General features: G+C 42.4%; 6 protein-coding genes across 21 annotated transcripts; 2 read left to right on the plus strand and 4 right to left on the minus strand.

Moving 5' to 3' along the window:
- Positions 1-387: 387 nt before the first annotated feature.
- On the minus strand, positions 388-9,548 carry npas4l (neuronal PAS domain protein 4 like). The gene is made up of 10 exons (XM_071481088.1): positions 5,957-9,548; positions 5,638-5,794; positions 4,477-4,640; positions 4,154-4,299; positions 3,952-4,051; positions 3,421-3,685; positions 3,221-3,330; positions 2,751-2,886; positions 1,431-2,662; positions 388-1,318 (listed from the first exon to the last, which is right to left on the minus strand). Exons 2-10 carry the CDS (start codon positions 5,772-5,774, stop codon positions 1,290-1,292), a joined length of 2,319 nt encoding a protein of 772 aa, XP_071337189.1. The 5' UTR covers positions 5,775-5,794; positions 5,957-9,548; the 3' UTR covers positions 388-1,289.
- Positions 9,549-9,696: 148 nt separating this feature from the next.
- klhdc3 (kelch domain containing 3) lies at positions 9,697-37,001 on the minus strand. 3 transcript variants are annotated; one of them, XM_071481091.1, is made up of 11 exons: positions 36,847-37,001; positions 34,742-34,983; positions 33,229-33,405; positions 32,857-32,972; positions 32,701-32,772; positions 31,000-31,213; positions 30,204-30,290; positions 29,014-29,122; positions 16,631-16,704; positions 15,807-15,885; positions 9,697-13,562 (listed from the first exon to the last, which is right to left on the minus strand). In XM_071481091.1, exons 2-11 carry the CDS (start codon positions 34,893-34,895, stop codon positions 13,496-13,498), a joined length of 1,149 nt encoding a protein of 382 aa, XP_071337192.1. In that variant the 5' UTR covers positions 34,896-34,983; positions 36,847-37,001; the 3' UTR covers positions 9,697-13,495. The 3 variants fall into 3 exon arrangements, with proteins under 3 accessions (XP_071337192.1, XP_071337191.1, XP_071337190.1); XM_071481090.1 differs by having other exon boundaries at positions 36,771-36,921; XM_071481089.1 differs by lacking the exon at positions 36,847-37,001 and adding an exon at positions 36,469-36,674.
- A 12,300-nt stretch (positions 37,002-49,301) lies between these two features.
- On the plus strand, positions 49,302-79,443 carry LOC139623127 (spectrin beta chain, non-erythrocytic 5). Of its 7 annotated transcripts, none has more exons than XM_071481095.1 (34): positions 49,302-50,772; positions 51,414-51,512; positions 52,826-52,972; positions 55,992-56,138; positions 56,665-56,856; positions 57,687-57,773; positions 58,011-58,129; positions 58,237-58,351; positions 58,445-58,522; positions 58,615-58,730; positions 60,133-60,295; positions 64,098-64,243; positions 64,347-64,443; positions 64,889-65,038; positions 65,298-65,447; positions 65,968-66,224; positions 67,299-67,428; positions 68,059-68,253; positions 68,708-68,860; positions 69,767-69,984; positions 70,316-70,499; positions 70,598-70,753; positions 71,058-71,435; positions 71,681-71,800; positions 73,646-75,622; positions 76,398-76,532; positions 76,611-76,685; positions 76,781-76,867; positions 76,974-77,065; positions 77,172-77,257; positions 77,350-77,413; positions 77,548-77,744; positions 78,285-78,440; positions 78,538-79,443. In XM_071481095.1, exons 1-34 carry the CDS (start codon positions 50,275-50,277, stop codon positions 78,795-78,797), a joined length of 7,224 nt encoding a protein of 2,407 aa, XP_071337196.1. In that variant the 5' UTR covers positions 49,302-50,274; the 3' UTR covers positions 78,798-79,443. The 7 variants fall into 7 exon arrangements, with proteins under 7 accessions (XP_071337196.1, XP_071337193.1, XP_071337195.1 ...); XM_071481092.1 differs by having other exon boundaries at positions 49,304-50,772; positions 77,527-77,744; XM_071481094.1 differs by having other exon boundaries at positions 49,304-50,772; positions 64,350-64,443; positions 77,527-77,744.
- Positions 79,444-84,283: 4,840 nt separating this feature from the next.
- Positions 84,284-87,824, minus strand: ntpcr (nucleoside-triphosphatase, cancer-related). The gene is made up of 5 exons (XM_071481101.1): positions 87,667-87,824; positions 86,573-86,735; positions 86,380-86,482; positions 85,635-85,844; positions 84,284-85,032 (listed from the first exon to the last, which is right to left on the minus strand). Exons 1-5 carry the CDS (start codon positions 87,770-87,772, stop codon positions 84,955-84,957), a joined length of 660 nt encoding a protein of 219 aa, XP_071337202.1. The 5' UTR covers positions 87,773-87,824; the 3' UTR covers positions 84,284-84,954.
- An 809-nt stretch (positions 87,825-88,633) lies between these two features.
- map10 (microtubule associated protein 10) lies at positions 88,634-91,424 on the minus strand. The gene has a single exon (XM_071481100.1). It carries the CDS (start codon positions 91,301-91,303, stop codon positions 88,817-88,819), a length of 2,487 nt encoding a protein of 828 aa, XP_071337201.1. The 5' UTR covers positions 91,304-91,424; the 3' UTR covers positions 88,634-88,816.
- Positions 91,425-91,893: 469 nt separating this feature from the next.
- On the plus strand, positions 91,894-171,699 carry sipa1l2 (signal induced proliferation associated 1 like 2). Of its 8 annotated transcripts, none has more exons than XM_071481104.1 (21): positions 91,897-92,223; positions 121,019-122,810; positions 126,389-126,522; positions 127,846-128,034; positions 132,434-132,608; positions 132,854-132,957; positions 134,047-134,204; positions 134,866-135,442; positions 141,776-142,050; positions 147,927-148,181; positions 151,146-151,292; positions 152,751-152,854; positions 153,036-153,124; positions 154,659-155,032; positions 157,107-157,364; positions 160,265-160,403; positions 164,237-164,456; positions 166,000-166,131; positions 168,478-168,595; positions 169,309-169,384; positions 169,821-171,699. In XM_071481104.1, exons 2-21 carry the CDS (start codon positions 121,289-121,291, stop codon positions 169,965-169,967), a joined length of 5,193 nt encoding a protein of 1,730 aa, XP_071337205.1. In that variant the 5' UTR covers positions 91,897-92,223; positions 121,019-121,288; the 3' UTR covers positions 169,968-171,699. The 8 variants fall into 8 exon arrangements, with proteins under 8 accessions (XP_071337211.1, XP_071337207.1, XP_071337210.1 ...); XM_071481102.1 differs by having other exon boundaries at positions 91,898-92,223; positions 169,306-169,384; XM_071481103.1 differs by lacking the exon at positions 91,897-92,223 and adding an exon at positions 92,870-93,400 and having other exon boundaries at positions 169,306-169,384.
- Positions 171,700-210,310: the final 38,611 nt, after the last annotated feature.

Consider the following 210,310-nt stretch of genomic DNA (forward strand, 5'->3'; position numbering starts at 1 on the left):
TGAACAGTGACTCAAGTTATTGAGTGTAGAAGGTGACATTTGTAGTGATGAACGCATGAAGAATTATCAGTTTCAGTGTCTTTGAGTCCAGTGTTTTGGTCCACTCTTATCAGCTTGAGGTACTGCCCCACAGTGGCCAAAAACTTGAGTTAATTCAAGCTTTATTTAAGTTTTTTAAAGAAAATGTTGCTTGGGGCACTGATCCAAATTACCCCCATTACTTAATTTCACTCAGGCAGACTTACCTACCAGCCTGGCACTGAAGTTAGGTGTATTGTATTGTAAAATTTACTGTAAAATTTAAAGATATATATTGTACTGCACATCTGCATTTTGTGGAAGAAAATACCCTAATTAATATATCACAAGACCCCAATGTGTTTTTCATTAGATTTATTTAAATTTGAAACATTTGAAGCAAATTGCAGGAATAACACAATAACACTGAACATTCAGTCATTTACAGTTCCAGTACCGTGGAAAAAGATTTATCTGGAGGGAATGAACAAAAGTTTCACACTGTTAAGTGAGTAAAGTTAAGTCAGTGTGTTCAATACCAAATAAATACAATTAATTCATAGACTTCAGACTTGGAATGTATTCACATGTACCACTGAGGTAGTTGTTGAATTCACAATCGTCATTATCTCTGCTCGCTGACATAACAGCTGGAAAGCATTAATAGCACACTGAGATAAAATGAGACACTTCAAGAATAAGGGATGGAAACATTATTTTTTTTTAGCAAATTGATAAGTGTCTTGTCTAAATATTTTAAGGCACCTAGAAAAAAGGTATTTAAAAATGGCTCTTTGCCATAAGGACTCATTTATGTGTTATAGCCCATCCAGGTAGCTCTGACATCTGGGTAATATTCCTTTCAACAGCACAGCTTCTCATTTATAAAATTCTTGTGGCAATGACATGATAAAGTGCTCAATAGTAAACTGTGGTCACTCAGTATTAGAAGAAAAATATACCTCCTTTTCAGTGTGTAAGTGTTGACAGTTTTAAAAGTACCATTTTCATAAAATATAAGATGTCAGCAAAACATTCGACACAGCTGACAGCAGTCGAGAGGAATGAAGACAGAGCTGTAGTCTTGAAGAGTACAGAATCTATTTAACATTCTTTTCTACATTCAGAAATACGTCATCTGGGGGGAAACAGTGTCTTTGCAAAGATGTCCTTTAAATGTCTCTGCTCACATTCTTCTTTGAATCCAGTGAAGGAAGACTGCCCTGACAATATGTCATACAAGTGGTGGTACAGTAAGTCACAGACTTATTTCAGTACAGCTTTTCTTTAGCAAGTTCATCTGAAAAGAGACAGAAAATAGTATTAAGTGAAATATAAGATCAATATCTGTAACCTCATAATCAAAGCAGGATATTAAGAATGCAGTAGTTACACTGTTTGGTAGAAATTACCTTGCTGAAGGCTACTCTGCATATAGTGGTTGAGTTGATGCAACCCAGTGTTTTGGTCATGGTGTCCCAACTGCAAACTGAGGGGATCCATGGCAGCGAACTGCTCTGCAGGCAGTGGGTTCTCCGGTGTGGAGAGACCGAGGGGCTCCTGCTCCAAATGATGGGGGCCACTCCTGCTGCACACTAAACCCTGCTGGTAGCTGTATGACACAGCAGCGGGGCCGGACGTGCTGCTTTTTCTGGCGACCATGTCCAGGTCTTTGAGGATGCTGTCGAACACACCATCATCAAGGGGGGTAGGAGGGTGATGGGGCCAGCCACAGGATGAAGGCAGGGCGTCAGTAGCTGCAGGTTGAAGCGGGTTCAGGGTGTGAAACATGTCAAAGCTGCTGGCCAGAGAGGAGATCTGCTGTGCCAGAATACTGATCTCTGCCTGCTCCCTCTCGTTGTACTGGTTAGGCTCCGCTGGCGTTGGAGACTGGTTGGGGGTAAGGAGACTGGAATGTATAGGCAACACATGGTGGGGCACATGATGCACTTGTACGAGGCTGCCCTCTTCTGGCTCCTCTGGATGACTGAAGTCGTCTTGATGCAGGGCACAGTCCACTGGGCTCTCACACATGTCGGACGCAGACATGCAGTCCGGGACTAATCGAGCATCAGATGTACAAGCTTGGAAATCATAGGTTGGAGATGAGGAGGAGAGTGGAGAGTGGACTGTGAGCACCCCAAAGGCTCCCTGGTCAAAGGTTTGTTCAGCAGCTGTGTGGAGGGAGTCAGAGGGTGACTGGTGACAGGTGAGCCCTGCCTCATGGTAGGAATAATAAGAGGGAGAGCCCTCAGGGGAGGACAAGAGCTGATCTGTGTATCCATGCACATCTCTCAGGAGGTCATGGCTGAGCTCCTCCTGCTGCAGAGGAGAGCTGGAGGAGGCTGGGCTGTAGGGAGGGGTGAAGAGAGCAGTGCTGTCACCCAGAGGAACAGGTGAGCTATCGCCTCGGGAGGAGGTGCACGCCACATAGTACACATCTTGCTCCGACTCCCTCCTCACCCTGGCACCAGGCTCGTCACTTTGGCTGTCAGATGTCCTCTGCCTTTTAAAGCATTTAGGGTTGTTGTAAGTCTGACAGCGGGGTGCCTGTTGAGCTGCTAAATGGCAGGAATTTGCCAGAGATGATGTCCTGAGGGCATCGCTGCTGGTTTTCTTCTGCAGAAATCTGGCCTCTGTTTCACTGCAAGAGCAGAACAACGTGTTAGAAGTCAGTGTTTTTAAGCTGAAAACCACCCAATCGTCAGCGGGAGAAGCGATGTTTGTCATACCTGATCATGTAGTTAGTGCAGCTGATGCTCTGACACTCTGAGTCCTTGTTAGCTCGAATGTAGATCCAGGTCCATGTCAGATCCTTGCACTGGAGTCTCAGCACCATCTCTACCTGGAAGCCCTCATCTGTCTGCACTGGAAAACACATTCATGGTTTTCATTATGTGTGCTCACAAACAATGACATCCAGACAAAAAAACTAAACAAAAACAGAGCTCCATCCCTAAACGAGGTGGAAAATGAACTCTAAAGACTCGCAGGCTGCTTGATTCATTAGAGAAAAATCACTGTACCACAACTGTAGCTCCAGTATATATGATTAAATGTAATTTCTGTAGCCATCAATCACTTCAAGTTGTTTTTAAAGCAAACAGAAAGAGTTTTGTTTTTGAAAATTGAACTTATTTATCATGGCCAAGTATTGAGTGTAAGACAGTCCAAGTTCTCCTGCAGTGGATTGAACACTTACTTAAACTTCTGTGAGAATCTGCAACTGATGAAAGGTCCTCAGGGTGGACGAGACTGTACCATGATCGCCCGGTCATTTCATCTGCTGAATACCCCAAAAAGTACACAACACTGAAAAAGAAAGACACACAAACGTTTGTCAGTAACCCGTATGAGCACACTTTGATTATATCTGTCTAGAAGTGGGAACTATAGATGTACCTGTCTGACAGTTGACTGAAGCTCATGTCGAGTCTGTGGACGCTGCTGAAGCTGTGACACACGTGTGAGTCAGCGCTCCTCAGGCGGTTCACTGTCGGGGTGCAGAGGGCCACGAACAGAGGCTCGGTGGCCGGCGAGGCTGCAGAGGAGGACGGACAGGGCTGAGGGAAGGACTGGAAGCTCCCTGTGACCAGCATGGAGCAGCCGCTGCCGTGCTGCAGCTTGAAGGCCTTGGAGGTTTGCATACAACATATAAAGCTCCTCTCTGAAGAAACAGAAGACGGTATTTAAAAAGAGCTAAATATCAAAAGTGCTTTTTTTGTAGCCACAGTTCTCCTGCTTCATTACATTTTACATTGTGTGTCACTAAGTCAGAATTTGGAGAAATTGAACTGATTTATGGCACAAAACAGAAAAATTGCACAAAAGCCTACCAGCAACATGAGGCTACTAATCTCCATGGTTACATTTGTGGTAACTATACACAGTTCAAATCAGAGTTTAAAATGCTAATAATGTCTTTAATGTTACCTGATGATGAGTCGTTTTCGATGTCCAGGTTTGATTTAACAGTATCAGCGTCGGAGCGTTCCACCATGTCATAGAGACTGTCTCCCTGAAGCACATCTATCTGTTAAAGTCACAGGTTTTACCGTCAGAGACAACAGATTAAAGCCCAACTCAAAGATGTCCCAGTGAACAGCATCTCCTTGTATTAAATCAACGGACTCACCATGGACAGACCAAGATATTCAGCTACATTTTCCGACACGTAGACCAGCCTCCCATGGGTGGTAGTGACCAGGATGAATCCGTGCAGGGCTTGAAGAAAGGCCTCGTACGGCAGAGAGCAATGTGATCTTTCCCCAGCTGGGAGTCCTTAAAATGGACAGAGTGAGTTCAGCCTTGGTTACACTGTCAGCACCTCTGCAGGTCGTTATCTTTGATATATTCCCTACACTACTGCAGCACTTAGTCCCATTTTGTGTGACAGTGATGCATGCTGAATGTAGATTGTAAAGGTTGAAAGGTATTAAAAGAAGTTTGCAGACTCACCCTGGAAGAGAACAGACTTCCTGATGTAGGTGCAGATGGCTGCCATGGAGTGCAGGTAGGAGAGGCGCTCCTGATCCTCCTGGGTGATAGGCAACAGGGCCCGCATATTCCTGATCTCATAGTTGATGTGGTCCCGTCGGGCTTTGGATGCTCCTTTGGTGGATCTGTGAGAGACCATGGTTGCTTAGGTCAGAGGGTGGAAGAAAACCGAGGGAACTAAATCTGGGGAGCCAGAGTTGTCAGCACTGCCTCGATTTCATTTCAAAAAATCTGCACTAAGTCATTTCTCCTCCAAAAGGGAAAAACAAAAAAAAGTCAAAAGGAGAAATTGGTCTGAACTGATCCAGCCTCTTTTTCACTATTCAGCCTCTTCCTCAAGAGGTGAAGGAGGCTTTAAATATCAAGGGTTCCTATGGAAACTGCTGATATGAGAAGCTGCTGCTGTGTCTGCAGCAGAAATAAAGGGCTCTCAGTAGACTTTGTCTGTGTGATCAGTATCTGTCTGGGCCCATCCACAGAGAGCCTGGGGTTTTTATAGCTGCCAGGGCTTCAGCGTGGGCGTCACACACAAAGGGGGGAGGCTGGGCTTCTGCTGCTCCCTTCATTGCCTTATAAAGTGGGTGTCCTCAGAGCGGGGTGCCCCACGTCACAAGGACAGAGAAAGTGCCACAAAAGGAGAATCACATTGAATCCCAGCGTTTTATGTTAACAATAAAGATCCAGAAAAATGAGATAATGTGTGGGATGCTCTACAATTATTAGACCAAGATTTAAAGTCTATCTATAGATATAGGCTACTATTAATATTATTCCACTTCATTCATAATTTACGAACGCACTATAAATTCTCAGTAGTATCATCCTATATCAGTCAAAGTGATTTTTTTTTTTTTATCACTGGTGATGTCTTTGCAGGCTGTTTCTGCAGCAGGTCAGCCTGACTGAGGCCAGTCTGGAGCAGCTGGATATTTCCTTCAGCAGCACCGCTGTGGTTGGATTAGCATGTATCACAGACTGGGCTGCAGGCGGGAGAAAACTGGATCAAGTGCTCCCTGTGGTGCCTGCACTGCACGCAGCAGAGTCGGGGTCTTCATTTTCTCAACCCGTGATGCTTCAGCCACTAGAGGTCGCGGGGTAGAGAGGGAGAGGAGTTTCACTGACCTGATCCTTCTGCAGAGTGAGCGACGGTCATCCTCAGGCAGATGATGATGATGATGATGATGGTGGTGGTGGTGATGATGATGAGGGGCGCACGGGGCCCTTACATGGCATTTGCAGGAGTTGCACCAAACAGTCATTTTGACGCTGAAGAAGCCACCTGAGGTAAAAACACGCTGATTTAAAGTAAACAGTAAAAGAGCAACACAATATTCCCCTCAAGAAAAGCACTGAGTGAAAAGTGATGAAGTCATTTTGAGCTGGGTCACTGAAACTAACTGTCCTGTGTGGGGAAAGTCTCCTGGCTACAGATATCTCCTACCTCTGCAGGCTCCAGTCTGGATGATGAGTGTCAAGCCCTTTGTGCGCCTCCCTCCTTTTATAGCCTAAAATCCGACACCTCGCATCCAACTCAGCCGGTGGGCAAGGGGAAAAAAATGGGATAATGTTACTTGTTGTGCCGGGATGACAAATGATGGAGGCGGGTTATATTTAGTGAAGTGCGCCCTAAAAATAACCCGTCAGACAGGAGGCAGGATCCCACTCTGCGACGCAGAACTGGTGAAATTATGAGGAGAAATTAGAGAAGAAATGTTGTGGTGCTGATGATTAGAAAACATCTGCAAATAAACCATCAAATAAGCATTTATATAAAGAGGAGGCTTGAAGTCTTACGTGACTATTATTATTTCTCTCAGTTACAGTCATGATTTAAGTCACTGGCCAACAAACACAATCAGACACAGAGGAACTATTTCCCCCATGTTTTAAGATGGATTTTTCAATACACCAACATTTAAAAACAGCCATAACTCTTTTTTTTTTTTTTTTTTTAAACACCAAACTAGTGTAAACATTGGCTTTGTGGTCTCTTAGTCCCCACTGCTGTACTGTGGTGGAAGTACTCAGATCCTTTACCTGAGTAAATGTTGTGCTCCATGCTCCATTGTAAAATGTTCCATTGCATATAAAAGTTGTACATTTAGCAAAAGTACTACAAAGTACTAGTAAATGTACTTCAAGTATCAAAAGTGAAATTTCTGGATTTTGTATAAAAATGGCCGCCGTGACTGACAGATTTGAATACATCACATAAACTGAATGCATCATCAATGTGTGGTCACCTGCTTGAGGTTAGGTTGGCAACTTCACTGGTTCCCAACCTAAGGGTCAGGCCCCTTTAGGTCACAAGTTAAATCTGAGGGGTCGGGAGATGATTAACAGAAGATTAACAAAGTTCTGATGCACAGATCTGCTTAATTTTTTTCTCCAATCTATGATTTCTCGGTGAAACACTGGATAATTTGAACTATTATTTAAAAGAAACTGTGTGAGAGGTTTGGAGGGGAAACAACCACACACTGATGTCTTTATGATTAATTGAGACATGAAGGCTGCTTTAATCTGTAACAGTGAGTTGTATTTTATAAAGTTTTCATTTTTCATTAAAAATCTTGATCCACGGAGTAACTAGTAATTAAAGTTGTGCAGTGAATGTAGTGGAGAAATATTGTCCTGACTTGTTGTGGAGTAGAAGTAAAATAGAAATAGTCAAGTGCGGGTACATGATCAGGTACCTGCCCTTGACTGTTGACTATGACTGCTGCTGCTGCTGTTTGTGTAATAGTAATAATTTTAAGATCTTCCTTCAAATATTTGTTTCTGGTCATCTGCCAAGAGAAAACCATCCCCTCACACATTTGATAACGGTGACAAAACATAGACATGACCACAAAGAAATAAAGAAACATTTCATGTTTTATTGGCTTTGCAAACAAACATTACTTTTGTCAGATCTGTTGTGAACTAGCTGTTATAAAACTACAAAAACAGGAATCAAAATAAACTCACTTGGATTGTGGGAGAGGAGCGCTGCACAAAATGTGCTGTTAACAGCCAATCACAGATGGAGCAGAGAGAAGTTATTTAGTTCTTATTCTGAAACATGTCATCCATTCAAAATCATGTTTCTAAACAATTATCCTAACATTAGGGAAAGTGATGAAGAGTGAAGGTGATAACACAGTGTTAAGGATGTTTATAGCACCCCTAACAGAAAACGTGGTTAAAACACTGGAACTAACCATCTGCATGAAGCTCATCGACTCATTCTTGATTCTACGTTTGACAGTTTAACATGAATTTTCATCATTTTAATGATGGTAAACGGAAACTGATTAGTTTCATTATTGTTCTACTGCAGCTCAGCTGAAAAAGATTAAATATTCATATGTGACAAAACAAATCAATATTTTATTCTGAAATATTTATTGAAAGGATCAGCACTTTTCTGTTCTTTGCCACTGCATGACTATGAATTTTCTCTCCGATAAAGAAGCTGCTTCCACAGTGAAACAACCTGTCACGTGATGCAACCAGCGCAACACAAACAGTTCAGTTAATTCCTCAACAATCCTAACTAACATATGGTTTGTGCGGCCTTGCAAACCAAAGCTAAGCTTGGGTCGGAGCTCTCTCTGTTCGACAGAAAAAAGTATTTATGGATCTATCTTTTAATTTATCTTCCAAGTCTCAGTAGAGAAGCAGCATGATGCATCATTGTTTAATTTCTGAACGGGCTTGTGAGACAGTCAGACATGGCAGTTTGTCTTCAAAGGGCTTTAACTGCGTGAGTATTAGTCACTCAATTAAACCCCTGCTGGAAGGGAATTAAGCTACAGGTTTGCAACCATGACGCACTGAGGCTGAGAGGCTCGGTCACTCACTCAAATTAGTCCCTGTAGCAGACGAATAGATTACAGGCATCACAAACCATGACTAAGACGTAGTAGAAACCTTGCATTTTACAAAAGGCTGCCACTCATCTTCGGAGGGGTTACTTTAGTGAGAACGCCTGCATAGAAAGACAATGAAATGGTGACTTGTTGCTTTCTTTTCCATCATGTTTGCGTGACTTTAAGTTCAGCTTCAATCCTCTAAGGGCTCGTGCTCCTCGAACGCCTCTTTTCTCAAATCCCCAATTTAGTGGCCTCAACGACGCTGGGAGCAGAGAACTAGAACTTGAGTGAGAGGACTCAACAGGGATGGTGGAGGGACAAGACAAAACAAATCACTCCGAACAAATCCCCGGTCTGATTCTCAAGGGCCAGTGGGATCGTCTGAGTCCTGAAGGGAAATCAGAGAGTAATTTGGCCGAGTGTCTCCTTGCATTAGCGCCTGCTTTGCGGGCCGACGCAGGCCTCCGGAGCCAGACAAGAGGGACCCAGCGCAGCCCTGCTTCCTGTGTGCGGCGGGGCCAGGCGGGACAGGGTGTCTCTGCTGCCTCACTTTAAGCTGACCCTCCGTCTGTGGCCTGCACTTAACACTGCAGATAACACTGACTTTATAGCACGGGGCTGGTGACAGACAGGAACAAACTGCCAGGCCGCTGCTGCTAGAAGAGGCAAAGATTGGAGCTGGGGTTCAGGGTGAGACACTTTCTAATGATACCCCCCCTCCCCAGAAAAGCAGCCGCACACATCCCATTAGATAGTCTGAGAGCCAACTGGGGGGGTTGGGTGGCACCAGGGCTTCAGTGTACCCAGTGAAGTAGACGGTGGGGTCTATCAGACAGGCCCCGTAGGGTAGATGGGGCTGGTTTTCGGCAGGAAGCAGGGCTGGGGTAACTGCAAGGTTCAAAGACCTGGTAACTATTAAGTGCCACATACAGTAGCTCCTTCATTCCATAGATAAAGAGGTGGAAACTGGACACATCTGGCTTTCTTAAGAATCTATTTGGTTGAGGTTGCATATCAGAATGCAAATGACAGCAACATTGATTGGTATGTCCAGTTCAGTCTTGACCAAATCCATTCAGCTCTAGAAATCATCATTAGCCAGGATCAATACCTCTTTAAAACAGTCTCAGCTACTAGCAAGAAATCCAGACCACAGAAATGGTGGCAGCCAAACAGCTGGACTGGAACTGTCAATAAAAATTAAACTGCATGGAGAAACTGATCTTTGAAGATTCTTCTGGTACAAGTATAATGTTGCCCATGTCATCCTCTTCCATTTGCCTAAAACTTGATTTTAAAAAAAAACTGACACATTTAAAATGGATCCAGCTGTGTAACAACTCAAATTGTCTTTTTATTATTGATACATTTATAAAGCATATTGCACAGGAAGTCCTGACCAACCTTGACAGATAGAATCCCCTCTAAAAATGTGTCAAATATAAAACAAAAACAATAAGCATAAGGAGCCTGCACAGTTGTAAATGAATCAAAATACACTCCATACTTTGTTCTGGTTTTTTCTAAGCATTCTTTGTTGATTATGAATTATTCAACAACATATGGTAAGCCCTATACACTTCTTGGCATGGTGACTCATACTTCTGCTTGGCAAATAATTACATTTCACACTGAATAACTTCATCATGAATGTACGCTAGAATCTAATGATGCACCTATTTTGGTAAAGCAAAAGTCACCCTGCGACGTGATCAACTACTTGCTAAAGCCTTCTCACAAAGTTAAATGAGAAGTAGCAGAGGAGCCTCAGAAAATGTGTTAGTGGGGTTTTTACATCACTGCCATTAAAAATGTAATGCCAATATATTTAGGCAAAATCACTGACACTTGTCATAAGCATTGCCTTACTGGAGGTAAGTGAGTGACCATCACTGAGGAAATTTGTTTGTGCAGGTATTTTATTTTTTACCATAGTGTCTACATTGTCATTTCCTTAATATTTACTTCATATCATATTCCTGAAAAGGTCTTGACTTGATATACCATCACCCATAATCTTCAAGCAACAAGAAAAGACCAAAATCCTGAAATAAAAATGACTCCCACACCACACATTAGAAAAAAAGAAATAAACATATCAGTTTTGCCGACGGCCATTTGGTGTCACATAAACAGTTTAATTTGTTCACCAGAAGTTGTATTTTTCTGTGTGTGGACACACGGTTAGCTTCCCTGTGGTTTCACTGCATTACCTGCTGTATAGTCCAAGTAACTAGGGTACTGAGGAATTTCAAGTGTGTGATATGTCCATGTGCATGTGCAGTGCAGAGGGCATAAGACTCGCTGAGTCACATTGGCACCACCGGTCTGTAAAGAAAACTCAGACTTGGTTTGGGCAGGCAAATGTCTCAAACTCTGGAGTACTTAGGCAAAAAGCAGCATCAACATGTCTCCTGTCTGTAAGGCCTGACATGCCACATTTGGCTTTAGTGCAGTTATCTGGCGACTTCAACCTGCATTTAAGATTGTTTTTACACTGCTTTACATGAAATACATAGATTTGTAAACATTTTTGATGTAGGTCAGTGTTATTCAGTCCTGATGTTTGAGACTCAGAACCCTGCCTGGTTTCATTCTAACAAGCCAATCAGGGACTGACTGATACAGACTAAATGTAATCATCTGTCAGGACCAAAGACCACAGCAAACTCTGTCCCAAAGACCAGGACTGAAGAGCACTGATGCAGCTCACAAGTGTGTGGTAACACAGTTCCTATTCACATCTTAGTTTTGCAAAGTTTAGTAAAGTTTAGGACTTTCTACTGTTCAGGACCAGATACAACTAACATCCATGATGAAATGTTAAAATAACTAGGCAGTGTTAGTAACATCTCTTTTGCCTGTCTATCCATCCTTAATTTCAACACCATGCCATGTTACTTATTCATCTTATTTATAAGATTCAAAGGATAAGTCTGGTGATATTCTATATTTTCTTATTGTCAGCAAAGACGACTGACTGATATAACAAGGTTGGTCTGTGAATCCACAGCCTGATAGAACTCACCCCGTAAAGACTTCAAATGTTATACAAAAACTATTAAAAATAAATAAATGAGTCTCAGAGTTGCACTGGGTGACATGTTTCTTCGTAGCAATTAAGAAATTAGTTAATCCTAGATAGAGTGCACCAAATCAGTGACTGAAAATAGTCCCCAAACAAGTTCTGTTTACTCCCATTTGAGTAACAAGTGTTAAAAAGAATAGAATAGAATATCATCAACCTTATCCTTTAATTAAAGTGGATAGAGATAAAAGCTTAAAAAAAGACCACCACCAAACCCATTTTCAAAGTTTTGTTCTAAATTTGTAATGATTTAATTATAAAATAAAAACACAACTTGAATAAAAATCCCCAATTTGAGCTATTCCAAATAATTTTCAAGCTGTGTGGTGAGTGTGTAATCTAATAAAAGCCCTTATGCATTTACAACATCTGCTCAGGTGTAGCTTTGCTCGCGGTTGTACACAAACACACGTGCACACATTCCTGGTTTTTCACCGTACTCTGAAGACGCAGGTCACGAGGAGAGTCTCTGAACCCTGCCAGATTGTCTATAAGAGGAACGACTACATTATGCATATTAGTGATGAGCTCCCCGACAACAACAGGCAAACTGAAGCAGGTGGGCTGGGATTACTGCATGTGTAGACGGGACCAGGTGCTTATACACATACACAGTATATATCTGCATCATGATCCCCCTCCACATTTGGCACTGAAAAACAAACTCCAGGGGTGAAGGATGGGGGGGGTGGAGGGTAGTGGCAGATGAGTTGCACTCTTCCAGTGACACTGACATTTCTTGGAAGAATTCAACAGACAACCACAACTGCAAACTTCCCAGTGAAAAGGCTTTTTTTTCTGGGGGTAAAGTAGATGTCTCATGTGTGGGAAGTCTCATTAAAGACTCAATGCTACTGAGGGAGGTAGATGGACTTGATTATTTTACAAGGCAGACAGTTCACCTCAGCCGCCCTGCAAGTCACCTTGGAGACACTTTAAGAGCAGTGTGGTGCCAGCCAAGTTACGATGAAGTAGGGGGAAAAGCTAAGCATTAAAAACTGGTTGAACAGAACCTCTCAGAAGTGCTGTACCCCAACATTGTGGTAGCAAATATTCTGTCTCCTTGCATTTAACACCAAAACAGTAAAGTTTGCCTTCTGTGTATACTGTGAATAATAACTTAATTTGCAGCAAATGGACACGGTAGTTTTACATGGTTTAAGGACCAACTTAAAATTGCAACATTTACAAACTCATGACCACCTCAGACTCTCACCCCTTTTACAGAGATCCCGCTACACCGCAGTTAAGAAGACACCTCATTATGTTTGTTTACGCTGAACCAAACAAAGTCGACATAATGCCGCCCTCGTGTGTGATTTCAGATAGCATGCCGGCGCTCCTGAATCAGAGGAGTGACATGTAAGTCAACAGCATTGGCGTCTGTCCCGTCAGGCCGGCTCTCCTCTTTCCACAGATGTTGATGCGGCTCTGTAACTACCTCCATTGCTGGCTCAAAGGCAGAACAACAATCCCCCCTATTCTGTGTTCATACCTTCTATACACAACAGCAAAGTGAAATGAGGGCGCAACATTCCTGCCTTGAACAGGCTGTGTAAAGGGGCTTCTTTGTATATAAAAACTGAAGGTTCACGTTTGTTTCTTCGGGGAGATCTGTTGAGTGTAACATCAGGAGGACATCCTCAACGCAGAGGTTAGCTCTCAAGACATTTGGCTGAAGTTCTTGACTCTTCCTGTGCTTAAGATTTGAAGTCTATGATTATCATAGGCTGATTGAATTTCTAGAGACGCTAGTAAGGAGAGAAAAAGGTGAACAGGTGTCAATGATGTCTGTCTCACATAACCACTGTCTTCAAGGGTTAAAATATCCATAAACATGAGAAAGCTCATGGTGTCCAAGGAAGTCACAGGCAGGATGTTTTGGTCAGTAATGAGTTTTCACTTGAGGAGAGTGGAAAATAAATCCAATACAGATCCAAACTCTACAAAAACAGTCCCTCAGAGCTCACTTGATTAGAAAGATAAAAGCCCAGTGTCCTGAAACAGCTGTGGTTCTGCTTCACATTCAGCAGCATCAGCCATGGGAGGAGAAGATGGGCCTGCTGATGTTGCTGTTGGTGGTCATGGCTGCCAATTCCCACCTGGAGTGAACAAGAGGAAGAATTAGCGACCAAATTCTTTTATCTCCAGGAAGACTGGAGGCTCCAGTATACTCCAATAACACATTGTAGTCACAAATGTTGAATTGCTGTTGAATATATAGTGATGTTTTTAATACCTTTTTTTCTGACTGATCAAAAACACATTTCTATGGTTTGAAATATCCAAGATGCTAAAAATCTAATGTAATGACAATCATGCAATTGTGTGACATTTGCTCTCACTCTGTGCTCCCCCTCATCCACTCATCCGAGTGAAGGGCTACGATGTGCACAAGGACGAGAGGAGGCCCTGCTGTAACACGAGAACCAGGAGCAGGGGCTGACAACAGGGTCTAGTGCTGACCTGATGACAGGTCAGAGGTTGAGCTCCAGATTGTTATCACTGGCTCTGGTTTCACACTCACTCCCTCTCAATTGCTTTGTTCGTTTTCTTTTTTTGTTGCACGCGTGTGTGTTTAAGAGGGGAGATTGGCATTGGAGCTGGAGATGCCAGTGAGGGGGCAAAGGAGCCTTGTGACCCCATGGAAAACCCTCTAAGGGTTAGAAACACAACTGCAAACGCTAAAATGGGGAGCGTGCAAGGTGGCAGTGACGGTGCGAGAGAAATGAGAGGCTAAGAGGAGTAATTAGTATCGAGTTCCAAATGGAAAAAAAAAAAAAAAAACACTTCAGTCCAACCCCTCCATTTAAGACACACTTCTCTAATGAGCAACATCAGCTTGACAAAATCTCTTCATTAGGGATATTTGAGAAACGGTTTTAAACTTGTGTGAATACAGTCCCTCTGAAGAAAAAATTTTTGCTCTACATTAGAGGGAAATATTCATAGATTTCCATGAACATGAACCTGCCAATTTAAAAACACCAGTTTAAACATTTCACCTTAATATGCAGCTGAGTAAAGGAAGTTGACAACACAGTAGTTACTGAAAATTTTTAGACACATATTTTGCCTTTATGTGTTTTAACAACTTTAACGCACTTATTACAACCTCCCAACCCTGTGATTACAACATCGCAACACGTCAAAGAGGTGTTCTTTTACTTTTTCGTCCCTCTCAAAAAAAAGAAAAAAAACTGTGTAAAAATAATTTCCAAACTTATCACTGAGAGAGGGAAATTATGTATTATTAATCTAACACACTAATTTATTTAAGCAACAGTTTTTTTCCCCACCTACTACCTAAGAAGCAGTGCTTTTGATTTATCCAGTATTATTTGACTGTTTTTTTTGGCTGTATCAATTCATATTTCAGTCCTAAGGACCAAGATCTCCAGTTTCATGATCATGCTCTGAGAAAATATAAGAGTGTATGTGCTGTGTAAAGACTGCAGAATTGCCAGCATTTTCTATAAGACAAATAACATGTGGTAGAGGAGGAGGCATTTTAAACAATATCACAGCATTTTAAAGCCCAAAGAAGTAGAGGTGTGTGTAAAGAGGTAAATATTTTTTCCAATGACACACAATTAACTCAACAAGAGCCGAATGTGGATCGTCCTCAGTGATCCTCACTTGGCCAGTGTTTGGCTGGTAGCTACTTTATATCCACATACTGTAAACTAACAAAAGTTGTTGTCAGCTGGAATGTGCTGGCAAAGAAGTTATACCTTTGACATTTGCAGTTTTGGCAGCTTCTAAAACATTCAGAAGAGTTCAAAGACATACCTGTGTTGGTTTGTGTGGCTATGAAATGGATCTGCTGAAGTTTGGAGAGAACTTGAATCTTTATTCTTTTAAGATTGTGACTTCATATGTATCATCTTGCTTCACACCATTTACAGATTGCTATATTTCATCTATATTTGTTGACCTATAGCACTTCCATACTACAAATAAATAGCTGTTCCTTCCTGTTTTTGTCTATTTTCTTATAAATGTCAGTGCAGCACCTTTTGTGCAAATTGTAACTGAAAGCATCATATAGTCTAAGCTAATGTTTCACAGTGATTGTTGTTTTTTTATGCTGTTAGTTGTTAGATTATATAATTACATACACATTTTGCATGTTAAAATAAAGTCAGAAAAAAGCGCAAGTAAAACTTGCACTGGTTCAATGAAGGATAATGAGTCATAATTTGCCTCATTGAAAAACAGCCTCATTATTCACAGAGACATAGTGGTGGCAACAATGACAAGCATAATACAAACTGCATGAACAACAATATGTCAGTTCTATGACAAAACAGCACTAATGTTTGTGAAGGGGAAGCTTGTCTAACCTGATATCATGTGGGAGTCCTGACTGCTCCAGACTGTACTGAATAACAGCTATTTTGCATAACGTCTTCAAATTAGGGTCTGAAAAGAAAAGAAAGTGTAATGAGTCAGACACTGATCACAGACACTAATCATACTCAGGCTAAGAATATCCATTTCAGCTGTGGGAATTCAAAATTGAGTCAGGCAGGTCAGATCTAAGAATCTGTAGATGAAAGGGGTTCGATCTGCTCTCCATGGTGTAAAAATCACCACGTTCTGTTTAAATCATGCTGCAGAAAAACAACAGAATTCACATGAGACATGCAGAACATGATGATGCTAACTCAGTGCACAATCATCTTATTATAAACCTCCTTTCTAATACAAATTAAAAACTTCCTCTCAATTCCAATCACCGTCATGGTTGCTCCACCATATGGTCAGTGATAAACAGTGAGAGGACACATGCGACTGGCACGTGGAGGCGTATGCCACAGGGGACGCCAGTGGGTACTGCCAGTCCCATACGGTCCCTGTGTCCCGGTGTAAGCCCACCTACACAAACCCTAACTGTGACCTGACAGCATTACAGGCTACCCCAGTGCAGGCAGGATATGGCTATATTTGGTAGTCCAAGAGACGGAAGTGCGCCATGTGATAACACAAAGCAGGGCCAAGGCCAGGCTTACTAGACCAGGTGAGAAATGAAGCAGTGCTGTCAGGAGGGTACTGCTACTATAAAATTTACTGAGGAGACTGCCAGATATCTTATTTAACCAGGCAAAGTGGTTGAAAATACTGGGGTGGACTTATGCAACTGGAGGGTAATGACAGGGATACTTACTGAAGTCTAGGATATACAGGTCTGAATGATCCATGAGGTTAAATTCATCCCCCATTCCTTGCTCTGGACAGGGACTGTAAAGAGAACAAAGAATGATTTTATAATATTAGAACTGTCAACAAAAAAACATCAGCTTAAAAATGGTTGAAGCTTCAAACCTATCTATAAGGATAACAGGAAGTTCCTCGCTTCTTAAATCTCCTGTCTGTCCTGCTAAGGCCACATTTGTGGCTCAACTGTTTAATGGGTGTGAACTTCATTGTTTCTTCCCTCACGTCATTCACAGAATTCCCAACAATTAGTTACCAACAGGCTCCCTAATCCCAACCTTCTCATCCCCCCTCTCGCCATCTTTCTTTAATCATAAAGGTTCATAATCAGGGAGTCACAGATTGTTCTCAAAAAGAGCTGCACTGCTCTCACAACGCTCTCCTTATCAGAGGTGGGCATGATTTAAGCCCACAGGAAGTCGAGCACTGCAGTGAGACAGCAGGCTGGTCCGTGCTGATAGTCTCCCAGACCTGTGCAGCCGTTGATATCACTGCACATCTGTTTCCTGCCACAGCTAAGCACACACACCTGTGACACACCTGGTGCACCACATCTTAGAAAGCCATATCACAACTTTCTTCAGTCACTATCTTTCTATCAATTAATGAATAATTAAAATGCAAAACTTGGTCACTTGGATGGATAGTGTATAATAACACAACTGAAAGTAATGAGATACAGGTGGAGGGTTGAACTAATATTATAAGGGAGATTTATTCCCACAAGGCAGTAAATTGCTTTGTATCCATAACAACGGTGCACAAAGAAACCTGATCAGATTAGAAGATAAAAATGCACTGTACAGTTTTACACCAGAGAACAGTTTCAAACACGCAGGTGCCTTCACCGCAGTTTAGTATCTATGAATATCGATGATATAGAATAACTGAGGTATTGGTTCTTAACAGCAGCTTCACAATAGGCTTTCTGCTACGCATGGACAGGCCACTGACTGGCTTGTGTCCAACCAAAGACACCACCAGAGCACTGTTGAAGTGATCTGGCAGAAGCTACTTGTTTAGAATTGCTTCAAATTACACTTTTTATTTCCCAATTTCTTCAGTCTCTTCCATTTTTCATTCTTGCCCCTAACCATCCTCTTGCTGAATACAATATACTCTCTCCTCCTCTCCTCCACCCATCAATCTCTATTCCTCTTTCCCGCTGTCCTCTCCATCGCATCTCCCTTTTGCTGCGTGTTCAGGATGTTGTAAGGGTTTTACGTTGCTAATCTTCCCTAAACAAACACTGTGGTGGCTTAAAGCGGCCAGGAGAGGTGCAGAGCACGAGCGCAGTCGTCCCAGGGGGCCAGCTGGGGAAGTCATTATGCTCCCCCTCCAACCCCCCAGGAGGTGGTCCACCCGGGCTTACAGCATGAGCCTTTATCAGAATACCCGCAATCAACCAAGAGCCCCCCTCCCCACCCCCTGTCATCATCAGACTGTCTACTCCTGGACCTACAGTTCATTCCTGACTGTAACATTGCTGCAGTGATTAAAATTGTAGTTTTTAATTCAAACTAATGGGGTCATAAAATCCATATAAAAAAAAAAAAAATCCTACTCCTGAACTTGACTGATTGCTACAAATGCAACTTATTTGAGAACTAAAGGACGGTAATCAAGGTTATTTATTAAAACAATTACAAACGCATCATATTAAAACTATTTAAACTCTGGTCATTGACTTTCACGGTGGCATCAAACCCTGTCAAGAGGACATAGACTGAAGACTGAAGTGTCCTTATACACCAAGCCAACCGTCGGCTGCTGGATGCAGCCGGGCCGTCATTAAGCATCTGTGGCCCACCACAGCCTCTAGTTTTTGCTTTCACAATGTGTCTGTCACCACTGGCTCTAGTTCTTATTGACTTCCAGCCACAAATTCAGCTGAATGAATATGATATTTTTTATGAAAAGGAATAAATCCACATAGCTACATTATATATTGTATGGGAAGAAAAGACACTAACATCAACAGTCTGTCTACATTACTGAGGTAATGAAAGGTAGCATCTCTATCGAAAGCATACACAGCAGTAGCTGTCAACTACCATGCAAGCTCACATGGAGAAAGGGTATAGGCCTTGGATGCTGACGTGTGAAAGGGTGCAGATAAGAGGATGCTTGCACAGGGACAACAAGAGAGGTGAAGATTGCATCCCATGGAACAAGGCTTTCTCACGCGCTCTCGGATAATGACAGCCTGGGTGTGAAATTCGGCAGGACATTAGGCAATGGTAATGCTTTATTGGTCACCGCAAAAAGGAAGAGGCTGAAGAGGATCATAGAGGCAGGGGAAGAAACGAGGGGGGGGGGGGCATCTGACAAGCCCCTTTTACACAGCCTGTTCAAGCGGGAATGTTGTGCCTTTATTCCACCTTACAGTTCTCAATAAAAGGTATGATCACTGGGCATTGTTGTTCTGCCTTTAAGCCAGAAGCAGAGGTAGTCACAGAGTCAGACTGACGTCTGTGTCAATGGAGGGCCGGCATGGTGGGACAGACGCACACGCTGTTGTGTACGTCATGACTCTGATTCTCGAACGCCAGCATGCAATCTAAAAGCACACACTTTGTTTGGTTCAGTGTAAACAAGCAAGGATCTTCATAACGGCAATATAATGGAATGTCTGTTTAAAAGGGGCTATAGACGAGGTGTGAGTGGTTGGAAGTGGGAAAGTCACAGTGTGCGACTTTATGCCGCGTCCTTGTGTTTGTTGGCTCACTTTGTTACTCGATCAGCAAAGTATCACTCTGTGTGAAAGCGCTCCTCCCCCTACAGCAGCAATGGTTCCCAGTCTGAATGAGGCCTGAGTGGTGCTGCTCCCCCACTAAAACAACACTGGTTGCTATTTCAAACAACACTCAGTGAGGGTGTCTAATCACCCAATTGCCAGTCCTTTCTAGCAATGCACTGCCTGCTCCACCTCATTATCTTCCACACCGATGTCTCAAAACAGAAAGGACAGAGCTGAACTACTGTCCTAAAACTAATGAGGGAGCACCACAGATCCTGAGAACGCTTGAGACTCTCTGAAGAGTCCAGGAATTTAATTGCCCACAAATTTTGCTAATGACTTTCAGAAACAGCAACAACGTAAATAAAGTGACGAGAAAAAAGGCAGAGTTGGAAGAAACTCAGACAGTGACACATCTGCTTTTCAAGTCTGTTTTCTAAGCCTGTTTTCAGCAGCTTCATTGGCCATATCCTCATTCTTGTGAGTGATATGATCTGCATCCTTTTCCTTTCTCCACTTCCTATTGAACTTTGGTCCTTCAGAACCATCCAGCTCACAGGAACTCATCACGTACTACAACTTCCTTCAGAGCGCCTTATCAGGAGGGCCAGACGTGCATCAAATTATTTCAGAGCCACTTTGGTAATAGAGTGAAAACATTGGGAACCTGCTGGGAACAGGTAGCGATAGTACAACAAACCTAAAAACTTCTAGAACTTCTACTTCTCCATTAATGCAGAATGAAACACATGAAGCAAGACTAGATAGATGTAGGCATATGAGACACAGAAAGGGAGAGCATAGTAAAAATAAAAATCTAAAGAACATAAGATTATGGCTGCACTGAGGCAAGACTCTTGGATAGGTGGAAAACATCTCTCCCTTTAAGAGAGCATTGATTTTGCTTCCCAGAGTTTTAGCTGACTGTATGCAGCCAAGCAATTGCAAAAAATGTCAAGCAATTTACTCCAAGTAGCCACTGTTACTTGGTAACAACGTCAATCCTTTTGCCCTCAACGCAAAAAAACATTTTTACTGAATGACAAAGCAAGGTTCTGAGGCAAGGGGTTATTTGGACCACTAAGAGTCCTGAGAGTGTTGGCAGTGGTTTGGAGCTTAACTTTCTTAAGCAAATCCAACAGACTTAGTTATCACAGATCGATAGGTTCTCGTCCATTTCTTTTGGCTTAATCTCTGCTGTCTCACCTCATCTTACCAAGATATCTGTGCCCCCTCCTGGGCAGTGGCTGGACAGTGGATTAAGACCTGTAGCTGCCCAGACCTAAGCCCCATGCAGAGGGTGAGATACAAAGTACAACTGACTCCCTGAAAGAGACGCCTGACTTCAGATTAGTCAGAGGAGATGCCAGCCGCTAACGAAGCATGACTCTCAGATTGCAACCCCTGTGGACAAAACGTATTTGGACTTGGTTATGGTATTGGAGAGGAAAACTGGTCCTATAAATCTTAGCAGGAGAGGATGTTATCAACTTAGCTACTCATAAAACTGAGAAGGAGGACATTAATAGCATTTCAGGGCCTTGAACACAGCTGGTTAATATACCGAGGAAGGTCTCGGGGGGTTGCCAAACACTCCTCTATAGCTGGCAGATTCATTCTGGAAAAATCCTCTATAGCCCAAATCTTCACCTGCAGCTTATAAGACCAGGACTCAAGGTCAGCCCCCAGGAAAGACTCACAGTAGGAAATACTGATGAACATCAGTAGCTACAGACCATAGTTTCAGTACACGGGTATGGTTCATGCCTGCTATCAGACCAGCTCATTAATACACTCGCTCCGTTTGCAGGCCAAGTGATCATCTCTTCATATCCTGCTTTTTTACTGTTGCTGCAAGTGTTTCCTCTCATGTTAGTCAGATTATTCTCTTTCATGAACAAAAGCACTGCATCGTTTCTGAAAAGTCTATTTTACTGCCAGGCAGTGTTGTTTAAACGTGACTTCATGATTATAAACAAATAGCCACATATTCTGTTAAATGTTTTATTTTCAGTTTTTACTTGTCCACATAAGCTGGTGTTGTTCTGCAGAGGGGGGCTAGAACTACCAGGAGGTGTTTTGGTTGTGATGACAGTAGTAAATCAAAAGTTAAACTAATGCTATTTAGACATGTCAATTTAAATGGACAATAGCATCACAAAGCGTCACCTATGAAGGCTGTTTATTTGAGCCGCTGTGTAACACCCAACCCTATGACACTCTAATGTATACAGCCTGTTAGTGGGTTAAGGAGGGTTAAGATGCAGATGAAATACTATCATGAGCTTGTCTTTGAAGAGTAAATCACTGTGTTGCTGTGCTGCTCCAAGGTCTTGTGCCGCCACGTGCGGGATGCCCCATATCCTGCTGGGGTCACCTCCACTGTTTGACAGGTTTTATCTCAGGCACACGAAACACACACACACACGCAGACAATTAATAAAGGAAACTTCTGCAGCCTACCCTTTGACACTGAAGGCCAAACGACAACATGTGTGTGGTATCAGAATCTATGGTGTGTTGATAGGCATGTTTCCACGGAGCCATGTTCCGCTGTGGCAGATGTTAAGATATTATGGGCTGCAGTAAGTGCTTAAGAAAGGGTTGATATTTACATTCAACAATAAACTAAAATCTAAATAGAAGCGTTTTCACGTAATACCTACACAATAATAAAATGTCTTAAAGTTAGTTCTGCCTTTGTCCCATGTTGTGTTTAGTCTAACATTTGAACTGTCAGGTTCAACAGTGATAACAAGTTGCACTTTCACCAGCTGGGCTATCATAGTAGCAGCCCTTTCAGCCATTGATAAGGTGCAAAATGGTCTTGTGGGTGATATCAAGGCACCAGGCTTTTGACCTTCCTGATCTACTAAACAAAAATCCCTGGACTCTGCAGCAGTTCTCCAGCTCAACAACTTGCTGTTTTGAAATGGGCAGTTAAATTCCACACAGATTAAATATCATGGTGAGATTTTGGTGGATTAAACGAGAGGTTCTGCGCTGGGATGTTTTGGCTACCAGTGAGATTACCTGGTATGTGGTCTTCCTCTGGTTCAGAGTGCATAGCAGTCACACACTCTCCCTTCCTGAATATTCAACGATAGCAGGACAACTGTTTAAATTTTACATTCAAACTAAAATAGACTGAATCTTATAAACAAACCATATCTAATCTTATATTCAGCATTCTGTGCTAAATCAGGATAATGAGCATAAATGCTTCTGCTTCTAATGTTAGGAATGGCGTCAGCATGCTTTCCATCTTCACTAAATGTACCAAGTAGCTCTGCATACTGCCAAATGGAGCACACACAGTAAGGCTGGCAGAGCAGAGTAAGCATGTGCGTGTGTATGTGCAACACTGACGTCAGCTCGACAAGAGGAGCTGTGAGTCATTAAGTCATGTCAACACATCCAGACACATACAAACACACACAAATGGCACAGTATACTGGAAAAAAGAAGATGATGGAATGAGACCGAGTGTGGGCCTCTCAGAGATGTTTAGAAAGGTCATTAAACATTTAACATATTTACAAAATCAGGATAATCAATATCTGCAGAAGGTCTGCAACCACCATTTATATTCATTATTGATTGATCTATAGATTATTTTCTTTGTTAAATTATTAATTGTTTGGTATAGAAAACAGCAAAAATCTGTGGAAAACAAGTTCTGAGAGTGCAAGGTGAAACATTTAAATTTCTTGAGAGTGAGAAGTTGGAAATTTTTGCTGTTTTTGCTTCAGAAAAATGACTCCAACATTTAAACGATTATCAAAGTAGCTGTCACTCGTAATGGACTAATTGTTCCAGCTCTTATCCACTGGATGTGAGTGTGACACAATGTGCTCCTTTTGTATTATTTCATGTGAAACCTCAAGAGAGACAATAAGCAAAGAGCCACCATAAAAAGAAAAGGCTGCAGCTCACTGTCTGCAGGTGACACAAGTATTAAAACTACAGCAGCTATTACTTTCTTTGTCCGCGAGCAGTGAATTCAACATGTCTACATCTGCAGGTGATGCACATTAGTAAGTCTGAGTTCATATGATTGCTGATAATAACTCTGTCTCTTATATCACTGGATTACATAAGGTCAGAGACCTTACCTAGGGCTGCATAAGCATAGGGATGATATCAAAGAGACTCCTTCATGGATTGGCTTTGTTAGAGCCGAGCTGACAGCCACTGGTCCCTGCTGCTCACAGGGAGGAGAAATTAAAACCCCTTTGAACAACTCTCATCATCAGCAATCCACATGAAGGTGCTGTAGGATTAAAAGAAGCACAGAATCTATATTCTACAGACAAGGAGGATTCTTTATATCTTAACATTTACCAAAGACCAAAAAGCAAACCTTAATTCACAAGCTGCTTTCACACATGCACTGCAACCCTTAACTTTTCTAGACTTTACTTTGTATGCGTGAATGCAAATGTTCAAATCACTTGAACTGGACATTAACCTGACTGTACTCTGCCAGCTGCTGAGTACAAAGTCTGTGTAATGTCAACCTGGGCCTTTGTGTGAACTGAGCTGGTGGTTGTCCTGAGAGCTCACAGCGAGTGAGTGGGCGTGTTGATGACGTTTCTATGATTTTTGCTGCAAACTCTACCCAGGCGCCACCCATCGCCTAAAATAAAGGGAATATTTCCAGTAGATGAGAATGTGTCTCACATGGAAAATGTGTGGTTGTGTGCTGCAAATGTGAAGTGGCAACTCTGGACAATGTCAAGACCTGATTCTCCAGACATTCAACTGCTATTCATATGTGAAAAAGGCTCCAGACTAACATTTGAAAACAAAGAGTTGATTTAAATCAATAATTACAGTCTTCAGAGTGGTATAAATACCTGCCATGGTAAGAATATATTCACTAAATGCAACGATGGAATACACATTGTCATGTCCAAGTAGTTCAAGGGCCAGTGCCAGATTTCCCTTTGCAGATTCCAAGCTGTCTGCTCCCAGCATGCCAATCTGTCATGTCCTTGTTCACATCCTGCCCCTCATCGGATGCCCTGTTCCCAACCTCAAAATGCTTCCCGATTTAGCATGCCCTGATCTTATTGTACACAATTATACACAGAGTGGTGAATGCCAACTATGACAACATAGGCTCAGCAGGAGATCAGTAATCTCTGTGGCACTGTCTTCACGTGCATCTCAACTTTAGCTGTGTTCAGTTCCTCGGAAGGTGAGAAAAAGACATTAGCAAACGCTGGTCATTGCTTATGTGTGTGTGTGTGTGTGTGTGTGTGTGTGTGTGTGTGTGTGGGAGAAGGTCAGTGCAGGTGGAGTTAGTCATGCACGGGTCGTCCTTCGTGGGGCAGTGAGCAAGTCTCAGTAAATGAGTGTAGCAGAGGCACTGAGGGTATATCACATTGCACTCTGTGAGAAAGAATGCCCTTTTAGGTCATAAATCAGAGATGGGGCAGAATTTCGCGCCTTTCTGCAGCTCAGCAGGCCTGTTTACACTGACGTAAGTGGCACTCTATAGACTGCCACTAATGCCATGCCTGTCATTCACACACTGCTGACTTGCCCTCAAAGAAGTGCGAGTGTGTACCAAAAAACATACTCACAAAACTAAGGATATCCTGCACTTAATCCTGCACCTAAATACAGAAATTCAATGCAAACATCAAGGTTCTGAGTTCAATCATATTCTAACACTGAACACTTTGAGAGTTATACTCTTAATATTCTGTTTTATTAACACCAGTGTCTTTTTATTCATTGGAGCCTTTATTGCGTTGTTGATGTTTGTTTTACAAATGTGTAACACCTCAGTGCTACATCCAGTCTGAAGAGTAACCCCTTTGAAAGCGGAGGCCTCTTGGACTTAATAGTTTTATTGTCCTTTGCTAAAGTGATAAATTATTCCTGAACAAATTCCTGCAGGTAAGATAAATATCATAAACTGGGAATAAATATCAACAGAGGGGTTCTGTTTTGGATCAATTTGAAAGGACAACCAACCAAGGAAAACAAGATGTGGACCATAAATTTCAACACAATTTCCTTGGCAGACTTACCAAAATGAGGAGCCCCACAAAAAAACACAAGCAAGGTGTCCAGCAAATAATTCACGACAGCGTGTGCAGGCATTCGTCAATTACACTGAGACAGACACCAATAACTTTTGTGCCCTGTTAACTGCCCTCATGTTGTTAGGTCGTGCAAAAATAAACAAAGGAGACAAAGTAATGGCTGGTTTGCGATGTAATGTTCACACCCAAAATTAGTAATGTGTAATGAAAAAACACTTGCTCAGTCCAATCTTAAATCATTGCAAATCGTGACAGAAGTTAAAGCACCAACTGAACCGTGATAGGAAAACTTTTGTAATAAAGACCAATAGAAAGCAAACAAATGAGTGTGGTAAGGAGTGAGTTTCTGTGTCTTAGTATGTGTGTGCACATGCTTATGGGAGTTCCTGTGTGTAAGAGGCTTAAGTGTGCTCATGTAAACAACAAACATGGAATGCTGGTCAAGAGAACCTGTGTGGCCGACTTGCTTAGGATCTGCAAGGATCATGCTCTAATTTGTACAGTAACAGGAAACAACATCTTGCCAGACTTAAAACAACAGAGCAACCACTGTACTACAAAACCCTCCACTTCACAAATAACAAACAAAACAACTTTATCCCCCAACAAAAAAAAAAAAAAAAAAAAAATACTTGGGGTACATTCACATTAAAGTATAAAAGTTGAATTGGCCTAAGCGAAGAAAATAAAAAAAGACCTGCCCTGACGCTTTTAAACAGGAAGTTGGAGATATCATGTGGTGTTTGATTTCTTCCTCTGCTCAACCAGCACCCTCCATCATTCCAGTGGCCCCTATGACACTCCCTTCTCCAGCCCCTGCCCTATCTGCTCACAACAGGAAATCATGACTCCTTAAAACCCGTCCTGGACTAATCCTGGCGAGAAACCAAACAATGCCATAACAATCTTCAAAAATAAGCAGCGTCTTAAGCTCTTTGTCAATTCTTAACATTTTTTTTTACCTCTTCCTCAGTTCCGTATCAATAACAACTTTACTGACTTTTGACTGCCACTGTTAATTTTCTCTCCTACAATTGCAGTTACTAATTTGTTTATGAAGTGGCCTTTAAAGATCGATCTGCTGTGAGTGTGTTGTGAGCACTGGGAAAATAGCAAGTTAACGTCCATTCCAAGGATATCCCTCAAAATGCTTATTATATTTTTGCCTAATTATCATTATATAAATTCCAATATATAATATATATTGAAAAATAATCATCATTTAATGACTATAATGCTGTTGCATGATGGATGAATCAAGATTGCACTTGTGTATTAGGGTGTGCTGCTACCCACTATGTGGCAGCCACTGGAGCAATAGAAAACTAACTCGGCAGCAGCCAGGAGCCTTGAGGTCTTGGGGTCCTGTAGACGTAGTGGGGCTGAGGGGACTCTTATCCACAGCCTCCCGATCTTCTCTATCAGGTTATCCCAGTGGGGTTTACCTGATAACACAGCCTTGCTGATAACAGTAGCCCAGATCCCGGACTACTCTGGACCATGCTAAAGCCATTAGCTACCTCATTACTCCACTGGCTGTTGGCCTATCACAAGCCCGTCACCAGCCCAGTGGCACCTCACCAGCTACGAACCCCCAGCAATCCACTACTGTCTTACAGCCAACAAGGGACTCATCACAGACTGCTGTCTACAGGAGCCAGAGCCTCCAGGTGGCATATTAAAAAGAAAGGACAGTTTGTTTGTCCTGAGAGCATGTGCTCCATAAAGATTATGACGGCAAACAATGAAAAGTGTCAAGAGTAGAAGAATTTCAGTGTTTGTAAATAAAGGATTTGGAAACATTTCCAGTCTCTAAGCAACCTCTGAACTTATTTGACAGTTTTTCTTTCTTTATTGCAAACCAATGTTTCATCCAAAGGTTTTAATGTTTGGAGACATTGAAGTGCACTGAAGTAGTTCTCATTAATTCACACTTCACTTATAAGTTAATTAACTTGTGCAATTACATAAAAGCTCCAATACCAGCCAAACTTGCATTTTCTGCAGATTTATGCTTTAAACATTTTTGCAAACCAAAATGCTCAAATATAAGAAACTAAATATTGTGTTATTTTTGCAATAAAACTTTACACTGAAGATGGATTATAAAAAAAAAAGAATCAAACAGGTTACATTAATTCCCACGCAGTAGAGACAGTAGCAGTAGTAAAAGTGGTAGTAATAGTGGCAGTAGTAGTAGTACATGTAGTAATGAAAACAGTGGCTGCAGTAGTAGTGGCAGTAACTAATTTTTGCACAGCATGGAGTGTGTGGGTGTGTCTATATTATTTCTCAGAATCAGATATTTGCAGCGTTGCATTAGGAGCATCTTGCAAAAAATATTCTCATGGCCAGAGGTATTGTGACAAAGTACGAAGTCACACAGATTTATAGGCGTAACACTAGTCAGGAGTCACCAGTCCTGAAGCCTAAAACAGGTTTTAATAATGATAAATGCAAACAGCTGGACGCATTGACAAGCAAGAATTTTCAATACAGTCCCCTTTTTTTTAAACTGTTATACCACAACACAATGACTTTGACAAAAATAAATGAGACATGCTGCTCATTATGATGGATTACCACACTTTGGCAAGTTTCACATTTTTGCAGGTTGGTTTCATATCCTACTGAAATGAATGGAAACCAATGGAGTGTATGACACATTTTTGGTCTAAAAAGTTAAAGCATGCTTCATATAACAAATGTCATCCAAACTTTTGACTTTGAGACATTTTGGATATTTTCTAGACAAGACTTGCACAACTAAGGAGCTGAAAGCTGGTGACACATGGGAGTGGGGCTGACTATAGTCAGCACTTAGCTGTGTGGCACTGCTCTCTGTATAAGAGAACAATGACTCAACTGGCACATGGTGGTTTTATCATCAACTGATGTCAGTTTAACCTTTTATCAAACACTCCTAAGAGAAAAATTGATATTTGAATGTGAAACAATTAGACCGGGGGCTCTATGATTGCTAATCGAAATTATAATTGTTTTCCCCCTTGAAATTGTGAGGCTTGAATGTTCTACATACGCATGTATTTATGCATGTGAGTACATCCTGAGAATTTGTGTGTGTTTGTGCATATGCATATTGAAATATACTGTAATATTTTTATATGTTCATGTGCATGCATGTACATATGCACGGTTATGTATCTGTAAACAGTATTTGTAAAGGGGGTAATTAGGGTGCAACATAAGAGTAGTGGAATGAGTCTGATTTGGAAAAACTGCTCGAGAACAAATGAACTGTTTTGCTGTCATATGTGAAGATATTCATGCTCAGACATAATATATAATTAATGGCATGATTTTAAAATACTAATTAAAAAATGAATGAGGAATAAAAGAGATAATCAAAAAAGAGGAATTTTGCCAGCAGAGTAATCAAAGGGAAACGCAAAAGAGAAAATATTTGGGAACATCTTTACTTACAGGGAAAATACAATCCTAAGACATAAAAATATGCCAGTTTTATAGAGTAGAGAAAATTTAGAGTTCAAGTAATAATATTTTGTGCCTCACCTCGTTCCTCCAAAAAGGATGATTCGATCTCCAACCATACAACAGCACTGCCGTCTCCGTGGGCATGGGCCTTTCCCCTTCGGTTCTACCTTATTCCAGGAAAAGGCTTCTGTTGGGTGTATACACAAGACAAGAATAAAGTTGAGATAGCAATATTTAGACATAATGATGGAAAAAACTGACTCACACACACCTGGCTCATTTCTTTTGAGATGGAAGTCTCTCAGTAAAACTTCAGATTACATATCTGCCTTAAATAGCTCAACAGAGGGATCTTTGGAAGAACAAATTTTGCAGCTATACAAACTCATAATACAAAGCCATTTAAAGTTACAGAAAATCACTAGTGCTTCCCATTGTGCCAAGGGAACAGGGATAAGGGGATGAAAAGATGTGACGAAAGCAAGAAATCAAAATTTAACCTTCAATTGAACACAAAACTTTACATTTCAGAAATAGAAACAAATCCTTTCTTCTGCTCTGCTGAAGTGCAAATCAGTGACGAAGCTGAAGCTGTCTCAGTTGTTCCATATAAGGATGAATTGTGTAGCCTCTCGCTCTCAGAGCCAACAGCATCATAGCATCTCTATAGCAACAGAGCATTCAGACCTCAGTAGATAATTAGGACTATAATTGAGCTGCTGCCATCTAGTGGACTGCAAAGACCAAGCTTAAGTGGTAACCAGCAGATATCAGGTCCATGACATTTTAACATCATGTAACACACTTCACTGACAATGAATACATACTCGGTGTGTTGCACCAGCTATAATAACAATACTTTGTTGTGAACAACAGCACAAGGTTTCTTCAGGAAAACACTTCAGCTGACTTGAGAATCAATCTGGCAGCAAATGTAAGAGCAGATATAGACTCCAGTGACTGAATTATTTTTAATAACTTCTATCAGTTTTGGATGTGAGTGGCAAAAACAGAGAGGGGTTTTTCACGCAAAAAGGGAGCCGCCAGCCACTACCATAAACCTGACAATGGTGTCAAAAGAGAGGAGGGGATTGTCTACAGGACTCTATCTAGGGGAGTGAGGAGGAAAGTGGGTCAATGCCAGCTAACACTGCCAGTGCGGCATTTCCTCTAAGAGGTAAACATCAGCGCAGGTAGATCAAAAAAACAAAATTATTATGCACTAAGCAAAGACACCTCCAGTCTGACATAAATAAGTAGTGAATCACCTGGATTGAATTTCCAGAGGTCGTTGAAGTGCCGGTCCAGACGGGCATTGTATCCTCCAAATATGTACAGCTCTCCATTGTAGGAAACTAAAAACAGGAAGGAAAAACAAAACAAAAAAAAAAACAATTTTAATGGATTATCATGAAGATCAATGGCATCTGCAGCACATTAAATGGAACCACGAGGACCAGTTAAATTAGCTGGATATGTTTCATCAGATAATGTAGGAAAAACTGCATTCCTGTATTAAGTATGTTTAAAGTGAAAAACATTGTTTATTCTCCCAAACAAAAAAAACAAATCATGACTGACAATAAAAGGGAGACGGGCCATGCTGGAAAAAGACTGCAGTGTGTACACAAATGACTCATCACAATAAGAAACATGAAAATGTTTCCATAAGTTCTTCCTCTTAAAAAAAACATTATTTCCCACTATTCAAACTAAGAGAACCATATGTTTGTTTTAAGACAAGCACCAGATCATTAACCTCCCGAGGATAAAAAATAAAAAAGACAAATTTCACAACACCCAGAGTTTATTTAGAAATGTGTACATCTGCTGCCCCCCAACAAACACTATCTCAGTTATTTGTTATTCTCCATATAGTCTTATTGTGACACACATCTCATATTCATCAGGGGAAAGTAATTCAGATCACCATCTCTAAATGCATTATGGGCTAAACTGTTATCATATATGAGAATACTTCAGACTAAAAGTCATTTTCATTTAGAAGAGATAAACCCAAATTTGTTTATCATAGTGTTTTTATGTGTGTGTTTGTTGTCTCACAGGCTGAATGACTCCTGCGGCCCTCTGGCAACGGCTGTGTCGAAGGTGTACTCAGCCAGCAGTTGGTCTCCGTGTCGAACACTTTGATCTTGTTGCAATAGATCTCATTGTTAGAGTGGAAGGGACCAAAGCGGTCGGCCCGCCCTCCAAACACAAACATCTTTGTCCCGATGATGGTGGCTGAGTGGAAGTCTCTCCAGCGTGCCGGAGTGCCCTGTGAAAAGAAGACCAGCAGATGATGCTGTGATGACCGTTATACCTTCACACTCCATAAAGTTTCAGTGGAGAGACAGAACAGGACAGAGAGCAAGGGCGCTGGATGTAACCTACAGACTTTTACTGCATTCTTGAATCATACACCTCATAAACTGGTTTTAGTTTCAACCTGTTCAATGTCTCCAAACTTTCTATTCTCATCACAACCCTAGATATAAAGCCTCATCCTCACAGTGGCAAAGATGAGGCATCTTAGCAACCAAACTTACAGTAAACAGTGCCATCTTGTGGACCAGACTGGGCGTACACAAAATTAAAACCTCTTTTAAGCCTTTCAAGAATAATGTAATGTTATATAGACATTATATTGATTATTTTGTGGAAATCTAGCACAGTATAATAATACAGCTTATACTGTCTGTGGTTACTGGTGAACAATAGATAAAATATACTATATATACACACACAGAATAGTTTAATGTGATCAGTTACCACTGAATGAAACTACAGTCAACAAAAGCATGCTTCTGCTCCCTTTGCATTTAGCTGGCCTACAGCCACGACAAAGCCTTTCACATGACTTCCTTTCCAGAATGTGCTGCCATTGTTTTCCACAAATCTTATGCAGGAGAGCTGGCTCTTCAACAGGCTTTATAAACAGAGCAGTGGGAGAAAAAGAAAATCTATTCAGACAGATGTTGAAATAAAAAGATGCCAGCTTAATAAAATTGATAAAACTAATTGTAAATATTTAAAATCACTGTGCCCAAGGAAAAAAAAACACTACACAAGATAATACCAGTCTTCGTGAAAATTTGTGCAGTAACAAACAAAATGTATTTAAAACAAATTCACCTTTACAGAAAACAGGTTTTGAGTAAAAGCACGGCAGGTATGTTTGTTTTCCAAAAGGAATGCAAGTCTGAGAGCGTGCAGAAAAATGTATTATTCAGTCACACGCTCAACTAAATCTATAAGCACCACACTGTAATCTCCTTGATGACAAAATGTTATCCGTTAGGAACTAAAATGAGTGGAGGAACAACTTCCTCCACTACTGCCTAAGTCACCCTAGGGAATGGAGTCTATGTCTAAAATATACTTTACTGGAATTCATCACATGAGCAGGTTGACTGCATACAAGCGCAAATGGCCTTTCCAAAAAGGGGAGTGTATGTAATCCACTGTGAGGCTTTTTGTACTTGGCCACCTACCAGGGAGCTGCATTACATTGCAGTGTCTTTGTATCCAGCCAATTTGACCACTGGGCGCTTGTGCAGACGTACTGCCAACCCTAGTAATAACCAAAGGTTTGTTGATCTCCAACCGTGCTCTGAATGTAACTGAGCTTGTTGCCAGTCCATTCTATCTTTGTGTTTCTCTAAGTGAGTGCTCTGTTTCCAGTTAGATTTGGACTTGAACATTCAATCTGTACACATAAGAACTAAAATATTCTTTTTTATTTGTGAAGAATTAACAACTCACTCTGGCATTTATCAACGACCAAACCATGGTGGTGGTGTCCAGCTTGTGGATGTCATTGGAGAAGCAGTCAGCCTAAAAAACAGCAGAGGAGATTAATCAAAACATGTTTTAATGTTTAGAGAGCAAGCCCCACAGTGAAGAGTGACAAAGACTCACCAGCTGCTCATATCCTCCAAATATATACATTGCCTTCCCCAGGACGCAGGCTGAGTGGCCATCCCTCGCCCCTGGAACAGTCCCCGAAATCTTGGGTGTGAACCATCTGTGGGTGTCTGTGAAGCAGAAGCGGTTTATATTAACTCTAAGCGCACTTGTGAGGGACCTAACCTCTTATTTCACAGTGCTGTCATAACACTCGCGTCATCTGCAATGGAGAGCCATCACACACATAAGCAGGTGTTAGAACTCCCTGACATAAGTTTTCTCTCCCTTCTGCTGTCATGACCTGATCATCACACAGGTGCATCTCAAAGAAATACAGCCTGAAACCATCACTTAACAGCATGACTTAGATGCAGGTCTACTTACTGACATCAAAGGCATAAAGCACATTGCAGGCCCCCTCTGTGTCGTTACGCCCACCCCAGAGGTAGATAATATCATCCAGCAGCACAGCTGTGTGGCCATAACGCATATACGGCACTTCACAGGCACGCTCATGTCCTCCCGTTCTCACTGGAGGCAGCTTCATCCAGCGCAAAGACACTGAAGTACAAAACAATCAAAAAAGAAATATTTAATCAGTTATGCGGGGAAAGAAATATTGTGACAATAGTTGTGTAAATGCCAAAATAAATGTAACTACAATAAAATAATGCAGTACAACGGTAACTTCAACCTCAAGATACACTCTTAAAAGAATCAAAAAATTTAAAAGCAGTGATGTTAATTAATGAAACAATTGGGAGCTACATGTGCAAGAGATTTAAATATGAAACTCTTTCTCCAAGCTCTTACAACTGTCTGTCATACCTGCAGGTTTTTTAACCAATGTATAGGAAGACACGATGTAATGTCAATCATCTGAATGAATCCAAACTGCTTATTTGTCATTTGGTTTTTTACGTTTTTTGAGAGGCTCAAAACAGAAAGTGTTTAAAAAAAAAAAACAGACAAGTAAAGAAAAAGGAAAAAAAAAAAACAAAGGACTTTAAAAGACAGGAGGGCTAGCTGTAAAATAGACATCAAAGACAAGGAGCACAAAGCAAGTGACAGGATAAAATACTACAACAATAGCTAAGGTGATCCCGTTTCCATTTCAATCAGCCACAGGCATCTTTATCAAGGTTTGTTTCCACAGATCTTTTCATGCTACGGCAATAGCAGGTAGGCACAAGCTACTTTAGGAAGTTGTAAAACCCTTAAGCAGGTGGCAGACAACACAGAGGGAATAGACATTATAAAATGGGTTAGAAGAAAGAAAAGGGAACAGTTTTATAAAAGTAACAGCCGCACATTTAAAGAAAACACCTGTGTTTGTGAGATAGCAATGGAAAAAGAACTAACAGAGACATTTTCACAAACCGCAATGGAAAGTTTGGGGTTATAATTGCCAGCTGCACTGAGTTACTGTTATAGTGGTGAAGGTTCAACAACCTCTGAAACACTCTGTTATCCTTACTTCCTAATTTGAAATACAAATATTTTCCTGCTTCATTACAGATAAAACACTGGGCACATATAATTTGACTACAAGCAAAAAACCTTCAGTAGACAAGTGTTAAATTCACATAAATATCCTGCACGTACTGGCGTTCCAGTGTGGTCCTAATGTAAAATTTAAACACTTTTCAGTGTCAGAGTGCTTGAGACCTGAAAACTGTATTTTTTTTTTTTTTTTTATTTACTAATGTTGTTTTTCAGATAATAAAACTGCAAAGGGATAAAAAACCAAGTGTCCATAACAGTCGCACTCATTGACAAGACGACCAAGCTGAAAACTAGAGACTGATGTAAGAGTTCATATGCCTAAATTCTTACACTTTCCACAAAATCCAGAGCCAATGGCATCCATAGATGTACATATTTACTGACAACCTACCTGTGTTGAACACATGGACGTCAATCTGACGGAGTGTCTCGTAGTCCTCCCCAGAGCAGTAGCCTCCAAAAGAGTACACCTTGTGCCCCACCGCCACAGCAGCATGGTTGACTCTCCGCGGCCCTCCTTCTAGGTGCACCGACCAGCGCAACATTCCACGCGCAAGCACCTCTGTGACTGCCAGTCCTTAGACCATCACTCTGTCGCCCGCTTGGACCCCATCAAGCCAACACCATCCAAACCTGTGATCACGAAAAACAAGAGGAGTAGCAATTTGCTTAGGAAACCACTGGGGCAAACTGGGAGGGAGGGGCAATCGTTGAGAACACAAAGGGGAACTGTTTGTCCTCTTGGGCCAAGAGTTGCTCAGCTCTGCTGTCGCTGACAGGCTCACAAGCCCCTGTATTATCTAAACTGGGAGAGTATTTTAAGAGGTGATTAGACCCACACCTACCACTCTTATTTCCTGCTGTTCACTCTTATCCCTGTGCCCTCCCACTGCACTACAAAAGTTTTAAATATAGAATCATAAACAATAAATATACATCCCTTTTAGGCAACACCATATCAGTAAAAATTCCATAATTCTGTAACCGCTTAATATTCACTTACGACTATGACTTACGAAAGCAGCCGACAACTTATGAAAAACAAGTGAACCTGCCTCTTGCTAGACCCTATATACCCCTGCTTTTTCCATCCCAATGACTCACTTTCTCACTGACCTCCAACCTTTGTTTGCTCTTAAAAATAAACCCCCAGAAGACCATTTAACACAGACCCTTCTATTTCTAGCCCACACATCTCTGAAAAGCAGCACAGGCCAGATCTAGGCAACATGCAAATGTGAGTCTTAACTTTTGACAAAGTTGCTGTTTTGTTTACCACTGTGTTGGGGCATAAACAGAAAGCTGCCATGTAAAGTCGAGAACAGGCTTTGGAGTAAAGAGGGTCAGTTGTATCGTGATGGTAACATTGCCTTATCTTTGCTGCAGTCAGTCGGTTTGCTGTGGTTATCCCTGAACAAAGTAAACAGCAATTTTCCCAGTTGTCATCTTGTGTCATCCTAACGTTGGCTCTCACTGCAGGGACATACATCTTTGTGAAAGCTGAGCTAGGTGCAAAGCAGATTCTTCACCCTCCTGACCCACTGAACAGGATATTGTTGATATCAGATGACTAGCCATGGCAACTTCATAAGACCACACTGAGTTTGTACATAATGGGACCCGGTTAACAGACAAGAAAATCGATGCAGTCTACTCCACAGGTCTCGGTTGGCCATGTGTATTAGGGACATATAGATAATCGATTAATAAAGCTTATCTAGACCCGATGACATTGAACTGCAACACGGTTCTAACAGTCTTGAGTAACGCCTCATACACAAGCTAGCCGACGTTAGCTATCAGACAGGAGCAACACACACCTATAACAGACGGCGACTAAATCCCCGGGATGATCTGTCTCACATCTGCTTTAACAACAACCGTATATTGATCACAGCGCTCCGGCATCCAGCTGTTTGATAGCCAACTGTCCGGGAGAAGAAGCTGTTGCTAGCAAGGCTAAAGCTAATATGCACAGGCTTATTTAGCTGTTAGCTAGCTAAGCTGAACTAAATAAAAACGACCGGCAAGAGTTGAAACAAAGGCGCTTATTTTCTAACCTTACGAAGCAGTTAGCTAACAAACAACAACATCAACAGATGGATATAATTTCGCTACCTTCAGGTCGAGTCAGTTGTGGTTAACTGGTGCTCAGACAGGCAGTGCTTTCGAGTGCGGTCCCGAAATGAACGAACCAATTCTTTCTACCGGTGTTCGAGCTCGCCACGAATCGGGTTTTTCACTGGTGCATGCTGAGTCCAGGAAATAGCCACATCCCCCTCCTCTAAAGTCCCACACCGATAAAACACTCGCCCTGTCCTGTCTATCCGGCTTTAAACATGTTAGCAAACTAACTGCCTGTAAAAGTGCAACCTTAAAAAAAGTATAAAATGAGAACTGTGTGACAGAGTTTAGCTTACAAGTGCAGGTTGTTGATGTTTTCCCTTCAAGTGTTCACTGGGTGAGCTCGCTGCTGGGATGTCCAGAGCTACAAACCTGTGTGTTAGAGTCCGCTGCCGCTGACACCAGGTGACATGTGCACCTGCGGCCTTCAGCACCTCTGCTGTCCAGCTCAGCCTGCGCTCAGCCTGCGCTCCTCCCTCCCCGGCCCCTTCATGTGTCGGACAGCAGGCTCAGCACTCTGGAGACACTGTTCCTGCAGTTTGGTGAAGTTGCACAACCTTTAGTGCTTCTTAGTGTTAAGACCTGTTTTGCATTTTGATTTAAATACTTGTATCATCTCCAGATCATGTCTTATTTCTGCTACTGTCATGATACAACGTGCATAGGGGTCCGTAGTAGAGTATTTACACTAACAACACACAGGTGGCATGAATATCGATTGACGTCCTGGAGCTTCATGTAACCTGCAGCTTAATATCTTGGAAGGATGAATTAGCATATTGTTTAATTTCCATAGGATCCGGCAGATCTTGTTAGTGTGCTATTCGATCCTGCGGCCTTCAGGTTGTGGAGCAACACCTAATGCTCGAAAACTCGAAATACTCGAAATACTCGGTCCATTCAAAACACACCTCAGTAACTACCCACAGCGAGCATGGCCGCGACCCCCCACCGACTCCCCTGTGACGTGTTGGGCGGAGAGGCGTCCACTAGCAGCCCCTGCTGGCTGTTTTCCTGGAGCAGCACACACCTTCCCCCCGACATCAAAGTTCAGGGTTTTCTCCAATACTGCAGTAGTAGTAGTGCTTACTGATATACAGGATACACATTTTTCATCGTGGCATTCTTTAAGTTCCCCGAGGGAAGGTTTAGTGTTGTCAACCAGCTTGGCCGCATTAACCTGTTTGGAGGCCCTGGGCAAAATACTTTTGCTGGCTAATGACCCCCCCCCCCCCCCCCCTCTCCCCCCCGCCCTGTGTATTGTTAGGCCTACCTGTTGCCTCCAAGTTTCCATTAAGAACAATGCAAACATGTCAGCAGCAGCCTGTGATGAAACAGCACCAACTGAATCCACATTTTCCATGTGTCCGTTAGTTTGTTTCTATGATTTGACACAAGAACATGCACCATGTGAGGGAAATATATATATATATATATATATATATATAAGTAAATATGAGTATATGAGAATATATTAGCAAAATAATGAATGCTTTATTATTAGATTCTGACATAGGGTCTCTCTGCAAGACAAGGCCAAATGATTAGTTAAGAAAGCAGGATCCAGTTTAAATATTATGGTACTTTGGTAATGCAAATTCCCTAATGAATTTGTAATAGGTCCTTTTCACAGACAACATTTTTACATATCACAGTAGGAAAAGCTCCAGTTTCAGGGTCTTGGCATTGTGAGTCCTTTTGCTGGCTTTCTGTTATATCTGTGCTTTTCCTACTATGGCCGACTATTTGTTTATGGTGAAAAATGCCTCACTAAAAACCAATTGATTCAAAGTGAACCTAGGACTTTTAGGGGTCCCAGGACAGTAGCCTTGTCAAGGAAATATAAATATGTAATTTAACTTAGTGGTTTCCTTCCTGGTTGGTCAGGATCCCCATGGGGTCCAATGTAAATCTGAGCTGAGAAAGATGTTTAAAGGGACAATAAAGGAAAATATATATATTTCAGTCACACAAAATAGGTTATGCTTTTTTGACTTTTGTCTTCCCTTTCTCATTGTGAAAATATAGTATTTTTTTAAAAAAACCTTCAAATGTCACAATCTGAGAGGGAAAAAAATGCTTTGATCACACTGTTCATAACTCAAATCCATATTAAAGCCCAAATATCCACATTAAGGTGTCACAAGTCATTAAATTTGGAGCCAGTATTTTAACAGAGTAAGTTGGTGAAGGAGGATGATGGAGTGAGCTGATGAAACCCCCATCCTTATTGTCTAAAGTTGTTGCAGCCCAGGTGACTGTTTCTGTCACCCACAATAACACAATAGCAGCAGTAGATGGCGCTGTTACACATTGTTTTGGATTGCCCATGAGGTCAAGCTGTTGCTGCTCCAAATACATAGACTCCTGTCCAAAGTGTGTCTAAGAATATGATCCACCATAGGATTACTGGTCAGATAATGTGACCAGATGATCCAGTTGGTCTGGTTGAGGTACATTTGGGCAATGAACTCAATCATTTGATACTCTGTGTTGGCTGCTTGCATGACAGCAATTCATGAGGACTGGAGGCCATGAGGACATGGTCAGTTATCAAACAGGCTCCCAGGAGATCTCAGTGTTTATGTATGAAGTTCTTTGAAAAATACTTGAAGCTCAGACACAGCCTGGTGTATTTAACCACTAAACAAGCCTAACAGCCTCATCTTATTCCAGTGTAAGATTGTGGTCAAATGTGGGAGTTATTAGGTATGTGTTTGTGTTTAATATAAAGAAAAGTCCTTCATCTTGCAAGCACTTCTTCCAGGGTTGTCAATAAATAAGAATGTGCTCTTGGGCAGCTTGCATGGGTTGGAGAACAAAATAGCCTTCATCCAAGGCTGATGTGGGCATGGCTGACCCAATCCGACAGTAACCGAGGTCCAGGTGATGGGGCCAAGGATCAATGAGAACAACTCTGGTGGAACTGGCTAGTTTGTACTATGTGAATCCTATCCCATGGAGTGAATTTTAGTGGATCCCATTAAACAAGCCTGTTTCACATGTCTAGACTGTAAATATGACACCTCATGCAATTTCATTTTGCTACCTAATTTTTAAAAGCATTGGATTACAAAGGGATGGCTTTAGTGTGATCATCTTGGTTCCAAATGGTCAGGCTGGAGTGAAAGTAGAGCCTTGTAAAAGGATTATGGCACTGAGAAGCTATGTTACAGCTGCCATGGATCTGCCTGTATCACTGCCCAGGTCTGGTCCACTTAGGAGGGGCTTTGATTGATTCATTGTGTGTAGGCATTCCAACCCCATGCCAGCTGCACGTCATGCACAATGGTCAGATTGTGGCTGGTGCTGCCCAAATGACAGCTGCCCATGGCTGTCCCTTGGAGCTCTGATAGGTGATTACAGACCCCAGACGGACAGCCATTGAAAAATAGGTTACAATACATTATAGACGCAGCAGACTCTAAAATTATCAGTTACATCTCTTTAGGTTGTTTCTTTTGTAGAATCAATATAGATGTAATGTCAGTTCAGTAAAAACAGGCCTTTTGTTGTTTATCTCCAGCTGTTCGGTGAGGATGAAAAATCTTCATCTGTAGATCACAAAAGCTGTCTACTCAGCAGCCCTCTCTCATACTCTGTTGATGTTACACAGTTGTTGTTAGATGATGTTATTGTCTGGAAGTGGACCCAGGAATTTCTGGAAAAGGCTTGCATAAGTTTATTTAAATGATCACATGTCTGGGACACAGGATGTTATTTTGGGTAATTGTTTTGTTTTTGAGCTATTACATCCAAACCTTGTATTGCATAATGATATAGGATATAATGCACTGATATTATACTCAGGCACGCATACACCTTCCACTAATAGATGTTGTGCCTGCAGCCTCTTTTATCGGAATTATAGAGAGAGAGAGAAAATGGGTAAAAACTGTCTTGTTTATTCCTGAAAGTTACACTAACAACTGGCTCGATTTGATTATTCTTGTAGTTGATAATCTCATAAACATTTACAGTTTCTCTTTTGTCTGACCTCCCTTTACAACGGTGATATGTGTGATTAGTAGTTGCAAAAAGTGAGTTTTTCCTCTCACAGGAACAGAGAGTGCAGCCTAGCCCAGTGAAAGTCTTTGTAATCTCTTGCAGCTACACCCAGTTTGTTCTGCCTAAAGAGCAGAGCCTGCCACCCCACCTGTCAGCATTTGCACAGATTGCGTCACCCATCTGCCCTGCTGAGCCACTCTTTGACACATTTGCTTAGTGGTGTGTTTTACAAACTTTATAGCCAACACATGTGGTGCCTGTCTGTTGTTATGCCTTGACATAGCGAACAGGAGTTGCCCAACTGCAGCATAGCTCTGCAAGTCAACAACAACTGCTAAAACCAACTGTTGTTCGGTATTCTTGGGCAGACCCAATGATGGAAGAGCTTTGCAATGCTTTGTGGCAGAGAAAAATACAGCCTCTACTTAGAAATGGCTCATTTGGTTAACCTTTTTCTTTACCATGGCACATAAAAGTCCTAAGTGTGCTGTTATTATGAACAGTAAAACCAACTCCATGCAAAATAAACCAATAAATAGAAGGAAAGGGAAAGAACTGTTTGTTGATGTTGACATGAAAAACAAGTACTATAATAGTTTAGTGTAATTTTGGAGGACTGTTTCCGCCTGCTTCTCTATTATATTCAATTACTGTATGGAAATTGCCTGAAAATGTCATCATGTTTTACACTATAATGGATCCACTGAGGTTCCCACAGTTTCCACTATGTATTTCCATTGCTTGGGCACAAAATAAGCAAAATTCCTGCAGGAGAGCACAGTCATGATGTTTTGTCCATTGCCTCAAAAAATGGTTATACCATGCATTTCATAAGTCCTTACTGTCATAATATCAAATCATGCTACACACACATGCGTCCACCAGCTCAGCCCAGGGCTTTACTACAGTGTGCCGAGATATTCCACGGATGTTTAACGTACTGATTTGACTTCCGCTGTTGCTGGATTAGGTCAACAGCAATAAGCAGTCCAGAATGATGTCATAGAGCATGATCTAACTCTGTGGCCAGATGATTAAATCATACATTTTCCTTTAATTTGGGGGTTATTAAATGAACAGAGCTCCTCTCTGTGAGTTACTAAAGAAGATGATTGGTATGCACCTTAGGTCATTTTCTCGCTTATGGTTCATTTGAATTGCTCTGAAATAGGAGTGAAATTAGTACTTTGTTGCAGCTTTTTATTGGTTAGGCTATGGTTCCAATTACCAATTAACCAACAAGCCATAGTTTATAAGCAAAGTCATGTGGCTGTGAAGGGAGGCCAGTTATTGGACAAAGCTTAAAATCCTAACAGATGAGGGATTTAATAGAGTATTATAATTTCAACTCTGGCCATAAAAACATGAAAACATGCTTATGCGGCTGTTAGGATTGGCAAGAGCAGGTTTGACCTTGGTGACTGTTCTGTAGTTGACCTCTGACCTGAAAGTCAAATAAAGACTGAGAAAACAGAATAAAGAATCCACTTTTGAAAATTATTGCATTGCATGTGTGATAAAATGAAATGTTGTGTTTACTGAGGATGACACTAAGGTCTGTTAGGTTTAGTGAACTCTGGGAAATCCAACTTTAAGCGTTTGTTAAGGTTCAATAAAACAGCAGTTCTGTGGTTTGTTCCTCTTCTTCCATCAGACAGGCTACGGTACGGAGCAGCTGTTTAGGGTATGTGGAAAAACCAAATGAAGGGAAGAAAATGCTTCTGGTTTCAATTCAACTGCGCAAAATAGGGCAGGTGTGAAAGTGCACTCAACAATCTCACTTTGAGGCTGAAAAGGTTGCTTCCCTGCATGTTTGCCATCTGCACTGTTACACTCCATTCTACAACAATTAAAATCAATTTGATGTCTGTGATATTGTTTTACTGACACTGTTAAGCTTTTTTTTTGGTTTGCATGATAGTGATACTTATTACTGTCGTGTACACTGGGATAAATAATTACCATTCCACAGGGTCTTCCAGATTGACTGCAACAGAAGTGACGACTGGCAACATATTTTCATGTGCACTTTAATTATGTGGCTCACTTTCTATTTTTGCCCCATGAGAGCCCCACCTCACCCCTCCTCCCCCGCACACATTTGTTTCATAGATTGCACCGCACCTGTTTTAGCCCCAGTTGTTGTGACACTTGCACCTGCTCCTATCATCCCCACATGATGCCCCAATAAAGTAAAGTTTATGTCTTGTGTCTTGTCATCCATGAACATATCTTTAACCTGGGATGTGAGAAGCATTGTTTAGTCCCATGCATCCTCTTTAAAGCAACAGTGTGGCTTATAATATAAATCAAATGCGTTTTACAATCCTGACATGTGTGCGACAATCTATGCAAAAACAGACAGCATTATTCTACTGGTGAATAGGGCTTTGTGGACATAATTACCCAGCTATGTGAACAATTTCTGCTATGTCACTGGTAACAAAGAATCAGTGTAGTGAGGTTAAGGTTATTTGAAAGTAATATGTTCCTCAGTATTTTATGTAACCACAAACTCAGCCTCCAAGTTTTGCCTTTTGATTGTACTGCAGATGTTCACGCTCACAAATAGTGACTGAACCTTCCAAAATTATAATCCGTCTGCTTAAAGTTATGTCTGTGTCTGTGAAAGTTGTCATTCTGCTCAGGACACAAACAATGTTTTGTCACCGAGTACCGAGTGCGCCACTGGTGTTCGTGTTTTTGTCAGCTGAATTTTAGCATCGACAAGCCTTGCATAGCTGAGGCTGGTGTCAGCAATGAGCTCATCCATTCCACTAACAGGAGGTGACATGAGTGAGGCAAACAATAACTCAGAGCTCTCAGGTAGGTCCGGCTTGTTATGTAAAGCCCTCAAGGCCACCGTGTATGTCAAAGCAGGAATAAAAATTACGTTCGTCTGTCCTGTATTAAATCCAGACTCTTTGAGGTGAAGTGTAATGATGTCTCCATGGTGAGATAAAATCAGTGTTAACCCCACTGCTTTTCAAAAACGGTTAAAGAACATCTGTGGAAGTTTTTACAAGTTGTCTGTATATTTATTGGTATTTTCTTATTTACCTCCAATTAGAAAATGACAGAGAAGAATTACCTCAACCAAAACATTAAACTAATCTACAACGCAATGGTGGTGTTCAAAAATGACTCAAGATGTACTTTGGCTTGCCTACATCTTTCCATTTGCCCGAAGCACTCAGATGAAACCGTGTATTTTTCTTCTGCTGTTTCTCTTGTGAAGTTTTGAAGTACATCATGATTACAGAGCAGATCCATCAAATGTCAGGGTGTGTAAATGTTTAAATGTAAATATGTAGGTTCACCCCTTTCTTGATTTCTTTGTTTCTGCATTCAAAATGTTTTAACAAGCCTCTCCACTTGGCAACACTGGCCGATTCAGATGTCAAACACACAGGCAAGCAATAAACCCCAGGCTGGCTACAGCATATGATTAAAGTTCCTGTATGTGATTAATAGATCACACCACCAGGTCAGCAGAGCTTCCAAATTAAGGCTTGAAGGCACTCAACCTGTTGCTGGAATGACATCAGAGGTCAAATGTTAAGCCTCCCTCTCAGGGTGATTGACACTTTTGGAGAGGGCAAAAATAAGGTACAGCTTTTTTCTGTTATTCGACCTTTGATATGGGAAATTGCTTCCTGCTGCTGGAGCACGGTTGCCATGGGAAGCTATGATGTCACATGACGGAGTTACCTCATCTTGCCATTCAGCCTGACGGCCACCTGATGGTGGCTTCAAATTGCACTCGGGGAAAAGCACAATAACGGCCTGTGAAACACGGTGTGTTCCTGCTCGCTGTGCTCCTCAGACGAGAGCAGGATGGAGAGGGTGAGCAGCCTTCTAAGCATTGTTTTATTCAACTCCATCTTAATTATAAATTCGAACAACAGTTACAGATCAAAACGTGTACAGCCACGCTCGCAGTTCTGTGAGGCTGTACTAAGGCACAGCGGTGCTTTGAGCTGAACACTAATGTCAGCATGCCAACATGACAATGCTAATAAGCTGTTGTTTAGCAGGTATGACGTTTAACCATGTTAACCATGTTAGTTCAGTGTGTTAGCATGCTAACATTTTCTAAATTGGGCCAAACACAGTAAGTACAGGTGAGCCTGATGGGAAAATCATCAGTTTTGTAGGTATTCCAAAGCAGACAACCTAAATCTTCAATCTGAGGATGGTGCTAGATGAGATCACTAGACTTACTACAATTTATCCTCAGGGGGACTTGAGCTTCTCCACCAAATCTTCATCCAATAGTTGACTATAAACAAATGTCAAACTTGTGATCTTACAATCGCCAGGATTCATCCTCTGGTGACCGTGAATGTAAATGCTAATACCAAATTTAATGGCAATCCATCCAAAACTATTTCAGACTGAACTGAAAGTGGATCAACTAACAGCCAGACAAACTGAATGTCACTGGAACTGCTATAGGGCACTAGTGTGGGTAAAAATGAAATGGCACCTATTCTTTTAATTCCAAAGCCTTTCTAATACAGCCAAGCAAAATCACTTCATTCACATTGACATTTACACTTGTAAGAACAAACGATCCAGTGGATGCCAATTTGTTACCAACTGGCCTTTGGTCAACAAGTAGAAACACAAACTAACTGTGAAGTGGATTCATTTGATCATTTACAAATGTCCTTGATGATCAGTTCATTGACTTGGTGGACAAACTTGAATGTAGACTTTGAATCAGCTTATTTTAAGAGCCAGTGAAAGCCTCTTTTGATGTTAACCATTTATAACTGCTCCGAAATTACTGTTTCTCAACTGCACTGCCTGGTGTATTTTTCTAACATCAAGGCCAATTGTTATGGTAGGACAAAAAAAAAATCCATTTAGGATGTCTGAGTCAAAACAAAGGCCCGCTTGTCTTAAAGCCAGGTCTGACTCCTGCCTTTTTATTTTAACATACTTACTGACATGGACTTCTGACACTGTTTCTACTCTCAATACCACTTTGCTGCCAAAGTCGGAGGCTGAATAGAACAAATATTATGGCTTGCATGGAGGATTGCCGTTAGAGGATACCAGAGGTCGTGGTATTATTGATGTCAGTTACCTTCAAACAAGACACTCTATAAAATGTGACCTATAAAATTCAAAGATATTTAATAATGGGGAATACATTTTACATAGAGGCTGTTTTTTTTTTTTTTTTGGAACAATGCCACTACAGTTTAATAGGTAAAAAATTATATGCGTCATGGCAGACAGTTGAGTTTCATTGTCTCTGCTTGCCTCCCTCTGCTGTGTGAAAACTTGGCACTGTCTCTCTCCAAACAATGAGTGCTGACTGACTAAGATGGCATTTTATTGCATATGATGTCATCCAACACTGGAGCTTGCTTGGGCTCTTCACAGTTGTGATATGAGTGGGCATGTTCAGGGGAAATGAGCGAAACAAGACTCCCAGGATCAAGTACCACAGGTGTGTGTGAACGTCAGCTGATAAACATGCAGTCTCGACAGGTCAAATTTGGCCTCAGGTAAGCGTCAGACCTGGCTGTCACAATTATCTTATTATTAAAAGTGCTATATCAGTCCCACCCTATATCTGAGTGACTCCTTTGGCTCTTGTTATTTCCTGTTTTACTTTGAAATTCTCCGTCTGCCTTCACTGCATCTACCTGCCCACATGTGTATCTGCATCTCCGTCCAGAAATCACTGAACCTTACAAAATAAATGATCAAAGGATGTGGTAGCTTGAGCTGACAGGCTTAAAGGTTGCAGTTTTTCTATGTTTGTGTCATGAGGATTTGATTGAAGTTATGTCATAAACTATGTTGCAACCCCGTCTTCACACAGGCTGAAGAGGTTTGGGATGGGAAAAAACCCATGTGGACATCATGAAGTGAATGCTGTAAATGTGGCTTTTGTAATGTGTTTATATTTCCATGAACTGCAGCTGTCTTGTTGTTCTGTTCAAGCACAAATCATTTCATTGTTAATGCTGTGTATTATCATCAGTATAAAAGCCCACAGGCGACCCATCTGAGAGAGGCTAGGTCATTGTCAAGATGTGGGTTTAGACATGTGAGCGAACAACAAAGGAATTGAAAGTGTTACAGATTAACAGATATGCATTAGTACAAATGTATGACTTCACAGTTTCATTGGCACTCGGCCCTACGGCCTTTCAGATTGTATGTTTCATAGTCATTCACAGGTTTAACAGAAGAGACAACCTTCTCTTTAGTTTTTCAGTCTTTCCATTTAAATAAAGTAAAAAGAAGTTGTACAGTTTAAATATGCTTGTGTTGCTTGCTTGTGTTGAGATAAGTCTGTTTATGCTTTGTCTGCCCTGCTTGTTAAAACATAAAAATGGTGTTCTGGGCCACAAAGGAAATTATTACATTTTGGTGGTTATGCAGTCCTGGCATCCAGCATTGAAACAATACAATTTTAGCCATTAAATTAATAAACAAAGACTTGATTCCAAAGACCTCAGATGGAAGATTTGTTTAAATTCAGTTGTTTTGTGTGTAGTGCTGAGCTGGAGAAGAGTCCCATGTTGGGGTTAGACCTCATCTGTGACCTAAAAAGTTCGGGCCAAGCATGGCTGACTTAGCACATGTGAAGTCAGTATTTTCATTTTTCTGTTCCTTTCATATCAGCCATTTTTAAAACTTCAAACCATTTCTTTTCTGATCGTGATCCAGAGCACAAACTTAATCTTATCAGTACTGAAACTTGACCAAGAGGCCAATCATGCCTTTGTGATGACATACACCAAGTGGAAAAGTACAGACCCCCTCTAGCTCCCATGCATATTCTCTCCTCCGCCGCAGCTATCACTCTCCTTTCATGCGGGCAGCCTCGGTGACATCACCCCCTGAACAAGTCTTCCAAGTCATATTTACTGACTCTAATAAAATGGAAGATATCTAACAAGGGCGATCACCAACCAGGGCCTGCGGTGAGGAAGCATCAGGTTTTTATTATCGTCTTGGGAGGCAGTGATATCAGCCATCAGGCCAGAACTAGTTTGTCTTCAACATCCATCCTCAAAGATGCAAATAAAGGAAGGTGGCACAAATAAAAGAGCCTTCAGATCAAAGCTGACGATGCGGGTAGCGCACAAGAGGTGGATGAGAGCTGTGAGGAGAGAGAGAGAGGACTTCCAGGGTAAACAACATAAGGAAGGTGTTACAGTAGCCTAATCTGACTTGGTTGGCAGAGGTGGGACACCTGGTTCAAATCTAATCTGACACTGCCTGTGAGCAAACAACTTTCCATCCTTTATAAATGTTTATAGGCTAAAACAGGGCATACACAAACAAATCATCCTGACTAAAAACTATTAGTTTCAGAAATCTTACAAAAATCTTTTTTAGTAGGAGAAAAAGATATTTTTAAAGCCTACAAGTCAACTTTTACCAAATCTTACATGATACTATACAAAGGGCCCTTAGTTACTAAGAAAGATTTTAGAGACATGATTTTTAGGATAATCCTCTCTATGAAAATCCATTTAAATCATAAGATTCTTCATGTATATATGTGAAGCTAATAAATATGTTACACTACAAAATGCTTTAACAATAATTCCTCTGTTATTTTTGGGGTAGATAAACAATACTCACTGTTCAACGTGGCTGCAAACAGCACAGACCTGTAGTCTAATCCATTTTATTTCTCTATAACTTAAGGACATGGTGTAAATGTCATACAGTCAGAGTTTAGAGGTAAATCTGTTGTGGATTTTTGATTACTTGCTTCAAGCTGCATCATAGGCTCTGCTGTGGACTGGTTGCTGGTTTGCCTTTACAAGGCATGACTTTCAAAAAGATGTTTATATGTGGTCCATTACTTTCCCAACAAAAAATGATCCTAAATTAAAAATAATCTCCCACATTTCCACATGTTCCGATTGAACTTGACCAACATTTCAGCATACGGTGGTGTCGTAGTCACACAGTGTACTCACTCACACATAAATCACACGCTTTTAGAGCCACTCGCCCCAGCAATATGAGGAAATGGCATTTTAAAGTTAGCCAAACCCCTTGAACTCCACCCATCTAGCCTTCCGTGAACACCACCCAGCCCTGGGCAGAATTTATCTCTGATTTCAAGCTGCAACACATTAAAACTCTTCCTTAGATGACTTCATCATGAAACCAGAGCTCTTTTAAAAGCATCATTAACTATGTCGACTCCAGGGCTACCTCTGCCATATGGAGCCCCGCTGAGTTGTCCCACTGTTGGCTCAAACGCTGGAGTCACACTGGAGACACATGAATGAATGCGTTACTTTAATGTTTCTATTTCTAAATGTTATGTCATTTTACTGCATGGGTTGATATTTAGTGAACACTAATTTCAAAAGTACTGGGTTGTAAAATGAGGCATGCAATAATAACCCCGGTTTCATTCGATCCACTCGGCTTTGTAGTAAGAGGCTGAACTGCTCCTGAGAGCTGCCGGGCCAGGTGCAGGGGTCACATCAGAGGGTCCACAAAGTGAAGAGTGAGAGATCCTTTTTTGGGAAAAGCTTTCACCAGTGGAAGCAGATTCTTCCCTCTGCTCCTTGCAAATATTTTCTCTGCTGTCCACCCCCCCCTCTCCTCCTCAGTAATCCCCACTCCCCTCATGTAGGCACGCCACCCCTGCCATTCCAATCAGTCAGCCCAGCATGTGCTCTGTTGAACCCTTGCCACCATTAAGGAGTGGTAGGGGTCATCATCTGCTTGACTGTTATTTGCCCCCCCACACTTGTCATAACAGCAGCTCTGAGGTTTAAGGAGCAGGGCGACAGGGATGTTCTGCTCCATTCAGCTGTAACCTGTGTGACAACTGCTCCTCACTGAGGGAAAGAGGAGGCTCAGAGCTGAGGAAAGCATTCTCACTCCTGGACAGAACGCGCTAACATGAGCCTCTGAAGCTCATTCTCCTCAGATCTGACTACACTGGACTTTTTTTTTTTTTTTAAATCTGCTTTTGAAAGACTTTTTTTTATCTTTCAATTTTTGCACCTCAGGGCCGACTCTGTTCCTCTGCACTTCCACGAGGTGGAGGTAAGGTAGAGGCTGTGTGGGTGTGTGTGAGTGTGTTTCAGCTGAGGATATTACCTCATAGAGGATAAGCTGTGACTGAAGAGGTCTAACAGAGGTCTCTCACTCTGACTCCATTACTCTTATCTGAGCAGATTTTCTGTTCGAGTTCAGAGGGGAAGTTTTGACAGCCAGGCTTTACAGCCCCCTCTCCGCTCTGTCGCTCCTGACAGAAAGAAAGAGAAAGAGAGAGAGTGAGTGGAGAGGTGGTGACTTCATCCCCTCTCTTAACCAACCCTCCTATTTCCCCCTCCTTTTTTTGAGCTGTCTTTTTTTCTTTTTCTTTTCTTTTTTTTCTTGCACAGCACAGTCAGGCAGCATGCCAGCAGTTTTCATCTTGCTGCGGTCCCTGGTTATCAGGCTCCTCAGTAGCAGACTGGCAGGCTCAGTGGCACAGTTCCTCAGGAGAAGCCTCTCTTCAGGCGCTGCCCACCTTGGCACGGCGCTGCGCCACGTCTGGGACCGCATTCGATCCCAGGAGTCCAAGGAAGCCATCCTGGGCTGTGTGCTGTGCATTCTCAACATGCACAAGAAGGTGGAGAACTGAGCTCTCCCTCCACTTTCTGTTCAACCCTCTACTCGCCTGCTGAACAGAGACTGGACAACTGTTGAGTGAGGAGAGTGTACAAAGGGATGTGAGAGACTTTTTTAAAAGCTCATTTGGACTTCACTTTATTTTGTTTTCTTATCAGGACACTGGTCATGTCTGAAAGCATTGTGAGGAAGGTGCAGCCCTTCACCATTGGGACAAAACTGTCAGTCCCCGCTGTGCCAAAATGCCAGGATTTTACACAGAGTTATCTACAGAGCCCGAGTCTGGATAACTGCACGTTACAGCACAACCTGAACTCGCTCTACCTCAGTCGATCCCAGGTCTGTGCACATGGCCCCTGTCTCGTCTCACCTATCGTCCAGCAGGTTGCCCCGGTGAAGCACAACCAAGAGCACATGGCAGCAGAGGACCACCTGAACCAGAACCTCGCCTCCCCCTCCGCTGTCTCCAGATCCATCAAGAAGATCACAATCTCTGGGAAAGAAAGATCAGAGAACAAGTTGGCAGCGGGACCGGCCCAGCTTTCCATCACAAGGTCCACATCTGAAAACAACAACAACAACAACAATGTCACAAACACGTCTGATCCACATCTACCCAGGATTGTGGGAGTGAGCTGTGAGAGTAAACCCAACTCTCAATTTAAGGTACAGTACACACTTACTACTAAAAAATGTGCAACTCTTTTAACAAGGGAAATAAGAAATATCACACAGGTGTGATTTGTTTAAATGCTGAAGCATAATTAAAAGGCACTTACTAAAATAAAAATAATAAAAATTTCACTTAATAAAGACAAAATCTATTTTTTCGCAGCTGTGTGTGAAATGTTGTTTTACTTATGTAACCTGGATACATAAATAAATAAATAAATAAATAATTTACTTTCAACTGTTTAAACGACAAATGCTGGTTATGTCTCTACAAGCAAAGTCAGCATGGCAAGTTAAATACACTTTGTACATTTTTTCAACATACGCGACGAACCAAACGGGTTTTCTCTGCATCAGTTGTAGCTTAAATATTCTTGAGCTGCTGGTTATAATATAATATGTTTACAACATATTGTCTGACGCCGTAGAAAGTAAAACCTTGTAGTTGTTCATCAGAATTATTGGAGATATTTGTTTTAAGATGGAAAATGAACAACATTGATTGTAGGTATGGACTTTTTTTTTTTTTTTTTTTGGTGGTACGTGCACAAACCCTGTATAAAATGCTAATTGCAGTTTGTCTCTTGTTTTCATCGTCCTGTTTATTTACTTATTTACTCATCTTTGTGCTGCAGGTTTTACTCAGAAAAGACAGTAGCGGTGCCTCTCAGCCCACACAGCCCACACAGGGACAGGCCAGGGTGAAAGTGGACGGGGAGAAGTCTGCACAACAGGTAAGATGCAAACTGCCAAATTAAAAACGACAACTAGCCAGCTTTGGAAAAACAGTTTGCTTGGTTTTATTTCAGTAAATGGACGTTTAATTAAAAAAAAAAAAAAGACACTGTATAAATACTATAATTTTCTGATATTCGTGGGGGTTTGTCTTTGACAATGATGCTGTTTTTCCCAGCCTTATTCAGACTGTGGAAACACAGTTGTTTTGTTGTGAGGCAGTGGGGTCTTAATAGCCAGCTGTGGAGCTGATGAATCTCTTGGAGTTTAGGAAGTGAAGTCATATGGTGTGTTCGCCAAACTCAGTTTATTATATTATACATTTGGAGCAAAGTTGCACAGAGGTGGAAAACGAGTTGTGGGAGCAATGTGTCTTTGAACACTTCACAAATAGCCTGTTGTTTCCTCTTGTTTGGCTGTAATTTATTGAAGAAACAGTCTACAGTAGAAAACAGTGTGAGCATATTGTAGGATATTGTTTAAAGTCAGTGGGCTGTTGGATTTGGCCTGTTCCTTGTTGAAGTCATCAGTGTGTGTTGTGGATGAAGTGCTGCGTTACAGCAGACCCCGCAGAGGCAGGGCTCACTGGAAAACATGAGGTCAGGGAAGATGTTAACAAAAGAAAAGGCTTGCTGAAGTCAAGTCCTTATGGAGGCTGGTTATAATAACACTCTGACACAGCAATGGCCTCATTTCCCCTTTTTGGACAAAAAACTAAACTAATCATTCACATCACCTCTTTTTCTGTTACCACAACAACACCTTGCTTCTACATTATTCATGTAGGTGGCAAAAAATGCTTATAATTACACGAGAGAAGGCGGTGGTGCCTTTACCCGTCCAGGGATGGAAGAGTGAACATGATCCACCAGAGTCCTTTAAAGGTGATATGTTTACATGTAAGGCTGACAGTAAAAAACGTCAGACATCCAAGGATCTGTCCGCTCCTGCTTCCTTCATGTGCCCAGATGTTTCCTGATTGGAGAGCAGCAGGAATGCTTGTCCATTAGTGAAGCTATGCCAGTCGTGTTCATTTCATCTCACGTAGTGCTGACAGTAAGTTTTTGTTAAGAGGGACCTTGGGGCCAGTCTGACACATGTTGTTAATGTCTCTGGATGGAAAAAAAACTGTATAATTATCATAAACGGACAAAATCCCCTAATTGTGCTCACTGTATTTAGCAGTTTAGTTATAGGTTTTAACAGAGGCATCTGGTGTTCAAGTTGTATCTAGAACCAAAAGGGCGAATGTTGCAGTCAGATTGCCATCATGTTTTCAACACTTTATTGTCTGTCATGTGCGCTCACACAGATTTCAGTTCCTGAACTGCAGAAGAAAGAGCCTCAGAGAAAAGAAAGTCATCCACACACACAGAGTGAAGCATCGGCAGCTGCCGTAACATCCCAGAGTGACTTCTTCACTCAGCGCAACTCGCTCTTCAACAAGGAAGTACTGCAGGTAAAATGTGACGTGCACGCATGTAGCATGAATTAGTATGCAAACCAGAACTAAACCAACATGTTGTCACAAGCTGCATAATTTTGAATCTGTTCATCAAAAGTTACTTCTTGCATTTCTGTCTTCCCTCGTACAATTGGAAACTAATAAAAATTTTTGGGGAGGGTGGGTTTTTTCCACTTCATTTTTCCAGAATATGCTTATTTTGCAGATGGAGATGTTTTAAATCATTTAAAAATTAAATTGATCAGAATCTCATTTCCTCTGACGCTGAATGAAAAAAAGCTGGAGTGGGTTAATCTCAAAAGCAACAAGTTACACTGCTGAGACGAAATCAGAATGAAATCTGCCTGTCTCATGACCGTCGGAGGAGAACAAAATATGTACTGGTTCTTATTTTGTCCCGAGAACTGTATGAGCTGTGTTCAGCAGAGGGAAGAGAGGGAGGGGAAACCGCCACAAGTGAAGCAATTATTTAGGGATGAGATCATTGTTTGGCTCCATCTCTTCACGCCTATGGCCCAGAGAGACTCAGCCAAGCAGCACAACTGGTTGTGTTATCTCATCACTGCTTTCACCCCGGCATACAAGGACATTTTTCAGCGAGTTCGGCAGAGGGACATTTTTAAGCGAGTTTGGCAGAGGGACATTTTGTCCAGCAGTTGGCTTTGTCATCAAATCTCTGTTGAGAAACTGTCCAAGTGATAGGCCGTTTACTTCCAATAATAAGAAATGAATATTGGACATGTCTGCTAATAGAAACATATGATGTATGTATGTGTTGAAAACAGCTCTGTAGCGAGTCGTTAATGTTGACAAGCTTAGCCGCCCCCGTGATCTTACTTGGAACTTGTGTTTCTGTTGCTTTTAGACGAAACAGCCTTTCATATTTTAACTTTATTTGAGAATGTACTTTAAATAGCTGTGACGTTTTGGTTCCTGGGGAACTGCTTGTTTTACAGGGATTTGGTTAGTCAAATCAGATTATATTTATATATCTCCAAATCACAAATCTGCCTCAAGGGCCTCAACAATCTGTACAGTATTACAACACTAAGTGTCCTCAGACTCTGGAATCGCACAAAGACAAAAAACTGCTATTACTAATGAGAATGTGTTATTACAGTATCACATCGCTGTGGAAGTGGAAGTGAGGTTTCCGGAGAGAGACTTAAAAGGCCCCCAGTGCTTCTAGCTAGAAGAGTGCGGCTTCACTGAGGGCCATCTGTCTCGGAGGCTGCTCTGCAAAACATCTCACCTTTCACCATCTCAAATCCATGATGAGAAAGTAGAGAAAACTTCCACTTCCACAGTCTTTTCAGTGCCAAGGTGCTTTATTAGAGAGGCTAAAAAATTTGTCTTATTCGTAAACATTTTAGGGAGTGTAAAGATATGCACACTTCGTTTTTTTTTTTTTTCAGTAAAAATGCTAATATTTGGTGCCTTTGAAGCTCGTAGAAATTAAAAACAGTCAATAAAAGAGTGGTTTTAATCAACAAATATGGAGCATATTTGAAAAATTGTTCTGCAGTCGTGTTTCCCTGTGTCGCAACAGATTTTTCACATAACATTAGAAGCTGTGTTACAGTCTGAACTGCATGCATGCATTAGCTGTCTACTCTCTGTGGCTAGACTAAGGCCCAACTGTACATTTCGATAAACAGACCATTGTTGTGGAGAGTGGACAGGAAGAAACAAGGGAATCATAGACTTCCTGTATGAGGTCATTATAATGCCATGGAACCCAGTGTGAGGAGATAGGGGCAGGCCTGTTTTGTCAAGCTCTTTTCCTTCTGTTCAATCCAGAAATACCTCTGCTGCCCCGGGGGCCTTGTAAAGTTAATGACCTGCCTCTCTGAGGAGAATTGACATCACATTTTAATCTAGAACAAAGAGTTGTTTAGTGTGCGGTCTGGTGAAAAGGGCTGGTATAGACTCTATTATTCAGTATAAATCACACTGGATTTCTTGGGAAATAATGCTTTGATGTAATGTTTTAATGACTTTTTTTGTGTGCTTAATTGTTATTTGATATTCTGCAAACTACATAAAAACAGCACTGTGAAAAAAAAAGTTCTGCTGATTGTATCAACTGAGGTTCTTCTATTTCTGCTTCTGGAGCAACATGAGCTGATTTATTAATCCATTCGATTATTGTGACTTAGGTGGATCGTAGACTTGCCACACTGGGTTCTTCGCAGAAAACAAACATGTATTTTCCAACACGTTCTGACTTTGGCCACTTGGTTTCCACTTCTCACTCCATACAAATATTGCCAGAGAATTTAGCTCTGCAAGACTAAGCCTTATGCAATCGAGTCTAGGCACTTGCCCAGAGAAACCTCTGCTCTGCATAATATGACACTGGAGAACAAAGGGCTGTTTTTGATGTGTCTGAGGCTCCGTATTACTCAAAGTCAGGGAAGAAAATGTGACCTGTTTGCTCTCGTGATCAGCAGAAACAAGACAGCGTTTACCACTGTGACAACCACTTTGTTGAGTCGTAGATGAGTCTTGCGTGTGAAAGCTGTAGATATAAATTTCTGTGAAGAAGAAAATAAATCTGTTAGTAATTTTGTCATATTGCATTCTGTAATATTGATACATACAGCTCATCTGTTCACCACATTTTTCTCACATGTAGGCTACATCAAAGCATCATTTCCCTTTTTAGCAGAGAATAAAATATACAGAATTTACTCAGGGGCAAATTATTGTCACTATGGTTACTGCAAGGTCATGCACTTCTCTTAAGTGCACTTTGCACTGTTGCACATAACACCTCAGATATAACACTTATACAAAAAGACTTAATGCTCATTAATACAACCTCAGCCATGTTATACTACATCTGGTCTCTGAATCTGGTGCATTCTTAGATTTAACTTTCAGAAAAAAACAAAATATCATTAAACAGCTGAATCAGGTCTATTAACAGACCTAAGTGGACAACTATGCTGTGCACAGTATAAAGCAAAGGGTAATATCTTCATTTTTTGTGTGTTTATTTGTGATGCAGGCGGAGGCTTGGATCAAAGGCAAACTGCAGGATCTGAAGGATGGCTGTAATATTCAGCGCTGCCCCCTGCAGGACTGGGAGGAAGCCTCGCACACGCTTCAGAGGGACCTCAGAGACTTTGAGAACACATTAATTCAACTCAACCAGGTAACACAATGATTGAACACGAGGCTGGATTGTCCCTGAAATATTACCATGTTACCAGAACGGGCACAGCAGAGCAGCCCACATCCAATAGGAAATAATAATTTTAACTGTATTAAGTAATTATTTGCCCTATTTTAAGGTAAAGGGGATCTGAATTGAATCATTAATCACTGTCTTTTGTGCTAAAAGAGTCTGTCAACTCACATAACACATAACATAATGGTCTCATAGGCATTTCCAGTTGACCAGAGAGAAAAGCAGCTCCTCAGTGTTCCAGACGGCTCTGTCAAGCCAGTTTATTCTTTCCCCCTCAGAGGAAAATGTTTGGAAATGGTACATTGCTGATAATGAATCTCCTCGGACACTCAGTCAGCCCAGGAAGGGTAGGAGCAGGGCCAGGAGATTTTTCAAGGTTATATCCAAGACAAAAGTGACAGTTTTCCAACAGTTGTGAAGCAAGACTCTGACAAACTTGAGGTGTCAAATTGTATGAACTTTGACTTTATGTTTCTTTTTGTTTCAAAAGATGGGTGAGCAGTTGATCTGCAAGTTGAACCCTACGTCTGATCTGGTGAAGAAGCAGCTCAGCCAGCTCAGGGACCAGTGGCATACCCTAAAACAGATGGCTGCAAATCAGACGAGGGCCCTTGGTGGAGCCAAGAACCTGCAGGAGTTCAACAAAAAAGTGGAAAAGCTGGAGGCATGGATTAAAGAGAAGGTAAAAAAAGATTCCTGTGTGTAAGAAGTGTAAGAACTAAATTTAACTGCAGAGTGAAAGCTATTTTTGCTCCTTTTCTCATCCTTCTTGAAGTCAGTTCCATTGAACTGTTGAGTAAAACATTTTTTAATAATATTGTTTGTTTTTCGTTATTTCATTATCGTATTGCATTATTATAGCATGTTCTATTGGTTCATCTATGTTCTTCTTTTCAAATTTAACACTAATGTGAAACAGGATGAAATGTGAAGTAAGTACTTCAGGTTATTCTTAGTTTTGCACCTTTATTTACATTTCTCAGATAGTTCACCTCTGAGTCGGAGAGGACAGACAGCTCTAATCAACAGTTGCCAAGATAATTGGCATGAAAAACAGCACTTGCTAATACAGGAAATTAACTCAGTATCCCGAAGACATCTCTTGTTTGTGTATAATCACCGGTGTAAAACATCTGCCTGTCATTATCAAAAAGCAATCATGTACTGCGTTTTAGGCCTGTGTTTATCTCTCTGTTCATGTCCATGTCTGGCACAAGGGAACTGATGATTGATAATGGACCTGTGGGGACGTAATGGAGGATCTTACTTATGAAGTCTATAAAACATCCATCCCTGCAGGAGACAGTATTCTCCACTCAGTTCCTCTCACCCTTTCCTCTGTGCATTAGTATCAAGTTCAAAGTTTCCCTCCTAATGCTGACGGCTATTTCTGTTTAGCATCCTCCTTGGTAGCAGGGCTAATGTGGTGTAATCCTGGTGCCTCTGAAAAAAAAATAATGGTTGGTTTCCTGATAAATGGGGGATATAAACACTGACTTTTATGTGCACCAGCAGGAAGAGGAGCAGTCTCTGGTGAATGTCCTGGGGGAAAATGTTGACAAAATGCAGCTTACCAGGAGAATTTTAGATCTGAAACAGGTGAGCACTGCAAAGGACAAACAAAAGAACTATTAATAATTAACAGAAAAACATTATGCATGCTTAACAACGTTCTTGAAGTAAAGTTATACACATTCCCATATGTTAATGGTTTATATTACAATTTTGTAGGGGTTTCTAGGTCATTTATCTATGGCTGACTGTAATTTGTCTCCCAGGGTGTATGGTAAAGACAGCTGAGGTCATAGTTGGATTGTGTTCCCTGTTTCCCTGCAGGATGAGCAGCTATACAGAAACCTTCACGAGGAGATCAACCACTTGGCCCTAAAACTGGAGAAACAAGGGAAGACAGATGGCAAAAACATCTCCAGCAGGAGGAAACACATCAATAAAATGTACACTTTGTCTCTTAAGTTGATCTGGTATGCTGCATGAAGCATCTTCAATCAAAAGAAAAATCGAAGAGTGAACTTATTTGTACTGCCATCTGCTGTCTGTGTAGGTGGCTGAGGATCCAGTCTCATCTGAAAAACTACCATGAAAATCTTCAGCTGGCACTGGAGGTGTCCTCGTTCTACCAGCAGGCTGATAATACAGTGTTTGCTATTAACAACATGGTAAAATTTCCTGGCAGCTTGATTGTTTCTTTTCCTCTCAGAGCTGAGATTCACATTTTACTCACTTGTACCGTTGCATATCTCTTCTTTCAGAGGAAAAGCATATCTGTATCCAAAGAGCTGGACAGTTTTGGAGACAGAGAAATCCGTGACATTGCAAGTCAAATCATGGTAGGAAACATCTTTTCACTTAAAGTTGGTCAGATCCTGAAAGTGTGTTGCAAAAGCCTTCTCTAACTAACCTACAGGCCTGTGTGTGGTAGATGCTAGATGTTAGTGTGTCCCAGCTGTCTAATCTCCATCCTGCCCTGGCTGCTGGCGTCACACAGAAGCAGAGTGAGGTGAAGGACTGCTGGGCACTTCTTCAGAAGGACTTAAGGTAAGACAACAGGCCAAGGATACCACTGAAATCTTTAGTGGCCCTGTGAATACACGCGCCATTTCACCCAGTAACTGGTCCTCCACAGGTTTCCATTGAGCTGGAACTGTATTTTGCTGTTATTACTCATCTAGTACTGGACATTAAAAGTCTGTACTGGCAAAACCTAGAAGAAGTTTTCCAAATGAAAATGAGATTTCTGTCTTTCTCTTGATTAGGCATGTTTAATTTGGGTTTGAATCACTGAAAAATTATAAGCAAAGTGGAGGGCCGGCCCTTCTGGGTGGCTGGAGACCGCCTGCCACTCGTAGCATCACTCACCACACACTTTTTAGTTTATAATTTTCTGTTTTCAGCAGTGGAATTTGACTAAATGTTTGCTTACTGTACTAGTTGAATAATGTCTTGGCTCACTGAGTTAAGTTGGCAACATTGTTTGTTCTCTTCTCACTATTAAACTGCTGCCATCACCTTGGATAGTCTGCTAAATCTAAATTGAAACATGTTTACAAGAATATTTTGGAATTTTTACTGCATTTGTAAAACTGATTTATTGTTACTTTAATAGCCTACAGTAAGAATTCAGACATGTTCATCATTATACTACCAGAAGTAATATCCACTTAATGAGCTCAGCCACATTTAAATGATGTGGTAAGCTGAGAACCTACTACAAGAAATGACATATTGATTGTGCACTGGGGTCCATACTAAATTACTGAAAATGGTTGAAGCCTTACAGCATGGATACTAAATGTGGCATTCTTTGAAATAATGTCCAAAATATAAGGGACCATCTTCTAGGAGGCATCAGTAAATTTCAAAACTATCTGTCCTGGATTTTTGATGTTGCTTGTATAAAAGTGAGAACTTGGATGTGATGGTGAAGAAAAGTTCAGGGGATTGTTAAACCTTGTAACTTTGTCTTGAGAAGTGCAGAATAAATGAAGATTAGTATTATGATTTTCATTGAAATCATTAGGCTCCATCCTCAGGGGACTATGAATATTCATGCCAAATTTTATATCGGCTAGGCCAGTAGCTTTCATGTTCTGCATCGATGCGTTGGAATTCGCCCACGGATGACATTGCAATCATAATACTCTACCTGGGCAAAAGACTGAACATTTTCCATGTGCATAATAATACTCAAGTCATCCATCTCCAACATCTCCTGCTTTCCAAATATTTCTCAGGCTGAGAGCTTCTCATGTCAGTGGGCTATCTTTAGATCCAAACATTACATCATCTCATCTGTCTTATCAGCTGTGTTTCATGGCTATTTAAACCAAATAACACAAACACTGGTAGAAAACTTCAGAGCCATAATTGGAGTTCATCATGGGCCTCTGAAGCCCTGCTGTCAGCACCGCAGTAACCTCCTGCTCTGCTTGCCCTGCAGGAGTGACAGGAACACACTCTCTCCCATTGGCTCCACTTTCACCAGGGAAGACGCTGACCCCCTGACACTGGCCCGAGAACCCCAGTGCAACGTGGGAACGGAGATGCAAAGGATCATGGGAAAGGAGGTGAAGGAGGAGCAGAATCGTCTGAAAGGCTGTGTGGTAAGTAGCTACGGTATTTCATTCTATTGCTGGAGAAACCACACTGTGGCTCTTGAACAACGCCATCAGTGCTGGCAAAGGATGAGCTCAGCCTCTTTCAGTGTTACGACATCTGTGGCTGCAGAAAGTGACGCACTTTGTCCCTTGGTTTGGAAAATGCCTGATTTACAATTTAAGCAGGTTTTTACTAAATAACAGTATTTCTGGAGTCTGTCAGATGTGCTGTAGAGCAGTGGTTTCTATTCTTGGCACAGAACATACTGCTGGTTTTCCATCCTACCAGCTAGTTAGTTGCACTTAATAACATCGCCTGATGTCCCAGTTGGGAGGAGGCCTTGATAAGATGGTTGGGATGAATACCAGTTTGGCTTTAAGACTCAGAGACCAATGCTGTATAGAATAGAGTGATACATAACTTTGCTCACTGTTTTCCTTTGAGACCTCTCTATCTCCTCACAAGACCTTCAGTCTGTAAATGTTATGAATATTGCCCTGTAGGAGTCACAGGAAGAGCTGTTTGAGGTGTTATTTACCCTGGCACAAAAATTACATCAGTTTCCATGAAAAATGTCAAGCTGCCCGTGACTGTACAACATGGTTGAATGGTGGGCCAGAGCAAATAAGCTTTTCCTGTCGACCCAACATTTCACTTTATGGTAGAATAATATCTTGGCTTCCAAACACTCTAACAAAAGTACACAGTCATTGGATTAATACTGTATTAATTGATGGGCTGTAGGTCAATTCAGGGTCTATCTGCATAGCATGTGGATTTCTCAGATACAACATTCCTCATTTTGGAGGCCTACCAGCATTTTATTGAACACATGGGTGCTCTTACAGTTATCCCACTGCCCATAAACCTACAAGGAAACACTATTTGTGTCTTTTAGAAGAGGAGGTATTTAGAAACTAAAGTGTGTGGTATGTTAAAAACCAGTAATTATATGTATATTTAGTCTTTTAAGTTTACGTAAAAAATCTCCTCACAATCCATAAGTGAATGCACAGTGGCTATTTGGGCCAGCCCATAATAGGTATCCCATAATGCAATGCTCCTCCCCTTTTTTTGACCCTGAGTTCTTGTGAAATCCCTGCTGAGCCTCTGGCCTCATTTTGCCCAGTAAGAAAGTGCCCAAATGCTCAAGGAGAGAAAACTTCACTCTTTCCATTCTCCCTGTTTTTCTGGTTCAGGTCATTTCCCTGTTTTTAGGCTGTTACTGGCCCTGTGGCTTTGCCACCTGTGACAGGAGCCCATCAGGCCAGCAAGCCTGGCTCAGTTGTTTCTCTCAACGGGCGCTGAGCTTGTTTCCATGGCTGTACTGAGTCCTTTCAGTGCAGTCACTAGTCTTTATTAAACTGGGAGCTGGAGTTACCAAGGTGCGGTGTCTGTGGGAGCTCCACTCGTTACTCTTTATGGACTCCAAACAAAACCCGGGGGCCCAAAGGCCAAACTCAGAGCTAGGCATAACCACCAGTTGAACAGTAAAAGTAATTTGTCACATACTTTCGCAGCGCTTTAACATCAGCTTCTGGGTGTGCTGAACTGATTACAGTATTTTTAACGGTTTGAGATGCAGCTTCACAGGTGGGCTAGTGTTAACTCTGAGACATTTGCATATGTCCTAGTAGACAGCACTTTCAATGTATCTGCAGAGTGTTTGTACATAAACACTCTCTTTGTCATAGTCTCCACCTCTGGTGAAATTTAGCTCCATCATTTAATGGTAACTGTTAAAGTTTAAGTGTCTGTATGTACATGAGTACATGCATTATAATCTAAATATCCATGTCTGTGTTAGCAGTGGTATGGCCTCTTGTTTCTGGAGGTAAACATGGCTATCGTCTGTTTCTCAGGCTAATTGTAGCCAGATGCTGGGGCTGCAGACCAGATGGGATTTGTGCTAAGTGATAGTTCTTGGCTGACATCACTTCATAGCACATTGCAGAGAGACGCAGAGGGGAAGAGGAGCTCAGAAGAAAACAGATAAGAATCAACAGTACTCAGATAGGGAGAAATATGCTGAAATAGGAGATAATTGGATGGGGCCAAAAACACAGAATAATCAATAAAGGGCTATTTTTTGCTGTAGCTGACATAATTCTTTTTCTTATGGCTGAGTGGGATGTTGAGTGCACCACAGGAGTTGTTTACAGTGGAAGCCACTGTGAAGGATGAAGGACAGAAGCAAATATCTGAGGAGAAGACGTCAGCGATGGTTATCAACCCTGTCAAATGAATCACACTAGAATGTTAGTTTTGCAGCTTGAACACATAAATGGGCCGATAATGTGCCTCTCTGAAACTCAGACTTGACTATAAAATGGCTGGCATGTTAGTAAATGATGTTAGACCCCTTCAATTTACTGCATCTCTCGCATAATTTTGGAGGCGACACTTTTCTGTCTGACTCACGTCTTCTATAAGCCCAGTCAGAAAATAACATGGTTAAATTAAATCTACTCCATAAAAACTATTATTAATGGATGTTTGTGCTTTTTGGCTGTTGTGTAAATTCAGATTCAGATTTTTTTTTAATATGAAAGAACTGACAGATGCATGTTTGCCTTGCTGATTCTTACAGACACCTTACTTGTGCCAGCACTTTTTTACTGGCATATGTAAAAGACATTATGTTATACAGGACTATTTACACATCATGGTTGGCATTATTCATACTGTTAGACATAGAAATGTCAGCATAAGAGAATGCTTTACTAAATTCACAGTTGATTTATCTCTTAAATATCTCTTGACTTAGCGAGTAAAGCAAATACAAACAAGAACAAACAAGAATGTATAGTACCAAAAAAAGAAAACAAAACAAAATATTGTATTTAACAAAATAAAATAAAATATTTATTATTATATTATATTATATTTAGTGATGGTTCTTACTAAACACACATTGCTTCTGTTGCAATACAGTGTTTAAAACAGCCTTTCGCAATGGATTGCAGTTGGTAAAAAGACCAACAACCAGGATATCCCACTGTGTAATAGTCCAGATCTATGTAGGTCTCATTGGAAACCCTGCTGCAGGGTCCTTTGGCCAACCTTTAAAATACTCAGATGGTTGTAAAAGAGGCTTAGTGGCTGTTGATGTCTGTAATATATTTATGCACATTGACAAGGTCTGTAGCTCTGGCACTGACCTTTCTAAAAACTCCACTGCATAGTTGTGAACAGAGGCAGAGTGGACAGCGCTGGAAATCAGAACAAGAAAACAAACTGTTGCTATTTAATGAGAAGTGGGCATAGGGGATTTAAAAAAGGGTTATATTTCCAACTGCAATGGTTCTTTGGTGCTTTTTAGTCATCAAAGTGGTATAGCACATGTTGGCAACCTTGTTAGGCGCAATGTGTTCATTCATAAAGCAATTATCATTTATTTAAACATTTGCTGCCATCTGTAGTATTTTATTACAAACTTTGATGCTGTCAAACAGAAAAGGCTGCTTGTATCTTTCGCCTAGTCTGGGTTATTTCACTGAGAATAGCCAACCTTTGTAAGAAAGTATGCTTTGGATAATTTACAGGAGATACTTGACTCTACTGTGGGCAGCTGTCCATGTTGTCCAGCCTCCAGCCACATTGTAACATTCACATTAGCAGTGAGCTATAGCAGTGCCTCATTGTGTAGTGACTGGTCAGAGCATGAAATCCTCCATCTGAGATGTTTATGCATTTAGTCAACATTTATTCGGTGGATGGTTGACAGAAAAAGCAAAACATTACTCACATGGCATGTTGCTGATCATTTAGATTTTCCTACAGAGGCTTTTGCTCTTTTATCCACAGAGTATTGTTGAATGTGGGAGTGGTAGGAGAACACCGAGCAGCCAAAGCCAGGATCGGCAATCACTGAACCACACCTCTTCGCCCATGGGAGACAGCCCTGCCTGTGCAAATGATGTCATCGTCAGACATCAATTGAAGGGGGAAAGGTGACATTTCAGCCTGGCTTCTCCCTCTCTCTCTGTGACTTACATAATGAGAGGTCTTTATGTAAGTCAAAATTGGAGTCACATGTCTGTGTTTTCTTTGCAGCAGGAAGCCCAGAGCAGAGCCCAAAGTTGCCATTGCCCCGCAAGGCCACCCACAGCTTCACATACAGCTTCAGAAGTTCACCGTGTCTGCTGACAAGGTGACTTGACCCCTGCTTGGCACACCTGCTTTTCCCTTTACACCAGAAATCAACTTGTATTAAATCCTGTGCACTCAACCTCAGAATTCATTACTATGAATTGTCAAGTCAGCACTGCAGTTGTACTCATCGGTTATTACACCCGTTTCTTGTAACCAGCCACAGACATTATGTCACATTTTTAAATGAGTTGTCATGTGTTCAAGTGTGACATGTGTGCTACTGTTTTCTCATTTCCAGTAAGGTTTTTTTTGTTTTTTTTTTGTTTTTCTTTTTTAAATAAATGTTGCGTGTGCTTAAAGGTCAGGATGGGAAACATCACCTGGATCCTGGTAGCGGTGGCTCGTGGCATCTAAATGCCATCTTTGTTGCAATCAGATATTGTTCAGTTTAAACTGTTCCTCTCTCTCTAACTCTTTCCCTGTTTGTCTCTCCTCTTGGTCAGACTCTGTCCTGGCTGAAGGACAACGTATCCATGGCCACACAGGTGTGTTCAATAGCTAGCTTTGAGGGGCTGGAGGCAGCCAGGAGGTATCAACACACTCTGGAACAAGAAATCCTCACTAACAGAGCCAGGATAGAGGTGGTCAAAAGGGTAAGCGGAGGCATACTGTCATTTTCAGTTTCTCTTAAAACATAAGCACTGGATGAAGGTCTCGAATAAAAACACTCCCCATATTTTGCAAAACGGGCACCTTGACAGGTCTGGTTTGTGTATAAATCAAATAACGAGCTGACATTTCATCTGAGACGGTTTTAGGTACCCAAAGCTTCAGATTAGGCCTATATTTCACAACATGATTCCCATTCCTAAGTCATCACATGCTCTCATCAGTTTAACGCCCCTTCCTCAGGAGGGCCGTGGGCTGGTCCGTGCTCAGCACCCAGGCAGCGCCAAGATCGAGGAGTTCCTTGGCCAGCTGGAAGTCCTGTGGGAAGAGCTGCGGAGGAGGCACCAGAGGAACGCAGTGTTTCTGCAGGCCTCAGAGGAGCTTGGTTTTAGGGTAAGTTAAATATTTCACAACGAGCAGTTGAATTTTTGAGTCCCACTGAGGCAATTACTCACCTCTGACGTTAGCTTTATGGATATGACAGATGATTCTGGATTACTTCTCCCATTGTGAGACACTTTATGCTGGCCCACAGCCTGGGCTGTATGTACTCATGGTTAGAAGGTCATTTACTTTAATCTTTGCTACCTGTAATTGGTAGGGTCCGTAAGGTATAGTCCCAAGAATTTATGAAGGCTAATTTAAGGAATATAAATTGTGCTTCCATATAATTCAATTAGGGGATGGAAAGAGGCTGTAAATCCACCTAGACTAATGGCTTAGTTGGAAAGTGTGAATCTTTTAGTACAAAAGATGTAGGTCAGAGCATAGTCTACTTCCATTAGTTATACCTGTTGTTATCTCCTTTGTACAGTGCTTTACTTCTGTTTGTTTTCACTGTGCACTGAATCACTTGCAAATCCCAGCAGGAAAACCTCTACATTATTAGCCTCTCTTCTTCTCTCCTGTATAGGTTGTAAAAGTGCTTCAGGCCCTGGGCAGCCTGGAGGCCTGGCTGGAGTCTGTGGAGCTTTCCATAAAGGAGTCCGCGCTAGCCGGTGACCCAGAAACAATGAGCATGGCGGAGAGGGAGAGCTGCCTTCTGGAGAAAGAGGTGGCAGCACGCAGCCTGGAGCTCAGTGCTCTAAGGCAAGAGGTGGACCGCCTCCACGGCCACAGTCACCCTCACACGCAGTGCCTGCCAGCACGCATGGAGGAGGTGGAAAGAAAGTGAGTTTTTCAGAGAAGGAGAGGGAAAGGTCAGGGGTAGCCCATTGATGTCTCTCATCATGGAAGATGTTATGGATGAGTCCTCAGACTCTGGTAGTTTTTGCTCGTCACTGTGGTCAGGAAATAAAGTAAGAATTTTGTCAGTGTTTCCAAGAGGTCACAGGTTTGTGCTTGGCATGTCTGCAGTCCAACATGGAAGACTTTATTCATAAAAAGCCCATGTTCTTATTTAAGACAAACAATTTCACCCAATAAACCACAGAAATATATATCCATAGATCTCTTAAGCTGCTTTTTTTTCTCTAACCTGGCAAAAAATATTCTCCATGCGCTCATTCATTGCAAGACTCAAGTTTATTCATTTGTGATTCATGCAGCACTTAGTGAGGTCTACCCCACAGTCCTGACATGCGCTTCAACCACAGCTTGTCAGTGTGTGTCAGAGTCACCCATTCCATGTTTGCAAGATGACACCTCTCTTTGGTTGGCCCTCAAAAGACAGGTTGTTGCCATGGGCTCTCAGTAAAACCTTAAGATGTGGGCCTTTTTGACTGGACATACCTATGTTCATAAACACAAGTTCAGACTCTGTAAAGAACACAAAGCTGACCAAAGAAAATAAAGAAACGGAAAGGGCTCGGTTTAAGTGTTTCCAGGGTGGGGGTGTTATATGGAGCAGGGATGGACACTTGTGCAGTCTGAGGGACCATTGATGCAGGTACAGGCTTTCACGAAGCAGCTGTAAGACAGTTGGGGTGATGTCATTATTTAACGCTACATACAAGCAACTTAAGGGTCATTTATTCTGGAACAAATACACTTTCAAATTGCTCCCTTTACCATCTCAAGTATAAACTCTGCACAGACAGAGTACCTTCATGCCCTGAAGTACAGGATATGTTTATGTGACACATGATATATGATTACATAAACAGTGGTCTAGCATGGTGACTTGCTGCTTGTGGTCTCTGTAATGTGGTTCTGTTGAAGGATGTAGGGTTGTATATGCGGATGTGGATTACTGTTAAGGTGTAGCTGGTCATTAAAACATTCCCGCTGGTGTGTGTTTCCCAGGTACCATCGTGTCCAGAGTGCCCTGACCCAGCAGAGCTCAGAGCTGCAGGACACGCGAATGCTGACCGAGTTCCTGGAGCGCGTGGAGCTGGAGGAAAGCCAGGATGGTTGCCATTATAGCCTGGGCCAGGTGAGAATCATCTCACCAGAGGTGGTACTCCAAGGGTCACCTTGGCCAAAGTTAAATAAAATAAATCTCATTTAACTGTAGCTGGTTCTGAAGATACAGATAGCTTTGGTTTTGAGATATTTGTGTCTGAGATTTTTGCCTCCACCAAAATGCAAATGAGGTGAAAGGAATTTCATTCATGATACTCAAGTATTCAAATAAAAAAAAAGGTTTTCAAATAAAATATATTAAGATTCAGCTGCAACGTGTCTTTCCAGAAATGTTCAGAAATGTCCTGGCTCCTCTCAATGACGGAACTACTTTCTACTGAAGATATAGTCCTTATGAAAATTGTTAACAGTGTGTTGTAGATTATTCATAGTAACAAGGATTTGGTTTCTGGATACAGATATTGCGGCTGAATTTTTCAATCTAATTAAAAGATTATTCCATTCACTTCCTTTGGGGGGGCATCATAAACATTAGAAACAGATATGAATATAAACCTGAGCAAATAAAACCAAAATGATCTGCTTGACTAACACTACTTTTCATAATTTATATTAATAGACCCTATTTTATAATCCTGGTCCATTCATTCAAATAGATAAATCAATAGCAACTCTCTCTCTCCCACTCTGTACCTAACAGCCTCTCCACAGTGAGATTTCCTCAGCTCCTACATTGATGGGACTCAGAAGCAGTAGCGGTGGCGAGCCCCTGATAGAAAGCATGGGGGACCCTGTGGAGGAACTACGCGAGGCTGTAGAGATGCTGAATGACACCGTTCGGGAAAGAGGCCGATCGCAGAGCCATGACCAGGCCATCCAGGAGCTGCTGTGCAAGGTAAGGAGATGGGAGTTGGTTTAGACAATGTGTGCGTACGGGAGGTCTACTTCTCGTTCATTAGGACACAATGTGTTTTCAGTTATAATGATCTCAGATGATGCTGAATAGTCTGAATGGATTTAAAACCCTTCCACTTTTGTTACAAACAGTTGCACAAACCAATCGAGCCACATCTGGTTTCCTTTTGTCTGTGGCTATGTACTTTAATAGGCCCCAAACAAGCCACCACTCCCCTTCACGAGTGTTTTTGTGTTAATTCAATTTATTCTTGGTAAAAAAGCAGCACACATGTCAAAATAGAACATACACACATGCCCAGAGGCGACTTCCTGACAGCATTTTAAACGCTAATTTGCAATGTGGCTCTCATTGGAAAACAAATAATACACAGTGAAGTATAATGACTTAATGGCATCCTACGAGTACTCATGATGACTCTGTGCCTCACCAGCATGCCAGCCTGGCAGTACGCGTGGAGGAGTGCTTATGCAGCAGCAAGGAGCTCAGCCTGGACATCCTAGAGAGGGAGACAGACATGGCTGTCCAGTGTGAGCCAGATCGCTGCGGCCTAGGAGCTCTGCAGGAGAAGCAGGACCACCTGGAGGTGAGAGGAAGATGCTGGCACATGTTGTAATTATGGTGTAAACATTGAAAATGATTCACTGCAGCTAATATGATCCAGTATTCCATTCCACCGACTCTTGATTATGGACTTTTTGTTCTGTGTGATGAAAAAATGGGAAGCCCCCCTCTCGTTCTCGCACTCTCCTCCAACACATTGTTCCACAGTGTGTTTCCTGTTGTGCCAGATTTTCTCACTTCTAAAAAAGGGCCAGCCCACCCCGCTTTGTGCTGTGTTTAATTTATTATATAAACTGTGCTATGCAATCACACACATACACACATAGAGCGTGCAAAAGTTTATTATTCACACAGGATATTTATTTATGCTTGTGTGAGTCACTGTTCTGTTAGCTCTCAAAGTGTGTGTGTGTTTGTGAGTAAATGTGGTGGGGTGTGTATGCACGTCCATGGGTCATGGGGTTGGAGATGTGAGGTTGGGGATGGTAAAGTTCTGTGTGAGTCATTTTTGGGCAGTGTTGTGTTTATCACACATACACACACACACAGCTGTCTGGACTTGATACCATTGAAGAGCAGAAATGACCTAATCTCCTAAACTGAAATAACTGTGCCGTCAGCAGACAGGCATTCGCAACTCAGTGTTGTTGAGGCTTACTGTAGCTGAGAAACGTTATGAAGTATTACTCCCAGAGAACTCTCAACGCTATTAATTACTGCCTCGTCAAACGGAGAAAAAAATGGTCAAGCTTGCAAGCTTGCTATAGCGTGGCAGCCCATATGTAGACCATATGGGTCTCTCGCTGAATAATACGCATACAGCTATGGGGATGAGGTCATAGTCATACAGAGATACAATTGGTACAGGCTGTCTGAGTGATACCGGGTTTGATGGGAGATGATAGATTTTTACTTTGATTCTCCACAGATTGACTATGAAATCATCAGGGAGGACGTGAGGGAGATGGAGAACCTGGCTTCTCGGTTGGAGGAGCTGTGCCCAGAGAGAGTGCACGTACTCAGGGCAAAGATCCAGGCTACACTGCAGGCCTGGACTGAGCTGGGAAAGAGTGTGACGGAGAACAAATCTCATCTGCAGGAATTTGTGCAGCTCCAGGACTTCTTCAGGAGCTACCTCGCCATGATGTAAGCAGGGCATGGGGATGCTGTGACCCCTCTCTGAGCCAGACGTTCTTTTGTAATGCTCTTCTGTGAAAACATCTGCCCATTACAGTATCTTTTCAAGGAAAGAACAGGATGTTCTACTTGTCAAGCACAGGTCCCTGGTGGAATGTATAATTTAAGATGTGTTGAGGAGGTCAGCACAAGTTTCCTGGGCCGAGTGTGACAAGGCGATGAATATCTGTCCTATCAGGGAGTCTGGTCATTCTCATGTTTTGTGAATGTATGGCTTTTCTCACAGCCCTGTTCCTTGTCTCCTCACCACCTCTTACCCCACCCCCACTCCTCTGGATAGCTCATGGACAGAAGACACCAGGTCATGCATTTTCTCAGATACCGCCTTGCATCTTGGGAAAGATGGGCAGAAGCCACTGGCTGCAGAGCTGGACATGCAGATTGAGCAAAAGTTTGAGGAGTTTGATGAGCTGGCAGCCACAGGGAGGAAAGTTTTAGACAAAGAACACCACCTCACACAGATGGTGAGCAGGGTTACACACTTACCACTCACTGTGATCCTTGATTATGTTGTTCGATTATTTTTTTTCTGCTTTTACAAACCCTGAATAATGTCTTGCAGGTAAGAGAGCGCATGGAGGAACTGAGGAGTATGCTTGGATGGATCTTGGTGCATTGGAGGGCTCAGAAACAACAGTGGCTTCACAAAAAGAGCAGACAGGAGCCTTCACAAGATAACATTTATTCTGAGGCCACAATGTGCTCCCCATTAACAGAGGTAAATGAGCAGAAAGGCATTTATTGTAGGGATAGACCTGCATCCCTGGCAAAAAAATACTGCCCTTTAAAATTATAAAATGTGCCCCATGTAGACAGTGTCATATTTGACAAATCACTATTGACAATAAATAAAAAAATCCAAAAGAAGTTATTATATAGCCTGAAGTAGTGCTAAAGATGCTAGTGCTACATCTAACATATGTTTCCTGCTACTGGAAAAAAAAACATTGGTGGTATAAATTGAATAATTATTTACCAATATGAATATTTGTTAATTTTTCTTTGTATGACTTCCTAAACAGAGTTCAACTCCTGAGTTAGAGGCCTACCAGTCCCATCAGTCCCCAGTTATCACCTGTGATGAAGACAAATTAAAGGCAGCAGGAGACAGTCAGTCCCTATCCCTCCTGCCCAGACAAGCTGAGCAACAGGAGGAGAAGCAGATAGATGATGGGTACGAGGTCATGAACAGTATCGGACCCCGGGGCAGTGTGGCTTCCTCTTCTGAGTCTCCCAAACCTTCCATTGTGGTCCTCAAAGAGCCCAACAGCCCCACTCTAGGGGGCACGGTCAACCTCATCCTCAGCTTTGGTAACACAGGGGACAGCCAGGTTCAGGTGCTTGACCCACCTGCTAGGACTGATGAGGTAGTGGAGGAAACCGCTGAGCCTGTCCACAGGGTGAGAAACACATTCATCACTTCACACTAGACGCCATGAAACATCAGTATTACTGGCCACATATATTTCTCCCCCCAAAACTGCTGTAACAAATGATATTTATTGCTGTTCTTGAAGGAGAATTCAGTAACATTCATTCTCTGTGATGACATGCATGGGATCTCCCTCCTAGACTGTCTGCTGCTGTTCATTCCCCCCTCTCCTTTGGCCTTCATATCTTCCTTTTTCCCAATTTTTTCCCTCAGCCCACTATGCCTCAATCTTCTGCCTGTAAAAACTTTTGGAGGCGCTGCCAGGGGCTTTTGGAAAATACTTTGGGTAGTTTAAAGCGAAAGAGAAAGATTTATCGGCAGAGTGCAAATGAGGTAAATTGCGCAGAGTGAATTGGAATTGCATGCTGCGTCTCGAAGTGTGCTGGGGATGCATGCTGTGTGTAGTTGTTTTCCGGGGGCAGCATGCTCTACTAACCCCTGTTACAAGGTACAGCCAGTCTACTGCTTCCCCATGTTGTTGCCCTGTCTGTTAGCCATGAGTAAAAGGAAATATGTCATGCCAGAGTGCAATCATATCTGCACTCGCACCATCTCCAAAGACATTGTGGCTAGAAAATTTACAGTTAATGAGAGAAAAGTGAGAAAAGACAACAAACCATTTAACTGTCAGAGTTCCCATCTAACCGCACTCATAAATGCAAATTCAAAACCAAATAAAGTCTGTTTCTAATAAGGTACATACTGTTATGATATTTAGTGGGATGGGAAAAGAGAGGTGCTACTTTTACAATCCATGTGTTAAAATATAAACATAATGAATGAAATGCAGTGATACATCTGTTCTCCAAGAAGTGGACACAAATCTGTCAGAAAGAAACATATTGTCTTCATGTAACTGTTACCAGTTTGTTACAAGTTACTATACTGAATACAATGAATTACTACCAAATATAAAGTATTAGGCCTCTCCAATTTTTTTATTTTAGTTATATAAAAATTGTATTAAAATGTTTCTCAATTGATTAATATTCTGCAAATGAAAGTAGCTTTAAAAAATAGATTGTAAAATATATTCGAGGACATTTTATGTAAAAATAGACTGTAAATATTCTTAGCAGTGTTGAGATTTGAAGGAATCCTGTAACCTGTCACACATTCCACTACCAAGAGGAATTAACTCAGTAAATTTGAGGCTTGAAAACAAATGTGTATAATTTGGATTTCCTAGAATTAATGTGGATCAATTTTTAGAATAATTTGTCAGTTGTCATTTTGCCCTTTCAGCTTGTCTTGTGTAAGCTCAGATGAATGGTTAAAGCCCTACCAGAAAAACAAACAGTGAATCAGTGTGTTTATAATCCAACTTTCCTCCGACATTAAAACTTCTCTTTGGACCTCAACTTGTTCAGTGAGCCAGGATTTAGAGCTGGGAACAGGCAGAGACAGAATGAGGGTGATAAGTAAGAAAGCACACAGAGTCATCTCCCTGCTGCGAATGTTGACAGAAGCTCTCTCTGCTCCTGATGTAAACCTGCTCTTGTTTGGCTCTCTGTGGCTGTGCCACAGTTGTGTATAATAAGTGACTTCACCCTCACTTCCTGTGAAACTTCTGCTCCAAAATGGCTCCCAGTACGAGTGCACCAATACAGGCGCAGCCATTACACAGAGAACTATTGCTGAACTTTAAAGGAAGGCCCCCAGACTGCACACCATGATTTATAGTCTGGGGCTTCCACAGAAACAAGAGATTAGTCACAGAGTTGAAAGGTCAAGCCATTACAGCTGGCTATGACGGCATGTGCAGCCACATGTGATTTTGATTAAGTCCTGCAAGTGTGTGATTGCAATTATGTCCATGTTCTTTTGTCCTTTCATCTAATTTTTTTTGTCTTTCCTGTTTTTATACATTTGTATTTCTGTATCAGGCTAATACATTCCTGAATCCATTGTTTTCTTGGATGAGTGGGGTGTAGAGAAACAGAGGCATATGTTTGTCACTGAAAAGTAGCTTATTGCCTTAGTCAGTTTTGCTCTCATGTCATCATTCATCTGTAACACATAAAACAGCTCTTCGCAGTTCTCGCAGAGAGCTGCAAGGCTCCGGCCTGCAGCACGCATGAGTCTCTCTGGGGATAACCATTTACAATAACACATTTACAGCTTCAATGAAATGACAGCTCATGCATATGCCTAATATTCATTTCTCTCTCTTTATAGGTAAGTACCTACTTGCATGTCAAGGATAACAACTTGGCTGCGGCCCCTGTGTATGAGAGTATCACCCTGCCTCGCCAAAAGAGCCGCTCTGGGGCCTCAGCCTCCCCTACTTTCCTGTCATCCTCATCCTCCTCGCCATCTTCCTCTGCACCTGCACCTCAGACAACCAATGTAACCTTCCACCCTCTGACGGGCAGCGGCAGCAGCTCCATCTTCAGCAGCCTCAAGAGAATGGGCAAGAAGAGAAAGAGAAAGAGAGATGCTCGCAGACACACTATTCAGAAAATCATGGGGGTCGAGGAGCAAACAGAAGGGATGCCTCATTATGCCTGCGAGACAATCACATATGACACGCATACATGGCCGCTGAAGGAAGGTGGGAGGAAGAAGAGTTCACCGAAGAGCACAGCCAGAGGGAATAGAGTAGAAGCTATAGCTTATATGAAGAATCCCTTGTTGAAAGACATTGATACAGAGTGTTCAGGAGAATATTGCATTACTCCATATGCTGTATCAGAGGGACCAGCCACTTTAACTTCCACAAGTCAGGTGAGAGGCCACTGCAGATTCCTCTCTTTGGGCTCTGTGCTGAGCTTTGACCTACCTAAGGACATGACCCTCATCCCCAGCATTCAGGACATCATTACAATCGCCCCCCCTGAGTCCAAAAAAGGAGCAGGGACTGATCCGGACCCCCACTCACAGAGACACTCCGCCCTGAGCTCTTTCAGACAGACTCGACCCACTCCTGCTGTCACACACAGTTCATCAGATTTCAGCTTTTCTGAAACGCAGACTTCGACAGTTGTAGGAAAAGCTCTGTCTGATGTGGAGAAGGCCTCCCAACCACCACCTGCTCTTTCAGTGGGAGAAGATGAGGATCAGACTGTACCATGCAATGACCTTTCTAAAACTCAGTTTGGTCTGCACGAGGATGCAGAGCAAGAGTGGGACAAAATGTCATCAGAGGTTAAAGTGAGTACAGCTGACAGGGAGGGGACCGCCCAGCCTTCTCAGCTCCCTATTTATATGAACCAAGCCCAAAGTACAGTTGCACATAAACACGAGTGCCCTAGTGTCCACACACTCATTAGAGACCTAAATGGACACCAGTACCATAAAGGAGCAAGACCCCACAGTGTGCGTGAAGAGAGCCCTGGTCTGCAGTGTCTGAGCCAAGCTTCTCACATGGTAGTGAATCTAAAGTCAACAGTGAGTGTGAGTGTTCGTCAGGACTCAGTAGATTCTGGGATCTCCACTTCCAGCAGTATCAAGCTTTGCACTGATGCACCATGCCCAGATATCCTGCAGCCTAAGCGAGCAGTGGGGAGGCTCATGTCCCTCGAGGTGGGTGGTATAGACTGCACTAAAACAAGAGAGAACAGTGTAACGTCCTCAGGCCCATCTCCAGACACTGCAGAGCTAGAACCAGAGCCTGTCCACCTCGACCACCAGCAGTTTGAAGAGGAAGAAGAAGAACTGGAGGACATCTGGAATCAGACTACGAACTACAGACAGAGCATCTGCTCAGACATCATGTACCAGCCTGACCAGGAAGACACTGTACCCTCAGACCAATCAAGAGAGCCTCATTCTCAGTCAGCTTCACCTAAGCCACCAGCTGTGCTCTACAGGAACCTGGTCACAGCCTCTGCACCAAATCTACTCGTGGCTGAGTTCAGACTGCCGTCCCACATCCAGAGCTTGCTGGGTTACGACAAGGAGCAGAATCCCAGAAGTCACCTCCCTCCACTGGCTATAGGAGATAGGAGGTCCTGGGCAGCATTTCCGAACAGGGAACCAGCCAGCAAGACTGCAGTGACGGTGAACGAGACAGCATCTGATCCGGTGAAGCTGCCAGATGTAGGTGACAATCAGAGATACATTTATCAATACAGAGAGGATGAGGAGGAGGGAGAGGAGGTGACGGAGGCTAAGGTGGGGGAGGAGGAGGATGAGCGCACACGTTGTTCAAAGGTGAGGTCAGAGTTTGATATACTTTGACACCTACACCTATAAGACTGTCTTGTTACACCTTTTCCCTTTAAAGGGTCAGTTCACTCACTCTTACTGGTCCGTAGCTGTGAAGATTGTTTTAGTTTTAATTGCCCAGGTTTTGAGAAATAGGTCTTTATGATTCTGCTTCCACCAAAGTACAATGGAGAGGAACAGAATTTTGTTGATGGTGCTCAAAGCCTTTTCAGAAATTTAAAGAAACTTACATTAACCTACCTCTCCAGAAACAACACTGGTTATTTTACCGTTCTTAGAGCTGGAAAAATGTCTCTGGCCCATCTGGCAGCTCATTAAAACATTAAAACAGGCACAAATAAATTGTATTACAAAGAAAGTCAAAGAATTAAAGTAGTCACAAGGAAAACTGCAGATTTCTGATGGCAAAGCCAAGAAAAAGAAAACAAAACTATCTCCATGTCTAGATACCAACAGAGGTTAGTGAGGAAATACATTAGATGTAAATTGGGTGAAGTGACCCTTTAACACACTTGACTTATTTCCTGGAAGTTTGATTAATGTAGAGGTTGTTGATCAAAATATTTACTCAATATTAATTAGCATGCCAATAGTTATTTGTATGTAGTGAATATAAATTGCAGAACTTAAACTGTAAATATGTAGTTGGGCTCAGCAGCTTTTATTTTCACTTGTGCTGTGTGAGGATAACACAGCTGTACGAACAACTAATATTTTTGTCATCAGTCATCACTGTGGAATCATCTCTTTTTCTGAACAGGACCAATCAATGAGTCTACTGTCGGTCCATATGGATTTGGATGCGGCCTGCCACCAAAGAAAAGCTTCACAAAGCCTGGAGGACATGGAGAAGCAAGAAGAGCTGATGGCCACAGGAGGGCGATGTTTCACACTGGTGAGACTTCATACAATCTGTGCAGCTCGTTGCATAAATGAAATATAGTTTGATTGACCGCAGTGTTAATTCAAACAGAGTGGAAAGCCTGAGCTGCAGTCAATGGAGGGCACGCTTGAGAGGAAGCACAAGCTGCAGCTGGGTGGAAAAAAAGTAAGCAAAGCTCCATTCAGGGTTTGAGCCAGTGGCACAGTCAGCAGATGTAAAGCCTGCAGTCAGCAACACACGCGCTTATCTTATTTTCACAGGCGGCCTCCAGAGGTTGGAACTCCTACCATGCTGTCCTATATAGACACACCTTGTGCTTCTACCAGGAGAGAAAGGATACACTGAGGGTAAGCAGAAAAAAGTACAGCAAACTGAGCCTAGGAGAACAGAAAGGATAAATAATTGAAGTGGATAGAATGAAGTCAGTGATGATCAATCTGTGCTGTGATGCAGAGTTCTGCATGTGGCCTGCCGCTGAACCTCACGGCAGCCGAGTGTTCGCCTGCACCAGAGTACACCAAAAAACCCAACTGCTTTCGACTACGGTAAGACTGGGTGGTGACGTTTTAGATTACACAGATTTAAAGGCAGTGATAGATGTTTAGACAGCTGTGTGTTTGACCCCTCTGGTATCACCCTGTTGACCTTCAGGCTCCGTGATGGGTCTGAATATCTGCTCAATGCCCCCTCTCGTTTTATGATGAAGAAATGGATGATGAAAATACAAGCAAACACCGGTAATCATTATTATTTCAAGCTCATTTATGCCATTACTGAGTTTCTTTTCCACTGGTGTGATTCATTTCTGTGTTTGTTTTTTCCCTAAAAGGTCCGAGTGAGTCTGCGTCTTCAATATCAAGTGTCCCTGGCGATCAAGGCCTTCCCATTTCCTTGTAAGATATGGTGGTTAAACAACCACAGCTCTTGACTCCCACATTGAAATGCCTTTAATCCTTACAATGACACTTTATAAATAATCTTTTTAAAAATTTCTCGCTCCATTCAGAAATCCCTCCCTCTGCTCCAGTTGTCACAGCCTCGCCAAATGCCACTGTTCCTCCCGACATGATGTCACCTCCACGTTCCCCAGGCGCAAACCGCCGGGCGCCGCCCAAACCAAAGAGATTGTTGTCCTCACCAGAGAGTTCAGTCAAATGCCACAGAGTCACTTAAGGAGTTTGGATGAGCAGTCGACCATCTCATCCTCACATGGAGGCTGCTGTGGTGAGGCCTTCTGCTGTGTAGACAAAAACTATATTTACCTGGGTTTACCGAACATGCATGTGCTCCACATTCACACTTAGTGGAAGGAAGCACCACCAAACACCACTCCCCATTGTTGGCGACTGAATGGCCCCACTGGGACACACATGGTTAGACGATGCACTCCTCTATGCTCCTCATTGATCAATCAGGATTTGTACTCATACAGGATTTGTTATGATTTTATCAGCCAAGTGTCTTTACCCTTGAGGCTACTGTTGATTTCAAAAAGGATTTCAGGACTTCGTTTAGCACTGTGGTGTTTCAGCCTGCTATGATAAGTGCTCAACCTTTCAAAGTAAGTCGTGGCTGTTGCAGGTGTAGTACTGACCACTAGAGGGAGCTAAGGCTTTATCTTACCACATTTTAAACAGCCGAGGTACCACCCCACTGCACAGACACAGCTCATATCTGTTACTACAGTAGATATTTTACTTTTTGTTGCTTAGCTGTTGTTTATTTCTTTATTTCTTTTTGCTTTCAAATATTTTGTTCCTGTAGATGATGATGAGGATGACGAAGGCGGTGTCAAGCAAACCATGACTCACAGGCTGTCTGGAGCATCCAGTGACAGCACCTCTGCCTCCCCTCACTCCCCTGTATTCAGTGGTCAGGATTGGCTCAGCAACAAGCGTCGCTCCCACTCCTTCACATCAGGTCAGTTGTTATTCACCTAAATGATCTATAATCTGTGTGTCAATCACAAACAGCTGTTTTTATTGTGTCTTCTAATGTCCTTTATATGTCTTCTCAGCAACTTACCAGAAGATCAAGCCCATGTTGCATACCCCTGGAGGCCTGGAAAGAGGCTCCAACTACTGTGTGACTCTGGTTGTTGGAGACAAGTCATCAGACAGCACGTCCACGAGCAGAAGCTCCGAGCCGCCACTGCTGGCCACAGCTGGATGGCAGCGGGACACCTATCAGGACTCAGCTCTGAGGAGCTATGCCAGCCTGCCGCGGCCACGCAACAAATCTGTCTTCAAGAAATTCTTTGGGAAAAGGGACCTCTGAGTTTTTTAAATGATGATTTTATAAATAGTTTCCAATGTGCAGTGCACATATTATGCAAAGAAAACACTACTACTGACAATATTTATGATTGGAAGAGCAAGTACGGTTTTATTTTTGATGTGTTTTATATAAATCACTTATGGGCTGAAAAATCCTTTTAGTAGGTCCAGTTTACGGATATTTATATCACTCCTCTTTACTTTTCTTGTTCAGTTGCAAGCAATAACTATACTGTGTGAGTGTGCACTGTGTAGTTGTAGATTAGTTAATTGAAAAACATATTTTCCCTGCCGGTCTTATTTTGTATTTCTTTTGTATTTTTTGGGATTGTGGTTTTATGGGGTCAACGGTCTGTGTGTACAGTAAAGCTTCCTGCTCAACAGAGAATCAGTTTAGATATTTAGAGAACAACCCCAGTGATATCACAATGACTAAGTTATGACCAAGTATTAACGATATACTGAAATCACAACACTTACTGTAGTAGATCATGACAGCTCCCCTCCCTCATGTGTACATGTGTGGCACATTTTCGTCCTTCTTATACAAAAAGCCGCAGTTTGACACTGCTTGAGCTTGTTTGATATTAACACTTTTTAAACACTAATTGTACCAAAGACTCTTCATAATAAAACATTAAAACCCATGATTTGTTGTGAATTGATTAAGACATTCATTTCTCTCACACTCGTGTGTAAGTGTTCAGGCTTTTTTGTCATCTCTAGAGGCTTTGAAGAGAGAAGGGATTAGATGAGTAGAGAGATTAAAGGCCAGGCCAGGCTGAGAACATTTTCACATCCATGCCTTATTTTTACATATTAAAAACCTCCCCACATTCAAAGACATGATTCAAATAAATCCATAATTAACATTGCATATATGCTGAGGAACCAAGCATTGTCTACACACATTATGGCTGCATAATGAGTCATATGCATATAGTTTGCAATATGCCGCTGTTTAGCATTGCAAAGCATTCAGTTTCCCCACAAGCTGTCTGAGGGACAGATTAGTTAATGCAGAGAGGGAAGCAGCAAAGAATCTGATCCCTGTAAAATGTTTGGAGGATTGGAACACATGATCTATTAAGGCTAATACGTGTGCAATGCTGTATGAAAAGATGCAGTTGAAGTAATAGCAGTTCAAATGACACCTGAAGAGAATGAAATGTGTTTTTTAGTGTAAGAGCCAAAAGCATCTGAAATCAGTTGAGGCGTAATCACAGAAATCATTTGAAATTTTAATTTCAAGTCCCAGAGGCAGATGAATTTCCATGTTTGTATGTAAGTGCTGAAAGTAGCCGGTGAGAGATTGAAGCAGTCGATCTCTCAAAGAGTCGTGAAAGCTGCTGAAATGTCAGCTGAACAACAGACATGATACCAGGTTGCTGTGAAAACTTCACTTTTCTCCCATTAACCACCACACTGTAGCACTATAACTGATGTAAAAAAAAAAAAAAAAAAAAAAGAAAGAAAGAAAATGAAGAAGCATTGCATTTTGGCACAACCATTACACCACCTTTCCATTCACATAGCACTGCCAAAAGTCACAGTGTGGTCTTGGCAGGTATATACGCATACACACATGCACACAGCAGCTACAGTAGCGTATGGAATGGAAACAGTTCGAAAAGTTATGCGTTTGTGGTGCAAATTTGTCAAAAGCGCCCAGCAGAGGCATTAATCACGGCAAGTCAGCAATCTGTGAATCATTATCAAGACTATAGAGCTGAATACTGTGTGACTCACAGTCCGGTAAAATACACCCTACATGTTGTTCAGTTTTCATACAAAATCTCCATGTAGGTCATGTTCATCTTCCACTGCAATGATCTACATGTTATTAGTGCAGCCCATGCAGGACAAGTAATGATCCACAGTGACATACAGGATGTGACTGGCTAATTCACCGAGCCGCTGCATGCACATATGGCACCTATTTTCTTGACATGCATGGACTACAAACATTTGGATTTTCCCCTCCACAATAAAGACAGTTTTTGTATGTTTTTCTCCACCATCAAGTTTGGAATGACAGCCACATCCTTTGCGGCCCTGAGGGACGCAGCACCGATCAATCGATTGATCACCCTGCCCTGGATCTTTGTGCCCTCTCTGTGCCCTCTGACCTCCACATCACCCGCTGACAGCTCCCACTGCTTCCTTCACAGCTCTGGGGAGTGTCAGTGCTCTCCCGTGCGGAGATAGCGATGCACTCACCACAATCTTGGGGCTTTTTCTCTTGAGTGTGGGATTACATGACGAGGCAATGGATAGGTGCGCCACAAAACCCAACGCCCACACACTTCTCCACACTTTGGTTGCTGCATTTCCCCTTTCTAACCACTAATAACAGCCCACATGACATATCCTCCCAAAAGGTGAGGTAAAGTCCAGGTTTTCCGTTTACAGCCAAGTGAGAAGGTGAGTCACCGCAGTTACCACAGTCATTCAGAAAGATCCAGAGATCATAAAGAACGATCAAGGTAGTGTAAGAGGAGAAGGATGTCCTCAGGCCTTGACAACTCCCCTGCTGCTGATGGAAAATGGCCTTTGTGCCTCTGGAAGGATGCATCTTTACACATCATAGCTTTCTGCAGGGTATAAGTTAGTGGCTGCTCTTCAAGCCATTAGATAAAAATAAGTACAGATTCATGCCAGTAGTTGATGGAAAATAACAAATGCTGCTCATTTTATCAGTAAGGAAGAAACTTGTTGAGGTTATGCAAAGATTTTCCTTTTATTTTCTTTCACGTGCTTCTTTGAGCTTTGATCCCAAGCTCAAAAGGGGAGGCCTACAGAGCGGTGTGCTAGTGGCCCGGACACAGGCTTTGAAACCCAACACTGTCTGCCTCCAGCAGCCCCGGGGAGCCCATGAAAGTGATGTAATGGGAAGACTGGTTTAGGAATCATCAGTGGAGGGCAGTAGGGTGGAATAGTGGTTAGGAACCCAGATCAAATGGCTTGAACAACCCACCTGTCAAAACCAGCGGACATTAGTTATGATCATCAACACAATGAGCCGAATTAAAGCTCAATTATAGCTTTCTGGGATTATATCTGAAATCCTAATGTCTGCCTGTCGTTCTTTGTGGCCCCTGCAAAGCCCTGTGGCACAAACTGTGAGACCTCATATACCCAGTACATGCTTAGAAATGAAATTGATTTAAGAGAGAATTGCTAAGTACTTACCATGTGCAGGCTTTGGCACTGAGAAATCTGACATCACAGATACTAAGAAGCCTTAACCCTACATCTTACAATAAATCATACAATCATCTTGGGAAATAAACAGTGAATTTGAGGTTGGGCTTTGGGAAAGCTAGAGCAGGCTTTTGTGTGTCTCCCACATGGTCTTTGAACAATATGTCAGATTTTCATCAGATGTGTTTGGCATTTTGGCCAAAAGCTCCTTGGACAATACATCACAATATGCCATACAGCTGTCATTGTGCCTCCTGGGCTGGTACCACAAAGTGCAATAACCGGAGAGAAATTTCCTCATCTAAGGACCAGCTCCCCACCATCTACCCCCCCCGCCTCCACCCGGCAAGCTCCCTTTTGTCCTGGATTGTTGGTAAGCTCCTTGCATTTCTGTGTCCTCCATGTATGGAGGGATAAAGAGTGCAGGGTGCCATGCAGACATCTGTCCCGCAGATATGGTGCGAATGCATCCCTGCGATATGGACATTAATTCACCTCATAATCATTCAAGCTCCTCCGTACGGCCTTTCTTGCAACACTCCTCCTGCTTAGGACACATCAATAGACTCAAGTCCCCCCACAGTGTGTCCAATTGTTAGAGTCACACACAATTGTTGTACAGTAATGAAATATGATGTTTTTGAGTATGGATAGGGTTTCTCTCCTATGAAAAAAATAAATAAATAAAATATTTCATGGCTTTGAATTATTTGCTACTTTATCTAAGTACTGGTGTTATGATGATATGGAACAGTTCATACTTACATCATGTTCCTGTAAAATGATGACCTCAAGTGCCCAGTCTTCAACAACACAATTTATATCAACCATTTATTCATTACTTTTTAAAACAATTTTAATTGTTTATCCTTTTATATTTGGCCATCATTACTTTAGGCTATTTCAGCAGTATATCCATCACCTTTAGCAACTAGTTAAACGAATAATGATATTTATTCAAGTAAAAGAAACCAAATGTTTGACTTCCATTTTTTCCAAATTAGATGAACTGTACTCATAATCCCTGGCAGCTACAAAGGTCCGCCCAGCTGGGAATCGCTGCTGTAAATCATAGCTTCATAAATATCACAATATGGACAATATGGTTTCCTAATTACATCATAACACATCAAATGCATCCACACACACACACATACACACACACACAAACACAAACACACACACCCTTCACTCAGTAAAACTGGCAAGGTCTTTGTCACAGTTACATAACCCATCTGCTACTCTGCTGCAGGGTGCTGAGGATCACCTTCCAATCAGCAGAGCCAGCTCCCTCAGCAGGGCTGTTTGGTTTGCCAACCATGAACCATACCACCAACCCTAATTGCCTGTTAAGTCTGTACCAACAATAACGATGCAACGTCATATTTCCACGTTAGTTCAAAAATATGACCATTGCAACGTTGACTTTGAGGCCAATTTGGTGACCGTTAGTGCCAGTTGATCCTGAGGAAACGTCAGCAGTGGCCACAGAACAGATGCTGGCGCAGCAGCATGTCTGACGCAGATCACAGCTGGCAGCTCTCTCTGCAGCCAGCCTGACAGGTTACATCAGTTATACAAGCAGTGTGCAAAAAAAAAAAAAAAAAAAAAAAACAAGCCAAAAAATCCTTCCATGTATTTTCACTTTCAAATGACCCGAAGAAGCTTTGGTGCAGAAACAAATATCTACCAGAGGGTTTCTCTTGATGCAAGTGCCAGACTGTGGAGCTCATGCAGAGCGAGCAAGTCTGCAGTCTGTGTGATCTGAACTATCAATAATCTCATGGACCTTGAATGTTCTTAAGATACTTGAGTCTCTCAAAACCTACTTCATCTTTTTCTGTTCAACCTATGTTTAAGAAGAATATAGTCACTTTGTCTACAATAAAAACTAGTAAAGTACCAGATTTCATTTGCAGCTGTTTGTTGACAGTCACAGAGTTTGACTACATGTCTCATTTTGTCGGTCTAAAACCAGTCAAAGGCCTATTTTGCGCTGTAGCATCAGAGTAAACTGTTTATAAATGCACTCTGACATCTCTAAAATCCTAGATTCAGCGATACTATTTATCCTGTAGTGTAAGCTGACGATGCATGGGCAGAAATTCCATTATCTCCCAGGACGGAGCAGAAAATCCACACAACAAAGTAAAGCTTATTTATTTGTACTGCTGCATATGAAAACAACAGTACAGCTTATCAACAGTATGAAAACATCTGCATCTGCTAAACAAATGAAACATTTTCCATCTTTGACTAAAATAAATGAAACCATCTCATTGCTGAAAGGCAATAACTGTTTATTTTTTAATTCTTTGTTCGTGCTAGTGAACAAATAAACCATGAAAGGATTGGACACAGTTGTACTGTTAAATATTGATTGATTTTCAATGAGCACATCCTCAGGTTGACAGGACAAACACAAGGGAGGCTCACACAGCACAGAGCTAAATGAATGAACAGGGCACTGCTTTGTTTAAAAGAAAAGAAAATAGCAGCAATTGTCCTTGAGAACAAATGAATTTCGTACACTCAAAATGAGAAATTCATGCCTCTATAAGACCAACAGCTAAATCAAAAATAAAACACAGCTGTTTTGAGGACGAAAGCTTGACTCTGAGAGCACGGGGTATTTACACACTAACCGAACAATTCCCCACGCTGTGTTCCCATCTCACAATCAATTATTCAGCATGCAATCCATTTTAAGGCTGTACGAGGATGAAAAAAAATAAATTGTGTACATAAATACATGCATGTGACACACTAACTCTTTCAGCGGCTCGGATGCCCTTCAGGTTAGGTCACAAGGCTGTTAGGAAGCGTGTGTAGATCCACTGAATAGTTTGGCTGTGTGTGCTGTATATGCACTGACACAAATAAAACTTGTTGTCAGCACAAAAATACGCACGAACTGCTGGGTTTTTCCCCTTTAATGGCTCTGAAGCTCCATATTAGGCCGTTTGTTTTAGACATTCTTGTAGTGTTGCCAAAATGTCTTGCAGAATAGCATTTCTGTTCTCCTTAGAAACCTATAAGTGGGAAAAGAAATAAGCAAAGATCAGTCTGCAGGTGATGCAAAATTGTACAACCTGTGCTGCTGAAAATAAATCACATGAGAAGTGTGGCAATGGTCTTGTGCAGTGGGTTGTAAGCCTCAGACAATACAATGTCCACTCTGAGATTATCGAACCACATGTTGTCAACACCTAATCTCTGACCTACTGTCTGATAAGTGAAATCACTGATCATGTTTGCCAAAAAAAAACAAAACAAAAAAAAAATGTTTACACTGCCTCATTATTTTGTTTGGTATAATAACTACCGCAGCAGGGGGAATATTTTGCATGACAATATCCATAACTGAGTCTTCCGTGATAAATTATTTTGACATTTGAGACCACCCTTTGTTGTTGAATCAGTCACGCATGATTTAGAGTTAATCCTGCTATAGGAGAGGGATAACGCAGGGCATGCCCCTTCTGCGTTACTGAGCAGACTGACTGCCCTCCTAAGATCAAGCGGACTCAATGTGAACAGTGTCCTATAGCTATTGTGGTACTTGTAAGCTCTTAAACTGACCTAAATATCTTTTTCTTTTTTTTCCAGAGAGTGTGCTAGTATTTGTACTCACAGCAAAGACCTTGACATCTCTCCTGCTCCGCACCTCTTCCACAAGACCCAGTGGTTTACCCTTGGGGATGGGGATGGTGCCCAGGATGGTGCAGGAAGAGCTATCTAAAGTCTGTCTCACCGCCCTGATGAAAGACTGGCTGAAGAGCTCCATTTTGCCAATTTCGTCAATGACAAACACCTTCCTGCTACCTCCATCTGCTGACCCAACCTGCAGATGAGAGATGTTACAAATGCACAATTTGGAAATAAAAGGAAACAAACTCAATTTTTATTAATAAAAATGCCGTGTGGCTAATCTACCGTGTGACAGTAGCTCATCATGTTAATATCTCATGTGAATCTCATTGACTGATAGTGTGACTGTAACTGTGGTTGCATGTTACACGCAACGGGTGATCTGCAGTGATTATAGAAATACTTTAAATGAGATGAAAGTGGAATATGTGCCGCCAAGGCCTAGACACCTTCCTTTACAGTGCATGTGTAGGCGTCACTGCAGGTTCACTTACATGCCGGATTAATCACGGTCAGTGACAGCCAGACGGCACCACGAACACTAAAAATGTCACTCTGGAATTTATGTGGTTGCAAGCTTCCAATTATTCCATCAATGCGGAGGAAATCAAAGGTTTGCTGATTTGTTAAGTGGGGAGACATGGGGCTGTTTAGCTTACTGTGATCTATTGATGAGGGCGTGTTAAAAAAAAAAAAAAAAAAAAAACACATGCTGCTGCGTTTCTCACATTTCTGAAGAGTGGGAGAGCCAGATTTTCAAATGAAGGCAAGTCAACCACATACTGGCCAACTGTGTATTCCTGTCTGCCATGAGACGCACCAGCAACATCTCTGTAAGTCGAGATGAAGTGAGGGTTAGTCAAAACAAAGTGATAAAAGAGAGCAGGTAGTTAGGTTTAGATAGGATGACAGCCCTCCTACCTGATTCTGGACAGGTGGCCCCTCTCCCCTGTCACGGTGACAACATCAAAGCCGACTCTCCGGCCTCCCTGCCTGACCTCCTCTGTGTAAAACCCTTCAACTCCCACTCCTGATGACACTAAAGCCTCACAAGCTTTCTGGACCAGAGTGGTTTTCCCCACACCTGTAAGCAAAAATGGACACACTGAAAAAAACTGTAATATCACCATTTAAAACTGAGGTACATTGCCTTACGTTAAAAATTGGGACATGTTAACAAACAAACATAAAAATACAGTCTATAAATCCATGGAAGCATTACCAAATGGGTATACCAAGCACAGCTCCAGGGGCCTGAGACATTAGGTGGCCCCTGGGACAAAGCCTCTGTATGAAGTGACTCTTAATATTTCTTCTTTGAAAGCCCAAACTCAGTTAAAAGACAGCTGAAATGACCAAACAGAGATGCAAAACGACCAAAAAGCGACATGAAATGACCACAAAGAGACACATTATCACCAAAGCCATACAAAATGACCACAAAGAGGCATAAAAGAGCCAAAAACAGACTCACAACCACCGCAAAAAATGCCACCCCAAAATAAAGAGACTGCAAGGTGCCATTTATATCTGTGAGGGCAGGCAAAATAACACACATCTCTTTGTATAATGCACTACAGTTGAACAGCACCACAAACTACACCCTCCAAATCCATCACACAGACGAAACCATACATCTCTAAAGGAGTTCCAACAAAAACTGAACATTATAACTTTCATTAATGGAGGACTCATTGCAGGACTGTTGTATCAATGAAAGGAATTCGAAAGTTATTACTGAGTAAGACTGACTTAAAACCCTGCAAAATAGTGTTTAAACGACACAGCTTGTCCGAGCGTCTCCTCTATGTGTGGAGGGATTCAAAGGAATAGAATAAATACCTAGCTACCATTAAGCCTTAACAGTATAATTCGACATTGTCCTGACAAACACGGCTATAACAAGCTAACTTTCATCAGACGAAGCGTTAACGCTAGCTAGCTGGGACTCAGGTCTTGGTTTTGCTGCGACTTTATCTTCTACAGCAGCGAACACAATGGGTGCTAAGTGTTACCTGGAGGTCCTGTCAAGAAAACGTGTTTGAACATCTCCGTTGACACCATCAAACATGCTGTCGCGTCTCTTCCGTACACAGATTTCGACGCATGCGCGGTAGACATTAGAGTTCAGCTATTTTCAAAGACGTTTCTTATTTTAGCTCATTTTTCGGGGATTGTGGTTATTTAACGTGCAAATTCAATATCCGTAGAAAGTGTCAAACATCGTCCAACAGGATCTGACTCACGATTTTCAATTACTTCGTTTAATATATAAATTAACGATGAAAACTGACATTATTCAGCTTGACGTCTGTTTTAAATAATAAATACTAAAGAAGTATTCGTATACTTTCTTAAGTAAATGGGGATGTAACACTAAAAAGTATTTATAAGTAAAGTATTTCACTACGACTAAAAACGCTGAATTTAACCTTTTTCTCACCAGCAGTAAGTTTGTTGTCAGCATTATGCTGAGTGACAGTGCGTTGTATTTTATAGGTTTAGTATATGGTTTTAAACTCTTAATCTGGAAAGTGGCCAGTAATTATAGCTGTTAGATAAATGTAGCAGGGTAAAAAAAAAACCAGTTGAATATAGTCATAATGTTGCACTATATTTCCACCACTATAAATCAGTTGCAACTCAAAACTGGAAAAGCAACTCTGAGCACCACCGTATTATGCAAAATCCAACAAACTGGCATTAAAATCAATGAAATAGCTGTCTGTTTTGCTTCTCAAACAATATCAACAGAAACATGCAAAGCAGTGAGTGGTATTTAAACGTACTGCCCTGCAATCAGGAACTCCTCTTGGAAAAGAGGGAAACACCTGTACTGAAAATGAGAGCTTATAAATCAAATCATTTGCATTAATGATGTGCATAGAGAGATTTTCAATCCTCTTATATGTTACCAAAAGACTCAGGGTCCAACGCTTTATGCAAATGTCCAGTGGCAGAGTGGTAAAATGATCACATTAGTCCACAAAAAGCTTGTCTTTATTCAAAAAGGTTTTCAGACAGAATAACTGAGAGGAAAACTTACACGTTTACATATTTGCAATATACATTATGTACAGTAAATACTATGCTCATCTGTTTCCCCTGGTTGGCAGAAATAGTGTAGCCTTGATATTACCATAATGTAGAATAATGTATTATTCTTTACATAGTGTAACCAGGGAGTTTGTTGGCAACTAGCTCAGAGATATGCTGATACTCTTTTCTAAAATCCAGAGATCCGAGCTCATCCTCCAGTTCCTCTGCCTCCTGTGGTTCAAGCGAGGATACTGATTCTGCAGAAAATCCTCGAACTGGACCGTTGTTCTTGGTGGACTCACTCCTTTGACTGTTTGACGATATGAAACTCTCAGCTCCAGAGCTCCTCTCCACTATGCTGCTCTCTGTCATCTGCTTTCTGGAGCAAATGGTTTGCAAGGATGGTGACCTGTCTCTGTCACCATCATCGGAGGAAAAGCTGAGGGCAGAGGCATGGGTTCGAGGTCGAATCAAATGTGTACCCCTCAGAGCCAGCTGGGGAGAGCTGGGGGCTTTGACGGGCACAGGGAGGACTGCTCTCCTCTGCACAGATTCAGAGGCAGAGTCAGAGTTGCAGATATCAGGGCGGACAGGAGCCTTCAGAGTCTTGGCTCTGGAGGGCTCAGGGCTACTCATGGGATCAGGAGAGTAGGCATCACTAGGTTCAAGACTGTTAAAGTCATCAGCGTAGTCTGCCTCCTCATTTCCTTCCCTGCTGGGGTCGGAAAATGAAGACTTCGGGCTGCTGTTTCTGCTGCTTCCTGAGGATTCAGTTTCCTGTGATTGATTTGATTCACTGTGATGCTCGTACTTGTCTCTGTTTTGGGCAGTACTGTCACTATCCACACTGGGGATGTGAATAAATTTCATGTCTCTTCTCTCAGAGAGGGAAGGTTTTTCAGAAATTCTCTGACAGTTTTGTTTGTCGTGGTCTTTCCCATGCAGGTTTTTCTGTTTAGGTGTGGTTGTTTCCTGCAGTGCAGAGTCCACTGTGATGCTTTGTATCATTGTCTCGATATTTTCATTGAGACTGGAGCTCTGATTTAATACTGATTTCCTTTTACTGGACTTTGCGATTTTGTTTTCTGACTTTGTCTTTCCTTTGGCCGTACTTGTCTGTGTCTCGTTCTGTATTAATTCCATGCATTCACGACGTTTTCCTTTAAGAGGTGAAATTTGCTTTAGCCTTAGATTAAATGTTTTAGTGGTCCCATAAATAAGCTTCTTCCTAGGTGATTTACCGGAGCTTCTACTCTCAATCAAAACCTCTTCTCGTCTGTCTTTCTTTTGCACAGATGTAGGTCTGACTATTGGAGTAGAACAGTTTCTGGGGGAATGTAAATGTTTAAAATAGTGACTAGTCCCCTGGCCGGTTTTCTGCAACGTTTTTCGTTGTGTGTCTCTATGCCCAGCTGGAGGCTCTGTGGATGCAGGCCTGTAAATCCATGCTAGGTTAGGATGAATAGACAAGGGCTGGTGCGGGTTCTGGCCATTTAACTGCGACAGCTCAACAAGAAGAGCATTTAGTAGAGGCATGTGTTGTAAAGCCTCCCCAAGGACATTCGGACTCACCCCACTTTTTTCTTGGTTTCTTGATGTTTTTGCATCAGATCTTCCTCTCTCTTCCAACATTGGAGAGCTTGGAGCATCAATTCTATTTTCAGCCATCTCATCCTCAGAGCATGAGTCTTCAAATGTAAAAGCTTCTGAGTCTGGAGTCAATAGTTTGTAATCCCCTCCTTCGTTTTTGCTTTTTTCTTCTGCAGAATTACTGTAGTAAAGATGTGGGGGACAGAATACAGTTAAATCCTCCTCAAAATAGTTTTCAATTTCTTTGAGTGTTCTTGGTCTGTGTTCGGTGGTAACACACACAGCAGCACTGTCCTGATGGTCCTCACACATGAAGATTTTTGCATTTGCTGGTCCCTTGCTTTGGGTGTTTCTGCTAACATCAGACTTGTGAAGTTTGGGTGAATTGACATTCCCATGGTCAAAAGGCAGTGATTCTATTGATATGTTTTTCTCCTTGATGCTTTTTTGTACGTGTCCTTTGTGTGCTCTGGTGTTTTGAATATCCCCAATATGTGGCAGTAAACTAGCCCCCAGACTTAGCAGTTTATAACTCAGGGAAATAGATCCAATTTTCTCCCCAGTGAGGCTGCACATGCCAACAAGCCGCCTTTCTCCGTGTGAAGAGGGAGCAGACACACCATGCTCTGTCACATCCTGCCTGATTCTGTCCATCACTTTGGCCAGTGATATCAGGGAGGAGCCAACTAATTTGGGAATCTCCTCCATCACATCCAACACCATAGCATAGAGAGGGGTGCTAGATAGATGGGTGTGCAGGGAGTCCAGGTTCATTTGGAAGAAACAAGACTTGCCTCTGTTAAAGGCGTATTCTCTTCTCTTCTCTTTTTCCTCCCCTGGTTGGTTAATGTCATCATCTCTGAGCTGAGGCTGATAAATGAGCAGCGTTGGGAAATCTAGCAGGCGCACTCCAAGAGCCAGCTCGTCGGAAACCTTGGTATCTTTCTCGAGTCGGACATATTCCACCAAAAGCTCGAATGAAAACAGAGTTTCGAGATTGTCACTGTTTTGCCCCTGTGACATCCTGAGAGCTGAGTGAACACAAAAACCCCACCGGCTAACTAACAAGCTTTTAGCTAATCCGCAAACTCGTCGAGCTTTTAGCTTCCATCGGCTCCATGGAGACAAACAACTGTCGCGACCATTTTACGTCATACAATGCCCAGCGATACCTGGGAAATATAGTTTCATGTTTCTTTTACATACAGCACTAACTTAAAATTGACCCAATTATTAATAATGTTAAAAAGTATTGTCGTATTTGTAAATACAGTTTATTATGGGAGCCTATTTCTAAATTCGAAAGAATGATAAATAATAATAATGATAATAATAATAATAATAATAATAATAATAATAATAATAATAATAATAGAAAATGCAGGGTAACACCTCTCAAGTAACTTCAAGGAAACACAAAGCATTACAAGCATAAGCCAAGGCGATATGAAGATGATAATGTATTCAGGTATAGTTTGTGAGAGCAACTTTTCTGCAGTTCACCAGATGGTGCCACTGTAGGGCTTACTGGGCTTACAGACTAAAATAGTCTTGTGGTGAATAGCAACAAGACCACCGGACTTAGGCTACATAGCAGGCTCAGAATCCGTCTTTAACATGTAGCGGACATTAGTCTGTTCGTCTCCTTCAACATCAGCATACAAACCCAGGTTTGTAACATGTCAGGGGAGGAAGTGAGTGAAAAACAGAGAGTTGGGACCGGCGTCGTGTGGGCGGAGCCTTTTTCCTTGCGCGCTGTCATCACCGGGGATAGGTGCTGGATGGATATCGCTAAAGTCCGTGCTACTTCAGTCTGGAGGCTGAAAGCGAAAGAGTGAGGCGTGAGAGCGACTGCCGCTGACACAACTGGTTTTACCCCTCAAGGATAATTAACAGCGTCAACAATCGCGCAGCCCAGGTCAGGACGCCGCTCGCATTGGAAGGTAAGTGTCTTTTTCCTGCTCTGAACCGAACTACAAAGTGAAAAGTAGGGCTGCAGCTTAAAGTGAGGAGCGGTACGCACAGCGGGAGCAACGAAGGGGCGAAGACGCTCACTGGCACATCGATGACAACTAAACACAAAGGATACAAACGTAAAGTTATTTTCAGCCACCTCAGCTATTGTAATTTGAGCAAGAAATAAATAAAGAGCTGAAGGATATTAATGTTTCAGCTGTAGCATATATTTGTGTCTATTCATAAAGTGTATGGTATGAGCTGTGGCACTGTTATACTTGACCCCTGTTTGTTTGTTTATTTACCAAGGAGCAAGTTAGCCTCACATAAAGGTCATATTCAGTGCAAATTACATTAAATTGTACATTCATATTGTCCGGAAGGTAGGTGGTATTAGGTGTTATATCACTCCTATTTTTAAAATTGATTTTTTTAAGTCAGTGATATTACATGTTGTCATATTTTTGGTGGTGGTGGTGCGTGTGTGCGTGTTGAGAGTCGAGTGGGGGGGGGGGGGACTGGACTGGATTTGCACAGAAATATTTTTGAATGAGTTTGTTTAGTGGAATGCTTCCATGAAAACGGTGGGGGGCGATAAAGGCATCATTGTACAACTGGTCAAGGGTAGTAAAGCCTTCACATGCCCATCGTAGGTGAGGACCACAGCTATAGCCTTACAGGCCACATTTCGTTGTTCTGCAAACCCCAGAGTGTGATTAATCATTATTTATGTAAGCAATGGTCCATGCTAATCACACTCTACTGTGCTTTACTGTTGCATTATGAGCTTATATGGGGGGAGCTTCACTTTTTGGAGCAGTGGGAGCTTTGTCAGTATGTTCAGACAAAGAACAAGTTCCCCCTAACATACATTTTTTTGGCTTTCCCATAAATAATATCCACCAGTCTGTTTGTATGCAGTATGTACAACCTTGCTTTATTACTGGCTGCTCATGTGTTCAATATACATTGCACTATATAGCCAAGTAAAAGAGTAAACAAGTGAAATGTTGTTTGTCTTCCAGTACCATATCCTCTGCTGTTTCCCTGCAGGAAGTTTATCCCCCGCAATAACTGAAACCCCAATAAAGGAAAACAAATAGGCCCATTCCTCTGCTGGTGGCTAGCTGCAGACACAACAATTAACTGTTCTTGGGTGTAAATGTAAGTTTCCATCACTTAATTTTCAGTGCTCTGGATTTATATCCTTTTGCCTTCACACCTCCCATCTGAACAGATCAGGCATAAAGAGTTCCCTGCTCCTGCAGCGTTAAAATCAATAAGACACCATTATTTTTCACTTGGTTTTATGTCTGGGAAAGATTAGTTTTCTGTGGGGCTGTGCTAAACTAAGTAGGCACAGGAGTGTTTTAAGATGGCTCCAGTATGTTCATGGCCTGGTATAACATTTAACATATTTTCCTTTAACACTAAAAATGTTTGGCTTAACTCCAGCTGTCATAGGGCTGCACATCATGGAGGCAATTTTTCAACTGACCACTCTCCTGAACAGGCATAAAGACATCTGTAGTGATGTGTGAAGAATTTTCCATTATTGTGCACAAAAGTGAAAAACCACCCAATTAATCTCCTCATTTTCTCTGTCTTCACGCAAATATTTCTATTTGTTAACCTGTTTTCCAACTGAGTTTGAATTCATGCCTTTCGTCACTATGTAGGTGCACACAATACTTAACCTATATGATCTTAAATTTAGAGTGTTTCCTGGCTTGTTGGAAAGTCTATGTTGTTGTTACAGTAAAAAGGGAAGGCAGGTGTTTTCCAGATGGATGAAACATAAATTAAAGACAAGCTCTTCCCTAATGTAGATGAAAATGAGGCTGCCTAGGTACCCCTTCTCACCCACAGTCAGCAGTGCAATCCTGGAGGGAGACCTATTCAGCAGCCATATTAATGACAATGCCAAGGAAAATCATTCAATCTTAGTTTGAATAGAGATCTCTTCCATTCTGCCATCAATCGAGTGCAGAAAGGGCCCTGAAGAAGAAATATGTTCTCATCTATTTCTAAAAGCACCTTCTGCATGACCAACTAGACAATGGGTAATTGAGCCGGATAGATATGTCTTTCAAAATAAAGTTATGTGCACAATGTGTTCTCAGCTGAACAATAAGGCACCTGTCAGGTTTGGCGGAGAAACGGCTTCCTGTGACATGGCCAGAGGCCATATCCAGTTGTTATCATTGCTGAGCTGTTTAGGATGTCTTCCGAGCTAGTGGGCTTGGAGACGCCCCACTAGAGTTACAGCCGTTATGTTGTGTTCGGGACACAGAAATTGCCTGTAAAGATATTGAACTAACACACAGCTTTTCGGGGGCTTTGTTTAGGTTTGGGAAATTACTTAACAGTAGTGGCTGATTTCAGTCTTGTTGTGCACTGACTGGTCTACTGGTCTTTCCCCTTCTTTGTCTCTGTTCCCACGGTGCTTTGCTACTGGTGTGAGGGCTAGTCATGATTTGGAGAACAGCAGATGGAAAAAAAACTGTTAAAGGAATTAGATTCAGGATACATTCATTAGGGGTGATGCATTTCTCCTTATTGTACTATAGAAAAATGCCAAAGCATGTGGCGCCCCTTTCCAACAGATCCTACACTGCACGCATGTGACGAGGATCAGGAAACCTGGTCTGGTCTGTGCTGGCTGACCAGCTGACTGACTGGCTGGCTGGCTGGCCAGGAGTCACAATAGGCCTCTCCAGCCAAATCCTGTTGCTTCAAAACCAACCAACCAGCAGACAGGGGATCACATGCTGCCTGCTCCTGTTGTGAGAGCCAGACTCTCTCTTCGTCTTTTTTGCCAGCCTTTGTTTTGATTGCAGTCTGGATTTATGGAAGAATTTAAGCCCACTCATCACTGTCGGGGAAAGCACAGATGCCGTCATTAGGTCGATGTTTTTTTTATGAATCGATTCCCTGTTCCGCAGGGGATCTGTTTGTGGTGGATGTGTGTGGTTTACTGAGCAGTGTTCATACTGTGTACAGCACAGACAAAGAGTGGAAATAAGTCTCTCTTTTGATTTGGGGTATTAGTTAGATTTGTATCACTGATGATCACGTAAGAGCTCCTGAACTATCTGCCTCATCAGTACCAGCAACGCCTCTCAGCAGTTTGGAATAAAAAGTAACAATAAACCTTTCATCTGAAAGGTGTTGAAACATGGCTACCACAGGATCTTGCCTCTCTCACTGCTCCAAGGTCAGCGTGTTGGGTTCTTTCAGGGTCATTCATAATTTTTTCTGAAGTGCACATTATACGACTTCTCATTTGTAATCAGTGTAATGGCATCAAGACGGCGTGTTTAACAGCTTTGCTCAGGCGCTGGCGTATGTCATTGTGCATCTCTGGGAACCACAGGAAGATGCCAGCAGCCCTTCCCAACGCCATATTTCCACTCTTTATGTGATGTGCACAAATGAGATGTTATGGCCTGTGGTGTGTTGCTTAAGGACATATGTGGATTGGTGTCCTCATATGCCGGTTTGTTTGTTTATTTGTTTGTGTCTAGTTAATGTATCGTTGGTTAATCTGATCTTGCTCATGTGGTTAAGCTTTACAGTAGATACAGTGGATTATACGCTGTTGGATGATGTGTTTGGTCGGATATGACACCTGCCATTTCAAGGCATTTTGCTAAGAGATTTCTTTACCTTTCTTCACTTTACATTTTTTAAGGGGGAAAGGGGCAGTTAGTAAATGCTGTTATCTAAGATAATAGATAAAATAGCAGCTACACCAGCCCATCTCTTGTCCTTTGTATATCTTGTATCTGTGCAGCTCTTTAACTCGCCATCCTCTTGCCACTCATCCAGTGGTTTGCTGTCGTGCCAGGCAGATTTGAATGAAAAAGCAGTGCCATGGTTGGAGGGGGAAGCTGCTGGATGGAACAGATGGTATAATGACAGAATTCAAATACTGATTGCGCTATTGCTGGTGACGACACTGGCAACCTCTGTCGACACACAACCGAGCTTCTGAGGGACGGGGGAGGAGGTGGGGTGCAGGGGCAGGGGGGAGGTTAAAGGTTTGAGCCCTCTGATGACTGACTTTGCCTGTTCATGCTTTGCTTAGACCATTAATGGAAAAGATTAGGCATCTGATCACTTCAACTGTATCAGTGGATGATATACACTATGCTTCCCTAGATACTTATGGCAGCTGTTTTAAAGACCGTTTGTTGCATTGCAGACGGTGAATAAACAACCTATTGTCATATTTTTGTGTATCAGATGTCACCATTCTGTCACCAGTCATGAAAACATCACCATGTGATCAGTTTAGACCAGCTTGGACCTTACTATCTAAAAATGACCTTTTGAAACCTCTCATGAATTCTGCACTATAAGCTCCATCATACACACATGACTGACAGATGGAGCTACATATGATCTGTATCGTACGGTGGTGGCTTACAGATGTATCCCTGACAGTCAACACAGATGTTACAGTATGATATGTTTCCATCTGAAAGAAAATCATTAATCCTCCAGATAATCTCTTTGATCTTCAGACGCAGGAGTGAGACGTGGGTCATCTCCGTTTATAAAGGAGTACGGGGATCATTGTAATTTCTCAAGATCTGAAAATGAAGATTCTTGTTGCCTTTGCTCACCTCAGCACAGTGGGTTCAAATGATGGGGCATTTATACACACAGCTTAATCATAAAGCAAAATGAAGGCAAACTACAGCCTTCTAGCTTTGCACTAAACCTTTTAGCCTTCCTGATATACAATGCATTTATTTAGGCCTTTCTTACTCCATATACCCAGCAGTGCAAATCCACCTTCTCAGAGCTGTGAGCAGGGGAGCATCACTCTGTTTCACCAAGCCAATCATTTCATGTCATTCCAAGAAACATCATTTTCATGCATTATGGATTTGCACTAGTCAAGCATATAGGAAAATGTGTCTTGCCAAGATGAATTATGTCTGCACCTCCTGTTCCCTTGGGGACTCATTAGTATCAGGAATGTTGGGGGAAAAGGCCATTGAAAGTTGCTGACTCTCCCTACATGTTTTGTCTACATGTCTGTCACTGGGTCACAATGGAGAGAATGAGCGCTGGCCAGTCATTAACCCGATGGCCACTGGGTCCAAGGACCAGTCGTGACCCATGGGGTTAACTCGGTCTGTGTTCCCCTCAGTGGGCCCAGACAATCGGGACCACTGACCTCTGTGGTCACAGCCAGCCTCCAATGGGAGATAAGAAGGGATTTGGTTTAGTGTTGGTGTGCATACCTCTTTCCTACTGTAGCGAAAAAGAAAGGGCCTGTCTGAATTGGCAGACAGGACTGGGTGTGGGTGATACATCCAGAGTTCATACTGCATACCATTATGGCCTCTGTGGACTTTCTCTGTCTGTGTCTTTGTCCGTTCATTCATTGAATTCCACTTCAGTACAGTTGACAGGTATGGAACTCTAAGATAGCATTTATTAGCTACACAAAGAGGTGTCAAATAAATACACGTGCATAAATTCTCTACAAGTTCCCACCTTGTCCCCCCTCAAACAACCACCTTAGCCAATAAGAATGATGAAGTAATTGATAATCAGTGAGTTGAGATTGACTGTGGGACAGGGTGTGTGGAATTATTTTCATTTTTGTATTTTTTGTACATGTTAACATGATTATTTCATAGTATTTGTTTATGTAATATTAGCCATATTTAGGTCCTTAAAGGTGCAGTAAACTGGACCTGTGGCATAGAATCTAGGCCAATGCTGCACGAAAGCCCCCGTGCAAACATCTGCACCCTTGACTGGCAAATCAACCTCGGGTAAGCCAAGGAGCAAATAGCCATCGGATGAGTTGTTTTAAAGCATAAAAGTACGCTGACTTGTTTCTGATAGAGGTTCATTGTAATTAACAAGTCAAATGGAGCAGAGCCGTGACAGATGTGCTATAAAGTGTTCAGCTTTAGTGTGTTTGCGTGTGTGTGAGAGAGTCACTGGGGCATTGCTGCTGGAGTCGGTATCCTTCACTTAACCTCACCAGTGCACTGCAGTGCTCCCAATCCACACTGCTGTTGAGCATGGGGTTCTGTTGAAATACAATTTAACCTACATGAACAGTAGGGTTGCCTCAGTTTGTATTTCGCTGTACACTGTTACACAGCTTCTTTAAGCAGTATTTCCTCGAGGATCTTAGAATAAAAGAAAAGTCTAAGAGATATTTTATTATTCTATTTTTTAGAGGCTACTCGGTATTTTTGTGAGTTGTCCTGTTCTGCTTTGTGTGCGGTTCTGATGGGAATGTACGTGTTTTCTGGGTATCAGCCTTTTTACAGGAAGGAAATTTCTCCTAAACAGTCCTTTATCAATTGTGAGAAACTGTCTGTATTTTTTTTTTTGTTGGTTCCTTCCATGTTGCCAGCTCACTAAAACGAGACAAATTGGAAAGCCTTGTCATGGTCTGTAGTTTGTCATTGTTTTTTTTGAAAGTGCTGATGAAACGTATCGGGAGGAGGATGTTTTTTTTGTTTCTGTTTCCACTGGTCCATAAATCAGATGATGATAATGAGTTTATTTATTGAATAAATGTGGTTTGTCCAAGGAACCCCAGAAGTATAACACAACTTTGGTCATGTGCAGTTTCATTTTCAGTGTGTTTTTCAAACTGGTGTGATGCAATATATTATTCTTTTTGTGTTATTATTTTCATTTGACAGCAGCAGCAAAATGTCAGTGTTGGCTGGAAGAAACCGGAGGCACTGTAACATTCTGCTGAAAAGCTTTTTTTCATTTTCTAGAGCTTCATTTGGTCAAACTAAACTTTATACCCCCGTCAGTGTCCTTGAAATATAAATATTTTGTGTCTTGTCGTTCAGTTCAGATTGTACTTTTGAATTATGCACACCATTAAACCAGGACATTACTATGTAGCCTTTGTATCCACTTACTGAAGCACAAAAATGTCTGTACATCATGTTGCCTTTGGCCTATTCTTGTAGCTTGCTGTTTGCAAAGATGTGGTAGTCTGTGGCTATTTTAGACAAGCTTGAGATACTGGAGTTACTGGTGTGTGTGGGAAACCCTTTTACACAGAGTGGAAGGGAAGGCTAAAGCAGCTGAACTGTGCATGGCTTGCAGTTGGCCTGGCCTTTCCTTGTACCCATGGCTGCTGCAGCAGCGGTATGATGTGTGCAAGGAGCACCGGTCCAGCCAAGCAGAGCTAATTCAAAGCTAGAGTCGTATATTCCATCTCACTTGTTTTTTTTTTTTTTCCTCTTTCTTTGCTACATCAGTTTGACTGGCCTTCCTTTTATGCAATTTGTAAAGGCCGTTGACGGAGGATAATGATCTGGAGTGACAGTGGCCTGATTTTTTTTAATATATATATTTTTTCTTTTCTCTTGCTTCTGTAATCGCTCTCTCTGTAAATGTGGGGGAGATCAAGTGCTCCCCTCCTCCTCCCCCTCTCCGCTGAAGTGTATAGGAAGCTGCTGTGGATGTTTGGAGGTTAGCCATAGGGGTTAGGATGCTGTGGGATCCAGAGCCAGAGGGGAAACACATTTGATACTGAATGCTATACTTTGTATGGGTTTACTGCCTTAAAAGAGGAAGGAACAAAAGAAAAGGAGATTATATAACACATTCAGACAAACATTGGCCCAGACACTATGTTCGGATCCTAACAAGAAATGTATGTATAAGTAATTCTTACAATGCCTAACTGTGTGTTCATTCATTGCTTCCCTTCCCCAGGCTATGTTTACTGGAAGCCCGTGGAACCTCTCTGAAATGTAAACAGGACTGTAGAGCCACATACAGTTCAGCTCTGAGCTAAACACAATGAATACACAGCCAGGTGCTGTGTATCTGACCACAGAAGCAGCTGTATAATTACACTGTTCTCATTCATCTCAAGATAATCTGTGTTTAGGTGGAGAAGACAAACACCAAAGGTCAGAGGTCAAAATAAGCCTCCAGCTTGTTGATGCATTTACTTTGTTATATATATTTACTTTAATAGATTTGCCCTTTCCTCCAGTGATACTCTGCTGACTCAGGTCTTTGTCGTTCACTATGTAAAACTACAATGGTTAAGTTGACACATGCCAAGAATTCAAGTTTCTCCTTGCTAACCAGATTTCTCCCGGTCCCCTCCCTGACCGAGGAAACAGTTTCTCATTAAATGACTCTAAACAAGGTTACTGAAGAAAACCAATAATAATCAGGTTAGTTAAATGCATATAAACACACTTATTCTCATCAGGTCACACATGGAGATCCATTCTCTCAGGTGTTGACATTTGACATTTTCTCGGGGTGGGCAAAGAGAGAAACGAGTGTCAGTTAATTGCTTCCTGTCATTTTGTTTAATTTTCACTGAAAGGTGGTCCAAGTCTGGGATCCCTTAGGAGACTTCTTGCATTTTCCCCAGACTCAAAACAGAGCCAGTTCCCCTGTTTGTTGACTTCATGGATTGCTGCTTCCCCATTGCTTGGTCCCCTCTGTGCTTTTGTTGTTGCACTGCAGAACCAACAGCATGACCATGGCTAGGGTTACAGTGTATAATGTGATGGGTTTATGAGTGTTTTCTTGCCATAGACACTGTAAAAAGACACACCCCTAACCTTGAGTCTCTGCTTGATAGGATTTTGCTCCAGGGAGTCCCATACTGGAAGACTGTGGTTGTTATTGATCCAGTATTGAATGATTTTACTGCTTTCTTGGGGCCGATAGCAATCCTGACAATTCAAATATGTCATATTTCTGAAGTGCTTACTTCAAGGTCAGGTGCATAGTACTAAACAACTCTGTCTCTCCTATTAACCAGGCAGGTTGACTAATGTCTTATTTATAGCAACAGCCTGTGGGAGTTGTCCATCTTATCTGACCCTGCTGGATATACCACTACGCATGCAGTCTATCTAAATGAAAGCAAGACTTTCCTCTTGATTCTGTTGCTTGGTTGACCCTGAGTGTGTGTTGTACAGCTGCCAGCGCCTGGTGTTCTCTCCGAGTGCTGCCATCTTGGTGACATTCTTCAGAGCCTGCTGCAGTTTAGAGATAAGGAAGAGAGGAATAAGGAAATCTGAGCTTATTTGGGATGCCGTTGTAAAGTCTGGCCAGCTCTGTGATTAAGGACAGACACCTTCCTGTGCACATTTTTCATCTTGTGCCTGATCTCTGCTTGAGTGAGGTGGACGTACATTAAAGAATCTAACTCCAGCTCTTTTAATGTCATTCTGAATTGCATAAATATTAATGCCAAAGGACTTCCATTTGTATTTGCCAGTGAGATCTCTCTGGAGGAAATGCTGCAGTATGCAGTACAACTGTACTTCTCATGACTGGTGGGATGGTTGCTCTTCATCCTGCCCCCCTGCTCTTTGTATGCGCCTTTCCCCCCTTCATAAGAGCACCTCATCAGATCGTTGGCCTCGATCAGCTCTGAAGGTCAAAGGTCACTTGATCACTGGGGGCCCTCATGTCAGATCAGATCAGTGCACTCGGCTCCTGGTGGGAGGAATGAATTCATCCGCACTCATCTCCCTGGACACATTTCCCCATTTTACACTCAGGAAGGGGGATGGTAAGATGGTAGTGGGACGAGGTGGGAACAAGAATAAAGCGATATGAAGGACAAAACTAGAATTCGTGTCTCTTCCTCCTCTCTACACTTTTTTTATGGATCACATACAGTATGTGCGGGTGTGTGCACAGATATTTAGCAGGGGATGATGATGATGATGATGATGATGATGATGATGACCAGACTGGAGGAATCGGATGTGTGTATGCACTGTGTGTGAGGTTTTTTGTTTACGGCAGCTGACTCCTCTTTAAATCCGTGAGATCAAGGCTTTGCTGATGAGTGGCAGTACAGAGGGAAGCAAATTTCAGAGTGCAGCATTTCCCCTGATGCTTTGCTATATCATTAGCGTTATTAATCTGTACATGTAGACAAAAGCAAACTGTGTGATTGTGAACACGTGGACGTCTGTGCATGTAACACTGCGTGCATTTGTGTGTGTTTCTACGTAGGTGCGCGTGTGCAGATTGCTCTCAGTGGGTGGTTAGTCTTTGACACCCTTTTAGCCACCACACCTCCCTTAAACACACCCACTGCATGCCATGCCAGCTGCAGCTGTTGTGCCTCAATGCTAGAGATGTAGAAATTCCTCTCACTCTGCAATTAGAGCTGCAGATTGCTGAATAGCGCACATTGCAATGTCCTAAAATTGCACTTGGGCGCCTTTCTACTACCAAGAACACTGAGTAAATAGAAACTGATGAGAGCAAATCATGAATAAACCGGCCCCGTCTGCCTCCGAGTTGACAGATTGTGTTTTGTGCAAACCGCTCCTTGTGATGTGCTGTTGCCCTGGTTAAAGAAACCAAAGGGTGGAAAACGGCCTCATTGATGGGGTGGGTTTCTCACGCCTGACTGAGAATGTTCGCTTTCCATCGAGTCAAGTGGTGCATTGTGATCTCAACCAAAGAAATGCAAATATATAGAACAGATGTACTACCTCTTTTCCCCTCGTTTGTCGGCAGGAGTAATCCCTCACTGTGGTGGAGATTGTGTTGGGTGCGCTCCGGGTGCAAGACTAAAGTGTTAACAAGGGAAAAGCCATGTCACCCTGGCACATGTGATGGCTGCCCGCCTTTCAGGGCCCTTTCTCAATAAGCCTAGATGCTCAGGATAGATAAATGGAGGCTTTTGTGGCCTTTGCCAGAGGGAGAACCAGACAATGAAGGACACACACAGAGCAAGGTCTTTTCCAGAGAAAACAGCTAAAAGCAGCATTTCTGCACTCCCTCCTCCTTTTTCTCTTTCACTCCCTCCTTCACTTTCTCCTGTCTCTCACTCTCACTTGCTTCCTGAATCTTTTCCTCCTCCGTGAGAACTGAACCTTGCTCCCATAATGTTTCCATAAACGGGCTGAGGGAATGGAAATAACTCAGACCATTTCCCATTGCCTCCCTCTATCCACTCTCCCCCCACTAGCAGTCTCTCTACAGGGCTGTGGACAGTACTTAAGCACACTTCCCTTAATGATGCACAGTGTTTTACACTGCTCTGAGCACTAGCAGAGTGCACATTTTAGGCATCTCATACACTCTGGACACAGAAGCCTTAATATAGCTGTGCTACTGCTACTGCACTGCATATCCTTCCGTATGGCCAGGAGACAGTGCCTCAGAATTACTAGTTATTGTATTCCTGTTTCACTATAACCTATCATCTCTTCCTATTCAGGTTCCGTTCTCTATCTTTCCACTCTCTATTCTTCTTTCTTTTCCTCTTCTTCCCCCTTTTGTGACTTTTGGCATGTTGTTGTCTTAACTGTCACGTTGTGGCTGTCTGGAGTTTTACATCTACATTTGCATGTTGGTTGCTGCCTACATCTGCAGGCCATCCTGCCAGGACTGGGCAATCTCTCATGTGGGTGGCTGCCCTGGGACCAGATGTTTTTGATGCCACTTGTAGGGGAAAGGCTTTGAAAGTGACTCCATAAAAGAGATGCCAGCTGCATGACAAACCAGGGTCGCCTAGTTCTCAGGAATTCTTTTGGAGCCGTTTCTCTCTGAGCTCTGCAAACATGGCCTGTGGAGAATAAGAAGAGTTTTCACTTAATCAAACTGTTCCCTTTGGAGAACTTCATTAATTACAGGAGGAAGTTGCTGCACTGGAACATATGCTCCACATAGCCACAGACTTCACTTTCAAAAAAAAACTTCTGTTATGTTTCTTTTTACCAGTCTTTGAGGATGTAGTAGACTTTAATCGCAGACGCTTGCAGCATGTCAACAGGTTGGTACATTTCTGGATGTAACCCTTGTTACGCTGCCTGTTTGTAATGTTGCTTTTCAGTTCTCTAGCCAGCTGTAGTGCAGGCATCTGGCATCCTCCATGGTCATCTAAAAGCACTGGCAACTTTGCCCATGCTGCTGTTAACAATATGGTTTCCAGTGTCAACTTTCCTTTGCTTCCTGACTGCCTGCTGCCACTGCACACATCCGCAGAGCAGCACCCCTGATCTGGCATGCAGCGCACTCTCCCCTGCCAAACTTCCAATGAAAAGCAGCTCTCTGGCCAGTGATTATTATTCACGTGCTAATTTTAGCCCCTGCAATCGTCAAAAACCCTTATTATGTGCCCTATGGATGAAGAACGTCATCTGTGCAACGCACAAATGTGCTGAGCCGGAACTGTTGGTGTCTGCCAACTTTTGCCAAAGTATAGTTTGTAGGTTGGGGTGGTAATGCTGGTACTCAGCCTCAGGAGATTTGTACAGATCCTAATCATATGTTCATAGGTAATGAAAGAGCAAAACTGCAGAATATAAACAAGACTTGGATAAGCACTTAACTGCTGAAGGCATCCTCAACGTGCCGGTGGCAATGTTGTAGTGTTCAACAATTAAACATGTTTTCTGCTTCTGTTATGTATCTCATGTTTATCCTGTGACCCCATGGTGTAGAGATTGGAGATGGCTGCTCTGAAATCATCTGCTTCACCCTTTTTTATAGATTTTGTCCAGTTTTTTCATTGTGTCGCTTTGTTTTGCTCGAAACCCAGCAACAACACGTCTGTCCCTGTCTTCACCCGATCACCACTTATCTCTCTGCTGCTCTCTGCTCCCCTCCCTCAACTTTCTGTCTTTTGTTCTGAAGGAAGGTCCGCTGTCACTCAAGGCTGTCATGTGCAGGAAAAGTTGCCTAGCAACAACCTAGAGGGATGCGAAGCCACTGTTTGCTCTCCACCCCCTCACCTCATGTGCCCACTACCCCCTTCTCTTTCACCCTCCTCCTCTGTTGTGGAGATGGAGTGGCATGGGAGGAGAGTGGAGGCAGCGCAGCCTCGTGCTCTCTGATGGATTCAGACAACAGATACAGAACAAACTGAGAGGAGGAGAGAAGGTGGAGAGAGGGGAGAGGAGGGGGGCGGAGAGGGGAGAGTGACATTCAGAGATGCTGTGTCTGCCTGTTGCCTGCCAGCTGCTATTCCTCCGTTCCTCTCTGCAGGAGGAACAGGCCGTTTCCCTACACAGCCCCTCTCCCACTCTGCACAACTAAGGAGGAACTTGTCTTACCGCAGCATGCCATTATCGGCAGGACTAAAAATACTGGACAGCAAATGTATCACATGCCTGGCTATCGTCACACCCTCATGAGAGAGGGCTCAATCTAAGCGGATACAGGTGCCTTTCATTTTGTCTGGATTATTAAATGTCCCCTGGAGGAAGCAATTAGACAAAAGGCCTTTGTTCTTCACCACATTATGCTGCTTTAACTTGCTAGTTCTGTAATGATATAGCAAGGCTGAGTGGCTTCACACTACCATACTGAGTTTAGTTGTCAGGTCATCTTACCCAATATGGTAAAAAAATAATGGCTTTAAAATCTTACAGGTGTCTCCAGTAGACAATTTTTCTCAGTGCTAATGCATAAAGGAATAGTTTGACATTATAGAAAAGTCACCTCTTCACTTTGTTGCCATGAGATTGGTGAAAGGATCGATACTACTCTCACATGAGTTTGACAGAATTGAAGCCAGGAGACAGTTAGCTTAGTTTAGCTTAGCATAAAGACTAGGGGTAGGATGAAAAGGTTGGCTTGGCTCTGTCCAACAGTTAAAATGTGTAAAAACCACCAGTTGTGTAGTGACTTCCTGGAGTCTCTTTTTAATGTTCCCGCACTCCGCTGAAAAATACTCTTAATAATCTTTTGGTCTGACTCATGTTTCTAAGCATATTTCCCAAAAGATCTGACTATCCTTTAAAGCATGCAGCACACAGCTACTGCACAGCTAATTTGCACTACCCACAGCTTAACCTTTCTCTAAGGCAAAGTAGATATTTTTTTAAAGGTTCTGGGAAAAGTTTAGAAGTTTCAGAAGCTTTGAAACTCTTAATTAGCCTAACAAGAACTTTGTGTCTGGTCACATAGTTCCGTCGTCACTGTGAAAGTAAAACAAACTACTCCTTAAGTGTCTCAAGAAATATGCTAAATTCATTTTGTTAGATTTTCACCTGTTTTTATCATGTTGAGTTAGATAGACTATTGGTCAAGTGACCGAAGGTTCAATTTATTTATTTAAATCAGTCAAACCTCTGCACAGCATTTGAACTGCGAGCTGTGAGAGATGTTTTCTCAGTGTTTGTGAATGTAAGTCGTCCATATGTGTATCCGTTTGTGTAATGACTACCCTTGGTATGTAAATTACCCATCAGACCTGGTCGTCCATGTGCAAATGAGCGGTGTTTGTGGGATTGTGTTTTTCTCCACAGGCCCTGCTGCACATGTGTGTAGGCTGATGAATAGTTTGTCTGTTTGCTGGGATGCAGTGACAAAAACTGCTAAGTGTTACCTCCTGGGGCTTCCCACTCTTCAAATAAAACTCTTTCCTTCCCCTCAACTCAAATCAAAGCTGTGAACCTGTGAGCAGAGGCTGGATCAAAGCAGAATGTGGCACAAAGACCTGTACTTGCTGCCATTCATTCAGCTTGATTAAAGTCTGCCATTTCCTGCTATTAACATGCTCCTACCTCCAACCAGAAACAGACAGAGCAAAGCAGTCATCAGGAAGTGGTTAGAATGACACTGTTTTAGTGTTTTTCCAATTAAGCACCACAAAACTCAATTATGTTGCACTACGCAAGAGGAGAAATGTATCATCAAAACTCAATTACCTTACAGAGGTGTTCTTTATTTAGCTTTTATGTGGCCAAGGATGGTTGACTTCCTCAGAAATAACATACTTACACATATTTATACCTGGTAGTTGCACAGCATAACTGCAGTCTTCTAGTTTTGGCTATTATGAGGGTTAAAAGTACCTCACTCAAAGGTGCTTCAGTGGTTAATGACAAGGTTTTCATCGGTCCCCACACCCATGTTTCATCATAGTTCACAGATTTCAACCATAAACCCTCACAGTCACTGGTCTGCTTCACTAAGTCCATGTTAGAGCTGTGACACAACACACTGACCTCAAACAACTAGTATCAGCAAACAACAACTGATCAAACACGTCATGACGGCTGACCCTGCCTCATGTCTTCTGTTCAAAGTTGAATTTCAACACAGCAAACACTACAGCTTACAGCCAGCTGCCCCTGTACTTACATAAGAGGACATCAGGCCTCTGTATATATAATCCAAAAAACTAGAACACAGCAAAAAAACAAAATCTATGTCTTTCTTCATTTGTCTTTTGTCTTGTCAACACATTCAAATGGGTTCACTGCTTCCTCTTTTCGTCTACAAGCAAAAGACCCTTACTGACCATGTTTGTGCAAACACAGCCGACAGAGCCGTTTGCAACTTTTTTAATAGACCTGACTTATTATTCCCCTCCAGGCAGGTGCAGAACGCACATGAATGTCAGTGGTCACCTCGGTGACAGCTGTAGTCTTTATCAGAAGATGTGAGGCAGGACATCAGTCAGTCTGCGTTGGTGTTCCTTCTTTGGCTTGTGTGTATGGAGGCCCTTAAACCCACAGCTTTTTTGCACTGAAACACTGGAGAGTAGTGGCCAGCAAAGATGAAATCCTTTTCATACATTTTCCAGCCTCTCCTCTCCCTTCCTTCCTCCTACCTGTTGCTCCTGGCCCTGTTCAGACCTGGCATTAACATCCATCTCAGGTGATCCGATCACAAGTGGACAGCTGAACACACCCAGGTTGTGTTCACACATCTGATCACTCGGAGGTGGTCTGGGCCACATGTGGCTACATTCTTTTTGCAGTGTGAATGCAGAGGTGTCCTGGGCCACACTGAAGGACCACCTACTCTACAGACAGTCTAATTAGACTCACCACTGTTTCATAATGAATCTGAAATATTTTACTATTTCAAATAGATAAAACTGATTTTGTTGTAGAGCTGTATGCAGTTCAATGATTCCCTCACCTCCTCTCTCTCTCTCTCTCTCTCTCTCTCTCTCTCTCTCTCTCTCTCTCTCTCTCTCTCTCTCTCTCTCTCTCTCTCTCTCTCTCTCTCTCTCTCTCTCTCTCTCTCTCTCTCTCTCTCTCTCTCTCTCTCAAAACAACAGCACATATTTGTTTATTTGCATATAGAGCAAGTTACTCGAGACACATGCATTCTAATGCCAGGTGTGAACTGACGTACTTAGAGCTGTCCACTGGTGATCAGATCCCCCCAGACACATGTTAATGCCAGGTCTGAACGGGACGCCCTGCCTCTGCTGAAGGTGAAAATATGCAGGCTCAGCATATGGCATGTGGATTGAAGGATTATCAGTTTTGAAAGAAGGGCAATTCCCTTCTTTGGTCCTCTGGTCTTCTCCTCTTATCTCAGTGTGTTTAAGGTGGTCATGGTTGCTGCTTGCTCTGTTTGTCAGACGGACCTTTGTACCAGGCTGCAGTTCATGGGACAGGGAGCAGATAAGTGGATTCCTCTATCTCCCGCCGCTCCAACTGTCAGCCATCGCAAGGAGCTGGGAAGGTCACAGGCTTGACCTGGGCATCTTTTCCCAGGAACAATAGCTTTTCCCCCTCTTTTTTTCTTGTCTTTCCTGTCAGCCAGAGAAGCTCTGAATGTCATGGTCCACCCCCTTCCCCCCAACCACCAACACCACCACCCAGCAGTCTCCCCCGCACTCCCCCCACCCAACACAGCCACCTACTTTTCCTTACATATGCTAATGTTGCAGTCTCATTCAGCTGTTGGTGGCTTTGTCACAGGGGGAGGGAGAGGGTTGTGTGCATTAAGGGGCAGCTGTATGCATTTCACTAAATTGACTCCCCAATGGCTGCCAGACTTGTCCTTATTTTACTCTCTCCTTCTTTTCTTTTCGTCTTTCTCCATTTTCTCCTCAAACTAGTTCTTGGATAAAGGAGCAGAAGGAAGAGTTGTGGCGCCGTTGTTTATTTTAGAGGCTTTCTGCCGTGAAGTGTGGCGGATTTCTCTCACCCTTGTGTGTTTTTGGGTGGCTTGTACTCAACAAGTGGTTGATGGATTTAATGCACTTGGAAAGCAGCTCCAGAGTGGGCTCATTACCACAGTGGCTCACAGTGCTTTGTGTCCTCTGCTCTTTGAATTTATGGCTCTGATGAAAAAGGACTCTCTTAATCAGGTAAGCATGGCAACTGTCGATGTCTAATGTTGGTTTTTCATGTAACGGCCCCGATAGGAAAAAGTGTGAAGGCTAAATAATGCAAATTGACATCAGTTTTACTTGCATTTATTTACAGGATGAGTTTCCTATAAAGTGAGGAATGTATTGCTGTCTAGACAATAAGACTTTAAGACAATATGAGTGGTCTAGTCTGCGGTGTGCATCGCAGGAGGAATTTGTGAGTGTGTGTTTCTGGCAGACGCAGCACAAAAAGTTCTTCCAAGGTGAAAAAGGGGTGATTCATCCGTGTATCTGTGCTTGCTCCTGTCCTCCTTGTAGTTATCTTCCCCTTGCATCCTCTGGGTGACTAAACCTCATACTGTGTCAGCTGTGGAGCTTCCAGCTGCTGCCCAGACGTCCATATCCTCTCTCTTACGCCAGATTTCTGTCAGCAACACCATGCCAAGTGTGAAAACCAAACTTTGAAAAGAAAATGAGTACTGCTGAAGTGAGTAAGAGGAGGGAGAGATGGTCCATGGCACTGACATGTTCTGAAGTGGCTCAGCTGGTCGGCACATATAAATCCTGCTCCCTGAATGATTTGTGTGAATGTGTTTGCATCTGTATGTTGGTTCTCAGACTTAACAGTGTCACACAGCTTACCTACTTCCCTCCTCTGCCGCACTGTTACTCAGTGATAATGCGACAATCTGGACTCTGACTGACCTCGGCAGAGGAGAGGAATGGTGGATGTTCTCAGAGCTTTCGATCTGAACTCCTCACAAGTCTTTTAACAGCTTGCCTTTTGCGAGCGAGAGCGCTCTTCTCACCATTTCTCTCCTCCTCTCCTTGTTTGCTTTCTCTCCTCTCACTGAGAGAGAGTGCACTCTGCTGACAGGCTGTCATTGGTATGGAGTTAGCTGGGAAAGCAGCAGGCTGCTGGGAAGCAGCAGAGGGGGGATGTGTGCTGATGGAAATAGGTGGTGGTTTATTCTGGAGGCCTGCTGGGACACATCAACCCTGCACGTCTCTTTCTGTCTCCCCATTGCAGTGAAGGCCGGTACGCCTAGGCCCAGTTTTTTGGGGGGGACAGATGGTCCCTTTTGGAGATGGGCCACAGCACAGTGCTCTCTGTTTGTGGGGTTCCACTGGAGCAGCCAAGAACAAACACGGTCTCCTTCTGTTGGGAACATACAGGAGCTTGAGTCTGCGAGACCCGAATAGGCTCTGGGAGTGACATCTAAAACGATGCATGCGTATCTTGGGTGTGATACTAATACTGGTCGTTACATAATGGTAACTGACATTCTGCTAAGTGCTTCACGATTGCACGAGTGAGTCACATAGCTAATAACACGGTCCTCCATTAGTCATATAAGTCAGTGTTCATTAATTATGTATCTGAATGGGGACTCTCTACTTTATCCCGAGCCAAGTTTACAACATCACTTAAATCTTTTAACTTGGTGCATTGTGGGTCTGTGTTTACTGTGGTGCTTGTTCTTTGTTCTCATGTGAATAAACAGAGAAAATCTGTTGTCCTGTCTATTTTAATTCTCAGATCACCCTGAAACAACTAAAGGACAATGGCAGTGTGCTGCCTGGCAGGCGCTGGGCAGATAGCCAGCTGGCAGAGCAACAGGGCAGGAGACTCCCATTTTCAGTGGAGCCAGGAGGAGGTCTGCCTCTCTCCCGCTCTACCTACAGCCAGCACTGCCACTATTGAGCCGTTTTACATAAGGCTCAGTCCAACTTAAGAACAGGGGCCCTTTTCTTTTCATAATGTAATTTTACCACATAGCTCTGCTGCTACACCTTGTCAGTGTGATTATTTGAAGCTCCCATCAGCGTTGGGACTGTGGTTAAGGTTCCACTTGATGAATTGCTGTTATGTTGATCTTGGCATGTAAAGGTGGCCGTTCCAGTGCTGCAGCCCAAGTGCAGCTTGGTGCACAAAGTGTTTTTTATGTTTTCACTGGAACTACTAATACAAATGACTGATTAATGAAGTATCCACTTAGTTGCAACCAGTTAGTAAGAGTCAGGTGTCTTAACGCACTTAAAGAAGACCTGTTGTGGTGATTCAATGAGCATATAGCGTGCAAAAACCCTACTGTTTGAACCATTTACAGAGCTTGCAGAGCTTTATGTCATGCTGTTGTGCTTCGCAATACAATCAATTACCCTGAAAGACTCAATTGATGTTTCCAGAGAAACAGGGATGAAAGATATGTGCAGTCATGTTGAGTGAATCAGTATTCACATAATTGGATTCACCTTGACTCCCCCTTCTTCTTCTAGTTCACTGGCTACATCCACAATTATGGTGTTTCTTTTCTGGCAGACCTTTTTGCTTTGTCTGTAACAAAGCATATGGTCGCTATTATGTGATTTGAATGTTGTGCAGGAAATGAAAAGAATTTACCATTTTGCAGTTTGTGTTGGGTAAATACGCACTGCTCCCTGAACCAAGTGAAATGGAGTCAGATCACGGGTGACCCCTGTGCTTTAGACTCAGCTGCAGCCAGCACATTCCAGATGGGGCTACTGCTAGCACGAAGCGGAGCAGGCTCAGGGGTGCACTGGTGTAGGGAAACAAGACTCGAGTTCATGTAAGCTGCCTCTACGATAAGACAACGGCTGGAAATAACCACCAGTCCACACACAAAGTCCATGGCAAAGCAAACAGCTATCTATTGTTTAATTTTACGAGTGAGAGCTTAAGTGTTGACAGATGAGGTGTGGTAAGATGACTGTTGGAGGGTAGTGATCTTGTAGCCACAGGAGCAAATATCAGACGGTGCAGATCATAACATATCTCTGTGGCCTCTTGTATTCCAGCTGTTGTCTGTCTTATATCTGTGGAAAGCTGCTCGGCTTTGCTCGGGTGTTTCGTATGTATTGAAGTCTTATTCTGGTATGAAGCAACTCCCTTTTTGCAGAGATCCCCGTCTGGTCTGCTCAATCCAGAAGAGAAACAGGTGAATGAAATGATTTTTACCTGAGTTTTTTTATAGATCAAAATGCAGACAGAGCACACAGAGCCTCCTCTGAAGCAGCGCTCTTGCTCGAAGTTAGACTCCTGCAGACGCTGCAGTGCTCGTTTGATCGAGGCTGTGTTCTCTGTAAGTCTGTGCACCTGGGGCAATGACTGGGCATTAGTGAATGTGGGCATTTCCCACAGTGCATTGTGAGGCCCAGCGCTGGGGGAATGAGACAGTGAGCGTATATGTTTACTCTGTCCTGTCTGACCTCCTTTTTTATCTCTTCTGCTGATTGTTCTTCTGCTGTTGGGTCAACTCAGGTCTGTGCACCGAGATGTAAACAAAAAGCCTTTAATCGTCTCTCGCTCCTGCAGATGCTACCTCTGCTCAGCCCCTCACAGTGTGTGTTTGTGTATGTTTGCAGGCATTGTCAGGTAAGTTGGATCATGTCAGAATGGTCAGTGGTGATGACATGACACTCTCATGCTTTCATTGGGACTTTTTTAGCTTGGCAGGACACAGACCACACACACGGGTCGTCAAATAGAAATGAGATTGCAGATGAGTAGTAGTGTGTACTTTAAAAAATAGAAAAGCAGCCCTAGCTGTTTAAAACTGACATGTGATCAGTCACATGTCATGCCATGTGACACCAGTATCAATAATTCCAAGGCAACATTGATAGAAATTCATTACATTAATACATTTGTTCCAGGAATACATAAGGATCTAACAAGACTGTTTTTTTTTTTTCTTTTGGCAGCTTGAGCGTGTCTGTACATATCACCTTCTTCTTGCCCAGATTAGATAAGAAGTACTGGTAATGCACTGGAGTTTAGCATTTACAGAAACCTGAAATCATCTTTCCTGGGCCTGAATCACAGCAGAAATACAAAATACAGAATGTGCCAAATGTTAGCGTTGGAAATACACTTCAAATGAAATTAAGGAAACGACACCAAGGTTACTGACCTGAACTGCATGTTGCTTGTTAAACATAATTAATTGATTTTTGAACATGATAAATAGAAGAAGGTTTTAATGAAAAGGGTGTCTTGCTTTTGGCACATCATCAGAATAGCTGGCACACATTTGTATCTGTCTACTTGCTCGGTTTAGGGAACAACTCATTACCCCCCCACCCCCCCCCCCCCCCCCCTTCCTGTAACTATTAGTGCAGCTGGAGCTGGTGCATCTACTCATTTCAAATTTCATCATCAGGATTTCTGGCCTTATATCTCTGCAACTCTGTATGGACAGACCTCAATTCACACCCAACCACATTCAACAGCCACATTTGATTTCAGATTGAGTGTGCCAGAGCTCAAAATGACAGGAAGTGATTCATGAAAAGAAGAGGGTGGGATTCAGGGAGACCAGTGGGAAAATGGAGGGTGAATGTGTCTGTTTGCTTACTGACAGTCACATCCATATATCCTCTCTAATGGATGATGCTGTCACATTGCTGCCCATTACGAGTGAAGTGTTATTTTTAATTCTGTAGCTTATAACTTATGCAAACCCACTTAACCTAAATAATATTAAGCATCTATGGATGTTAAATTCTCATCCATGTGAATATTTTTAAAGGATAACTAGGCTGGATATGGTTTGCTGTTAGCTTCTACATGTCGGGCTCGATAATGCAGCTGGTTGGAACTCATTTCATTGGTTTCCTTACCTCCCACTGAGGGTGAAACCCTCCATTCACACTGGCCATTAAAATCTCAGCATTACTCCCTGCAGGCAGTATTGGCACATGGGGGTGTTCAGTTGGTGGTCTGGGCACAATAAGAGAGGGTGGAGTTAGATGATTGGGTTCTTACCGGCTCAGAAATAGTGAGTTATCACTTCATACAGGAAGGGGTGGGTTTGGCTATTAATGGCAGGGCTTTAGCATCAGTGCTAATTTGAGTGTCAGCTGGTGGGAGATTCCTCCCTGTTGTGAGGTTGAATTGTGGGAGCAGGAGATGAAAGAGGAAGAAGTTGAATGGTGCATTTGGTTTTCTTTGGTCCATACTTTCATAGCCTCGGTCGCTGTGAGCAGTGGTATACGCACGCACACACAGTCCGAACACCCCTTTACAAATGTCCTTTCTGGTTACGGAGGCACTTGGGGAGGATGGTATGCCTGGTTTCCCAGGCCCCAGTAATGAACTCTCAAGGATAACATCGCCCAATTAATTGGTTCTGTGGTTTAATTGCATGAATCTCTTTGAGCAAGGTTTGGCAAAGCTCCCATTCTTGTTTTTTTTCTTCATGCTCCACCACTTTCACTCCTCTTCTTAACCTCACATTCTCCTTTGCAATAACCCAGTTAAGGTAAAGAATCGCTCCGGTGAAGCAGAAACACAGATTTTCATCAGACTGGCGATACTCGTGTCTGGTTCAGACATTCCCCTCCCTCTCTTGCTGCAAGTGTGATGAATTTAATATCCATCTTGCCCAAAAACCATTGCACACACCCCTCCCATTCCTACTGCAAGGTTGGAACAGCTGCTCACAATAGAGGATTGAAAACAGCTCCCACGTTGTTTTAAATCAACTCCTCAGAGGGCGAAACACTAACACTGTGGGCAGCGCAAATTTGATCGGATTTGAGTGTGGAGTGACATGGAATGTGATTCATTGTTTTGATTGTAAGTTTATTGAGGAATCAAATGGCGGGCAGCGAAGCATAAGTAACGTGCCTTCAGGATAGTTTGCTTTCCGCTTGGATTTTTTCCTTGCTGTGTGTTAATGATAAACATGGTGTGACACATCCAAAATTTCTGACTGGCTGCCTCAAAAAAAAAAAAAACTGTAGAAGGCAGGTAACAAGGAACTAAAATAAATGGAGTTGTGAATACACTGACAAAGACTTGTAAATTTGATCCACATAGTAATGCTGCCCAACTCACTATATGATGAAGTCCATGAGCTGGAAAATTGGTGTAATCATCTTGGCCTCTAACCTACATTGCACCCTTATTTGGCTTTGGGAGGGGAGGATGACTGCATCGTGTTTTGGCCTCAGCTCTGGAGGTCGAGGCGTCTCGGGGACAAGGCCAGCTACTACTTCCTGCTTGCAGAGAACAGAGGAGTATTAATATGGCTCAATTACACAAGGCTTCATTAAAGATAATTGGACATAATCACAGGTCTGTGTTCACCCCAGGACCCAGAGTGGCCCAGCAGCTTGGTTAGGGCTAAATAAACATGTTTTACTCTGACCTGAGGTGGAGGATGCCACATTTTAGAGGAATGTGAAAAAGCATGGCTCAAAAGTAATTGCCTCATCTGAAGACCATGTGCCTTATTTTACCGACAACAAGTTCTTTCATCAGCTTTCCCCGTGGTACTGAATAATATAATAACACACAACACAATGCTTTGTCATTACATTATTCTGTATTCATGCACTATGGGTGCGCTGACAGCAACATACAGCTACATTGTGCCTGTGCTAACCACACACATGCAAGTCTTGATATTTTTGCACAAATAACTGCGCCTTCTTGGTGACTTCCTGCGATTTTAACATCCAATTTACTGAACCTGCGCGACATCAGGTCATCCGGTTTACGCAGCACAAGATATTTTGAAAGATCTAAGATGTCTCATTATGTAACATGTTTGGCTTTTCAGAGAGTCACTGCTGTCTGAAATGAGCCCTGTTGCCAACAAATCAGGCATGTGAAGGATTTTGCGTTCTTCATAGGAATATTTTTAAAGGGCTAATGACATACCCCTGCTTTCTGAGCATAGAGGATGTGCCTAATTTCCTGAAGTGCCATCAGCTCAGAGTGGATTAGACTTAATAATGTTGTTTAAAAAATGTATTTGCAACCAGTATCAAATAAAGATTCAGTGTTAATGTATGCTGTGCTGTTTTGTAGAACTGTTTTGCATCATGACTTAATTTCCATAAATTTTGTTTGCATTTTTTTTTTCTACTATCAGTTCACGTATCTAAGGAGCATTTGGATCATTTGCAGAACTGCAAGAGAGCTGCACCCAAACCCAACAAAAAGACGGTCCACAGCTTTGTGCAGAGGGACGTCCTCTCACAGTGACAGTTGTGTAGGAGTTGTAGAAGTGACTAATGAGAAGTCTGCCTGTCTCTCAGAGTTGGCTGACATCATGGCGTGCGTCCTGCGCTGGTGACATGGCCTATCAGTGACAGTGGAGTATTAATCTCAGGATGGTGGACAGAACACGTTCACTTTTCTGACAGCGTATTAATATCTGCCGGGCCTTTAATCAGGCCACAGTGTCAGAGGATTATTTTAAGACCTGGAAGAACCACTGGGCCACTTCTCTCTGGATGAACCCAGATGAAAGACAGACTATCCAACATCAGAGACAGAAAATGAGTTCATTACTGTAATTAGGCCTCTCTTCCTCTCCCATCTCTCCTTCTCCATCCCCTTCCCCCTGTTCACCGGGCCTTGTCTCTTAAACACCCATAATGGCGATGCATTACTCCAGTAATAAAGGGCTGTTAGCAAAAGCAGACCGCCCACCCTCCATCTGCTGCCTCCCATGTACACACAGCCAGAAAGCAAAGGACAGAAAACAGCCTCCTTCGGGTCACACAGAAGATAGATTCTGCTGACCACGAAAGCTTGTGACGCTCTCCATTGGTCGAGGGAGCCAGGGGTTGGATGTGGAATGAGACATAGTACGACAGTGTTCATTAATCACTGTCGCAGAGAAAGTAGCTAATACGAGGAAGGAAAGGGAAACACATACCACCATGTTCAGTGGTTTATCCTGTCCTGTCCTCGACATGAAATAAAGGCCAGCTCACCCTTTCCTGACCCCATGTAGCAACACAGTCAGGGAGAGGCTGGACAGTACGAATGTAAACAGACTAGTCTCCAGCTTCAGTGTTTTTTTTTAACTATGAATTTACTACCAGTGTGACAGAGATATGAGGCACAGAGGATGCTATATAAAACAGCCAGGAATGAAAAGACTTTTAAATGTGAACTGATTTTGAATAATGTGCTTTTAAGGGAGGGAATGTTTACATTGATCTACTTTTACTTTATTTGTTTATTTTTATTGCTGGGTGTATAGCTCAATGTTTGTCCTTTTTTTCATCTTACATGATGACATAATTTCTTTCCTTTTTTTTTTGGTGTGTATGTTAGTAGCATTACAACCCTCTATCCTTTTGAGCTGCTCACCACAGACTACTGTGAGAAGTCACTCATCGCTGTTTTGTTGTCATGCATCGAGATTACACTATGTCACTTTCTTTGTTCTTCCTGTTGTCAGTCATCCGTAAAAGCCTCTGCTGGGTTGTCACCATTGATAAAGCTGTTTGCACAGGTGGCACATTTTGCTGTCACTTGCTCTAATTCTGAGCGTGAAAAGACAGTGTTCAGTCAATGCTTGACATTTGGGTGTTGGTCAGCATGAGAACCATGCTCTATTCTGCTCCCTGTCATGGCTGGGAAAGAAGCCTGAGATGGATGTTGGTTGACTGGAGAAACCTAAAATAAATGTCCAACAGCAAGAATAGAAGATACAGGGAGAAGTGTTAGGGGTTATTTTTTCCCAAGAGTCTTTGTTTGTTTTGGCCACAGGATATTTCACAGTGTCTTGGGGTGATGGATATTTAGTGTTTGAACCAGTGAACTCAGCAAAGGTCACTTTTCCTCTCTTTTCACTTTTCTCATGTCATGAAATTAAAGATTTAAGATTTATTACCAAATTCACAGTACACCACATCTACTCATTTCAACTTCATATAGTGGTTAGTTTAAAAAAAAAAAAAAAAAAAAAAAATAATAATAAATATAAATATATATATATATATATATATATATATATATATATATATATATATATATATATATATATATATATATACACACACTTTGGTCCCTGATTACACTGGCACATTGGTATACATGCGTATAATTGAATCACCAACCCTTGAGATTAGGCTTTATCACATGTAGATATACCAGTGTTTGAATGAGAAAATTAACTTTTTTGCATTACTTAGAAATAATAATAATAATAAATAAACTGCTTTGGCATTTTCAGACACAGAAATATGCTGTGTCTCAAAGCAGATACTTCAGTCAGTACACTCACATGTAGTAGACACTGTGTACACAGTATACCCGCTGGCAACATGCATGAATTTTGACAGGATGGTATTGTCCCAAATCAAACACTGAGTGCAAAACAGTGTGCACTCAGCAGAAATGATGATTGCAACATGTGACCGAGATTGTTGCCTGCCTGCCGCCTGCCTCACTCACTTGACCTAAAATGAATGTTTTATTTTCCTGTGTACGCCCACCCACCCCCCACCCCCCATGTGACATGGAAATTACATCGCCATTGGCACCGATGACATGTCCTCCTTCCTTGGTTGCCGTTTTCACAAATTCTTCCCTTCTGTTACATAGTCAAGATGGCGACATTTGAGGGTGAGGAGTATCCATCGTTTTTTGTTGTTTTTGTTGTTGTTTTTTTTTTTTTTTGTCATTTTGAATGCAGCATCTGCGTTCTTATAGTGCACTGCATATTGCCTACTTTTCAATGTGAATGCTCTTATGCACTCAAAATAGCAAGTGTGAGTATGGAAGTACAACAGCAATAGTCTCTGTTGAAAGTGAGTGTCTTTGGCCTTGTTCTCTGCAATGCAGCCAGTCAGATGATCCATTATTCATCATTTGCCAACTGCAACATATTCCCAGAACATTTCTCATCTCTACATCACGCATTTACATGACACAACACAATAGCTTGCCGTCCTCTCTAAGCCTTGTGTTACATTACAGTGACACTACAGACAGTTTCCTGCTTATGAATGAAGCTGTGCTCATGACCAAACCAGTACGCAATGGGAGAAAAAGAGGATTGTGGGTAGTTTGGCAGCAGACCTAACTGAGATGGTATCATTATCAGTCTTTTACTACACATTTGGGTCATGAATGCATTAACCTGTATTTGGCCCAGGCAGAGGCGCATACTTTATTATTGCAATGTTTCCCACTCGTCCCGAGAGTGTTTTGCCTCGTCTGGCTTGAAGCTAATCTTGATGTGGCCCACATTTTCCTCCCAAAATAGTTTATGATCCTCCTTAACAGTAAATGACAGAGAAATGTAAACAGTTGTCTGCAGACTGAAGCTACAGTATATTAAAGGCCAGTGAACTGAGCTGAAGGAAAGACTGGGACGCTGGGGCCAAACTTTATCTACCATGTTCACAGTGAAAACCTTACAAAGAGAATAGCTTTAACAGGCCTTATCATCCTCACTGAAGCAAAAAAAACTAGCGATTCACTACCCTGCTGTCTGCGATGTGAGGGTTTACTGGGCAACTCGTGGGTTTTTCACATGATTGCAGTACTAGGAGAAATGAGGCACATCACCAGCCCCGAAGAACAAGAAAAAAGCATTTAGGTCACTATAGGAAGGCTTGAAGTCTCTGTTGTGGCATGGTGTGGTGTGATCTCCCATGCAGAAGTCAGGGTTTGAGGAGATGGATCCAATGTAACACCTCACTCACTTATCCCCATAGGACATACTGTACACCTAATGGCATGGCGTGGGATCGATGAGAGAGGAACCTGCTTGTGTTTTCAGGAGTTGTTCATTTCCTCTTAGAGTTGTGCGTTCAGTGTCAGTCAGTTCACAGTGCAGTCTTTGTTAGTGTCTTTTATTATGTTGTCTGTGTCAAATCGTTTTCCACAGTTGAGTGAGACTATATGACCGACCTGGTGCGACAAAGGTCTATACATGGCTGATGTTCAGGGACATTATTTATGGATAAAAATGAAAACCATGTGAGTTTACTGTGTGTGTGTGTGTGTGTGTGTGTGTGTGTGTGTGTGTGTGTGTGTGTGTGTGTGTGTGTGTGTGTGTGTGTGTGTGTGTGTGTGTGTGTGTGTGTGTCATCCGAATTACCCAAGAGGGAATGAAGCAGCTTTTCAAGGACAAGCCGACCAGTGTTTTCACTCTCCCTCTCAGATGTTCAGGTTAATGAATAAAGCTGCTGATGTCAGCCTTTTGTCTGTTTATTATTTCCCCAGTTGAGAAAAACTAAACGAGGGGAAAAGGTAAACTTGCAAACTTTTTCCTCTGACGTTACTGTCGTGGAGTGGACTACAACCTCATATCTCAGGGAAATTATTGCATGTCTGGTTTTTATTTGTCATAGCCAATTTACCTCATCAGGTTTGTGTTAATTTTCCTCATAACTAACTACATCAGATAAAAAGGCAAAGTGGAATTGGCATTGAATATGCAACACTATCCCTACTGTATAATTTGCTGGCTTGATGATGCTGCAAGCGGCTGGATGAGATCTTGCTACATGCGAACATTTAGCTGAACATCTGCCTCTTGTTGCTGTAATTTGCTTCACCGCCATCTGTTAGGCATTGGCTGGAAGCACCAACAAAGATATGCATCTATCTTGTTATAAACCCATAATGGCACCAACTCCTCGAATACACTAATTAACCGTACTCGATATGCTCTACATAGTTCCAAAACTAATACTGGCCTACATACCTAATGGTGGGAGTTTATTACATGATAACTGGGTACAGACAATTCAGGTCAGCAGTGTGATCATTTTTATAGCTCAACTGAATGTGCTGTTTTGGGGTCATTTTGTGGAATACAAACCGCTCCTTATGCTTTAAATGAAAATGTCTCACTTAAAGTGTTGTCACCCACGCGCTGTGTGTTAACATTTTCTTCTTTGTTTTTGTTCCTTTGCCGTAGATCCAACTCTTCCAGCTGTCGTTCTGTGCTGGTGGCACGCTGTGAGAAAAGACCCCACTCCGCTGTGCCTCAGCGCTCCTCAGACACTTGTCCTTGACATCCAAATGCTGTGTGTCGAGCGTCGTGCCAGCCGCCTTCTGTGAGTTATGACGACGGCTGCCTCATTGACTCAGGAAAGAGGCTCCTCCTCCACTCACCAGTGAGCAAATCACATGATGTAATGAAGAAGGGCCCTGAAAGTCCGCTCTTCAAGGAGTCTGCCAGCAGGATATGAGTATTTTGAGCCCTGTGACGGATAACAAATCAAACCTTGTGGGAATTGTGGGAGGCCCAGAAGAATACTCCAGAGCCATGCAGTCAGAGGAGCTATTCAGCAGGAAACTCAAAGCCCTGAATGGTAGCATGGGACCACCAACCTCCAACATGCAGGGGAAACCTGATGGTTCAGGCAAAACAAATGGTACTCCAGCAATGCCTAAAATGGGCGTCAGGGCCAGGGTGACAGAATGGCCGCCAAGGAAAGATGGATGGGACGGACGGCCTTCACCGAACTATCAGAGTGTGATACCGGTGTTTCAGAACGGCCAGCAGGAACATACTGTGGAAATACTGGAGCAAGGTGAAGCAGTTTGTCTGGAAGTAGACTACTCAGACAAATACACACTGAGTGACCTCCTCACCCACTCCCCACTGAAGGGTCTCCATCCTATCCGTCAACGCAGCAACAGCGATGTTACCATAAGTGACATAGACTCTGAGGACATAATGGACCAGAACGCTGTCAATCCAAACACTGGGGCCTCACTGCACCGTGAGTACGGCAGCACATCCTCCATCGACCGTCAGGGCCTGAGTGGGGATGGCTTCTTCACCATGCTTAGGGGCTACCGAGTTGACACCCTGGACCACCGTAGCATACCACCTCTGGGTTTCCCTGAGTTGTTGCGCTGTGATGCCTCCCTCTCCCCCAGCCTGCAGACAGCAGCGCAGATCGCCAGGGGTGAGATAGTTCACATTCCAGGCTACGATTATATAGACAACTCTCTTCTCTACAGCCGGGAGCGAGAGAAGTCCTTCATGAGGCGTCTCAAATCAGAATCATCTGAAACGTCTCTGTTCAGGAAACTGCGGACCATAAAGAGTGAGAGCGACGCCTTGCGGCTCTCAATAGAGGATGACCGGCGACCGCTCAGCTTTCAAAAATGCTTTTCCCACTATGATGTCCAGAGCGTCCTATTTAACATCAGTGAGGCGGTTGCAAGCAGAGCCAACCTGAGCCAGAGGAAGAACACAACTACTGGGGCTTCAGCTGCCTCAGCTGGAGCCGGCCCTGGAGCTGGTGTAGGGGTTGGAGGTGGCGCTGGACCTGGACCTGGGCCTGGACCAGGGGCAGATGGTGGAGCAGCAGGATGTAGCAGTGGAAATGCCCCAATGTTTGAGTCTCCACTAGGCAGCAGGGAGGACTTGAACCCCAAGGAGAACCTGGATGCCGATGAAGGGGACGGGAAGAGCAACAACCTAGCGTTGAGCTGCCCACACTTTCGCAATGAGATCGGTGGGGAAGGCGAGAGGAAGATCTCCCTCTCCAGAGCCAACAGTGCCAACTACAGCAGTGTGTCAGAGAGCTGCTCTTTTGAATCATCTTTAAGTTCCCACTGCACCAACGCAGGAGTCTCTGTGCTGGAGGTGCCTCGAGAAAACCAGCCAATCCACAGGGAGAAGGTCAAACGCTACATCATTGAGCACATTGATCTTGGAGCATACTACTACCACAAGTACTTCTATGGCAGAGGTAAGGAATGCTTATGATAAATGTGTCGTGTTTATGTTCATAGATTATACAGCGATGATACAGGAGGACTTGGAAGACTCACTGTTGAGGATTATTAAACCTTCCAGGCCCAATCCATTTCCCTGAAACTAGACTATGGACAATGCTGTCTGAGAGCAAATGAAACAGCCTCCACTCAAAGGGTCAGATATCTTGACGGCCCAGTTATTTTTGTAGGACCAGATGAAATAAGTTCCAGAACAATAGGAGGCTTGTGTTGGGTACAAGGGTGTGTGTTTCACTTCCTCGGGAGAGGAGCGGTCATGTCCTCCCTGTGATATTGCTCTGAACCCTGCGGAGAAGCTGTGATTAGTCATGTGAGAAGAGAGAGGTGAGCGAGAGGGTGTGTTGCAGCTGTTCCCCGTGGGGGCTGCGGGGGTGTGAGGACCCCTCGTATGAAACTTTGGGGTCAGCAAAGCTACGCCAAGGTCCCAGCTCCCCTCATTGAAAAACCTATGTGACTGACGCCGGACATACCAAGCCGACACCGGCCCATCACCGCATTATACATATCTGTTTTTCCTACTGTCTGTGCGTCTGTGTTTGCTGCTCTCAGCAGATTGAATTACCCATTCTTAAGCCCCCATGAAAACAGCTGCTTCACCTTTCACACTCTCAGATGCCTGAACATCTTCAAAAAGATACTCTGTATTAAAACATTTCTCTTTGCGACAGTGTGTAACCTCACTCGGGGCTTGATGTTCTCCAGTCAAGGTTAATGAGACCATTACAGATCTGCTCCACTTACAGTGCTTTTGAATGTACCATTGAGGTTACTATGATAATCATTTACTGTGAAATGTTGCCTCGCTCACTACTCACCCCAAAATGGGTGTAGTTAACCTCTTTCTGTGGCAATGCAGGTCATTGTATAATTGAAATGCCTTTTGTTGCTGTCAGCTTAGATTTGATGTTGTAGTTTTCACGGTGGATGCCTTTTTCACAGTATGTGGATTGAGCCCTTGCCCTTTTTTCACAAGGTGTTTTATTGGAAAGACAAGTCTGTCATCACCTCCTCTTCACTGCAAACACGCGCACATGAAAACAGGCACATACCCGTGCACACACTCGCACAAACATGACCACGTGTAACCACTTTAGGGCAAGCTTTTATCAACCTGGGCTGAACATTGATCCTATTGATTGCCCAAAGCCCTCCTCCCTGAGGCAGCCCTAATGGACACAATGTTTCATCCACACCCACAGGCTAAGCCTTGTTACATACTTTTCATGGTCACAAACTCTACTGTATGTGGGTAGACATAGAGATACAGAGGCACCTAAACCATATCAGGAAATATGAAGCTGAAATAAAGTTTTTGAGCATCAAGTCTAAAAAGTAAGGACGTAAAGTCAGTGTAGGACTTTGAGTAAGATTTTGAAGGCATTTCAGCAAAGTGGAGTGACAGGAAGAAGGAAAAGAGGCGTTATTTGACATGACAGTCAAAGTCATCCATTCTGAAACCTTTGGCAAACTGTCAACACCAAGTGACGAGCACCAGTGACACGTTGAAGAAATGTGTTGACAAAAAGCTTTTCCCCCACACTCCACACTGTCTCCTTCACTGCACCGTCAGTGTTCAAGTGCCTCGTGGCCTCATATGCATAGCCAGCCCTCCCACCACCATTTGACCTTATGCCTCACAGAGCATTTCCCCTCAGTCCACTGTCCCTGACAAGCCATGCATTCTGCAAACAGTTAACCCCGCGTTGCCTCTATACAGTTCATTTATTATTCATGCTCATGTGCTTTTTGCCCCAACTTTGATGCCACAGAGCCAAGAACCAGCATATTTACATTGCATGCTCCACTCAGCATGGATGCATTGTCTAAACATCTTCAGAGGTCTCTTTGCGAATGTCAGTGCTTTGATTCCCCGCTGTGGTTTTTCTTTTGTTGTCTCCTGAATCCAGGTCTTTCTCCTTGGCTTTAGCCGGGATTAGGGAGTGTTTGCTCAAGGCAAAGCTCTGCTCCTGTCCATGCTCTAAACACACACACATACAGACACACACACACAGACTCTGGCCTTTTATTAGATTCATATTATAATGTTGTACAGTGGTGCTGTACATTTGCCATATTCTCATTCAGTAGTGTATTTTGAGTGTCTTATTTAGACAGTTATAATGAATTTCAAATTAAATACTCTTTAATGCTAACACTGGATTTAATGCTGGTTCTTATAATCCTTAAAACTAACAAGACTAAAAGTCTAAAGCCCAGTTAGTGACCCCACAATACAAAACTGCTGGAAAGACTAAACAACATGTTGGCAACTTTGCTTGTTTTTATACATATATATATATATATGTATGTGTGTGTGTGTGTGTGTGTACACACAAGGACACACAAGGTAACTTGTCAAAATGGACAAGGGTAATATTTATTAGGAGTCATTCTTAAGGGATAATAATTATTCACAATCTTCCTAATCTGGTGTGTAACAATCAACAAACTAGCAACTAATAACTGTTTACCAGTCTGGCTGATAAACACTGAACCACCTTGATTTCTAAATTATTCTCATTCTTAAAAATGTATTTTTTTTTTTTTTAATGGGCCAACAGTTTATATAAATTCTTTTGTAAGTCCCAAAATGCCTGCTCATGTTCCTGCCTATATTCCACTGAAGGACACAAATAGTTTGTGGGAGCATCCTGGTGTCTTCGTGGTCTAAGGCACATACCATGTTAACCACTTTGTCCTGTGTTTATATGTAGCCAGGAAAATTTGCCTTGTCTGTCTCACCCCATATTTCCTCTCAACCTGCACAGTCAGTTATCCAGCAGAAGCAATGTGCCATTAAAACAAAAGCCAAAGCTTGACTGCTGTATCATTTTATTTTAGTATGCCTGGTAGAGCCTAGGTTTGCTGCAGTCTGCTAGCTGTCTGTCTGTAGCAGGGGGAGTCAGGTGGAAGAGTCCAGGAATACAGATACAAAACATTCCTCACGTTCTCCTTTTTTAAGGCGTGTGCGTGGTGGGATCATAAATGAATCGCTTTGGAATGAAGATATAAAAGATTACTGTTTTTTTAATCACATCCCAAATTCATCGTTAATACTGAGTAAAGCTGAGCATAAATATGTCTATGTCTGTGATATTACTTTGTTCAACATGTGTCTCTATCGTGAGAAGCAGGATGATGTGTGAAGTATCTGGGTCAGTGATGGGTCAGAATGGGTCAAACTTTCAAGGGCTGTATTTTTATTCAGTTATTTACTTTTTAAATCCCAGCGCTATCATGACAAGCCATTTTCTAATCCAAAGTGAATCAATTTGAAATATCCATAGAAACCCTAGTGCTCTCTCGAATCAGTGTCAAAGCTCAGCCATGGTCGGTCCACAAAGCATACATGAACAAATAAATATATGCACTCAGTAATTTAGGTTGATATTCTGTTGAAGCAATAGCAGCGATGTGGACGACATCTTTCACGGCAGATTTCTGTCAGTTAGAGGTTTTTCAGTTCTAAGAAACTGCAAACAACAACAATTAATGTGATGCTGAATTTGGATCTTTCTTGTTCCACCTCCAGAGCATCAAAACTATTTTGGGGTGGATGACAATCTAGGACCTGTGGCAGTCAGCATCCGCAGGGAGAAGCTGGACGAAGGAAAGGAGAAAGATGGAATGCAGTACAACTATCGGGTCACCTTCAGAACCAGTCAGGTAACTATAATACACTGATGTGCACTTTCTCTGTTCTGCTTTATGTCTTGAATCAGTGTAGATCTGTTATTGATGCATGGTAGAAGGAACCAGTTTTCTATTAAAAAAAAAAACTGTTTACTAGCTAGAAAACGCTTTTAAAGGATATTTGTCATATTTCTCATATATTGCATTCAGCAGTCAGGGCTCACTCAAGCAGTAAAAGAACACAGGAATGCTTCAGTACCCCTGAAGAAAAGAGGAGGCTCCTCACAGCTCTCTGTTCCCAAATCTGCCCCTTGCTCTCTAATGTGTCCAGTGATTTTTGTGCCAGTTATAACTCAGCTGTCCAGTCATGCAAACACTGATGCAGTCTATCAGAGTCAGTGTGACTGCCCTTGCTTGCACACACACCCGCACATGCGTAACACACACACACACACACACACACACACACACACACACACACACACACACACACACACACGCACCACATGATTAATCCACACACTGAGATGCACCGTCTCACAGTCCCTGGTGGTGCAGAAAGCTCTCCTTGATTGATGCTGGGTGGTCTCATCCACTGAATAATTCAGGTGCAACAGATGTGTCAGGGAGGGAAATGTCACTGATATCTAGCGCCATTCTTGGTTTAAAGCACCACTCCCACGATGAAACAATGTATCTGGGTCATGGTAGCCCTGCAAGTAGCACGCAGACAATGTTTTAACTCCCCAGCCACTGGAGCATCTATTTGCATTTGCTCTCATCATTTAGCCTCAGCGCTCTCTGCCCCTCTCTCACTCCCCCTTCCTCTCTGAGTCTGTTAAGTAATCTGCTTTTTAGAAAGCCTCTCTGCCGGACAGCCATTGACTGCTGACATTCGTGTCCACTGGCTGTACGGATGGAAAATGGATTTATGGATGAAAATGTGTCTGTGATGTTCCAAACAACAGCTCAGGGTTACAGAGGGGATGTTTTGAAGCTGTTTGGGTCACCGTTTACTGACACATTAATGGTCTCAACAATAAAATAGCACTTAACATCTTGTTCTCAGTTATACTATCTTAATTATTTAGAATGTGAGTTCCTAATGCCTTCCAGTGGAGCCGTAATGAAGCCATTGCCCTAAATAATAAGCCGTAATATAAAAGGATATCATGACTGATTCACGCAGCAGCCACCATGTCAGCATGGTTCTCATGATGAAATGAATCCAATCTGGTCCTCAGATGCATATGAGAGCATACCCAGAATTAACACATTGTCCGGGGGTACAGTAGGACATACAGTACAGAAGGACAGTTGACTCAATGAACTGGATGATGTCATCTTTCCTGTCAGCTGACCACACTCCGCGGAGCCATCCTGGAGGATGCCATTCCATCCACGGCGAGACATGGGACGGCCCGTGGCCTGCCGCTGAAGGAGGTTCTCGAGTACGTCATCCCTGAACTCAATATCCAGTGTCTGAGGCTGGCCCTCAACTCCCCCAAGGTCCCGGAGCAGCTCCTGAAGCTGGATGAGCAAGGGGTGAGTACCTCGAGATGTCCTCATGTCCTTGTTACCTTCTAGCAGAGCCAGTTTCCAGTCCTTAGGCTAAGCTAAGCTAAGATGACCTGCCACTGACTGTAGCTTCCTGTATAAGAGGCAGATATGACAGTGATATCAGTCTTCACTTCTAACACTTGGCAAATAAGCCAAGCGTTAATTGTTACCTTTTCTCTCTCCTCCACACATCTTTTCCAAGTGTTATATTTTACATCCATCACTGCCACATATCAGTATTATGAATAATGCTTTGACTGTGTGAGTATTACGGTATAGATTTTATATTTAAGGTGTATCTGTCTGTGTTTCTGACATTTGCAACAGCTATAGAAGGAACCTGGGGAGGGATTAACTTCAGATAGCAGGAACCTTTGTTCTGTATGTGTGCTGCTTATTATAGATGAACACAGGCTCCCAGGTGGAGGGATAAGACAGCCAATATCACACTTAAATAGAATCAATATGAAGCCCACACTCTCTGTAACCAGCATCGACTACTTTGACACACTTCTTTTCTGCTAATAGGACACTCAGGCACAAGCTAACTCACTTCTGACAACTTATTTCATCTGAGAGCAGGTGATTTAGTATTCTGCCTGGATGGTGGAGGATGTCATCTTGTATTATCTTTATTTGAATAAAATGGCTATTAGTGATATGGGCTCTCTATATTCACAGGTGTCAGAGATGGATTCATTGTGTGGTCTTGAGGCCTTTATTTTCTCATCTAATGAAACTGCAAGATGGAAAGGAGTGTGGGGGATTAGCTGGTGCCGTACTGCTTGTCTTACTATCAGAGAATTGGCTGCTTATTACTGTAATTACTTTCATCAGCATGAGCCCCTCCTTCCAACTGACAGGGGAAAGGCTCTTATAATAGAAAGTGTCAGCCACGTCCCTCTTGTACGTGAAGACTTTGTTACGCACATAAACAAGAGCAGCGTAATGTCCTCTCTGAAGCAAGTTAAATATACTTAAGATGATGATAGACAAGACGCTGTGTATCCAGTTATCGCAAAGTAACTCTCTAAGTAAGTGCTCTAGGAAGTTCTTCCTGCCAGATCTTAAGGAGCTGATACTGGAGTTTGTTCATCTGCCATACGACTCCCCGTGCCATTGCTATGAGAGACTGTCTGCAGGTACAGACTGAAACTGACACAGGAGGGAAAAAAGCCATAAAGTAATGTAAGAAACTACTTTCAGAGGAGGAGAGCCCAGGCTAAGTGGGGCTCAAAGCTCTTCCAACTGGCACTTCTCCACACAGACCTCAAACCAAACAACCAGTGGAGGCCAGTTTTATATTTGGACATCAGTATTTTTATACACCCCTGTTTTAATCATTAATGCTATGCTTAACCGTGCAAATGTTTAAGATGTCAAGCACCCCGTAATCTACTTTTTGACCGTGCTGGACTTCCACCGCCCTTGTAATGTGTTTATCTGAGGAAGCTCATGTCGGACAGGAAGACCCACAGCTGAGTGGTCCACCAGGACTGTTTTGTTTGTTTGAGTGCATCATTTTCCTCAACCACAAGTACAAAGCTTTATCTAGCCCTCTGTTGTTGCATTTCTGTGTGTGTGTGTGTGTGTGTGAATGAGACAGAGAGAGAGGGCGTCTTTTGCTGTGAACAGAAACCGTGTCTGGTGAGTGAGTACCCTGGAGCAAGACAGGCGTCACAATATCCTCATGATCAGTTTGGCAGAAAGAATATCCATGAACGCAGTGATGTAGACTCGGCTGTAATGGTCCTGGATGTAAGAGGAGAACAGAGCATATGTGAATGCATTTTAGATCACATTGTAGATCATAGCGAACTGACGGTGAGCAGATGGGCTGGAAAAGGCATTAAGCAGTTAATCAGATATAGACAAGTGATTTTTAGGTGATAGAAATCACAAACAATACATTTTTCTGAGAAAGCTGTTGATATAAAATGTGTATCTGTTGTTTCCATCTAAAGACTAAAATCTGGAAAATGACAGAATTCTTGTTTTATAGAAACACAGTTTAGCAGCTGCATTAGTTTTATAATTAAAAATGTCGTCTTCAGCTTTGATTTATAATTCTTGATAATAAAAGAAGGGATGTGAACAAGATAAAGGCTAGTCTGATGGTGTCTGATGGCCTCTACAAATGTGACTAAAAGTAATGTCTGATGAAAGAAAAAAAAGACATCATGAATAAGATCACAGAAAGGTTTCTAATCTTTTCTTCTCAATAATGCTTAACACATTACTGTCTAATAGCATGAACAAAGAATGAATGCATGACATTTCCCACTCCCCAACGCTGCTTTTCAAGCTTTACAGTGGTCTACAGGTAAAGCCTTTGCAGGACCATAAATTGCTCCTTAAGTGAGATTTGTTTCACAAGTTCAAGAGAGTAATCTACCACCTACCGAGGCTGTTATTGCAGTGCAAAAATCACCTCTTCCTTATGTAAATCAGTCCCCGTCATGATATTGAAACTAGAGGATTAGCTTGGTAACATAGGAAGATTTTTTTCCCCTTCACTTATTTCCCACTTCCCATTCCCCTTTTTATGTGTGGAATTTTTAACACTTCTGCCCCAAAAACAGCAATGGGTTTTTGTGTCATGGTGCATGATGATCGTAGCCAGGTTTTAAGAGCTGTAGTTTGGATTTCTGCTGCATTGGGACACTGCAAATGTAATGGTGATGTTGTGTGCTGTGTTAGGACACAGCTGTATCCCTCAGGTGTGTTTCACAACTCTCCAGAGGGAACGTTGTCCTCATTTCTCTCTCCACTCATTAAGTATCTTTACATCTTTGCATTTTTTTGGTCCAAGAAGAGAGGGGCAGCAGTTTTCAGCACCCTGAAGGGCTGGACAGATAGAGACAGATGGGGAAACATTGGGGGAAAAGATAAATAAAGAGACAAAATTACTGCTTTCTGCCGACTTACGCTCATATTTTTGGCAAGTTCTATATTTTAGTTAATCACAGATCCGTTAAATGGGATACAGCTTTTTTTATGGCTGCTCTACCTCAGCAGAAACTGATGCTACCAAAAAAAGACATCAAAGGCGGTTACACCAGCTTCACCTCAGGAGCATTACTCATCTGTATATGTGTTATGTGCCCCAGTGTGCATGCACTTTTCAGGCGGCGACAAATTCACACCAAAGGGCAATGTGATTGTCCTTGCCAACGGCCAGTCTGTTAAGAGGGAGCAGGAGGTTAAGTGAGCCCATATAATGCAGGATAAAAAATATAGAAGACCACATCATTGCACATCATGCCATTTCCACTGGGCCTGATGGTATAATAGCTTTCCGTCACCGCAGGAGCTTTAGTGGAGAGCAGGCTGCCTGATAGAGGAAGTCACCATGACAACGGTGTCAGGAGCACATCGGGAAGTGATAACCTGTAAAAGAGGAAAAAGACAATTCCAATTTGTTCCAGTATATAGATCATTCATTGACTTCACATTCAGAGAAACCCTCTTCCTCCTGCCGTATTGACACATTGACACCGGGCCAAGATCAAGGTGCTGTCCTCAGCTGTGAATACTGGGCAACAGGTGCCAAAGCAGGAAGTTATTTTTTTCATCTATTTTTTTTTTTTCTTACTCCTTTGACTCTTTTCTTGGCCGGCATCTGGGAGCTGTAAGCCATAAATGCCATAAATAAAAGATTCATGTTGGTGGAGAGGGCTCTCGCTCTCACCGCGCAAGAGGAGTCACTCTAGATGTTTTATTTCTTCCTGTCTCTTTGTGAGACAAGTTCATATCAGACCTGCCATTTGTGGATAATATTAATGCTTGCAGTGAGATTTGCCTGGCTTATGCGTGTCTATGAATATTCCTCTCTGTGAATAAGACATTTACATTTATTGAGGCCCTCTCTGTTGACTGAATCAAGAGCATTATTTGAGTTGGGGAGATCAGTGTTGTTGCCGTTCAGTGCCATTAACAATAAGTCACTGCTACAGAGGACTTTGCCAAACAAAAGTCTTGCTTAAGGTGGTCTTTTTTTTATTTTTTTTTTTAGAAAGGTTTAAAATGCTGTCGCTGGCACTTTATAAAGTTTTCTGCTATAAACCAAAGCTATCCTGCTTTATGTCTGTAATTCGCTCCCTTGTTGCTCTACAGCTGCTCTTAAGTAGCAGCTATTAGCTCGGCCTGATTTATGCTCTGCTCTGAGCTCCTCAGAGTTCACAGCCTGGCTTCACAAAAGGGAATTTCAGCCCTCTCCTACAAGGGTTATGAACTCCTTCACATTAGCTGTGAGATGATGGAAAGTGGGCACTCGCATGCTTTGAGTGCATAATGTACAGTATGTAAGAGTGTGGCGTGATATATATCAGCAACAGGAAATGATACTTACTCACTGAGTGTCTGTGTATGTTCCTCATTTCAGCTTAGCTTCCAGCACAAGGTGGGAGTGCTCTACTGCAAGGCGGGCCAGAGCACAGAAGAAGAGATGTACAACAACGAGAGCGCTGGACCGGCACTTGAAGAGTTCTTGGATCTGCTCGGCCAAAGGGTGCGCCTCAAAGGCTTCACCAAGTACAGAGCTCAGCTGGATAACAAGAGTACGATAAAACACACATCACACACACCAAACTAAACATCCACAAAGTGCAGGCCCACACACTTCTACTCCTGCTGATTGTGCATACTCTTCTCTCTGCCGTATCGCTTTTTTAAGGGCTGTAATGTTTTTTCAAGCCTATATATCTTAATCTTGACTTCTGTTTGATTACATCATCAGCTTATCTAATACATTGACCTTTTGTAATTAGGCCTGAGACCTTGACCGCCCTGTTCTGTGTTACAGCCGACTCCACAGGCACACACTCTCTCTACACCACCTATAAGGACTACGAGCTGATGTTCCACGTGTCCACCATGCTCCCCTACACACCCAACAACAGACAGCAGGTCGGTAAACTCCACACTTCCTGCTCTAGCCCTTCCGGCAGACCACCATGTTTGCTTTTCTGTTGGGTCAGCCAGTGTCTAATGGTGGTAATAAGTCCCTGAGCAGCTTCTTTTTAGGATATCTTCAATCCTGGCTCCTGCCAATCTTCCCCAGAGACTCATTTTGCCACGGTAATGACCTATCAGTTGAAAGCACGAGCATTGCTATGGTAACGGTACCCCATAGTAGGATTTTAATCAATGCATCCCCAGGGGCTGGACCTGGCGTGGTATTAGATGGGCCTCTGTGTCTGTCAACACTAACAAGTGGAATTAAGTGGCTGGAGTGGGGGACTGGCGAGCGAAAGCCTGATAAAGCCGTGATTACCGTGAGGTTGATCTGCGTCTCTGCACTGCTTGTATGGAATTACTTTTTGAGTCCATAATAAAACCTGTGGCTAGGACCCTGCAGCAATATGAGCAGTGAATATATTGAAGGAGATGGGAAGTGGGTGTGAGGAGTCAGGAAATATCCACAGTGAAACACTGCCACGTGTCTGATTGGCAGGATTTAAGGGTTTTCCTTCTCTTTTCTTTTCTCCTCCTTCAATTGCATTTCATGAGGTGGGATAGTTTATTTTTTTTAATTCCCAGCTGGTAATCCTCCAGCAGGCCAAAGGAGAGCTCGCTCCCACTCAGCCCTTCATCCTACCCAATTCCCCTCTGTACCCTTTAATCCTGCTTGTTTCAGGATCTCGCTGACCCTCGCTGACAACTTTATACCAGCCAGGGAGTGAGGTTAACTGTGTGCACAATACAACAATACAAGCAGGTACAAAAGGTTTGGTTTCCTGCTTGTGGTGCGAGTACAGACGCCACAGACATTACATTAATACAGTAGTGTTATGGAGAGACTGCTTTCAAACCAGGGGGGGAATGAGTGGTGTCCTTCTGCAGATTGTGCTCAAAAACGACCGTCTTCAGAGCTACACAAGCCTTTAAAGAGTAAATGTTTTTAAAACCTTGCACTCTTGAACCATGTAACTATATGCACCCTTTATGAAAAATCGTTCTTCTTATATCTGACTCTATTTCTCCTTCTTTTTATAGTTATTAAGGAAGAGGCACATTGGCAACGATATCGTCACCATAGTATTTCAGGAGCCCGGGGCCCTTCCTTTCACTCCAAAAAACATCCGCTCCCATTTCCAACATGTGTTTGTCATCGTCAAAGTCCACAACCCCTGCACTGATAACGTCTGCTACAGGTAAATAGAACAAGCATGCACCACGCCTGCAAGGCTCTCTCAAAGCTATTTCACTCGTTGATAGAAAACCAGAAGGAGAGAGGCGAGCATCTGAATTTGGTGGCTTTGAGTCAAATTGCGAGATTTTGGCAGGCTTCATCATGGGATAAGAAGTTCATTAATATCCTCAAGAAAATTTAGGGGAATGTGTTTATCTTTTTGCTGTGCATAAATGTCTTCATGCAAAATGGCTCTACATGAACTTTAAGAGTGGTTAATTTGAAAGAATAATAATAATAGCCTACTGAGTGCTTTCTGTGGTTTCTGTCATGACTTAATAGTAATGTGCGGGAGACACGAGGCGCTTTTGATCTGTTCAGTGATGATACAGTTATTATCTTCAGAGACACCTTGAAATTATGACTTGTGACTCTGTCCTCAAGTGTTTCTGAAGTCAAGACAACTCTTGTTAATAACATAGCATTTGCTTAACAGAGCAAGATTAGTTTGAACTTCTCTCAGGCTTTCCACCTGAAATAATTTCCCTGAAAGCCATATAATTTCAACACTTCAAATGGCTGCTCATTATACATACAGTTCAATACTCCTTCACTTCTTTTAATGTCTCTTTACTGTCATCAATACATTTGATTTATTGATTCTCATCCTTTTTTGTTCCCAGCGTGGCCGTGTCCAGATCTAAAGACGTGCCTCCGTTCGGGCCCCCTATTCCCAAATCTGTAACTTTCCCAAAGTCAGCGGTTTTCAGGGACTTCCTGCTGGCCAAGGTCATCAATGGAGAAAATGCCGCACACAAGTCAGAGAAGTTCCGAGCCATGGCGACTCGTACGCGGCAGGAGTACCTGAAGGACCTGGCCGAGAACTTTGTTAGCACTGCTACTATTGACTCTGCTGTCAAATTTAGCTTCATCACCCTTGGAGCCAAGAAGAAGGAGAAGGTGAAACCCAGGAAAGATGCACATCTGTTCAGCGTGGGAGCCATCACCTGGAGTGTCCGTGCCCGGGACTTTGGCCAGTCGATGGACGTGGACTGCTTGCTCGGCATATCTAATGAGTTTATCGTCCTCATTGAGGAGGAATCGAAAAATGTGGTCTTCAACTGCTCGTGTCGCGATGTCATTGGATGGACCTCAGGGATTATGAGCATTAAGATCTTCTATGAGCGTGGGGAGTGTATCATGCTGTCTGCCCATGACAACTGTGGAGAAGACATCAGGGAGATGGTGCAAAGACTAGAGGTAAGACTCTTAAAGACTCGGTTATAATAATCTTGCTCGTCTTTGTCTTGATGTCTGCTGGATTAGAGACTATCTGATCCTTTGTAGCATATTTAATTCCCATGTCTTTCAGAGAACAAAAGACAGATAATTAATTTTAAAACATTGCTTCCTTCTCGCAGAGCGAGTAATTCACTATCTGTTTGCACTGTGTGTGGTTAATGGAGGATTTCGTCTTAGTTTGACATCCAGTTTATTTTTGATAAAATGAGCATATTACAGTAATAAATAATAAAATTGTCAAACCTGTGGTGTGTCAAAAACAGTTTTAATGAATTGGCCAGGGTGCGTCAAGGGTTGGTACAGCCACATGGCAGCTGATGTGTACCAGGAAAGCAAAACAGAGAGATGGCCTCACAATTTAAAAACCACTGTCAACTGAGACTGTACCTCCCTATGCATGCTGCGTTCATCTTTGCCTGTTGCTCTGTTTGGTCACTCTTTTGGAAATGACAAGAGAACATATGCTTTAGTCCTCTCTTTTCTCCACATTGCTGGGGCAACACTGCTGGTTTGATGGTTTTATCTCTAAGGCCCCATTCAGACCTGGCATTTACAATCCAATCACTAGTGGACAGCTCTAAGTACAGGTGTGAACACACCCAGGATGCATTGAGGACGTATTTGAGGTCCGATCCCTCAGACCACATCCAGAGGTGGTCTGGGCCACATGTGGCCACGTTTTTTCAGCAGTGTGAACACAGTTGCATCCTGGCCACATTGAAGGACCGCCTACTCTACTGACATCCTCTGCCGAAGTCTGATTAGTCCCACCACATTTTCATAATGAACCGAGCATGTCTGTCAGTCATACTAGCTAAATTCAAGAACACATAAGTGTTTATTTGCATATGGAGCAGGGAGATACGATCCGATCACATGTGGAGGATGTACACAGGACGTACTTAGAGCTGTCCACTTGTGATCACATTACCTGAGATGCATGTTAATGGCAGGTCTGAACAGGGTCTACCATGGCCAACAGCCTGTCCAACATTTTGTTCTGGTCTGATTAAACAGTATTTCTGAAACCTCTTCACAGTAATCTTAGTAGCAATATCTAAGAATGAAAAAGATACAGCATGTGTTTGTTTTAAAAATGAGTTCACCAGTATATCCCACCTACAAAGTGGCATGTAAGGACCTCCCATGAAACACCTGAAATAATAGTCTGTCATCAGAGCTGCAGAGTAAATCTATTATGATTGTGTTTCACACACAAGCTGCGTGGCATATGAGGGAAAATGGCTGCCTTCGCTCTAAATGGTGCAGTGAGGCATTTTACTTTAGGATAGCTGCGGTCTCTCTGTGGTGAAACAATACATTCTGCAAATATTCCTCTTGCCATCGTAGCTTTACTACTTACCACAAACCTTGTTATTTTATTTTCATCACTATGTCAGTAGAACTGTTGCTTGCTTAACCTATACACATCATGTCAGGTCTCATGTGCTTCAAGTCCTCCACGTAATTCTATTCTCATTCCTTGTTGTTCTTTCACTGCCACTTTCCACAACATTGTAAGAGTATGGCTTTCAGAAATAACCCAATATGCATTTGCCTTCCTGACTTCTTCCTCCTGCCTTGGGTTTTAAAGGGACAGGAGTGTCATTTGTATGTGAAACTGTGAAGTGAAATCAATAGCGTCCAGAGAGGATTATATAGACCCCCTGTTGTTAGCTTCCTTTAGCTCAGAAAAGGTGAATCAGCAGAGACGTACAGCTGACTGTTTAGGTCACACGGTTACAGATGTTGTCTTGCTCTTCAACAGGATAAACCGTTATGAAACATCACAACATAGTCAACGAATAACCAAAGCCAGGGCCATTCCCTGTGGCAGACATTTCATTTAATGGAATGAAAGATTAATGATAATGGGATTTTGGCCCATTCCTGTATTGTCTGAATGCAGGTACAGGAGGAGGCAGCTTAAACAGGGCACCAACCCAGTTTTAGGGGGAGGAGAGGAAACGCAGACACATTTTTTTTTGGGTCTGACAGACTAAGAATAGAGGACACTTGGCCTCAGACTACTTCACTCCTTCTCAGAGCCACCCACTTAGTCCAAGTCCTCTCATCCCCATGCTGTATGTCTGCCTTGGCCATCTGTATCACTGTCACATTGTATTATTTTAGGGTTCAGGTGGTTCTAGGTATCTTGATAAAAAATGGGTCAAAACAACTTGCTGACATCAGTTGCCTTGTTTCCACTCCTTTGTGCTGCTGCAGAGGCTTGTTTTTCTCTTATTCTGGTTTCCATCATTTGTTTACTGAACTTCTAATCAGGCAACTCTTTGTTTCCTTGAAATAATATTGAGGTTGAATCCCCAAATCCAAACCTGAGCTGTGCATGACCTTATTTCTGTCTGCCTGCCTGCACACTCTCATCCACTTATCCCTCATAGTCCCTCTTTGGCAGCCTCATCAACAGTCCCGAAATTTCCAACAAACCCTAGCCAGCAAATCATTGGTGCAGCCAATGGCATGGGAGTAACACTCCATTTCCTGCTAAAAACCTGAACAAGAATCTAATTCTTCTGAGGATTACGATAGGGGGAGATAATTAAAGGTTTTTTATTATCACATTTTGCAATGAACTATTTTCAGAAGAGCTTATAAAAATCAGAATGAGCAAAATAAATGTGCAGATGAGCGCTAAGGTTCTGCGTAGCCCAACCACCTCAAAAACCACCACGATCCCGAAGACGTATTTACCATAATTAATCTTGAAAAGACACGGATGTCATTCAGTGTCTACTCCACTCATCATAAGAAAGGACATAGCAGGATATATTAGCATTTGTGATTAGCCAAAGGACATCACTTCCTCATTCTCTATGCTAATCTCCCCTCAAACTTACTGTCCACTGACCCACGGGATTTGTGAGGAATGTTTCACAGGAGAAGCTCAGACTAAGTTAAAGTAGTAAGTTGGTGTCTATTTCTGTTGCTCGCACAGACAGTGGAGTAAGCAGCAGTTGGCACATTTGGGTATGAGCTGACCATGCATACTTTGTCCCAAAGGTGTCTGTGTTTTCCTACATGTCCCAGAGGTTGGCTCGAGTCATGTTTCATTGGTGGGATTTACAGGCTGCCGGACCTGTGATGTAATGCGAACCACAGCGAACAGATTGCCCACTGTTACACACAGAGGAGCCTAGTGTGAGAGCACAGCTAAAAGCTTTGTGATAACGTCCTGCTCCCCAAGGTGTTGCTGAGTTGGGTGGCCGCGTGTTCGGCTTTTATTAGGGAAGTCATCTTGGCTCGGGTGACATACATGCTGGGGTTTTTTTGTTTTGTTTTTTTTTGTGTCCTGAAAAAAGTGGAGAAAGTCTCCTCCATTTTGTGTGTGTGTGTTTGTGTGTTTGTGTGCATTTCTACATGTACTATACATATCAGCAGGGCTACAAACAAAAACAAATGGCAATATGTGCTACAGATTTGAGTGATATAAGAGACCAATTAGCAAAATAATGCTTTGGAACATTTGTCTACACACAGTTTGTTTGTGAAGAGTTTTTAAGTTACATCTTAATAAAACTTTTTGACATCAATAACTGAGAACAACTCAGTCTAGCAGAGTCAGTTAATCAGTTGATGGATTAGGTGAACATCGGGAAATTAATTGGCAATCGTTTTCAATTAATCGTTTCAGTCACTTTTCTGAGCAAAAACAGTCAAAAAGATCCAACTTCTCAAATGTAATGATTTAAAACACATTTTTCACTATTGTGTGACATTTTCTGGACAGAACAATTAGTCAATTAATCAAGAAAATTATCTGCAGATTAATCTATAATGGAAATGATAATTAATTGCACTTTGCTGGGGTGCAGCAAATGAATTTTCATTATGGATTAAGCAGTGTTGATGAATCAGTTTAAATCATTAAAATGTTATAAAGTAGCAAGAAAAACAACACGCGAGGTGACATCTCCAAATATATTCAATATACAATGACATGTAAAAGAAATTTATTTTTGCTTAATGAATGACTTGAATGATTAAATGATCATAAAGATTGTTGTTGATTCATTTTTTGTCAGTTGATGAACTGAGTAATTGATGCTATTTTGCGGTTTTATGGTGATTGCTGCTGCAGCTGACTTGCTCTGCTCTTCCCCTGCGAAGCCAGACTGAGCTGCATCACGTTAGAAGCCACTGTCCTAGATTTAGATGTTGACGGGGTTTTGTCAGGTCTGTGAAGCGTACTAGTACAGACAGTCTCACCAGTGTCAAAGCTACTTCTGACTCAGACCTCTCACTGAGGATCAGTGCCAACAACACTGCTTGACAACTGATTTGAACCTGACACTGGTTGTTTTTTAAGGACAGTGGTGTAGTTTTATGTCACCAGAGACCATGACTTGTCTCTAGTGGAAACACTGGCCAGCAGCATTCACCATCCCTATCAAATAACTTTACAAGCCACACATCTCTCCCAGGAAATAACGAGTGACCTGTTAGATTTGGCCATTATGGATTTTGGCCGTTTGGAGGAGGACCTGGGCACATTAATTTTGCGGTTGGACTGAATAAAGGGCCCTGATGAAGGCATTTAGAAAACCATTATTTAGGCCTAATGAATTTCTGACAAAGGGCAGTTTGATTCATGGTCCCTAATACCCAGCCCGATGTCTTCCTCATACACAGGCCATTTACCTCCAGACTTAGCCCCCAGAGAGCATTTGGACTTCACATTTCCAATTTACTTTGTCCTTCATGTTTTATGTAGAATGATTGCTTAGTTTGAGGGTTATTGAACTGAAGTTCTCCTTTCATCTCCTCGTGGAAACAGGTTTTTTTGGGGGGGGGTCAGTATTCTTTGCAAAAGGAGGTTGAGACTGTTTAACTAGTTACAGGATATGTGGTTTCCTACGTTAATAAACTTTTAGGGCTCTGTCTTATTAGGAGTTAGTGCGTGACGGTCCATCATGGTTGTGTCGGGTCCCTTCTCTCACAGTGGGGTAGGATTTCTACCAGTGTGAGAATCTGGTGGAGTGTTGACAGGCCGTAGTCTGAGTTAATGTGTCCCTGAAGCCAGCTGCCACTCTGAGGCAAATGGAGGCAGTCACCCACAACTGAACCAAGACTAATCTGATGGGTGATTAAAGCTCATTGGATGCAGTGTGAGGTTCTTTTCCAGTGGCTGTCACGAGAAAACTGTGCCCGCGCTGCAGTCTAAACTATGTAGAAGCTCAGTCCCGTTATGTCATCAAGGTGAACACAGATGAGCTAGAATTGGACGTTTGTATCTCTGCTCACTTTCATGGTTGTGTTTCACTGAAATGTCGCTGCTGAAGCAAGAGGGACTCCTGAACTTCAGCTGAACCTGAATTACATTAAAGCAGAGGATTAGACCGGGCCACCAGTGAGCAAAGTGAGCAACTTAATTTGCATGCAAGTACACGGTTGGACAAAAACCTACTTTAAGTTTCATCCAAGCACGCAACTGGATAAGCAGAGACTGTCGTCATGGGTGAAGTCTCAAGTCTCTGGCCTCAGTCTACAGAACTGAGACCAAAAGGCTGAAGGAGATGATTTTTTCACACGGGATAAGAACAAAGTGCGTTCATGAGCTGCCAGTTGATGCAGATTATGTGTTTCTGTACGTTGCGCTCCAAAGTCTTTCCTACTCATTAACTCTGACTAATAGACCCAGTTCTATGGACAAGTCCGTGTATCAGGGGCCAATTAGATTCTAATTCCCCACACAGCACCCACAGAGCTACTGTAGTTAGTGTCCTTAGAGACAGGTGTGTATTTGTGTGTGCAGAGCATGTGTGTTTTTAGCTGTCTCTTGGGCTGAATCAGTTTGCTCTGTGATGTACCCTCTTATTAACTTCCCCTTTGAAAGGTTCTTTGAATTAGTCAAACAAACATACTCGTGCACTTCAGCCTAAGGAGAGGATTTCTACTCTGCTTCAGATGCTTTAATAGTATTTTTCTTATGTGTGCATGTGTGTTGCTTGTGTAGTACAACCCACACACATCTATTAGAAAAGACACCAACTATTCACTGTTGAAGGCTACTGTTTTAATATACTGTATTAGCTCAGAAAGCTCTTATTAAGGGATATTAAGATCACTCAGCTTCCGGTCCTTGTCTGTCCATCTCATGCTTGCGTTCTGTTTTCTCAGTGTGATTGCGTACAGTCTACTGCCCATTTCACGGGTTGAGCTTTGTTTACCACCTAAGTCCTTCTGTGTTTATGTCTGGATCAGTGCAATCAAGAGAAAATGTATGTACTTTTATTGTAGATAATGAACAAATTGATTTTATTTTGGTTCCAGATCGCCACCAGAGGTTGCGAGACATCAGAGATGACCTTGCGTCGGAACGGCCTCGGCCAGCTTGGTTTCCATGTCAACTTTGAGGGCATCGTAGCCGACGTGGAGCCCTTTGGCTTCGCCTGGAAGGCAGGGCTGAGGCAGGGCAGCCGACTGGTCGAGATCTGCAAGGTGGCTGTCGCTACTCTCACCCACGAGCAAATGATTGACTTACTGCGCACGTCCGTCACTGTCAAAGTGGTCATAATCCAGCCTCATGAAGACGGCACCCCCCGAAGGTAACTGGCCTTTATTTGCTTATATTTACCTGAATGTCAACACTACAGACTAAAGATGCTTAGAAAACTTGCAGACTTCCTATTATCATCTAATCAGGGCTGTTGTGTTGTGTTGTGTTCGGAGACAGAGAAGCAGGTGCTCCTCAAAAATGCATGAAGTCATAACAGAAGGGTAGTTTATTTTTCTCATTTTTCCATGCAGCTGGGCTAAATTAGCTTGACATTTGCTCTCGTAGCCGAGATGATTAGCATAAAGAAATGCTTACATACTGTTTTTGTTGCTCCAGGTTTGATGTTGTTCTCTGCTGATTTCTCTGGAGAGGGGACTCTCTTTGTATTGATGTGGATTTGCTGTGAGAGAAAGCTCCAGCAGGGCTGTAGAGTCATGCAGACATGGACAGTCAGCGTTTCTCACTAATGATAATGAGAGGAGCATTTTGATTAATGGCTCAACTCTCGCTGCCATTGTCTGACAGCTCACAATTGCAGATTGCTTTTTTCTAACCTCACCCAATCTTCTATTCAGCAATTAGGATGGGAGTGTTTGGCTTTTTAGGGACACACACCCATGGGGGCGACTCCATCGTCCCTGTAATAAAAAGAGAGAGAGGCATATTTCAAACGTTCCTGTGTGATGGGAAGCGATGAAGGTCTGTGTAAAATGCTTGTTCTGAAGGCACATCTGCTTGTTTTGTCTGTGAGAGACAGACTGTCCTGTGAAATAATAATCCAACCACTCTTTCACACTCGCATTTTCGACATCTTTGTTTTGCTTGTGCTTCGGGCTGACACATTTGTGTAGCAGCAAAAGCTGTTTCCACTTTGTCACAGATAACCACAGCAGAATGACTTTACACTGTGCAGAGAGAATACCTTCACATAATCCCATTTACTGTTCGCGATGTTACTGATAATGCTAATGTTGTCAGCTAATCGCTAGATTAAAAACCAGTGGATGACAACAATTAATAAATTGCATTGTACATTTAGTCTGTTTATGTATTTGTTAACCCTGTGCATTTCTAAATAGGCAAACAAATGTGTATTTTGATAAACCGCTGACGGGTGAGGAATGTCAGATTGAATCTGTTTACAGATGATTAAAGCTAAAGTATACTTTTGGAAATCGATATTTGTGACAGCCTTGCTAAATATTCTGAATGAAGAGGATCTAAAACAGCTGTGTGTATATGCGTGTCAAAGACTGGATCGTACTCACATGTTTAACTGTGTTTCAACTTTACGCTCTGGTTTGGCAACAGGGGAGTAACATATTTACTCCCCCAGATGGTGGGCTAACATGCCCCGTCTGTGAATCCAGCACAGCAGCCACTCTGGCAGGAGCGGTGTCTAATCCTCTTACCATGATCTGTGATGATACATGATGATACAATCATAATCGCAGTTCAGGGAAGGAGAAAGTAGACAAAACAAACATCTTCCAAAACTGGTTCTGTGTCGACGAACACGTGTCCCGCTCCCTGGAGATGTGGTTACAGGATGGGACATTTGGTAAATGAATAAATGAATCTTTTGGCAGGGCCTGTGCCAGTGGAAGACATCTGGCTTGGTTTGAGTGACACCACTGAAACCAGAAACCAAACTGAAGATGTTTTGAAAATATACATACCACATACTACTGTGCCCAAACGTATGCATTTTATCATTACTATATCATGCTGTGTGTCCTTAAAGGGGGGTATAATGGATATGGACTGAGCTTGACCCATATATGGCGTTTTCTAACAGATGCATATGGCAGATTAGTAGGTATTACAGTAGAAGTCCATATTGGTCAGTGCTTCAGAGCTCTACTGGGAGATTTCTCCATCTTACTGAGACACTATTTCCCATCATGGTCCCCTGAGAATCAAAAGGCTGCATCTCGGGTCCTGTGAATTTTCTCCCAAGGCTCCCAACAAATCAAGAGGTGAGAGGTCAGGTGAAGAATCTCGAGGGCCCTCAACTCCTTTCGCTGCTGCGTCTTTGAGTAGCTAAAGTGTTGCAGTCAACAATAAGTGCTCCAGTTTCTCCACTATTATCTCAAAGGAAAGGAATTCAGCAGGGGCCCGAAGGCCCCAGTCAGTCCCCTGTGGCCAGAGAGATGGGGGTTAGTCTAACAACAATGGACAAGAGTCTCATGACCTCCAGACAATGTTCCCTGGCTCCACACTGCTACTATGACAAGCAAAAATGTTTTCATAAGAAAATGTAGGGGCTAGAAGGACTGCATTTATCGTTCTCTGTTTTTGAATAGTCGGAAAATTATTCAGTCTTATTAATTTTGTGATTCCTCCGGATTGAATGAGCACTGATTGGGTCATCCTGCTGCTAAGATTATGTTGAATGTAGAAAAAGGATAATTTAGACCACTGTGTAGAACTGTGTTGTGGCAAACCTTCCAAAGCTGTTTACGCCTTAAACGGTTTTACCATGCTTAGTCTGAAGCCAGAGGAGATATGGCTCTAATATTAGCCATACCTAGCACTGTATTTATTTACACTGGAGGCAGGATGTGGTTTTAGCCCAGTGCAATACCAGAGGCTTTTCCATCATCACTCTGAAAAGCTTTAAACAAGTTCAACATGTTAGCCTTGGATCAAACTAATGAGAAAAAGATGAAAAAGATTAGCTCTTTGAAACAGGAATGCAATGTACAGAACATGGCAGTGATTGTATGGTCATCAGAGATGGAAGAGTAAACAAAAGGATCAGTAGAATATGTACTAAAGTGGATGATTAGTACAAGACACACAAACATCAAGCAACTGTATTTCAGAGCATTCTTTTGTGCTTTTTATTATAACATATTGTACATTTTGGTTTTGATCACAAAGATTTACGTATGACATGGTGGGTAACCTGAATTTAAGTGAGCTCATCCTACACCAGACCCCTGGTGATAATGAGTATCTCCTGTGACATTCAGAAGGCCACTTGTGACCTTTCCTTTGAAGTGTCATCAGACTTGTCATCATGGATTCTCATCCGGACTGAAGTTAAGCCGGATTTCTCACTTCCAATGCCGACACCCTGTGAAAGAGAGCACCGCTGAACCAAAACTCAGAGAACAGGCATCGCAAATTGCTCGGCTTAATCCCCTCACAGTCTTCACAGGAGCTGTTCTTTTCCTTTTGGATCAGTTTGCAAAGAAATGTTATTTTCTCTCCTTTCTTATACACATTTGAACGCACCTTATTTAATGAACCTCTTGACAATGGTCTGCAAAGGGCTGGTGGAGGTCACAACCTCTGTGGCTCTTTGCCGTGACATGGACTCTGACTGTGGGAATGGATTAGCATGTCCCTCAGTCGCTGGCCATGTCATTAGAGTGACAGCTCTCTAACTGAGGTCTAAGGTCCTGTTGTCACACTGATCTATTGTAATTCGTAAAGAGCCAATGGCTGAAGGATCTGATTGTTCACCTCCGACAGGCCACTGACTGAGCTCAGCTCTGTTTTTTGTAAATGAGCAGTGATGTTATTTTAGTAATGTTACATCAAGTTGTGGCGACTGTGTTGTCAAATTATTCCTCCAATAATAAGCCAGACACAGCTGTATTTTTAGTCAACTGGGAGTTTAAGTTGTAGATGTTCTCTTTCCCTACAAGCTTATGTAGGACATTGTGATATAATTTATAGCCCCTCACATTAAGCCTGAAGAGTGCAGCAGCAGTTCTTGGTGGAATCAAGAGGAAGCAGACTGTATTATTTCTCACCACTCGCTGGCTTCCTCGTCTCCTTATGGCTGGCTGACTGTGTCTAACAGCCTCTCGTCCACCACCAGCCTCCAGCTCAGGTTTAACTGTTGACCAAACACGGGTTTCCTGCTGTTTCCCCATGATTTATATACAAACAGTCTGAGTCCCCCTATACATTACAAACAAGAAGCACATTCCACATACTTCAGGGCGAATGCGATGGGTATTTCCACTTCCAGCAGAGCTTGTGGGGGCGCTGGGGGAGAATATTAGGATCATATGAGAAATTTATTTTGTCACTTCTTGGTTGTTCTGGTGCAAAAAGCACAGCAAGAGCCAACGGCTGAGACCTTTCCTGTTGACAAGCTGTTAGCTAGGGTTAGCCTATTCAGGGAGTAACGATGTGTGGCAACCTGGCATGACCACACACCCACAGTTAATCAAGGTAATGAGTGGGTTAGCAGCCTTAGAAAAGCAATTGACCAACAGTTGAGGATTTAACACCCTTGTTAGCCTCTTTTTCTTCTGACATTAACAAAAAGTGATTGAAAGACCACGGGGGAAACAATAATAGTAATGTGTTGATTATTTTATCTGTCAAATCACTTGTCTCTGAGCTCCTCATACATATACAATACCTTCACCCAACTAAACGAATTCCTTACCCACTCATGAAAGTGGTTGTAATGCCACTCAGTACTCTCACGGTCCCATATATCAAACCAGCGATGCATGCTACCTACATACAGTCAATGAATTATGTAAACTGTAAGATGTGAAGGATGTAGAGCGTACCATTGACAGCCCTTCATCATGGACGAGGCCTGCTTGGCGTCGACACTGACCAGATGTGAGAGTCATGTGACAAGTGAAGGATGATCTTCTAGTTAGATCTTATAACACCCACAGCTACGGTGGGAAGCTGGCTGTAAACAGCCCAGCCACCCATGGCCCAGTTTGATGAAAGCGTCTCTCCGAGAGGGATTACTCGCCCCCTCCACCGCAGCCTTTGCAATCAGCCAGCGCACCCTCCTCAAGCCCCTTGTGTGTACATGTATGACCACAGCAAAGTATACACAGCTTTCCACCCCCCAGTGGATCCCGGAAAATCGACTTTGGAGGGGGAGGGCAGTGTAATCATTAGGGTCATGCTTGAGATGCTTTTGGAGAGCTAACAGAGTGCCCAGGCTGTTTAACCCTGACCCACCACCCTGTAAACCCCCCCTCCTTCCAAATATACACACCGAGCCTCTGCCTAGCCCCAAAGATTAATGTTGCATGAAATGGCATCACAGGCCTTGTCCATCCCAGAGTTCTTCAGTGTTGTTAGCGGTAATAGGATGGAGATGGACGAAGGAAAAGCCTCCTGTGTAGAGCTACTCAGGGGAGACACATGTCTGATTAAATGGCAAACTGAGATTTTCAGCTCTATTAAAATAGTGTTTTCTGCTGTTTTCTGAGTATCTCTGACGATGATGATGATGTGCCTGTAAGCCCTCAGTGTGCATGTTCAACTATTTGTGTGTTTGTGTTTATTGCTGTCCATACAGGCAGGTGTGTGCCTGCACATGGAAACTATATCTGGATGTCTGCCTCTGGCTAAATATTTTGGACAGCATTAGTGGGTTTTGGTGTAGTCATGGTGACAGAAAGGATCCCCCCCCCCCCCCCAATTTTTACTAAGGAGATGAGGGTCAGTGGTGTTGTACAGTATAAAGTACCAGCCTGGTTCTGGTAATGCAATAGGAAAATGTTGGTGAATTGTCAGTTTAATGGACTCAAACCATCCTAATGTAATGTAATGTAAAAGCATAAAGGAATTATATTACCAATAATCACTATTACAATGTAATGAGGAATTATTATTACTAATAATGAGCTATTAAATTCTTCCTAGTTTTATGATTCATTATGTCATAAATAATGAATTGTAATTTTAAATTAAGTGTAGATACATACACTGCTTAAGTAATAATTGTAGAATGATGTGATATTATTATCTGATGGATTACATTAGATCAAAATGCTTTGGTCCAAGCGTAATCTAATGTGTTTCTCATTGTAATTAGTGAAGTGACATTTTAGATGCTATTATCATAACCACACCCGCCATTACACCTCATTGCTTGACCTTTAACCTTGGTTTCCTCTCCCATCCTCCCTCCCTCTCTCTCAGGGGTTGCTCCGAGCTCTACCGCATACCCATGGTGGAGTACAAGGTCGACAGCGAGGGTACACCCTGCGAGTACAAGACACCCTTCAGAAGAAACACCACCTGGCATCGGGTGCCCGTAGCTGCTGGTGCACCTCTGTCCCGAGGCTCACCCACACAGGGCCCTGATCGCCTGCAGTGCCAGCAGATCCTCCAGCAGCACCAGGCAGCTATCCCACGAAGCACCTCTTTTGATAGGAAGCTGCCAGATGGGTGCAGGTAAACTTCTTTTCCTCTCTCTTGTTTGATTCTGCCCTGAGTTGTACATATGAATTAAAAGAAAATTAGTTTTGTTAACTCCCACTCCTGTCCAGACAGGTTAAACACAACACTTGAGAAAAGTGATGCCTCATTTAGAGCGAAGTGATGTCAGCTAGGTCGCATCAGAAAAGATGTTGCCAGACTCTAAAAGACAGTGAATTTACATGATGTGAGAATTATTCTTCACTGCTTCATATTGATTGACACACAATAATGGAATCCTGCAAAAGCAAAACAAAATCTCCATTTTCTACCTATATACAAATATATCACCTCTGGGCCAATGAGTGTAACCTATTCAGCAGGAAGCTTTTACCACATATAGTATGTACAATAAGACTTGCACGGTAGTAAGAATTACAGATATCATCTTTTGCAAGAATAAAAATATCATATTAAGATAAGATCATAGCAATATTATTTACAGTGGAGCAGAAGAGTAAGTGAATGCAAACATTAAACGAAATTTATGCTTTTAAGACATTTTTGGAAGTCAAGCTTTTTCAGACAGCCAGACAGAGCAAAGCTTGCGATCAAACATCATAACGCTCAAAAGATCCAATCCTTTTGAGATAAAATCTTTGAACTCTCAGCCTTTCTCATTTAGAAACAAGCCATAGTAACACTGAGGGGCTGTTATTTTGTTCACTTATTTGCATACATATAAATGGATCATTTTAGTCCAATGAATTCACGGCTCCGCTTTCATCTCCCTTTAGATAATAAGGCAACACTCAGACTTTGTTCCTGTCCTAGGCTGTGTCTCTTTTGGACATCTCCATTGAGCCATGTAAAGTAGTGATTTGTTCATTCTAATGAAACCCCTACAGTCATGATAACCTTTCCAGTGTGTCACACCGACCCCCCCTGGTGTTGCCTGTACTGACTGTACTGGGATAATGGCCGCCTTCTCTGCCTAATCAGAGTTCCTGGCAGTGGGAGCTCTCCATTCTCCTTCGCTCCTTTTCTTTCTCCCTTTCCCTCCTACTCCCCACTCCCTCCCGCTTCCTGCACCCTGCCGAGGAGGAGGGGATGGGGACACTGACACGGCTCAGCTCATCTCATCCAATTACTACAGAAACAAAGAGAGTGCTCTTCGCGGACCGCGATATGTAGCACCCCAGAGAGAGAGGGAGTCGAGGAGAGGGGAGAAGGAGTCATAGACTGAAGAGGCCAGCAGGGAGGGAGAGGCAGGAGGGGGATATTCTACAGTCACATATTCTAGATTAAAAAAATCAACATGAAGCTTCATTGACAAAAATGTTTTTTTAGCATCTAGCTAACAAATGCGCTTGCTTATTTATTTATTTATTTAATGTGGTGTGGACATGCAGAAGAGAAAGTAAATAACCAGTATGTGCAAGAGAAGCTCAGCTAATTTAAGATTTACAATAGAAATAATAATAATAATAATGTAACAGTGTTATATAACATCTAATGAACATTTTTAGAACATGACAGGTGGTTCATCTCTCAGGGCTGTGGGGGGGGCATCTGCCAAAAAAATAAAAAGATTGGCAACCACTGGTCTGCAGGACACATTTTAATCTTTATTGCTTAGATAAACCATCGTCCCATCCTCATATAGCAGAATCCAGATTTGGCACTATAAAATATGACACCTACTGCACAGCCAACTGAGACTGACCGCTAATCTCTGCTGCCTCAAATGTTTTTTCAGTGCCGAGAGAAAAATTACATTCAGTGCCCCCACACCCACCAGAACTTTACATTATGTCAAGTGAGGAAGAGAAGGAGAACAAAGAGCAGCTGCTGCTGTTTCACATTAATGTGCCTGGACCCGTCAGAGGAGACTAACACTTTCAGCCAAGGAGGAAATGTAGCGATCTGGCCAAAGTGTTCGATGATGTGTGCTGCGATTGAGTTACTGACAGTTTAGTGAGTTTCCCATGGAGGTCTAAAGAAAGGAAACCTGATGACACAGCGGAAAGGGCTGATGCAAAGACGTTGTTGGCTTCTGAATGCACGTTGATATTGTGATTTTGGAATTGTAATGTTCTACAGGATTATTTTGGTTTAGATCTTTCTGCACATTCCCAATCTTTGGATGTTGAGGAATCAAGTTAACAAAGACCCAGTCCTCATTAAACAGCAGAGTGAAGACTTAATGTGAAAGCCATTCTGCCTATGTTATTGCAGTCATATTTCCATCTGGTCATCTAACCTACTTTGGTGTATTTGGTGTTAAAACGAAGGCCTCTAGGCAGCAGACATAACTCGAATCCAGTGTTTATTTTTCACTCCAGACCATAGTCCGGAAGTTTTTTCTGGCCAGGCAAAAGTAAGCAAAGAAACCTCTCGTCTCAAGATATTAAGGCGGGTCAGGGCTTATTGGAGGACAGTGAAATACACTTTGGAAAGGCTGAACTGAGATAAAAGTCAGAGGAGGTAAATGACTAAACCTCTTAACACATCATGTGTGAGTGGATAGCTCAGGAGCAGAGTCAAGTTTGTGTTTTGTAGCAGAGATCTCAAGCATCCTCTTAGATCCAGAAGCTTCTTCTCCCATTACTCTACATACTCTAGGGGCTCCGCCATCTGGATTACTCACTCAGGCTTATTACCATAGCTAATCTCTTTTTCTGTTTGTCTTTGGAGAACAAGACACCTTCTCCCTCACTGACAGTTCTTACATTTTCTTAGAGGTGCTCACATGCAAGGGACCATTCTCTGGAGTGAAACCCAATAATAAAGTAATTCATGCTGGACAGTGAGGGAAATAAAGCTTTGTTGCTTCTAGAGAGCCAGAAATGTAATTTATGCATTATGTATACATTTTTTAGAATAATAATCTGTACACATATAGTAAGATAAAGATCAATTTCATGTACAGTCCAAGTTTTGACCATCTATGGCAGTGTCTGTAGCAATTGTATGTCTTTTGCACCTCTGTTTCTGCAGGACGATGCAGGATATCGAAAACCCCCAGGTCACCTCATGTAACAAGGGAGACCAGCACTACCGCAGCTCCCCCAGTAACCAGTCCTCCTCCAGTGATCCAGGACCTTGCGGCAGCAGCACCTGGTCCCAGCAGCCTGGATACGATGGGTACGGGACCACAGCAGTGTTACTTTTTATAAAATAGCCTCCAAGTAGTCAATCCAAAATTATGTGGTTTTGCAGTAATGAAAGCAGCTACAATCAGTCCCAGCACTATTTCTGAGAAAAAGGCAAAATGACAGCAATTTTTCCACATGAAATGACCAAATCATCACCGTACTTTTGGCTGGTTCTTACAAAATTTTGCAGGAATCGATCCAACCAAACAATACAATTATGCCTGTCATGGTCTAATACCACATCCAGACCTTAAAAGAGAGAAGATAATAGAGGATGATGAGTTTCATGTAGAATTTCTGCGTAATGTGTATTATTGCAGTTTCGATTCAATCATGCCAAAGTCTTGGTTTCAAACAAAAATGGGCACTTTGTAAATTAAACCATACAGTTTTATTGCCATTATAAATCCAAGCAAAGTGATGTGTTTTTCTTTGTTGTAAGTTTGAGCACATCTTCCTCCCTCTGTTCTGGAGATTTAAAAAGGATGAGCACTTGAGTATAATAGGTAGTGATTAGAAAGAATTCTGTCTTGTCCTCCAGTATTTCCTACAGCGGCTGAAGTGCCACTTTAGCAAACTACACTGTAATTTTGGAGAAAGGCACTGACAAGAATTTTTATTAAAAATAATCACAAAAATTGAAATTCTGGAGGGGGCAGGAGGAAAAGACTTGAGCAGACAGAGGCCATGTCGCCTCTGCCAACATGACTGTAGCCACCACATCTTCTTTTTGTCATCAAAATTTTACACTTCATGTGTATTGTCCCCTTTACAGCACTTCTCAGTATATAGATTTCTTTACAACACCCTGCTGTTTTTCCTACTTTCAGCCATATAATGGTTTGCAGGGCAGCATGGCTTCAGACTGCACAGGCGTAGCATCTGTCAGACTGAATCGTGTACATGAGCAGAATCCATCAGAGACCAGTGTCTGTCTGTGAATGGTTACAGACCATGACAAGAGGCTTAGCTGCACACTGCTGCCTTTCTGTCAAGGGCCTCAAATGTGCGCTGAACTCTCACTGTGCCCTGTCAGAGCTGCCATGATGCAGAACAACACACATGATGCCTCGCCCATTGATCTCCAGTTAGAGTCTTTGTTAAGAATCATGAGACACTGTGGCCTCTGTTCATGTGCTGTAACCTTTATTAGCTCTTTAAGGTTTAATTAAGACCCGCAGTGAGAAATTTGCTGCTCCTTCCCTTTTGTCAAGAGCAGGAGAGCACCTGGCATGCCAAGTCGAATGAAAGGAGGTCTCTTGTCAGCATTGTCTAGCAGTTTCTTTATTCTATTATAAGCTCAAGTGATTCGACCTTAAATGATCTTGAGCTAATTGCTTTACGTCTGTGGTAAATCTGTTGAAGCCCTTCTCTGACACGAATACAGAGCTGACTTTTTAGACAGAAAACAATTTACAGCCTATTCTCCTCCTCTTTCTTTCTGCAGGTGTCCCTCCCCTATCCTCCATGAGCGTGCAGGGGACATCCAGGGGGGAGACGGGGAGATACACAGGGAGAGAGAGCCCACTCTCGAGAGGACCAGGTCTGCAGGTGAGTCTGTTTTCTTTTTATTTAAGCATGTCATGATTTAGGTGCATATAATGTCTGGAAATAAGTGTTTTATATGGCGCGAGGCCCAGGGCCCAGGGCTTTCATCACTTGCACTTACTGCGATTTATGCTATTCATACCTGCTACTTCTCTACACTCACCTTCTTCTTCTTGGTGCACAGAGGCCAAATGGCACATCCCCTCCACCAAGATCCTGAACCCTCTGAAGCAAAGAGAGGGAGGGAAAGACTCACCGAACAAGCTGTCCAGGGTAAATGTCTGACCTACTTTCATTTCAGTTTGACAGAAGTTGCCCTCGTAACATTTAATGGAACTTTTTTGAAATTCATTGTCATCTTGCTTTGAAAGGGCAGAATGTTTGAAAGTTTACTGCAGCCTCTACAGTGTGTGTGTGCTGAGTTTGGAGTAGAGTGTTTTGCACAGTTTAACTCTGCACTGTCAGACCTGCTTTACGCTACATTGTCGTTTGAATCGGGGTGAGGTCAGATTGCCCTTGTTTATGGGCTTTGCAATAATCAGCAGCTCAATTGGGGTGTTCAACCTCATGTCGCCCCCTCTAGCTGCTCTTTGCACTTATCACTTCCCCTTCATCAGCTTGCTAACGGGCGTCTCATCTCATCACCATTTGCAGTTGTCTCACACTTTTCTAGGACACATTTTCCTAGAAGGTTGAATATATTAAGTTTTTCAGCGTCTCATTTTCCCCCTTCTCAATATTCCCCACTATCTCATTTATCTTTTTTTTTTTTTTTTTTTTTTTTTTTTTACACCATCTCTCTGTCCTTTCTCCTTTGATGCTGGAGGCTGACACATAGAGCTAACAACTTCTTTCAGTTCTTTCAGCCAGTATTGCTTTAACCCAGTGGATAAAAATTTAAACCATTCTTTATGTCCCTAATACACAAAGCTTGTTTTTCTAAATCAGAGCAGCTGTTTTTGATGTGATGTGATTTATATTGCTTCCATGATTTAGCACTGTTTAACATAGCATAATGAAGATAATATGACATGTCATGATCCTGAGGTCAGAGTTTATATTATCTAATTAAGCATTGCTTTTAAGCTTGTTTTCCAGAGGCTGTTGCTTGGGTCAATTGATTTGTAAGGCTGCTAATCTGCATCGTGGACACACTGAAGTTAAAGCTGGGGAAGACAGAAAACTGGAAAAGGAAAAAAAAAACGCAGCAATTTGAAAACACAGCTGTCGTCCTGTAGCTCACCATTCACAAGCATATGCACAACCATGCAGCCATGAGCCTTTAGCTACAGTTAGCAGAAGGCTAAAGTATTAGCAACTTGCAACATAGTCACTCATCAAAAGATGCAGCCATTCACCTGTCCAGACTTAGGTAGATGATGTATAACTTTGTCTATTGTGTACAGCCCTTCTAAACTGCTTTAGGGGCCAGATCGTGTGGATCTCTCATAAGAACCAGAACGTAAAAAGAGGTCACAAACAAAGTACATGACATTGAGCAGATTCTTTTTTTATTTCTTCCTATCACTGAAAACTAGCCTGACATTGTCACAGGCCTCAAGAAAACAAGCAGTCGCCTCAGTCAGGGACACATGAACATGTGATGTAGCCTAATGGGTTAAACCCCTCCCATCTGGTGCACCAAGCACATTAAAACAACCGTAAGAATTATTTGCAGCTGCTGTTTGACCTTGTCTGATTTACTGTATCTCTCTCTCCTTCATCCCACTTGCTCGCTCTCTCTCTCTCTCTCTCTCTCTCTCTCTCTCTCTCTCTCTCTCTCTCTCTCTCCCCCTCTCTGTACCAGACGGGTGATAAAAACTCAAGCCACTCAAGTAGCAACACTCTTTCAAGCAACGCCTCCAGCAACAGCGATGATAAGCACTTTGGCTCCGGAGACTTGATGGACCCGGAGATGCTGGGCCTCACTTACATCAAAGGGGCCTCCACAGACAGCGGCATTGACACTAATCCCTGCGTGGCCCCAGGGGCCCGGGTGTTGCTGCAGGGCAGGATGGGGGAGCAGGGACACCCCTGGGTGTCGGAGCACCATGAGGATGGGGCATCAGAAGAGGATCATGGGAAACTCTACTTACCACAGGGCTACGCTTCTGCCATTATGTCTAGTCATGTGACAGATGGCAGCATTGGAGACCTGAGCGAGATCTCATCCCATTCAAGGTACAGTGCAGAGACAACATCTTTTATTGATTTTATTTTTTTTTGACCGGTTAAATATACTTCTGATTCTATTTGCAACAAAAATGTGCTGCTTTGTTGAACTCGTGTTTGGGTCAAACTAAAGGAAGAGCCTAGATAAAAAAGTGGAGACTGTAAGTGCTTACATATACAGCTAAAGGGCCATAAAATTTTATGCTATAGCCTTCACAGTCACCAGATGCACCAAATTAAAGACCCGTGGGACATGTTAGAAAACATTCTCCAAACCTACCATCAAAACACTATATGAGGGAATTTCTATTAGTAGAATGGTTTTCATTCCTCCAGTAGAGTTTCAGGGACTCTATGCCAAGATGCATCGAAGCTGTGGAGACCCAGTATCTTACTAGGACACTTAATGTGGTTGTTCTTTTCATTTTCACCCATCGATATACTGCAGCTAATGTCAGTGGTCACTCTGATGTTCTTCTCTGAGGGCAACTGTGGCTTAATTCAAGCGTGTGGGGTCATTGATTTGCCCCGTGATTAAAAATCACACCCTTTTAATGGTATATGGCTCGGAGCACAATCCACTGTGTACATTCACACATACACCACCGCTGCCGCACTATTCAGCCCATTATCTGTTCTTTTAAACACATGTGGACACAAACACATGCACAAAAGGTTGGTTGCTGGCTGTTAGCTGACCTTTTCACCCAGCCGTGCTACCTTACTCCTGACCCACAGCCTGACTCATCCAGCTGTGCTGAAGCCTGTGGGTGGGGCTGCTGTCGGGCTGGAGCAACATGGGGGGGTTTCATCGCACCGTCGTCCAAGTCCTCCTCACCAGACTGGGGCCCATCTGGGGAGGAGGAGGGGTGTCAGAGAGGGTTGGCCCTGAAGCCAATGACAGCCTGTCTCTATGAAAAAGAATGGGTATCTATTTGTTTATGCCACACAGGATTATGTTACGACAATCTGTTCAGATCATTGACCTGTTTGGGAGGCGTCAGAACTGTTCATTCCAGGATATCATTCAGAAATGAGGAAAGAGCCAGTGCCTTCACCTTGACTGCTCCGATGCTTCCCACCTTCCATGTAATGGTCTTTGACACCACAGTGTCATCTGAACAAACAGTGAAGCAGCAGGAGCACATTTTGCAGGGTGTGGCCCAGATGGTCATGAATATGGAAACAGAGTAGCCTCCAAGCTAAAGCCAACTCTGATGTCTCAGGGTATTTTGTTTTGTATTTGCTGAAAGTTTTCCAGCAAATAACAAGATGTTCAAACTAAAATGTGGCATCTTTATGAACCTGTGCAGTTTATTTGAATTTACGGTTAGTTGGGCAGCTAACAGATAAATCTGCATTGGGCGGGTGGCATAAAGGACAAAATGCCCTCCTTCGTATTAGTAATGACATGAATAGGAAACAAGAGAAGATGTGCTTATGTTAAGGATGCCTTAAAATTGCAATTGACAGTATGAGTAAACAAGAGCAAAGACATTTGAGGTAATTGGAAAACAGCACATAGACAAATCAAATAGGTTTTGTGGTATGCCATGCATAAATATAACCAGGAAACAAAAATGGTTCCGATTTTTTTTTTTTTTTTTTGAGAAATCGAAATATCAGTGAAATGTTATGAGTTTGGATAGATACCACTGGGAGTAAGTAAGAAAAATGTGTCTTTATGATTTGAGTGCACTGACCCTTTAATCCGGTTTGTCAGTTGATATTTAACTAAACGGTGAAAGGACAAAGTTCAGCAGGAAGAGTCACATGATCGACTGGATGTGAGTCATCTTCAGTGTAGGCTAGAGGTGAACTAGCTGGAAAACGCCGTGGAGGAAATGATGTCATCCTGTCTAAGCCAACGGCATCAAAAAATCATTTCAAGTTAAAAATCATCATCATGTCTCAACATCAGACGCAGCTGCATTGTTACTAGCCTTTCTCATCCTTCATTGTTAATGTTTGCTTATGCTTTCATGACAATTTTATGTTTTTTGTTTCCTTTGTTTTTAAATTCATTCATTTTGTGGTCACTTTTGAGTTACATTTTGCTTTATTTTTTTTGCTGTCTGATCAGTGGCTCACACCACTCTGGCAGTCCCCTGGCCCGCGGGGCCAGATACTGTATGTCCGCTGACTCCTCCAAGGTGTACACCATCCCCCAGACCAGCAGTTCAGGGCCAGGGCCAGAGCCAGAGCCGGGGCCCAGCTCAGAGGCTTGTGGACAGACACGGCCCGAGCCCAGTAGCAAACCCCCAGTGGGCATGAAGACGACTGGTGATGATGATGATGAAGCCCACGGCACTGAGGGACCTCCCAACATTTCAGAGTGTGGGTGAGTGTGTGTGAGAAAGAAAGCAAGAGAGAGCCTGTATGAGAACTTCACCAACTATGCTCCCACACCACAACGACATGAAAGAGTTAGTACAGTTTGGTTTCAGTTCACATGGTTCACATTAAGTTCAGTGCGAGCTATCGTTCAAAGCTAGATGACACATTTGATCACGCTAACTTGCCCCATCACCACTCTTTCTCTCACTGTGGAGCTGTTTCCTCCCAGACTTTCTATTGCACTTGTGCCAGACCCATTCCAACACAAGTGTCCCCCCCCCACCACCAGCCCACCCAGTGTGCATAAACTGGCCCTGATTGAAGCTGACAGCCACAAAATAAATAAGCTCAATGAAGCTGTGGACATAATACACTTGGCACATGTCACTTGTGGTTATTGATCGCTCCCGTGAAGCCGGGTCCCAATGGACTGCCAGGCTGAGCCTCTACCAGATCAGCAGCTCTGCTGGGAGCCAAGCAGCAATCCACAGACAGCAACACACTGTTGTCACACATGCAGCTTATGGACACCAGCCACAGAATAGCTTGTGGAAATACTGCAAAGGAAGAGTATACTCTCCTCAGACTTTATATGAGCAGTGATGACTGACTGTATCTGTCTGATGATTAAATGGTTTGTTGTAGAAAACAGAGAGCCATTGATGGTGAAATTGAAACCCAGCTTTGATTGTGTCAGTGTTGTGTGTGTTTGTGTGTGTGTGTGTGCTTGTGTGAAAGTGTTTGTGTGGCGACTCGGGGTTTTGGTGGAAAGAATGTGAGATTTGCCCTGGAAGAAACCCCTCTGCTCTATCTCCCAAGTAATTTCATTTAGGCTGTGAAATTTGCCACTTAACGGCTGTGTGATTGATCGCATGCACTGAAGTCATCTTCTGCCGACTTATGAAAAAGCTCTGTAATTCACTTATCCTCCCCATTGTTTGTTTATATATTCCTACAGTTTTATTTCATCTTACATAACAGTGCTTCGTGATAAATGGCCTAATATTACTCACAGATATTGTTCTAACATAATGAAGTTTCTCTTCCCCCCTCTCTAAAAAGTTTTCTAATTTGCTCTAACACTGTATGTAATGCAGGATGTGAAAAAATGCTCCTAACCCCCGGCTGTTTCTTTCTTGCTTCTGCTTCCTGTTCCAGAGGAGCGGAGAGCTTGTTAGCTTTCCTTCTCAAAATGCTGTCTGAGCGTTCAAGGTACACAGTCAGTCAAAGTCAACCCCGTGGCCCTGATATGACCCAAGCCCACACCCCCACACCCTCACACCCACCCTTCCTTTGTCCTGAACCACCACCCCACTCCTCTCTCGTGTGCTGGTTCTGTCATGTGGCGTGTGCTGAGTCTGGAGGGCAACCAGCGGTGCATCAGTGGCTGTGACATTTCTGCTGTAACTCCTACAGAATCCTACTGCTGTGAACCGTCCACCTGCCAGACCCTGATCCAACATACTCTGAGTCTTTCTAATTACATGTCTGTTAGACTGTTGCTAAGGATATGAGCAAGTCCCTGAAGCTTCAGAAAAATGAAATGTGAGTTAAAGTGCGTGTTTACATCAGCTACTTTTATGCGAGTAAATTCAAGAGGATGTGTGAAGATCAGATAATTAATCGAGCGCAGATATTTCATGTCATTTCATGCAGCTTCCCTCCTAAGATTAATGAAATTGTCTCTTCTGAGCAACATATTCCCAAATCAGGACTGTTGTAGTTACATATTAGTTATATATATTGAAATAGGAGAAGAAGCAGAAGTACCTACTGCAACATCACGTGCAGTAAAAAAAATCTATTTTCATCAGCCTTTATTACAATTTCTGTTTTCGATGTTCCAACTCTTTCCACCTCTACCCTAAAACATTTCATCATTTTTTGACTCTTTTTGAATTTCAGACATTAAAAATGTGTTCAAAAACAGGCAGATCAAAACACACATTCTTTCCTTTACACCCATACTCAAGACCTGCTTTGCAAAAAAACACCTATTAGTGTTTTAGTCATTTAATAGACACTTGTACAAGTAGAATAACCTTTAATTGCAAAGGTCAGGGCCTTAGCTTTGATCCGGTCTTCTTGTAATCATTGGTCGATCATGTAAGAACAAATTGGAAAAGTGGTCACAGGTAAACAGAGCTGAATAAATTGCATTTCTTTGTCTTAGATACAGTCGGATACAGAGATCTCATGGATCAGTGAGAACGCATCTGGCAATCGCACACGGACATTTGCAATACCCGTTTATGTATTTAGGGCTTGGTTGCCATGGTGCCAAAAGCTTAAAACAGGGCAACTCTCAGCAAAAGTGTCTCTAGGTAACCAACGCGACCAGGCGGTCCCATCATCTCGCCATCTAGTGTATCCCCCTGTGGTCATGTAGCTCAGTGCCAGCAGCACTCAATGTGTCATGCTCACAGGCTGCTCACTAAAAGCAGAGGTCTCACAGCCACACAACTTCACCAGCCAGGTCGGTCACATCCTCCCTGCACTGCCTTGTCTCTGGATGTATTTTCTGCCCAAAAATCCTCTTTTTCCCTTCCTTTCTACCTCTCACAGTGCTTGGCTGCATTCTTCACAGTCTCTTTAATCATGGGTTTGGCAGAGCGAGATGGGAAAGGGCGGGATTGCAAATAAGTTTTCTTCCCTAGCTCCCTGTCCAACCCTGTTACCCCACTATCACCTAACTAGCATGGAGCAGGGAGGCACCTGATGTTGGCATGCTAAGGCGGATTCACCTGAACCCTTTGTGTGATACTGACATTGTTTTCTAAATAGCTGGGGGCCACCAGTCCTTTCAACCCAAGCTGCGATGGCTCAAGGCCTCCCTTGCAGTATGTGGCTCGTGTGACCCTTCTGATGCGCTCTGCTCCTCTCTGCCCTCTCTATTGTCCACAGGCAGCTGTATGCACAGGAGGCTGCCTGCCGGCTCCAGGCCGCTGACCGGGATGGAAAATCACTGCAGAGGCTTTCGAAAGAAGAATACCTTAAAATGATGCTGCCCGACAGCCCTCCAGGAGAAGACAGGAGTCGGAAGGTGAGGTCATTGTGGGGGACTGACTAACTCAGCTTTAAATTACATGATAATTGTGATGTTTTGTTAAACACACAGACAAATAAAACCTGTTGAAAATGTGCCGTAATGAGTGATAGCATAATTACATGACATTGTAAGGATCTACTGCAAACCCCTAAGGCTTTTTTATCATGCTGACTTAACAGCCGTCGTATATACAGGGCCAGAACCAGAGCAGATAACCTCTTGCTGGGAAGCAAGTGAAAGCAGGACAAACATCTGCTGCCTATCAGCTGGGTCCTGAATACCACAGATGATAGTCCTTGGGCCTGATCTTACACCCAGAACAAAGCAGTTGTCATTTTCCCATCCAATGCCTATGTTGTCTAAATAGCAAATACACTTGTACCCATCTGATCACCTATGGGCGTGTTGGTCTTAAAATGAGATGTGATCAGGTGCATTGTTGCATGTTGTGTGTTGCATATTCTTGCTATGTGTCATGGATATCTGTTGGACATAATGAGGCTCTGCAAAGAAGCGCTCTTTCTTACTACCTGGTAACTCAGCCAGTGCTTCCCATTCATCACCAAGACTAAATTCATCCCACCACATTTTCATAGCAAACAGAAAATGTATTTGCACTTCTCATAATATAACATTAAAGATGTCTAACATTGTGATTTGTGCTGTTGCTTCTCTGTAGAGCTGTGTACACTTGTCGCAGCGACCGTTTTTTCCACAGTTAAAATAGTAAAAGTGATTTGGACACACCCTAAATGCACTTATGCCATGTGCTTTGTTCTGTTAAAATAGAGCCCCTTGTCTCTCCTGACAAGACCCATTCAGTCCCCGCTGACTGGCACAGGGTGTTTAATTGAATTTATAATGGGGACTGAGTTTGCTCAGTCGGGATGTCATGGATTAAAGGCAGGAAGTTGCAGAGAGTGCATCGATGTTTGATGTTCCTGGATCCTGCAGACTCTATTAATTGCATCTTGAGTTTCCTGCGCCGCCCCCCATCCATTATCTACGAGAAAGGGACCCTGGAGACATACAAATGGGTTATTTTTTTCATCCCTTGTGAATACAAGCATGTCCTCTGGCACAGACAGGCCTTGTCCATCACATAAAGCGGCTCAGTGCACTGGTTAGTTTGTCTTGTTGTCCTGTACTGGGTTTACATATAAATGTGGTACTTACAAGAGACCAGGCAGCGTCAGCAACTATCTGAAATGAAAAGCAGGTGTATCAGGCCTGCTCTGTGATTTCCTTTCATTTGGGTCTATCTTGTTTCCCGCAGAGAGGGAAAGAGCAGTAACCAGTAGAAAGGTGCACAATGCTGCCTGTTGGATTCAAAGAGTAGTATGTTCTTTGTTGTAATCTCACTCTCCTGTCTGATTCAGCTCAATAATACAGTGTGTGGAAAAGCAATCTGGGAGAGAGATGTATGAGTGAGAGCACAAAGCCAGACACTCCAACCATATACACATCTGATCCCAATGAACACATACTGTTCTTTTCCGGGAGCAGCTTCACTGGGGCTGCATGTTTTCAATCATCAGGAATCAAATTACAGTAATGACAATGTTGGAAACATGATTGATTTATTTCTGATTTAATACAATCTGACTTCCTTAATCTGCTAAGTAATTAAACAGAGTATACGGCAAAGGTTAATGCATGTGTCACTTCTGGTAGTTATCCAATGCCATTCTTTGTGTGGGTGAGCAGGTGCGGAGAGATTTTCCTTGCCAGGCGAGGTGGCCGCTGGGACGCCCTTCCACAGACACACAGACTATTGTGTGGCTGATGTAAAGGAAAGGCCGTTCACAGCTTATTCTCCCACAGCGTTCCTCTTTTAACCTCCTGTGGGAAAGAAAAAAGCGTTTGAATGGGTGGTTGTCCAACACATCCTCCCAAGTGGCACGTCAAAGGCTTCCAACGCTGGCTGTTGTCTTTGTTCGGTGTGGGCAGCGAGAAAAAAAGTTACGGAAATCAGGAAAAATCTAGGTGGATGTGTCACTCCTGCCTTGACTGATAAGAGCGTTGCTGTCGTACAAATGAATTCAAACACACTACAGCCCAATTCAGGCTGAGTCTGTTGCCTGCTTAGCTGCATTTAGACACACTGAAATAGTCTGTAATTTTACAGGTTTGATTAATACAATATTTTGTGCGTAATGTGCACAGCAGGCTCAGTAAACCAGTGCCAAGATGTTTTCAGAGAGCCTGATGTGGTGCTGTAGATGTAATAAATAGAAGGCTTCTGAGAAAACATTAAGCCCTATTGCAAATGGTTTCATTTGCCGTGACTCCATTTATTGCAGCTCTAAATCTGTGCTATTTTTGCTTTATATAAGAAAGCAGCAAATCCTGTTTAAAGTTGTTTTGATGAGAAAGAACCTTATGGGGTCTAATCTTGTAAAGTTGGGTGGGAAAACTTGCATAAGAGAGAGACAACCTTGTTAGGTTAAAGCCTCTGAGATGTTCTTTGCAGGCTGCATATGTATGCTGCTTTGAATTCCAGTGTATATCTCCACTTTAAAGACGTACTAGATGTTTGTTAAATTCTCACCGTGGGATTTGTGGGGGGATCAGTCTTTGAAATGGAGATGGTTGGGTGTTGGCTTGCGGGGATAGCAGTGTAGTGTTGGTTACAGCTGGGAAGCCAAAGGCAGACATTTACCCATCTGGCCAACTGCCCCGCATATCATTTGTGGCTACTTTTGATGTCACTCCTGCAATATTTATGTAAGCTAAACGGGACAGTGATGGATGGGATTGGTGTTTGTGGTTTTGTGTGTTTAAACAGGAGATCTTCTGTCAAAATTCTGGCCACAGTCATGAAACTTTAGTATCTCTGTAGTGGTATCCTGTGTAGTTCTCCTCTGTGTACAGAAGACATCCCCTGAGGACGATGCTATTCAAGCCCTCACAGCTTTTGTGGTTGGTCATCCTGACCTTGTAGTTCCCTTTTGACCTCTGCATTGTCTTGCATTGGCCTCCAAAAGTCTTCAGATTCTTTTCCTCCTATTCTAGAGAAAATGCACAAAGCAGCAACTACTTTATACCTGCAGCTTCACCAAACTGTGTTCATTTATTTGTTTGTTTGTCATTTTATTGGCAGCCGTAGGATTTTTCGGAAGAATTACGAACACTCTTCAGGACACAGTTTTATAGATCAGTGTTGACAAGATATCACATTCTTTTATATCTGGATGCTTTTTTATCTCATGCCTTCAGTCTGACTAAATGTGATTGTGATTGTCATAATGTAATCTGCCATTGCATTTGAAAAAGTTGTTTTGCACCAATCCTCCTTTAACCAGTGTTTTCCTGTAAGCACAGACTGGTGTCCTCTGAGTTTGTGCTTGGATCTGTGTGACTGTCTTAAATCAAATGCAAATACATCTTAGCTTGTTTATAAATGGATCAACAGTTTCTTTCTTTACTATCTTTTGTTGTGGCAGCTACACTGAGTCTTCTCTGCTTTCTGTAGCTTCTCACATTAAGCTCAGTTACTATTGGCTGCCTCGTGCAGTGACCTCTGTCACCACCTCCACAAGCGCTGTCCCCTGTTTTTCCCACTCTGCCAGACACTCTCCAGCTGTGCTCAATCCATCTGCATTTTTCTGAGAGCAAAGACTGTAATTGATTCCTGACACTGCTCCCTGATGTTCCCTCCATACCCACCCAGCTGCCCGCTCGTGTAAACCTGCTGTGCTGAGGAAAGGCAGGGAAGGTGCAGAGGGAGGGGGGCATTGCTGGGAATTTCGAGGCCCTTCAGCCCCATCCTTTGCATTGTTGTGACTATTTCTTGACCATTTTTCGTCTCCTTTTCCTTCTCTCAGGTGTCAGCAGTGGGCAGTTTATCACCGAGACGTTCCTTATACCGGACACTGTCAGACGAAAGTGTGTGTAGTAATCGTAAGGGTTCGTCCTACACCAGCTCGCACAGCTCCATGCTGGACCAAGCCATGCCTAATGACATCCTATTCAGCACCACCCCACCTTACCACAGCACATTGCCTCCTCGCATGATCCACAACCAGGGAGCATCCAACCTAAGAAGTAAGTACAGACGACTCTTACTAGGCTAGTTAGTTCAAAGCAAAAAAAAAAAAAAAACATCTAACAATGTGTATAGTACTTGGCTTAAGCTACATCCACACTCATACATTTTCATTTTAAGATCCATACTATTGCATATCACATGACCATTCACGTACACTGTTTCGTTTCCAAAAGTCTTTGTTTCTGTGGATGTAGCTTTAACCAAGGAAAAGAACAGAAACAGAACTCTGATTTGTTAAAATGCCTCTCAGAGACTGTGAAGCTAATGTAGAATTTCTCTGCATGTCGCTCTTGGATTATCATCCTCCTTCACTGGCACCAGACAAGAGCCAGCCACTTGTGTCCTACCAATATCATAAGAACAACTGGTGCACACTCCAGCAACACTCCTCGATATAGCCAACTAATTTGAACTGGGTGAAGTGGTGTGCAACTTGCGAGGGGCCTGCCGCTCCGTCTGCATTAAGCAGACACCTGTCACTGCTGGCCAGTATTCCCCTCCCTACTGTTCTCCCAGCATCCACTGAATATGTATTAGCAGTGAGAGGTGTGATGTGTCCTGCCTGCGCCGCTGCAGGTCTTTAAGATCTCTGACATGAACATGCCTATTTTTCCATCAGGAGTGTCACAATGTCTGTCATACATAATGTTTCATTCACTCATCAGTCCCTGCCTGCCTCCCCCTGTCTGTCCCTCCTGTCTCATTTCCATATCGTTCCTCACCCGTCTCTAGCTACTGTCGTTAGATAGAAAATGGCTTTTGGAAAGATTTTTCTCTCTTTAGCCTCTTCTGGCTGTCAACCTGATGGATTCCTGATTGTTTTGAAGGGTAGTTGAGCACACAGGCTTACTGAAGCAGCCCAATTTGGTAAACAGTGAATCACTCAGGCTCCAAGACGCTGGATAAATTGAAAGGAGAGTGTCAGCATCACCTCAAGCGCTCTCTGTCTCTTCTCTGCTTCTCCACTCATGTTTTTCTAAACGCCCCTCTGCAGAATGGGAGCTTGTTTATTGCATTCCCTGTCTTTCAGGGCTGAGAGGGAGGGAGGGCATGAGAGACAGAAGGGAGGGAAAGGAGATATTGATTGAAACATGAAGACATTCACTTAGACAAGTCATTTATCACCCCTCAGACGGCGAATTGCGAGTGCTATGCAGAGAAGGTGTTTTAATGTGATGCTAGCCTATCATGCTGTCACATTGGTACAAAACTATTCTGTTCAAAGTTAAGTTGGTTACAACCTTTAGGAGGATTTCTGATTTAGATGCATTCGATTAGAGTCGGCCTTAGTTGAAGGAATGAATTGATAGGAGCTATTTAGTGAACATAGACAGGATAGGTGTTTTGATGCATAAGGCATGAGTTAGGTAAATATCATCTCTTAAGCAGCTATGACTAGTCCAAATAAAACCCCTGTCTTCCCCCCTCTGAGCCCCTCCATTCTCCCAACCCCTCTTGTCTGAGGCAAACTGATGGGCAACTCAGATTAGTCCTAACCCCAGGCCAGACACTGATCGGAGTGCCTGCCTGTCTCTGCAGATGAGTTTTGGTTCTCTGACGGCTCCTTGGCGGACAGGTCCAAGTTCAGCGACCCAGGCCTCATGCCCCTCCCAGACACTGCCTCAGGCCTGGACTGGTCTCACCTGGTTGACGCAGCACGAGCCTTTGAAGGTAACCAGCCTAGCTGAAGCTGCTGGCACCTTGTGCAACCTTCCCCCTCGTCCACCCCTCCTTCCCCCTAACCATCCTGGCTGCTTAGTACGTGTGTGTGTGTGTGTCTGTAATCTGCAAGTGCTCGCTGGCTTGCATGTGTAGGTTTGTGTGCTCTGTGTGTTTGTTTCTTCTAGTGTCTCTTAAGTGCTGTAGGAGGTGACTGTCGGGAATCCTTCAGCTTTTTGCGCCTTTTGCTCTGAGACCCATTGTGGTTCCCTTCAAGCACTATAGCTTGGAAAAATGAGCCATCATTTCTCAGCCCAGACATGGAGCCAATTTTCACACCATGAAGCCAGCAAGTCACCGCTCAGGGAGAGCTCTTACAGCGATGCTTTTTACTATTAAGCTCTTGGGTTTAGAGTTTGGGGTAATTTCAGTTCCTCTTGGCCTTTTGTCTGTAAAATCTGAATATGCATTGGAGACATTGGATTTTTTTCCCTCTACAAAATGAAGACAGACATCTCATCTGGCCCAAAGCAGCAGATTTTCTCCTTAGAAACACAAAAAAAATATCATTTTAAGGATGGGCTCTTGTTTCTTATAATCTGTCTGAATGGCTGCCTTAGAGTATTTATGGTTTTTGACTCAGGGAAGAGTGATTTAGGAATTGAGTACCCACATAAATTCATGAGCAGTATTGTTCCTATCAAAACTGAAAGCTGTCATTTTACTCAGTCTCACCACTTCATGGTCAGCATCATCACTGTCCATTTTTTTCTAGTTTAAGTACATTTTTTGACTTCTCCCATGCCAGTGTATTCCCCATCTATCACGGAAACTCTAAACATGCCACGAGATTCTTTCCACTTGAACTCCGCCTGACCCCGAGACCAGTGAGCAGGCAATGTAGCATGTGACCGTTCATTTGTCATAATTAATGAATCCTCTGTAGAGTTTCTTCTTTGATGCATTTATTGCTGCATAGCCTGCAGCATATCATTTAACAAGAGTGGAATCAGTGGAGATGATGCAGAGTCTGACTGGCAGCAAGAAGGCAGTTGTCACGGTAGCCTGGCTGGCCTAGAAAAGCGCTGTGTAAACTGGAGCCTTGTTGCTGAGCAGAAAGTGGCTCCAGGCTGCCATTGTGCCATGTATGTTTAACCAGCTCTGTTTAGAGCCGGGGGATGTGAGGTTGGCATAGATGTAAAGCATATATGTCCTTCATAACCCTGGTCATGTGGATCCTGAGAGACTGCTCTTATTTGTAGTGAAAGAAGACAGTTTGTATTGCAGCATCCACACTTTTAAAAGAAGAAGCAGATGGAATTAAAACTGGGCTTTGGTCAATTTCAGCGACAGCAAGGCTTTTGATGCAATAACCGAAAGCTCTCGTTGTCAACAAATGGATGTGTTTTATTATTCCCTCACAAATAAATATGGCACAGTATGTTCACTCACATCACTTGTCGTGTTTTCCCTTCAGTGTAATCTGCTTTTGTTTGATTTTTTTTTTTTTAGCTGTTTGTCCACTAAATCTTTGGACACACCAGGTCACACAAAAAATGACAAGCAGCTTTTCTCTGCCCATCACTGCTTCCCTCGAAGTCTTTAATCTTTCTGATGCAGCCATCGAATATGAGGAAAATGTTCATTCATATGTAAATGAAAGCTTGGTCTCCCTTTCCTGCCTCGTCTGAACAACCCACTCTGGGCTCCATCAGCTTTTGTCTTGGAGTGGATTAGCTTTCATTTGGGGGCTAAATTAATGGAAGGGTTTCCTTAATCTTTTCTATGAATATGCAGATCCTCCTATCTTTAGTCTCAGACCAAAGGCTTGAGAAAGGGAGAGAGTGGTTTCTAAAGAAAAGAGCATTACGCCTCAAAACTGAGCAGTCCCTAAGCGTAACATGCCAACTTTGGGTTTTCCATGGGGCTTTGAGCAAGCTTAAGGGCCTGATATGGTAAAACAAGCATGACTGGTGGCTTACAGCTCTCTGGGATTCAGCCCATTATGAGCCAAACAGCTGTCGAAGGAAACTCTGAGGGGCGAGGGCACCGAAGCAACACCCAAGGGACTTACTTTATCTGTGGTCGTCAAGAAATGCTCTGTTTACCACCTTGTTCCTTATTGTCTGGTTATAGATCTCTCGAGTATGGGAGGACTGTCTGTGGTGGCTTCAACCAGAACCGTTCATTCATACAGAGCATGAATGAATCAGCCCATCCTGTCAGGAATGTTGTGGTTGTGCTGTTCTGCTCTATCTTAGTTGCATGTTTACACCGGGAAATACACTGCTGAACACATTTCCTGTTTTTTGATGTTAAGGGCAGATTATGATGTTACGTCACCTGTTCTGTCTCCAGACCAGCGCGTGGCGTCTTTCTGCACCATGACGGACATGCAGCGGGCCGAGGCTTTGCAAATCTCAAGAGAGCTGACCAGACGGGTGGTGGAGGCAGAGGGAGCGGCGCTGGAAGCAGAGTAGGCTTTACTGACAAATACAAACACACAAGCACCAGTGCTTCAGTGTCAAGTGAATAATTGACTAATTGACTTCACTCAACCCTGTTCCCCAAATAGTGATTGTCCAATCATAGCTTAGCAACCATTCCTAGGCACAGCTGGCGTGTGAAGAAGCTTTTTCCACATGATGAAGCAGTGTGCATGAAAAACTAATAAGAGCATTATCTCAAGAGTTTGGTGGGCGGTGTATTTTCACCTTTACGAAGCCAAAAACTCAAGGACAAAGGTGTAAGGAGTACAGGAGTGTGTTAGTATATTAGAGTTTAATGTAACGTTGGCAGATCTGTTCTGCTCTTTATGTGGCAAGAAAAAGCTTCAAATAGTGTAACATCTGGCAAACGCTTTGGTTATATCTCATCCTTGAATACATTTTGCTGGTGAATGTGAATGCTGTTCATCTGCCAGGAATAAAAAACCTGTATTTAATCTGTCTCAAATCAGGCAACCAGTGTTTTAAAATGCAATAAAAGTTTCATTGATAAATCTGCTGCCATAATTTCTGTATACTTACATACGGGCAGAGCAACAACAGCTAAAGTGCGCCGGACTGAACAAACTGTCCATTATCAGCCTCTGTATCCTGGCAGAAGGTGTCATTGTGTTTTATTTATGTGATAAATGAGTCATTCTTGAGTATTAACAACATCCTGTGTTGTGCCCCCCAACAGCAGCTCCCCCTCCACACTAACTGGCAAAGTGAACCAGTTGGAGGTGATCCTCAGGCAGCTGCAGCATGACCTCAGAAAGGTGAGTTCGCATATATCAAACCAATTTCTCGATTATGTTTCCATCACCTTTGTGCTCTCCTTTTCCATGTCAGCGAAGGGTGCATGTCTGTGACACATGGCTCAGGAGAATAGACATTGAGTAATGGGTGCCCTGAGGTCTGTGTAATACAAACTCGTCCACTTAATTCAATATCCTGCTTCCTTTCCTTATTGTGTCCCAGCCCAACACTTCCCCCACCCCCACTAATGTGCTTAAAATGGAGAGAGGAAATGTACTTTTATCAGGACAGAGAAATAGCTGCTTTGCCATTTTAATGCCTCCCATTTACACAGCACTGACGAAAGACGGATGTTCTTGTAATAGCAGGGCTTTTATCAGCCTCTTTTGTATCCATTTGTTTTTGCTTCACGTCCCGGTGTTGATTGTTTGTGCGTGTCTGTGTTGGTGTGTTCAGGAGAAGGAGGACAAGGCGATGTTGCAGGAGGAGGTGCAACACCTGAGACAGGATAACATGCGACTGCAGGAGGAGAGCCAGACGGCGGCGGCTCAGCTCAGGAAGTTCACAGAGTGGTTCTTTCACACCATTGATAAGAAACCTTGAGAGAGAGCGAGCGAGCGAGAGAGAGAGAGAAAGAGACCAGCAGAAAGAGAGGGAGAGAGAGCGCAAGATGGCCTTCACTCCTCCTGGGCACCCATTCAACTCCTACTTAAGATTCCCAGATGATCCACAGGCAAACAAACATTAAAACAAACCATTATCGGCCCTGCAGAGTAATCAAGACTCTTTGAAAAGCCCCTGCTTAGGAGACTGTCGTGCAGCCCCATGTGGAGAGACTTGAAACCCTGATCTGGACCTTAGTTTTGGGATCCTCCTCTGTCTGAAGTGCAGGGCTGTTTCTGGCGTTAACTGTTTCTCCACATTGGCAAACAAGACTCTTGGGAAATGTCCTGGAGAGTAATCGAGAAAGGCAACCCCCGGGGCCCCGCCCGAGTCCCTGGGATCTTCTTACAGTAGTGGAATGTAAAGCTCATTTACTGTAGTCAACATATAGTCTACCTACGTATGTCACATCAGTCTACTGTACTGTATACTCAGCTGTACTGTATTGTACTGCGCACACTGTCACACAGCTGTTTCTGTGCCGGCCTTCACGGACACAGGAAAGTAGGGAGGGTGAGGCGAGGAGGAGGGGGGGTGGAAGGGAGGAATGTACTGGACATAATGAAGTGGTACTTACTGTCTGCTTGCACCAAGAGGAATCCACATGTGGCGGTCTTGAAACGTACTGTTGGGGGGAAAAATGAATGTAGCTCAACTGAGACCCTTTTGTTTTCTCTGGATTTTTCTGATTCCCAAAGTCGCAAAAGTTTCAAGGTTTGATGTTTTGGGCCATTTTTCTTTGAATTAATTCCACTTTTTCTTTTCCTCAGTGTTGTATTGTAGGGTCACATGGCAGTAATTTTGATGTTTCAAGGTGCTTTTCCCTACACACGTTTGTCAGTAGTTTCCATTCACTGTCACGATGTCCTAGCAATAACAAAGTGGTAGTTATGAAACTGTGTTTAAAAAAAAAAAAAAAAACTAAAAAAAATAGAGGTTAGCACAAACGTGAAGAGTTCCTGTTGAGCAGCAGTTGTATTTGACATGTATTTATAAAACAGGAAGAGACTGTGCCTAAAACTCTTGGTTGTAAATGGATTGTTTCTCTTTGCTTTTAGTTGTCTTTTATAAACACATGCCTTGTCTGTGGCTCACTGATATAAAATCATGTGTATGGAAGTGTGCGTATGTGTGTGTGTGTGTGTGTGTGTGTGTGTGTGTATGTATGTGTGAGTGTGTGAGTATGTGAGTATGTGTAGTTTATCACAGCAAAATGTGTTCTTATGCAGTGGTTTCTAGAGCATTAGAGCAAGCGCCAGTGAACCACACTTACAATGCCAAATGTGTTTATTTCTGTACATATCTGCCACAGAAGTGTCTTGTATTTAACACTATTATTTAAGCTTATTTAACCTAAAGTTGTTTATTTTATTAAGGGTATTTGTTTTGGTTTTTTTCTGCACTAAGGAGAGATAAAGCTCTGTGTATGTTGTAAAGTGTGTAGCTTGCCAGGGCAAAAAAAACCTATATATTTAAATATATAAATGATGATTTTGGAGATTCCAACATTTGGATGCTGCTAGATTACAGTTTGCTGGTTTGTATGCTTTTAAAAATGTCTCTCTCCATAAACTGTCTCACCCCTGGTGGGACACTGGTTGCTTTTTTGTTTTTGTTCTATTTTTTGCTTTTGTTTTTTTGTTTTTTTAAATAAATGTAGTTGTAAAAATAAGTTATTTTGTGGTCTTTATTATGTTTCTGTTGACAGTTTTCCAGACAACCATAATAAACAAGTTTAGTACACTAGCACCCAGTGGTGCGGGAATGAATTCGTATCTTCTCAGCTCTGTCTCGAACCAATAGTTCAACATTTTGGGAAATATAAACAGAAATGATCGCTGCTCTTTGCTCAGAGCTAGGCTAACTGTTCACCTGTATCCACTCTTTATGCTACACTTAGCTACTGGTTTGTTCTGGCTTTACCTTTTTCCAAGCAGACATGAGGGTGGTATTAATCCTCTCATCTAACTCTCTATAAGAATGCAAATGAGCACACTCCCCAAAATGTCACACTAGTTGTTTAACACAACACTTATGTGTCTGTGTCTACACTGAGAGTGGTAACTGACGCCTGTAACTTTATCTCCTCTCCTCACTGGCTGTGAAGTTCAACTTCCCTAATGCAAAAATGAATTCTTTTAATCAGTCAAATTAAGTGGATATTTTCCAATATTACAGTCTTTTGAGTTTGCGGCTCCATTTTTGCTTTATAATCCCTCTACCACAGTCAAGCAAGAAACATATGGTCTGATCTGCACATTTCAATGAATTCCTACATTCACGCTACTGTTCAAGTCAACTTTGAAAACTGTATTTCCAAATGCATCAGCTGCCCAGTCAGGGAAAAAAAAAGAACAAAATGTTGATAGATATAAAAGTTGCAGTTATTTTGACAGAAAGTCCTCAAAAACTACGATCAGAACTCCACTAAAAGCTTAAAAATAACACATCGGCATCTAAGTGACCTGAGATGAACTGGAAAGATGCACCAGAGCAACATTAGTAAAAAGATTTGGAGAGTTTTGTGCACAAAGATGGACTGACAGCTGAGTGCATGTCCTCAGCAGCCATCTGATGCCTGTTCTCCAGACAAGACAAAGAGCTCATTTTGAACAATACATTTGCTGAGCTCTCACAGACAGAGACAACAAAGATAACAACCTTTTCTATGAGACTTTTTCATCCTTTATTTTGTAAACAGCAGGTGTGCTAAGACTTTCAAATGGAAACATGAAACCATAATGTGTTTGTGACTTGATTCCCTACAAGTTGCTGTGCTTTAAATAAATGACAGATGTTGCTTTCACCGCAGGGATGGTGAAGGACTCGCTGAATAATTAATCATAAGTCTTTTTGGGTGCAGAGAGAAAAACAATTAAATTTGTTTGCTACTTCCTGCATAAACCTCCAGCCCAGCTGCTGGAGTGTGGTCCAATCTATCACGTCCTCTAGGGGCTGGTGGGTGTGCAGCTGCATTGGATTGTGGGTAGAGCTGTACTGGCTTTGTCCTTTTTGGATTTTTTTTTAGGATTTTTAGGTTGGCCGTCGCTTTCTTGTGAACACGATATCTCACAAACGCCTTGAGGAGATTTCTTCAAATTTGGCACAAATGTTCACTTGGACTCAAAGATGAACTGATAAGAATTTTGTGGTTAAAGGTCAAAGGTTAAAGTCATGATGACCTCACCTGGCCATAACTCAAGAATTCATACTTGTCATAATTATGACATTATGAATTATGTAGATGATGATTCAAAAGGTCATTGGTCACTTCACTGTGACATCATCATGTTCCACAAGTTGACTTGTTGGGGGGGGGGGCATACAACCGCCAGGTGGTAATTCTAGTTATTTTTGCACCACCCCCATGTCAGCAGAGAGTGTGTCTGAGGTTATGAAGCAATTTCAACAAAAATAAGTAACTCCATCCAAGTCTGACCACGTCATGAATGAACCCAGAGGTTATAATATTACCAGGCAGTCTGTTCAGACTCTCCTGGGAGGCTCCAGGTCTCCGTCTGACCTCTCTGTCAGGTTACTCTACACCATAGCTGTCTATAAAATGCCTGGACAGTCGTGTGTGTGTGTGTGTGTGTGTGTGTGGACAAGCTCTGAGTCTGGCCAGGAGCAATGTGCAGTGAGATGAGGTAGTTAATCTACATGTGTGTGTGCGGTGCCAGGACAGCAGATGGGAGCTCACAGTGGCACAAGACCAAAGTGTGTGTCTGTTTCAGATGGAGGAGGATTCCAGGGTGTGTTGTGGAGGGAAAGATCAGGAGTTCGACCAGTCACTGAAGGGAGGAGATGTGCCAAATGATTTTGGCATCGGGGGAATCTGGAGAAATATCTATGGACAGACTCTGGGTCAGCGGCAGAGAGTGAAAACAAAAAACAAGCCCATCCAAAACTACAGTGACACACTGGAGTTTTATTAGCCCTGCAAAATATGCTGACAAGCAGTAAAGTTAAACCCAATCCAATAGGTTTAAAATCTGCTCCAACCAGATGGAAGAGCTCACAGCCATGCACACCATATTGATTTCTAATATTTGACTGTGTCAGCAGTTTACAGGAACAAAGGCCGGCGTTACTCCTCCACTCAGGAGTGACCGTCATCCACCACTACACAGATTTGTTGCTCATCACACATGACAGCATGGGACTGGGACACAGTTGTCCTGCTTCCACGGTCCCACAGCAAATGCTCCCCTGCTGTGAGTGCCACCCTAGTCAGTATCAAGTTACCCAGACTAGGGCTCCATGTGCCCAAAGCACAGCTGGCGCAGCACAGATGGAGGGGGGGACTCTGTCGACTGAGTGTGTGGGTCAGCCTGCTAGCAAAATATCAAATATCTGTATCAGCCATCAGCCTCCCTCAAACAATGGATTCAATGTTTCTGTCGGGTCACTGTTAAAAATCAACTGTAGGATTTCAGGGAATTATTCATAAATATCAGAAGTTCTGTCTATGCATTATTCAGAATGGCTGTTGTGTGTAATCCTTGGTTCAATATCTTCATACCATGTTTTCCACTTTTACCAGAGAGTTAGATGTATGCAGTATTGATCACTGCTCAGGTATGAAGCACTGAGGATGATGAAAAAAAGAAAATTCAATAGGCCTCCCTTTGGTCTTGCCAGACAGTTCTGAAATCTCAATTGTGTTGAGCGCCCGCAAGGCGTAACGGCAGGATTAGCTCTCTCACCTCAACTGGTTATCTGTGCAGCTCATCTCTCCTCTGCAGGTGCTTTGAAATTCCCTCTCGCTCACTGGGGAGCTGCATCTCACACACAACACAAAAGAAAGGAAAAGAGAGGGGGGAAAGGAAAACAAAAAAAAAAAAGAAGCTCCTCCAAACCATCAGACACTCATCTCTCTCCCCCATCTGCCTCCCAGGTCCCCACGGTCCGTCACTATCTGTCAGTCAAGTCTCAGGTGACCACCCTCTTAGCTGAACCTAGTGAAGGGCGACATCTTATAAGCCGCTTGCCTGCCTGCCTTACTGCCTGGCCTCAATAGTTATCATAAAGGGTAAAATAAGAAAGAGAGAGAGAGAGAAAAAAAAATCATTTTCTAGAAAGGTCAGCGCTGCCAGAGAAGCTTGAAATCTCCCACATCTAGAAGAGACAGAAGCTCAGTGAACTTCTGTTGTTGTAGGTGAGGGAATAAAATAAAAATGGCTTGTGTGTGTGTGTGTGTGTGTGTGCTGTTGCACTGCCAAATTAGATAAAGAGACAGGAACAAATAGATAAGAGAGGGCTGCTGAATTATCTTCATTTGCTGAGATGTCCTTGTCTGTTGTCCTTTTCAGCTGCTGAGCAACAGCAAGCTCTGCTATTGATTCTCAATCGGCTTCTTCCAGTGCAAACAGCCCTGGCTGAGAGGAGGCATTCAAGGTGTGGGGCAGGTGGGTGAGTGGGCGGTGGGTGGTGGTTGGGAGGAGTTTAGACCTAGATCTCTACACTGACTTTTTCTTTTCTTTTTTTTTTTTTAATCTAGGATATTGATTATGCAAAGTTGCATTAGTCTGGCCTGGCCTGTGTGGCAGAGTAGAGGGGTTGTTTTAGAGGGTCATGGGAATATTGATGTCTAGAGGGTGAATGGTAGGTGTGAGAGTGGGGGCGTATAGTATTGAATAACAAACAACCCCCACTGACCCATCATCAGCAATAAAAGCTTAACTGGAGGAGAAATCAATCCTCTGTGTGAGAGGGGGTGATATAGAGACACTGGAAGGTCAAATGCAAAAAGTGTTTGAGCCTTCTCATTTGCACAGTGAGCTAACGAATGAGTGATTCCACTGTGCATACACTTTTAACCTGGCAAACTCACCTCAAACTGAACAAGGGTCCACTGTATCCACGTGCAACTTACAAGAACAGACCGTCATCATCAGACATGGTTGAAAATGTGCCTCTGTGAATTGTATTCTCTACTGAAAATCTGTGGGGTAAATCTGTAAATTGTTTTGTTTGCCAAAAGTCTGCATTTGGTGTGGGTGGTGGGCTTCTCTGCCTGTGGCCTCTAAGAGTTTAGGATCGCCACTGGCCATTTGTATTTGACTTGAACTTATTTGCTGCAGTAGAGGCTTTTGGAACAGGACTAAAGACTATTCAGTTCATGTCACTTTGCTGTCTTTGCTGTCCCATACCTCAACACACAGCCAGTTTTTCCTTTATCTTATTGTCTCCATATGTAGGTTTGTTGTATATGTGAAAGAGCAGATGTCTCAGTTTGAAAGTGTGGAACAGATGTGAAAGTGTGATAAAACAAAAGGGGGTGGGCGGCTGGTGTCGTTTGGGTTCACCCTCTAGGAAACATTTTTAAGTGATGCACCAAGTATTTGTTGAAATATTTCAGTCGGGACCAAAGTGGTGAACCAACCACCAAAAAACACACACAAAGCCAGACTGCTAGCATGGCTAAAAATGACCTTTGTCCAAGATCATTGTCAGTATTTACATGATCAAAGATGTTCTTGGGAGTGTGTTAATATCAAACCTCTCATCTGACCTGAGGGATTTGTCTGTATTTCTGTCTCCTCGCCTACCCTCTCAGTGAAGCTGGTCAGGGATAGACGTTTCAACTTCTTCAAATGCGAGATGGTGACATTTATCCATCCTTATTCAGCATGACAACAAAAGCAATAAACCTTCATCTCTGAACCCCAATAAAACAGAAAAACTAGAGGATTTTGATTTGTGATTTTAATAAGTCTGCTTAATAGCAGGACTTTAAGTTCACTAGGAGCAATGAAGCAAACGCTGAATATTGGTATTTTCCTGAATAGCTCATTAACCGGTTCAATAAGTACAAATTAATGTTCACTTCTTGCTCTCCCTGTGACAGCTCAGTTTATGATGTGGGAACAAAGCTCCACCATCACACCCCATTGTAATGAAGGATCGGTTTGGCTCAGATTACTCAGCTGAATTTAGCTTCAGAATAACTCGTGGTTGTAGAGTCTTAGATATGATTAATCAGAATATTTCTTTAACTTCAGTATGCTACATAAACCTGTTCAACTGTTGAGTATTTATTTATACATTCTTCAAAACTCCATTTAATAGTAAGTTGATAACTAAGCTGCTATAAGTGAATAATGGCATCAAACCCACACACTTCATAATATACAAGTTACTGTGTGAATGAAATAATGAGGCTAAAAGGCATTTCATGTTATGGACAATATGTTAAATTCGACCTCTGACTCCAGCTATTATTTTCTATTGATCGCTTGTGCAATCAATAATCTACAACATAATAAGGTTGAATGTATTTGCATAAAACGGCATTCTCAAGACAAACGACCTTTAATCTCAGGAAGACAGACACAGCGCTCCAATCCTCTGATGTGCTGTTGTGTGTTTTATAACTTATTTACTTACTCACGACTTATTTGTCTTTGTTCCCTGGTGTGACATGATACTTTGACAAGTGCTCACCACGCTGCCTGTGTAATTTATGTGAGCAATAACAAAAGTGCGAAGCTCTGGTGATCTATACGTCTAAGACGAGCCGGGCTCTCAGTCTGCCAGATCCCCAAGGTGCAAGAGATTCTCACTTCTCCATCAGTTTTACTATGCCTCCATTTCACATGCCGCCCACCTCCTCCATTCAGCTTCTCTGTGGTTTAAGGTTGCGGTGTCTCCTGTTGTATCGGTACATAAACGGCATGGGATTTTCTTTCTTTACTAAAATCAGAATATTTTGAGTACAAAAAAACAAAAAAAAACGATGCATTGTTATTCAACATTGTGTTGCAAGAAGCAATGGATGCAGTGTCTAAAAGTTGGTTACACAGACACACATTTTTCTTCATGACATTGATTTGCGATTTTTAATCAAATGTCTCAACATCTATTGGATGAATTGGATTTATAAAAGGGTTCAAATTATGGGGGGGTGGGGAGGGGTGCTGGTTGACCCCCCCCCCCCCCAAAAAAAGCAGTAAAAACAACAATTTGGGTGTTGACACATTTATATCATTTGTATTTAATTGTAAATATTACAGTATAGTTCATATATTCATGCCCGGACGAATCTTAGCTCTGTCCTCAAGTCTCGGCTCCTGACCTTAATGCACTTTACTTTCTTACCTTCAGAGTGTCTGAATTGGATTGTGTCAAGTACCTATGGTTGAATGCTAATGTTAACTACTTTCTATCTTTAGCCTTAGATAACAGTTTAGCTAACTATTGTTAGCTACTTTCTAACTTTGGCCTCAAGTTACACTTTAGCTAACTAATGTTAGCTAGCTGATAGCACACACTTTAATTTCCAGTGTTTCCATTTCATCACACGATAAAATGTCTGTAGTATTTATTGGGTGACATTTTATAATACAGCAGCACTTAACTTTGTCATTTTGCTCTATGAATCAGGTTCCAATAACATAGTTCCTTGCCAAAGCAAGATGGTAAATATGCGAAACATTAGCATGTTAGCGTCGTCATTGCGTGTGCATTAGCATGCTGATGTCCGCACCACTGTGCCCAATTACAGCCCCACAGAGCTGCTGGTTTGGCTGCACAGTCTCAGTCTGGTTCTTTTACAAGGTACAGAATCAACCTTTGCAAAATCTCAAAACACTATGGCTTTGATGTTTTGTGGTTGTAAGACCAAGCTTTTGTATAAAGATTTGAGGCAGGGGAAGCTTCAGAGATAACATGATGCACGGATCAGAGAAGAGTGGGAGAAAGAGGGGTTGGTGATAGAGACAGAGGGTTTTTTTGTTCCTCTCTTTCTCCTAATGCTCGGCTTATCAACAAAGCCAGGTACCAATCTGCTTCCCGTCTCCTGCATTCCTCTGTGAAAAGGCATCTCACCTGGATATTCTGCAGCTGAACGTTATGCACTCTCCAGCCAACACACAGCCACACACTCACTCTGAGACAGAATTTTTATTTTTTTCTGGTAGTACCTGCCTTTCTCCTTGTGGTTACTGTGATTGTGCCCTTTCTCATACAGTCTCTAATCATCAACCTCTATCTGCGCACCATGTGACAGTGTAAATGGGCCAGAGAGAGCAAAAAGAGTGACGTTAAGTGCAAGTGCAAGCCTCGAAGTAGCTCGTGTGTCTGATAGCAGCTGGAGGAGCTCAAACCACAACAACATCTTCAAGGAGCAAGGTCAGGTTTCTATCACACCACCCACCATGCAGCAGCAGGCTGAAATATAACAGGGTGGGTGGGCACGCAGCCAAAATTATATTAATAATACCATCTTGTTTATGTTTATCCTAACCTAAATGTGTGTGTGTGCGTGTTTGTGTGTGCACACATGTGTGTGCATGTGTGTGCATGCACACGTGTGTGTGTATACAATTCATCCTACTGTTTGCCATTAACCATCTTCCTGTCAGTCTCCTCTGATGTATTTTAACAGCAAACACAGGCAATGAACAAACAGCCCAGATATGCACCTTACTGGTTGTTTTGATAGTTTTACCCTGTTCAGAAAATAAATGAAAAAAAGTTTTATGATGTAGTTGCTTCATTTATTTTCCTTTTTTCGCCTTTTACTTCTATATATATCATGCTCCTTTAAAGATCACTCTAGTTAAGCCAAGATTCAACTCCCAGGAACACTCTGTCACCTCAATTTATTCCAAGATTTCTGTAAACATTTTCTCTTTGGGAGCATCAGCAGTCGCGCTTTCCATATTTGCTCTTATAATACTGGAAAAACAATTTAAAGGGACTTGGAAATGTAATTAAAACTGATCTAAATTCAGATTAATGAAATATATAAAATGTCAGCTGTTAAATGAAGTATTTTATTTCACTGGCCATAAATCTGTCAAAACATGCTTCACTGTCCAGGATCATGTTGAGTATCTTCATCTTTGAAGTCTTACAGTTGGTGATGTTCATTATTTTGCATTTCTGGCTCCAATTAGTTTTGTGGCAAATTCCAAAGAAGATCTGGAGTTTGATAGAGGAAAATATTTCAGCAATGCAAAACATCAACTGTAGCTTCAAGAGAACCAGAATTTGATGCAGAAACAGAACGCATGTGTTTGTAAACCTCGACTCAATGTCACTGGATTTGAAAGCCTCAACTGTTCTCCCCCAACAACGCCAGTGTTTCTACTGATAACACTGTTGTTATTGCAATTGTTACTGCTCCTTTTACCCCCGTATGTAGAGTAATCCACTGATGAATGAATAAACAGTTAACCGTTTCAGGGATGTTGTGAGGGACTGTGAAAAATGTAGGAATTTACTGAGGTTAAATGGGTTCATCAACAAAGGCAAACTAGACCATGACTGACAGAGTGTTGATACAGTATACAACAATGAAATATATGTTTATATATATGGTTTGCAGCTTTACAGGTTTTAAGTTTAACATAAACAGCAGAACAATGACGAACACAACACAGCACAGTGTAGGTTTCTATACCCCATTCTATGTAGAGCTCTAAACAGATGAGGCCTTAAAATAAAAGTTATTCCTCTTTGAGTGAGCAGAAACATGATTTAAAACTAGAACAAAACAAAAGGCGACGTCTCCTCCCATCACACTTCACTCTAGTATCACTTTGTTTGCCAGGCACCCTGGCACTCCGAGGAATGGAAGCATTATATAGGGACGAAGCCAGCCAGCCTTAAAGTCTGGCTGTTGATGGGAACAAACATCCGCCCTGCTCCTCCTACGCTTCACACCAAGCACACAACACACAGGATCTAATGAACCACCATCTGGCGCTACAGCAGACCTGGGCATCTGCCCTGCGAGGGCAACTCAGAAACAAGTTCCCAAGTGGCTTCACCACCAAAATACAAATTCACAATGACAGTGAGGGTGAGGCTTCAAATGTTGGCAGCAAGTACAGGCCGAAAGAGATATATTCAAAGTTGTCATAATGTAAGAATTATTATCAAGTTGTTTGTCTGGAAGCTGAAACATCAGTGTTGTTAGTTAACTGCAAAACAGGAGTGTTTCTAATCAGGAGCTCACATTTGTCCATGTGTCAGTACTGCATTAACACATTTACAACAGCTACAAAATGCTCATTTATTCCATTTGGCTGCATAAAAAAAGGGCAGGTAATGGCAATGCGTGCTTGTGCTGTAATAAAAGAGCTAAAATGAATTTCTCTGTGTGCATGAAGGCAAAGTGATGAGAGATCACGATACAGGCGGCTGAAGGTTTGCACATACAATAGGTCTAATTCAGCACACAAAGGCAGCACATTGTGTAGAGGAGATGTGAGCGATAACAGAAATGAATAGCAATTGAAAGGTGTGAATGGCATCTCTCATTAAAAGCAAACACGCAGAGAGGCAAATAATCTTCTGATCCAGACTATTCATTCTTGTTAGTTGGACTTTTACACTGCTTCCATGTGTGAGAGAGAGCTGTCAGCTGCAGAATTACTGCACTAGGGGCTTTTTTGTCATGGCAGAAAGGAAAAGGTCTCTTTTTGTCTACCTACCCTGCTGCTAGGGCACAAATGAACTCTCGCCTCCAATGTAGGGTTTGCTGTCACCCTCCAGGCTCAGCTGAAGCTGGGTTTCCACGGTGACGGAGGCGTGAAATGTACCCGGTAGCCAGGCTGTACAGTATGAGTGGCCATACTCATTTCTTTGTCTTCTGACTATTCTGGCTAGCAGCACCATACAAATCAATACAGCCTGGTGCACACGTGCATGTTGTAAATTCCTATGAGCTGCAGTGGCAGCCTCCAGAGCTCCTCGGGCCGTTTTGAATTTCTCAAAAGTAGAGCTGGAAAGGCGAAGGGTCATCAGCAACAAGGATCAAAAACTTTGGCCCAACCATTCAGAATTCCAGCTCAAACATCGCAGTTTTCAATCTTTTGTATGTATTATTGATGGGTATTTATAGATTGTTCTGCTTTTCACTTCATTATTAAATCTGAAGCACTGAAATCTTTCTATCAGAAAATATAGAATAAAATTTACTATCATGGGTAACCTTTTTGACAGTAAACCAACTGTAAAACCAAAAGCACTGTACCAACAAACAGAAGTCTTATTTAGTCGACTCTCCGTTGCCTGGGTGTGTGACTGTTTTCCTTTTCAAACCACCAGCTCAGCAGTGTCTCTAATGAACTGCTTATTGTCTCTGTATGAGAGCCTGCTGCTGATTAAAAATGTGGTCATGGTTACATGAGTTGTCTTGACTTCTTGGTCTTTGCCAGCTGTTTTTCACTGAGTCTGAGCCCTGCCACACAGACCTATTAGCAAATTCTTCTGTGGGCTTAACGTCACTTCTGAGCAGTGGGTGTAGACGTAATTGCTCATATTTGGGCATGTTTCCAAATACTTGAGTAAAATATTACTTTGTAAGCTATACAGCTTTGCCAGGATAATCCTGATTTAATTTTGGTTGGATGATTAACATTATATCTTGCTATCTATTTGCTAGAGGTTTCTCATGGGGGCTCTGTTACACTTTAAGCACAGTGAAGGTAAGAGAATTAGCCTGCATTACTGTGTAAGTGATCTGATTTCAAGTGGGAAACTCTTTCTCTTAAACCTCTCTGATCAAGCAAATGGAGGAATCTGAGAGCAGTGTGGTCATTGCTTTATTGTGCTTGTCACTACAGTTCACTGTGATGAGATAAAGCAGATTAAAGTTACAGGGAAAAGTGAAATTCCTTTGGTTGGTTTGATGAAAGGCATCAGAGCTCTGAGGTAACTTTATATCAGAAACAAGGGCACCCAAGTGAAGGGGCTGTCATAACTGCTGCTTAATCTCTTGCTCTCGTAAACTAAATTAGGTTGAAGAAACATTTCAACATTTTGGGAAATGAGGGAAATAATGTTCTGTACTTTTGAATGAGCTCTCAGACTTTTAAACAAGAAATATTAAAGCTCACTTCATGCAGAGGTTTTGGCAGACGGGCACCCTGATCTCCCTGTGCCCTGTAGGCCCGGTCAGGAATCCGTCCATGCTTACCTACGTAACTGGTTTGTGCTAGACCAGAGGCATTTGTTAAAATGCCTTCCAAAAATGTAAGTGTAAAAACATCACATTGTGGTTTTACAGGGAGTTATGCGCCAGACTATTTCTTAGCTAGGTGCGGTACCTTCTATCAGGCTCTGCCCCAAGAGGACACCTTATTTTTGGACGTTTGTTTTATTTCCTGTTTTATTTTGAAGTCACTTCCCCTGTGTGTCTCATGTTGGATTTCTTTCCCTCCTTTGTGATTGTCTGCCACACCCTAATGTGTTACACCTGTGTTCAGCCACCCTTGCCTCCCTTGAGTGTTTGGTCTCTGTGCTCCCACTTGTCTTTGTCTGTTGTCAGCCTGTTGAAATCCAGTTTTGTTCCTGTTCCCTCAGTCAAGTTTCTGTTTGCCGTGCTCCTTTTCCGGTTTTCGGTTGCTTGGTTTGTTTTGTTTTTTGTTTTTGTTTTTTTCTTTCTAAGTTTCCCTTTTGCTATTAAAGACACTCTTTTTCCCACTTACACCTTTGTCTGCATTTGGTTCAGTGTTTCCAACCATCGTAACACAGTGAGAGTGCAGCCACAACATGCTGCCTTTGCACTTCAGTTTTTGTATGAATTAAACTAATGAGATATAATGTGTTAAGTGTTGTGCTTTAGAGGCTAAAAGGCAGAGTTTGTTACTTTAAAACCTGTGCTTCTCAAACCATTTCACATCAAGGACCCTTAAACTGACACAAATTAGACCACAGACCCCCATCTGTTAAGTTTTTTACTTTTAGATGTTTAATTGACACCGATGCGCTCATCCACTTGGCGCAGGAGGGCGGTACCTGGAGGGACAGCAGACAAAAACACACAGCACGACACTACGGCCGCAACAACAGAAAGTGTTTGAAACCCAGACCAAAATAGTGGTCTGGGTTTCACTATGTCTTGAAAGCACTCTCATGCTTTCAAGACATAATGAGTAGCTTTACCTAATACTGTAGTTAATGTGATCTAATCAGGTCAGAAATAGCTGACAGACATGGGCCCACTTATTTCTAACAGTTCTGAAATGACTGTGGAGTCTGCAGGCACAGCCCCAGAACCAGGCCAGCTGAATGAGGCAGGAGGAGAGAGGGTAACTCATGAAGACAGTCGGAAAGAGCAGTCGATGTTCTGTAGTGTCATGTTATGATCAGGCATCACAGGCACTTCTCCACAAAGTGCCTGACAGAGACAGCAGAGCACAGGAGGGAGGGGGCGGACAGCCACTCAAGGACAGCGGATAGAGGGGAGGTTTCATCCCCTGCACCAGTTTCGAGTCTTAGGTGGATGACTTTGCTCCCTCTCCGTTGAGCTGTTTCTTTCGCTCTTTGTCTCTCTCTCTCTCTCGCTCTCCTGGCTCCTCACTCTGCCCGAGGCAAAGCAGAAATCAGCTGATGTGTGCACAAACACAATGACCCCAGGTCTTGTGTGTTCTTGAAACAGCAAAGACAAAAACAGAAAAGGAACAATAACGGAGAAAGTGGAAAGAGGACGAGTTGTTTGGAGAATTGTAAAAAGCACTCACTTTAGCATTCCTGCTCTGTCCCTGATGGTACATGCCTAGAACGCAGCCATTTTGTCGAGTTCCCCTGATGAATAGAAGTCTTACTACTACTAAAGAGCTTAGGAAATACAGGTCTCCCCACTGTGGGATATAACTGATGAGGAGGAGATAAAAAATTAAACTGTCACAATCCTAGCAATGTTTTAGCCACACATGTTGTTCTGCTGTCCAAACTTTTATTTCTTGCTTTTTGGCTTTGTTTTGGTTTGATGACACAAATGGCAGAGGAAGCCCACAGGTACGGTGCGCTCACCTTTATGTCACTTCTCATTTAGGTCACAGGGTTCAGATTTATCGGCGCAACAGGTCACTAACCACGGAGAAATGGACATCTCTCGATTCATCAGGCAGCACATGTAGGTGGACGTACACGTGTGTGCGCTGACCACTATGAGTTTATACCTGCAGACAGGAAAGGAATCATCTACAGTGTTTTTTAACGCGTGCACACTGTTTAAAGGTTATCTGCATGGACGGATTGTGAGAAAATGGACCCCTGAGCACAGGCATTTAAAAGGCCCCCAACCCTTCATATATATACAGCATCTCCACACTGAGTAAGACTTCATTTGTTGTCATTTTGTTTGTTTTGTAATCTTTGTGGTGGTTTTGCATATCTTTATGATTGTTTTTTTATGTCTTTGTGGTCATTTTGTGTCTTTTAACCAGGCTCTGATTCCAAGGGGCAACTGGATTAACAAAACAAAGGCCATCATGTGCCCACATACTGTGAAAACCACAGCACAGTGTAATCTGAATCCACTTATTTTAAATGACTAATATTATATAGATACATTACCTATAACCATTTCATTTCATATAATGTACAAATGTATTAAGAATATCTAAAATCTGTTGTTTATAATCATTTTGGGCAAAATTGTGATTGGGCTTCATGAAAAATTTGTCTGATTTAAATAAATGGTCATGCTAACGCATGCTAATGCTAACAATGGCTATGTAGCAATAGCAAACTGTAAAATTAGCTCCTTTAAACACAAATAAGTCCTAGAGTGACATGAATGGAAAACAGGTAGGAGCATTTGGCTAATTTATTTTTTCCAGCAAAAATGTCAGGTGGTTGGTTTACACTTTAATCCGGACCAAATCTTCACCCACTAAATGTTTTACCCATGTGTCCCTGGGCTGGATGAGTAAAAGTGTGGGCTCTACTGTTTTCAGAGAGACAGGGAGGGAGGGAGTCTATCGATTGTGGCCTGGTGGGTCAGCTGTAATCCACCGTGCCAAGTGGTAGGTCTGGGTTTGATTCCAAGGTCCCACCAAACAATTAGCGCCCAAGCCTGTGAAAAATATGTTACACTACTGCACACGACCCACAGGCCACAAAACAGTGTAATCAATCACATCACATACAAATTGTAGGTGACACAGAGAGGGACAGTGAAAAGCATGTTTTTGAAAATTTAATCTTGCCAAACTACACTCACTGCTGTGATAAAAGCCAAATGTGGCGTTTCAGAGTTGGTCGCAAAAACACTCAGGCAAATACAGTTAAATGTGACAAAAACAAACGACGTTATAACTGGGGTTGTTGTGGGCAAGGACGTGAAGTACGTTTAATTTTCTGGGCAACACCAACATTTTCTTTTCTGAAGTGGGTGGAAAGCACCACTTCCATTTGACCAAAGGCAATTATATAGTTTATTAAGGCAGCGCATATTTCAGTTCCACCAGGCTGTGTTTGGATTAATCTCTATAACCTTCTGGTTACACAATGTTACGGAGAACTAGATTTAAAAAAAAAAAACTGTAGTAAATAACTAAACACATTTCTTTGAAATGTCTTTGAAACAAGTTCTCAGATTAAGCTGATCTAAATGTTTTGGATGTTTCTTCAGATTTTAACACTCTTACTACAACATCCATCAAACAATTCCTCCCCACAAAAAGAGGAAATTTCCTATTTTACACCTTGCCTGCAAATTTCATTTTTTTTAACTAGTACTGTAACACTCTTAACACACTTCTGTTTATTTATTTGAGAGCAATCCACATCCATTTTGATGGCATCTGCCTCTTATTCACATTGACTTTGAATGCACTTCTTGTGAAGTGGCTTTGGACAATTATGTCTGACCAACAAATATAATGTCACATAATATTTACATTCGTGTTCTCTATTTCTATGATCGGTTGCCTTTTATTCTACAGTTGAATCTAAAATTTGCGTTTCCCAGAGATGACTTGTCAGTCAAACAGTCCAGTCACCAAGTGTTTGAAACTCCAAATGTTAAATGTTTGTTGTCTATTATTATTAATTCAGTTTGTGTGTTTGTATGACATGGTTGTCATCCAAATGTCCTTCCATTGGCAGATAACAATTAACTGATTCTTCACAGAGCAGGCAGATGAAAATCATTAGTGGCGTGTACAATATATGATCTGTGAACAGACAGAAACCACAACATACATTGTATTTCTTTATTGTTTCAGCACCTGGGCATCAAAGAAACCCAACAACTCCCTATTCAGAGCCATCTGTCAGTCTAATTGTGTCATTGAAATGTTTGTATGTCTTTACAAATGGAGTGTTTCATGTTCATGTCCACAGTGACTGGTTTATGTCTCCCTGCAAGCTTAGTAATTCACTCCCATCTTTTCAAACACAAGACACAAAAAAAAGGATAAATAGCTTCCCTCTAAAGGATCCTCTGCTAATCTATCTTTAAAGAGGTTTGTAAATGTGCATTTCCCAAAGCCAAGAGATTTTCTCATTAGGTGAAAGGGAATAGAAAGCAGAGGGAAAGGCAGTTATTTCTCATGTGTTCACATCAAAATGCCTGTTGTCCACCCACACAAAGACAGCAGGTATAATCAGACCATCAGTCAGTAGGAGCAACGGCAAATGCATTTCACAGTCAGAGTAAAATGAATGCTGGGCATAGACTTATCTATCTATGCATGTAGGTCAGGAAAACATCAGCAAAAGCATGCCATTGGATTACAGATAGGAACACCTCCACCCAGATCCAGCTCCATGTTGATGCTGAGAAGGTGTAACTGAGTCCTCCTGTCAAAAGGCTAATCCCTCACAGGGACAGATTTAGCAGCCACATCTCATCAAGCTTTCATCTCAGTCCAGAGCTGATGTCATCGAGACTACTGCCCTTCCTAGCCGAGTTATGTTAAGAGCAAACAGCTTCACACCTGCTCTGCATCAACACTGAACTGATGCTACCATTACAGGAGATCTCGTCTGAGACTCCTTCTTCACCACCAAAGAGCATCAGCAAAATTTGGAGCAGGTCACCACAGACTGTCAAATACCAGTGGAGTGTGCTGGTGATGAAGAGGAGATCTGAAGCGGCCTCAAAGCTCTGATCAGTCATCCCCACCTCAAACCCCTTAAACCCCCTCTGGTGCCTGCGGGGCCGTCTGCAGACACCCTGCACACCACGCGCAATTACCCTTTAAGCTGTTCCCAAGCACAATTACCTTCACTCCTTAGTGGAGCAACACATGGTATTGCAATAATGTGTGGAATGGTCATTCATGGCTTGTGAGTGTGTGTGTGTGTGTGTGTGTGTGTGTAGGGGGGAGTGTTAAGTTAGTAACACTAGCCTTTATTCTGTCTCCCGGTTGGAGAGACCACACTGTGATCAAAGTCTCTTTGAAGGTCTGTGTTTATGGAGTTAAAATGGCAACTCCACTCTATTTTTTATTTATTTTTCTTTTTCTTTTTTCTTTTTTTTGGGGCATCTGACTGTGTGTTATATCTTATTGATTATATGCCAAAATCAAAGAAACTGTTACAGGTAGTAACCTACCATGTGCTTTTTTTTTTATCCATGCTTGCAACACGGCTCCAGGGATGGCAGTGTTGGTTAGCTGGCCCACCACTTCGGTCCACACTGTTATATCTCAACAACTATTGCATGGATTAATTTCAGTGATCACTTAATTTTCTACTGAATACTGCCATCATCATTTTACTTTGATTTATGGCCAAATACCTGCAAAACTAACACCATTACCATCAGCCTCATCTGAAATTAACATGGTGCACGTGGTAAACATTATACCTGCTAAACAGCAACATGTTTTGGTATTGTGAGCAGGTTAGCATGTTGACATGAGCATTTAGCTCATGGTGCCACTGTGAATAAATACAGCCTCACAGAGTCACTAGCATGGCTATAGACTCATAAGCATCATCTACTATGAGGCTTTGTGTTTCAGGACTGCAGGATGATTTTAGCCAAATAAAAGATAATTCCAGTTTATTATAAATTCAAATTTACTATTTATCAATTATTAGTTATGAAGCTTTGCCTTATTGCAGGGACGGCACTGAACTCCAGCTCATGTCAGCTGTTCAGTGTCAGCTGTCACATTCATGCTCAATATCATTGGCTTATTCATCAGCTATTGGCCACCAGCTGACTAGCAACATCCAGTTACATTCATACAAGTGTAAGGGGCCTCCTAAAATGATCAGTTCTCAACACTGCCAACACTGTCTGCTGTATCCTCCAGTTTGAATTCTTTGAGATTTTCTTTTTTTTCTTTTTCTTTTTTTCTTTTTTTAAATTTTTTTTTTTATCCTTTTCTGCCTTTCCCAGACCCTTTTCTGCCAAATCTCATACATAAGTGTTTCTGATTGATGTATTAGTTCTAGTGACACTGCACTCATTGCCCTCTCCAAGTTGATTTCTAGAGATCTAGGTGACGAAAGCAACAAAAATATTTCCTACCTTGTAATAAACTGTGATCAACAATTAAGCGAAATAGAATTTAAAATGTTCACAACTCTGCAGATCTGTGTGTGTGAGGCTGAGGGGGTTTGAACTCATGCTTGAGTCTCTCCACATGCACTTCCTTTGAAAGCGTCTTGCACGGCTTGGTGCCATCAATTGTTGAGACGGTGAAGTGATTAATTTCTGTGTCAGGTCTTGGGCTGATTGGACAAGCCTTTGGGGAGAGTTGGATTGATTGGAAGGTTCCTGTTTCTGTATAGCTGCAGTGGTTGTTATGGTGGAGCGTGGGGGAGACATGGGGTGAGGAGGTACACACCGTCTCTCTCGCTCTCTCTCTCTCTTTCCCCAGAGATCAGCCTCAAATTAATACAAATCAGAGCCCTCTTCTCTGCCTGAGCGTCGTCACTCACCTTCCCCCCAGGTAGGAAAAAGGAGAGAGGACGATGGAGCAGGTGCAGCCAAGTGCAGAGCAATCGGAAGAGAAATGATTGGAATATCAGTGAGTGAGTGCTTTTGTGCTTGAGAAACAGTGTGTGTGTGGCGAGAGAGAGAGAGAGAGAGAGAGAGAGAGAGAGAGAGAGAGAGAGAGAGCGATCAGAGGGAGAAATGGCAAACTATCATCACAGATCCTTGGAAAAACATACGGTGTTCCAGTTTTGCCACTGACACCTGTGTAGATATAATGTCTTGATTAAGCCACCGAACAGATGTTTGAATTTTAAGATCTGCAGCTGTAATTTTGATCAAAACTTATTCACATATTTCGGCTCAACAGATTGGTAGAGACCATGTTAAGCAGACGGACACAAAAAAATGTAAAGCATTTATTTTCTCCTTGATGTAAAAACCTGAACGCTACTGGCACTGGATCCTTTCTGTATTCATGTGACTCAGTATGAATTATAGCTTGTTCAGTGTTTGTATTGTGGTTGTCATATCAGGCTTCGCAGAGAGGGCAGTAACAGTACAGTGATGGTGGCAGAGTGACCCCTTCTGGTCTGATGCCCAGCACAGTCTGCTCTTGCCTGCGGACAATGTACCCAGTGCTCCCAGTCTGACTCAGTGGTTTCTCCTGCAGTGTTAACAGTCCCAGGCTCAGTCACCAGGACAAGAACAATGAAAGCCAACTGTGTAACGACTAAAGTCCGATCTTTAGGAGCCTCACTGCTCTTTTAAAAAGGTGTCTTTGTACTGTGGTCTCTTTTATTATACATATTTTTGGTTCTTAATTAATTGTAAACATGAATTATTATTTGTGGTATGGACATTAGTTTGCAATAAACTGCAGTTTAGACCCAACTCAAAGCTTACATTTCAAAACAAAAAGCATTAAATTAATAATGAATTGATGTGTTCCAGTTTCTCAAATCCGCTTTGACTGTAATTGTTCTGTTGGGATTTGTGTTGCCTCAGTGACATCATGCAGTCTATTACTTCTCAGTAAAGTTAAACTCAGTCCTTTGGTGCAGTCTGATTCTTTCTCGTTGAGCTTCATTAATGCACTGCAAAAATTGAATTTTAGTGGACAAAGCTCTATTGATTTTTCCATTGCGTGATACAGTGTTCTTTCCTATTCCATTAACAACACTGATGTGTCTAGTTTCACTACTGAACGTCAGAAATCTGTGGGTGTTGTTAGTGCTTTTGTGACGAATGTGATATAATACGTTTTATTCACTGCGTGAGACCTTGTGTGACGTTAATCCTCAGAGGACAATAGTGTTTCTCCAGAGCGACAAATACTTTTTTCATCTCACTTTCGTAACACAGTGCGTCATTGTGGAAGAGAGTACCTCAGATAAACCACAGCCTTTAGCCCATGTCAGGTACAGCGCTGTGAGAATAACCTTGGACACTCTCCTTTGATGCTGCCGACACATGGAGATTAACAGCCTGGTGTCAGTGTGTCAAAGCTGTTCAGAGTCCAGCGGCTTTCTCACTGATGATGCCTTCTGTCAGGGGTGCTATATGAGCCACAGCTATCAAAGTTTTATTGAATTAGATGGCTGTGCAGAAACCATCAACTGAATCACCAAGATTAGAAAATATGATGAGCAGAAAGTTAAAATAATCTTCTTCTTCCTGTACTCTCAGCGGTTTACTGTGAGCATCACTGTCCCAGCTAATAGATCTACCAGTACCAAACATTGTTAATGAAGGGCTGACAGTGGACAACCACCACCCCCTGACATTTTGGCAAACCAAATGGCGCCCAATTTGTTGCCAAAATGTTAGGAAGCGGGATTAGGGGGAAAATGACAAACTAGCCTCTGGCAATTCCTGTTTAACCTAGTAGCCAACAAATAACCCACTTGGGGGCCATATTTGTCCGAGAGGTCCACACCTGCACCCTCTTGGCTCAATTATGAGCAAACATATAGTCCAGTAAAACACTGGAGCTGTTTGCTGCTGTTGCATCAGCTCCTCATAATGTCCTGGTTTAAGATTTAGGCACCACTGAATTTAAATTAGTTGCACCAAATTAATTAGTTCTTACTTAGAGATTAGTTGTTGTTAAATATTTAACACAGCTAACTGTGATATAGCTGTGTAGCTTAACTGACAAAGCTTACATTGGCTTGCTAATACTTGACACATTAAGTGGAGTAAAAGAGGTAATATGTAATATGCCAAACCTACTTGAAGCTTCATAAAATGTTAAATTAACCAGGAAATAGCACAACATACCTCAAATTATAAAACATTACACAAATGATGTTAGCTTAGCAATTATCAGACATTTCCCACTCATGCTAAACCTTAACTCTGAAAACATTTATGTCTCCCTTTACACATATGGAGATAAAATCAAGTAATGCCTACGTTCACAAAGGATAAGCAGTTGAATTCAGCGGGTTAAAGTTTACACCTGCAACTTCCTGTTTGCATGGTTGATTTCTTTTGACTGGACAGTGTTAAAAATATTTCCTAGCAACCAATGTATGCATGACCAATGCCTTTACTTGCTAAGGCATGTTATAGGTTTTAATTGTGAAACCTTATTTTGTAAATTACTCATTTTAAAACTTGCCAGTTGTTACTGACTTGGGAAGGATTTCCTAGGCAAATTTAAGAATGTATATGAATAGTTGTTGCAAACCAGTCCTAAGGTGCTAAGTGCAAGGGGGCCGCGTAGGGGGTGAGAATGGCTCTCATGGATCCACTTGTAGCCCACTCTGGCCCCATTAGGGACCCACATGGGAAGCCATGCTGTATGGAGGAGATGGACAATTTGTTATGGGCCCGGGGCTCCGAATCCAGGCCATCAGCATCACATGTGGGGCTCACATGGAAAATGTCGACCATTTTATTCAAATGTTCTTCAGTGCCAGGGACCAGAGCTCATTTGCTCTACAAAACAATGGTAATAATGGTTCTTGTATGTAGGTCAGTCTGTGTCTAGTTGTTCTGGTCTTGTTTGAAAATGCAGCAGCAGGAGGACTCTAGGGCCACAAGTCCCTCAGCAAAGGGAGCTTTCAGCTCCCTTCTTCCTCCTCTCCCCACCTCTCCTCTAACCCTCCTTGTCTGTCATCACTCACACCCGAGTGCTTCTTTATGGTCTGGCCTTTAGTGAAATGGTCCATTGTATTTAAGTGTATGAGCTCACGAGCTCTCTGTGCCCCCTGAGGAAATCTAGTGCCCACACTGGAGCAACAGTACAGTTAGGACTAACATGTCAGTGATCAGTGGCTTTTTAATTCAAGATAATAAATCATTTAAAACCGCCTTTGTGTTTAGATTTTGTTCTTCATGATGCTTTAAGACCACAAAATCCTCTGTCTTGGCCACAGTTGCCTTTATCTCAAACTTAATGAAATGTGGCTCCAAATCCTCCCCTGAGGCTATTTTTCCCCAAGAAACCTGTATGTCCACCGGGTAGAACACCATGCAATCCCTGCTTCCCAAGGCACCACTAATCACCTCTAAATCAGACGCCCTCAGCAGTTTCACAGGACAATAGTGTTGCCACTGTTAAACCCTGAGGCAGATCAACATACGGAACAATAGCAGGAGGTATCTGTAGCAAAATTGGAGCACCATATGTTTCTCAAAGGGTTTTTTGATAATAGTTTTCCCTGATATGAACACACACACACACACACACACACACACACACACACACACACACAGATGCACACACATAGAGACAGAGAAGGATAAAGAGAGAGAGAGAGTGAAGCCCAAAAGGATCAGGGAGGAGGAAAGCCCTAGATTTGCTCACGAGACAGGCTTTACTGATGAAAGCCCTGTAAGTATCACTGTCTCTTACACACACACACACACACACATACACACACACACACACAGAAGACAGCACCTTGGGCCAGCAATGGACACACTGCTATTCACAGTGGAGCTTGGTGTTCAGGTGTGGTGCTCTCTGAAGCTACACTAAATGAGGTTCACCCACCAACACAAGTCTTCATTTGTGGTTCTCCCTCATTTATGTCCATTCTTCTAAAGATCCAGACATGTTTTAAAATATATATTCTTCCTAACCTTAACCTTAGTTAGGTTACTTGGTTAAAAGTTACATCCTTTTCCCTGAAAAAGTTGATGTTTCCCTAGAAGCCAAACATTAATGTTGTACATATCCTGTGTTTATGTATATTAATTTATTCCATGTGAGTTGGCTGACTGGACTGTAACATAATGCAAAACACAATTAAACACAAGTTATTTCAAGAAATAGTTTGAAATTTTGGGAAAAACACTTATTTGCTCTCCTGAAGTCTTGCCGTCACCATGAAGTTGCCAGGCAACCAGCAGGGACTCAAGGGAGTGACGTGTCTGGCCAAGAAGTAGCGTGACTCATAACCACTCATAAAACTAGAACTTGTGTTTTTACACTTCCATTTTTTAACAGATTAAAAACATGAAATAGAACCTGTTCATTTGTGAGCATTAGAGCTCACAAATGAACAGAGCTGCTGATTGTTTTGTTGCCTATGAACACAACCCAGCTCTTTTCCCTCATTTCCAGTATATATGCTATGATAAGATAACCGACTGCTGGCTGTAGTTTTATATTCATCCTACCGACATGAGGTTTTATTTATAAGTGCATTTCCCAAATTGTTGAACTATTCAAGAACCTAAATGAAACAGGCTTTGAACCAAGATGCAGTGTCATGCCATATCTCTGCAGCTTAAGACAGGAATGCTATCAGCAACACTGAGTTAATATGTTGATGTGTTCTGACAGTGACAGCAGAGGGGATCTGCTGTCACTCTGAATGTCTCAGCCCAGCAGACAGGCAGCCAATGAATTCAAGAAGAAGAGAGGAGACGAAGATATTTGCTCATCGAAAAATGCAACACCCAAAGATTCTGTGTCTAAGTCTACCGTTAATAACATGTCTTATTGCATGGCAGCAAAATTTATATTAAATATTTAAAGATTTATATTGACTTTGTGTGTCTCGTGCTCCATTATGATATCGCAATGAATTATTCTGCCATGGCAAGCAAATCTGTGGTTTGGAACTAAGAAACACTGGCTGGATTTATAAAAGGTGAAGGTCAGAGATGGGCACATCAGTCATATTGAGACAATGGCAGCACTGGAGAGCGGTGGCTTCTGCTGAGGAGAAGAAAGCCTCAAGGATCCCCTTTCAGCAGATGGGGGTGTGTTAGCAGGACAGAGGCAATTAGGCCAGCTATAATCCTCCATCTGCTTTTCCTCCATCGCCCACCCATCAGCCAGATGCAAGGTTGCCCCCAAACCCAGAAGACACCTACCGTAGCAAGAAAAGTCCTGACAGAGCACGGTGGAACAGAATAAACTCTGTCAGCTCTTTTTCCTTGTAATTGCATTCAACCACTTTTTGTTCCGCTTTCCTCACCTGCACCTGCTTCTTTTCAGGTTCTCTCCCTCAACACTTTTTTTTTCTCAATTTCAAAACTTTTCTTTACTTTCCAGACGATCAGAAGATATGATACTTAAGATACTGTATGTGCACACTGGGAATAAAATTGTGCAGAATAGACACAAATGTAATTTAAACCCAAACGTATTGTTACCATACTGGTATTATACATCTCTATATAAGCAATATCTTTCTAGTTCAGTTCTCTATGTGGTCTTGGTGCTGTGAGATCTACTGCAGGAAGAGCCAGCTGTGATCTGCTGTCCCGTGACTGACAGAGCAGAAACACTAAACATCAAGAGCAGATGGATCTGCACAGAAAATGAAAGAAAATCCTGATAAGTCCACCTTCCTGATGACAGGCTTAAGGTGTCAGTAAGCTTCAAATGAAGTGCCTGTCAAAAGGTGACTGAAACACCGTTCAGATGTCACAAACTGGGGGCTGCATCCAAAAAATCTGATATGCAAAAGCACTTTACGCACTGATTGGTCAGCGTCAGGCAGTGAGAGAGTATGTAGGCGAGATGGTTTGTAGAAGTGCACTGATATTCTCATTTAAACAAACAAAACAAAACAAAACATATGGATTACATATTATACATATTGTCCTGTCAATATTCCGACTCAATAAGTACACACGTGTGCGAAATGTTCCCGAAAATTCAGGAAGTATGAAGCACAGCTATTCAGTAAAATGTGATTTTAATTAATCTCAGAGGTTTTTAAATCTGTTTGACCTTTTTTTTCCTCCAATTGCTGCAATTATCACTTGGTCTTTAAACTGAGTTGAGGTTAAGTGAAGTTCCATTATTCTATTCAAAACAAAAGCTAAAGCAACTAAGCTGTGTCTCATATGGCAAAAGAATCTTTGACAATATATCTTAAGAGAAAGAACAAAATGTGTCTACTTCCAAAAGCTTTTTTTAAATTGTGAAGAAAATTGACGTCTCGATTGGATTAAATTAGTGCTGAACTGTCCTTGCCTCCGGACCTCCTCTGACACTGATGAATGTGAACGCTCCACATTTGTTTCCCTGGTTCCCTGGCAAATTTTGGTCTGGATGGATGCGACTGAGCAGAAAGGAAGTCATGGTGACTGTGCACATGCTGAACGTTAAGAGCCCATCTGCTGGATTCTTCTGCTTGTCTGGAAAAGACATGACATTTGCTGGTCCATTTGAGCTGTCTGTCACTTTAATTTTTCTTTTAATGTCAAAATGTCTGTTAGTTACTGTTGTGAGTTTGGATTATGTGGATTATAATGTGCCTTGGTAGTTAAAATGTTGAATATAAGTGGCTTGTATGGTTGCTTATTTAGCTATTGTCTATAAAAATAAAGACTTATGGTGCTGAGGGGACTTGACAGAGATAATTTCTACACAGTAACTTTAAATCCACACAGTGCAGGTCACTCCAGAGAGTATACTGTAATAAATGCTAGACACATTGCCCTGTGGGACAAACATAGATACAGAATTTACTGTATTATGGGACAAACATCCAGAGTTGTCAGCAGAACCGGTATAGCCTATATATCATACAGGCTGCTTGCTTCATGCCCAGCTGCCCCAGGGAAAGTGTACAGCAACAATATATGTGTTGCCATTGCCACCAGTGGTGCACTGACCTTCTGCAGTGATAACAGGTCACAGCGAGTACAGTTCCCGCCTCAGGGCTAATCTTCCAAAGCTAAACAGCCTGACGAGAGGAGACAGAAAGAACATACCAAGCAGCCACGTCAATCAAATGAATTGCCTCTTCATCGTTTTTTGCAGGTTTTAGCACTGGGTACTGCACTAACTCCACATTTATGTTCCAACTAATTTAATTTTGATTCAGTGGACTCCAGACCGCACACTCACCAGAATGACCAACTCCCAGAGGAGAAGGAACATGATTCACTAAGCCAGAGGAAATGTGAGCCCTCTAATGTGTAGTCATGTTACTCCACTGAAAGCAAAAGCCTTTTTTTCTGAGCTGTATGGAGGTTTGTTCCATCCGGCGCTGTATCCGGGGGCGTCAGCCTTACTCTATCAACGGTCTGCGGGAACACAGGCTGAGGGGTCAGTGCATTAGTAGCTGTTATTCTCCAAGTCAACTCAGAGGGGGAATGAGACTAGACAGAGGAGTAGTCATGTTGGAGCTACTTTTTGGGTGAGGGATTTCATTCTCAGAACAGTCTCACCATAATAATCTAAAATAATATATATCAAACACAATGAAAGGAACATATCAGGAAATAATGAGAGCCAATAATTGGCTAAAAAGGAGTTCCTAGATAACTCTGAATTAAGGACTGTGTTACAGATAAAATACATTTAAGTGAATCAGCTGCTGGGCTGAACAAAACCTGCATCAATAGATTTTTTGGCCACTTGGGGGCATCGCAATAAGCTGTAAAGCTAACATTAACATATCATCACCTCTCTAAAATTTCTATGGTGAAACATGTTGGGAATTAGCTGCATATTTACACATCTAGTAGTAACAGGGTGACCTTAGCATTCATTTGAAGTTGTGTCTCTTGCCACCTGATGAATGCAAGTCCAATATTCCCTCTGCATTTTAGCTCTGTTTTGGTCTTCTCTTGCTCCTGAGAGAAATGTCTAACTTATTAGCAGCTTGATTTTCCACCATGTTCACCAGGTAGTCAGTAACATTGTTTTTTGCTAAAAACAGCTGCCTCGTATGGCTGGAAAAAAGCTTGATGCAAGCAGTGGGAATGAACCAAAACAATGAGGTAAAAGGATAATTAGCCTGTCATTTTATATAGAAATGGTTTTGAATCAAAACAGGGTGCATGTCAAAAACATTTTAAGCAGCAAATAACATGATAAATAGAGAGGCTTTCATGGCGTAGTCTCAGTATAAATGCAAAAAATGTAGTTTTGAGACATTCATCATTTAAGTGCCTTTACTAAAAGCTGAGGGTATTTTCAGTTTGAGCAAAAAGACCATATTTCTGTCCATTCCTTTTGCCATGGAGAGATAATCATCTTGTAACAGATATCACTCTTACATGTATCTGGATTGATTACTGGCAGAGCCATCGGGCCTCCAGAAAAAAAAAAGAAATTACCTCTGGCATGCACTAGTGGCTTGGGCAATCAGTGTAGCCATGGCTGCACTTGATGAAATGCTTTCCGAAAAGGCCACCTCTTCACATTTGTAAAAGTCACTTTCCATTATCTTACAATTGTGGGAGTCAGGTGTTCTTTGATCTCTGTATTGTTATCTTTTACAAGCGTGGCAGGACTAGCCTGACATTTGTAAACAGTCACTTTACTTCTTATTTCCTCGATTCAATGTCTTTATGACCAATCAGATATGGCTCCTGTTCTCAGGCAGCCAGATCTGCTTATGGTGAGAAGCCTTCCAGAGCTGCGCTCATCTTTCTGGCTAAATGCCACCGTGTCATCGTGCTGGTATTTCACAGAACGGGTTCTCCAAATCATGTGTCTCATGTCACTCCCCCAAATGTGAACGGATTTAGATTACATACCCTGGACTGATAATAACACAGCAATGTGACTGGTTGGTAGATGATTTCAAGTAACGTGTGTGGGTGAAATGCAATGTGTAACTGGCAGAGAAAAGTGGAGTGTGTGAACTGAAAGTGTGAAAGACAAGCAACAGTCTTCCGAACATATTGGAAAACGTGCAATCTGCGGTCTGTTTTGGTTTTAGTGGTCAGGCAAGAATCTCAATTTATTTGAGTTACATGGACAAAAAGCATCAGCTGCATTGTATTCAAAGTGAAACAAATCATTCCCAGATGATGATTGATGAACTACCTCAGGGCTCTCTGCTGTAAATTTTACAACCTCTTTTAAAATATTTTTTACACAGTATCAATTCCCATTGGATATATTTATCACCTTTTATCATTATTTCCAAACAGTTGCTCACATCACCTACTTTACACATCCAGTCCACACAGAGTAACTTTAGAGTTCATATGAAGTCATGTCTCATGCTGCTTGATAAATCTAAGTGCAATATTCATTCTCCTTTCAGTGGACTTATCAGGGATTTCACTAAAAACTGCTGCCTTTTAGAAAAAGGGTTGATGGGAGCTGTGAGAGTCAACCAAAACATTAAAAAATGCTCTACTGAGCAGAATGGAGTTGCAGCGGCGGTTGATTATTCTCACTGGATTTCAAATATACATAGGAATTTGATGCGTTGTTAATATAAACAAATGGACTATAGCAGCTTTAATTTTTTTTTACCACAAAATCAATTTGAGCCTTAAAAGGGTTTAATTAAATCCTCACAGACCCACAGTTTCTACATTACTGAATGCAGCCCAATGCCTTCAAACCCACAGGATAATAAACACATTGTTTAGACCCCAGTTGGCTGATTCATCACAATACCTTCCTACAAATTTATTCAGCAAGTCAGAGTCTGGTCATGTTAAAAGTAGTGAAGCTGCCAAACTGCATCCTGTGGGATGTGTGCGTATAGAGAAAGTGGAGCTGTGCTCCTGGCAAAACCTCTGCTTGGTAGTAGCTAATGTAGCATGTAGAGCCTGAGAGACGTTACGCACGTGGTGTCATTCGTTTCCATTAACCCTGAGTGGAGTGCCAATGGAGGTATCAATCAGTCTGTGGATACTCACACTGAAGCTGTCATGTGCCACCATGCTGGAGCGAGCTGCGACGGACAAAGATGGATGACACTTCCTGATGCCGGAATATCTTAACAGGAGAATAATTAGCTGGATGCTGTTCAAGCAGACCTCGAAGGTGGTTGAACCTAAAATTCAGTTTGCATGTAAATGTCCGTCCCTGAGCGTCAAAAAAAGATTTGCAGATAAAAATGATGACAGCGTCCATATGTTTGTTGCCTCCACGCAGGTCCAGGTCCACCAGCTACAGAAGTAGGTCATGTTGTGGTAGAGGAACACCTGAGCCAATCACTGGCTGGCAACAGGATCATGGTACTCTCGCTGGAGCTCTACTGCTTTGATGGAGCAGAGTCAGGTGTCTTTTCAAAAGATTTATAAATAGCACATAGCCGCTCCCTGAGCTGCAGATCTGCCTCCCTCTCAGTGTCATTAAGTCCAATTGGAGCGGTAATTGCTTATAGCGAGGCAGTCAACCACATCACTGATGGATGGAACAAGACGACAAGACTATTTTTGGCAAAGCTGCCATGGCTGTAGATGGTAGCAGCAAAACACCTTTTATAGCAGCAAAAAAATTCTCATCAAATTTTATCTTACAGGTGCTGCCAAACCCCAAATGTAACATCCTCATTAGTGCATTTAATGCATTTATGCATGAATCCAGAGAGAGAAAAAAATGGAACCGAAAGCATTGGCATGTAGCATTGGCACCATTTTCTCAGTGTGCATGGCATCAGAATCAGAGATCACACAGTCTTATTGTTGACCCAGCCAGGAAGCCTTCACACAATGAGCTACCCTAATTGTTTTGTCACAAACATTACACACACAGGCAGCAGGCCGTTGAAATGAGAGCACCCATCACAAAGAAGAAGAATGATACGCCTCTCTTTTTCAATTCATTCCCCTTACTCGGGGGTTCCTCTTTTTGTGGCTCTTCGGAGCAGCCAGCCAGAAGGTTATTTTTCACCTCACCACCTCACCTGTCCCACAGTCTGCTCAGTGACAGATAAACCCAGTGGGCCTGATCGGAGTCTTGTGCCTGCAGATGGCACGGAGGTGCTGATGGGGCACTCTGGTGTACTGGAGACTGCACAGGGATGTATGAATGGGGGGGTGGGCTCTTGCAAAGTGAGAGTCATAGTAACACTATGTAGACTGTAAAATGCTTGGGAAAAATGTTGGGAATGGATGAGCTAGTACCATGGCAACAAAAACAAAGGGAGGGCAGCACAGCTAAGACTCCCAAGGCGTTCACGCTCTTTTCCTGGATTTCCCTTATCACCAATAACAAGATGTTCACTTGGGCTGACAGTTCATTAATGCTGGGGGGTACCATTGATTTCTATACAGTATTTGTACTAATGCTGCAAGAAAAAATGAGAAAAACAACACTCAACCACAATGTACCCATTTTTCCCATTGCTGATAATTCCCAAATCAGATAGAACTTCTACTGGATGTAAAATTAATTAGATTCTGCCAGAATAATGAACTGTGTGTGTGTGTGTGTGTGTGTGTGTGTGTTCCCCTGAAATAGTTTTTACACTTTTTCCAATTAAAAAATGCCTTTCCTATTCTCACTTTGTAATAAATGAAGCCCAGTGGAAGACATAGACAGAAAAGAAAAATTAACAAAGTGAACAGAAATGGGGGAAAATGGGATGCCCATATTCCAGACAGAAGTAGAGATCAGTCGTAGCCATTCCCACCGTGTCCATGACCTCGAGGTCGCACAGATACAGATTCTCCTGGGTGTTTACAAAGGGCTCCTCAAGTTCACTTCCTACACTGCAGGAAGGAATGAGGAATGAGGAGGAATGGCTGCTTTATAGGAAACCTCCTGGGGAGACACAACAAAGTGACCTCACGGCTCTGCAGTGGACCGGCTGCAGAGCAGGATATGGCAGCTCCCTCTGCCAGCTGTATATTAATAACCCTCAAAGACCTCAACTCTTAGGATGGCTGCATGTTTGCCGTTTGCTTGTTTTGCCCTTGAAACTGCTGTGGCCTTAATTCATAATGTTATATGATGTTCATAACTAGACAAGGTCAGTAAAGTATGAGGACGACATGCAGTTTACTTTTTCATGCCGCTACAGATCTAGAGGGGATCAAACTGAACTTATTTTAAAGAGATTTAGTTTTCTAAAGCCTTAATTGTTGGATCAGTGATCAAAAAGTTTAAACAAGAACAATAAAATATTATTTGGGATTCTCAATGGGATAAACACAACCTAATTACCTCTTTTCTACCTTTCTGTATGACCAGGAAAATGTTTATTGGTGCTAAAACACAGCAGAAGGGACAGCCCTGGGAAACTAAGAAACCATGCTATCTGGCTGATGTAATGTTTTTCTATCCTTCTTGATTTCAGGTCTTTTTTAAATAAACTACCAAACAGTGGTCACTGCCTATTGAACAATATTACCCAAAATGTGAGGGGGAAGAATATTTAATATAAAACTGCAAGTTTTTATTGAACACCTACCAGATTTGTTGGGAGATGATGTTCTCCAGATGTTGAGCAGTTCTTTAAATGGGATATTTGTGAGTTTTCTTCACTGCTGAATGTGGTTTCTTGCTGGGAGTAGGTGGTGGTGATTCTTGCTTGACAAGAGCTTCAGCCATAATACAAGAGCAGCACTTTTACTTCAGGGCAGATTGGAGGGTACAGCAAGTCAGGGCTAGCTGGTTAGTGTGCTAACTGCAGAAGAAAAGACATGACACAGACAGTTATCTGTATCATGTATCTGTATCTTAGGATCACTTTTACAAAATGTTTTCTATGTTGATTCCCATTTTGACAGATATATTAATCCTGTAAATAAAGGCTACATGTATTGCTGGATAGCTTTTTTTTCTTTATGGATATAATTTCAATTATAAGACACAAAAACAAAGGAGGCCTTGGTGATATAACGGACCATCCATAAGTACATGTGGATTAACTGTAAGCGTGACATGGAATCAGTTTATGATTACACATGATTTACAGACTGTGACCATGAGGTTAAACTTGGGTTAAGTCAGATTAAGTTGATTCAGGATATGCATTAGTGTATTTGAGCTAGGTGGGGATGTATGTATTAGACTTAATCTATAAATGTTAAGTGCCACTCTAATCAATTGATATACAGTGATTTTGCTGTTTATTGAGGAGGCCTCCACCTGCCCCAGTTTTAACAGAGCATGCTAAAAGTCAGTGTTTCTTGTATTTCACATCTCCTGTGGCTATTTAAACAGTTGTGAGAGTCACTGGAGCAAACTAATATATGATGAGGAACCACTGCAGGACAAAAAAACACTGTCACAATGATTTAATTAAACTCTGCTAAATTAGGTAAATAACCTTGGACTGAAGCCTTAGACATTTTGTTTTACTTTCATACTATTTGAGGCCTTATATTGATTTTAGGAGACACACAAATTAAAACATACATGTTATTTTTGACTCCCAGAGGGAAGAATTACCTCCAAATAAAATTCTGTGCTTGAGATTTGCCTTGTCAACCAAAGTTTCTGCCTGAGGTAAAATCAGCGCAGGATATTAAAACAGGCCATTCTGTAAATATACTGAGCTCTCATGTCAGTGAGCATAAATCTCCAAACATCAAACAGATCTGAAGTCATTTTAAGAAATCCTCTGTCCAGAACAATCCATCAGTGAACACGCACACACACGCGCACACACACGCAGACACACACACAGGTTTTTAAGTCGAAGTTGCTGAGTTTTTCTTGGTGTCATGACACAACATGCAACTTCAATCCACTCTCAAGCTCTGAGATGAATATTGATGTTTCCATTTAAATTGATCTTGTCTCCTGTAGCTGTGAGTCTGCTTATCTACATTTACCACTTTCATCTCATATGGATAATTCATGCTCGATGATTGTCATGCAGCTGTAATTCCCAACATTTGTAGCTGTACAGTGTGATTAATAATACATCAAGGGACAAGCGTTCCTGTGAAACAGCAAAACATTTCAGAACTACTTTGTGTTGTGTGGCGGAGAAGCACTGCAAATTCCAACAGGAATCTATTCTCAGATGTATGTTATATCCTGCATCTTTTATAGATATACATCCTCGCCTACAGGAATACTCTCATCGCTATCTGTTTTCTCTGTCCTTCACCATTTCTTCCTCTCTTTTTCAGCCTGCTTCCATTTTAAATTACAAATGGCACCTATGTCCTTGGGCTGGTCTTCATCATCTGTTTGTTGCGTTAGTGTGCTAGTGCAGAGAAGGATGGGGAAGTTTAAGAGGACCCATATAGTTGCTCTTGACACATTTATTAAAATATTGCACATCTCAAGGCTAAATTGCTATAAATAGTGTGTTGGGCTCTTATATGTCAAATACACTGAATTTTGTGTATGTACGCACATGCAGGAACTCACAGTGGTAGATCATCCTCTAATACAGCATGAACCCATGGTTCATTGTGATGAGTGTTTACCACACTAACTGAAAACGTATCTTACTGATCTGGTATCAGATCAGAAAGACCCAGACAGTGGCCCCTTTCAGCACATATACATAAACCAAGTCAGATGTCAACCAAGGGTCAACACAGTAATCTATTATGGAAAAAGACCATAGCGCCTACATTAATAACATTAATGCCAGGTCACAGAGGTCAGCATGAGAGATATCTGACAAATCTGGCAGAGTGACATGTTTCAGTAAAAATGATGTCACAACACTTCCCCTACAATTATGATATAGTGGTCCAATATTGATCTTTTAATATATCAGGCAGTCATTGCTGTCCAGCTCTGATGGGAGTTCCTCTCTTGACCACAAAAAAGCAGGCTGTAAAATCTGCAATACCATTTTATTTAATATTTCAAATAAGCATGTGCAGTTGAAGATTAATTTATTTTTAAAGCCAGCACTGTACAACATCTCAGTGTTTTCCATACTCTCAACTGGTGCATTGGGTTTACTAGCTGTAAAGTGATACTTCGCTTAAAATCTACTGCATCATCCTCTCATGTTGAACAGAGGGCAGACTGGATGCCACAGTGACTCACTATCATTTATTATGATAAGTATTATTATGAGACAGGACAGGATGGGGCTACCTGCTGACTTAAGTAGAAGAAAAAAGTGATAGAAATAGAAACAAGACAAGCGTCAAAATGTGCGTTTGTTTCCACCACTTGAGTCAGCTCTTCCTGAGTAAAGTAAATAAAGTTAAAGAAGTTAGATGTTGAACTCAACATCAACGCAACATTTCCTCTAGACTGGTGAGTAAACAGCTGTTAATGCTAACGTTGGCAAAACTTACATATAGCACCTTTGAAGGCTTCATGGGCTTCAGGTTTGATACTAAAGATAGATTTTGGGTAGAATGTCACTTTAAGACTGGGGAAAGAAGAACCTAGAAAAAATAAATGCCAGAATTTGAAAATAGAGCCGTCCATCTGCAAGTCTCCCCTCTCTGTTATTTTCATGTGCTTCATACATCCACACAACACAAGGAACACAGCCACAGCTGTGAGCCTTTGGGCAACAATTAGCAGAAGGCTAAACTATTAGCAACATTCAACATAGCTACTCATTGCCTGCTTTCATGATTAATATACCTACACAACCAACCACGACAACACATTTAGAAGGAAAATGGAAATGAAAACAGGAAAATGAAGTTAGCAGCCTGTAACCTGTCCAGGAGAGGTTGCTACAAGCTCTTTCCATCTCTGAAACGCTTCACTGATACTGATACGAAGGCCTATCCATCTGAAGGGACGTGCATATGCATATGCATATGCATTTGTAGAGCAGCCAGTAGGAACCCTCTCTCTCTGACAAGACCTGTGATTGTCTCCCATCGCAGGCTAGAGTTTGTTAAGTCTGAAAATAGATGCAAGAGGAGGTGCAGATGTCTAGTTTGCACTTGAATTACAATAAGATGAAAGGTGATTATGGAATTTTTGCTAATTGACACAAAGAAATTACTGCCTACGTCTGCTGTAAGAAGCTGCCACCTCACCTCAAGGGTTTCATTTCAGACAAAATTGAAAGTAAAATGCTAAAATGCTATTATCTTTTTGAATGACTATGGGAAAACTTAACGATATTCAATTTGCTACTTAAAAACCCGCACCATAGCATAGCAAAGATCTAAATAGATCACATCCTATATGCCATAATACAGTGAATTAAAATCCTAGTCCTTAAACCTGTAGCCATTTTTTTAATTGATCCCCCCTTTTTGCCATTTGGTGGCAGAGCAATAGGCTGTAAACGCAGGCTGTGTTGTTGATATGGCAAACATTCTAGTAAACAGATGCCTATTTACTGTACACATCTAGCAGACACAGCGCAGAGTTGTGATTGAGTCCATATAGCAATTGCAAATATCTGGCTTTTTAGCTGCGAAATGCTTCACTATGTTCAACAGCTTGTCACTATCTTTGTCTGTCTGATAGTTGATGAGGTTTTGGGAGCTTTTTTGCTGAAAACAGCTGGCTGCTGCAGCTGGATACAAGGCTGATGAGAGCGGTGGGAGTGAACCAAAACATTAAAGTTACAGGCTATAAAACCAAAAGTTCTAAAAGGCACCATAAAGGCCAGAGGGGAACTGCAGAATCGGTGGAAGTTCCCTGTGGGTTCGTGCTGAGCAACCATTTCACATTACACAGAGTCATGTGATCAACTGTTAATGTAAAAATATTGATTACTGCAGCTTTAAGCTTAAATCAGGGCTGTTTTACAGCTGGAGCACCAAGGGGCTAGTGTTTTCTGGCTCAGAAGATAAAACCAGCAGCAGGTCTGGATTCAGAACCACGTCCATGAAAATAAACTTACACATACTGCTGGTAAGTCACATCTCATGTTCCTCATCCCCTGTGGGTACAGGATGGTCCAGACAGACAGACAGACAGCTGCTGAGAAACAGCATCTCACATCACCAGCTTCCTCCTCTTAGTCTCATTAGGTCAAACTGGCAGCTCAAGTCAAAGGCAAGAAGCCCACATGCCCAGCCTCCCATGACAAAAAACCTCCCCAACACTCCCAGGAGCTCTCATTACTTCTCTGCCCCAGCCCCTCTCCGGAAGGCAGCCAGCGCCATCCATCAGATCTATCGATCCCGCCTTCCCCTGGTGTGGTACCTGTCTGTTTTTGAGACTAAGTGGGAAGGATGGAGGAGCTGGCATGATATTTCAGCTTTCGAGCGACAGCCGCGTCCCCAAGGGATGTTACAAGGTGAACCAGTGTCTGGGCTTCTTGGAGGAAGTGCTCCTCCGTAGATCTAAATGAAGAAGCTCTCCCTGGAGGAATTACTAACAATATGTTTTCACTGCCTGGACATCGAAGTAATAATCAGTTCTCTGTTCACACTTCTTGCTAAAAAAAAAGGCTACCCCATTCCTCTTGATACCACCCATGAGATAGCAGCACAAACATCAAACCCCCACCCCCACCACACCCCTACCCTCCCTACCCCCTATTTTTTATTTATTTATTTTTTAAACTCTGTCATAACTGTTGTTTATGGTTCCACAGTGATGTTTCACAAAAGAACAGGGGTACTGTAAATCTTTTTAAAGAGATTTGATGGTGTGTCACATTGAGTTGCTCTTCACTTTGATCTTATTTCTCTGATGGCTTTTGGGCAGAGAAGCAAGTTTAAGCTTTTAAAGCAATTGCCTCTGAGAGAGCCAGTGTAGAGCAATCTGACATGAGCTCTTGTTATATGTCTGATTGGGATTAAATACACAGCATGTGACTTTGTTTTAAAACATTTGTCTTTTAAACAGATCCATCATCGAGACAGTGTCACTAGCCTGTATGCAGGGCCGTAACAATAGCTGTAGCTGTCGGCCCCCCAACACAGACCCCACCCCTAAGAAAATGTAACCAAAAATAATGTTTCTAAAATGTTTTGATTATTTGTCCTCTTTCTATTTAATTTGTGCGTTTAGCAGTTATTTATATTTTCTGTAATTTACATTTAAGATGGATTTACATTTTTCTGTAAAGAGATTACGGCATAGCTCTTGTCAAAAATGTAACTGGATGTCAAGCTTTGGCTGCTTATTTCATCTCCTCACTCTGTAATAATCTCCTTTTCAGTATCACAGTATCTGGCAAACCCACCTCCACTACAAAGCTTCTGCTCAAAGTGATCAGCAGTCTTTATCACAGTGAATGGAAGAATGTGAACACAGGACTTCACAGCAGGAGTCTCCTTTTCTGTAACAATAATGAAAAATAAAAGACACCTGGATGTTCTGCCAGTTCTAGATATCAGTCATTCTATATCACAGAGTAAGTGAAAGAATGTAGACATAATTATTCATTCATTCATTATTCATACCATTTATCCTTATAGGGGATAGGGGCTGGAGCCAATCCCAGTGGACATGGGGCAAAAGTGGGGTACACTCTGGACAGGTCACCAGTCTATCACAGGGCTGACAGAGAGAGACAAACAACCATTCATGCTCACATTCACACCTACAGGCAATTCAGAGTTGCCAATTAACCTAACCTGCATGGGTTTGGACTGTGGGAGAAAGCCAGAGTACGCAGGCACAGGGAGAACATCCAAACTCCACACAGAAAGACCCCATCCAGCTGACAGGTTCAAGGCCAGGACCTTCTTGCACTGCTACATATAATTAAAGCATCATTGGGCTTTATCACACATAATACATATGTTTAGTGTTGCAGTGTTAAGTGATATCAGTGGATGAAATCCAGTGCTGACCTGCAAATTAAAACCTAAAAGAAATAGAGGGCATGACTTCATTGTCCTCAATGGTCCAGTTACTGTGTAGGTATAACTGTGACTGATACGCCGTACTCCCATTTTTTATCCCAACTGTCCAGTACTTTCTTGATTTATTCCAAACAACTCAATCACTTATTGCAGGTCAGAGAAGCTATCCTGGGAAAGTACTGCAAGAAAAATGGGATAGGAGACAGTGATTGCTTCAATCATTGTTATGATGTATATTCTTCTATGAAAATTATATTAAAGCTGAAGTGGGGCTGCCAGAGCTTGTCATTGTCACAGTGGTGCTATTAAACAGTCCTGTTCTTCAGCGTCCTTCCACTCATCAGTGTCATTACACAACTTCCACTATCAGTCCAGTCCCAGTGGTTCACAGTGCTTACAGACTCTTTTATTATTAAGGCATATCAGACATCAGATGCTTGAATCATCTTTTAATAGGAAATGTGATTTTCTGTTATTTTTTCCTCAGGCTCTTACTGCTCAGACAGATCACACGCAGGCTAATTATTCCAAGTTCAGTCTGAATGATTAAATATGTAAATGAGTCATAGTTCCTGGAGAATCAGTACGGCTCTCTCTGCACTTGCACAGACACATGTTGCACACACACCTTTCACTCTGGTTGGTTCACACTCCTGTGTTTCTTCAGAAGGGCTCTCGCTTTATCATGTGTAATTTCTGAGAGCACCAGTGTGTAAATTACATAGATCAAATTGAAGATGAAAATAGACATGTGCTTTGTGTTCCAGTGCATTTCCTCCAATCCTTTGATTTCTTGATCAGCCATAAGTGATAGAAATAGGTCTGTTTCTGAGGAGACTGCAGCTCCCAGTGGTACAATGTTTATAATTAAGTGCGATTTTCAACGTTAGGATCAGACCAGAGGAAAAAGAATGAGGCAGGCTATTTCCTGCTGTCTCTGCTCAGCCTGCTCTGTTTTTCATGTGTGCCGTGTTTCCTCTAATGGTTGACAGCGAAAGATTGAGATTTTGAGTTGGGAAGTCTTGCAATTAAATTATTTAAAATGCTTATTAATTCCACTGGAATTTCCTCCCTGTTTAATTGATTTATTCAACAGTCGAGTGAAGTGCAGAGTGAATTTGAATTAGCTCCTAAAACCACTAAAAAGAGTCGAATAAAAGCCGAGCTGCAGATGGTGTTAGTTTAGTGTCCAGTGTTTGCTTTGTGTAAAAACACCTCTCAGGAGAGTTAACTTCACTGACTCATTGACCAGAACTGACATGCAGAAGCTCACACATAACAAAGGTGTCAGCTTCAGAGGAGGATACAGAAACCTCTGATAATGTGAAAGTCATGACTTCAAAAAAAATAAAAAAATAAAAAAAACTCAATTTGCATTCATTAGTGGTGTTTGTGACTCTGGTTGAAGTGATGCGAGAGGAAAAGCTGCAACACGATCTATGATTCTCCCATGGTTCAGAGAGTTTGTACATGTACCTGTCAGACAACGTAACAACTCGGCAGAGAATCAAATAAACAAATCCAGATCCCAGGCCTAAATCCCCTGGTACAGATGCACTCCTAAAATCATTCATTCATTCATATCCAGTCAAGAAATATTTTTCATAAATCCACTGAAACATTTGAACAAGGGGTAGAACAACATCACTTTCATTTGCATCTCATTTTCAGATGTTAAATTCATTTTTCTTTTTTCCAGCTGTCTTTCTTTTATTGTTTCTTTTCTTCATTACTATGAAGGCAGAATCAGACTCTGAAGTGAAAATTCTTAAAATCAATCAATTTTTACTGGGAAAAAATCAAT

The sequence above is a fragment of the Trachinotus anak genome, unplaced genomic scaffold (genome assembly GCF_046630095.1).
Source record: "Trachinotus anak isolate AG129_WGS33_773 ecotype Australia unplaced genomic scaffold, CSIRO_AGI_Tana_v1 ptg000007l, whole genome shotgun sequence".
In the NCBI taxonomy this organism is placed as follows: Eukaryota; Metazoa; Chordata; class Actinopteri; order Carangiformes; family Carangidae; genus Trachinotus; species Trachinotus anak.

What these genes read in the sequence shown, in the direction of transcription:
- npas4l (XM_071481088.1), bottom strand. Translation starts at nt 5,774, where the DNA reads ATGACTGTTTGGTGCAACTCCTGCAAATGCCATGTAAGGGCCCCGTGC. An exon ending in TCACTCTGCAGAAGGATCAG is followed by an intron (nt 4,641 to 5,637) that starts GTCAGTGAAACT and finishes GGTCTCTCACAG; the next exon opens with ATCCACCAAAGGAGCATCCA. An exon ending in TTCAGTCAACTGTCAGACAG is followed by an intron (nt 3,331 to 3,420) that starts GTACATCTATAG and finishes TTTCTTTTTCAG; the next exon opens with TGTTGTGTACTTTTTGGGGT.
- klhdc3 (XM_071481091.1), bottom strand. Translation starts at nt 34,895, where the DNA reads ATGTTGCGCTGGTCGGTGCACCTAGAAGGAGGGCCGCGGAGAGTCAAC. An exon ending in GGTCGTTGATAAATGCCAGA is followed by an intron (nt 31,214 to 32,700) that starts GTGAGTTGTTAA and finishes TTCTTTTCACAG; the next exon opens with GGCACTCCGGCACGCTGGAG. An exon ending in CCTCTGGAAATTCAATCCAG is followed by an intron (nt 29,123 to 30,203) that starts GTGATTCACTAC and finishes TACACCCAACAG; the next exon opens with AAGCCTTTTCCTGGAATAAG.
- LOC139623127 (XM_071481092.1), top strand. Translation starts at nt 50,275, where the DNA reads ATGTCTGAAAGCATTGTGAGGAAGGTGCAGCCCTTCACCATTGGGACA. An exon ending in AGAAGCAGGACCACCTGGAG is followed by an intron (nt 68,861 to 69,766) that starts GTGAGAGGAAGA and finishes GATTCTCCACAG; the next exon opens with ATTGACTATGAAATCATCAG. An exon ending in AACACCACCTCACACAGATG is followed by an intron (nt 70,500 to 70,597) that starts GTGAGCAGGGTT and finishes AATGTCTTGCAG; the next exon opens with GTAAGAGAGCGCATGGAGGA.
- ntpcr (XM_071481101.1), bottom strand. Translation starts at nt 87,772, where the DNA reads ATGTCTACCGCGCATGCGTCGAAATCTGTGTACGGAAGAGACGCGACA. An exon ending in CTCTCCCACTCTTCAGAAAT is followed by an intron (nt 85,845 to 86,379) that starts GTGAGAAACGCA and finishes TCTCATCTGCAG; the next exon opens with GTTGGGTCAGCAGATGGAGG. An exon ending in GAGATGTCAAGGTCTTTGCT is followed by an intron (nt 85,033 to 85,634) that starts GTGAGTACAAAT and finishes TCCCACTTATAG; the next exon opens with GTTTCTAAGGAGAACAGAAA.
- map10 (XM_071481100.1), bottom strand. Translation starts at nt 91,303, where the DNA reads ATGTCACAGGGGCAAAACAGTGACAATCTCGAAACTCTGTTTTCATTC.
- sipa1l2 (XM_071481102.1), top strand. Translation starts at nt 121,289, where the DNA reads ATGAGTATTTTGAGCCCTGTGACGGATAACAAATCAAACCTTGTGGGA. An exon ending in ACTGATAACGTCTGCTACAG is followed by an intron (nt 134,205 to 134,865) that starts GTAAATAGAACA and finishes TTTTGTTCCCAG; the next exon opens with CGTGGCCGTGTCCAGATCTA. An exon ending in GAGATCTCATCCCATTCAAG is followed by an intron (nt 155,033 to 157,106) that starts GTACAGTGCAGA and finishes CTGTCTGATCAG; the next exon opens with TGGCTCACACCACTCTGGCA.